The following is a 288,358-nucleotide window of genomic DNA, read 5'->3' on the forward strand; positions in this document are numbered from 1 at the left end:
GATGTTTAGAAATATTTCTATTGTTTTGTGATTTTGTTGCCCTAAATAATGTGTGTTATCTATGAAGTCTATCTGTACACTTAAAAAACTTGGAAATGGAATTTTTTAGTCTGTTTTTCTTCCTAATGAAAATTTCCAGTGAGTTTGAACCCATTTGTTGAAAATATAAAAATATAACACTTTCTGATTAGTTTGCACAAATAATTGATTGACATCAGAGAACATGCAAATTTTCTGGCCAAATTTCAACAGCAATCTTTTGTGCAACTGAAGAAATAGATTTTTAAAATGAATATCATGATTTAGTAAGTGAAGCCAACCACGCATTTTTTTTCCATTTGGATTTAAGTATCTTTGTGAAATATCTTTTTCAGATATTACAGTAATTAAAATCAAATATTAAAATAAACCATGAACATGCATATAATTTATATGAACATACACATATGGGGGGTACGTGCACTATAATATGGTGCAACAACAGAGATGCACAATTAACAAAAAGTTTGTAGACTATTGTCTTGAAAATCTTAGCTTCTTTAAAGGCTCAGCTTCTGTGCTACTCCCTCCATGAAACCTTTCCTGATCTTTCCAGTTATTTTTATTTGTAATTTCACATGTCATATGTCTCCTCTCTAATAGAATGTAAAAACTCCTAGGGGTCAGGGTCTGGGGTCTCACCCAGAATAGGTGCTTAATAAATGTTTATTGAGCAATTAAGCTTTAAGTCTTTGGTTGGGGGAGGTTAGTAAGAAAAGGGGAGGATGAGAGAAGCCAGCTCACTAGCTCAAAGCTAAATTCAAGCCCATTAAGAATAAGGGGGTAAAGTGGGGGGTTCCAGCCCAAAGAGACCCATGTCTTTGCTGTGAAGCAGTGGAGCCAAGAGTTTGAGGGAGGCACCCTTCCTAAATCTACGTAGTAAGAGGTCCTGGACTCTAATTTGTAGGAGAACCACAAAGTGACCAGAATGACTTCATGAATGGACATCTCCACAGCTCAGTTTAGCTTATTAAGCATGGTCATTCATAGCCCCATAGCATTTCAGAATGTGTCCATGTTCATGAAGAGAAAGCAAAGCAGAGCTGAGCTATCTTGGTCTGGTTTGTTCTCCAGAACACCTTGCTTACTTAGTTCAGCAGGATATCCACACCATGTTCTTCTTAGGAGGGAAAACAGTATGGGGAAGGGAAGGGAATAAGTATAGAATGGGGGACAAGCAAGAGGTCAGAGGCTCCTTTGAACCTAGTTTTTTTTCTTTTAAATCAAAAAAAGCAGAGCAATTAAACAAAAAACAATTTGGGAATAAGGAAGGTGCCTAGAAGGAATGGAGACATCAGACAGGGAGGAAAGAAGGTGGTGATATGGGATAGAAATGAGGTTAGAACATCTGTTTGGATGCACCCTCAAGGAAGATGGAGTGCCTTGTGGCGAAGTCCCTGAAGGTCTGCTCAGGATCTTGCTTGAGTTCTTCTAAAGCTTAAAGAGAGGAAAAGTCAGTGAGTTTTCCTGTCTTTGCCTCTACCCAGGGACCACCCAAGCTATTCCCATGATCCGGGGTCCTGGGTCTGTAGTCAATTGCTCCCTGGGACAAAGGGTGGTGGTGGGATGTAGTTAGCATTTAAAGAAAAGAGAAAAAACCCCTATCCCCTTCCCTTCCTCTACCAAATCCAGCCCATATATATACCTCCCTCCCCACCCATTTTAGGAAGAGAGGAGGCTCTGTTCTCAGGCCATTGGTAGACTGAAACAGGGTCAAAGGATAGGAGGGAAAGGAAAAAAAATAGTCATACTTTAATAATTGAGTAAGACCTTAATTCCATCACAGAATGTTAGAAATGGAAAAAGTCACTAATTCACATGACTGTAGAGCTTTAGGACTTTATTTAAACAGTATTTTTCTCACAAGATAAGGGGTTAGTCAGTACAAATGTTACTTTTCTCATTTTACAGATCAGGCACACTGGACATGCTTAGCAAATATTTGTGAAATTGAGTTGAATTATACATATTATGGTACTTTAAAAGGTTTATAAAGTACTACCTTCACAACCATCTTTTTGAGGTAGTCAGGGCATAATTACATCAGTTTAATGAATGAGAAAACAGACTTGTGGAAGTAAAATGACTAGCCCATAGTCACACAGCTGAACAGGTGTTAGGGACAAGATTTGATCCTAGGTGTCTCAACTCCAAATTAAGAAGAGTAAAAACTGGAAGGGACCTTAAAATATAGAATTTTAGAAGATATAATATTTGAGCTCCTGGGGATCTTAGAACATAGGATGTTAGAATGTAGAACATTAGAGGTAGAAGAGAACTTAAAACTTAAAAAGTTAGAACATAAAATGTTCAAGACAGCAGGAACTTTAGAACATAGAACTCGAGAGATAGAAGAAATCTTAGAACTTAGAATATCAGAAGATAGAAAAGTAGAGAGGAAAATACTTTAGAATTTAGAAAACTAAAACATAAAATGTGTGAGACAACAGGGACCTTAGAACATAGACCACTATAGATAAAAGAAAACTTAGAAAGCTAGAACACAGAATGTTTGAGCTGGTAGAGACTGTAGAATGTAGGATGTTAGGAATAGAATACTAGAGATGGAAGAAGTCTTAGAACTTAAATACCAGAACATAGAAAAGCAGAGATAAAAGATACTTTAGAATTTGGAAAACTAGAACACATAATGTTTGAGTCAGCAGGGACCTTAGAACACAGAACACTAGAGATAGAAGAAAATTTAGAAAGTTAGAATCCAGAATGTTCGAGCTGGCAGCGTCTATAGAACATAGGATATTAGAAATGGAAGAGACCTTAGAGCTTAGAAAACTAGAGCAGAGAATGTTTAAGCTGGTAGGAACATTAGAACATAGAACACTAGAGATGGAAGAGACCATAACTTAAGATTGTAAGAACATAGAATGTTAGAATTAGAAGCAACTCTAGAACACAGAATGAAGTAGTAGTCATCTAGTTCAACGCTATCACTTTACAGAGAAAGAATTTAAGGTATAGAGAGGAGAACCATATTTTCCCAAAGTCATCTAGAGAGATTTAGTGCCAGTCAAGCCTAGAATTCAGGCTTTGTTCCTTTATACCTTTCAAAGTCAGTCCACTTCTAGTACTTTACCAGAACACTGACCTCTGTGAAATGGCTAAAGCAGGGATTATAATCTATATAAATAGATAAGTGAGGACTTCAATAGGGACAAGGTGTCTCATCTGATGTTGCACAGTTTATGGGCGGCAAAACCAGTTATGAAATTCAGGCCTTTCTGACTCTCAGTCAGAAGTATGTTCTGACATTCTAAGTTTTAAGACTTCTTCCATCTCTAGTGTTCCATGTCTTAACATCTCATGTTCTACAGTCCCAATTCAAATATTCTGTGTTCTAACTTCCTAAGTTTTCTTCTATATCTAATGTTCTATGTTCTAAGGTCTCTGCTGACTCAAACATTTTATGTTTTAGTTTTCTAAGTTCTGAGGTATTTTTCATCTCTACTTTTAGTTTAGGCCCTGGTAGGAGAGCAAGAAGAAGATGGTAGGGAGGAGAGAAGATTATATCAGTGACTTTTTCCAGCTCTAACATTCTGTGATGGAATTAAGGCCTTACTCAATTATTAAAGGGTCTCCATGAATGGGCTTGAGAGCCTTTGTATGAACCTTTTTCTTAGAGCTAATTTCTTTTGGTCCTGCCTAGCATCTTTATCAACTTTCTCCAATCAGTCTTGGATTTTGTATAGCTTTTTGTTCTTTGCTGCTAAGGTCTTCTCCTGAAAACTGAATTTGTGATGAAGTGAAACCTGAGAGTCAGTGTGGATCAGGAGTCTAATGCTGGCCCGGGTTCCTTTTCTGGGTCTCAGTTTCCTTCTCTGTAAAATGAGAGAGGCGGGACTAAGGTCCTTTCAGCTCTGACATTCTATGTTTTAGACCCCTAGGGCTAGGGGAAGCCCAGCTGCTAGAAGGAGAGAAGCAGGGAAGAGGAAGATGGAATGAGATGGTGATTGAGTTGGCAGTTAAGAAAGGAAGGGGCTGATCCCAATCTGGGCCTTACTGGAATAAAACAAGGTCAAGTCAACTTCACTCGATTTCTGGAAGATAGCATCAGGATAATAACAGATGGTGTAGCCTGAATGGAAAAACAAAGGGTTCATTGAGTACTCATTTCCCAGGAAGGAGCTGGTGATAATGGGTGTGAACAATAGTCATGGACTATCTTTGGGACTTTAGCAATTCCTCTTCTTTTCCCTAAGTAGATGAAATCAGGATATAGGTGGGTGTAGTGGGGAGGTGAGAGGAGAGGGCTGTGGCAGGATCTAGAATGGGAGTTTGGTCAGAGTTGGCAGTATGGGCACTTGGGTGATTAGGTGCTTCGTTGGTGGCTGGGGTTTCAGAGAAAAACTTTTTTTTAATCTACAACTCAAAGCTGATGTTGTGCTGCAAGAAAGTGAGAGGAAAGGGGAATAGAGGAATAAAGGAAAGGACAAGAAAAGAACAGAGAAGAGAGGACAGAGACACTAAAAAAGAAGAGAAGAGAGAAAAGGAAGAAAGAAATGAGACAGAGGAGGAAGATTGGAGAAAAGGAAAGCAAAAGAATAGAAAGGAAGAGAGGAAAAATGCAAAAAGGGCAAGGGAAAGTTGAGGAAAGAAGAAAAGAAAAAGAAGAAGAGAAGGGGTAAGCAAGGAAGAAAGCAGAAGAGAGACAAATACAAGAGGAGGAAAACTGAAAGGGAGAGTAGAAAAGGATAGAGGGAGGGAAGGAGGAAAGAAAGGAAGGGGGAAGAGGAGGAAGAGGGGAGGGAGGGAGGGAGAGAGAGAGAGAGAGAGAGAGAGAGAGAGAGAGAGAGAGAGAGAGAGAGAGAGAAAACAGGATAGAAAACAAAAAGATAATTGGAAGGAGAGAAAGCTCAGCTTATTCTAGTTTCCTTTTTCTTACCTATAAACAAGGCCGCTGAAAGTTTGAGGTTTCGATGGGGACTATGGAGATATTTGAGAGCCTGTGAGAGGTGCACTGGAAATTCTCCTTCACCATTCTCCATCTGTCAGAGAGAAGATATTGAGGAGGGCTTTCATTTTATAGGTTTGACTGCTCTTTTCCCAAGGGTTATAGATCTTATATTCCAGGAACACTGTGTGCTCTTTGCTCTTTGAGTCCCTTTTCTGGGGGAAGAAAGCTCAACTATGATCTTGGACCCTGAGCCCTTTGTCACCTGGCCACCCCAGGTGTATTATGTACATTTTCTCAGTCATTTATTAGTAATGTGCATTCATAATCATAGCTCACATTTCCTCTGAAATAGATAGTACAAGTCTTATTAATTTCATTTTTATGGATGTGTAAACTGAGAATTAAGTGAGGTAAAATGAACTTGTTCATGGCCATCATGTAAATAGGACTATCAGAAGTGCAACTCACACCTATGTCTTCTGAAATTCTTTCCTGCTTTCTACTGTCTTAACCATAGACACCAGACATCAGACATTTACTGAGCAGCTAGTGCAGTCTCAATCTTGTACTAGAAGGTCTTTGGCCTGCCCTCAAGGGACTTAGAATACTGTAATACAAGGTAAAAAGAGTCAGGGATCATCCCTTGAAATTTGGGATTCTCAAACAACAGGGGCTGTGACTCTCCCCCACCCCCTCAATAATTCTGCCTTCTTTTCACTAATTTTATTTATAGCTCAAGAAAGGTACAAAGAATGAACGTAGCAACATTTTTTTAACATTGATTTAAAAAAAAAAAGACCACAAATAGTGAAAGAACAAACTTAATAATCAAGGTTTCAAGGGCAAGAAGATTGTGAAAGTTGAACATATAATCTTAGTATATAGAATGAGCCCAGTAAGAGCTAGAACTCTTACCTATATAAAGCATTGAATGTTAAAATTACAACTTGGTTTGTGCTGGAGCCAACTTCTGAAAACTCCTAAGAATTGATTATTAAATTTTCAATGTGACTATACTTTGGAAATCAGCTACAGATGAGGGCTTGATTTATTGTTTTGTTTATTGTCTAGACTTTTAAAAATGATGGGAGAAAATGTTAATGTAGATTAAATTTAAAAGCATATCTCTATTATTTTTCCCCTGGAGAGCTGGTTGTTAATCATATCTCAGGATACTCCTTCTCAGAAGCTGAAGGCTCAGTAAAGAGAACCTTGGAAGCTGAGAGAGATCAAGTGACTGAGTCTAAGGTGACACAATTAGCAAATATATATGTTGTACATATGCAGTATGTGTGTATTCACACCGAGATGTGTACATACACACATATATACATTCATATAAATATCTAAAATATATGAAATTTAAAAATATGTATGTATATGATCACCACAGTCCACAGATTCATGAAATTGTAGAGCTGGAAAGGACTTTATCTAGTCTAATCTCTACTTGATAAAGAATTCCCCTTATAATATACCTTGCATGTATTCCTCCAGCCTTTTGCTTGAAAGGGAATAATTTGCTTTCTGAGGAAGCCTAGTTTACTTTTGGATGGGTTCTTGTTACTAATTTTTTCCTTGCCTCTAGAAGCCATTACCTCTCAATCCTAGCTCAAGTTCATATTTCTTTCTTGTTATAGCACATCCTTGGTTCACTCCAAATTTGCTGTCCACTAAAACATCCATCTCCTTTTTTTCATTAAAAATACTTTTTTGATCTCTTTTTACATGTTATCTCTGGAAAAAGACCTCCCCCCTTAACCCCTCTACTCTCCATTGAATCTTTGCTTCAATCAATATTCCCCCCCCTCCCCAACAAACTCTTTTATTTATTTATTTGTTTTGTTTATTTTGGCACACATTGCTTTATGAATCATTTTGGGAGAGAAAAATCAGAGCAAAAGGGAAAAACCATGGAGAGATTAAAAAAAAAAACAGAGAAAAGAAGTGAACATAGCATGTGTTGATTTACATTCAATCTCTTTAATTCTTTTTCTGGATGCAGATGGCATTTTCGATCCAAAGTCTATTGGAATTGCCTTGAATCACTGAATCACTGAGAAGAACAAAATCTTTCATAGTTGATCATTGCATACTCTTGCTATTATTTCTGGTTCTGCTTGTTTCTCTCAGCATCAGTTCATATAAATCTTTCCAAGCCTTTCTAAAATCAGCTTGTTCATCATTTTTAAAAATAGAACAATAATATTCCATTATCTTCATATACCACAACTTATTCAGCCATTCCCCAATTAATGAGCATCTACTCATTTTCCAATTCTTTGTTACTGCAAAAAGAGCTGCTACAAACATTTTTGCACACGTGGGTCCTTTCCCCTCCTTTATGATTTCCTTGGGATACAGACCCAGTTATGGCACTGCTGGGTCAAAGGGTATATAGAATTTTATAGCCCTTTAGATACAGTTCCAGATTTCTTTCTCGAATGGTTGGATCACTTCACAATTTCCCCCAAAATGCATTAGTGTCTCAGTTTTCTCACATTCTCTCCAACATTTATCATAATTTTTTCCTGTCAGCCAATCTGAGAGGTGTGAGGTGGTACCTCAGAGTTGTTTTAATTTTCATTTCTCTAATCAATGGTGTTTTAGAGCATTTTTTCATATGATTATAGATGGCTTTAATTTCATCATCTGAAAATTGTTTGTTCATATCCTTTGACCATTTATTGAGGGAATGATTTGTATTCTTATAAATTTGACACAGTTCTTTATATATTTTAGAAATGAGACCTTTATCAGAAATACTGAATATAAAGATTTTTTCCCCGCTTTTACCCGTTTAATCTTGTTTCTGTTGATTTTGTTTGTGCAAAAAATTTTAGTTTAATGTAATCAAAGTTGTCCATTTTACCTTTTATAATGTTCTCTAGCTCTTCTTTAGTCATAATTTCCTCCCTTCTCCAAAGAGAAATTAAGAATTCTTAATTTATGGTATCATCCTCTATGTCCAAACCATGTGTTCATTTTGACCTTATTTTGGTATGGGGTGTGAGATGTAAGTCTATGCCAAATTTCTGACATTATTTTCCACCAACAAACTCTTAATATAGAAATAGCAAATGACAATGAATACAATATTTCTGACATTATTTTCCACCAACAAACTCTTAATATAGAAACGCAAATGACAATGAATACAACATTCTGCCCTAATAGTTCCCATTTTTCTGCCATAAAATCACTGAAAGATCCAGAGAACAGATAATATGACATAGATTATCTGGATCTTCCCTTGATTTTTTAGTTACTCAAACTACTAGTAATATTTTCATTTGTGTTGCTATTTTGTTTATTTTATTTCTTGGTTATGTCCTCAATCCATTCTGTGCCAATGTATATACATCTTCCTACTAGATTTCTCTAACTTCTTGATATTTTGTCAGTTTTTAATGCACAATAATATCCATTATATTTTTAGTGGGAAGATGGACCAATGAAGGTTGGTCCTAAAGCCTGCCTTATGTTCATTTGGAGGCTAGATAAGCCTACTTCTTGAAGGACCCCTTGCTTCCTTGCTTCCTGTTTCATAGTATGCATTTATATTTTGTTCCTGTTGATTTAGTGTATAATCATGAAAAAGCCATTTAATTGACTGAATTGAGTATGACCTCTTACCCAGTTGCCATCAAAGGCCTAACAACTGAAGATAGTAGAAGGACCTGACACCTGCAAAAAGGTAGTATCTCATCCTGAGGAGTGGATTCCTTGTGCCAGCTCAGTAGTGAATTGATCTGGCAGCTAAGATGCTGTGTCCTGAAAGCAAGGAAGTGACTTGTCCATTATGTGTACTATGCCTACAAATGAACTTGGTTGATAGAGAATATTTCATAGCAACCGTTTTGAGATTTAACTCAATTTCCACAGGGTTGTGGAGGTAAATGAGTATATGTTTCTTTTTGAAATACTGTGCTTCAGTATTTGCTACTCTTCTCAGTAAATATTCCTTTATAAAATCTGATTGATGTTCATTGGTTAAATACTGATAAGATATTGATGATCAATATGGGGGGACAACAAAGTAGATGGGAGTTCATGAACAATAGTCCTAGAAAAATCATCCTTTCTTCCTCAGGGTTACCCTTAGAATCCTGCAGCATAAAGTAAGCTGTGTTCTGGTACTCAAGCTATTAGTCTGAGTATAAGTTGGAAAAGTAAGCCTAGAACTTAAGCACTACACAGTCATGTGTCATAGTTTCTGAAGTCATTTCCTAGTTGATGGAATCCAACTTTTCTTTTAGCTCTTTTTTTTTACTGTGATCAGTGTTGCCAAAAATATATTGTTAAGTATTAAGTCTTTGCTTCTGTCTTTATCTTCCTTCCTTTCTTCCTTTGATTTTATTTCATATTTTATGTCCAAGTAATCCCACCTACTTTATTTTTTCTCCAATTGACAATTTAGTTACTTATTTTGCATAATTCCAAAATGACAACTCTATCAAATTCATTGATTGTTCAATAATGTGTGTATGTATGTGTGTGAATTTTCAGGGTATGGAATGGTTTTTAAATTCGCATTTATTTTACTATGATTGATATCAAGTATATTTTCAAAAGGCCATTTCAAATCTCCAATTCTTGTTTGAAAACTTTCTATCCTTTGACCACTTATCTGCTAAAGAATAACTTCTCTTGGTATTCTATATTTGAATGAAGTCCCTGTATCATGGATATCGGACTTTTGTTAGTGATATTTGATAACATATATTTTTCCTACTCTACCATTTCTCTTTTAAAACTGCCTTCATTAATTTTATTTGTTCAAAAGCCTTTTAATTTTATTTAGTTGAAAGATGTTTGATTTGGTTTTGATCTGTTTGATCTACTTGGGCTGGTAGGACCTCTTTTTATTTTTATTTTATTTTGTTGCTCCAAATATGCTTCTTTTTAATTATTATAATAGCTTTTTATTGACAGAACCCATGCCAGGGTAAATTTTTACAACATTATCCCTTGCACTCACTTCTGTTCTGATTTTTCCCCTCTCTCCCTTCACCTCCTCCCCTAGATAGCAAGCAGTCCTATATATGTTAAATATGTCGCAGTATGTCCTAGATACAATATATGTGTGCAGAACCGAACAGTTCTCTTGTTGCACAGGGGGAATTGGATTCAGAAGGTAGAAATAACCCAGGAAGAAAAACAAAAATGCAAACGGTTTACATTCATTTCCCAGTGTTATTTCTTTGGGTATAGCTGCTTCTGTCCATCATTGATCAATTGAAACTAAGTTAGGTCTCTTTGTCAAAGAAATCCACTTCCATCAGAATACATCTTCATACAGCATCGTTGTTGACGTATATAATGATCTCCTGGTTCTTCTCATTTCACTTAGCATTAGTTCATGTAAGTCTTTCCAAGCCTCTCTGTATTCATCCTGCTGGTCATTTCTTACAGAACAATAATATTCCATAACATTCATATACAACAATTTACCCAACCATTCTCCAATTGATGGGCATCCATTCATTTTCCAGTTTCTAGCCACTACAAACAGGGCTGCCACAAACATTTTAGCACATACAGGTCCCTTTCCCTCCTTTATAATCTCTTTGGGGTATTAGCCCAGTAGTAACACTGCTGGGTCAAAGGGTATGCACAGTTTGATAACTTTTTGGGCATAATTCCAGATTGCTCTCCAGAATGGTTGGGTTCATTCACAATTCCACCAACAATGCATCAGTGTCCCAGTTTTCCCACATCCCCTGGGACCTCTTTTTAATAAAGTCATTTTATGCTCTTTGTAATTATGGTTTTATTTTCTAGATGTTCACTAAATGTGTCTCTAATTTCTAGAATTTAAATTCTACAATTTCCCCAGGAATTGATGCCAAACACATTGGCTGAAAATTTATTGATTCTATTCCTTTTCACCACTTATCCATTAAAAAATGGAAACATTCGCCCCTCTCTGAGTCCATGGTACTTTTTTCACTCTTTAGAATCTTTTAGGTATCACCAAGGTTGGATTTAGCTATCCCATTTTCCAGTTCTTTTAGAATTCAAGAAGGCACTTTTTCATTCAGGTGAGTTGAATATTTTAAGGGCATCTGGATGTTCTTTTGCTATCTCTTCACTTATCTTTGTTGAAACTCTCCCTTAGCCATTTTTAGTTCACTTTCAATGCCAAAGTTTTCCGAGAAACTGGAAGCAAGAGAAAAATCGAGCAGCTCTGTCTTTTCTCTGTTGTGTTATTATTGTGCCATTCACCTTGAGGAGTGAGCATATTCCTTCTTCCCTTTTCATTTTCCTTAGCTTTCTTTGCCATCCTCCATTCAAAGTGAAATTTAGCATTCCTATCATTATTCTCACAGGATTATGTCATGCTCTTAGCATTATACTGTTTCCTACCCTTGCTTCCTTTGTCCACACCTACCTTTACAAAATTTAAGTTGGTTATTGAGTTTGATGTGTGTTCATATCAATTTCTCCAGCTTCTGTTTTTGCCTTTTCATTGGAATTGTTTCTCTTTGTATCTTTAGCATTTTATTCTTGAGCAGTTTCCATCCCTCTTGAGCTGGTATCCTTTGTCAATCTTTATAGAATTCTATTCATCCTTTTCCTGAAATTTGTTTTCCCTTTTAAATCTGCTTCACCAGAATCTAAAGTGCACATCAGACTTTTTCTAGATCTAGAATGATGATGATAATGATGACTGGCATTCATATATTTATGTAGTACTTTAAGGTTTGCAAAACACTTTACAAATATTGTCTCATTTGATTTTCACAACCACTCTAGAAAATACATACCACTATTATCCATATTTTACAGATGAGGAAACTGAGGCAGAAAGTAGTTAAGTGATTTGCCCTGGGTCACATGACTAGTTCTTGAGACTTGATTCAAACTCAGATTTTACTTCTTCCTAAAGTTCCCACTCTGGAAAAACCAGCTCCTTCTTATTAATGAGACTCATACCCTCAGAGAATATCCTAATCTAGGGATTTTGAAGAGACAGCCTATGAACTTTTTTTGGAAAAAATATTTTGATAAATATATTTTGAAAAAAAATTTTTTTTTTGTAAACCTATGTATTTAATTTTATTCATTTAAAATCATTATCCAAGAAACAGTCCATAGACTTCACCAGACTGTCAAAGGTCTGGGAGTTTGTGTGTGTGTGTGTGTGTGTGTGTGTGTGATTTAAAGATGATGAAACTGACTGGTAGAGGAGATAACTTACTCAACTAAGACCACTCAGCTAAGCTAATAGTAGAACTGGTACTTTTAACTCTGGTTTCCTTAGTCCTAATCTAGTATAGGACATTCTTAACATTACTACTCCAAATTCACTTGCTAATCTAAGGATTTGAGCCTAAAATTCAAGTGAACTGAGTTGGAGACTTGACTGATGGAGCCTTGAGTAGGAGTTTTCCAATGTACATGCACAAGTCTCCAAAACATTGGAGCTTTGGCAAAGTTCACTGCTACCATTGTTTGAGTGATGGAAAACCTTCTTATTTGCAATTAGAAACTCTTAGAAAAACAAGGATTCAGTACATCCCGAATCACCTTCATGTTAAATTGGTTCAGGGAAAATAAACCTGAATTGATGCTTCTTTTGAGTGGAAAATTTTGAGAGGGAATGTGGGTGTGAATTGAGAACATGGAAACATTTGCTCTACAACTTACTATTTTTTTTTTTTTTTATAGATGTTGATAATGCAGGTGTGGGTGTGAAAGACAGACTGGGTAAATAAAGAAGGTGGTAGATTTGCAGATTCAGAGACTGTCAGAGCTGGAAGGGAGCTTCCAGGCGATCATCTCTCTACCCTTCCTTCCCCACAATTAACAGGATAGAATTAAGACTTGGAGAAGGAAAGAGAGTTTGACAAGGTCATATAGCCAGTTCAAATAGCCAGTGATTGGCATTGACAGAATTTGAACACAGGTTTCTAAATCCTAGTCATATACTTTCTTTTGTCCCCCTTTGTTCTTTCTTTCTTTCTTGCTTGCTTGCTTGCTTAGGGTCACACAGCAAGGAAGTGTTAAGTATCTGAGGTCAAATTTGAACTCAGGTCCTCCTGACTTCAGAGCTGGTGCTCTATCCACTGTACCACCTAGTTGCCCCATCATATACTTTCCATTGCTTATTCAACAGTGCCTCTGGCTCTCACACCCCACCCACCAAATCTTCTACACAATCTCCTGTACAACACATCAAACTTGCACAGAGTAGGTAGGGCCATTATTTCTCCAAGCACATATTAATAGAGTATTGTCCAATTGCTAATTAGCCTCAAGTGCTCGGACCTCAGTGCATCGGCTCAGCTTTAGCCCATTACACCCATAGATCTCTCTACCTATTGATATTCTTTCCATTCTAGAGTGGCCTGCTTCAAAAGCCTTCCTTGATCTTCAGGTCAAAATTTTTCTCTTTATGGATGGCTACCTTCTCTCTTTTTCTTTCAGGCTTTTTCCTTCTCCCTAACATCTTTTGTCTATTTTACTATTCTTTCCTATTTCTCTTTGTCTTGATATTTGGCTCCTTGCCTGATATCTCTTGCTAGGTTGTGAGGGCAGAGATGCTTGCTTGAATCTCCTTTGTTTTTTCCCCCAGAACTGACCCCAAAGTTTGACAATAAATCTCTGCTGAAAGAATGGGATTTCTTCAATGTTGCAACATAGAAGGTTCTTCCTTTCTTCATAGACCTGATCATGTGCCTCCTTTGTTCAAATAGAAGGCTCCTGATCATTGCTTACATGACATTCAAATCCTTTTACTTGACATTTAAAGCCCTTTATAACCTGTGTTCATCCTAGATTTTCTGCCTTATTTCCTACTGTCTTTTCTCCTCTTCCAGGGAGTTCTGAAAAACTCTATTGCTGATCTATTCCAAATTCTCCTCTCCTATAACATTGCCTTAATATTTCTCTGCCTTGTTTTGTCTTTGTTTATCCTGGTATCTGTATCTGGAATGCCTTCTTTCTCCCTTTTCATATATTGACATCTTATCAGTTGGAGTTAAAGTTTATCTGAAATATCATTGTTTCTCCAGGAAGCCTTCCTGTCACAATAATCTTTCCCTTCAAACCTCACATAATACTTTATTTATACTTCCCCTCTCTCTTTACTATTACCATTTAATAATTTGTATTATGGCTACTTGTATTGGTGTCATAGTGTCCTGTTAGATAATAAGTTCCTCAAAACTAGGGATGGTATCTAATTAAAATTAACTCACAAGGTTAGTATGAGGAAGGTTACTTTACCAGTCTTAAAGTACCATGCAAATATGAAATCTTTTATTATTATTGATGTTGTTCTCGTTATTCTATAAACTTTATATCTCTCTAGAAAATTTTTGAATCACTATGTTCAGTGCTTAATAAATGTATTTGTAGTTCTCTTAAGGGAAAGAAGTCAGTTATTTTTCCTATTGGATGAACCATATCATTTACTTATTTGCAATTTTATTTTTTGTGTAACTAGGTGGTATAATGGATAGAATGCTCAGTCTGGAACTGGGAAAACTCATCTTCCTCAGTTCCAATCTAGTCTCAGATACTTGGCTATATGACCCTGGGCAAGTCACTTAACTCAATTTAACTCAGTTTCTTCATCTGTAATATGAGCTGGAAAAGAAAATGGCAAATCATCCCAGTATCTTTATCGAGAAAACTTCAAATAGGGTTGCAGAGAGTCAGACATGACTGAAAAAAATTATTTTTAAATTTGGAGCTTTACAAACATTAAATAAGATGAATATTTCTAGCAGAACCCAAAAAGAGGAACACATGCACTGCTGTGAATCTCTATCACGAGTAGCTAGTTTTATCCTCCAAACAAATTCAGCAGGTTGAATTTTGTTTTCAAAACTGTCCTGCTTGTCTGTTTCCTACTGACTATCCTTCTGTTCTCTTCAATGACCTTTTAAAATTTTTTTCCAATTTTATTCATTTTGTTAATTTTATCATTAACCCTCTTTCCCTCAACCTCCCCAAACTGAAGGGAACTCACTGAATTGAAAGGAAGAAAAACAAATCCCAGTATCACATATGCAGAATCAAAAACAAATCCTTACTTTGCCTATATCCCAAAATCAATGTCTCTTTCTGTATCTCCTGTTAGTAGGTGAAGAGCCATGTTTTAGCATTGGTCCTCTAGAGTTGTGATTTTTGGTGTTTAGTTTAGTTGTGTCTGCCTTTTTGTGACCCCATTTGGAGTTTTCTTGGCAGAGACATCAGATTGATTTGCCATTTCCTTTTCCAATTCATTAAACAAATGAGGAAACTGAGGCAAATAGGGTTAAGTCACTTGCTCAGATCACATAGCTAAAAGTAAGTGTCTGAGACTAGATATGAACTCAGGAAGATGAGTCTTCTTGACTTCAGGCCCAACTCTCTATCCAGGGATCTAACTGACTCCTGGGAGAATTGTGATTGGTTATTATTTTTTTTTTTTTTGTGTGTGTGTGTGTGTGTTTTTTTTTTTTACAATGTTATTTTTAAATTGTTCTCTAGATTTTTCTCACTTCACTTTTCATCAGTTTATAAAAGTCTTCCCAGGTTTAGAAACTCTCCCTTTTGTCATTTCTTATGATGCAATAATAATCCATTCCATTCATATTCCATAATTTGTTCAGTTATTCCTCAATTGATGGGAACATCTTTTGTATTCTAGTTATGGGCTACCACACAAAAAAGACCTATTATAAATATTTTTGTACATGTGGGTCTCTTTTGTTCCCTCATACTTTGGCCTCATTTGGGTTATATATGTAGTAGTAGTATCACTGGGTAAAAAAGAATGTTTAGTGACTTTTTGAATATAGTTCTAAATTGGTTTTTGTAAAGCATGAAACTCTGAATAGGTGCACTTGAATCAGACAACCAAGCACTTAAGGCTAATTATCTATTGGATGATAACTCTATTAGTATGTTTGGAATTTCTCTTCTCAGTTAATGCTAGCTCAATGCTTGGGGTTAAGAGAATTGTAAAGAGGGATTAGGGGGTGGAGTGAGATGAGCCAGAGTCACTTTGGAGGAAGATGAAGAGAAGGAAGGTTGTGAAGAGTTTGTGGCAGTCTTGTCCATCCCCTTCACTTCTCCCCGTAAAGACCAAGGACTTTTGTTTATCCTAACTCCGGCTGATTCTGAGGCCTCCAGGGGGCTAATCTGGACCTTACAGCTTTCCAGACTACATGTTTTGTTTCCTTTGTCTGTATTTACCTATCAGGCAATGTTTCTTATTCTTATATAATTGAGTCAGTTCTTTATGTATCTTAGATATCAGATTTTTATTTGAGAAATGTGCTTCAAAGATTCCCCCACCCCACCTCAATAAATTGCTTGCCTTTTAATTTTAACTATATTAACTTTGTGCAATTTTTTTGGTTTGTTTTGGTTGATCAAAATGATGTTTTATTTTCTATGATTCTCTCCTTCCCTTGTTTGGTTATGTGCTCTTCTTTGCCCCAAATCTAGTTACTATTAGATTGCTTTCCAATTGCTCCTGATGGTTTTTGTCAGATACTGAGCACTTGCCCTAGTAGTTGGGGTCTTTGGGTTTATCATATGATATTGTATGTAATTTTGTTATATAACAAATATTTTTCACTGATTAACTTCTTTTTAGCCCATACTAAATAGAAACTAAATCATTAAAAATATTTTTTCTCTTCTTCCTACCTTAGCCTTGACCCACTTACCAGAGAGGTCCAGAGAAAATGGCGGGCAGTGAGTCCTTTTTCCCAGGCCAGTGTACAGAATAGAGTGTGGCGGAGCTTCCAGTTCAAGAACACAGCACAACGGTAGAAAGCGAACTTGCATTTCTACAAGGTAGAGATAGAGCTGATGGATCTTCCTCTTTAGTCCCCGAATGTGCTCCAAATCTCCCACCCTCTCCCCTGCATGAAGAAAGCTGGCCTTCGAGAGCTGGAAGGACCTTGAGGAAAATCATTATGTCTAGTTGTGAACAGAGCCAATGACTTGGGGCCCATCAGATAAAATTATAAGAATCAAGATGTTTCTCATTCCTACAGATATATAAAGTGCTTTTTGTTGTAACAGCCTCAAAAGCAGGGAATATTAGCATGAATGATGTCAGGCCTATATTACTGCATTCTTTTGACATACGGGGAAACTGAGGCTCTGAGAGGTTAAGAAAATAATTATTACTAAGTATTGAAGTCAGGATTTGAAGACATTCTCCTGTACCCCTTTGCCTCAGGCAAGGGTCTGAATCAATCAACAAATATTAAGAGTCTTATAAATTCCATTTATTGTATAGCAGCTGAATATATAAAGACAAAAATGAAACAGCCTTCAAAATGCTTATATTTTACTGGGGGAGGTAAAATGTAGGCATTGATATAAAATATATGTAAAAATTAATATAAGGTAATTTTTTGTTGAAAAATGGCACAAGCATCTTGGCATGGTGGAAATTAGAAATGGTCTCATATAAAGAAGATGGCACTTGAGCTAAATTTTTAAGGAAATTAAGGATTCTATCAATAAATAGTGCCCATGTAGCAGGGACTAACCTGAGTGCTGGGAATACAAATATAAAGAATGAATTGTTCCCTTCTCATAAGAAGCTTACATTTGAATGAGGAAACAAATATATATATTTACATATATATGTATCTATATAATATATGTGTATTATATATATGTTTATATAGAATAAATACCAAAATAATATGGACATTTACAAGGTAATTGGAGAGGAAGGGAACTAACAGTTAAGGGAATCAGAGAAGACTTCATTTAGAGAAGTGGTCCTTGAGCTGAATCTTGAAGAGAGGGATTCGAGCTCATGGAATTTCTACTTCATGTTAAAAATCCATCTTTCCCATCCTCATCATTAGTACTCTCCTGAAGTCACTTTTTATACTTTATTATATTAAGTATGCTTTGTATTTACTCCTCAGTGTATTTGTACTCCCTCCCACTGTTATGTAAATGTTAGGTTGAAATGAACCTACATGGAGACAATTCTTGAAATAAAAATGATTACTAAAAAGAAAACTTGAAGTCTACACCTGGGATCAAATCTTGCTTTTGAACCTTATCTTATCTGTATAAACATTGTATATGTTATATACAGGGATGTCCAGGAGACAGAGGTAAGGAGAAAGTATATTCCAAGCTGGAGAGTTGGTCAATACAAAAGCAGATATAGAACATGTAGTGTGTGAAGAACAGAGGGAAGGCCAGGTTGACAGAACTGTTGATTGTACTTTGTTTTTGAAGAAGACTAATGATATGGGGCGATGTTTTGACTCATGTGTAAATTGGATTTAAGTGGTACAGAGTTGTACAAAGTTGTCAGCCTTACTCTCTCTTCCAGAGTCACCAGTGGCAAGACAAACTGGCAATGTCCTGGGATGCAGTGGATGGCCTTGGAATCTTTGATGTCTGACCAACCTCCAAGGCTTCACAGCACCTGCTTCAGCTGCCTTCATGACTGTGGGAACAAATTGTTCTCATGTGCCTATCCTGCTGGAATAAATCTTCATGTGCTTGGGGTAGATAGCACCCTAACTCACCAAAGCCCATTGGCTACTCTCAACCTGGTTTAGCCTGTCTGCCAAGATGTTTGAGTGCCAAGTAGACACCCAAAGTATATGAGCATCCCTGAAAAGAGCTTGGCAAGTCCTCACACTAGAAGCTGTAGTTCTTCTTGAATGCCCCATAGACTCCCTGAACATTTCACAAACCCTAAAATTGTAGAGTACAGAAGGATGAGCTGTTTACATTCAAACTGGAAAGATAGTTTAATTTCAAGTTGTAAAGATTTCAGGTTGCCATATTCCAAAAGCCTGAGAAATGAATAAGACAAGAAGGTACTATGTCTAGAGACCTTTTTAAAGGAGTTTGGCTGAGGAAAGAAAGAGCAATAAAAGGTGATAGATTTAAGGGGTTGGGTCTAGGGAAATTTCTTAATGATAGGGGAAGAATTGGGTATTTTTGAAAGCAGCAGAAGAGATTCAGATTTGAAGTTTGGAGGAGTAAATTGAGAAAACAATATTAGGAGAAGAAAGCTCATGAACCTCTGTACAGGGGTTAGCCTTCGCTAAGTTCCCCAGGGCAACCTCATTATCAAAATTATGGGAAAGGAAAAAAAAGTAGGAGATTATAGTAAGGGATCCAACACTTTGCACAGTACTTGCAACATAGTAGGTACTTAATAAATGCTTGTTGACTGTTGATTGGAAGTGAAAAGAGAGAATTTGAGGTTAAATAGTCTTAATTTTCTGATTAAAGTAAGAGGTAAGATTCTCATCTGAGAGAATGGAATAAAAGGTAATTGTGAAGAACTAGAGGAAACAAGGGTTAGAGTAGTTTTTGAGGGAGCAAAATAGGGAGTCAATTAGGGAGGACTAAAAAACTTGCTTTCTTCTGGTAAGGACCTAGTTGAAGTTGGCTTACATGAATTTAACTCTTTCTGCATGGCCTTGTGACTTCCTCTGTCTGAATGTACTGTTGCATAAGAGTAGAACAAAAAGAGGTGAATGATCTAAGATTATCTAGGATAATCTAGGATTGAGGTTTGACAAGGATAAGCTGTGATAGGGAGTTAAAGATTCAAGAGGGAATAAAAATATGGAGCAAGGGTAATGGTCTGAAAGAGCACTGAGGGGTAAAAGGATTGGAGGTGAAGATGACATCTTGAACCTGAAGGTCAGGAAAGGTGATACATGGGATGAGATAGAATGATGGGAGGTATGATCAGGTAGAAGAATGTCAGAATTTTTGATTAAGAAAATAGAGCACTTAGAAGTAATGGTGAGATCCAGGATATATAGCTGAGGGAAAGTAAAGGAGTATCTTGAGAGATTTAAGGAGATTAAAAGAGCATCACCATTGTTTTTGAAGTCTGCTTTGAAAAAGACAAGAGTTAAGGAGGAGAGAAAGACAGTGAGTTAGACAATAAACTTCTTGAGGTATGAGGGGGATTGATGTGGGGACTGATAGACAATAGTCACCATAATGTGAATAGGTTAGAAATTTTGATACCATTAATTCCAAAGTACTTGAGAGTGCTGAGAGGTAACATCAAAGGGACAAGGGACTAATTCCATTTTCTCCTCTTGTATCAGTGAACCTCTATAGTGGGGTATGAATAGAATTGCTTCTGGAAAGGATAGAATGGGAATGCAGTGTGGTCTGGAAGAAGAATACAATCCATATGTGGATGATACAGCCTGTTCAAAGGTTTGGAGATAGAAGATGGTGTCTTTGTGAGGAACAATAAAAAGACCAGTTTGACTAGATTATAATGTGTATAAAGGGGACTAATATGTAATAATGATGAGTTTCATAAAGCATCTATCCTAATGAAAATTGGGCATGAGGCTAAATAAAAATGCTGAAGTTGGTTTTGTGAAAATAGGGCATGGAATTTAATGAAAATGAAATAAGACTGTGGTTCTGAACATTAGTCAGTGGATTCATAATGAAAATAAAATTCCCCATTCTAAGGTGGGAAAAGATGGCTGCCAGTGTGAATTTGCATGGGCTGGTTCATCCCATGCCTAACCAGAGCTGGAGAATTATTTCTTTTTCTTTCCCTAGTTCCTCAACTACCTCCCCAAGGGCAAAGATTCAATGTCTTTTTGTTAAGAGTAAAGATAGAAAAAACAAAGCAAACAAAAAATCAAACAACAATAACAACTACAAAAGAATAAAGATAAAATCCCCTTTTCTTAGAGATGGGCTTATTCCCACAGGGTATACTCAGTAGCAACTTGAAGAATTGCATGGTTGATACCATTGCTTGACTGACCTAGAGACCTCTTTCTTAACTGATGGACCCCCTAATCCCTCTGTCTAACTGCTTGTTGGATTGACCATGACCTGAGTGACTACCTGAATGACTGCCTGTTTCTGTGACTACTTGTTTTGATGATTGACGGGATGATTGTCTGATTATCTGACAATCAGCCTCTCTGTTTGACCATCGGATTGACTGACCGTTATAACTGCTGGGCACTTGTCCTTCAGGTGAACGAGAAGGGGAATCAAGCTCTGGTGCACCTGGGGCTTCATAGTGTAGGGATCCTTTCCCTCCATGGAAATCACCAGGTCTCCAAACAGTGAGATGGCCGATGCTCTGACATTATCTCGTTCCTGAGGATGACATACCCAGAGGAACCCCCACACCAACCATCATCATTGAATCAATCAAAAAGTACTTAGTAAGTGACCATTCAATGTTAGGGACTCTGCTATGCCCTGGGACTACAAAGACAAAAATGAAACAGTTCCTGTCCTCAAGAAGGTTTTTTTTTAAACCACATTTGACCATTTTTTATCAGATTTGATATTTGGTCCCAGGAATTATTGGCAATATTTAGCTCTTTCTGTTTTTATCTCAGATCAGGTCTCCCCAAGGGTAGAATCTATTACTCTTCTTTTATGTAAAAATTTTGGAAGGAGAGGGTTTTTTTCTTTCTTAAACATGTACATTGTTATGCACATGTATTTTTACATACACACATACAAGTAGAAACATAGAAAGTATTATGCATGTGAATAATCACACATATCCACAGTCCTCCTTACATGCAATGGCATACTTGTACCCACATTATTCTTAATTTAGTACCTCTAACAGGTAATCCCATTATAAGGATCATGTGTTTTCTGCACCAAGCAACCTGAGTGGGAGGAAGGGCTCAGAGGATGCTGTGAAAATAAGGCTGTCACTATCTTTGTGACCCAGTGATCATCCTATAGCACTCAGACCTCTGGTTTCCAAAGGACGTCAAGTTACAGCACAGTCTGGCACACAATACCTTCCCAGATACAACATACAACCTATGAGAGCCACGATGCTTTGCCATTAAGGGCTCTTGCTTACCCTTCTTATTTATATACTCAGCTCTGCAGTCAAAGTATAAGGCATCGATTTTATTTTTTTAATATTTATGATTTTTTTTATTTTACATATTTTACATTGCTTTCTTTATGTGCAAAGTTTCCCAGCTAAGAATAATTTTAAAAAAATCATTCAAAATACACTCAGCAAGTGGATTATATTGCTACCCACATACCTTTCATTTTTTTCTTCAATAGTATTTTATTTTTACAAATACATGTAAAGAAAGCTTCCAACATCCATTTTTATAAGATTTTGTGTTCCAATTTTTTTCTTAGGGCATCAATTTTAGCGCCCGTAACTAACTCTGCCTGATTTTATCTATCACCTCTTGACAACTCCAGGAAAGGAGAGGAATAAGGTAAGGGCCATTGACAGCAAATTCTGTTTTCAAATGAAATGAATTCTTTTGTGTAGGAAGATGTATATACTTACAGATCCCAAGACTCAGACTTAGAAGGGACCTTAGAATTATATAATCCAAACTCTCTATTTACAGGTGGGGAAACTGAAGCTCAGAAAGAAGTGACTTGCTTAAGTCACATAGAAGGGATAGTTTAGAGTCAAAATTCAAACCAACATAGTCAGTACTCCCATCTGTTATTCTACCCCAACTTCTGTGTTAAGATGGAAGAAGCTCTAAAATTGGGGTCAGGAATTCCTACCTTTGCCATTGGCTAGCTAGTTGGGTGACCATTGGGTGATTTCTTCTTCCCCTCTCTGGGCTTCAGTTTTGCCTTTTATGAAATGAAAATCTCTGAGAAAGGACTGAAATAAGAATGCAATATATACAAACTTAGAGCTTCCTAGATCTAAGCTCAACTAGAATAACCTGGAAATCTTGTAAAAGGAAATGGACATATGGATAATATCCGGGGCCATGCATTCATTGATACACTCACATCATCAAAGAAGTTGCGAAGATTAAAGGCGATCTCCTGGCACTGGTGGCCAGCCCCTTGTTGACCCAAGCAGTACAATACATCAGCCACTGTGCTCATTACCCTGATGACTACCTGCTCATTTTCGCTGTAGAAACCCTCCAGGAAGGCAGGCAGTTGGGCCCGGAGAAGATTACCCTGGGGGAAGAAGAAAATAGTTTTTAGGCAAAGGATTCAAATTTGAGACTTGGCCCCAATTCTGCAAAATTATGAAGGATCACCAGAACCAATTTAAAATGTAATTGGGAAATGATTAACAAAATAAATTAAAAAATACAACATAGATCATGCTAATTTGTGATTTTTTAAGTTAACAAAGGATGTCTTCTTATTTGAATTTGACACCTCTGGTAGTCCTCCAGCACTTTAGTCCCTTTTCCTATACAAAATTATATATCTTCCAGGTTGTAAGGGATCATAGAGGGCAGGCTAACCAATAAGTAAATAGGACATTCCCTTCTCCCCTGACAAATAGTCACTGACTTTTCCCAAGAGACTCCTTAGGAACATGGAACTCATTACTTTATGAAGTTACCTGTGCCACTTTTAGAAATTTTGATCAGACTAATCTCAGCTCTCATTTTGTCACTCCCTAGTGGAAGCTAGTGGGAAGGGGCTCTAAATATGAAATGTTCTTCCATATTTGCTCAAGACACGTAGGTTAGAATCCTGGTTCTGTTATTGGCTAACTAGTGAACTTGGGCCAGTGGGCTCTTTGGTGTACTTAAGTTTCTCTGGATCTTAAGTTTTCTCTTCTTTCAGCCTTGAATCCTATGATCTTATGCTCATGGTTCCCCCATGGTTCCCAGAAAATGGTTCCCCATTTATCTGCTGCAACAAGCCTAAAAGCCACTTAGCATTTAAAACCATGAGGGTATTATTCCTTCTTCCTTGTTTGCTTCTACTTCCTTTTACTCCATACCACAACTATTAATCCCATTGGACTCATTCCTCTATGGTTAGGCTTTTACTCATCCATGTGCCATGGATAAATGAGTGAGAACTGTATATGAGTCAATCAATGAATAAATCTGCCTCTTTGGATCTTTTTACCTTCTCAGAGTCAAAGATGACGTTCTTGAGACCTTGCAGGCTCATCACTCGGATGGCAGGATTGAGATCAGTCAGCCCTTGATGGAGGTGTGACAATATGGCCTGTTTAGGTAGCTCCTCCAGCATCACGGGGCTGTTGAGAAACTGAAGTGGAGGAGTGGGCAATGTCATCTCCAGACCCCCTAACTCCCGTTATGGAGACATTTTTCTGATGATGAGGTATGTACAGATGTGGTAATTGCATGCTTTGAGGAAGGATGGCATAGGGGTGATCAGTGCTGACCTTTTTAGAGGTATTATATCAGGGAATAGTCTGATTACAAAGCATGAACAATGATATAGCAAGAAAATAGTATGGATTCTACTTCTAGGACTTAAGAAGGTAGACAGGGCATAGGGTCAGAAATGAAAACCAAAGAATGTCAGAGTAGAAGGAACCTTAGAGGCAACAGTTGCTAGAGCAATGGATGGAGCCCTGGGCCTAGAATCAGGAAGACCTGAGTTAAATTGGACCTCAGACATTTACTTGCTGTGTGACCCTGGACACTTTAACCTCTATTTGCCTCAGTTTTCTCAACTGTAAAAGGGGGTTTATTATAGGTTGTTGTGAGGATAAAGTAATGAGCATAGTACCTGGTATTAAGTAGGTGCTATATAAATATTTATTCCTTTGTCTATCTAGACTAGCCCTTAGGTAGATGAAGGAATAGGGACAATGTTGTAATAGAGAATAGCATGGTCTCTACTTCTGGGCCTCAAAGGGATTGATAGGCACAGAGTAAGAAATTAAAACTATGGCATTTCAGAGGTGGAAGGAAGATGGTAGAAAGCATTTAATTCAATCTTCTTATATTATAGGAAAAAGAAGCTGAGAATCCAGTGATGAGAAAGAAACTTTTCAGAATTATTTCATTTTTTCCATTTTTGGAAGAGTAAAAAGATTGACTTTTCTGGTTTTGAATATCTGAGATAGAGAATACAGATCAAACAGGCTTAATAGGGGAAAGTTGGGGTTGGGATGGAGAATCTGAAAGAGTGCCTTGATCCTATAGACAATGTCAAACCATTGACATTTTTCTAGGACAGGCATCTGATCTGATGATCATGTTAAAGCTTCACCTCTGGGATCCTCCAGGGCCGCTTCCTCCCTGTTCAGGGCATCCTTTCCCTCTAAAATGAGGAAAATGAGACCCAGAGAAATGAAGTGATTTGCCCAAAAACAGACAAGTAGAGTCACGATTGGAACCCAGATCCTGTGAATTCAAATCAGTTGTTTTCTTTCTACCATACCACAACCTCTTCCATCCTTCCCTCAATTTATCTTCTTATCATTGGCAAATATCTTTGCAAAGACTAGTTAGGCTTTTTTTTTTTCTTTTTCTTTTTTCTCATCTGACTTTAGGGAGCAGTTCAGAATGACTGTCCTTTCTTTGATTGGCATCTGTTTGTTTTCCTCCTTTGAAGATCCTTTCCTTCCAGGATGAAGGTTCAGATATCATTCCCCCTTACACTGTCAGTTATACATACTTGAATGTTCTCCTTTTTTTTTTTTTTAATTTCTGCCTCTTGCTTTCCCTGGCTTTCTTCTGTTTTCAACTAAAATCCCACTTTTCTTTTTCAGGGGTACCCATGTAATTTTGTTTGTTGACTCCACGTGTTTCTAAAAGAATTACATTGTCCTATGCCTTTAAGACTTATTAATGTAATAATTCATGTAATAATAAAAGATATGATATACATATCTTTTTTATTCATTCATGCATTCATTCATTTATTTGTTTGTTTGTTTACTTATTGTGGAGGCAATTGGGGTTGTGACTTGCTCGAGGGTCACACAGGAGGTGTTAAGTGTCTGAGGCCAGATTTGAACTCAGGTTTTCCTGACTTCAGGGCTGGTACTCTAACCACTACACCACTAGCTGCCCCTACATATTTTATTTTTACAATAATTTTGTTAGATTAGAGTTCTTGTTAAAAGCTTACCCATACTCCTTAATATTAATATTAAAATATCTCAAGGCATTATGTAAATGATTATGCCAAATTTTCTGTATTTGTTTAATGTTAGGGTTTTTTAATAATTAAAATGAGTTCATTAATTTTTTTCCTTAACATTATATTACATTTTGAAAAAAGAAGACTTTCTTTAATTTTCCATTTTTATCCTGTACATAGATTGTCCATAGTCACTGTCATGTTATCTCCCCTGGACACATAGCAGGTATTTAATAAATGCTTGTTGACTGATTGGCTCTTCCTATATAGACATGGTTCATAATTATATCCCTCCTGTCCATTGTTGAATCTCACCTAGAGATCCTGTCCCTTTATCTTCCTCAGAGGAACACAATAATTTATTAGGGCGTTTGAGGCATAATTACTTACTGCCTTTCTTTTGGTAGCAAAAGGTCCTGTGGGGCTTTACTCCTAGAGAGGGGCCCAGAATGGAGAGTAAAACAGGTTCTTGAAAGTAGGGGTTAAAGTAGTTCTTGGAGAAAGATTATCTTATAGACAATGAGGGATACTCAAGGAGGATATGGCTCTGTCTCTGTGCCAGAAGGGTAGCTGATTCCCCAAACTTATGGGGCTAGAACATTTGACTTAAGCTCAATGAATGTTTTAGGGTTTTTTTTTTGTCAAAAAGGGAATGATAACCATCTTTAAGTATTTCAAGAACTGTCATGTGAGAGATGGATTAATTTTGTTGTGCTTGGATTGAAAAGGCAAAACTAAAATGAGTGAAAATGAAAGAGAAGAAAGAATTAGGCTCACCATAAGGGAAAAAAATGTCTATTAAGACCAATACTTAAGTGGAATAGGCTCCCCTTCAAGTGGAGGTTAGGTGACTATTTGTTAAGCATATTATTTATATTTGGGTTAGACTAGATCTGGTCTTTGAGAAGTCCATTTTATCTCTGAGAATTTAGGATTCCTTGTACTGTCCAGGGAATTAGTGATGGGATAGGAAAATAAATATCTTTGAAGAAGATACCCAGAGTTTTCCACCCTACCCTTAGCAAGCATCCTACCTCTGTGAAAAAGAGACTGGCCACCTTCTTGTCACGCTCTGGTTTGGCCTCCATATTGGAGATGGTCTGGTAAAGGAGTCCTTTGACTTGGCTGCAGGAATTCTGCACCATGGCCCTGTAATGGGATAGGAGGGCATGAGAAATACAAGCAAAGCATGCTGTACCAACATTTGGTTTTGGGAGTGGGTATTTGTTTCTCTGTGTATAGCATGTATACAAGTAAAGAGTGCACTATAGTTAGGAAAACTTGGGTTTTGGAAACTATGATGCTAGTTTTCCCAGGCAAGTTGCTTAAAAACCTTCCTTCCTGGCCATGAAATTTATTAGTTGTGTCATTCTGAGCAGGCCACTTAAACTCTTAAACTCTACCCATGATACTTGCATAAGTCACTCAAACTTTAGCAATGACATGTACCTGGACAAGTCACTTTAACTCTATGGGTCTCAGTTTTCTCACCAGCAAAATGGGGTTAAAAGCATTTTATTTTTATATTGTATAACACTGATGTGATGAAAGTGCTTTGTTAACCTTAAGGCACTATAGAAATGCATGTTATTTTTAGTACAAAGACCAAGACGAACTCACTGGATGCAGAAGTTGAGATTATTAATACCCTTGGAAAGAATAACCCATTAGTTGAGCAGCAGTGTTCAAAGTCAGACAATGAGCAGTGGATGAGAGGAGAAGAAAGTAAGTTGATTCCAGATGACTTTTTTTCCAAGAGTCTTAACTAAGAAACAACATACTTCACAACCTTTCTATGTTTTGGTAGATGATCTCAACATATTTCTCTGGCCATAAAACAACAACAAAATATGCATTCTCTGTGGAATGCACTTATCTAGACATTTATATACACCTAGTCCATTGGAGGATCTGTACTGACATCCCTCCCAGTTTGGTAGGAGCAGCCATAGCTTGGACTATTAGCACTGTCTTTGAGAAACCAGAATTGTTGACTCTTTTGGGGTATTGGAGGAGGATGTTGGCAGAGCTATTTTTATAATCATTATTATCATTATGTGGTGAGGATGACACATGGTAGGTGTGAGTAGGCTGTAGCATTTATTGCCAAAACAGAAATATGCCGAGGAAATGGCCTAAAAGGAAAATGTCAAAAAACTATAGAACTGGAAAGGAAGGTGGGTGGGTCATGGAGGGAAAATATGGGGTAGCCGATGACTGGCCTAAATGCTTCATTGGCATCCACACAATGTCAAGGTTTTCTAAAGAAAGGCCCTCCCTAGAGTACTGGGTAGATTCCTGGGGAGGATCTGTGGGAGGACATGGACAAGGGTTGCCCAGGGTGAAGAAGTATGAATGAGTTGCAACCTATATTCTTGGATGGAATATCCACAGTCTGAGATCATAGATCCATTAGAGTGGGAGAAGCAGGATGGTATAGTAGAAAGAGCTAAACTTGAGATCAGGAGACCTGAGTTCAAATGTCACCTTGCATGCTCACTATAGGGCCATGATCTGAGTTTTCAGAGTTATACATAGGATAGAGATCACCAGACTTGTACTGCCAGTTGTTAATGTGAAACTGATATGTTAGACTTCTTTATGTGCATCTATGTGCAAAGACTGAAACCACTTAAGACTTTTAGAATCAGAGTGTAAAGGACTTTAGAGAGAGATTATTTTAAAAAGTATATTCATTTGGGGGCTTGATGTCAGGAGAGATAAGAGTCTACCTCGAGGTAGACTCTAGTGTGTTGGGAGCTTAAAAGGCAGGACCTATGTGATAATGATTATAGGAACAAAAGAAACTAAGGAGAGGAGTGGATTATGGAATGATTATGGAAGACTTCCTAAGGAAAGGAAGAATTTGAGAGGGGTCCCTGAAGGAAGTGCAGGGTTCAAATAGACTGAAAGAATAGAGAAGGCATTACAAAACAAGGTAGAATCAGGTGTTGGATTGAAGTAACTTGGTGTAATGCATAGAACACTGGACCTGGAATTGGAAAGATGTGAGTTCAAACACATTAGTTGTGTCACTCTGAACAAGTCTCACAGTCACTCTTTCCTCTTCTGTAAAATTAGGCTAATAATAGCACCTACCTTTTAAGGATTGTTGTAAAGATAAAATGAGACAATATTTGCAAACTTTAAATTACCATATGAAAGCTAGCTATCGATATTAATATAAATGTGTCAAGTCATATCAAGAATCAAGAAGAGGGATTGGTATAAGAATAGTCAAAGAAATCTTCTTGATGGATGTAAGTCTTAGAGGAGTGAAGTCCTGAAGGATAATAGAGTTTCTATAATTAATTCATGAATGGTAAGTAATCCCTCTCTGACTAGCTTCTTTAACTTTTATAAAGCCCATCTATCCAGCTATCCAATCCAGAAGGTGACTTAGTCTAGTGGAAAAATCACTAGTTTGAGTCAAAGAATCTGGGTTTGAATTCAGGTTCTTATTATCTTACTGACTTTATGGGCAAAATCACAGCACAAAAACTTTAAGTTAGAGAGAACATTTTAAAAGGCCATTTAAAATATTTATAGCAGCTCTTTTTGTGCTAAAAATTGGACATCAAGGGGATGTCCATCAATTGAAAAATGGCTGAACAAGCTGTGGTATATGAAATGTGATGGGATATTACTGTGCTATAAGAAATGAAAAACAGAATGATTTCAGAAAAACTTGGGAATGATGATGTAAAGTGAAGTGAGAAGAACTATGATAACATTGTATACATAACAGCAACATTGTACAATGAAGAATTGTTAGTGACAGATATTCTTAGCAATATAGTGATCTAAGGCAATCCCAAAGAACTCATGATGAAACATGTTATCTGCCTCCAGAGAAAGAATTGATACTGTCTGAATATATACTGAAACTTGGTATTTTTTTTGTTTCTTTGTGCAAAATGGATAATATGTAAATGTTTGACATGACTGCACATGTATAATTTATATCAGACTGTTTGCTGTCTCAGTGGAGGGAGGGAAAATGAGAAAAAGGAGAGATGGACTTAGAACTTTAAAAAATGTCAAAAAATATTTTAACATGAGATTGTAGAGATTATTTGTTCAGACCTTTCATTCTATAATGTTGAATTGAATAATTCTGTTCCCCTCTCCTTTCCCCTGCCCACTTGCATAGTTTTTTTTTCCCATTCAGTACCTGGCAATGAGGGTCACCCCTTGATGGTAGGTTTCAAATTTGGTGAACAGATTCCAGGCTTCTTGTAGCTCTAACTGTGCAAAATCCTTCCAGTGGCCACTGGTGTACAGAAGACTCTTCACAGAATTCAGAGAGGTTCTATGGCCAAGAGGAACCAGAGTCAGTTAAGGAATCCTAACATTTTGGAGCTGGAATGGATCTTAGAATCACCAAGGATTAGAATAGCAGGAACTCTGGAGATTATTTAGTACTACTCTCATTTTAAATGGTGGCCCAGAGACATTTAATTTCTTAGGTTCCTAGTTGGTCAGTCAACAAACATTAATTAGGTGTCTACTGCTTTGTGCAGGCACTGTGCCAAGTCCTGGTGATACAACAAAAGGCAAAAAAGATAGTCCAGGGACTGTCTCAAAGAGCTCACAACCTAATGAGGAAGACAACAAATTAGTTAAACCACTACAAATAAGCTGAATATATTACAAATTGGAGATAAACAACAGAGGGAAGATACTGACATTAAGGAGAATGAACTGCAAGGCTTTTTGTAGAAGGTGGGATTTTAGCTGCAACCAGAAGGTGAAGATGAGGAAGGAGAGAATTTTAAGTATGTAGGGGAGTCAGTGAAAATGCTTGGGTCTCCTTTTTAAAGGAGTAGTATGGAGGTCAGTGTCATTGGAAAGAGGAGTTTGTGAGGTTGAATAAGATGATTGGGAAGTGATTAGGGGAGACTATCAAGGGCTTTGAATATCTAACAGAAGACTTTATATTTGATTTGGGAGGTGACAGGAAACTAGTGGAGTTTGAGCAAGGGAAGGGGAAGTGACATAGTCAGACATATGTTGTAAGTAGATTATTTTGACAATTGAGTGGAAGGTGGTCTGGAGAGTGGGGAAGAAACCTGTGGCATGCAGATCAAGCAGCAGGATGTTATAATAGTCTAGACTTGAGATGCTGATCGGAATGATGGTGATGTCAGAAGACAGAAGAGATCATGTAATAGACAAAAGATTAGCTATGGGGAAGAGAGTAGGAAGTCAAGGATGACACCTAGGTTACTTGGAGCCTGGGAGTTTCGGAGGATGATGGTACCCTTAAACAGTCATACGGAAGTCCCACAAATAGCAAAAGCTCAAGCCAAGATCTAAGCTCAGGGTTTTCTCCACAGCCCCAAGAAGGATCATTTGTTGCAAATCCTTTATTTTATCAATGCAGGAATTGATGCAGAGAGTGGAATAGCCATGGTCAAGATATATTACATAATGTGTCATAGGATCATAGATTTGAAGTTTCAAGGGATCTTAGAGTAATCTCATTTAGCCTCCTCATTTTACAGGTGAGAATACTGAGGCCCATAAAAGTTACATAACTTGTCAAAAGATCACAAAAATCTGGATTTGAACCAGGTCTTCTGTTTCCTAATTAGTACTCAACCTACTGTATATATCTGCTGCTTTTCTAAGGTTCTGTATCACTTCTGGATTCTTAGAGCTTTGGACATACAGACCATATTTTTGTCTATTTGAGATAGAACCTTCTCCTCTCCAACCAATATTAGACTGATGCAAATGATGCCATTTCGCTAAGAACATCATTTTTCTTACTTATCTTCACTTCCCCTTTATGTCTAATCTCAATCCTTCCCAATATAGTATAAGATCATTCACTGGGATATTTCTTCAGAGTAAGGATAGTGGCTACTTTACTTTTTCCACAGATAATTTCTTATATGGTTTCACAGTATTTATAAACAATTGTAAAAATTACTGTTATACCACTCTACCTCCAGAGAGAGAAATATCTCTATGGATTTAGTAATCTGAGGTCACTGCATCGCAGCAGTTTTAGAGATAAGGATCTCAGAAATCATTCTCATCTAACGCCTTCCTGGATAGGAATCCTTTGGGGAAAAAAAATCCATGATGAGTGGTCATAAACATCCCTTAAAAGATCTCCCTGAAAGGAGAATTCATTACCTCCTCATGGTGCAAACAGCCCATTATATTTTTGGACAGTTCTCCTTGTATCACAAAGTTTCAGAGTCAGAAAGGCCCTTAAGGTCCATCTGGTTCAAATGCTACTTAAATAAAAATCTCCTTTATAAATGTCCTCACTTTCTTTGCCTTTTTTAAAAAAAAATTCCAATTAATTAAAAAAAAAAGATGATTTTTAATTCCTTCCACCTTGGACCCATCCACTGGAAAAAATTAAACCAACAAAAAAACCCTCTTATGACATAACATATATATATATATATGTATATATATATATATCTGTATATATATCTCCACACACATTTACATACATATATACATAGTCAAGTCAAACAAATTCCTCCCATTGTCCAAAAGTTATTTTTCTCATTCTGCCAAAGATCATGAGAAGTCTGGATTTTTTCATCACCTCTTGGTCAGGAGATAGGTAGCATGCTTCATTACTGGACCTCAGAACTGTGGCTGTCATTGCATTAATCAGAGTTAAAGGCTTTCAAAGTTTTTTGTCTTGACATTTTGGTTGCCATTACATAAATTGTTCTCTTGATTCTATTTACTTTACATCAGTTCATACGAAATACTGTTACTTGACTTCTAATAAGAATCTATATCTCCTAAGGCAATTCCCCTTTTGGGTAGCTCTAATTGCAGATAGGTATCAAAGTCGATCCCTGAGCTTGGAATCAGGAAGACTCATTTTCTCAATTTCAAAGTGTCTGATAACAGACACGTACTAGTTGTATGACCCTGGGAAAGCACTTAATCTTGTTTGCCTCAGTTTTCTTTTACAAATAAAATAAGTTGGAGAAGGGAATGGAAAACCACTCCACTATCTTTGTCAAGAAAATTCCAAATTGGGTCAGAGAGAGTTGGACATGATTGAAAATGACTTAACAATGATAATTCCTTGAGCCAGTTTTCTCTTATTATCAACTGTAATATTGTAGTTTTATAACTTCTACGCATTGTAATTAAATACTTCTTAGTTCTAAGAAGAACATATTTAATCCCTTTCCACTTAATATCCCTTCAGATACTTGAAGATCTCTTCTCTCTACTTCTCTCCCCTTCATCTTTTGTCTAGGGTCAATAATCTCCAGTTCTCTTATGGCATCTTAACCATTTGCCCTCCTAATTACCCATTTGTTGTTTTTCCCTTTCCAGTCCAAAGGCTATTATTCTTCTTGGTAAAGAAAACAGAAGCAAAAAATCAAAGCAAACCAAAAATCAAAACAAAACTCAGTCCCCAAAGATAATTGAAAAGCTCTGCTTTTTTGGTGTCTGCTTTCAACATCCCATAAGCTATGTTCTTTCCCCTTTATTCTTTCTTCTACTGTTAAAAGGCAAACAGAGAAACTTAAAAAAATCCTCACATTTCTTTGATAGTCTTAGCTCATTCTGAACATATAATATCATTATAGTATCATACAGGTAGGCAAACAAACATTTATTAAGTACTTAACAAACCTCATCTTTGCTAAGAAAATTGCGAATGAGGTCATGGAGAGTTGGACATGACTAAAATGACTCAACAACAACAAATGTACAAGACACAGAGATACAAATACAAGCAAAATAGTCCCTATCCTCAAGGAGCTTATATTCTAATAGGAGAAAACAACACATAAAAGGGAACTGGAAAGCAGGGGAGAGGATAAAATTAGTGGTAAAGTTGTTAGAGTCAGAAGCACAACTGGGAGGGGGATGAAAAATGAGAGGTTTGTTCCCAAAACAGAGATTTCCAAAGGAACTCATCAATAGGAGAAGGAACCAGCCTGGTGGAGGGATATTGCTGGGTGAGAGGGCCATAGTTTTATTTTTACTTTCTGTTTGCTGTTCTTGCTTCCATTTTCTGGACATGTATAATATGGTTAATGAGTTGCCAGTGAATTCATATTAGTTTCTTTAGCTACAGCAATCCCTTTCCTAATCCAGTATATCTTTATATCTTTAAAATTATATTTTAGAGAGTTTCTCATCTTCCCTAAGATGATTCCCTTAGGAGAGGGTTTTTGCTTGTCATTTCTTTGAATCCTTTAGGAAAATAAAACTCTTCAAATCTTGACATTATGCCTGGAATTCCTCTTCTTTATCACAAACAAAAAGGAATCATGACATCCCCTTGCTACCCAAAGTTCTTATTTCCACTCATCAACCAATTATTCCTTATTGATGAGAATTAAGTGCAGAATAAAAGCCCCTTTCTTCCACTTCCTTCATCACATTTTAAAAGAAGAAATTAAAATTAGGACAAGTTAAAGAATGATCAGCTGCTCTGCCTTTGACAGATAAGGAAATCTAGAAGATTTTTGGATAATTAAATTTTCCATCACCATTACATCATCCTTCTGTTCCAAGACCATGATGTTTCCTGAATACCTCATTTATTTCTTCTTTCTGTCTTGGTGTCCTACAGTATACTCCAATGATGACATCACTTCTGTTTCTTCCACTAATGTTCTTTACCAAAAGGCTCTCCATCTTGTTTTTCCTAGATAAAATATAGCCGTTTATAGCCATATTCTAGTGATGTCTCATTCCCTCAAATCTCAGTAATATCCAGGATGTCAACTTTGCCTTCAGGATGTCTAGTAAACTTTCTTTGTTACTTCATGCATTTGATATAAACTTTTGATGTCCAGAATTTTATTCCTGGTTCTTTTGTTGGATTTTTCCTTGTGTAATTTTGGTCATCTCTACTGCTATTCTTCCAACATTATAGCTACTCTCAATGATATATGTGAGGAGGAGCAGTATATATATATATATATATATATATATATATACCCACATATACATATGCGTAAGTGTGTGTATTTATATACACATACACATATAAGCATTTGAACAATTGTGCTCTCTGCAGTAGAATTGGAATTCTTAGCAGTTTAGTTTGAGAAAGGACCTCAGTGTCTGGTATCTTATCCTGACAGCTGATCTTAATCTTCTTAAGACAATTCAAATGTACACTTGCCAAAAAGATTATTTTATGGAGAACTCACACAAAAGCTCGTAAGGTATTCAGAAAAAGTGATACAAGATGCTCTCAAGGTCAGTTAATAACTTTAGCATTGCTTATATGACATGGGAGACACTGGCACAGGACCACCCAGCATAGTGTGTGCTCATTCCTCATTAGAGATGGGCTGATTCTATGAGCAAAACAGAATTGAATTAGCCCAAAGGAAATATGAGATGTACAAAATTAGAGAAACCATTCCAAATGTTCATATAGATTATTTGTGTCTGACCTGTGTTAGAGCATTCTGAGCTCATATTCTGATCACCTATAGCTGGACATGCTATACTTCAACTCTAACATAGTGATCTGTCATTTTGGTCCTCTTTGAGAACAAAGGACAATCAAATGTGTGTTTGTATCTATGTATACACACATATGCACATATATATGTATCTATACATACATTATATACATATATATTATGTATGTGTGTATATAGACAGAGATACTTTTACATACATAGAGGGAGAAAGGGACAGAGGGATACAGAGACATAGAGACACAGAGAGATATTAACTATATTTATGTGTATGTATATATATATATATATATATATATATATATATGTAGTGAATAAATTCCCACTGATTAGTCTATTCTTTAGAGTGACTAGCAGAACTTTGGGGCTTGGGACAAAGGGAAGCTAACAGGGAACATGAAATCTATAGTTGGATAGTACTAGATAATCTCTCCCTGTTCTTCTCTCATCATGCTTTCTCCTTATTCCTCACCAATAACAAAAATCTAATTCTAGAAGGTAATAAAATCTGAGATCTGGAAGGGACCTTAGAACATGCCAGATTTTAGGTGAAAGAAGTCTTAATCTATAGATCATGGAGTGTCAGAGCTCTAGGGAAATATAGCACATAAAATACTAGACCCAGGAGGGACTTTAGATCTTGGTAAATAGAATGTTAGAATAAACATCACATAACCCATTTTAAAAAAGAAGAGAATTGTCAGAGGAAGAGATTTTCCAAGGTTACCTTGCAAGTCAACAGGAGAACTAGACAGGAATCAGAACTCTCAAAGGTCCTGGCTTTTTATAGAATACATGCTGTGGTCCTTACCTTTGGGGGCTGGTTATTGTTTCTGCATCCTCTACCAGCTCACTTTTCTTGGGTAATTCAGCCATGCTGAGCTCAAAGAGGTAGTGAAGCTGAGTAAGGAGACCCAGAAGGAGCTGCGGATACCAGTTCTGTACAGCTTCTTTGTATTCACGGGAATACTGAATTTCATAGAGTGTATTCATGGCCTGCCAGGAGGAAAACAAGGGAGAATGAATTTCAGGATGAAGATTTCTCAGGAAGAGAGGGCAGAGTTCTCCTTTAGCTCTTCCAGGTTTATTTTTTCCTAGTCCTAGTCCTGTTCCCACTGGGCCCAGGATTAACCTGGAGTTGATCTAATTGTTTTTCTAATTATTTCGATAATGATATTTCAATATAATTTATTTCCTTTGTGTGTGTGTGTGTGTGTGTGTGTGTGTGTGTGTATGTTTAAATGCTTATCATAAGGAGGAGTTCCTAGACTTCATCAGAGAAGGGTTCATGACACAGAAAGGGTTAAGACCTTTAGCTGGAAGGCTCTGATGTAACAATAATGAACATTTCTGAGGTGCTTGTAAAGTTTCTAAAATTCTTTTATTGCAAAAATCTTTAAGGTAGATAATTATTCCCCTTTTACATGTATAATTATTTCTCTTCTACAGATGAGGAAACTGAGGCTTAGAGAAGTTAAGACATTCACCTGATTAAGGCAGAGCTAATAAATAGAAGAACCAAGATTTAAACCCTCGCCTCTGATTGAAAGGCATATGCTATTCCCCTAGTCTGGAACCTCCATGTTGTGAATACTGGAGCTGGGTCACTAACTCCTATTCTGGTGATCTCTGTAATTCAAGAGGCCATCTAGTCTGACCCCTTCATTTTACAAATCAGGAAATCGAGTCCAAGAAAGTTGCCAAAGTCATAGAGATATGAAGTTGCATAAGCAGGAGTAGAACCCTGATCCTTAGATTCTTACATTTTATATTTATATTGCACTTTCTCCCCCAAAGGCAGATAATCCTGGGTTCTAACAGGGTGGGGGACGAGTCTTGTTTTTGTTTTGTGAAGATGATTGAAGGACAGAAATTCCAAATGGCTCCTTGCTTTGTGCATATTTGTTTCATGTATCTCCCTTATTAGATTGCAAGTTATTTGAGGCTAGGCACTGTCTTTTGCCTCTTTTGAAACCCTAGTGCTTAGCCTGTCACATAGGAAGTGCCTAATAAATGCTTATTAATAATTTATTAGTCCTATAAAGATCTCTTGTTCTTGACTTACAGCTAGTGAATCCAGGTAGATCTTAATCTCTGTGGCACCTTTGACTTGTCCTGGAGTTGGCCGCTCCTGTAGCTTGATGAGCAGCTCATGGAGCACTTTGGGGGCTGTCAGTCTCTCTGCCCCCATGGCCCGCCAAAGATTGATGGTTTCACTGTTAAAAAAAATGCAAGAATTAGGGAGGGTTGTAATAAATTGTTTGGGTTGGCTTGACCTTTCACATATATTCCTAACTCCAAATTCCTCACTGGAGCCTCTGGCAGAGACTTACTCTAACTAATTTTATTCTAAACTCTGTATCCTTCACTCTAAGCCAAGGGTAAGATCTTTGAAGTGGGGAAGCATACATCTCTTTGAAGTGGGGAGCTTTTTTCTATATCCAGTGTAAAGCTTTGAACTCAGAACTTCCTTATTCCAAATCTAATCCTCTATCCACTGCTCCACTAAATCAATAGATCCCTGGTTTTCAAACCAGAAGGGAATTGAGAGCATCTAATCCAGTTTCCTCATTTGAGAAATGAGGAGTCCGAGAGCTTCAGGATAGGATCAGAACATTTCCTGGTTTTTCCCAATGTAGTCCTGACTCTAATCTCCTTCATGGCTTATGTATAAAATACAGAAAACCATAAGTAATTATAGAAGTGCACTTAACCTAACCCTCTTGGAACTGAGGCCGAGAGGTCATATGACTTGTCTAAAGATCACACAGCTTAAAAATTCCATTTGAACTCAGATCCTTTGCTTTTAAATTCAGCATACTCTTTTCACTGCACTATGTGACCTTCAAGATATTTGACATTAGCTTTGTAACTCTGCTGTGTTAAATTCTGGGGATATAATAATTATCATAGATCTATGACTTTGTGACTGATCCTATTTTCCCTAACAGATACAATTTTCAAAAAATTGCCCAATGCCTAAGGTAGGGGAGCTCCAAGCAATGGATTGAGGTCTGTTGTTCAAATGCAAAAAGCTCAACATGGGAATATTCCTTCTCTCCTCTTTCCACTGCCCAATGAACTCAAGATTCCAAGATATAAATAGCACTATAAAGTTATACATATTATTTATTACACTGCCCCAATGAAGTTGGGGAACCCTCTCTTAAAAGAAAATGTTCAAACTTTTTAGCTTGATATTCTAGGTACTCCAGAACTGGTCACAGTTTAGCCTTCCAATTTTAGCAGCTGGTACTTCCCAATAACAACTAATGGTTCTAACTAGATCTAGAATCCTTATTGTCCCTTGAACATGTACAGTACAATTTGGATCATCATTTAGATCTAGACAGACTCTACCCTATAATTCCAGAACCAAATCAAGTGTTACCTCCTCCGGACAACCTTTTCTGACCACTGAGTCCTTTATCTTCCCCTTGGTCCTTTAATTAACTCTTGCCTTCCAGGGTCTGGTCTATACATATTATCTGGTTTCAAATCCTGTGTCTAACACTGGCTATGTGATTTTGGGAAGGTCACTTTTCCTCTCTGATATTCTTGTTTCCTCATGTGTAAATAGGGGTGATGGCCTTGATGAATTTTAACATTCCTTTCATATCTAAAGTGATGAACCCTGGACTTATAGTATCAGTTTTTTTGTATCTTTCAAATGAAGGCAACTATGACTTCTTAGAGATATTGTGAGGAAAGTACTTAGAAAAACATATATTCTAAAAATGAAGGAGATTTTTAATATTATTATAGCACCTAAAATAAAAAACATTATTATACTATAACTGAAAAGGCCCCATATTACTTATTATTATAAATTATCCAACTTTGAATCTTGCTTTCCTCAGTAGACTGAAAGACCCTTGAGAATAGAGACTGTGCATTCTTTGTGAATCCTCCTTAGCCTCTTGCAGAGAACTCTGGAAATATGGGGTGGGAAATGACATCACAGAACTGAGAAAGTGGTCTCTGGGAACTCTAAAGAAGATGATAATTTACAACCACTTTCCCATTCATTATATTTGAAACCTCCTCTTTCTAGAATTTGTAAGATTTGTAAAACATTTTCCTAACAACAATCAGGAGGCAGGTCACACAAGGATTATCACTCTCATTTTGGAGATGGGGAAACAGAGATGAGAGAGGAAGTGTTTTTTTTAGGTCATCAAATATCCTGTTGTATAGCTAGGCATCCTGACAGGATCCCACTTCAGATTTCTGAATACTACTACCACGTAAACTTAGCCAACTCCAGAGCTCTGCTGAGGTCTGGCCAGGCTGGGATCTCTGAGATGCCTCATTGTACCGGTCCAGTGGGAGAGAATACTCCAGAAAGGAGTTCACTAGGTCCTGGGTGTGGTATCTAGATATCAGGGTGATGGCCTTCAGAATTTTTTTCTTGATATTCACTGCTTCAATGGAGATGAAGTGGCAATAGAGGGTCCGGCTGATGTCTGCAACCTGAGAGAAGGAGAAAAAAAGCAGAGGAAATATGCAGGCAAAACATCAAGAAACAGAATCAAAAAGATGTGGTAACTGGTTGGGTATAGGGGCTTGAAGAGTCAAAGACCACAAGAAGTATTAAACATTGGTGGCTGGTAGAGATTGGAACAGATGACTGAAATAGGGAATCTAGTATTTATTGCTGTTCAGTTGTAGCCATTTGGAACCCCATTTGGGGTTTTCTTGGTAAAGATATTGAAGCAGTTTACCATTTCCTTCTCTAGCTCCTTTTTACAGTACAGGAAACTGTCCAGAATTTAAGTGACTTGCCCAGAATTACATGCTTCTAAGCATCTGAGACTGGATTTGAACTTGGGTTTTCCTGATGCCAGGTCCAGTACCCTATCCACTGCACTACCTACTAGAATTTATTAATATGTGCTTATTATGTGTCAGGCATTATGGCTAGTGCTTTCTTTACAAATATGATCTTGTTCGATCCTCACAATTATTCTTTAAAAATTATTTTTAATTTAAGGAATAAAACAGGCATTTTTATAACATAGCATAATAAAAAATGCACACAAAACTGCAGATATTTTATGTACAATAGTGATGGTAGTTTAGACTCATCTTCATTTTACAGATGAGGAAACTAAGGCAGGTACAAATCAAATAACTTGTCTTGGGTCATATAGCTAATGATTATTTGACTATATTACCTAGCTACCTCAATAGTAGCACCATTACCAAAAGTAAGAAATTCAATTCAACAAGTATTTCACAAAATTACAGAATTTAAGAGTTTGAAGGAATCTTAGCTGCCATTTAGTCCAATTCAAATGTTAAAGAAATTTAGACACTAATATACCAGTTGAGTGTTCATCCAGCCTTTTTTGAAGATTTCCTAAGAGAAAGAACCCACAGCTTCTGGAGCAGCTCATTCTACTTTGGGGCAGCTCTAATTATGAATTTTTTCCTGACCTTGAGTCTAAATTTGCCTCTTTGTAACCTCCACCATTGCTCTTGGTTTAGCCCTTTGGGGTCAAACAGAACAAATTAGCACCCTCTTCACATGACAGCCCTTCAAATACTTAAAGGCAACTAAACAAGTTCTCCTTAAGTCTTCTCTTTCCAAAATAAATAAACATCCCTAGTTTTTTTCAGACAATCCTTACGTGACATTAACTGAAGGCCCCTTCAGTATCTTGTTTTATCCAATGCCTAGTATGTGTCAGGCTAGCCTTTGGAGACAGAAACACTTATATGTGAACAGTCTCTGCCCAAAGAAAAATTCCATTCCACTTGACATTAGGAATGAAGTGTGGGGAACTCTTCATACATAGTTATAGACTAACAGAAAGTACCTCCAAGCAAATATGAACTGATTTCTAGATTCTAATAATTCAAGATTGATGTAGGGATATATCAAGAAAAGCTTATTATAGAAGGTGGTACTCCAAGGAGGACTGAAGAAAATTAAGGTTCCCAAAACATGGAAGTGAAAAAAGAGAATATTCTAGGAAAGGGGAAGAGCCTACTTCAAAGCATTATAGGACCACCAACTCTATGGACTAGAATATTGGATCCCCAACTTTTTCAACTATATGAGATTCCATTTTTCATATAAAAATTTAGATAGGTGTCTTCCACCCACCACAGCATTGCCTTTGTGCTCTTCTGCTTACTGAGAAAACATGGAGAAGGAACCAAATAATGATGGGGATTCAAGTTTGTGCAGCAAGGGACCAATGAAAAGAATTGGGGATGGTTCCCAAGGAGAGGAGAAGACTTAGGGGAGTTGTGATAGTTGACTTTAATATTTCATGGGACCATAGGGTACTAGAGTTAAAGTAGAAAGGGAATCTCAGAGATTTTGTGAGGTAGAAGAGGGATGACATGCTTCTTAGGCTCAGAGGGTGCAAGTAGGAACAAAGGCATGAGTTTCAAGGATGTGAATTTAGACTTGATATAAACATAACCCTTCTCCTTTAGGTGGAGACTTGATGGAGTGGGAATGTCTGTGAGCAGACATGCCAAAGAGCTTTAGTTGGGTAGAAAGAAAGGAGAGGAAAGACAGTATTTCTCTGTCCTTTGTCCCCAGATTGAAACACATATGGAACATTGCCCACACATCTGGACTATTATATTCAGCTCTGCAATACCACATCACATTGATGAGTTGGGGACAAGATAGACTATATCTGATGGTGGACAACCAGGCAATTGTGTTGTCTCAAGACAGTTTTGCAAAAATCCTGGCAGTCAACACTATAAACTCCTTGATATTAGGGATTAAAAAAAGTGCTTCTTAGCACACAGTAGACACCTAATAAGTGCTTATTTCCTTTAACTGATATGATGGAGTCTAGACTTGTGATCTTATTGATAATGGGAATTCCTAGATGAGAAAACTCCCTTTTATCAAAATTTAGAAAGATTCCTAGCGCACTAAAAATTGAGACTTACTCAGTGAACCGTCTGCCAGCCCAGCTCTGTATTCACTAAATTTTCCTATCCTTTTACTTAATAGGTATTTGATAAATTGAATTGAATTGAGGGACCCTGAAATCCAGTTTTGTGAGCTTAAGCAAAGGAAATGGGGATGCTTAGCCTGAAGAAGACTTAGAGAAGACCTCCTTGATGTTTTCAGGCATTTGAAGGACCATCATGTGGAAGAGGGATTCTATTCATTCTACTTGGACCCATAGAAAACTAAAAGTAATGGGCAAAAATGGGCACAGAGAGAGAGATTTTGGCTTTATATAGAAAGTGCTTCCTAACAATTATAGTTGTTCAAAAGGGAAAGGATCTTGACCTAGAAGGATCACGAGGTGCTCAGGAGAAGCTGTATCACATGTCAGTGATATTGCAGATTAAATAGGGGACTTAATTCCTTTTTGAAAGTTTCATCTTTTAGAGATTCCTCTATAATTCTACCACTGCTTTGTCTATCTGTGTTTTACTTCTCTTAAGCATATAGTGATTTCAACTTAACAGGAACTTAGCAAATTTTTTTTTTTCATTTAAGTTGAACTGAATTTATAAGGGATATTTTTTTTAAAGGACTGAAAAGTGATCCTGACTCATAGATTGAGTTAGAAGGAAGATTAGAAATAAGAACAGAGAATGAAAATGACTTATTCAAGGTCACAGATATAATTAAAAGTAAGGTTGGAATTAAGCTTAGGTCCCTTTGGATTCAAATATAGTGCTCCTTATGCTTCACGAGCTAACAAGGAGAGTTTTTAAATTGAATTTTAGAACACAGGTATTTGCAAACCTGAAAGTGCAATATAAATACTAGCTACCAGAGGTCTGGTTTCTTTACATTTGTAATCAGAGAAGTAATTATGTTCAACTGAACTAATAAACATAGGTTTATTGAATTTGAATTTCAGAGGATAAATATTATATCATCAAGTAATTTTCATTTACAGAAAGTTAAGAAAACCTGGGCATAGCTATTAGAAGGGAGAGGGGAAGAAGTATTGAATCTAGGCAGCTGGGTAGCACAGTGAATAGCACTCAGGACTTAGAGTTAGGATAAACCAGAGTTCAAATCTAGCTTTAGACACAAGCTGTGTGACTCTATTCAAGTCACTTAATCCCTCTATATTCCTCATCCGTAAAATAAGCATAACATAAGCACCTATTTAAGGTTGTTGTAAGATTAAATAAGTGAACACACATAAAGAGCTTTATAAATCTAAAAGTACTGTATAAATGCTAGCTATTATTATTATTATCTGGTTCATATCCTTTATGCCAGAGCTCTGGTTTTTGTACTTTGTTTCTTATTCCAGTCTACACTGAGTTCTCTCTACCTTAAGGCACCCTATGGCTCACAGTTCAACACTTGAGTCTCTGTTTTACATTTTTTTTCAGCCCTTAGCTCAATGCCTGGAACATAATACGTTCAAAATAAGTGCTAATTGACTGTTCTTTCATAGTTTTTGAGATTTGATTTTCTCCTTGATTGGACCAGAACTCCCAAACTCTCCCAGACAGGACATTCTATTTACTATGTTTCTTCACCATAATTGATTGTGGGACTGACCACATATAATCTCCTTGAGGGCAAAGACTATTTAATTTTGGTATTTGGATTCCCCAATGCTTAGCACATGGTAGGCACTTATAAAATGCTTACTTACTGATTCCAGGTCCAAAGTCAATGCTTAATTAAACTTTCCACTGGGGCAACAGCAATTGACCTGAATCCCTTGGAAAAGCCAATCTAGTGTTCTGGAACTTACTTAGCCACTATTAACTCCACCCCTGGAGATCTATCCAAAGGATAGGATTTATAATCAGATGGGACTTCAGAAACACAACTTCCATAGAGATGGAAAGTGATTTGCCCAAGATCATACAATGAACAAGTAACAGAGTTTGGATTTAAATCTAGGTCCTCTTGACTAAATCTAAATCCAATAATCTTTATGGCTACCACCTCCTCCAATCCAACCCATTCCCTTTTCATTTGGATATTTAATTATTTAGGATATAGACTGTGTCCTCTTTCCTGGAGGAGAAGCTCTGGACTCTTGTGTCTCAGCCCTGCTCCTTCTCAGTTAATCCCTGCTCCTTCAAACAGCCATACCTTTTCCACCCGAGGGCCAAAGTCTTCTAGGATGACAATGAGCATATCCCCTGCAGTTTCTGTTTGGAAATCCAAGTTACTCCTTAGACCATCCATCACTGTCCAGATGAGATCTTTCATCTGAGACAGAGATAAATTCTTTGCAAACTCCTATATCAAACAAGGAGAGAAAAAGTCACATTGGGATCAATAACCCACTCTGGTCCTATGAATGGTGGTGCCCTCGGCCTTCTAAGGTCTAATCTCTTCCTTTGAGTTTCTTTCTCCCTCTTTTCACTAACTCCCTTATTTACCTGCCCCTATAAATGGTCCCTGAAATCCCCTTTTTTCAGGATGGTTTCCTGGATTGATTGGAAAATGATCATATTTGCAGGATGTTTTCTTTTTTCTTTTTAAAATTTTAATATTTTTGTCCACTTGCATTCAAAATAATTTTTTACATTTGTTTTCAAAATTTTTGATAGGTTCTCTCCCTAATCCCCACTCACAATTAAGAAACCACATGTGAAGCTATGTAAAACATTTCCATAAAAGTCAAGTTATGAAAGAAAATACAGATCTACCACCCTAATGAAAATAAAAACCCTCAAGAAAAATTAAATTAAAAAGAAAGAGAAATATAAAGAGAGAATGCTTCAATCTGTATTCAGACACAATCAGTTACTTCTCTGGGTCTGGCTAGGATTTTTCATCATAAGTCCTTCAGAGTAGTCATGGGTCATTGTACTACTGAGAATAGCAAAATCATTCACAGTTGGCCATCCCAGAACATTGCTATCACTTTGTATACAGCACATTATTTCACTTTGAGTTCAAGGAGGACTTTCTGATTTTTTTTTTTCTGAGACCATCCTTGCAGGGCATTTTAAAATCTAGAAGATTATTCATATTCATATAGTTCCATAGCATTGTCACAAGTAATTTTCAAGGAAGGCACAATAGATAAGATTATTCTTATCTCATAAAGGAAACAGATCCAGAGAGAGAGAAATGACTAAGAAAACATAAAAATCCTAGAAAAAGCTATTTAATAATGAAAGTGATACTATATTTACATCATACTGTAAGATTTGCAAAGTAATTTACAAATTTCTCAATTTTTTCTCACAATAATTCTGGCAGGTAAGTACAATAATTGTCCACATTTTAAAGATGGGGAAACTGAGGCTTAGAGAGATTAAATGATTTATCCAGGGTCACTGTCTCAGGCTTGACTCAAACTAGTATAGCTCCATAGTCACAGTACTATGTAGTTGCCTCTGCCTTTATTTGATTTTTCCAATTCCTCACCTTCCACTCACTTCTCAATTCCTTGTATCCCACTTCTGATCCCACTGCTTGACTGGAAATGCTTTCTCAAAGTTCACCAATGACTTCCTAATGATTAAGTCCAGTGGTCTCTTCTCAGTCCTGATTCTATCCTTTAGGCACAAATATGCTCTGTCCTGAACTCCTGTCTTTTACTACACATCTTTTATATGTGATCTTATCAGTTCCCATGGATTCAAACTCTTCAAGGTAACTCCCAAGTCAACATGTTCAACCCTTATTTCATTCCTGAGCTCAGGTCTACCATTTTCCTGTTTGATATCTCCACTAGATAGGTCTCATTGGTATCTTAAACTTCATGATCTTTCCCCTCAAGCTCAACTTTCACCTTAACATCTGAATTTTTTTCCAATGGTGCCACCATCCTTCCAGGCATCTAGAGAGGAAATCTTGGGAGTTATCCATGAGTCTCTACTGTCTCTCCATATTCACCCAGTTGTCAAAGTCTTATTGATTCTACTTTTTTTTTTTTTTAACATTTCTTCTAATGTCCCCTTCTTCCCACTTTACACTCATCACCATAGTTTAAGTTTCTCTCATTTCTTAGCAGGACTATTAAAATGAAATATTTGAAGAGAATCTTAATTAGTCTCTTTGTATATGATAACTAAAGCTTAGTCTCTACTTTTAAATCCATTATCCTTGCAGCTACCAAACTGATATTCCTAATGTGTATCATCTGACCATTCCATTGCCCTCCTCAATAGATTTCAGCGGGGCTCTATTGCTTCTGAGGGAATATGAAATGTATGGAAGGTAAAAGGACTTTATAATATGGCTCCAACTTTTATTTTTGGACTTATCTCACATTCTTCCCTTTCACACTTGCTTATTATTTTCTGTATATAATATTCTATTTTCTGGTTTTTGTTCATATGTGCTATGCTTGGATCTCTCCCTTTCTTCATCTATAAGTCATGGAATCTCCATCATCCTTGAAGCCATTCATGATCTTTCCAATTATTATTTTTCCTCAGCAAGTTATTTTGAATTTGCTTTGAATATATTTTGTCTTTACTAACTGGGTAGACTTTATTTCCTTAGTAGAATTTAAGTTCTCAGACGGCTGGGATTGTTTAATCTTTGCCTTTGCAAAGTCCAGTGTCTAACAACCCTGTGAGTGATCCTAAGAAATTTCTGATGAATAGAATTGAAGGTTCAAAAGGAATTTGGTATCAAAACTGAAGAAAGAAACCAGCTCCTTTCAGCAATATAGGGATTGCTTTTCTGAACTATGTCTTATGACCAGTTGATATTAAAGGTCTATCATGACTCAAAAGAGGGATTGTTTTATTGAACTATGTCTTGTGACTAGTTAATATTAAAGGTCTGTCTGGATGGTCAGATGGCAAGCAACTTCATGAATGGACCCTCGGTGATTAAAGACAAGAATGTGTATCCCAAAGTTAGGTAAGACAATTGGATCTGGACTCAGGAAGATGAGTTCAGATCTGGCTTCAGATACTTACTAGCTATATGACCCAGGATGAGCCACTTAATTTCTCCCTTTTAAGTTTCTCAACTGTAAAATGGGAATAATAATAGTGCCTTCTCAGGGCTGTTGGGAGATCAGTCGAGATGTGTCTGGCATCTTTTTATTGAATTGTTTTTCAGTGTTATCTGACTCTTTGTGATTCTCCTCCCTTCCTTCTTCCCCTGCCCCTTTAGGATTTTCTTGTAAAAGATACTGGAGTGGTTTGTAAATTCTTGCATATAGGAGGTGTTTAATAAATGTTTGTCCCTTTCACCTTTCCTTAGTTCCTAGAACTGTTCATGGAGTCATAGAATTTAGAACTATAAAGGACTTCTGGTATCTTCTATTGCCTTTTCATTTTGACATATTTGGAGGCTCAGAGAGATTGAACCATTTGCCCAAGGTCACATAGGTATATAGCAGAGCTGAAATTTGAAGTCAGTTCCCTTGATTCTAAAAATTCAGTGCTCTTTCCATTGAATATATGACATAAAATAATAATAATGATCATACTATTATAATGATAACTTTAAGTAGGAAAGGAGACAGACCTGAAACTGAACTTTGAGGCCAATCTAACTAAGTCCTTTTCCCACTCTGTCATAGATCTGTACTCTGGATCTATCAAACCACAAACACTATTTGATTTTTCTTAACTCAAGTGTAGGACTTTATGATGATTCCTAATAAAAATGTACTTAATTGGATTTGGCTCATTGTTCAAGTTTGTGAGATCTTTTTGGATTTTGACTCTGGCATTTAATATATTATTGCACAAAAAGTGCTGGTCTGGAATTAGAGAGTCTGGATTCAAATCCTAGATCTATGACTTAGCCTGTGCAACCTGGGACAAATTATTGTCCTTTTCTGGGTTTCAGGTTCTTAATCTGTAAAATGAAATCATTGGACTTGATCATTTTGAAGTCCTCTCCCTTCCTCTTTTAAATCTATGACACTATGATCCCTTGAACTATTCTCCTCTTTTCAGTTTTGTTTTATTTGGAAATTGGATAAGCAAATAACTTTTTTGTTGTTGTTGTTCAGTAGTTCCAGTCATGTCTGATTCTTTGTGACCCAATTTGGATTTTCTTGGCAAAAACACTGGAGTAGTTTGCCATTTACCTCTCCAGCTCATTTTACCAGTGAGAAAACTGAGGGCAAACAGTATGTCTGAGGCTAGATTTGAGTTCAGGAAGATGAGTCTTCCTGACTCAAGAATGTACTCTATGCACTGTGCCACCTAGTTGCCCATGTACCTTATGTACCTTAATCCAAATGATTGAGAAAAGGTTAAACAGAATAGATCTCAAGCCTGTCAAAGTTGTTATCTCTCCATTAATTGCTATTTTTTAGATTCAGCTACAAAAATTTTAAAATAAAATTTAATAAAAAATGTATCTAAGTTATCAACTGTCCAACCATTCTTGATTTCAGGGATAATGTGATTGTCCAAAGCTTTGCTGAAATCTATGCATATGAGGTTATGTTCATAGAATTCTACTTTTTTGCTAGGCTAGGAACCCCATCGCCAAACCATGACTTGTAGGCTAAATTTAGAAAATGAGTGTTGTTTTTGTAAATAAAGTATAGTGTATCTTGCCCATTAAAGAAGTGATATTTTGCAGATGAGGTAACTGAAGGCTAGGAAGTTTAAGTGATTTATTTAAAGTCACATAGGTAGTAAGTGGTGAGAGCAGAGTGGAACTTGAACCCAAGTCCTGTAAGCAAGACTCATCTTTCTGAGTTCTAATCTGGTCTCAGATACTTACTAGCTGTGTGACACAGGACAGGTCGCTTAACCCTTAGTTTCCTCATCTGTGAAATGAACTGAAAAAGGAAGTGGACAACCATTCTAGTATCTTTTCCAAGAAAACTCCAAATGATAGAGTTGTACATGACTGAAATGGTTGTATGTAAAACAACCACCACTTCTGATTTTTAAATCCAATGGTCTTTCTATGTTACCCCTCATTCTTGACTCTTCAGGAAAGGCTGGGAGATGAGACTTCTAACTGACCTAGAAGAGAGGTTCCATGTAAATCTAAGGTAAGCCCTCCCACTCTGCCCTGCTGATCCCTTGAGAGCTTTGACCTTAATAATGTGGGTGGTGGGGTTGACAGGAATCTCCGGCATAGGTATTGGCCCCTGTTTTGAGAGACTCTGGGTTTCTTCATTGTGCTCCAAATTTCTGAAAAGGACAGATGTCTCCAAGCCTGGTGAAGAGACATGATTATAAATGGCTGCTGTTTCCTAAAAGACAACTCTAGCTGTCTATGTTTCTTCTTCAGAGTTGGAAATAGAGTAAGCATCAAAGTTGGGGCACAGACAATGAGGGGCCAAGTTTGGGATGCAGTTGGTATTAGGGTATGGTTGAGGTAAGATGTATACAGGGTACATAAGTGGTCAGAGTTGGGATCAGGTTTGGTCAGGTTGGATTAGGATGGGGATGTGTACAATGTGGTCAAGCTTGAGGGTTGGGTCAAGATCTGGGGACATAATGAATTAAAGTTAGAGCTGAATTATAGTCAGAATTGTAGTGAGCTCAAGGTTGGTTTGGAAAAGGCCAGGGTATGGTCAGGGATGGGGACAAGGTAAGGGCTGAGATAAGACCAGGGATACTGTGAGACAAAATTATGGTGTGGCAAGGGTTGTGGAGAAGGGTCAGTATTAGGGATGTACTTAGATTTGTGGTGAGGTTAGTGTAGGGAGGTATTCAGAGATTGAGATGTGATCCTTTCTGGGGTGAGATCATAGTTACATAGCATGTTGTCACAGAGATTACTATTATGGTTGGAGTAAAATCATTGCTTGGTCTGGTCAGTATTGGAAAATGAGTTTAGGAATGATGGTAAGTAACTCCATAGGAGGAGACATAGACACAGATAAATCAATAAATTAGGATTCCTGTCCAGTATCACCTTTCTGATATAGGAGGACTTGGTATAGGTAGTTAATTGCTTCAAGCACCAGCTGCTGAATTTCTTTGTCTGGATCCTGACATAACATGCCCAGAGTGCCCAAAAGGTGCCCAATTCTTCCAAATTCCTCTGTTGTCTGGAGAGTAAAATAAAGAAAATAAATATAACTGTAATTTCAGGCTTCAAGGGACCTAAGAGATCATCTAATTCATCCCTTTCATTTAACAATGGAAATGAGTTTCAGAATTTGAATACAAGTTTTCTTATTCCTAAATTATCGCTCTTTCCACAACAGACCTATAGGTTTCTGGATAAGTAATGCCTAGAGCTATTTCTTTGTCCTGATTTTCCTCCCCTAAAATTCATTTATGCTACCACAAAAAATAAATCAACAAACATTTGTTAAACACTTCCTATGTATCAGGCATTGTGCCACAGGTTATAAGTACATACAAAAAGACAGTTGCCTGTCCTCAAGAAACTTACATTCTAATGATATATAATAATACATAAAATGAAGTTGAAAAGCAAGGGAAGCCAGGGGAAGTACCTGAGCAAGGGCATGGAGGTAGAAGCAGATGTGGGAGAAGAAAGGAGTTTAGCTGGCCTGAGTCATCCTTCAAAATGGAGTCCCGGGAGGTACTCATCTATAGGAAAAGAGAGCTACAGAAATGGAGGGATGTACTAGAGTGAGAAGGCAGCTAAGGCATGGCAGAAAAGTCCAGAAAGTAATCAGAGCCAGGAAAAAGGTGAAGGGTGCCCGACCTGGGCCATTCTTTAAAGTAGAAGTCTTCAGAAGAGATGATGGCTGCTTGGAGAGAGGAATATTTCAGAATCATCATAGATTGAGATTCTAGTCCTATATTCTTAATGTCACACAGTTGACTGAAAGTCATTACAAGTTTCTCCTATGTTTGAATAGAATGAAAGAAAAGCATTTGTCTATATAGATAAGAGCAAAATGCAGCTTAAAAAAAAGATTTCCTTTAACAAGGTGTCTCCCGTACAGATATTAAAATTATACAAAGATCCTTGAGATAAGCAAACTCAAAAATAACTTTGATGATTCTGATTATGAATGTTCAACTCATCTTAATTCATTAAGCAATTATTAAGCACCTACATATATGATAGGTGCCAGGGATAAACTAGAAAGATAAACTAGATAATTTCATTATTCAAGGAATTTAAATTCTTCTGTGGGGGCAGAGTGAGAACTTAAATTTTATAGCATATAAATAAATATATGTCCAAAAATCATAACTATATGTCTAAACACACATATATATGCATGAATGTAGGTAGTGAATAGGGAGTAATTTCAGGGAATGAGGGAACATATTAACAAATGGGAAGATATCAATTGAGGCATCAAACACAGAGATTTAAGGCACTGGCTATGGTACAAAATCCAAAAGGAAGAGGGATACCCTATAGATAGATGGTGATGCCTTTCAGATAACTCCTGCTTAAGGATGATGATATTGTGTAGATTACATTAATGACTCATCTATTACAGTCAATTGAATGAGGCACAAAACTACTAAAGAATTTGGTCTAGGGAGAGCTAGTTGGTATAGTGGCTAGAACACCAGCCCTGAAGTCAGGAGGACATGAATTCAAATCTGGCCTCAGACTTAATACTTCCTGGCTGTGTGACCCTGGGCAAGTCACTTAACCCCAATTGCCTCAGAAAAAAAATAATTTGGTCTAATTAATCACATGAGAAAAAACAAGTGAATGAAGAATGCTTACTGTTCAGTGTATATTATAAAATAAGATGGACAAATTATAAAGCCTGTGAATAGATGTGTCTATTTATGCATACACATATGCATATATGACATACACTTGGCTACACATGTACACAACTGTCTATATAAGTGTACATACATATACATGTATATTTGTATGTCTATAATGTACATGGACAATTAACTGGAGAATTAAACAGGAAGCTGAGACTGAACTGAAATACCTCTGGGAAACTGCTATATTCTTTGGGAAATTGTTATATTCTTTTAATAACTACAAATTTCTTTTTGAAACAAACACCTCTCTCTTTAATACCAGTGTTCTCCTAGTATTATCTTACAGTTATGAGTCATGGAATATAACAATCTCCAAACAATTAAATGTGATTATCACTAAGAGACCAACAGAGGGGACCATGGATAGTGTTAATTAGTCCATAAAATAATACAAAGAAGGGATTAAGGAGAACAGAGTAAAATACGCCATTTAAAAATGTTCAGTATAAAAAAGCCATGGGTAAGATCAACAGCTAACATGGACATTCTGAATATTCTTCTGATGTTATGGAAAAGTAAGAGAGGCTTCCAAGATTTTTAGTGAAATTTTGATGGTGAACTTATTAGGACTTGTTTAAGAATCACCCAGGTTGAGCAGGCATAGGATTTTGACAAGATGACAAGATTAGAGAGCCATTGGAGTACTCTATGTTTAAATCTATCTCTGGGCTTAGCCAAAATACACTTATATAGTATTGATATTTTCAATGTTTCAAGAAGTAGCATTATGCAACATTTCTTCCAAGATGGCATCCAGAGGCAAAGAAGGTAGTGGTTGTCCCTCCCAAGGCAGAAGCTAAATCAAAATTCCTGATGGCCAAGAAGGCAGTGATGAAGGATGTCCATAGCCCCCAAAAGATGAAAATCCAAATGTCTCCCACTTTCTGGCAACCAAGAAATTTCAGTTTAAAAGCAATCCAAGTACTCTTAGAAAAGTCCCCCTAGCACTAACAAGTTTGATCACCATGCCATCATCAAGTTTCCCTTGACCACTGAATTTGTTGTGAAGAAGGTTGAATACTCCTCCCTTGCTATTCTTGGTAAAATTAAGGCCAACAAACATCAGATTGAATAGGATATGAAGAACACTTTGACCAAAGTTCCCACAGTGGTCTAGCCTGATGGAAAGAAGACCTAAGTCTTATATATCCTGGACTGAGAGGCGTGGATATTGCTAACAAAATTGGAATCATCCAAACTTTCCAGCTAGCTTGCTCCACATACAATAAAAATTCCCATTTTTATACATCTACATGTACATCTGCACACATACATGTATGTATAACACACATGTATATACAGATTGTATATATACATATACATGTGTATATAGATATACATATAGATATATATGTATATGAAGAAGGGGACAGAGAGAGAAAGAAAGAGAGACACACAGAGAGATAGAGACAGAAAGAGAAAGAGAGAGAAAAAGAGAGATAGAAAGAGATAGAGACAGAGAGACACAGAGAGAGACAGAGGGAGAGGGAGAGAGATAGAGAGAGAGAAAAGGAGAGAGGTTAAGAGAGAGTCAAGAGTATGGCATAGTGGAAAGAAAAGTTAATTTGGAATTAGAGGACCTGGAGTTGGAAGCGTAGTTCTGCTGCTTTTTACCCCATTGTGATCTATCATATAATGGTGCTAATGAAACTATGACACTTGCAATCAGTGTGGGCATGAAATCTTTTTTTTTTCCTGAGGCAATTGGGATTAAGTGACTTGCTCAGGGTCATACAGCTAGGAAGTATTTAGTATTTGAGTCAAATTTGAACTCAGGTCCTCTTGACTTCAGGGCTGGTGCTCTATCCACAGCGTCACTAGTTGCCCCAAAATTTCCTTCTTTAGAGATAATCATACACAGACCAGCCCATCCATCCTTCAAATGTTGTCCTGACAAGAAATGGAGATTAGGAGTGGCTTATTTTCTGGAGTTCCTTTTAGATCTACAGTCTATAATGTAGAAGAGCTCACTTACACATCACCATGAGGAATAGGGAAGGATACAGTAAGATGAAGTGAGGGGAGGGGTCAGGTGATGGTGGTACTCACATCCAAACAGGCTTTCTGTGCCAGATACTTGAGGAGAACCATGCAGCTTCTAACTGCCCGTTGACGCTCATGAACCTTCTCTGAGATCAGCCAGTTGTACATGTGCTGGAGAGAACAAAGGGGTAGATAAGACAGAGCCATTGGGACCAACAGAACATCTCTGAAAAGACACTAGCATCTACTTTCCTGCTCCCATCACTCTCACTGGGAGATGTCTCCTCTTTTCCCTACTTCTCCAAATTATATCCTCCATTGGACCCCAGCTAAATACTGTCTTCTCTAGGAAGCTCCTCTTAAGTGACAGAGTTATCTCCTTTTCTCTGGATTGCTATTGCACAGTACCACAGAGTCAGCCCTGTATTTCTACTTGTTTTATGAGTCTCTTATCTCCTGGAGAAAAAATGAAAAACTATGTAAGAGGACAGGGAATTGCCTTTTTTCTTCTATTTCTTATTTTATTTGGGATGCAGGAACTGGACTAATGGTAGATGCTTAGTAAATATGGAATGTTAAGGACACTTCCTTTGGGACTTTAATAAAAGGATTTCTGATGTTGAGGGAATATCATATGGTTGAAATTCACTGACTGGGCATCAGAAGGCCTTCCTACTTCCTACTTCAATATTTACTTTTTTGTGAAAACCTGGGCAAGTCTTAACTGATTTGATCCTCAGTCTCCTCTTCTGTGAAAGGGGGTAATAACACATACTTCATAGTGAACACTTTGTAAACTTTTAAAATGCCATAGAGATGTGAGGAAAATCCCTTTACTTCTCTGGACCTCAGTATCCTCATCTGTAATACAGAGATGATAACCACTTGTCTTGCCTCTGAGAGCATTCAAATGAAAAAAAGGGATAGAAAAGCAACATATTGGTTCAAATATAGGTAATATAAATAATAAGGCCCTTGAATGGTCCTTAGAGATAATTGAGTCTAACCTTTAATTTTCTTGATGACAAAACTGAAGTCCAGAGGAAGGGAGTGACCTGTTCAAGATCATATAGATGGTAAGACAAAGAACAGAGATGGGAAGTCAGGTTTTTAAAACGCTAACTCCAGGACTTTTACCACCATTATATTCTCATGCTTTTGCATCTATGTGAAAGAGAAAAATTATGAACAAACGTTGTAGCAGTACAAACTATGGGCTGGACTTGGGTTTTATAGAAATTGTAATTGGAAGAAAAATGCAGCCTCTATGGGGTTAATGTGGTGGAAAGCACTATATGTATAGATATGAGGGACTTTCTTATTCTCAGTTCCAGTTACATCTCTATCCTTACTCCTAGGAATTGGAGTAGGCTTTGAGACTCTAGAGATCAACACAAGACAAAATGAGAAAGATCAGGTGGTTTAGATTATAAGAGATCATTTGACATATTTTACCACTGTGAATGATTGGTACATTGGAGATGTTGAACATTAGGTTGGATTCTAAAGGGACACCCTTTTCTCCTGTGTGTGCTGAGCCTGGCCTCAGGAGAATAGGGTGGAAAAAATTTGCTAAAAATAGGCCATAGGTCTGCCAGAGTTCTTCAAGCTTAGTTTTTTTTTTAACCTTACCCACTTCCCTCCCAATTTTATCTTATCATTCATTACAATAGTGGTTCTCCAAGTATGAATCAGAGGATGCTGGGGGTCCCTGAAATCCTTTCAGAGGATCTCAAATTCAAAATTAGTTTTGTTTTATAATACCATATATATGTATATATGTAACTTGCATAAATAAAAATTCTTTTGACAGCTCCTCGCTTTTTTAATAATATAACCTGAAAACGAAACTTCAAGAACTACAGCATTATATAAATGCAACAAAACCAACAACACATTTAATTAGAGATTAATAAATATAGTCTTTTATAAGTGATGATAGTAATGATGTGGAATAAAATTGTGATTTTGATTATGATAATGAGAATGAGAGTAATGGTGAATGAAGTCATAAGATGGTGATAGTAATTATTGTGTCAATATTGCTGATAAAAGTTGATGAGAATACAATGATGATGATGGTGATAATTATGAAGGTGATGGGACTATAATGATGGTGACAATGATGCTGATAGTGGTGATGGGAATAAGATAGTAAGAGTGATGGTGATAATGTTGCTGATTAAGGTGATGGGAATATAGTAATGGTGGTTGTAATTGATGGTGGTGATGGAAATATAATGGTAATAAAAGTGATTATAATGATGGTGATGTGAATATGGTGATAATAATGATGGTACTGATGCTGGTGATGAGAATGCAATGGCAATAGGAGTGATGCTGTTGTTGGTGAGAGTGATGATTCAGATGACAATAGTGATGCTGATTCTCTAATCATATATCAATAGCAATAATGAGAATTAACATTAATCACTGATGAGTAATTGTTCATAGTGGTGGTGATGACGGTGATAATTCGCAATTTAGAGTGTACTCTCATAGTGTTGATTTTCTTATACCTCTAACATTAGTCCTATCATTTTGATCTCTTTGCAGCATTTGGGCTCCATTGCTTCTGGATATTTTTGTCTTAAACTGGAACTATACTGTTCCAGGTTCTCATGCCATCTCTCTGATACCTCCTTCTTTTTTCTTTCTCCTAAAAACAGACTTCCCACACACTATGAATCATCTCTTCTCTATTTCCATTTTTCTTATCTACTAAAGATGATAGCTTCAATGATCACTTTATGTATATGATTACCAAACACATGCCTTCAATTACGACCTCAATCCTAAATTCCACATGCAAGTCTGTATGCTAGAAATCTACACTTGCATTTGTACTAGAACATCAAACTCACTAAGCACAAAATGGAATAAATCCTTTTATTTTTAAATCTGATCTGAATGACCTTAAGAGCTGAGTTCTACCATGTGACCATGATCATACCAAGCTATTTTCCCTATCTGGGCTTGTTTCCTTCCCTGAAAATAAGAGATTGAACTAGGCAGAATGGAAGGGCCTTTCCAGCATGCACATCAGCATTCTGTGTTTTAAAGTTTTTCTAATTCTGACATTCTATGTTCTAAAGTTCTGCTAGTACTTATGTTCTGATGTTCCTATTAGAGATTTCTATGTTTATATGTTAAGTTAATTTTGTCTTTTAATAAATATATTCTAGATTCTATTGTTCCCTTCAGCTCTGATATTTTAAAATATCTATTTTTCTCTGCTTTACATTCTGCTTCAAATCACAATGGTAATGAAACTTTGGATAATGATGTTCTGATCTTCAGTCACACCCTCATCCCACAAGTAAATGAAAAAAAATGTTTATTAAGCATTTAATATATGCCAAGAGCAGAAAATACAATGCATGGTAACTTAAAAAATCAGATATAGTTTCCCACTCTCATGGGTTCATTGGATGGTATCCCACATAAATTATTTCCCTCTTCCTCCCGCCAAATCTTGGGTTACCCCTAGCAAGTAGTGAAGTTCTTCTGGCTTGGGATTCTCTGTGATTAAGCTCTGGAGAAGGTCATCTAAGGCACTCATGGTGTCCATGTAGAGTTTCTGAAAGGAGAAAAACTAAAGTCAAAGGGAGTCCTAGGTTATACCTAACATAATTCTGATTGGGATCCCAGTTGGACAAGGACTAAGGGGTCAGAGTATAGGCATTCCTCTCTGTTTTGGCTGTATATTTATTGTCTAGTGGCTCTCACTTGTTTATTAGCCTTCCTGGCCTTCACTTATAGGCCATTTTTAGGATGTACAATGAGGGATGTTGGAAGAGTTTATTGCTAAGATTTCTTTTATGTATGATATTATATAATTTGTATTTTATGTCACAGAATCAGTGACAGCTTTGTCCTTGAGAACACATTTCAGGTCTTCCCCTTTTTCTTAGAGTACTTTTGTCCCAAAAGTGTTGAACCCTGATGAAGGGAGAGAAAGACAAACCTAATGCTAGATGGCCACCCATCCAGTGTGGACATAAAGCCAGCTCTAACAACATGTGAAACTGTTTCACATAAGAATAATTTTGGGAATTTTAATAGCATTTTTTACTCTTTATAGCATTTTCACAGATGCATTTATACATTGTTTCCAAATATCAATTGATCTCCAAGTTTCAACTTCTTTTCTACCTAATCTGCTCAAAAGGCATGATCAGCAGAACTCTCTGTATGTATTTTATATAAATTGGGAGGTAGAATTTGGGGACCCATAAACATATAAGAGAGAGAACTCTCCCCTTTCCCTCTTTGCATTGGCTGGTTAAGCGCTCAACTGGCAACAAGTCAGCCAACAACAGTTCTCATTGGCCATAATACCAAGAGACACAGCAATGATGGAGGATAATGTCTGTGGTCTTCTTCCTCTCCATACCCTTCATTGATTTAACACAAGAAGTAGAGATAAGTTCAGGCTGAAAATAGAGAACATTCAATGGTAATTTGAAAAGACTAAACCAGCAACAGATTGCTGCTTAATACTTCACTGTCTTATAAATCATCATGAGCAACTTCTCTGATGGGCTATGGGTGTATCTCCCAATGTACCAGTCTTGATGTATCTTGATTGCCAAGACTGATGTGGTTTAAATTTCCTTTATATCTTCCTTTATCACCCTCGGGTCATCAGTGGATACTCATCCCCAAGGGAAGGATTGGGAAGGAGGAAGAATAAATACAGCACAGATAGAAAACAGTCAACAAAAAGAATACCCCTTGGATAATGGAGAACAGTTGGCTGTGTCACCTGTATATCAGGAGGGTCTGCCAGGAGACAGGTGTGTTTTTCCAGAGCCTCTATCAATGGAAGTTTAAACACACTTTGGAAGCAGGTGTAGAGAATCTTGGATTTCCTTTTGGAGTCCAGCATTGGTCTCAGTTTGCTATGAGGTTATCAGAAAAATAAAAGAATGTGAGCACAATTTGAGTTACAATTAAGAAAAGACAAATTTGGACCAAATAGAGAGGAGAAAAAGGCAATGGAATTAGAATCAAATCTGAGAGCTTTGTGTTCTAACCCTGAACACATCAAAACATGTATTTTACCATACCATCATAGCAACCATCAAAATAAAAGTCAGAAAGCGTTGGGGAAACAAGCATTTCAAGAGGAAGAAAATTCAATTAAAAACTTGGAACACAAATAAAATCAGTCACAGAGGTTTCTGAAATTAGAAAGGAGAATGGGTTTCCACACATCTCTCAAATGCATTCCTCACCCACCCCATCCCCAGTCATAGTGTATTATTCTTATTCATGTTGGTATCTTTTCACAATACTAGCCTTTCTGCTCCATGAGATTAGTAAGTGGAAAGTAACCTTTGCACATAGTAGGTAATTCATAAATGTCTGTGTGATATGAATTTGAATTCTCCCCTTTCTACCATCTTCTGCCTAATTGAGTCTTGGATTTTTCAGTTTGATAGTCTCTGGGCATGTTTGTTTCACTGGACATCACTTTGAGGAGAATTGGGAGAGCCTACCAAAGTCCTGATATGGCGCACATGACCTGCTGTCGAGTTTTGGTACAGAGTGTGTCTTGGGGTTCTTTCTTCATCAGCACCTGCAATTCCCCAAAATAAAGGATTAGTCACAGGATTAAAATCTCTAGGTCCTCTGCACAGAGAAACTGGTATGACCTTCAGTGAGCCAAGCCCTCACCTATCCTCAAATACATATTTCTTCTCCCATTCTTTCTTTCAACCCCCCAAATTGAAGACCACTCTCTCAAAGACCTGCTAAGGGAGTTCTGAATGTTGCCTGTCTTTGAGTAGGATTTTGTCCTGGACATGTGGGCATGTCTATTCTCCACTGCTGTTCTCTATCCTCAAGATCTGTCCCTCCCATTCCTCTCAGAATGATCCCCATTGAAACAAATATACCCAGGAATTACCAAATTGAAAAAAAAAACAGGGTTCAATGGGTGGAAGATAGGAGAAATGGGAGAATTCAAATTCATATATCACAGACATTTGTGAAGTACTAACTGTGTGCAAAGTTTAGCTAAGGCACAGTTCCTGACCTCATGATGGACCCTTGTTAGGAATCAGGATATAGGATCATATACATCGATCTTAGATAAAGACTTTTAAGGTCATCTGGTCCAATCTCCCATTTTACAGATGAGGAGATTGAGACATTCTAAAGAAATACCTTTTTTTAGGTATGAGACCCTCTCAAAGAGACTTTGCAGAAAGGCTCCAAAGTTTCCCTGAGAGAAATCCAGCTATTAGTTGATTATCACTAGAGGCAGGACATTGTTTCAGATGAAGAAAATGGTTCTGGAAAATGATTGCTGAATCTGAGATGGGTGATGAGGAAATTTTGTGTGTGTGTGTGTGTGTGTGTGTGTGGTCCCAGGCTATTTTGACTATACCCAGTAGTGTATTAAGGATCAGAGAGTGAGAAATAACCTCAGGTTAAGCAAATCCATCCCCAGAGAGGAATGCCCTCTACAATATTCTTGTTGGGATGTTTCCCTTAACAAATTGGACTTCTACTATAAAGCACTACAAGTTACCAAGTAGTGCCTTTTGCATTCATTTATACTTTCCAATGTTATGTGGATATTTGAGGTACAAGTTGTAGGACTAGGTGAATTCTGAGTTTAGGAACTATTATTCTTTAGGGGGATATATAGTCATTAGTAGAAAAGTGAAAAACAAAATGGTAGCATATGTGAGGAATGCTGGTGCATTTTTCTAGTTCTCAATCCTATTGAAAGCTCATCCCCATGGAAGACACAAATAGAATGGGTTGGTGGTAAAGGTGCTAGATCTGGAGAGAACTTAGGTTCATATTTCATCTGTCCTCTTTAGGCCACAGTTTTGTCATTTGTAAAATGAAGGGATTGGACTCAATGTGTTTGAGGCTCTCTTTCAGCTCTAAATACTACAATCCTTTGGTATTGTCCATATTTAACAGGGTTGGGGGGGGGGACAATCTCTTTCCCATTCCTCCAGTCTTCCCAGTCTCATTGTTGATATTTTCTCTTTCCCCATACCCTTTCATTTACCAAAAGGCTGTCGATCAGCTCAGGCACCTGGGTGAACTCATAACTGTGGGCCCCCTCATTCCTGCTGATGGATCCCACTAGCAACAGGGTGGCCTCGAGGAAGCTCTGCTTGAGGGTGTCATCCTGGTAATCCCATAGAGAAGACATGAAAAATCAGGTTAAAGAGTGTGTGGATACGAATTGATATCCTTTTGTGCCCTCTTGGAGCCCTGCTAATTGTTTAGGGCAAGGCGCAGTTATCTCTGGGAAATGGAAAGAGTTTGGAGTCCCAAGGAGTGTGTGGGCCCAAGGCCATTTCTAGTTAGTAGGAGGGTGCCTCAAGACAAATTGATCCTGGAAACAATGATCTGGATTCTGTATAATGTGAATCTAATTTTTTTTTCTGTAGATAAGCCTGACTTGACTTTGGGAAGAGTATTATCCTCTATTCATCTTTATTATATTGTTGCATTATGTTCACAGAAAAACTCAAACATAGGTCATCACTTTCCCTTCTCTTTCCTCCCAGCTTCTTTTTACTGACATGAATCACAGGAATTCTTGGATTGTAGAATTCTCCATAGTTTGCCAAAATTAGATCTGTCTTTTACCAGCAATCATCTTTCAGACTAGTTGACTCAAGATCTTCTAATAGCTTCTTTTCTAACAAAGACTGAGTTATATTCTATCTCCATCACTCTTCTGTTGCTAGACTAATTCTGTCACTCTTCCCCCAAACACACTCTCTTCTCCAATCCAGGTGCACTGCTCACTGTTACCCAACAATCTTTCCCTCTTTTCTAGTCAGATTAGTTCATCACTGTCCTTGAACATGCACCTTCCTAGTAAGCCAAATAGATCTGATCACTTACTATTCCTTCTTTAAATCCCCACAGTCAGATAGATCCATTTATTGTTTTTCAATCTTCAGTAAAATCATGAGCTAGATGATCTACTCATTGTCCTCAACATATAATTTCATCAGCAATCAGATTATTTCACCTGGTTTTCCCCAACAATCATACATCTCTTTAACTTGACATTGTCTCCCAAAATGCATCCTACTTTATAGCCAGTTGGATACATTAATGATCTTTTCTGAGCAAAGAATTACACTATTTCCCAATAGTGTATGTTTCTGTCTAGTCAGACTTGTCTAGTCTCTATACACCAACTATTCATTCTTCTATCTACCCAGTCAATCAAATACTAAATATTGAGTGCTAAATCTGAACCAAGAATAGGAATACAAAGAAAGGTAAAAACAATGCTTTATCCTTCCTTCTCCCCCACAAAAATCTCACATTCTAATTGGGAAACACCATGAAAGAAACATGTAAGATAAATACAAAATAGATGAGACTATCTCTAAGAGGAAGATTTTGGGATGGGGGAATAGGAGTAGGAAAGCCCACTCTGATTCAGTTACTCATTAATCCCTTATATGCATTCTTTTCTATATCCAGTCTTGTCCATTATTCTGGGAGCCTTTTTTTTTTTGATGAGGGTACACCATGCTGAACAGTTCTGTGCCAATGTCTCTCAAATCATACAATCAATTTTAAGGTTCTTAAGAGAGACCTTGAGAATATTCTTGTGTTGCTTTTTCTGACCACCTTGTGAGCACTTGTGCTATGTGAGTTCTCCATAAAATTGTCTTTTGGAATTGATTGTATAACATGGGAGATACTGGCACAGGATTACCCAGCATGGTGGACTCTCATCAGAGGTGTGCTCTATGAGCAAAGCAGACTTGAATTGTGAAATGTAAGATGTACAAAGTTAGAGAAGCTGTCTCAAATATTCATAAGGGCTATTTTTGTCTGTCCTGTGGCAGAATACTCTGAGCTCATATTGGTCTGATTAGCCACAGTCAGACTTATTGTAACTTGACTTTTAACATAGTGATGTCATTTTTGGATCTCTTTGAGAACAAAAGACAACAACCCAGCCAACTAAGGAGCCTGTTTTTTTTGAACCCTTAATTCCTAAATCATCTTATAGATGAAAGATACTCAAGTATGACACACTGGCCAGAAGCCCCAAGTGAGTGTTAATGTTTCCTCCACCTGTCTATCTGGCACCAACATGCTGTAAATTCTGGAGGTTAGCTCCAGAAAATTGAAATTAGGTTAAAAAATCAGGCCAATAATGCATTTAATGGTGCTACTGTTTGTTGTCGTTTGCCAAGCTTGTATCATCTCCTGAACCATAAGTTTCTTATCCAACTTCCAGGGAGCTGAGTTGTATAGACTATGCCCATCTGTTCAAAAACTTCGGTTCTTGGACTCTGGGAAACTTATAGAGCAAAAAGTGTCCCAGACTCCAACTGATATATCCAAAGCTGATGCAGTATATTTACAAAGTTATCCAGGAAGTTAATCAGGCTCTTCCCACCTTCCTTTTCTACCTCCTCCTCTTTTTCAATTAATTCTAATTCTCAGAGATCTCAAAGGATAGATTTGAGAGCAGAAATAACATATAATACCTTGTTTCCACACCAATCATTGCCTTAGAATTCCAGGAAAGCAATAAAACTGGTGAAACATTACCAACCCTTAACAGAGATGAGACTTATTGCAGGGAAAGATGGGAAACCCTTTTTTTCCTAGTGCTTTTTACAAAGTGATCGGAAGATGCTGACACTGTGTGACACAGATAGTTGATATGAGATTTGATTTACAGGTCTCATACTAAGATACAAGTTTCCTAGAAATGCCTAGGAAAATTGTAGTACCTTGCATCAAAAGCCTTTGTGGTCTCAGCTGGCTTTAAAAAATAGCCTTCAATAAATCTCATGAGGATATCTAAGTTTCATTCATGGGCAGCCTTTCATGGTTTTTGTGTGCTGGCAAATGGATGACTCAGATAACTGTACATTTAGAAAACATTGCTACTACCTGGTAAGGGAAAGAAAGAAGAGATTGATTACCTCTCCAAAATCTAAAAGCAAGTTGTCTGGACCTATCACATCAAATCATTTGTTCCTTTATATAAACGTTCTCTCTAGATAAATTGGTCCACTCACTAACTCTAATCACAAATGTCTATTCACTTATCCCTAAACATGCACTCATTCAACAGGTTTCATTCATTGTCACCTTATCCAATCAGACTGGTTCATGCATTCTGACTCAACATGTACTTTTTGTTTAAGTCAGACTGGGTTCTTCATTGTCCTTCAATAATACACTGTCCTATTTAGACAGCACAATGCACCCACTATCTTCTAACTCTCCATAGTCCTTTCCAATCAAACTAACATTCTCCAACTAATAGCCTCCTCTTTAGACAAACTAGCCTCCCTTATACTCCCCAAATATGCATATCCTCTAGAGCCAAGTCTACTCAATTCTCCCCCCCAAAAAAATTAATCCTCTCCAATCAGACACTTCCATTATTGTTCCCCAGCTTTGATATACTTCTCTTGCTGGACAGGACCACTTATTGTTTTCCAAGATGGACTCTCCTCTTCAGTGTTTCTGTTATTACTCCACATGCCCTTTCTTCAGCCAAATTGGTCTACTCACTGTCTTCCTGAAGTAAATGCTTCTCTTCAGTCGGACTGGTCCACTCTTTATTTCCTAACATATCTTTCTTTCTCTTTCCCTTAAGAGTACACAAATCCTGTTACAATGACCCATTTATTGTCCCTCACATGCATCCTCTTTCCAGTAGACTAGTACACTCAACTCATTGTCTCTTGAATGAATCTTTCTTTGCAATCTGACTCACTAGTTGTTCTGGACATGTACTCTTTTCCTGAATGATTCTCTCCCTCTCCCTCCAAATGTGTCAGCCTCCAAATGTGTATTCACCATTGTCTAACAAGTATCTCAATCTCTTTCCTCCCCCACCTCCAATCTTGATTGGTCTCTAGTTGAGTCTAGTAATAAGTACCCAACTCTGATTACTTTGGTCCACTTACTGTGCCCTCAATATACTTCTTCCTTTATAGCCTGATTGACTATTGACTGTTGTCAAATAAAGACACTCTAGCTAGAATGGCCTCCCAATTTGAAAGATAACGTGCTTTAAACCAACTCTTTCCAAAAGGAATTATTGCTTCATTCTGGGATACTTCACTCAATTCCCCCCTCCATATTCATCCTTCTTCTTCCTGATTGGTCTTATCATCAGTCCCAAAGTACAATCATCCTTTCTATATGCTAGTTCCATTTAATTTTCCCATTATGTGTCCATCTTTCCAGCCAAACTGCTGTACTCTCTATCTCCACACAGTCTCTAGGAAGCTTGATTCATTCACTGTCCACAAAATGAATATCTCCAGCGAGTGTGGTTCATTCACAGTTCCCAACTATGCAGCCTTCTTTCCATCTAGAATGCTACATTTACTGTTCACCATTTCTAGTCAATGCAAAATTCTTTTCATTATCTCTCAACAGAATAATTTTTCTTGGCCAGAGGGCTGTCATTCACCATGTCCTAAAATTATCTCCCTCTTTAATAAGACTGATCTAATCAACTCCCCTGTAATATGCATTCTCTCCAAAATTATACACTAAGTGTAGCCTCCTCTTCTTCAGATAAAATGATCCATTTTCACATCCTTCTTTCCATGGGAAGAATGGTCCAGTCATTCCCCTTACATTCTTCCTCCTTTCTAGCCAGAAAAGTTCACTCATTGCTTCCTGACAATTCATTTCCTTCTCTAATTGGATGGATCCATTCATTGTTTCTGACATGTACATTCTTTTCCAGCCAGAGATCTATTTATTCTACACTTAGTGTCCCTTTGGACTTATTGCTTTGACAGGCTTGTCCACTTGCTACCTACCAAATGTATGCTCTTTCATTCTACCCATGAGACCTCTTATCTTCCATTCTCTCACATATGTATCAGCATCACTAAAATGTTTCACTCAATGTACTCTCAAGGCAATCCTCATTGTGGGCAGACAGCCTCACAACTCACTGTCCTTTCCCATGAATGTTCTGAGTCAGAACAATGGATCCACTCATTGTTGTCCAAAATGCACCTTCCCTTTCCAGACATATTAGTCCATTTGCTTGCTATACTCCAGCACAGACATCTTCTCTAGCCATCCTGGATTGACTTAATAATTCTCCAACATGCACCAATTTTCTTCATCCATAAAATTGCATTTTAAAAACTAATGAATATGGCTTTTCAGGTTCCTCTTAACTTGAAAGTGCAATTCTATGGCCTCATCCTCTTGCCAAAATGATGTAATTGTGGTTGTCTTATGCACATCTTTTCTCTATGTAAACTGTTCCAGTTATTTTATCTTAACATGCTCTTACCTTCCTCTTCAGATTGTACATTTTTTCCCAATTTGCATTCTTCTATTTGGACTAATTGGGCCATTTCCCCCTTTCATATTTAGCAAAAATAGTTCACTCTATCCCATATAAACTTATCTGTCCTTCTTGTCAGAATGTTCCATTCACTGTATTAATATATACCTTCTTTTCCAGGAAAACTCTTGTCCTGTCATATATATTCAACCTTTTTGGGCCAACTGATCACTCTCAATAATACCTAATATATCACCATATCCCCATTTTCAGGCATATTAGTTCACTCACTCTTTAGCAAAATCTTCCCTCCTGTTCTTCACTGTTTACCCACACTCAGGAGACTAAAGTTGAAATCTAGCCTCAGACACTTACTAGCTATGTGAACTTGGAACAAGTAACTTAATTTTGGTTTGTCTCAGTTTTTACAAATGTTAATAGGATACCTTTAGGGTTGTTTAAGGATCAAATAAGATAATTTTTTTAAAAAAGCATTTAGTGTTTCCCTACTTTTTCCCTATAGTCTAATTGGTCAACTTACTGTCTCATGTTTCTTTTAGAACTAAATGACCCTCATTAAATATGCATTTTCTTCTCTCAGCTATTTCTCTCCAAATCATCACCCTCTTCAATCATATTAGTTTATTTAATGTTGTCTAGTAGCATTCAATCTCCTGTCCAACCAGAAGGAATCACTCATTTTTTCCAATATAAATATTCCTTTCCTGCCAAACTAGTGAATCTTTCTTACTAGTAGGACTGATTTACTCAGTTTCCCCATCATATAGTGTCCTCCAAACTTTTTTTTCCCTCTGAGTAGTTTAGTCAGTTCATTCTCTCTAACATACTTATCTCTCTAACCAAACTGGTCCACTCAATGGGTACAATGTAGGTTCATCTCAACAGTCAGATTGGTCCATTCTCTATGCTCCATTATGTTAACTGTTTTCTATGTTCTATTATGTTAACTGCTTCTTCACTCACTGGTCCACTCACATTTCTTCAATGTTTTCCCTATTTTATAGACAGACCCATCTACTCACTTACTGTTCCCTCTTTATTTTTTCTATCTAGTTCAAGTCTTTTATTTTTTATGTTTTAATATTTTTATTTTTCCTAGTTACATGTGAAGTAATTTTCACATTTGTTTTTAAAACTTTGAGTTCCAGATTCACTCCCTTTCTCTCCACCTCCTCATTGAGAAGACACATGTATATCTTATGGAACATTTCCATAAAAGTCATACTGCAAAAGAAAACAATCTCCCCCCCTCCACCAAAAAAGCCTTCAAGAAAACAAAGAGTAAAAATTAAAGTATGTTTTAATCTGCATCCAGATACAATCAGTTCTTCTTTGGGTATGGGTAACACTTTTCATAAGTCCTTCAGAGGATCACTGTATTGCTGAAACTAACAGTTTTTCATAGTTGATCATTCCACAACTTTGCTATTACTATGTACACAATACATTTCACTTTAATGCAGCCTCTTTAGAAGAAAGAATATATTATTCCATTACCATTCTGAATATGTGCCCTTTGTCTACTTGAGGTATACCTGTAACTAGCCTTTTTCTTCACAGCTAAACTGATCTATTTATAGTCCTAAATATACAGAATTTTTGTCTAGCCAGACTGATCAACTCATTCACTTTCCCTGAATGCATCCTCTCCTCCACTGAGACTGAGATGATCACTGTCTCTTCCAACATGTACTCCCTATTCATAGTGGCTCATATATAGACTATCTCCAGACAGGTCTCTCATCGTACTGTCCAGAATTATGAACGCTTATTTTCAATTGAATTGGTCCCCTTATGGCAATCCAAACATATGCCATCATTTCCAATTTGACTGTCAATTCAAACTTCCTTAAGAGCATCTCCTCCTTTCTATCCAGATTGGACCATTCACTTTACAAAGCACAGTCAGACTCAGGCCCCAAGATGCATATTCCTCTCTAGAATCCCTTACCTTATTCTTTTTATGTGGCTTACCTCTCCAGCCCACATTGGTTTACTTGCTATCCCTGACTGGAACCCATTTCTCCAGTCAGATTCCTCTACTTACCATACCCCCAAATTCACCCTCTGCTTTTCCAGCTGGACTAGACCACTGAGAGTCCTCTTAACTTCACATTCTACTCTGCTTCTTTCATATACCATCCATGGCATACTTCTTCATCTTGAAATGAAACTTCATTGTCTTTTTTCTGCTCATTCTTCTTCAGTTGTCTGGTTATTCAACCCCATTATCCTCTAGTATGGTTTCTCAATATCATACCTCCTCTCAAATCTACACTTCCTTGCTTAGAAGGCCTTGATTCAAATCTCACTTTTGATATTTAATGTTTAACTCTGGTCAATTGTCACTCTACTTTTCTCAGTCTCAGTTTTGTCATCTGTAAAATAGGCATAATGATATCTGTTGTGCCTATGTCTTAGGATTGTTGTGAGGCTTAAATAAATTCATGTATGGAAAACAATTTGCAAATCTTATCTAGTACTGTATAAACATCAGTTATTATCAACATTATCATAATGATGAGAAAATATTCTGATGTAGTAGAACTAAATGTAGAAGAACTAAATGCTACTAATTTCATCTCAGATCTGACTGTGTGACCTAGTGCCTCAAGCACCCTCTTAAGATGAGGAGTTGCAACACTATCTGCATTGTTAATAAGAATTTACTTAGGAGAGTTCCCTAGAAATCACTGATCTGGACAAAAAAAATATTATTATTATTACTTTTGGCCAGATCATGTATTCTCCTTTTACCCACTATTTTCTAGCACACACCCTCTACCTAGTAATGTCAGTTCAGTCACCATTCCCCCCCAAAGGCAATTTCCTCAGCAGCCAGGCTAACTAATTCCCTAATCCATTCATTGTTCCAGAATAAGTATTTTACTTTCCTCCATTCACCATCTCATTAAACATTTTTTTTCCTAGGCAGGGTGTTTCATGCATTTAATCATTGTCTCCACTCAACTTGATCTATATCTTGCCACTGGACCCAGATGGCTCTGGATGAGAGAATGAGACAGGTGATCTTGCACAGCTCTCTCTTATTCAAATCCAGTTCACTTGCATGTCTGATATCACCTCCCTGATGTTATGGTCCTTATCCAGCATGAAGGACAGATGGCACCAACAAGAACACTATTCAATAAGAACTTTTGAAAAAACCTGTTATGGGTTCTATGTGGTGCTAAGCCCTGGAAATACAAAAAGGCAAAAGATGTACCTGTTCTCCAGGAGCTCACAGTTCAACATGCAAATATATATAGTACAAAAAAGTTATATGCAGTATCAATTATAGATAATCATTAACAGAAAGGCTCTAGCATTATGAAAAGTCAGACAAAGCTTCTTCTAGAAGATGGGACCATTTGCTTTTTCTGACTAACTTTCTCTAATGACTCACTCATATTCCCTGATATGTACTCTCCTCTATGGCTAGATTTCTCCTCATCCACTCTGAATTGCATTTTCCCCTCTAGTTAGATTGTGCCATTGTTCCTCCTCCTCCGTCTTTAGTCACGTTATTCTACTTCCTCTCTCCCATTTCTCTCTAGACATCTATCCCTGATATGATTTTTTCATTCATGAAAGCAAATTTATGGAACTAGAGAGTATCTTGTTTAATCTCTTACCCAACTCATAAATCCTATCTGTAAAGCATTTCTAATAAGGATAATAGTCTTAGAACTAGAAGAGATCTTAGAAGTTCCAAAAGATTTTTTTTCCCAATTAGGAAACTGAGCCACTAAGAAGTTAAATGCTTTACCACAATTGTCTAATGCTTTTATTTTCCAAAAGAGGAACTTGAAGCCCAAAGAGATGGAATAATTTATCCAAAGTAACACAAGTAGTAAATGATTGATCTGAGGTTTGAAATCTGGTCTTCTAAATCCAATGTTCTTTTTACAATACTATGTTATCTCTTCCAAGTAGTCCTTTAGTCATTTCCTGAACACCTCTCCAGAGAATGAGAAACATTCTCTTCTGAAACAAGTTCCATTCCCTTTTTGTCCAGATTTGATCAAGTTTTTCCTTACATTAAGCCAGATCAGCCTCTCTCTGCAATTTCTACCCACTGTTTTTAATTCTTTTGAGGTCAAGCAGAATAAAGTTAGCCTATCTTTCATATGCTAGGCCTTTAAGTACTTGAAACCATGATTATGCCTTCCCTTGATTGGGTCAACTTCTAAGATCAACAATTCAAGTTTTTTTATTGCCTCAATTTCAAGTCCCTTCAACACATGCATTATTTTCGTACTATACCTTTCTACCATCAACTGTTGATGTCTTTCTCAACATGTTCCTAGAAATAAAAATACTATTCTGAATGGTGGAAGATCTTATCAGGGTATGTGATAGTACAGTGTTCACTAGTCTTGGCATCAGGCTTCTGATTAGATAGTCTAAAACCAGTGTGTATGTGTGTGTGTAGCTTTCCATGTCATACGATTAGTTCACAATGAGCTTACAGTACATTAAAACTCCTCAGCTTCCCCCACCATTATTTGACTTACAATATTAGTTTTTATAACTCATATTGCTTTCTAGCTGTGCCTTTTCCTTCCTGTATTTGTCCTATTAATTAATTTATTTTTGTTCCTAAGTGATGGACATTAAGAGAATAACTATTACTTTTCACTTTTCTGAATCCCTATTCTTGACATCTGGTAATTTAGCTATCCCTCCCTCCCCCTTTCCTCCCTAGCCCTTGTGTATAATCTGCTAATTTGATAAACATTCCATAATGTCTTTATCCAAGTAACTCATAAGGAGGAAAAGAAGAAGGAAGAAAGGAAGAAAGGAAATAAGTATTTATTAAGCATCTATTATGTGTCAGGCACTATGATAAGTGCTTCACAATTATTATCTCATTTAATCCTCATAACAACCTGGCAGGTGAGGGCCATTAATATTCCTCTTTTCTAGCCAAAGAAGCTGAGGCAGACAAAAATAACTTGCCTAGGGTCAAACATTTAATAAGTGTATGTAAAACTGGATTTGAACTTGGGTCTTCCTGACTCCATGCCAGTGCTCTATTAATTATACCACCAAGCTGTATAAAATAAACTAATACATACATACATATACACACATACAGATATACAAAAGTATAGATAAATATATAACTAGTAAAATATTAAAAAGACTTAGTTTTTAGATAGAAGTCATTTGGCATTTCATTAAAGATCTCCATCTAGGTTGTCATTCATTCATTAATCAATAATCTGGGCCTGTTCATTCTACCACTTCTGAATTTCCCAAACTCTACTATCATCTAGGCTGTATTTCTCCATCTTGTTCATGAGAATTCTGAGGAGGTTCTGACAAATGCCTTGCTAATTTCCAGGTATACTTAAACTAACATGTTCTGCTGATTTAGTAACTCTCTCAAAAAGGAAGTGAGGGGGTGGCAGAATCAAGCGATTCTCAGATTGGGGTAGATCAGGGCATATTTGTAGGCAGGAAAAGAGCTAGTAGGAAGACAAGAGGTTGATTATGGGGGAAAATTATTCTTTACAATTTTTTTCTAGTTTTAAGTGAAGATCACTTCCTCTTCAAAGTCCTCAAAATCCATTTCTTTTATAGTTCTTTGAGGTTTGTGAGAAGTTAGGCATTAAACTCAATAATGACTGCTTTGCAGAATTCATTTTCTTTTTCTTTTTGAAAATGGGAATGATTTTATCTGTCTCCACATGTGTGATACCTCATTCTGTTGTCTATAAGTCCTTTCAAGTTTACAAAAGGGGCTCAGCAATCTCATCCCCAAATTCATGTAAGCCTTTTATTTTGAAAATATATTAAGAACAGTAACAAGGGACTATGGAAAGAGCTTGAGACTTGGGAGTCAGAAGACACCTATAATTTACTAATTATATGACACTGATCAAATCATTCAACCTGAGTCTCAGTTCCCTTCTTTCTAAGTTGGGGTTGATAATGTGGACACTACATTTGAGGAAGAGTAAAGCTGGGAAAAGGTTAAAGTAGGTTGATGAGGATGATGAGGGGACACAAAACACCACATACAAGATGTACCAAATGTCTTAGTGGAGCTCAAAGCTGGTAAAACTTTGAGGAAATTGAGGAATGGAGAAGAGAAGATTTAAGGGAGACTTGGCAACTATTTGAATGGCTGGAATATCAAAGAAGTATTATTTTATTCTGCTTATTCTAGGAACAGTAGGAAGGAAGTTGTAGATAGATTTGGTTTGAAGGAAGGAACAATTTCCCAGGAAAATCGAGCTGACCCAACATGTAATGGTATGTTTTAGAGATAGTGAGTTTCCTTGTCACTTTAAACCTTCAAGGAGAAGACTGGATATCCATATGTAGGGATACTGGAGAAGGGATTTCTTACTCAGTGAGAGATTAGGCTGAGAGTTCTCCCAAGTCTGAGAAGCAAGAAGCCCAAATTAGGAGGATTTTATACTAATCCACGAGATTTAAGGGCCTAAGGATGCTGTTTGTGTGAATAGCAAAAAAGAGGATAATTACAAAAGACAGTTTGGAGTTAGACTTGACAAAAACAACAAGATTTGTCAAATGATTGGATATAGGAAGTAAGTGGGAGGGAAGAGTTCAGTAACTCTATGGTCTCAAAGTTGTACCTGCAACAGACATATAAAAGTATGGAGGATTGGAGACTTTAATTGAGGAAAACAGCAATTTTCCTTTTTGACAAATTGAGTTTGAAATGCCTATGGGGCATTCAGGAAAAGAAATTCGGCTGTAATTGATAATATTGCTTATTCTAGTCACATGGGTTGTGGCTAGAATCCAATGGATTAGATTGAGGTTAGCTATACAGATATGGGTATTGTTTGCTTAAGAGATGGCACTTGAATCTATGGGAACTCATGGAATCTCCAAGTAAAGGAGGAAAGAAGGACTACTAGTAGTAAGTGAGTACAGAAATAGTGCTTGACTAGTAAAATCCATGAATATTGGGAGTACAACAAATTACCAGCTGAAGAAAGAGAGCAAATGTCCAACCCTGAGGAGACTAATAGCAGTCAATCTGCAGACAAAAATCCCAAAAGAGGATATAACTTAATCCCCACCACATAAGGCACTCCTAGAAGAAATTAGAAAAGATCTTAAAAGAGAGCTAGAAGAAAAATGGGGAAAGGAAAGAGAACCTCTGTAAGAGAGTATGGAAAAGGCATATAACTCATTAAATGAAAGATTTGATGGAGTGGAAAAAGAAAACAACTTCCTGAAATGTGAGATGGAAAAAGGAAAGAGCTCCCAGGGAAACAAAATTAGTGAATTGGAAAAGATAAAGAACTCCCAAGAAAGTAGGATTTGTGAACTGGAAAAGATAAAGAATTCCCAGTAAGTAGGATTTGTGAATTGAAATTACATGAAATTGAAATAACATGGAGTTGGAACAATGTGGTTGCTTCCTCCAGATGTATTTGGGATTATGGAGAAGGCAGATGGTAGAAGTGATCCAGTGTTGAGGATTAGCAGGGGATAAATTGTGGTAAGACCACAGACAAGAGAGTTCAAGGATGGAGAATATGTTCTTGGCAACTATATGGTCTGTGACATGGATAGAGTAGAGAAGAAGGTCTGGGAAAAAAGAGAGAAATGGGTGGATGTGAGGTTACTTACATTAAGGAGATATAATAGGTTTAGGCATTTAGAAGGCAGCAGAGGAAGAGATGAAAGGGTAGAGGATTATGATCATAGAAGGATCCTAGAATTGTAGATCTAGAGAAGTGAAACATCATCTAGTCCATTTCCTTCTTTTAATAGATTAGGAACTATGGTCATGGAGGAATTAAGGAAAGAGACTATCCTTGATTAAAAAGCAATTATGTGCCAGATACTGTGTTAAGTGATCACAATTGTTTTCTCATTCATCCTCAGAACCCTGGGAAATAGGTACTTTTATTGGCTTCATTTTATAGATAAGGAACCTGAGGTTTAGATTTGCTCAAAGTTTTACAACTAGTAAGTTTCTGAAGCCAGATTTAAACTCAGGTTTTCTTGACTTAATACCTAGACCCCAAATTCCTAAAATTATTCTTTATCTTCAAAGGAACTTCACATCCCTCCATTTCTCTCTCTTCTCTTAATCTATCCAATGTGCCAGCTAGCTGACTTACACTTTAACATTAACTCTCAATTAAGAGAGGCTGAATAACTTAGGAATTTCAGAGTTCAGTATCATGGAAGTACCAAGTAATGGATGATAATGATCATCACTGTGGGTGGCTGAAGTAGGGCAAAGCTTTAGCTCATGTGAATTTAAAAAAAGTTGTCCTGGGAGCCTAAGTAAGAAAGGTAAATTTGGAGATTAGATTCTGACCCCTTAAGAGAGAAGGAAAAATGACATGGACTGCAGCAGATTACGGCAATTAGGAAAGATGTAGATAGATGACATTAATAGCATTAACTTCAAAGGAAGAGAAGTGGCTAATGATGATAGCTGGGGAACATAGGGAGTATGTAAACTCTTCCTCATAGTCCAGTAGATCAGAGGACATCTAAGAAGTAGACATTAGTCCTGGAGAAGTTAGTTGGGGATGCATTATCTTCTGGAGTGTGCAAAATAGAATGTGAAGAGATGGAAACTGAAAGTTTACCAACAGTCAGAAGTTCTAGATCTCTCATGGAAAGGGAGTCTTGAGGACTTAAGAGACTGAGAAGTGGTAGGTTTAAATTGGATTAGATGAGAAGATGGAAAAAGGGCAGCAAGGGGAGGATTATTCCTTCTGGCACAGATTGACTGAGTCACTGCGATTAAGAAAGAAATATGAATTTGTTAGTCATAGCTGGAGGCTTTACTTTTCTGGATCTCATGATGTTGAAAGATGATATAGGTATAATCCTCTCTCTTTGAAAACTAGGAAGTTGATAAGGTGATAGACTGTTTAGCCTGGAGGCTCAAAACCCCTCTTTCTCTCCTCCTCACTTGGAATGGACTCTCTCATATCACCACCTCATTAGTAACATCCCAAGATGGAGGAACATGAAGTCAACATAGAAGATATCTCCCACAGTTATAAATTCCAATAATAAATAATCCCTTTCATTAATGCATCCTCTACACCACCCACAATTTATAAGTACCTGTGACTGAACAAGAAATGAGCCTTTCTCTACTTAGCTAAGCAGAGCTTCAGCAAATTGAAAGAATCTTATCACCAGACCTATCTTCAAAGACTTTCCTTTCCATCTTTGAAGGACCTATTAAAAAGCTGATTCTGTTGGTTTAGCCTTTGAGAAGTCAGAGTTCCCCCCAGGCTTTTCATGCTACAATGAGATAAGGGAGGTTTTTATAATTTTGAAACTCCATGTTTACAATAATTCTATGAATCTATGATTGTAACTTTTTCCATGTAATTCCAAGATTCTATGATTATGTGCTTTTGAATCTGAGATTCTAAGAGGGTCTGAGTTCCTCATTTCTGATTCTCTTTGATCAAGTAGCACTTTTCATACCCAGTAACTACTGCGAAAGTAGAAGACCATTCTTGAGGAGATGTTGTCCACCCAAGGAAGAATATTCTCTTTAGCCTTGGCTGCCATCTGCCCATAGGAGAGAAGGATGGTACTGCTGGCCCACCTCCACTTTGGGTCCTCTTCCTCCTAGGGAGAAGGGAAAAGGAAAGAACAAAGAGAGCCTTCAATATTGGGTTCATCAAAGGTATCACTGTTTTTGGACAGGACTAGGCATTATAGAATTATAGATTTAGAATGCAAGACATTTAGAAGTCTGTGAGTATAATATCATTTTAAAGAATAGGTAAATGAAGCCAGGAGAAATTAGACATCTTGGCCAGCATCATGGATAGTAAATGACAGAACCCAAATCCTCAGATTCCAAATCAAGCACTTTTTCCTGGACAGTATGCATCCCTGTTAAAAGATCTTGGGTTTAGTTACCTAATTCTTCCTGGAAAGGGACTCAAGATGTGGGAGCCCATGTTGGGGTCTTTGTTTTCTCCAATTTGTAAAATATATAGATTTGAAAGAATCCACTTATTTGGGTGGGTTCTAGGCCTGTAGAAAGTTATGTCATGGGCAAACTTAGTACATGATAGTGAGAATACAAACCCTTTTTGCCTGGCTGGTCTTCAACACATCTCATTCACTGATCTGCTTATTGATGGACTGATTCAACAAATGTTTATTGAACCACCTGCTAAATGTAGGACCCTAAGCTCCATGACGGGAAAAATATATAATGCCTTCATGAAGCTTAGTCAGTCAAGAAAAAGGAGGATTGATTAGGTGACTCATATGTTTATAGATACAAACATCTCTTTTCTATTTTTTTCCAGGTTTTAGGTTTCTCTTTGCTGTGCTGATGTTTCTCTTCCTTTGCCCCACCCTGACTACTTATTCTATTTAATATTTCTTTGTCCTTATAATCGCTTCAGATTTCCAATTCTTTCTTTTACTACTTTGAATTCCTACCACCCATCCTTTGCTCCTTTCCCCTTAACCTCTTTTTTCTATGCTGTTCTAGGGATCAGTGACTGTCTTAGGTCCTTGCATGATGCTGATGGTGGGCAAACTTGTTATTTGAGGATAGTATTCTTGTTTGGAAGGTGAAGGTGGGCATTGTTGGGAATCCTGAAGGTGAGATTCTGTGATACAAAAGATATAGAATTTTGTCATAGGTCATAGACTTTGAGATTAAAAGGACTTGAGAGAAGAGTTAATACATATGCCCCATTTTGCAATTAGAGAAATTTTCTCAGATAGGGACAGATTGATTCTGAACATTAGACAGGATATGTATCATAGACCCCTTGTTGCTTAGAATCCCTGTGAAGAGGACAGGAAGAAGTGTGGGCAGAGTTCTTTTGTGGCCATGGGGTGCAAATACCTTAATATTAAAGTTGTTAAGAGTCCGCTTTAAAGGTCCTGTTCGACCAAATTGGTCCAGGACTGCCCAAGCATCATCCAGATGTCGTGCTGCTGTTAATCCTATGGTGAGGGCAATTCCCTGTAAGGGAACAAGAGAAGGAGGGATACTGATAAATTGAGGGTTCCCAATATAGGACAGATTGGTCCAAGATTCATGACATCTTAGAGGAGAAAGGGCTTACTCCATGGGGAAATTAAGCCTCAAAGAAGAGAAAGGACTTCATTCCCTCTAAATAACAGAGTGACTCAGCAGGCTTAGACTTCAGGTTTTCAAATCAATACCATTCATATAATGCTTAACATTTTACAGTGTTTCCTCCTCACAGAAGCTCTATGAGATAGGTTATATAAATGTTATTGTTTTTAAAAGATCATTGATTTATAGATGAGAGGGCTCTTAGAGGTAAACTGGCCCAATCTCTCATTTTTACAGATGAGGAAACAGATACACGGAGGTGAATTGAGGGATGTAAAAGCCAATATATTTTGGCTTTTCCAGTATTGGGATGTCTAGGTAGAGTAGTAAATTGAGTGTTGTTCCTGGAGTAAGGAAAACCTGAGTTCAAATTTGGACTTAGACACTTATTAGCTGTGTGTCCCTGAGTACATCATATCTTCCTCAGTTTCCTCAGTTGCAAAATCAGGAAAATAGCAGTATCTACCTCCCTAGGTTGTTGTAAGGAAAGAACTCAGTACAGTGTCTAGCGTATATTAAGGCTCAATAAATGCTTGTTCCTTTCAACACCCTTCCCCATTCCCTTTTATCATTTTATAGATGAAAGAAACTGAGGCTCTGAAGAGTGAACTTACCATAGTACCATGGTTTAAAAAAAAGGCCAGGATATAAATTCACATATTTTGACTCCAAGTCCAGGTTCTTTTCCATTATATCATATCATATATCATTTCATATCATACCATACCACATGAAACTCATACCTTACTTATAATAGGATTTTAAGCCTCAATAATCAGGTGGTATTCATGAGGAAGTAATTTTTTAAGGAAACAAAGAATCAAACCTGAAATTCCTATAGGAATAGCAAATTGTACATAGTGCAGTTGTACATGATGTTCAGTTTATGTGTACTTATTTTTTAAAAATTATACTGTTATGAAAATATTTTAATTGTATAAATTAAAAATAAAATTCAAAATTTACACTTGTAGCTGCTCACTTTCTAAGGACTGGGCACTCACTTGTTGGTTTCCCCATTATACTGGCATATAGACAAAACAGTAGTGGAAATAGCCCTGAAAGCAGAATCAGAAAACCTGTCTAAAGCAGTAAAGAAATATTATTTATGACTCTTTCTGTATGGAATCACTATGAAGAAAGTACTTTGTAAATCTCAAGACTGTACAGAGGTAGGAAAAGCTGTTAGACTCTTAAGGTATAAGAACAGGTCAAGCCTGCTGGATTTCCTCTGAGGGCTAATAAATGTTTAATAATTTGTTGGGGTGGGGAGGAGAATGAAATGTAAGTAGGACACAGCATTACCATTTTTTCTATCATTTTCTTAGGTATAATCAACAAAATAATAAATCAAGCCTCTGATTTGTGATTTGTCTATTTCTGAATATAAATGCTCACACTGAAAATTTAACAACTGTCTCTAATGAGCTGGTAAGAGCTGGCTCCAGCACATCACTATTTGAGAGTCATTTGATCTCATTTGATACCTTATATCCAGGGAAGTTGTTTGCATTGGGGCAGAAATTTAATGACAAAGTAAGCCTGGAATCAAGGCTTAGTTTATAAGTTTAGAACAATATGTGGACAGAAGCAGACCTTACTCAAGTCTATGGCTATGGGGAGAGGTTAGCCTGAGTTTAGAATTAAGCATCAGTCTGGTAATAGAATTAGATCTTAGTCATGAATGGTTATAGGATCAACATGTAGTCTGGAATGGGAGTTAGGAATTAATCTGTGGGTGAATTTAGGGCTCAGGTTGTGATAGGCATCTTTAAGACATCTTTAGTTAGGATTAGAGTTCATCCTGTGAATAGATCAGTGTTCAAGTTATGTCAAAATATCAGGTATATTCTGAGAATGTATGAGTTCTTCATGGGCTTTGCAGGATTAGACATTCACTAGAAAAGACTGGGATGACTACTGATATGATCACCTCTCTCTGTTGCAGGGACTGATGGGATGTGTCCAAAAGTGATCTTAAATGTTTTCTGATCATGGAGCTGTTGTTGGCTGCTCGTAGAATCATTCCATAGTAGATGAACAGGAAAGTCTGAAAAAGGTTAAAAGGTTAGAATTATACAGGAAAAACTACTTGAAATGTGAGCCAGAATGAGCTCAAGATGCTCTTTCCAGTCAATCCAAACATTTACTAAATGCCTACTATAAACAAAAAGACTCTGCTAGATGTTAGAAATTCAAAGACAAAGAAATAGCCTCTGCCTTCAAGAGGCTTTCAATCTCCTGAGTGATATGAGGAAAAGGGGAATATCAATAGCTGAGGGCTAGGGCGAGGGATGGCATTGTTGGGAGGTTACAGCTGAGCTGATCTTTGAACAAAGAAAATATATTATGTAACTATAAATATAGAATATATAAAATATGAAATATAGAATATATAATATAATATTTGGTGTAATGACATATTATACTACATAATATAGCTATATAAAATAATCTATACAAACATACAGAGAAGGAAAATGGAGTGGCAAGTTTGGGTAAAAGCTAGTAGCCCAATTTGGAAGGAAAGAAGGAAACAAGTATTTATTGAGTATCTACTATAGGCCAAACAGTGTTTTAAACACTTTACAAATATTATCTCATCTGATCCTCCCCACAATCTGGTTAAATAGATATCATTATCCCCGTTTTACAGGAAATTGAGGTAGACAAAGGTTTAAGTTACATGTCCAGAGTTATATAATTGGCAACTGTCTGAAACTGGATTTGAACTTGTCTTCCTGTCTCTATACCTAATACTCTAGTTACTATACCATTAATTGCTTGGAAAGGTAGATTTGAACTCCTTCTAGTAAACCATTTCCCTGATATTGAAATGATGAAAACAAACATTTAAGTAATTCTTTAAAGTTTAGAAAGCTTTCAATATGCATCTTCTCATTTGAACTCCAGCATCACCTGGAGAGCAAATAGTATGATTTTACAGATGACAAAAAGCAGCTGACATTGAAATGGAGTTTGCTGATATGAAGTAGAATAGATATTACTTCTTTCCTCTCATGAGAAGGCTTCAGGGCAGAGCACCCACCTCTATCCAATGCCTTCCTTTATGGAGGATAAAAACTGGACTTTCAGTTCACTCCACTTCGTATCTGTTGCTCTGCCTGGTATTGCCTCCATAGAACAAGATTTCCCATTGGGTACCTTCTGATGAGCCCTCCCACTTTTCCTGTATCTTTTTATGTGCTCTTGCTTCCCCCTCTAGATTGCAAGCTCCTTAAAGACAGGGCCTATCTTTTTAAAAATTAATTGTATCCTTATTGCTTAGCACAGTGATTAAAGTAAGAAACAAAAGTAAAGTAAGTTTTACTTACATAGTAAATTTGGATTAGTTTGGAGTACCATTCTAATCTCTAACTTTGTTGTTAAAAACATCAAGTAGAAGACACAAGCACAGGTATACAGATACATACATGTACGATATAGAGATGTGAATGGAGATATGCTAGTAAATGCATAAAAACCAGCTCTCCAGAAAAAAATTATACATGAACACATATTAATTTACATTGTCTAAATTTTCTCCATCACTTTAAGATAAACAACAAAACAAATCAAGCCCTATTTGTAACATTTGACCATTTTTGAGGTAAGAATGCTCCCACTAAAAATGAAATAATTTGCTCTGGTAAGCTTTTCCCAGCTTGCTCCAACACATCATTGGGTAGAGGAGACCTTAGAGTTCCTTTAGTCCTGCCCCTTCAGTTTCTAGATCGTTGAAGGTAAGAAATAAACAGAGAGTGTCTATGTGAGGAATACAATTTCATGTAAGAGAAGGGGGACAGAGAAAAGAGAGAGAGGGAAGACAGAAAGAGGGAGGGAGACACTGAAAGATAGAGAGAGCCAAGAGTAAAATAAATTAAATAATCAAGAAGTATTTATTATGAGCCTACTATTTTGCCAGGCAGTATGGTAGATCTAGGTGCAGAAGATACAAATAGGAAAAAATGAAACAATCTCTAGTTACAATGAACTTACATTGTAATGGAAGAGATAACATGCAAAAAATTTATATACACACATACGTACGTATAAGGTTAATGAATACATTCATATATACATGCTTCTGTTATTTATATATACATATGTATATAATACATATTTAAATTTAGTATATTTAAGTTAAATATAAAATTTAAATATTAAATATAAAGTTAAGTTTAATAGAGTTAAATGTAAAGTTAAATATAAGAACAGCTAGGTGGTGCAGGAGACAGTTCTGGTCCTGAAATCAAAAGGAGTTCTGAGTTTAAATTCAGCTTCAGCTACTAATTGACTGACCCGGAGCAAGTCACTTAGCTCCACTTACCTCAGTTTCCTCATCTGTAAAATGAGCTGGAGAAGTAAATGGCAAATTACCCTAGTTTTTATGCTAAGAAAATGTCAAATGGGATCACAGAGAACTGGCCATGACTAAAACTATTCAGTGACAGAATCTTTCTTTCTTAACACAGTACTCTGCACACAGTAGGACCAAAGTAAATATTTGCTGGATTGATTGAGAGGGAAGAAAGAGAGAATTCAGAACTGAAAACACACAAAAAAAATTGAACTTAAAAAATGAAGAGGAGAAAACACATAGGAAAGTAAAAAAGATTCACACAGGTAAGGACAGCTTTGAAAGTTCCCAGTTATTCTCAAATACATTATAAAGAACAACAATTTTATATGTAATCCTCTTTATTTTGTTCTATTATATATATAAAATATTCATTTATATGGTGTAAAGGGCTGAAACTCTTAAAAGATGTGCTTGAATCAGGCAACTGAGCACTTGAGGCTAATTACCTATTGGACAATAACTCTATTAGCATATGTTTGGAAAAATGTCCCTTCTTACTATTCCATGCAGTGAGACAAGCCAGACTCATTTTGCAGTAGGACCAAAAGAAGGGAGGTTGGTGGAGAGATTGTGGCAGTTTGTCTTCTTCATTTCTCCCCCTAAGGGGACCAAGGACTTCTGTTTATCCTGACTGGCTGATCCTGAGGTGTCCAGGGAGCTAGCCCAGAACTTACAATATGGTATTTGTGAAACTGAATATTTTTCAATAATTTAAATTTTTTAAATTTTCAATAATTTCAATATTTTTTCAATTTAAATAAAAAGGAAAAAAGGCAAGATCCATTATTCTTGTATTCAAACAATTAGATTCAATTCTTGGTTCTAATACTTACTGGTTGTGTGAGCAGGGTACTTTACCATCCCTGGGTAGTCTGTTTCCTCATCTATAAAATGTTATATCATTTCAGTAATATTGAACCCTTCATAATTTAATTTGGGATTTTCCTGGCAAACTGTTTTACTGTTTCCTTCTGTAACTTATTTTATTGATGAGGAAACTGAGGCAAACAAAATCAAGTGATTGCCTGGAGGTTACATAGATAGTATCTGAGTATCTAAGTATGTAAGTATCTCAGGTCAGATTTGAATTTAAGTTTTCCTGACTCTGGGACTACAGCTCTATCTACTGTGCTACACTAGCTGCCCACCTATAAAGGGGGCACCATTTTTATATTACCTACCTTATAGGAAAATTATGAGCACAGTATTTTATAAAGCCTCAAGTGCAAAATAATTAAGAATTATAATGATATAATGTGATGGTTCCCTCTGTCAATTTCCTTTCCTTTCCAGTGAGGATCATGGCATTAGGTAAACAAACATGCTATGTCCTAAAATAGGGACATAGAAGTAGTAGTGAATGGTAGGCAGAAAGAAGAAGAAACCTGTGAAACAAACCTTTTCAGTATTTTGCTCCAAGTAAGTCCGGTCAGGTTTCGTGACAGCAAGCATTAGCGACTTTGCCCATCCATCTACTGTTAAGAACTGAACAGACCTGGCTCCTATCTGTGGGCAGATGTTAAAAAGTCATTGAGAGGACAAATTAGAATCTCTCCCCTTTCTGAGATGTGTGGGAGGAAATCAAGTTCTCCCTTTTTCTCCTGCCCCAACCAGTACTCAGATATCTCCCCAATTTTTCAGTGCCTTGAATCTTCATGTTGCTCTATCTTCAAAGCCACAATTCTATCTCATACCTTTAAATTCCAAATTTTTTCTGTTTGACACATGGGACTAGGCCTTCTCAGTTTCTTCACAACCCAGTCAGTGTCAGAGCTATCAATTGATACCTTCTAAATGTATATATAACCTTCTGTCAGTATAAAGACTTGCAAGTATCATTGAAGGGATAGCTTGCTTTCTCCAGAAAATAGAGAGTAGGACTACCTTCATTCAGAGATATAATCTGAAGGAGTGCTGTGGGCTAGATGGAGGTAGATTACTTTTTCTTCATAAAATGGGGTCAGACTATTTTTATTCCAAACTAACTCCTGGACAGCACGACTTCTAATGCAGATAGAAAATAAGAGTTAGTTTGGAGATGATAAGAGATCCATGACTTAGTTTGATCAAAATAGTAGGTGAGGTATCAAGCAGGTCTCCTTTTGATTTTGCTTATTCTTTCCCTTTTCCCCCCTGAAAAACAAGGAAGCAGCCTCTGGGATATGCCCTTGGGATTTTCTCCTCTACATGTCTTTGAGGAAGGAAATTGGCCTGACCTTGCTATCTTAGATCTGGAGTTAAGTTGAGGAAAACAGGCCTGATTGCAATTTTTTTCCTGCTCTATCTTCCTCCTCTTTCCTCTTCCTTCCCTCTGCCCCCTTTTTTTCTTTCTGTCTTTGTTTCTATTTTTTGGTCTCATAGCCCACATTGCCTGATATTTGAGCAGGCTTTACTATTTCTAGAATTGATATCATTACTAATCTATTGGAATCCTTTTTCCAGGAATAATTTTGACATTTATAGGATTATTATTAAGGCTTCAATTTACATTAAAAAGGAATCATTTTTATAGTCTGCATGCTTTTTTGTGAGTTATTCAGCTGTATGCTGTGTCCCCATTACATTTTTTGTTTTCTTGAGCAAAATTGTGCATTTATTTCATGGAATTTAATTTCCTGGTACTCTGTGTTTAAGCCTTCAACAGATTTGAAGCATAGCAGACTACTAACAGCTAGTAGGAGGTTATTTTTTGTTTGTTTGTTTTTGGAGAGGCAATTGGGGTTAATTGACTTGCCCAAGGTCACACAGCTGCTGAGTGTTGTGTCTAAGGCTGAATTTGAACTCAAATCTTTCTGACTTGAAGGTGGCTGTTCTATCCACTGTGCCATCTAGCTGCCCCCAGAAATTTTTAGGGGGGGGTTCCCCTATTGAAGCAGACTTGTTAGCACTGACCAATAATAGGAAGCTTCCTAGTTAGAAGTGTTCTAAAAGAGATTAGGTATAAATACCTGCAGGGAAATGGGATGGAGTGGGGAAGGGGCTGTAAAAGAGATGGGAAGTTGGGTTAGATGATCTTTAGGATTCCTTCTGTGACATTCTAACATTTAGTAATTGTTCCCCAAATGCAAAAGAAATGAAAAAATGTGATAGGAAGAGATTGGGGGAAAAGTAGGTTTGAGAGGACAAGATGGTTTGGCACCTTGGTGATTTATTTAGTTTGGTCAGGCCCTCATTTTGCAGAGTTTGGTCAAAACCTTGTGATCCTGCTTGCTGTCTCCTTTACGTTCTTCATCCTGATTGACTCCAAAGCTTCTGAATCTGCTTCCAGCCTGCCAGGAATATTTCCTTCCTTTGCCAGCCGCTACCAAATTTCATGTTAACTTTCATAGACTTTCATGTGTTTAAAGGATAGAAAGCTGGAATAGAGCTTGGAAGTTTTGTAGTCCAACCACATTATTTTATAAATGGAGAAACTTGGGTTCAGAGAAGGAAACTCCCAAGGGAGAAACCTTCCTAACCTTGCCTCTTTTGGCTGCAAAGTTCAAAATTCTGCTTAGGATTCCCCTTAAACTCCAGGTCTTTTCTTCGGTCACCTTACTTGCAAATTTTATCCTCTACTCTCATGTCACTATGTACTAATCTTAAAAGTGTGAAAACTGCTTTATATATTAGCTCATTTGATCCTCACAATCAGCCTGGGAGGCAGATGCTATTATTATTTCCCCATTTGGAAACTGAGTTATATTAAAATTCAGTTATTTGTCCAAAGTGGAGAGCTAACAAGTTTCTAGTTACAACTAGAATTGTCTTACTCTTTGGGAGAGAAGAAAGAGTTTATTTGGAGATACATGATAAGAGGTACATGACTTAGTTTGATCAAAATAGTAGGTGAGGCATCAATCAGATCTTAAGGACTGTTTCTACTTGATTTTGCTTATTTTCTTTCTTTTTGTTGGCAAACAAGGAAGCAGTCTCTGGGATACTTTTCTCCTCTGCATGTCTATAAGGGAAAAGAATGGCCTAATCTTGCTAGCTATCTGAGTTCTGCTTGGATTTGGAGTTAAGTTGAGGATATTCCTGATTCCAAGTTCAATGCTCTATCCAAACTAGCATCTAGCTGCCTTATATTCACAAAGCATATTTTTGCACTTGATCAATTTAACCAGTGTAGAGATTTGAAAGCATCATATGCTTCACAGTCGGTATTTTCTAAGAATTTGGTCTCTGAAGTCCAGAAAATTATCCTTTACTTCCATAGGCCTTCAATGTCAATGATCAATTGCCATTTATCTTTGACTCATGGAGTTGTGGGTAATGGGGCTTCTGGAGGAGACTATTTTCATCATGAAGTATAAGAAGTGGCTTTGGATTCCGAGTTAAGAAGTTTCATCTTTGAGGCAGCTCAGTGGCACAATAAATAGAGCACAGCTCCTGAAGTCAGGAAGATTTGAGTAAAAATTCATGATTGTGAGATCCTGGGCAAGCCATAATTTCCACATCTGTAAAATGGGAGTTGATTGGAGGATCAATTGAGATTAATATTATAAAATTCTTTGCAAACTTTAGGCATCATATAAATTCTACTTCTTTTTATTAGCTATATGACTGTCACTACTATATGAAGGTTTGTTTCCTTCTCTGCAAAATTAGTATAATACATGCAACACTCTCACAAGGTATTACTCTGTACCAGAATGCTAAAAAGTGTTAATTATTATTATTGTTGACATTATTAGCCATTCAGCTTGATATGTAGTCAGCTTTTCCTACCTGAATCAATTGCTCTTGCCAATGATCTCTTTGTGCAGGAGTAAGTAGTTTATCTGTTGCAGAAAGAAAGAAAATATGCAGTGAGGACTGTGTCAAAGTTTTGACTTGCTGTAGATTAATCTCCATTTTTTCCTAATAGTTGTCCATTCATCCATTCATTTGCCTATCCATCCATCCATCCATCCGTTTGCCCTTCCCTCCCTCCCTCCAATCAGTAACCATTGGTTAAGTATTTTTCCTACTGTGAGCACTATGATAATAGTATTTATATAGCACCCTAAAGTCTGCAAAGCACTTTACAGATGTTATCTCATTTGATCTTCAGAGGTGGGTGCTATTACGATCCCCATTTTACAGATGAGGACACTGAAGTTGAGGGAGCATAAATGACTTGTCCAGAATCAGACAGATATTAAGCATCTGAGACAAGATTTGAACTCAGATCTTCTTGAGTTCAAATTCAGCATTTTTTCCAGAATGTCATCTAATTTTCCAATATACTGTGATTGATACTGGAAGGAAAAATAAAGAAGATATGGTTCTTGCCCTTATGAAGTTTCTAGTAGAGGAACTAGATCATGTTCTTGATGGGTCAACACATGTCTTTTCCCTCAGGCTTGTCTCCTCCACAAACTTAGCAAATATGTTCTCTGGATTGTCTATTCTCTTCTTCCAATTTGACTATTACAGTTGACATATTGCTTCAGTGGCAAAGATTCCACCTAAGTCTGTACTCTCGTGACAACATTGGGAGATATTCCAAAGGAATGATTTCCTGGAGATTTGAAGTATTCAAATAAAGCCACAGATGTTTCTTGTAGAGGGTGTCCATGCTTTAGGTTGGGATTGATCTAAATTCTGTCAACTCATGGAAGGTAATACTGTTTATTCTGAGTGCCACATTTTAGTAGAGACAAGCTGGAAGTTAATCTAGAGGATGGCTCTGTGCTTGAAACTGGAGAGGCTGGGACCTCAGCCAAAAAGGCCCAATGCCATCCCAACTAGGACTTTGGTATTAGGTCAAATGCCAAAGAGACCAGAGTCTTGGATGACAGGACTGCAAAAGAGCATGCTCCAGGTGCAAAGTTTCTGTTGTGTATGCCTCCTAGCAGAGTTTGAGCCCAGGATGGTTCATGGAGACCAGGCCTTTGCCACCCAACCCAAGTTTCCATATTTATAGAGGGAAATATTTGTACCAATGCTATTCTCTAGCATTAAAGGATATTTGAGGGCTCCATCAGTTTCTATATATCCACTTATGATTTCCTTTAAGGGCTCCATCAGTTTCTATATCTGCAATTATGATTATCAAAAGTTTTCATTTTGTTTCCTTCTAAATTCCTTCCTATCAGAGTTCCTATATCTCCACAGGCAAAATCCCCATATTCCTGCCTACCTCTCTGCATAGTCCTATCACTATCAACTTTGTTGATATAGTCCCTCTACATTCTATTCCCTCTCCTCTTCTCCCCTCCTCTTTGCACTATGTATTTTGGAATCTGAGTTTGATCATTAACAAATAATAATAGCTGCCATTTACATAATATTTTAAAGATTTCCATAAATTATATGAGGGATGCACTACTATTGTTATTTTCAGTTTACAGAGGAAGAAAATGAGACTGAGTAAAGTTGTCACTTGCTCAGTGCCATACAACTAGTGTGTATCCTAGGAAAGATCCAAATCATGTTTTGCCCAGTCACATGATTGGTATACGTCTAAGAGAGGATACAAACCCATAGTTTTCTGACTCCAAATCTATCCGGCTTCTTAAACTGTGGGTCGTGACCTCAAATGTGATGTCACAACTGAATGAGGGAGTTAAAGTTATGATTTATTATCAGTAAATGTTTGATTTGTATTCCTACTTTATATACCTAAATACCCAGGATCATGTAAAAATTTTTCAGGTGAAAAGGGGTGGCAAGCAAAAAATTTAAGGAACCCTTGTCTAATATACTGTGCTACTTTGCCTTCCCTTAATTTTAGAATTCTTACTTTCTCCTTCTAAACCTATCCTTTTTGCCATATTCTTCATTCCTTTAGGTTAGCCATCTATTTCTGTCCCCATTTATTCTCTTTGTGGCTTTAATGTTAAGAGTTGACCAGTTCAATTTCACGTTGTACTCCAATCTTGACTATTTTTGTCTTCTTTTCCTCTCCACTATTCACCCTGATTCTGTTGTCCTAAACCCTTAATCATCCCACTATCTGCCTTTTCTGCTCATTTTATAGTGCTACTACATCTACTGCTTCATTGATTATATCCACTATAAATCCAAATTATTGAGTCCCAATGGAATCCTCATTATTTTAAGGAAAAGCATTTATGCTTGTTTGTTTGCCCTACCTCCTCTCAATAGTTGGTCCAAACTTTCTCCTTTTCTCCTCAAACCCCAATATCACTGTCACTTCTCCAGCTCTCAGCAGATGGCCTGGCTTCTCACTTCACACAGAACATGAGGCCATACATCATGAATTTCCTCGTTTCTATTCCATACCTCCAAACCTCTCAACATTTTCATCCATCCTCTTCTACCTTACTCTTCTAAGCAACAAGTGGTCCTTTTCTTTTCCAAGGTATTCCTTCTACTCATATACCCTCAATTCTTCTGAGATTGAGATAAGGTTTATAAATGAAATAATATCTGTAAAACATTTAGGACAGTGCCTATCAGTTCTTTTATTCTCCTCTTCCTTCTCCTTCTCTCCCCTTCCCTGCTATTTCCTCTCTTCTTCTTTCCTTTCATTTCTCTCTTCTTTTCCTCTCCTGTCCTGTTCTGTTCTGTTCTCTACTTTTCTAATTTTTTTCTCATATATTTAACTAGCTCTTTCCTTATTGCCTATAAATATTCTCAGTTCTATTCCATCCTTAAAAATACCCTGCCATTACTTCAAGCTACCACCCTAGATCTCCCCACTCCCATTCACTGCCAGATTCCTGTAAAGAACTGCTCACACTTCCTGCATCCAATGCCTTACCATTCACTCATCCCTTGGTCTTTTTTTTTTTTATTTAACAGCCTTTTATTTACAGGTTATATTCATGGGTAACTTTACAGCATTAACAATTGCCAAACCTCTTGTTTCAATTTTTCACCTCTTACCCTCCACCCCTTCCCCCAGATGGCAGGATTGGTCTTTTTTTTAATCTGGTTTCTGAATCTTGATGTATATTGAAAGCACTCTTCCTCAAGATTAACAGGGCTTAAACTGCTAAACTCAATGATCTTTTTTTGGTCATCTCCCTACTTGACTTGTCTCTCTAGTCTGTGATGCTGATGACTATCCCCTTTGACCAGTTTCTTTTTCCTTAACTTTTGACACTTCCTTATGGTCTTCCTGAATATTTCTTTTCAATCTTTTACTTCTCTGTCTTCATCTATTTCTTGCCTTCTAAGTAAGACTGTCCCTAAGGGTCTGTCTTGAGCCTGCTCTCCTTTACATTTATTCACTTAAGTGATTAAGAGCATGTGATTGCCACATTTATATGTTTAACCTCCACCATCCTCCTTAACTCCAGTTTTCCATTTTCTGTTTCCTCATAGACATCTCCTAATTGATGTTTCAACATCTCAAACTCAACGTGTCCAAAATGGAATCAATTGACTTCTCTTCTAAACTTGCCTCTCCTCCAAATTTCTTTCATCTTTTCTGAGATATCATTATCTTCCCATTTATACAAGTTCATCCTTGTCTCTTTCCAATTTATAATCACTTTTCTATCTAATCCATTAACAGCTGCCATTTATATAGCACTTTCTCTGTGTCAAGCACTATGAGAAGCACTTTACAATCATCTCTTTTGATCTTCAAAACAACCCTGGGAGGTTATTATCCCCATTTTACAATCAAGGAAGTTGAGGTAGACAGTAGTTATGTGAATTTCTCAAGGTCACATAGGTAACTTCATGTCCAGTGTTCTATCCGTTATGTCACCTAGCTGCTATAATTGGTTGTATAAATGGGTGGTTGACAATGTGAACATCAAATCAGAGGGTTTTTGGCTCTGGATTTTAGACCTGCTCCTCCCTCTCCCCCTGTGTACTGAACATTTAAACTAAATGCAATGGGGACCCCTAAAGTCACATAGGAAGAACCAAACCATTGGTGGAGATGATGCCCATCACATAGAGAAGGCTGCGATGGGGGAAAATGCCAGTTAGGAAATCTTCTTCGAGCTTGCTGAACACTAGATTCCAAGAGTGTTTGCACATAGCCAAGAGCACGTTGCTGGCAGCATCCTGATAAATATCTTCTAGTTCCTAGGGCAGCAGAGGGGGAGGAGGAAAACCTGATTAAAACAGGTGGGGCAGAAGTCTGATGAGTCAAATGATAGTCACTGAGCATCTAACAACATACATGGTATATTATATGTGCTACCTGTACAGTACATAAATCTCTGTAATTAATCAACAAATAATTTATCAAGCAGTTACAATGTGCCAGGCTCCAGATACACAAAGACAAAACATAAAAAAAAAATTCCTGTCCATGGGGAGTTGGCATTCTAAAGTAAGTGTATTATTGGGCAGGGGGTGCTGGCAGTTAGGGGGAATCCCAAAGAGACTAGGTAGTATCAGGTATTTGAAGACACTTTAAGAGTGCCGTAAAAATAGGTAGGGGACAGGTAAGATTGCCAGCCTTGGAGTTTGAAAGATCTGAGTTCAAATTCAGCTTTAAGCACTTACTAGCTATGTGACCATGACCAAATCTCAACTTCTGACTGCCTCAGTTTCTTCATCTATAAAAGGGAACCTGCCTCCCAGAGTTTTTAAGAGAATAGAATGAGATAATATTTGTAAAGCACTTAGCACAATGTCTGCCAAATAGTAGACTCTCTATAAATGTTAGCTATATGTTATTATTAAGAGAGGAATTCTTTGAGATAGAAATGATATTATTATCACTATGTATATAATCCTGAGACTATGACAGAGACTGGTGTCAGAGGACTCAGTTTTGTGTCTCACTTCTTGACATATGCTGACTGTATTACTGTGGACATGTCATTTAAAGTTTCAGACTCACAATTACCTAAGACAATATGTTGCAGAATAGATGTAGAGAGAGTTTTATCTTGAAGAGAGAATTTCCTCATCAGAAGTTCCCTATGCAATGCAAAGGTTTGGACAATATATACATATGTAATACACACATGTACTTTTATTACCATTCTACAGATGGGAAAACTGAGATGAAACCTCTTGCTCAATTTAGTCTCATTGCTTTCTAAGGCCAAGCATGGAAAGAGGTTTCTCCACCATCTTAATCTGTATCCAAACTCAAGGAAAATATTGAACTACCTCAGTCAGAGAGAACTAAGGGGGCACTAAGGGAAGAATACTAGACAGGAAAGAGTTTCTTGCATAGAATCAAATCTGGGGTTTCCTTACTTCTGGATGAGCTGCAGTGTAGTGGAAAGGACCCTCTAGAGTTCTGGAGTCAGAGAATGTTTATGGCTTGCTTCTGAAACATGTGGTGGTCATGGGGGAATCATTTTACTTCTTTGAGACTCAGTCTCTCTCTGTCTGTAAAATAGGGATATCGATACTTGTTCTATATCCCTTAAAGGGGGGTGATATGGAAAATGTTTTGTAAACTTTAAAAATGTTAATGATGATGATATTATTATATTATTATATTGTGATCTTATAATATTACTATTATTAGATAATACCATCATTTCTAATTACTATTGCTATTACTATTTCCTGTTTATTTCCATTTTTTTTAACTCTTTATGACCGCATTTAAGATTTTCCTGTAAAACATACTGAAGTCTGCCATTTCCTTTTCCAGCTCATATTATAGATGAGGAAACATAGGCAAATAGAATTAAGTGGCTTGCCCAGGGTCGCACAGTCAGTGCATATCTAAGGATGAATTTAAAGTTAGGAAGCTCAGTATTCCTGACTCCAGGTCTGGAACTCTGTCCACTGCACTATTACCAGTCCTCCTCCTCCTCCTCCTCCTCCTCCTCCTCTTCCTCCTCCTCCTCCTCCCACTACCATCATTACTATGACAATGACGAATACTACTACTACTACTCCCACCACCACCACCACCACTACTGACTACTACTACTACTACAACTACTACTACTACTACTACTACTACTACTACTACTACTACTAGTCATTTGTATGCTACCCACTTCACAGTATACTTATTAGGGTTAGTTGAGTGCATGTGTGTGTGTGTGTGTGTGTGTGTGAAGTGACAGATTTGTAAGCTGTCAAGAATTCTTTCTCAGTGTAAGGAAGGGTTATAATTATTTAGGTAAAACATTTATTAAACTCCTACTATGTACAAAGCACTATGTTAGGCTCTCCAAAGCTTATAGGACAGGTTCCTTCTCATGGAATGAGAAAGTTCTTCCTTTGTAGGATGGAGAATATGACAATATATGTTTGGTATAAGATGACCATACTACAAATTCATACACAACAAACGTATTTGAAAGGTTCAGAGTGCTATCCAATCTCTGAGGGGCAGAAAAAAGTTATTAATTGATTAGGGAAGGTTTCCTTGAAGTTGGCATCTGAGTTAGGTTTTGAAGCAGGGGTGGCATTTTAATTGGTACAGAGAAGGGCAAATACATTGCAGAGGCTGAGAATAATCTGAGCAAAGGTACAGAAATGAGAAAGTTCATGTATTTAAGAACCAGAGGGTTGTTCAGTGAACCAAACCATAGGGTATGGAGAAATAAAAGACTTATGAAATCAGACTGGAAATGTAGAACACCTGATTGTGGAAGACCTTGAATGTTAGGCAGAGTGTTTGGGATTTCTTCTGTAGCAATAGGGAATCACTGAAGGTTTTTGAACAGTGACATGACCAGTAAATTTAGTCTGACAGCATAGAAGGACAGCATAGGGGTAAAAAAGATAGGCAGGTTTGTTGGGAAGTTATTATAGAATAATTCAGGCTTATATCATAGTGATAACAAAAGAAATAAGGAGGAAGAAGAAGAAGAGAGATACAGCCAAATTTGGTAACTGACTGGATATGACAGATGAGGGAGTAAGGCCATCGATAGGACTTTTTGGATTTTCACTGTGGTAGTCTGAGTGAACAGACACTGACAGAAATGATGAAATGAGAAAGACTAGTTTTGGGGCTATATAAACTAGACATTTAATTTGACACAAACTCTCACTTCGAATATTTGAAGAACTGTAATGTGAAAAGAGGATTAGGCTTGGTTTTCTTGGCTCCCGAAGGAAACAAGTCCATATGCTAAGGATGGAAGTTACAGAAGGCTCAATGAAAGGAGCACCTTTTAAAAAAATCTTCAGTATTTAAAAATTTTAATAATATATTATTTTTTCCAATTACATGTAAAGATTGTTTTCAACATTCATTTTTGTAAAATTTTGAGTTCCAGTTTTTTTTCTCCCTCTTTCCCTTATCTCCCCTCTTCCCAAGATAGGAAGCAATCTGGTATAGATTACACATATACAATTATTTTTTAAACACATTTTCCCATGAAAATAATGTTGGGAAAGACAAAACAGAACAAAAAGGAAAAACCACAAGAAAGAGAAATAAAACAAAAGGTGAAAATAATATGCTTTGATCCTAATTCAGCCTCCATACTTCTTTCTCTGGATGTGGATGGCATTTTCCACCCAAAGTCTATTGGAAATATTTTGGGACATTGTATTGTTGAAAAAAACTAAGGTTATCATAGTTGATCATCATACAATCTTGCTTCTTACTGTGTATACTATTTTCCTGGTTCTGGTCACTTCAGTTAGCATTAGTTCATATCTTTCCAGGCCTTCCTGAAATCAGTCTGCTCATCATTTCTCACAGAACAGTAATATTTCATTACAATCATATAGCATAACATATAGCCCATTTCCCAAATGATGGACATCTACTCAGTTTCCAATTTCTTGCCTTCATAAAAAGAGTTGCTATAAATATTTTTGCACATGAGGGTCATTTTCTCTCTTGTATGATCTGTTTGGAATGCAGATGCAGTAGTGACACTGCTGGATCAAAGAGTATGTACAGTTTAATATCCCTTTGAGCATAGTTTCAAATTGCTCTTCAGAATGGCTGAATCAGTTCACAACTTCACCAACAATACATTAGTATTCCATTTTCTCCAAATCCCCTCCGACATTTATCATTATCTTTTCCTGTTATCTTAGCCAGCCTGACAGGTATGAGGTTGTACCTCAGTTGTTTTAATTTGCATTTCTCTAATCAAATGTAGTTTAATACATATATATGTATTATATGTTATAATACATATAGCTAGCTTGTACTTTTTTCATCTGAAAATTGTCTGTTTTTATCTTTTGAGTATTTATCATTTGGGGAATGACTTGTATTCTCATAAATTCAACTCAATTCTAATCAGCTCTGCATTCTTGCTATAAATCCCACTTGATCATAGCATATTATCCTGATGAATAATTGCTGTAATTTCTTTTCTAATATTTTATTTAAGGTTTTTACATCAACATTCACATGGGAAATTGGGCTATAATTTTCGTTCTCTGTTTTGGCTCTTTCTGGTTTAGGTATCAGCAACCTATTTATGTCAAAAAGGAATTTGGCAGGATTGCTTTTTTACCCATTTCCCTATATAGTTTATATAGCATTAGAATTAAATTTTAATGTTTGGTAGAATTCACCTGTAAATTCATCTGGCCCTGGAGATTTTTCTTAGGGATTTTATTGATGGTTTGTTCAATTTCTTTTTATAAAATGGGCTTATTTAGGTATTTTATTTCCTCTTATGTTATTATGAACAATTTATATTTTTGCAAATATTCATCTACTTCAATTAGATTGTCAGATTTGTTGGCATACATCTGTGGGCAAAATAGCTCCTAATTATTACTTTAATTTCTTCATTGATGATAAGTTTACCATTTTCATTTTTGATACTGGTAATTTGATTTTCTTATTTTCTTTTTCTAATCAAATTAACCAAAGGTTTGTCTGTTTCATTGACTTTCCCCCACTAAATTCTTAGTTTTATTAGTTCAAGAGTTACTTTCAAGTGTATTACTAGTTACTTTTAATTAGTAGTTACCTTCAATTTTATTAATCTCTTCTTTGATTTTCAGAATTTCTAATTTGATAATTTAATTGGGGGTTAAGAGGAAGAACTTTCTAACAATATGAGCTAAAGTGGAGAAAATTGGCCATTTTCCATAAAGGGGTATATGTAAGCCACTAATAGAGTCTTGCAACAATACACGAGCTTTTGTTGCAAGACTTTATTAGTAATGTAGGGGGTAGTAAAAAAGAAAAAAAATTCTCTTTTACTCCCACTCCTTTTGTTACAGTAATTCATCCTTTCCCTTCCTGGGTTACTTCACTTTCTGTAGTGCTTTAAGGCTTACAGACCCATTTCTTCAAGAGTTATAGTGGAGTTACCAATTCTGGAAACTGAAGCATAGAGAGGTGAGGTTAGCTATTGAAAGTCATGTATAAGCCAAGAAATTGGAAGCTTTCCTTCATTTTTGCTCTTAGCAATATCCTTTTTTGGGGGATTTTATTCAGAATATGTTTATCATGTAATGGTGGTATATCATAGACTGTAGGCTGCCTGTGAATACAATTTTTATTTTAAACTGCATATCCCAAAAGTCATGTTCAACATATAATAAGTGTGTAATAAATGAATTTGAACCTATTTCTATTTGACATGTGTGTGTTTGTGTTTGTGTTTATTTATGTGTGTGTGTGTGTGTGTGTGTGTGTGCTCTTGAGACTGTGTGCACGATGAATGTGTGTAAGTGTATTTTGGATGGAGGTGAGACTTTCTGCCTTTGAAGGTACCAGGCTAAACCTCTTAAGAGAAAATTCCTTACTGTAGTTTTGGTCATATTTTCCAAAGCAAGTCCAATAAATCTTTCTCCCCAGTCTTCTTGTATATATGTAGCATCAAGGATGATGTTCTCAAGGATCTGGAATAATCGGTACTTATGCTTGGCAGAAATCTGTAGGTGATACAGAGAGAAGAGTCACTAAGGAACAGAGATGTGATTTGACAAGGAGGAGATTGGAAATGACCCTAAATATCAATGTCTGCCTTCTGGGTAAGATTTGAAGGGCTATGGGGGAAGGCTCCTCATGTACTAAACTCCTCTCCCATTGGTTAGACATGCCCCCCCCCATTGTAATTTATTAAAAAGAGTGCTGGATGTGATCAAGAACATGGGTTTGAACTTTAGATCTGTTGCTTGTGATTGAGATTTAAGTTTCTTCATTTATAAAGCTGGAATATTAAATATGAGATGGCCTGGAATAATTTGTTGTTGTCAGTGTTCTGGACCTGTGATTTTATTGGTATAGGAAGGGAATCCTCTCTACAATGCACATTAGAAATTTCTCTGTAACTTGGGTAGTTTCTGGTTCCCAACTCTAGCATCAGATTCCTTTGGGGGAATCTCCAAATTCTTAGAGTAGAATGGAAAGGGAAGGAGAATTGTAATGATTTTTTATACGATTATTGCAAATCCTTTAGTTTGCTTGCATTTTCTGTGATATGGAATTAAAATTTGTCCTCTGGCTGAAATACATTGTTTAACTGGATGCTTGCCCAAGGCCATTACATTTTATTTTTTACCCATTTGTAATTAGGGATGAATGAGAAGGAAACATTTTTTTTTGAGTTTGAGTCAGGAGTATAGTAGAGGCAGGTTATATTTGGAGATGATAGTGTGATAAATAATTGGAGATTTTTTTATAGGCAAACAAAAGTGTGGGTTCAGGTACCAAGTGGAAGAAGAATAAGAGACTGCTATTATAAACCAAGCAATTGATCAGCAAAGACTTATTAAGTACTTACAGTTGTCAAGCACTCTGTTAGGCTCTAGAGACACAAAATGAGACCCTGTCTGCTCTCAAAGAACTTATAATCTAAAGCTAGGAAAATAATATGTTCAGATACACACATGTATTCACACATATACATATGTTAGATAATTGCAAAATATGGACAAGATAGCTTTGGGTAGACAGTAGTAGGAGCGAGGGGAGGTGGAATAGAAAATAATCATGTAGAAAGCAACAACAAACATTAGAAGGAGTCATCTGTGCTGAGCCTGGAAAGAAATAAGGAATTCAAAGAGACGGAGGTGAAGTTGTACTTCCCAGTCATGGGGTATATCTAGTACAAAGATAGTGAGACAGGAGAATTATGAGTCATGTGCATGGAATGGGGGGAGAGAAGGAGAGGGAGAGAGAAGAGAGAGAGTGAGAGAGAAGGAGAGAGAGATATGCTGATACCAGCATGGATAGTACCATCATTAAAGACATGGAAAGAGCAGTCCATTCAAAAAATGAAAAAAATCTTGAGACTTGAGAACTAATGTGATTTGCTTATGGTGACATAGTAAATGATGAGCCAGGACTTGGTCCAGGACTTTTGACTCAAAGGCTAATGCTCATTCTGTGATAAAATATATAAGAACAGGACTATGCCTGCTTTTGCCTTGTCCTACATAGTATCTTGCACATAGACTCATTACTAATATGCAAATGCTGATAAGAAGCCAGATTACTGATTACAGTTGGAAGAGAGTTTAAAGATTAAATTGTGGATCACCCCCTCATTTTGCAGAAGGAGAATCCAAGCCTCTGAGAAAGGAAGAAATTTGGCCAAGGTCACACAGTGAATCTATGGTAAAGCTATAAGTACTACATAGGTCTTTCCTGATTTTCCAAGCCTAGAGCTCTTTTCTCTGGGAATAACTCCATTTTAACGTTCCCACCTCTAAGTTGTCCACAAAGTAATCGTTGATGGTTTCCAATACCATGTTCTGTTCTGCTTTAGCCATGTTGTTGAGTTTCTTGGTTACCATTTTCACTCGGGAAATGTCAGAACTCCCCAAGTCCCGGAGAAGCTTAAAACAGATGGCTGAAGTGAAAAAGATAGGATGGAAAGAAACAGGATTATGATGCAGTATGGGTGAGGATAGGACTCTGAGCACTTGGTGTCTTATAATTGATCTTAACTTAGGTTATTCGTACACTCTGACAACTGAATTTGTGCCTTTCTCTGAGTGTGTCCCTTTTTGCCCTGCCATTTTTTAAAGTTAAATTTTGTCTTTTTAAAAATTAACAAGAATTTCTTTTCTTTCCCTTCTTCCCTCTCTTTCCCAAAAAGAAAAAAAATAAAGCCTTTCTAACAAATATATATATATAGTAAAACAAAACAAATTCCCACATTGACCATGTTTAATAATGAATATCTCATTCTGCACCCTGAATCCATGCATTGTTTGGTTATTTTAAGTCTACCCATTTGGTCCAGCTAAACCATTACTAGGCTTATACACTCAAAGAAAGAGTAAAAGGACCCATATGTACAAAAATATTATGTGAGCGCTTTTTCTTCTTTTTTTTTTTTTGTGGTGACAAAGAACTGGAAAGTAAGGGAATAGTTCTCAGTTGGGGAGTGACTAAACAAATTATGGCTTAACTACATACTGGAATATGATTGTGCCCTGTTTTATGGTTAGATTCTTCGAGCTGGCAAGAATCATAGTTCAATGTTCTCCTCTCATTTATGATGAAACTGACACACAAGGAAGTGACTTGCTCAGGATCATATAGAGAGCCAATGCTAAGAAAAAACTCAGGTTTTCTGACCCCTAGAATTGTTATTTGTCCTCCATTCTTGAGGACTATGACATCAGGCAGGGGATACCGAGACATGCAAGTGAGTTGAATTTAAGCGAGGGAGGCTGTTCAAGGTCACCTGCGCCTCACTTTCCCCTCCAGAGCCATCTGAGTCCAATGACCAGATACAGATCAGGGCGACGGCCTAGGATGCAATGGGAGACCTTGGCCTTTTTAAATTAACAGGTCCCAGTTTGATTGAGGCCACATCCATTCAGGGACTAAGGCTAGCATTTGAGGCCAAGAAATTCCTCTTTCGCCTAGTCAAAAAAATCTAAATAAATAAATAAATAAACTTGGGAGGGGAAAAACTTCTGGATTTCTGGTCAAGCAGAAAGGACTGATATTTACATTCAATCTGAATCAATTAAGACCTAAACCATGACAACTTTAGGCTTGGCCTAGGAGCTATTGGCAGCCAATGAGAATCAGATTGGTTTTGGTTTAAGGCAAGATCCTTTAGAAATTTAGCCAGTAACTCTCAAGATATCTTGGGAGGGAAAATTAAAGGCTCTTTGAATGATAATTTTCTGATTTTCCAGCTCCACTCCAAGTTTAGAACCCAAACCAGATATTGTTCACTCAGAGTTCAGAGTTGTCTGTCTGCTCTTCTCTCACTCTTCCATATTGTGAGTGATTGTTCAACCAGAGGTTTGCTTACTATGCTTGGGCCCACAGGAGGTGCTCATCAGTCTCTGCTTAATGATGAGTGACCATGGAGAGGTCCCTGGGCTCAGTGGCCTAACTCCAAAAGTAACTCAATAGTAGTCACTGAGCAATATTCCAGGTAGTATGTCATAAAGAAACCAATTTCCTCATTCCTAACATGGAATGTGATAATAAGCCAATTTACTTTAAAGATCAAATGACAAACTTGAGAATTAAGACTTTGCAAAAGGATTATCTATCCTTTGGTCTTTCCTTCTCCTCCGTGGGTGGCCCTTATGGCTGTGGACCTGAATATGTATAGTGCAAGATTCCAAAGGAGAATATAGAAATTTATTTATGGGAATAGTAAAAAATGGCTGTGATTTTTCACACACACACACACACACACACACACACACACATGCACACACACATAAATAAGATCCTATATGAACTGTATTATTGGCCTCAGAAGACAGAACTAGAAGATTCAAATTTAGGTTCAACATAGGGAGAACTACTTCTGAACAATGAGATCTCAGTAAAACCAATAGTGGATCATCTCTAGAGGTAGTGAACGAGTTGCCTCAATAGTGGGAGTTTATAAGCCAAGGCTAGATATGATCACTTGTCTGGAACAATACAGAGATAATATAGAAAAGATTCTTGCTCAGGAATGGATTGGATTAGTGACTGCTAAGGTACTCCCTAGTTCTAACATTCTGCAAAATGTATGTCATAGATGTCAGGTATTATTTTTGTTTTTGTTGTTGCTATTATTGTTGTTCTTTGCTTGATAATAATAATGTAATGCTGGAGAAACTGAGGTAAGATAGAGATTAGAGAGTTTTTAATTTTTTATTTATTGGAGAGCTTAATTGATCGACTGGATCAGACTCTTGTCTCAAAGTATCTAGTATTGAATGTGAGACTCCAAGGTTTTTTTGTAGGGTTTCAGTGAGAAGAGAAACAAAAGCAGAAGGCAAAGAGTGGGAATTGTCAGGGATGGACCATAAATTCAGTTATGACAGATTGGAGGTGAGAACTATAAATTTTTACTAATTGGGAGTTAAGGAGGTGTCCAACTAGAGCCAGGAAGTCTGGAGGCAGAGGTAGAGGATGTCAATTAGGTATCTGAGATAGAACATTTGGAGTCTTATCTTTTGGAATATCAGAGTGGCCAGATCTGTACAGCCCTAATTATCTCAGCCTTAATGAACAGAAAAGGGGGGGGTTGCATACTAACTTGGGGAAATTGAGATATTATAATTCAGGGAAACTAATGCAGGGAAACTGAGGTAGAACAATTTAAGGAGGCTGTGGCATAACAACAACAACAATAATTGCCAGTCACTGTTAAGCACTTTACAATTATTATTTCATTTGATTTTCATTGTGGGAGGTGGTTGTGATTGACACTGTACCAACTAGCTGCCCCTAATTTCAAACTGCAGGAAGGAAATATAAAAATGAAAAATTACACGAAGCCAATGTAAGTTTCAGGTGTAGAGATTGGGGATGCCAAGCCTTGCTTTAGAAAGTGGTTGGAGTGAGGGTAAGTGAGGAGATAGATGAGGCTCAAAAGTATAAGATCAGTTTCTAGAGAAGCACCAACATGATGTTTCTCTTTTCCTCATTCACCTTGGGTTAATCTTTAAGGACTTTTTTTTTTTCTCCTTTAATGATGCTCTGGATTTTCACCTGAACAAGATAGGAAGTAGGTGGATATACAGTATCATTAATCCTTAGGGTTAGCAATTACTCTCATCTCTACCAGAAACTCCAGATACATCATATTTTATTGGAAGAGTCCCAGACCCCTCACTCCTCTAGTTCTGGGACCTCTCATAAACCCTAAGGAGCACTTAGAACTTTTGTTAAGGCTGTAACTAGAGTGAGATAACAGTAGCTTTAAAAACATTGAAATTTAGGGAGAACAACAGTTTCTACTAGATAATCTTCCAGTCACTCCCTGTTCCTTTTTTGGTGATAACTTTCCCAGCAAAATCTCACAGTGTGCTGAGATCCTGCCTTCCCCCATTAACCTCTACCTACAGGGTGGGGATCTACAGGATCTCTATTTCCTGACATGACATAATAACCCAGTTCTTTGCCTATAAAGCTAATGTATGGGTTTCTCTCTACCAGAGTTTTTGGCTTACACTTCAGTGCCTTTTACATTGCTTGACCCAAGTAATCTAATTATTAATTAGTCACTTTCCCTCATATTCCTGGTTTCCCTCATTTGTAGTCTCTCTCACTCTCTTACTATCTCCCACTCAGCTTTAGAAGCTTGGGCTTGGGATATTAGTGTTTGTGAGGGATGAAAGAAAATAGCACTCACCTGTATTATATGCTTCCTCCATGAATATTTTGTGGTTTTGTGGTACAAGGGTTGCCTGATTACTGTGGGACTTTTTCAGTAAGATGCTGGTGGGTTTGACCATACCTTCCCCACGGATGAAATCTTTTCGGGAAGGTTCACTGGGTTTTCTGGCGGATGTTTTCCACTTTGAAGGGGAGAAGGAAGATAATCTAAAGTAGAAATCAGAGCAGTGGGTATGTTAACATCATGAACAGGGGTGGCAGAATGTATCTAAGCTGGGTATCAACAACGGGCCATCAGGAACTCTAGTTGGTCTTGTTTTAGGGAAAATCATCTTTGATAGAAAGCAACATATAAGAGTTACTCTTAGAGTCAGAAGGTCTGGGTATCCAGACCTTATATGTTAAGCATATATGGAAGGTCAATGACAAAAAGAAAGCAGGCCCTCCTCTCTGCTGTCTCTCTCAAAATATTCCTTACAATGCTTTTAGTGGTAGCAAAGAATTGGAAACAAAGTTATATGTTGGTCCAATGGGTAATCATTAAACAAACAATAAAAGGAATATAGAGAAGCATGATGAATACTTGTACAAACTGATACAAAGTAAAATAAATAAACCCAGGAAAACTATATAGGAAGCCAAAATAGAATGTGGGAAAATTATGACTAAACTTGGCCCCCAAGGAGATTTAAGAGAAGGTACCTTCCTCTGTTCTTTTGCAGAACTTGAGTAGTCATGGGTGTGGAATTATGCAAATTATAAAAACTTTTTAAAAATGTGTTCTTTTGTTTTTAAGAACTCTACCCCCTCTTTCCTCTTTTCATACATTTATTATATGGAATGGTTCTTCAGAATATGATGGGAAAAGAAAACTAGATTAAAAAGTATGTCTAATGCAAGTTAAATAAATTAAACTTTAAAAAGAAATTAAGCAATTCCAATAGACTTTGGATGGAAAATGCCATCTGCATACAAAGCATAAAAAGAACTGTGAAGACTGAATGAGGCTTGAAGCTAACTATTTTCAGTTTTTTTCTTTCTTTCTGGTTTTTCCCTTTTGTTCTGATTTTTATTTCCCAACATGACTCATGTGGAAATATGTTGAAAATGATTGTACATGTATAACATATCTTTCTTTTTTTTAAAATTTATTTATTATTATTATTATTTAATTTACAAAGCATATGCATGGATAATTTTTCCAACACTGACCCTTGCAAAACCTTTTATTCTAAATTTTCCTCTCCTTCCGCCCATCCCCACCTCCTCCCTTAGCTGGCAGGTAGTACAACACATGTTAAATATGCTGAAATACATAACATATCTTTCTTGGGGAAGGAAGTGAGAAGGAAGGGAGGGAGAAAAAAATTTGGAACTCAGAATCTTATAGAAATGAATGTTGAAAACAACCTTTACATGTAATTAGAAAAATAAAAGACCATTAAAATTAAAAAGAAAAGAAAAAAAGAGCGCATTACTTTTGTATATATCTTGAGTATTAGGACTTTATCAGAGATTTCCATTTCAAATTCCTCCCCCACCATGAACCATTTTTTTTTATTATTTGACCTGCATTGATTTTGTTCATGCAAAAGCATTCCAACATTATGTAATTGAAATGATTTGTTTTTGTCTTTTTAAATCACTTTTATCCCTTCTTTAGATAAAAAAAAGTCTTCATAGTTAAAAAAAATAAATTCTGTATACAAATCTTAATCTGGATCCTTAATAGCTATGGAGACTCTGGACAAGTCATTTAACTTTTTGAAACTGAATTTAATAATATATAATATGAGGCTAATACTTGTGCTGTTAGACTCATAGGACAATTATGAAGAATGTACTTTGTAAAACATCAAGCATTATAACATTGGTATGTAGTGCTGGTGTATTAAATTTATGGTTAGACTAACTCAACTTGGTGAAATTCTAGCAGTTGTATTTGACACGCAAGGAAGGCATGATCAGATCCAATGCAGACTACTATTAGTACAATGCTGAGCAATCTTTTAGGAAGGGCATTGACAAGTGAAAGCTCCTGTTTAGCTTTGAAAGGAGAAAACTTAGGAAGAAGTACTCAGTATAGTGGTCTTCAATTACTGGAAAAAGAGGTAACTAACTTGTCCCACCTGGCCCTGTTAGAGAGCAAAAATAAGAGCAATGAAAGTGTCAGATGGATGTATTTCAGTTAAAAAAATGGAAATACTGCCTAACAGAAAAGATATTTATAAAGGGAATAATTTTCTTTGGGAGGTAGTATTTCTTATCACTGGGAATCTTCAGGTTGATACAAAATGATCACTTGTATATTTTGTAGATATATTTCTATTCAGCTCTCAGTTGGGCTCAACACTTGGCACAGTAGAAAGAGAAGTGGACTTTGGCTCAAAGTACTTGCTTTTAAACTTTAGCTTTCTCTCACTGCCTTTTAGGATTCTGGGAAAATTGCTTTCTCTCATGAGACTTTTCAGGTTGCTCATTTTTAAAATGATGGGATTGGCATAAATAGTCTCTGAGGTCCACCTAAATTCTACACCTGTGATCTTGTGACCCTTCTTTGAGGTCCCTTTCAATGTTGGTATTATGTACGGGAAAGGCCCAACACACTTATCCTGTCTTGAGCTATGGATAGTTGGCCTTTTCCTTGGCCTCTGGACCTTGATATTGTGTGTGGTTTTGATTACTGCATATATCTCAGGGGGCTTCCATGGTATATAAGCACTCCCCTGAGGATGGTGATTCTGGGCAATAGTTCAAGGACTAGTATTTCTAAGATGGAATCTCAGTGGCTGGGGGAAATGGGAGAGGATAAATATTTACTAAGCATCTATTTGTCAGGCATGAAACTCAGTACTTTATAAATATTATTACATTTGACCAAAATAACCCTGTGAAGTAGGTGTTACTATTATCCCCACTTTACAGATGAGGAAACAAAGGTTAAAGTGGCTTGTCCGAGCTCAAACAATAAGTAAAGATCTTAAGTTGGATTTTAATTCAGATTTTCCTGACTCTAGGCCCAGTACCACCACTACATATACCATCATGTATCTTATAGATTGGGCTAGTCACTTACAGAATCTCCATGACTGTGCTCAACTGCTTGTAATTAGAAAGTTTTGTCCAGTGATTAGAATCTTCTAAGAGAGGGCACAGACAAAAGAAGAAGCCAACACATGGCATACCCATTGGCTAAAGCTTTAGGAAAGATCTCCCATCACTTTTGCTCAGATAATAATAATTCCTTGAATTTTTGAACGTTTACAAAGCTCTTTTCCTTAGAACACTATTGTGAGAAGTGCAAGGATGACTAAGAGGCACAGCTTGGTATAGTGCATAAAATTCTGCATCTGGAGTCAAGGTGTTATAGATTTTTTCCCTGAAGTCACTGATTTTTTTTATTTTTAAGAAGAAAATATATTTTTTTATCTCTCCATAGTCAACTTACAATTTATTTTTTAAAATTTTAATTGTATTTTATTTTTAAAAATACATGCAAAGGTAGTTTTCAGCAAATTTGCTTTTGTAAAACCTTGTGTTCCAAAATTTTTCTCTTTCCTTTTCCCTCTTGTAACTCTCCTCAAGCCAGCAAGCAATCTGATAGAGATTAAATATGTGCAGTTCTTCTAAAGATATTTCCATATTCATCATGTAAAATCAGATCAAAAGGGGAAAAACATGAGAAAGAAAGAAAAACAATCAAACAAATAACTAAAAAGGTGAAAATACTATGCTTTGATCCACTTTCAGTCATGGTAGTCCTCTCTCTGGATGTGGATGGCACTTTTCATCACAAGTCTATTAGAATTGCCTCAGATTACCTCATTGGTGAAAAGAGCCAGATCCCTCACAGCTGATCAGGTGATATGGATTTGTATATTGCCTCTGACATTTATTGACTATTTAACCTTGGACAAATCACTTAAACCACCTCTTTGGGCCTCAGTTTCCTTGTTCCTAAAATTAAAGGGTTGGAATCAATGACTACTCATGTCCCTTTCAGTGCTGAATCTGTAGACACATGATTCAATTTCTGGTCATTTACAAAGAAGGGATCTGAGAAGTTAAATAATTTGTTCAAGGTCACACAGATAAGACAAGTGACAAAGCCAAAATTCGACTTAGAAATTCTGATGCTAAATCTTTATGTGATACTGTACTGTTTGAGAAGTAGCCTCTCTCTTTGATAGGATTCCCTCAACAATCTTGACTATCATCTAACCTATTAGCTATCATTTCCAAGTTTTCATGCCATCTATGCCTTTTATTCAAATTAAAATCACAGAAACATTGAATCTCAAATTGAAAAAAATCTCAGGAATCATTTAGTCCAATTCCTCCAGACTGAGAAGTCCTACCTCCATGATATCCCCATCATCTAGCTTTCCTTTAAAGACTATATGTGTTGTGTTTGTGTGTGCATATGTGTGTATGACTTTTACTTCTTGAATAACTGACTTCACTTTGGTATTTTTCCAATATATAGGAAGTTTTTCAAGAAAACAAGCTTCAACCAGGCTCTCTTACATGTCTACCCATTACTTTTACATCTGTTTTCTGAAGCTAAAAAAGAAAAAGTCTAATACTTATTTCATACAATAACTCTTCAAATACTTGAGGGAGCCATTATATAGCATCTATGTATGCTCTTCTTCAACCTAAACTAGTGTGATTAATATAACACTTGCAAATTAAAGGTCTTTCGGTTCATCACCCAGAACTTTGAAACCTCAAATAATACATTTTAGGTTCCTTCTGGCATATATCATTTGTGTCCAAGTGAATTACTAGATTCTGAAGAAAGCAAATGTAAAACACTCCAGTATCTTTGCCAAAAAAATCCAGTGGACAGTTTTAGCTGGTTGTGGTTCATGGGACCATGAAGAATTAAACGCAACTGAACAACAACATGAATTTTTGGAAGTGTGAAGTAGTGAACCAGATTTAGTGTTTCTGCTGTTCCTCTTATGCCTTGATACATGGCCTCAGGGACACTGCAGACAGATCTCTCTAGTATTAATTTCCAGGGTCAAGTGCCTTGTGGAGAAGGTAGGCAGACAATATGGTGGAACCCCAAAATTTCAATGGAAAAAATAATTGAAATAATAACCATACTAGCAGAATACAAAATCAACCTTCTTGTATATGTTACTAACAATATCTAGAAAGAAGGAAGGAAACAAACATTTTTAAGCACCTACTATGTACCAGACACTGTGCTAAGTTTTTAAAAATATATAATCTAATTTGATCCTTACAACAACCTTGAGAATTATCATCCTTATTTTATACCAAAGGAATCTGAGGCAGATGGAGGTTAAGTGACTTCGCTAGGTTCATCAATTTAGTGAATGTCTGAGGCTAGATTTAGACTCAATTTTTCTTTACTTAGAGAACTTTGCTTTCTACCCATTGTACCACCTTACTGCCTTAGACAAAAGAATAAAAAATACAATTCAAAATAGTCATAAAATAATGCATACAAATCTCAGATATATGCAAATATATAATATTTATCATACTTGTCTATCATCTATCTATATCTTTGACAACAATATAATATTAGTAAATACTACTTCATAGTAATAATAAATACTATTTAGAAACTGAAAAAAAATAAAACTAGACAAGATAATTAATGAGCATTCACTGCTCATGGTTGGGTTATGCCAATGCAACAAAAATGGCAGGTTTAATTCACAGGTTTATTTTTATGCCAATAAAACTACAAAAGTGTTACTTTTTAGAGAATTAGATCAAATAAAATTTGTTTTAATAAAACAAAATGGTCAAGAATCTCACTGGAAATAATTTAAAAACATGAATTTAAAATAATAGTAGTATATCAGATGACAAAATTAATTATATTGTAAAGCAACACCTGTCAAATTAAACTATATGGAACATATTATGTGAGACCCAGAAGAAACCAAACATAAAATAACACAATATTTTCATTCAAGACCTCAATTACTAGAGAAAAGGCTCTTACAAAAACTATTAGAAAAGGAAAAAAAGCAATTTGGCACAATTGAGTTTATACCACCATTTTACATAATACAGAATAAGCTCTAAATGGAAAAGTGAATTAACATAAGTGGTTATAACAAACAATTTTAACAACCTTACAGAACTATGGTTTGAAGGAACATTCATAATCAAATAAAGGAAAGAGGATATAAAAAAGAAAAATAGAGAATTTTGATTGTATAATATTTTATCTAATAAGAAGGAAAAATGGAAGAAAAAATCTTTTTTGCAAATATCTCTGCTAAAAATCAGATATTGAATACAGGGGTGGAGCACAGACATGACTTTCTATGATCTCTCTGACCTTCTCTCAGTAGATTAAACATCTAAACTGGTTTTGGAGTCAAAGAACACACAAATATTTGGAGTACAACACATTTCCAGAAGAAGATAACTTGGAAGAACTTCAGAACAGGTCTGTTTCTAACAGTCTGTTGAGTCCAGACTGCAGCACAGGGAGAGTGGGGCAAGGAGCTGGGGTGGGGAGTCAGAGTGTTGCAGCTTTCATATATCTGGGAATCTTCTGTGAGCCTCTTAGGCTACTCTGTTTTGATTGCAAGTAGCTGGTTTGGCAGATTTGTTATGAAAGACAAATTGTAAACCATTGAGCCCTGGAAGAATGAGGGAGCTAGCTGCAATTACCAGTATTGGAAGTCAATCAGCAAAGCTGCCCCAGGGCAAACTGAAGCAGCTATTGCACCTTTTTGTTAAGAGCAGACCTCAAGTCTTGAAAAATGAGCAAAAAAACCAAAAAGAACTTTCACCACAGATAGCTTTATGGAAAGAGAGAAGAACAGACCTCAAATCCTAAGGTTCTTAAAGGCAAATCAACTCCAGATGAAGCACCAAAGGGACATATGAGTTGATTGTCATTTTACAAGGCTTTCTTGGAAGAAAATTGGAGAAAGGAAATGAGATCTTTGCAAAAAAGGGATGGGAAAACTACATACCTGTCAGAATGGCTAGAATAACAGGGAAAGATAATACGGGATGTTGAAGGGGATGTAGCAAAACAGGGACACTAATACATTGTTTTTTTAAAAATTTTTATTTTATTTAATAGCCTTTTATTTACAGGTTATATGTATGGGTAACTTTACAGCATTAACAACTGCCAAACCTCTTGTTCCAATTTTTCACCTCTTACCCCCCACCCCCTCCCCAGATGGCAGGATGACCAGTAGATGTTAAATATATTTAAATATAAATTAGATACACAATAAGTATACATGACCAAACTGTTATTTTGCTGTACAAAAAGAATCAGACTCTGAAATATTGTACAATTAGCTTGTGAAGGAAATCAAAAATGCAGGTGGGCATAAATATGGGGACTAGGAATTCAATGTAATGGTTTTTAGTCATCTCCCAGAGTTCTTTCTCTGGGCGTAGCTGGTTCAGTTCATTACTGCTCCATTGGAAATGATTTGGTTGATCTCGTTGCTGAGGATGGCCAGGTCCATCAGAACTGGTCATCATATAGTATTGTTGTTGAAGTATATAATGATCTCCTGGTCCTGCTCATTTCACTCAGCATCAGTTCGTGTAAGTTTCTGAAATCATCCTGTTGGTCATTTCTTACAGAACAATAATATTCCATAATATTAATATACCACAATTTATTCAGCCATTCTCCAACTGATGGGCATCCACTCAGTTTCCAGTTTCTAGCCACTACAAAGAGGGCTGCCACAAACATTTGTGCACATACAGGTCCCTTTCCCTTCTTTATGATCTCTTTGGGATATAAGCCCAGTAGTAACACTGCTGGATCAAAGGGTATGCACAGTTTGATAACTTTTTGAGCATAGTTCCAAACTACTCTCCAGAATGGTTGGATTTGCTCACAACTCCACCAACAATGCATCAATGTCCCAGTTTTCCCACATCCCCTCCAACAATCATCATTATTTTTTCCTGTCATCTTAGCCAATCTGACAGGTGTGTAGTGGTATCTTAGAGTTGTCTTAATTTGCATTTCTCTGATTAATAATGACTTGGAGCATCTTTTCATATAACTAGAAATAGTTTCAATTTCTTCATCTGAGAATTACTAATACATTGTTGGTGGAATTGTGAATACATCCAGCTATTCTGGAGAGCAATTTGGAACTATGCTCAAAAAGTTATCAAACTGTGCATACCCTTTGATCCAGCAATGTTACTACTGGGCTTATGTCCCAAAGAAATCTTAAAGAAGGGAAAGGGACCTGTATGTGCATGACTGTTTGTGGCAGATCTCTTTGAAGTGGCCAGAAACTAGAAACTGAGTGGATGCCCATCAATTGGAGAATGGCTGAATAAATTGTGGTATGTGAATATTATGGAATATTATTGTTTGGTAAGAAATGACCAGCAGGAGGATTTCAGAAAGGCCTGGAGAGACTTACATGAACTGATGCTGAGTGAAATGAGCAGGACCAGGAGATCACTATATACTTCAATGACAATACTATATGATGATCAATTCTGATGGACCTGGCCATCTTCAGCAATGAGATGAACCAAAGCAGCTCCAATAGAGCAGTAATGAATTGAACCAGCTACACCCAGTGAAAGAATTCTGGGAAATGACTATAAACCATTACATAGAATTTGTCCGCCTGCATTTTTTATTTCCTTCACAGGCTAATAGTACACTATTTCAAACTCCAATTCTTTTTGTACAGTAAAATAACTGTTAGGACATATATGCTTATATTGTACTTAATTTATACTTTAACATACTTAACATGTATTGGCCAACCTGCCATCGGGGGCAGGGGATGCGGGGAAGGAGCAGAAAAATTGGAACTAAATATTTGGCAATTGTCAATGCTGTAAAATTACTCATGCATATAACTTGTAAATAAATAAAAAGCTATAATAATAAAAACAAAAAACAAACAAACAAACAAACAAAAAAGGGATGGGAAAAGCATATAACTCCCTACAAAGTAGATTTGATGAAATGGAAAAATCATATAATGCCTTACAAAATAGGTATGAAAAACATACCAATTCATTGAAAAACAAAATTTGTGAAATGGAAAAAAATGCAATGAACAAAACAATTCAATTGGCCAAATACAAAAAGAGCTATAAAAGGTAACTGAAGAAAATGATACACTAAAAATTAGAATTGAACAAATGGAAATGAATGCTTCAATAAGACTTCAAGAATCAATTAAAAACAAAAAATAAAAAAATAGAAGAAAGTAGGAAATATCTTCTAGGAAAAACAAGTAACCTAGAAAATAAATCTATGGGAGCTAATCTAAGGAATATTGGACTTCCTGAAAGCCATGCTGGAAAAAAGAACCTAAACACTATCTTACAGGAAATCTTGAAGGAAAACTGCCCTGGTATCTTAGAATTAGAAGGTAAAATAGCCATTGAAAGAATTCACCAGTCACCTCCTGAAAGAGATGCAAAAATTAAATCCCCAAGGAATATCATGGCTAAATTTCAGAAATAACGCACCAAAGAAAAGATATTGCAAGTAGCCAGAAAGAAACTATTTAAATCCTCGCAGCTTCTACCTGAAAGGCTCAAAGGGCTTGGAATCTGATATTCCAAAAGTCAAAGAAACTTGGATTACAGCCAAGAATAAGCTATCCATTTAAAATGAGCATTATCTTTCAGGGAAGAAAATGGGCATTCAATGATGTAGATGAATTTCACTTATTTCTAATGAAAAGACCAGAACTAAACAAGTTGATTTCTAAACACAGAACTCAAAAGAAGCATAAAAAGGTAAAAAGGAAAGACTCTTGAGAACTATATTTCTGTTATGGATATACTTAGAGAGTGTGGGTATAATTTGATTTTATTGTGATAATATGAAAAAAGAAACTAGAGGCAGAAAGGAGGTCATACTGGAAGAAGAAGAAAAAGAAGGTCAAATAAAGAGAAATTACATCTTACAAAGAGGCAAAGAAGACTTATTATAATTGAGAGAAAAGAGGGAGGAGGATGAGCATTGTGTGAAACTTACTCTCATCGTTTTTGGCTCAAAAAGAGACTATTAGACATATTTGGTGTCACAGAGAAATTTGTCTCACCTTATAGGGAAGTGGGAGGGGAAAGGTGAAAAGAAAGAGAAAGACTGATAGAAGGTAAACAGAAGTATTAGGGGAAACGTATAAAAAGGGGGAGGGGGCTAAAGAGAGAGGACTATTTGAGGGAGGTGGTCATCAAAAGCAAGATACTGGGGAGGAGGGAAAGAGGAAAGGAAAGAGAAAAGCATAACAGGGTAAATAAGATGGCAGGAAATATCGAATTAGTTATTTTAACTGTGAATATGAATGGGATGAACTCTCCCATAAAACGGAAGTGGATAGCAGACTGGATTAAAATCCAGAATACTACAATATGTTGTTTACAAGAAACATATTTAAAGCAGAGTGATAAATACAGAGTGAAGGTAAAGGGCTAGAGCAGAATCCATTATGCTTCAGGTGAATAAAAAAATCAGGGGTAGCAATCCTGATCTCAGATCAAGTAAAAGCAAAGATAGAGCTAATTAAAAGAGATAAGGAAGGAAACTGTAGAGGGTCACAGTCAGTGGGGAAACTCTGGGTAAGGCATAAAATCCTTCATCCCAGAGGGAACCTGCTAACAATGTCTAGTTCAGCTCCCCATCTCCCCTAAGGGCTCTTGGCCTTCCTGAGCAGTCAGGGGGTGGTAAGAACCTGTGTTGTGATTGAAGCAGAGTGATACCAGGTGGATGAGTGATAACCCCGGTGGCAAAATACGTACAATAGCAAATTGTTTATGTGGTCCCATGTGCACAGTGTTCTTTTTATTACATTATATAAAAGGGGAAAGTCCTTGAAATAAATGGACTCTATTTTTCCACCATCCTCAGGTATCCTACCTCATCACTTCTCCACTAGGAACATATATTTTAATCACCCCAGCATGGAAGCTTTAGAAAGCATAGTATGTTTTAGACCCCAACTTGGGGGCTCTAGAAAGCAGGACATAATGTTTGTGTCCAAATGTGGGGCTCTTAGTGAGGTCCTATAGAAATCAGCTCTACTGTTGTGATCAGCCCAGTTCAGTGGAGAATTCCCTGTGACCCCGAAGGTTAAGTATAGAAATAGGCTAGCGGGAAGAATCAGTAAGGGTTAATTTAGTCACTTTCATTTTTCAATTGAAATGAGGCAAGTACTAAGAAAAACGCTTCCCCTCCAAGGGAAATATGAAGCATGCTTAGTGAGGTTAGCAGAGAATCAAAGTTTGTTGGTAACTTGGAAACAGATCACTGAGTTCTCAGATACTCTGCAGTACATGTCTCTGTGGCTTTGAAAGAAGGAGAGTTTGGAGCCAGAGATGTGGAAGTTAGTGGGAGAACAACTAACTGAATATAATAGAGTAAAATTGGTTTTAAGGAATCCTACAAGTTTTAAAACAAGGAAAGATTTTAACTTGAGTAGTAAAACCAGGATCATGGCAAAAACACTCATATGTCTGGAATAGGGGGATCAATAGCAGATGAAATTAGTGCTACCCCTTTGAGATGGAAATTTGAAGACATCAAAATGCTCCTCCAAAAATAAAAGAGAGGGGGAGCCACAGGTAACCCTAGAGAACTTCTAAACTTAACACTATATATTAAAAACTTTTTGATTTTTGATGGAGATGCACTTGTTCCGCAGACAGTTTCAAAACCAGCCGGAAGGGCAGAGTTCAGTGCAAGCGGTTCCACTATCTTTAGATAATTGCCAAGTGATGTGGAGAGATCCAGAAAGTGGTGAATGGAAGGGGCCAGATATGCTAACTGCTTTGGGGAGAGGGTGTTATGGGCCAGAACTCTGATTCAAATGATTCTTACAAGGTACATAGTCAGAGGAATTGGTAGAGACAATAGTTATCTAATTTAGCATAGTTCAGTATGATTGATTTAATCCTACAAGAAGATGTTATGGGCTAGAACTTGAAACAAGGTACTAAGTGGAATTGAGGAGACAATGGTTAAATCTAGTTTAACACTGAATTCATCCTACAACAAATAATGGTTTCCTAGTGATATAATGATTGGTTTGTACTCATGTGGAGCATATAAGCTAGAAGTCTCAGCCAGGGAGATTCAGAGACAAGCAGACAGAAGGCTTGAGGCTGAAGGCTGGAACACAAGCCCTTGGACTCAGACAGATTCCTCCCATCTCACACCACCTTGGTGGCAGGCTCTCCTCCTTCTTCCACTTCTCCACTGAAACCAAGACTCCCGAAGGCCTCCAGAAAACTAGCCAAGTCCCAAGTAAAGGAAATGAGACTTTGAAAGCGATAATAAAGGATTTGGACTTTAACACCTGGCTGAACTTATGTGGTATTTGTGGTGTGTGGTGTGGTTGTGTGATGATTACTGACCTGAAACGAAGTTGGCCTCCAGAGACCCCAAGAAAACCTTAACAGAGAACATTACATTTTAGAGAGAATATTACATTTTGGCGCCCAACATGGGGCCAAAACATTCATCTGTGATCCAGAAATTAGGGTGAGTACAAAAATAGACAAGGAAACTTTGTTAAGGACTAAAGTAATATTCTAGCTAAAATGGGACAAATGTTTAGAAAGGTGATTTCTCCACCAAAAGGAAAATGCATCTTAAGCTTGATCAGACTGATAAAAAATCAAGGTTTGATTGTAACTTGGGAGATCATTGAACTTTTAGAAACAGTATAGTACACATCTCCTTGGTTCTCTAAGGAAAAAGAATTAGATCTAGAGGAGTGGAAATTAATAGGAGAGCAATTATGTGAATACTATACTAATAATGGACCTGACTCAATTTCCAAAACACTTTATATATATAATTTAATACAACTGGCTTTAAGAAATTATATAAATATTAGAATAAGAAAAAGAAGAAAGAGGGGGAGAATCCAGATAAACTAGGTGAAAAGGATGAAGAATCAGATAAGAATGAAGTTAAGTACAATTCTAAATGTAGTGCTTCACAGCAAAAACCATTAGGGCATTTTCCATCCTCTGACCTACTTCCATCAGTTATAGGTGGAGGGAGAAGGAGGAGGGGGTGAGGCAGTAACACAGTCAGCACCACCTATGAAGCAGCCTATGACAAGATTAGAAAAGGTACTGGTTAAGGCAAAAAAAAAAAAAGACAGGATATATCTGATTTAAAAATAAATGCATAACCTGTTATTGAAGAATTTGACTCTTCAGGTCAACAAAGGAGAAGATATACTCCTTTTGATCTGGAAAAAAATCAAGGATTTAAAAAAGGGTTGCACTCTTTATGGGGCTACATTGTCTTATGCTACTAGAGAATTTGGCTTATGAAATCTTAACCCCTAGTGATTGGAAATCTATAGCAAGGACATGTTTAGAACCTGGACAAAATTTGTTGTGGCTTTCAGAGCATAGTGAATTATGCAGCATACAGGCTCAATACAATAAGCAAACTGGAGTTAACATACAAATCACCTTTGACCAACTATCAGGTGAAGGTCAGTATGCAGACAATTTAGCACAGATTATTACCCCATAGCAGTGTATGAGCAAATTGCTACTGCTGCAATAAAAGCTTGGGGCCTCTCCCAGGAAAAGATGGAGGTGAAGCCTTCACAAAAATAGAGCAAGGTCCCAATGAACCCTTTGCTGATTTTGTGGAATATTTGCAAACAGCTGTCACAAGAACCATTGGAGAAAATGCAGCTACAGAAATAATGATAAGACAATGCTAATGGGGTTTGCAGAAGAATTATATGGGGACTACAGAAAGCTGCTTCTTTAGAGGAGATCATAAGACACTGTGCCACAGTGGGAACAAATGCTTATTATACCCAGACTATGATGAACATGGGAAGACAGGGTCCCTCTTGGCAAAGGACTTCTAGAGAAACTCGTCAATGCTTTAAGTGTGGAAAAATTGGGCATTTAAGAGATTCATGTAGGTATAGAGATAAAGTGAGAAGACAGGGTGAAAAAACAAAACCCAAAACCTCATGTATAAAATGCAACAAGGGTTTCTACTGGGCCTCAGAATGTAGATTGACTCAGGGAAATGAGAGGCAGAACCCAGCTCCAAGATTTCAAACAAAAAACAGGTGAGACATGATGGCAACCAAGGTTACACCCAGAGAGTCTTTAGAAGTAATCAATCACCAAAGAAGTAATCAGATGGCAGAAAGAGATTACATGATCAATGAGCAGAAAAGCAATCAGATGGCAGAAAGGGATTACATGATCAATTAGCAGAAAAGCAATCAGATAGCAGAAAGGGATTACAATTGGGGAGAATACAGGCTTTTTTTTAACCCAACAAAAGAGCAGTGTCCAGTGCAAGAAGCTTCAATATAATTGCCAGGTGATGAGGAGAAGTCCCCAAAGTGGTAAATAGAAGGGACTAGATAGGTTAACTGCTTGGGAGAAAGGGTTTGCTTGCATCTCTACAGATGGAGAAGGAATCAGCTGGGTGCCAATGAGCACCTGGAGAGAGATAGAAAAAGACAAAAACCTCGAACCCAAAGAGAAGACCTAAGAAACATCTGACACTGAAAGAGCATGGCTGATAACAAGATTGTTACAGAACTTTAAAACCAGCAGGAATCATTGAATTCTCTGAGACATGATAAGATTGATACAGGACTTAAAAATCTGTAGGAATCATTGGATTCCCTGAGATGAAAAATTTTTGATGAGACTATTGAAACTTCAAAACTTGCAGGAATAATTGGATTCTCTACACCCATGAAGTAATGGACAATAGATTTCTTTTGTACTATTTCTAGGACGTATGGACATGTACAATTCCTCATGTTGATTCATGTTATGTGTCACATCACTAGTAGTCTGTGTTACTATGTGCTTATGTAATTTATGTAATTATGTATAATACCTCCCATGTTAATGGATTTATGTATGCCTGTTTCAAAGTGAGACCCTTCAGAAACACGCTAACCTGATTTTACTTCCCATTTCCTTTGGTGTTTTCATCTCCCTTCCTGAGACATCAGGGAGGGTGTGATCACCTCCTTTTATGGTGTTTTCACCCTTTTTTTGAGCCATCAGGGAAGGCGTGACAACCTCCTTTTTGGGGGTTCTTACCTCCTTGAGAAGTCAGGGAGAGTGACCTCCTTATGTTCTAAAACAAAGGAAAGCAGGAGATGTTATGGGTCAGAACTCTGAACTTTAAACAAAGGATTCTTACAAGGTACTAAGTCAGTGGAATTGATAGAGACAATAGTTATCTAATTTAGCATAGGTCAGTGGATTGATTTAATCCTACAAGGAGATTGTTATGGACCATAACTTGAAACAAGGTACTAAGTAGAATTGAGGAGACAATGGTTAAATCTTGTTTAGCATTGAATTAATCCTACAACAAATAATGGTTTCCTAGTAATATAATGATTGCTTTGTACTCAGTGTGGAGCATATAAGCTAGAAGCTTCAGCCAGGGAGATTCAGAGACAAGCAGACAGAAGGCTTGAGGCTGAAGGCTGGTACACAAGCCCTTGGACTCAGACAGATTCCTCCCATTTCACACCACCTTGGTGGCAGGCTCTCCTCCTTCCTTCACTTCTCCACTGAAACCAAGATTCCCGAAGGCCTCCAGAAAACTAGCTGAGCCCCAAGCGAAGGAGATAAGACTTTGAAAGAAATAATAAAGGATTTGCATTTTAACCTCTGGCTGTACTCATGCGGTGATTACTGACTTGAAATGAAGGCTGCCTCCAGAGACCCCAAGAAAATCTCAACACAGAACATTACATTTTAGAGAGAACATTACAAGAGGGTTTGCTTGTATCTCCACAGATGAAGAAGGAATCAGATGGGTGCCAATGAACTGTATCTGCCTTGTCCATCAGAGAGAGATGGAAAAAGAAAAGACCCTCAAAACAAAAGAGAAGACCCAAGAAGCACTGGGTTGTTCCATTGCTGACTGTACCTACCACTGAAAGAAACTGGCAGTTAACCCTTTGTGTACTCATGAATATAAAAAATAATTCTCAATAAGACTGATGCAGGACTTCAAAACATGCAGGAATCATTGAATTCCCTGAGACATAAGACTGATGCAGGATTTGAAAACCTACAGGAATCATTGGATTCCCTGACACATGAAGTGATGGACAATAAATTGGTTTTGGACTATCTCTTAGATGCTCAAGTAGGTGTATATGGTTATGAATTGATAGTTATTTTTTAATACCTTCCTTCTGGGACTCATGAAATCTCTATAGTATTTTGTTTATTCATATTATTTGTTATGTTACTACTTGCTTGCATGATATTACAACTTGCCTGTGATTCCTCCATGGTGATTGATTTAACCACTGGTATATAACTGCTTCAATTGAAACAAAAGAAAGAGTGAGATGTAGAGGGTAATAGTCTGTGGGGAAACTCTGGGTAAGGTATAAGACCCTTCAGCCCAGAGGGAACCTGCTCACAATGTCTGGTTTGGTTTCTCATCTCCTCTAAGGGCTTTCGGCCTTCCTGAGCAGTCAGGGAGGTGACAAACTGTGTTGTGATTGAAGAAGAGTGATACCAGGTGGCAAACTACGTGCAATAGCAAATTGTTTATGTGGTCCTATGTGCACAGTGTTGTTTTTGTTACATTATAAAAAGAGGAAAATCTTTGAAATAAATGGACTCCATTTTCCCACCATCTTCAGAAGTCCCACCTCATCACTTCTCCACTAGAAAGGTCTATTTTAATCATCCCATCATGGGGGCTTTAGAAAGCACAGTATGTTTTATCACTCCAACTTGGGGGCTCTAGAAAACAGGACTAATATTTTAATCACCCCAGTGTGGAGCCTCTAGAAAGTAGCAGTGTGTTTTGTCACCCCAACATGGGGGCTTTAGAAAGCAGGACACAACGAGAAACTATATTTTACTAAAGGGTACCATAGATAATGAATCAATATTAATGCTAAACATATATACACCAAGTGGTATAGCATGGAAATTCCTAGAGGAGAAGTTGAGAGATACAAGAAGAAATAGCAAAACTCTACTAGTGGGGGCTCCCAACCTTGCTTTCTCAGAACTAGATAAATCAAACCACAAAATAAATAAGAAAGAAGTTAAGCAGGTAAACAGAATGTTAGAAAATTTAAGTATGATACATCTTTGGAGAAAATTGAATGGAGACATAAAGGAGTTTAACTTTTTTCTTGGCAGTACATGGAACTTATACAAAAATTGGCCATGTATTAGGGCATAAAAAGCTCAAAATCAAATACAGAAAGGTAGAAATAGTAAATGCTTTTTTTTCAGATTATGATGCAATAAAAATCACATGCAATATAAGGAGAAAATAGACCAAAAATTAATTGGAAATTAAATAATCCAATCCTAAAGAATAAATGGGTGAAACAACAAATCAGACACAATCAACAACTTTATCCAAGAGAATGTTAATAATGAGACAACATAAACAAAATTTGTGAGTGCAACCAAAGCAGTTATAAGGGGAAATTTTATATCTCTAGATGGTTACTTGCATAATATAGAGAAAGAGAAGATCAATGAATTGGACTTACAGTTTAAAAATCTAGAAAAAGACCAAATTAAAAACCCTCAATTAAATATCAAATTTGAAATTCTGAAAATAAAATGAGATATTAATAAAATAAAAAATAAGAAAACTATTGAATTAATAAAACTGAGTTGGTTTTATGAAAAAACCAACAAAATAGATAAACCTTTATTTAATTTGATTAGAAAAAGGAAAGAAGAAAATCAAATTGTTAGTTTCAAAAATAAAAAGGGAGAAATTTCTATCAATGAAAAGGAAATTAGAAGTTATTTTTTGCCCAACTATATGCCAATAAATTTGATAATTTAAATTTAATGTAGGAATATCTACAAAAATATAAATTGCTCAGGTTAACAGAAGAGGAAATAAATTATTTACTCAGTCCCATTTTAGAAAAAGAAACAAAACAAGTTATTTATCAACTCCCTAAGAAAAAATCTCCAGGGCCAGATGGATTTATATGTAAATCCTATCAAACATTCACAGAAGAATTAATTCCAATACCATATGAACACAACTACAAAATGTTCTCCACACAAATAAAGTCAGATCTAATCAGGTAGAAAAATATCAAGTGCTTATTGGTAGGTTGAGAAAATATAATAAAAATGATAATATTACCTAAATTAATCTACTTATTTAGTGCCATACCAATCAAACTCCCAAGAAATTATTTTACAGATCTAGAAAAAATGACTAAGTTCATCTGGAAGAATAAAAGATCAAGAATTTCAAGGGAATTAATGAAAAACAAAATGCCAATGAAGATGGCCTAGCTGTGCCAGACGTAAAACTATATTATAAAGCAGTGGTCCTCAAAACCATTTGGTACTGGCTAAAAAATAGAATAGTTGATTAGTGGAATAGGTTAAGATCACAGGACAAAATAGTCAATAACTATAGCAATCTAGTGTTTGATAAACCCAAATACCGAGCTTTTGTCATAAGAACTCACTATTTGACAAAAACTGCTGGGAAAATTGGAAACTAGAATTGGAAACTAGTCATTGACCTATACCTAACACCACATACCAAGATAAGGTCAAAATAGATATATGATTTATTATTATATTATAATTATTATAAGTAAATTAGCAGAACATAGGATAGTTTACCTCTCAGATCTATAGAGAAAGAAGGGATTTATGTTCAAAGAAAAACTGGAACTCATAATTGAACACCAAATAGATAATTTTCATTATATTAAGTTAAAAAGTTTTTATATAAACAAAACTAATGCAGACAAGATTAGAAGAGAATTAATAGAGAAAATATTTTTACATTTAAGGGTTCTAATATAGGCCTCATTTCTAAAATATATATAGAATTGACTCAAATTTATAAGAATTCAAGCTATTCTCCAATTGATAAATGGTCAAAGGATATGAACAGACAATTTTTAGATGAAGAAATTATCACCATTTCTAATCATATGAAAAGGTGCTCTAAATCACTACTGATCAGAGAAGTGCAAATTAAAACAACTGAAATACTACTACACACCTCTCAGGTTGGCTAAGATGACAGGAAAATGTAATGATGAATGTTGGAGGGGATGTGGGAAAACTGGGACACAAATACATTGTTGCCACAACTGTGAATGGATCCAGCCATTCTGGAGAGCAATTTGGAATTATGTTCAAAACTGTGCATACCCTTTCATCTAGCAGTGTTTCTCTTGGGCCTATATCCAAAGAGATCTTAAAAAGGGAAAGGGACCCACATGTGCAAAAATGTGGCAGCCCTTATTGGGCACAACCAAATGCAGAAAATCAGAGTTTATAAATGCATCTTTTCCAGATCATAGTGCAATAAAATATTCAACAAAGAGCCATAGAAATATAGATAAAAAATTAATTGGAAATTAAACAATCAAATCCTATAGCATGAGTGGATCAAAGAACACATCATAGAAATAATAACTAATTTCATTATATAGAATGACAACAATAAGACAACATAACAAATCGTGTAATACAGCCAAAGCAGTACTTAGGGAAAAATTCGTATCTCTAAACATTTATTTCAGTGAAATAATGAAAGAGCAGATCAATGAATTGAATTTCGACTATACATCACATTATGTAAAATAATATCTTGGGAGTTTGACTATATTAAACTAAAAAGTTTTTGCCCAAATAAAACCAATGCAGCCAAGATTAAAAGGAAAACAGAAAACTGGAAAAAAAATGAGGCAAGTGTCTTTGATAAAGGCCTAAATTTTCAAATATATTCAAATATTCAAATATATAATTTTCAAACTAAGTCAAATTTGTAAGAATATAATGCTAATTACTCTTTTATCTTTGCTACTCTTGTCTAGGTTTTTATGATAATACTACTTTTCTGGTTTTTCTCCCACTTGTTTGACTGCTTATCAATCTCTGATTTTTATCCAAATTATATTTGACAATTACGCATGTCCACAAGGCTCCTCATTAACCCTCTTATTCTCTCTTTATATAATGTCACTTGGAGAATTTTTTTTTTTACCAGCTGTGAGGTATTAAATTATTTCTATGCTGATTCTTAGAGCTGTTTATCCATTGTTAACTTTCTCTTGATGTCCTGTTGGACATTTTGAACTAAATGTCCTATAGACTTTTGAAACGCAAAATGTATCAAATTGGGAAGGAGGGTAAGGAGATGGAGCCAAGATGACGGAGAATGAACAGAGACTCATATAAGCTCTCCCAAATTTTCCTCCAAACAACTTTAAATAATATATCAAAACAAATTCTGGATTGACAGAATTCAAAAAAGAATGGGGTGAATCAATTTTCTAGCCCAAGAAAACTCTGAAGTCAGTAGGAAAGATGTATTACACCAGGGTGAGAGTGAAGCACAGAATGCTTTAGTATAGGTCATTACCAGAAAACCAGCAGGTGGATTTGAGATTGAATCAACAATAGTAAAAGGTTCTTGAACTCTCAGCCCACAAAGGATAAATGCATCAGACAATTAGTACGAAGATTATGAGTCTTTTTGCTAGAAATAGGTGCAAGATTATATTGTATTGCCTAATCTTGGCTCTGGGTTGCAATCCTGGGTCATGGTCCCAGGGGGATAAGGGGCACTTGCTTGTGGACCCAAAGGAATAGGGACTCTGGTCATAGTTACAGGACAGAAAAACCAATGTTTGTAATAAGGCCGGAAAAGTACATCTTTCCTTATATCATACCACAAAAAATTAAAACCTGGGACAATACCCACTTTATGTTTGGAGAAGAGGTCAGGTTAGTATGAAGTTAAAAGTCAAGAAATTCGCGCTGGAAAAAGAGCAAACAATAAAAAAATTGTAACTATAGAAAGTTATTATGATAAAAGGGAAGAGACCAAAACACAAACTCAAAAGAAGACAACAAAGTTAAAACTGCTACATCTAAAGCCTCAAGGAAAAATGTAAATTGATCTTAGTCCCCAAAAGAATTCCTGAAACATCTCAAAAATATTTTTTCTTTTTTTATTAAAGCTTTTTATTTTCAAAATATATGCATGGATAATTTTTCAACATTGTCCCTTGCAAAACCTTATGTTCCAAAATTTCCCCGTTCTCCCCACCCTTCCCTAGATGGCAAGAAATCCAATATATGTCAAACATGTTAAAATATATGTTAAACACAATATATGTATACATATTTATACACTAATCTTGCAGCACAAGAAAAATCAGATCAAAAAGGAAAATAAGGAGAAAGAAAACAAAATGCAAGCAACAACAACAAAAAGAGTGAAAAATGCTATGTTGTGATCCACACTCAGTTCCCATAGTCCTCTTTTTGGGTGAAGATGGCTCTCTTCATCACAAGATCATTGGAACTGGCCTCAATTATCTCATTGTTGAAATCGTCATGTCCATCAGAGTTGATCATCATATAATCTTGTTGTTGCTGTGTATAATGATCTCCTGGTTCTGCTCATTTTACTTAGTATCAGTTCATATAAGTCTCTCTAAGATCCTCTAAGATCTTAGGCCTCCCTAAGATCATCCTGCTGATTGTTTCTTATAGAACAATAGTATTCAATAACATTCATTTACCATAACTTATTCAGCTATTCTCCAACTGATGGGCATCCACTCAATTTCCAATTTCTTGCCATTATTAAAAGGGCTGCCACAAACATTTTTGCACATGTGGGTCCCTTTCCCTCTTTAAGATCTCTTTGGGATATAAGCCCAGTAGAAACACTGCTGGATCAAAAGGTATGGAGAGTTTGATAACTTTTTGAGCATGGTTCTAAATTGTTCTCCAGAATGGCTGGATCCATTCACAATTCAACCAACAACATATTAGTGTCCCAGTTTTCCCACATCCCCTCCAATATTTGTTATCTTTTCCTGTTATCTTAGCCAATCTGAGAGGTGTGTATCTTAGAGTTGTCTTAATTTGTATTTCCTGATCAATTGTGATTTAGAGAATCTTTCATAGGACTAGAAATGATTTTAATTGCTTTCTCTGAAAATTGTCTGTTCAAATCCTTTGACCATTAATCAATTGGAGAATGGCTTGAATTCTTATAAATTTGAATCAGTTCTCTATATATTTTGGAAATGAGGCCTTTATCAGAACACTTAAATATAAAAATGTTTTCCCAATTTATTGCTTCCCTTCTAATGCATTGTATTGTTTGTATAAAAACTTTTTAACTTAATATAATGAAAATTATCTATTTGGTGTTCAGTAATGGGTTCCAGTGCTGCTTTGGTCACATATTCCTTCCTTCTCCACAGATCTGAGAGGTAAACTATCAAAAATGTTTTAAAAAGAAATGCTTGTGATACAAAGAAAATCATGAAAAAAGTCAGCAGGTTGGTAAAGGAGGCACAAAAATACTAAAAAAAATTCCCTTAAAAACAAAATAGGCCAAATAGTTAAAAAAGGCAGAAAAATCCACAGAAGAAAGGACACCTTAAAAAGCAGCATTGGCCAAATAGAGAAAGATATATACAATAATTTACTTAGGAAATTTCTTTAAAAAGCAGAATTGACCACATGCAGAAAGATGTACAAAAATTTACAGAAGAAAAGAACTCCTTAAAAAGTAGAATTGGGCAAAAAGAAAAGGAAATTCAACAGCTTACTGAAGAAAATAATTCCTTAAAAATTAGAATGAGGCAATTGAAAGCTAATGAAACATCAAGAAGCAATAAAACACAATCAAAAGAATAAAAATGGACAAATCTAGAAAAGAGATTGAAGAGAGATAATTTAAGAATTATTAGACTAATCAAAAAAAAAAAAAAGAGCCTAGAACACTTCTTTCAGGAAATTATCAAGGAAAGTTGCCCAGATATTACACTAGAACTAAAAGGTAAAATAGAAATTGAAAGAATCTATGGGTCACCTTTTGAAAGAGATTCCAAAATGAAAACACACGGGAATATCACAGCCAAATTCCAGAGCTCCAGGTCAGGGAGAAAATATTGTAAGAAACCAGAAAGAAAAAATTCAAATATTGTGGCATTACAGTCTGGCTAAGTTTCTACATGAAAGAATTGGAGGACTTGGAATGTGATATTCTGGAGGATAAAGAAACTAGAATTACAATAACAATTATGTACTTAGCAAAACTAAATATAATTTTTCAGGGGCAAATGGATATTCAATGAAATAAAGGACTTTTAAGCATTCCTGATGAAAAGACTAGAGATGAATAGAAAATTTGACTTTCAAATACAAGTCACAAGAAAAGCATAAAAAGAATAAGCAGGAAAGAGAAATCAAAGAATTCAATAGTTAAATTGTTTACATTCCTAAGTGGGAAAATGATACTGGTGACTCCTAAGAACTTTCTAATTATCAAGTAATTATCTAATTACCAAAATCAAAATAAAAATAAAAAAGTTAAGGCAGTTAAAAAAACATACATAGAGGTCATGAATGTGAATTGAATATGAAGAAATGATTATGTGTAAAAATATTAAGCAATAAGAAAGAGGACAGCACGGGGAGAAGGAGAATAGGAGAGGTAGAATGGAAAGTTATTTCACATAAAAGGAGTGAAAAAGAGCTTTTACAGTGGAAAGGCTTTAAACCTTACTTTTGTGGGAAATGGCTCAAAAAGAGAAATCTAGGGGCAGCTAGGTGGCAAGGTGGTTAGAGCACCAGCCCTGAAGTCAGGAGGACCTGAGTTCAAATCTGACCTCAGACACTTAACACTTCCTAGTTGCGTGACCTTGGGCAAATAACTTAACCCCAAATGCCTCAGGAAAAAAAAAAAAGGAAATCTATCTTACCCCACTGGAAAGAAAGTAGAGTAAAAGGATAAGTGAGGATTGGAAGGAGGTGGTAGTCAGAAACAAAATACCTTTGAGGATGAATAGGATGAAAGGAGAGAGAAAGTAGGATAAACAGGTAGAAAATGACATGGAGGGAAATACAGTTAATCATAACTGAAAACTTTTTATAGCAAGTTTCTCTGATAAAAGTCTCATTTCTCAAATATGTAGAGAAATTGATCCAATTTATAAAAATAAGAGCCATTCCCCATATGATAAAGGGTCAAAGGAGATGAACAGACAGTTTTCTGACAAAGTTATCAATCTATAGTTATATGAGAAAAATACTCCAGATCACTACTGGTTGCATAAATGTAAATTAAAACAATTCTGAGGTACCACCCCACATCTATCAGATTGACTAATATGGCAGAAAGGCAAAATAACAAATGGAGGAGATGTGGGACAATTGAGATACCTATGCCCTGTTAGTGAAGTGATATGCTGATTCAACCATTTGGTAGAACAATTTGGAGTTATTACCAAATGGCTATTACAACCATGGTATGCAATCTTTGACATAGCAATACCGCTACTAGGTCTCTATCCCAAAGAGATATAAAACAAAAATGAAAAGGACCTATATGTACAACAATATTTAAAGCAGTTCTTTTGGGAAAAGAATTGATAATTAAGGGTATAGCTGTCAATTGAGAAATGATTGAAATGGTATATGATTGTGAAGGAATACTATTGTGTTATAAGAAATGATGAATAGATGCTTTAAAAAAAAATCTAGTAACACATGAACTGAGGCAAAATGAAATGAGCCGAACTACAAGAAGATTATACACAGTGACATCAGTATTTCATGATGATCAGCTATGAATGACTGAGCTATTAGCAATACAATGATCAAAAAGTACTTGCAAAGGCTTATGTTTAAGTGCTGTCAATCTCCAGAGAAAGAACTGAAGGAGTCTAAATGCAGACTAAAGCATCCTTTTAAAACTTTGTTTTTCATTTTTTTGGTCTGTTTTCTTTCACAACATTACTAATATGGAAATATATTTTGCATGATTGCACATATATAACTTATATAAAAATTACTTGCCTCCTCAATGAGGAAGGCAAGAGGAAGAGAAGGAAGGAAGAGAAAAAATTTGAAACTTAAAATTAAAAAAATGAATTTTAAACATAGTTTTTAATGTGTAATTGGGGAAAAAAATAAAATAATAAATAATTAAGAACATGCAAAACAGAACTCATTTACTTTCCCCTCCCAAGTTCTCCCCTCTTTTGTTAAGTTTGCTACTACTGTTGAGAGCAATATCATTTCAGTCATTCGGAACTGCAACCTTGATATCGTCCTTGATTTTTCATGCTCACTACATACCACATATACAAAGTTCTATTGATTTTACCTTCATAACAACTTTCATATATGACCCCCCTTTTCTTTTCTGACATTGCCATCACCTTTAAATCTCATGCCTGGAATGGCCTGCTATTTGGCATTCCTGCTTCAAGTCTTTTTCCACTTTAATCTGTATTCCAATGCAGCTGTCAAATTGTTCTTCCTAAAGTACAGGTCTGACCATATTATCCTCTTCCCACCCCCCCAATTCAACAAATTCCAATAACCGTCTATATCTTCAGAAACAAATAAATATAAAATTCTGTTTGGCATTCAAACTCTTTCATAACTTGCCTTTCTCCTATATTCCTAAGAAGAATGGGCATTCCTCTCTCTCTACCTGTACTCTGTGAACTAGTGCCACTGGCTTAGTTATTTCCTTATATAGACAATCTCTCTCTCAACTCCACTGGCTGTTTTCACTAGTTAGCTCTCATGCTGGAAATCTCTCCTTCCTCATCAATCTCTTGCCTCCTTGGTTTTCTTCAAGTCTTAGTTAAAATCTTACCTTCTACAAGAAGCATTTCAAGATTTCCTCTTAGTTCACTAGAACTTCTGTTTATCATCTCCAATTTGTCTTGTATACATCCTATTTATTGGTACTTGTTTTTGTGTTATCTTTCTATTAGACTATGAACTGGGGGAAAGACAGAGAAGGGGCTATTTTTGCTCCTGACTTTGTTTGAATACTTAACATTTAGCACACTGTCTGGTACATTATAATCTAATAAATGCTTTATATATGAGACTATGACTTTTCTTCTTTCATTGATTCTTACAGGATTATCAGCTCTCCAGAACTGGATTATCATGTTGGAACACCAACAGCTTCTTCCTCTCAGGTATGACTATGCTTCTAAGCAAGATATTCCTGTTTGTTATCTACACCGAAGCATTTAGGAACTCTTTTCCTATTTTTCTTTTATAGTATTCTTATTTCCTCCATCCTAATAACACAGATAAAGATTCCATTCTGTTTTTCCCCAGATCTCGTCGTCTTCTTTTTCTACCTTGAAGCCCATTTACTTCATTTTCCCCTCAACAAATATTTCATTTTCTGGCAGGAGTGGAGTGGGGTTCTAGGAGCACCTTGATTTTCCTCTAGGAGAGAAACCAAATCTATATTTTGAGCACAGATACAAGTATTAACTTTAGATTTTGCCCACTTACATTATCAGCTCAACACACACACACATATACTCAGACACACAGATAGACACAAACACCTTTTCCCATCTTGCCCTAGATTTTCTTGTGTTTTTCTTCCTAAAAAGATAACTACTTCCATTGTCCTTTCTAACTACTGTTCCCCCTGAATAAAAAGTATATATCATATTATCAGAATGATATTTATAAATCTACAGGGACAAGGTATTGGCCTTGGGATTCTATTAGTACAAAGAATTCCCAGATAAAGATACAGTTTTTTTCCTTTTCTTTAAAAAAAAAAAAACTTATTCAGGTTGGTATTTTCTCTATAATCTTATAGTTTTGAGAGCTGCCGGGAATGTTGAGAGATTAAATGATATGCTGAGGTCAAAATCTTATCTATTGAAAATGAGACTTGAAAACAAGTCTTCTTGACTCAGACATCCAGTGACTCTTCAGCCACGATGATATGTCATTATGACATCTATTATGAGCCTACTGTAGTTCTAAATCCAAGAACTCACTTCAGAGACTGAGTCGGACTGATAGCTAGTAAGTTTCTATAGGAACATTCTTTTCATAGAGTAGTTTGGATATTCTAGGGTCATGAAGAATGAACCAGGGGGTTGTTGTTGGAGGAAGATTCCAGAAATCAGAACTGGATGGGACACTACAGACATTGAAATGTGCCTCCCTTCACAATCTTGCAGGGTCTACCATGTTTTTTGGGTCCCCAGTAGGATGGAGTAAGGGAGGAACTGATATCAATTGGAGGAGGATTTACCTGTTGTCCTTAGACATGGCTGGGGGAGGGGGAACTCTGTCCACACAGCAGGAATCAAGAGAGAATGATACTTTCTTTGGGATGCCTTCTTGCCAATGCCCAAGAAAATATATAAGAGGGTGTTGAGAACCCCAACATAAGAGGTCAACCAATTAAGCCTATCTTATTTAATAACATCTATTTACTCAAAAGTTATAGAGACAGATTCATTTGGCTGCAGAGCCCTTTCCTTTCAACCTTGAACCTGATTTCTATGACATTACTGATGACGTCACAATGACCTTTCAAGCTGAAGGGAATCTTGGTTTCATTGAGACACATGGTATCCTCCTACTATGTTTTGGGCCGTGTGAAGACCCTCCTCAACATGTGCAAGGGTAACTCTCCTCCACCCTTTTTTCTATTAGTACTATTAAGTGAGGGTACAGGTAATGATTTCATAAGTAGTAAAGTCAGAGGACATAGGCTTGAAAAACAGGTTCTGCTCAGCCCATTACCTATCTGGCTCTGGCCAAATCATTCTTCCTCTCTGAACCTCACTTGACAAACAAGAACATTATAGATGATTTAGAAAACTTCTATGGTCACGTCTAGATCAATAGTCTTTGAATAAGTCGGTAGGAGCACTTGCAATGTATAATTTGAAGTTCCTTGTGATGAAAAACCTGGAACTCCACCTCCTCTAGAACCCAGCATGTTCTTTTCCCCTCTCTTGAAATTTCTGCTTTCCTTTGGATTAGGAAACAGAAGTGGGTGCTTCCTATCCAAAGATCTTTCATAAAACACAAATAGGAGTACCACTGATGGAGGGGAGAGATACCAACAAGTTTGGTGAATTTTTCATAGACCGATATGTCCCACATAAGATACATATAGATGAAGACATATATATATACAATGCACACATATATACATATGTATATGTGTATGCATGTCTTTATGTATGTGTATGTACACATATCTCCTGAGATATACACACATATACAATATACACACAATATATATACATACACACATATACATATATTTATATGTATCTGCATATATATACATGCATATATATGTAAACATATTCACTGCTCATTTCTGAGACACAATAATGAAAAATGACTTGGGTTAGGAGATATGTTATGATTGAATAACTATGTCCAAGAGATACAGACACAGTGCTGTGAGAACATTTGAGAATGGAGAGAATACTTTCACCTGGGCATCTAGAAAAATTTTATGTTTATTCAACATCCACTGCACTTTCTTGGGAAAGCAGCAAGCAGGCTGATTGACCATTTGTGAAAGTGGCTAGGTTTATTGGACATTTACAAATGCATCTTCCATAGGTATCTCAAACTCAGCATGTCCAAGCTAGGCATATTTTATCTGAATAGTGAACGTGAAGTCAATAGAACCTGGATTCTTTAGAACTAATGTCATTCTACCTAACAGCTTCACTTTCCCCTATCAAACAGTTTTAAGTTTGTAAAAAAGGATTATAATAATCCTTGCAGGGTTGTTTTGTGGAGGCCATAACAATATATGATGTATTTCATAAGCCTTAAAATGCTAAATATAAACACTAGCTATTGTCTAAAACAGGACTCAAATTTTCCTTCAAACCTGTTATTGTTCATTAATTTCAGATGTGTCCAACTCTTTGTGATCCTATTTGGGGTTTTTCTGGCAAAGGTGCTGGAATGATTTGCCATTCCTATTCCAGGTCATTGTACAGATAAAGAAACCAAAGCAAACAGAACACATTTTGCTGATTGTGCCTTCACAACATCTCTCTCATCTGTCTGTCCTTTTGTGACTCCTTTTGTTTTTTTTTTTAAAACAAAAATACCCAAATGGTTAGCCAGTTCTTTCTCCAGATGAGGAAAATGAGATAAACAGGGTTATTAAAGTAACTTGCCACAATCAGACAGCTAGTAAGTGTCTGAGGCCAAATTTGAACTTCGTGACTCCAATCTTAGCATTCTAATCCTCTTACATCACCTAGCTGCCTGCATATCTAGCTCTCATCTGAACCTTTTGCAATAGTGTCCCATTTGGTCTTCTAGCTTTTTTTTCTTTCTTCTTTTCAATCTTTCTTTTTCACATAGATGCCAAATTTTCATCTGTAAAATTAGCAGAGATTTGAAACTTACTCTGGAAGCTTCCATTGCTGCCTCTTTTTTTCTTCTTCTGTAGGATCATAATCCTTTTTGTCTAGTATTTAAAGCCATTCACAATCTAACTCCAACCTTCTTTCCAGACTGATTGCACATTATTTCCCCTTCAGCTAAACTTGAAACTGTTCTCTATATATGATATTCAGTCTTTGTACAAGGATCTAATGCTCTCCTTTCATCTGTGTAGCATTTCCCAACTTCCTTAAAATCGTTTCTTAGATGCCATCATCCTACAATGTAGATCTTTCCTGGTCCCTTTAAAAGAAAGATTCTCAAACTTTTTGGTATTTTAGGCCCCTCCTCACTTAGGTCTTTTGGTGAAATCCATAAAACTTTTCTCAGAACAGTGTGTTTTGCCCATATTCATAATGGAAGGAAATGCAAAATTTCATTTAGAGGTTAGTGAAAGGAAAGATAAAAAGTTTTTTCCCTATCCAAATTTAGAGTTCTAAATTTGTAGTCCTCAGGTTAAGAACCCCCAAATAACCAATAGTCTCCTCCCATTAAAATTTTAAATTACTTGTATTCACTTATCAAGATATACATATTTGTGTATTGGTCAACCTGCCATCTGGGGGAGGGAGTAGGGGGAAGGAGGGGAAAAATTGGAACAAAAGGTTTGGTAATTGTCAATGCTGTAAAATTACCCATGCATATAATAACTTGTAAATAAAAAGCTATTACAAAATAAAATAAAAATTAAATTAAATTTAAAAAGTATACATGTTTGTTTCCTCCAAGTAGAATATTAAGTCTTCTTTGAAGGCTTCAGAGACTTTCATTTTTGCTTTTGCCTAAAAGTAACAGTACCTAGAGATGGATACACAGTAGATAGAACTGTGGGCCTGAAGTCACAAATTCTTAGTTCAAATCTGGCCTTAGATATTTACTAGCTGTTGACTCTAAGTCACTTAACTCTATTTACCTCAGTTTCCTTTAAAGTGAACTGGAGAAGGAAGCGGCAAACAACTCCAGCATCTTTGACAAGACTACCCCAGAGAGTTCTACAAAGAGTTGGACAAGATTGAAATGATAGAACAATAATAGTGCTTGAGGATGGGTAAATGAGTGCCAGCATCTGAGCCTTGAAGAACAAAGAGTTTTAGGAATTTAGAGGCAGATATGAAGATTCTAATGAGGAAAGTGAGCCTTAGAGAAGGAGGAAGTATCTGATTCCAAAGGGAGCATAGTAGGTGAATGGTAATTTGAAAGCTGAGCTTTTGACTCCAAATTCAATGATCGTTTTGTTAAATCACTCTTGTATCTGGCCATAGTGAGTGCCCCAGCCTTCCCATTTAAATCATATAAAATACTCCTGCCCTCTCTACACTCTTCAGGCAAACTGGGCTAACTGCTTTTATTGAAAACACAAAGCACACCATTCTATATGATAATGATCTCTTTGTTTGGGCTAGTCCGGTGAAACTGAACGCCTCAGATCCAATTCTACAAAATCCAACTCAAATATCACCTCCTCCAAGAATCTTTTCTTGAGAGCCTATGGGACCTGGATTTCCAGATGGATATTATAAAGGGGTTGTGGTATCTAATGTAACGGCTAGTTCATAACTAGAAATTGAGCACAGTTCTGGAAAATATACAAAGTTCAGAGTTCTGTCCATTATTCTTTATTACTAATGTCTAAACTAACTGGAGTTCTTCATATGGACAGAGGGTTTACCTTATCTAAAACCATATTCTTCCCTAATATTTACATAGTATGCTCATAGATCATAGCTTTAGAACTGAAAGGGATCTTAGAGATCATTAAGTCTATACCCCAATATTGTAAGCAAGGATATTGAGATACATAGAAATTGAATTACTTGCTCAGGGTCACACAGCTTAATCTATGGAGTACGATTCAAACTTGGTTGTTTTTAAAGCACTTTATCTTATTTATGACATCTAACTGCTGGATTAAAAATTTGCCAGCTGAATTGCACGAACTGCATAAGTGAAGTGAATCCTATGTTGTCATTTTCTTCCTCATGCTCTCCTCCTTCAACATAACTAACAGAGGACTAGGTGCTCAGATGGTGCTCAATAAATTCAAGTTAAAATGAATGATTCATAAACCTTCTGGAGGTCAAAAATCTTCTTGTTGGAAGAGGAAATCTTAAGGCTAGCCAGCAGAGGGCAGCAGAAACACAGGAATAATATTAATAGCACAGAGGCTCACAAAATCTCCCCTAGAACTGGTTCAGCTATTTGGTACCACAGTGAAAGCCTGCATTATCCAGCATTGCTACATCAGAATGTCTGGAGTGTTAGATGCAAATGTATCTAACTTTAATTTTTATCTAAATCAATCCACTTGTTTTAATTTTCTAAGGCAAAGAAACAGTTCTGTGGACAGTGACTCATCAAGAGTACAATAGAAAAGGGCATTAAATTTAAGGTCACGGGGTATGAATTCAAAACCCATCCCTGTCACTTATTACTAATATGACCTCATCTCCCCCATTTGTAGATCAGCATCATGCATTGGGATAGAGAGTGTGCTTGATGTGATGTCAAAGAACTGGGTAAATCTGTGTGAATCTGGACACAGTGACAAATTCAGTTTCCTTATTTTTGAAATAAGGTTCTTAAATTAGATGGTCTCTAAGTTAAATTCTGAGGTCCCTCAGAATTCTATATGATCTTCTTTGTAATTGCTTTCATTTTTTCCCAGTATGCCTCTGCTCTTGTTTGACTGCTTTGGGGAATTTTAAAGAAGCAAATTGACTCAGTGATACCGGAGATGATAATGACCTTGCTTAGAATTTTACCACCCACAGCAAGGCAATAAATTTCAGAATGAATGGGAAAGGAGGAAGGGAAATGGTGGCAAGAATACATCACCCAAGTTACGCAGGAGTCTCTCTTCCTGGTTGCTCCTCTTGTTCTTCTGCGGGGACATCTAGGCAGTCCCACACAATATGGTCACACTGAATTGAGGAAGCTGACTCCAGGTGTTTTATAGACGAGGGCAGGGGAATTCTCTCTCAGGACTATCTGATTGGCTTCTTGTCTCTGAGGTCATAGGCAAGGACACACCAATACATGATCTTGAATGGAAGATAGAAGTTTCCAGCAAGGAAGATTCCAGACAAGGATGGAGGGGGAGTGGTTATCAAACAAAAAGACAGTTATATCCAGAGCAGAAATGGCTTGAAGCATAAATGGACTAGGTCCCTTTCTAAGAGAATTTTCAGTCTATTTCCAATAGTCTTATTTTTTTTAAAGTTATATCATTATTTCTTTGATGGAATCAATAGATCCTGACCCAGCATTGTAATTCCTATGCTACAGATGAGTTTGCTATAATTCATCATCAAGATTTTGAAGGTCCTATTGTAGACTGATTCTAAAGTCAGACTAGATTTCCATTTCTTTCTGAGAAAGGGATAATTCTGAAGGAGCTCCTGCTGTCAGTGGATCCTCCAATATGGGATTGTTAGGCTGCAGAAGAGAACATCAACAGATTGTAGAAGTTAGAACTGGAAATAGATCTTAGAAGTCTGCTAGCCTCATCCCTTTGTTTTACTCATGAAGGAACTGAGATCCAGAGAGAAGCATCTTGGCCAGGGTCACATAAGTTAGGAATAAAAAGCTTGAGATTGAATCCAGGACCTCTTATTCCAACCTTCTGAAACAAACTGCATTGCTTCCCATTCAAACAAATGTTTGTTGAATAATGAATGAATAATGAATTTGCAGCTTCTTGGGAACTTGGGACGGAAATGATAGGAAACCAAATGCTTGAATGTGATTGGGAATAGGATAGAGGCAGTCAGGGAAATTAGGCAGCTCTGAAGGCAGGGAGGCTGGAATATGGGAATGTAGGCAGCAGGAGAGAACATTAGGCTATTAAAATTGGTAGGGACCATAGAGATTATCAAGGCAAAATTTGTCACTTTTTACAAAGTAAAAATGGAAATGATTTGCCTAAAATTACATGGCTAGTTTGTGAGTTAAACTTTTTGATTTCTAGTAGAGTTGAAAGCCCTTTTCAGCTATGTCAGTCTTTGGTTTTTTGGTTCTGTAATAATGCTATATTAAAGTCATAGAATCTCAGGATCTTTAAGGATTGTAGATCAAGATTTGAGGTCCTCTAGGCCAATCCCTCAATTCTATGGATAAGGAAAAGTCTAGGAATATTAAGTAACTCGTTCACAGTTTCATTGGCATTAAGGGGCCAGACTGACATTTGAACTCAGATCTTATTACTCTGAATTTAACATCTTGTCCAAGGCCCTATTCTGTCTTGTGTCAACCAGCCCAGCTTCTAAAGAGACAGTAATCTTCTCTAGAATATTCCTTAAAATTATCCATAGGTAGCCTTCCACCTGATCACCTTCAGCTGAGGAACTCCCCTCTTTTTCACAAGGCATCCCGTTGCTCTATTGAATAGTTCTTCAAGTCTGTTTAATCTAAAGTTGTCAAGGCTTGGTCAAATCTTATAGCTTGTCAACCTAAGATTACTCATCTCCAAAATGTGAATAATAATAGTGACTGTTCTGCCTGTGAATAAAGCTTACAGATCTCTGTATAACATTTGGGAATATTTTCCCTCCCCCTTTTCACTTATGTAATTCTGAGTGCAACTCAAATGCTGCTCCCTCCAGAAATCCTTCCCTGTCCTTTTCCTGATGGAAATGATCTCTAGGATTTTACATAACACTCAGTTTGCCCCAATTTGATTCACTTCCAATGTAATATTGTATAATAGAGTAATTATATAGTTCACTGTACGAGTCATATCCTTCATGAGACTATAAGTGCTATAAGTGAGCAAGGACCGTGTCTTATTTAAACTTTGAACCTTACTCAGCAGGTTGAACAGTATACTGCACACAATAGGTGCTTAATAAATGACTTATAGTTAGGAAGACCTGAATTCAAATCCTGCCTCAGATACTTACCAAATGTATGACTGTGAGAAAATTACTCAACTTTTATATGTCTCAGTTCTCTTATCTGTAATGGTCTACCTCTAAGGTTTCTTTCTGCTCCATCTCTACAGTTCTATGAACATAAATGTAAGCTTTTATTTATAATAACTATTATTGTTGATGAATTTCCTTAACAATAATGATTTATTTTTTCCTTCTCTTTTTTTGGTACTTTGGAAATGACTTCAGAGTTTCAGAGACAAGAAAGGAAAGAGAAAAACCAGTATTTTAAAAGTATCTTATATGTTCTAAGCACTGTGCTAAAGGCTTTACAAATATTATCTTATTTGATTTTCACATTAACCCTGAGAAATAGGTGCTATTATTATCTCCACCTAGGAAACTGAGGTTGTTACTTGCCCAGAGGCACATAGCTAGGTAAGTATCTGAGGCTGGATTTGAACTGGTCTTCCTCACTCCAGGCCCAGAGCCCTAATCAATAACTAGGTGATTCAAATAAAAGATAAGTTGGGTGATACAGAAAAGATCAGTATAGAAGGAAAAAGGAAGGAGGAGAGACTTCAAAGTTCTGTCTAATGATCATGCATCCGTGGCTGAGAAAAGAATTCCTAGTGAACTGTTTTATATTTCTTAAAGATGATGACGAAATTTGGGGCCTGAATTGATCCAGGGGTGATAGAAGACTGAGTTATATTCACAAATTCTACCAGCGTACACGTTATTTCACCACTGATGGGCTCCTGTTTGGAGCCATAATGAGAAAAAGTCAATTACACCACACAACGCCCTTGAGGTCACCTTGTAATTGCTAATCATGATATTCCTATGAAAGAACCAGGAATGACTAGATTGCTGGGAAACAAAACTGATGACTCTCCCCCTGCTCCTCCTCTGCCTCCCCATGCAAAGATCTTATTTGATGTCTTGCATCACTGTTTGTCTTCCTTAATATTTAATAAAATGTTGAACTCAGAGGGCTGCATTCCAGATGTACAGAACTGCAGCTGAATACTCTCTGACATGGTCATTTAGTCTAGCCAGACTGAGGAGAAATCAGTTTGAAGTTGTCTCAGTCCAAAGATGGGCGGGATGCAAGGTCTGGGGCAAAAGAATCAAAGAGGCATTAGCCAGAAGAACAAAAAGCATGAGTATAGGGGGTTGGAGTCTGGAGGCTGAATAGACCAGGCAGTATCTATGTTCAAGAAATAAAAAATTCCAATAACTCTTTCACCACAGGCAGAAATGCAGGTCTCCTTGGAGAAATCCAGAGGTTTGAGAAATGAATTGCTTATTTTACTTGAAGAATAAGGCAGAGATGGAGGAACTGGGATTGAATCTTTGATATCATTGATATTGGAACTGATGGATAAAGAATCTTCCTTTGCTAATAAGTCAGGACCTTCTTGTTAACTTAAGAGTCTTAGAGATTGGGGCACCTAGATGGTGCAGGGGACAGAGCCCTGGTCTTGGATTTAGGAGGATCTTAATTCAAATATTTCCTCAGTACTTCCAGCTGTGTGATCTTGAACAATTCACTTTAACCCCAATTGCCTCCCCCCAAAAAGTAGAGATTTAATGGCTTGCCTAGGGTCATACAGCATGTGGGGAAAAGACTTGAACTAAGATCTTCTTACCTTCAGACTCTATCCATTACACCACATTTTTTCTGTCAAAGACCGATAAAATCAACCAAAATCAGTTCTGTCGACTCCAGAACACAGAATGATAGCCTCTATCTGGTGGGTTTTCTGATAGGTAAATGGAGTAGTGAAATATAACATGTAAACTTGTAAGTCAATGCAAGGTGATGCAAGCCTTATACATGGGTTGAAAAAATACTGAATAAGAGTAGGAATATGTAGTTGCTACAACCCCTTTCATTTATTAAATATTATGATTGTGATTTTGTGCCTATCATCCTTTATAGGCTGGAGAGCTCTATTCCAAGTTACCTTCCACCAGCCACTTTAGAGGAACAACAGGAGCACCTGCATTCAACAGGCCTTAGTCAAAACCAGACTACCCACCAATACTCTCTGCTAGCCAGGAGGATATCTGCCCACTGTTTTCCATTGCCTCATCTCTGAAGGGACCCAGGCTACCTGCCTCTGGGGCAGAAAGTGAGAGCTTTAGAGAAAGTGAGCTTCTCCAATCATTTTGCCAATCTTGTCAAATCCACAAACATATTAAGTGCTTTCTACATTTTGGGTGCTATCCGAAAGGCTGTATAAACAAACAAATGTATATAGTATAAACATAGTTCCTATCTCCAAGGAGCTCACAGACTAATGGAAGGAGGTGGGGACAACATATAAATACCTATGTATATATAGGATATATGTAGGAAATATTTAAAGTAATCTCAGAGGGAAGATCCTAGTAAAAAGTGATATCTGGAAAGAAGTCCTCTTCTAGAATGCAGGTTCTGATCTATCTTGAAGGAAGTCAGGAAGTGGATTAAGGGATGACCTTGAATGGAAAAAAAGTACATCTTTATTTTCACTACCCTTTGATTTCCTTAGTAATTGAATGTATTATTTTTGCATTCAAAATATTATTCTGAGAAGGGGCTAAAATACTTCACTAGACTGGTATAAAAGGGTTCATGACACAAAAGGTTAAGAGTCAGTGACTCAGCTACTCCATCAAACTCTCCAGCCTCTTTATTCTTCAGCCTCCTCATTCCACCTTCATTCCACCTCAGACATGAATATAACTTAGACTTCACCATTATCTATTCATAAACATTCCACTTCCCTAATGAGAAGCTGTCATCCCCCAATCTGACCATAGCCTCCTAACATTTTATCTCTCTTAATTTTCTACTTCATTTTACTAATTTTCTACCTCATTCAGACCTTTACCCACTAACCCTTGGGACTTTCTCAGGTCACTATATCTGCTCTGATTTCACTTTCCTTGATCTTATTCTCAATCCAAGAGTTAGCCATTTTAATTCTACATTCTCCTCTGTGCTATGTAAATCTTAGTTTTGGATTAACTATTTTACTTCCACCTCTTTTACTCAATAGCTGCTGAACACAGTAGGAGGAAATCTTACAACTTTGCTAACTGGGTACATAACAGATTCATGTTATATAAACTCAAATGGGCTCTCACTGAAGCAAGGCAACTTTTTTATTCCTCTTACCTCACTTTTTGCAAAAGCTATTCCAAACTTTCTTTCCTCTCCTCCCTTTCTTCACATTTTCTTCCCTGTCCACCTTAATTGAATTGCCTCATTACTCTGAAAATTGAAACCATTTGATGTGAACTCTTCTTTTTCTCAAAAGCCTTTGGCATTGTCTCTTACTCTTTCCTCTTTTCTCCAATCTTTGACAAAGATGGTTATTATCTTTGAGAGGCTATCCCTTCTACCAGTGCATGTGATCATCTTCACTCTTGTCTTCTTCAGCAGATTGCATGTACATCCATTCTCCCTTAATCTTATTTTTTTTAATCTTAAAACTTTCAGTATTTTATTACTTTGAAACACATGCAGCAGTTAGAACTAGAGTTACAAAGTTTAGAGTGATTGACTTAAATATGTAAGAATGATTTGTATCTAGAATATTAATTCTTTTGTAAATAAAAGGGTACTTTTAATATATTTGAAAGTGCCTGAAAATGTATCTTTAATTAGGACATTCCTTCTAAAAACTTGTTTTTGCTTTTAAATATATATATATATGTATAATTTATTGTTTTTAACTTAAAAAGATTTACTTCCAAAATTCTCTCTCTCTTTAGTACTTTCCCACCCACTGAGAAGACCAACAACATGACATCAACTTCACATGTGAAATTATGCAAACTATATTTTTATGCCAGCCATGTTGCAAAAAAAAAGCAAGTAAAAAGAGTATACTGCAATTTGCACTCAGAGTTTATTGTTCTCTCTCTGGAAGTGGCTAGCATTTTTCAACATGAATTTTTTGAATTTTCTTGGATCAGATCAGAGTAGCTAAATATTTTAGAGTCAATCCTATTTTCTTCCATTTGTCCTTCTCTTTCTTTAGCTTGTTTCTCATCAAAAGACTGTTTTGCTTCTGACTACCCCTCCCTTAATCTGCCCTCCCTTTTGTCATGTTCCCTTTTTGTTATCATCTTTCCTTCCTGTGTCTCTGTTAGGTAAAATAGATCTGTATACTTAGATGTTGAGTGTGCATTTGAACCAATTCTTAAGAGAATGAAATTAAAACATTGCCCCCACTTCCCCTCTTTTGTAAAAGCTTTACTTGTTTCTTTTATGTGAAATATTTTCCCTCATTCTTCCTCTCTCTTTTCCTTCTCTTCTATATTGATCTCTCTTATACTTTCATTTTTTTGAGAACATAATTGAATCACACTTATGTTCTTTGTCTATATAGACTCCTTCCTATGAGCCTGGTAATAATAAAGTTCTTAGTAGTTACATATATTATCTTCCCATATAGTAATATTAACAGTTTAACTTTCTGAAGTCCCTTATGATTTTTTCCACTCATATTTACCTTTTTATGCTTCTCTTAAGTCTTGTGTTTGAATGGCAAATTTTCTATTCAGTTTTGGTCTTTTTCATCAGGAATGCTTGAAAAATCTTCTATTTCATTAAATATCCATTTTTTCTCTCTCTCTGATTTTATTCAGTTTTGCTAGGTAGGTTATTCATGACTATAGTCCTAGCTCCTTTGCCTTCCAGAATATCATATTTGAAGCTCTCTGCTCCTACAATTTGGACATTTAAATCTTGTGTGATCCTGGCTATCGCTCCATGATATTTAAATTATTTATTTCTGGCTTCTGACAATATTTTCTCCTTGGCCTGGGGGCTCTGGAGTTTGGCTATAATATCCCTGGGGATTTTTATTTGGGATATCTTTTAGGAAGTGATTGATAGATTCTTTCAATTTTTAACTTATCCCCTGATTTTAGGAATCAAGACACTTTTCCTTTGTAAATACTTAAAATATAATGACTTGGCTCTTTCTTGAATCATGTCTTTCAGGCAGTACAATAACTCTTAAATGATCTCTCCTAAGGGCAGCTAGATAGTAACACTAGTGGACAGAGCACTTCTCTGGTATCAGGAGGACCTGAGTTTAAATCTAGTGTCAGACCCTTACTAGTATGTAATCCTGGGCAAGCCATTTAACCTCATTTGCCTTCCAAAAAAACCCACCAAACAATTCCTAAAACAAAACAAACTAAAGTAACCTCTTGACCTATTTTTAAAGTCAGTTTTTTGTGAAGAAATATTTCAGATTTTCTTCTTTTTCTTCTTTTGACTTTGTTTTATTGTTTATTGATGTGTCATGGAATCATTAGTTACCTAATTTTAATTTTTAAGGAATTATTTTCTTCATTTAGCTTTTTTTATATTTCTTTTTTCCATTTGGCCAATTCTGCTTTTAAGCAATTCTTTTCTTTAGTGAATTTTGTCCATCTTCTTTACCATTTGGCTATTTCTGTTTTTTAAGGTGTTATTCAGATTTTTTTGTTACAAAGTTGTAAATTCTATTTTCATAATTTTCTTACATTATTCTAATTTTCTTTCCCAAATTTTTCTCTACTATTTTTATCTTTTTTGTTAACTCTTCTAGAAATTCCTATTGAGCTTATGTTCAGTTTATATTTTTTGAGACTTTGTAGCTCTTTTCACATTATTGTCTCTTGAGTTTGTGTCTTGGTCTTTCCCACCAAATACTTTGTTCTTGTTCTTGTTTGCTTATTTCCCCAGCCTATTTCTTGACTTTGAACTTTATATTAAGGTTTACCTTTGCTCACCTGAGGGTAGGGAGGCACTATATTAAACTTCAAGCTTTTTTAAGCTACTGTTTTCAGAGCTAGTTTTGGGAGTCTGTAAGTTTTTGATACTTTAAAGGTGGTATGATCTGGGAAGAGGTGCACTATTCTCCTAGTTTGTATTCTGGTCTTTTATCCAGGAAGCATCTTACTTTCCTGAAACTACAAGCACAGGGGCTCCTCTTGGCTCTGGAACTGTGATTGAGGCTCCTGATCCTTTTTACTCACTGCATGTATTTCTTTTTGACCTGGAACTGAGATCCAGGATTGCATATAGGTAATAGAGTTCCAACTTCAATCAATTCTGAGCTCAGTTCTGAGTTCAATGCCAGTTTGGGGTTCTCTGTAATCTCTGATTGGTTGTTGAACCCATTTTCCTCTCCAGACTGAGATCTCCCAAAGTTGCTGCTGCTTCTATTGCTGCCATATCCAAGGCTTATTTTTGTTTTGGTGTTGTGACAATGTGTGCTCCAGGAGAGCCCTCATCCCCATATCATGTAACTTCCTAAGCTGTCTTAGTTTGGAAAAAATATTGCACTCCCATCTTTTCTTGGCTCTGCTACTCCAGAATTGAATTTGGACCATTGCTTTAAAATTGTTAGGAGGAGAATCTTGTTAAAGGGAATGGTGTACCAGAGAATTGATTGCTAAATTTTTGCTTGCAATTACATCTTAGAAATTAGCACGCTATAAGTTGGGACTTAATTTATTATTTTGTTGGTTGTCTAGACTTGAGAAAGCATTAGAGAAAATGTTCATAATGTAGATTAAACTTAAAAGTGTGTTGTATGTGCTTTTTTTGGGTGGAGATAAACTAGTTGGTAAGTACTTAACACCTAACCGGTCATTTCTCAGGTCTAATCCTTCTTCATTTGTCTTCTACATTTGACAACATCGATCAACCACTTCTTCAAAATTGCTCTTTTCTGGGATTTTGGGAAAAAAAACTTTTTCCTGATTTTGTCTCACATCTGTCTGACTGTTCTTTCTCATGGCTCTAACTCTGGATGTTCCTAAAGGTTCTATCCAAGACCCTCTTCATCCTCTCTCCTCTTGGTAAATTCATCAGTTCCTATGCATTTAACTATATCTCAATCTAGATGATTGCTAGATAAATTGGTTGTTTCTTTGTTGTTCTTTGATCTTGAAAGAGACCAAAGTGATATCACTATGTTGGAATCAAAGTAGAGTGTATCTGACTGTGGCTGATTAGACCAGTATAAACTTGGAAGGCTCTGTCAGAAGTTGGGCACAAATAGTCCACATAAACATTTAAAGTGGAGATGTCTCTAAATTTGTGCATCTCATATTTCTTTTGAGCTACTGCAATTCTACTTTGCTCATAGAGTACAGTGCCTTCTTTAATGCAGGCACACCATGCTGAGCAGCCTTTGTCTGTCTTCCATGTTTTATAATTGATTCAAAAATTTTTCAGAGAGACCTTAAGAGTGTATCACTTCTTCTGACTGCTATGTGAGTAGTGACTTTGTGTGAATTATCTGTGAAATAGTCTCCTAGATAAAAGTACATTTGGCTTTCAAATAACATGGCCAGCCTATTGGATCTGTACTTTCTACGGCAGACTTTTAATGCTTGACAGTTCAGCTTAAGACATCAGAGTCCAATACCTTATCTTACCAGGTGATCTTCAGGATCTTCCTAAGACAATTCAAATGGAGGTGATCTAGTTTCCTGGAGTGATGGCATATAGCCCAGTTTTCATAGGAATAGAACAATGAGGTCTGTTCAAAAGACCTTCAGTTTGGAGTAGGTGTAATAACTCTTCTCTCCCGTACTTTCTTTTGGAGCCTCCCAAACACTGAACTAGCTCTGGCAATGCATTCTTCGACTTTATCATCTCTGTACATCCCTGGAAATTATACTGCAAAGGTAAGTGAACTTATCCACAATATTCAGATTTTTTTCCACTTCCTGTAAGTGATGGCTCTACATACAGGTGGTGTAGTGTTGGCTGATGAAGAACCTGTGTTTTCTCAGTGTTAATTGTTAGGCTAAAATGAGCATAAGCAGCAGAAAATCAATCCACACTTTGTTGCATCTCAGATTTAGTGGTTGTATTGAGTGCACAATCATCTTGGAAACAAAAAATCATGTACCAACTCTCCTTCCATTTAGTCAACACACACACAATATATACACACAATATACATACACACACACATATCCCAAGTCTCTCCCCTGAGCTTCAGTTCTGCATCACCAAGTGCCTGTTGGACATTTCAAACATGACATCCCCCAAATACCCTGAATTTAAAATGCAAAAAACTAAATTAATTTCCTTTCCTATAAAATCTCCCTTCTTCCAACTTTCCTTTTTCTGTTGACAACACCACATCTTTCCAGTCTACCAAATTTTTAATTTCATTTTTCCTCACCCCAAATTTCAAATATTTCCAAATCTTGCCATTTCTACATTCACAACATTTTTGTTTTTGTATTTGATCCCTTCTGCCTTTACCTAGCTATCATCTCATTTCAGGTTCTCATCACCCATTGTATAGATTAGTGTAAAACCCTTTTAATTGGTCTTCCTGCCTCAAGGCTCTCATCACTCCTGTTTATCCTATACAATGGTACCAAACTAATTTTCCTTCTGTGCAGAACTGACCAAATGATTCTCCTGTCCAAAAAACTCCAGTGGTTTCCTATCATCCCCAGGATAAAATATAAACTTCCTTGATTAGTTTCTAAAATCCTATGTGATTTGTCCCAAACCTGTTTTCAGGTTCAGTGGACATTACTTCCTCTCTACTACTCTAGCCATCTTGGCCTTCTCATTATTCCTCACATGTGATATCCCTTCTCTGTGACTTTGTTCTGCTAGTCCCACATGGCCAGAAAGCACTCCTTTACCTCTGTCTCTTAGAATCTAACTCTTCCTTTAAGATACGGTTCAAACACTATCTTTTGCCCAAAACTTTTAATGATCTGCCAACTGATTTTTCCTTCCTTCCCAAATGCCCAAGTATTTAACTATGAGTGTAAGGGATGTTAAGGGAAGACCAGCATCTCTGATATGAGGGCTTGCCCAGCCTTTGGTGTCTACCTGGATAACTTTTACTTGTGGCTCCAAGAAGTTATAGCATTCTCAGAGACTACTCCTGGTAAACCATCTCAGCAGATGGGCTAAATTAGGATGAGGGTAACCTATAGATCTCAGATCTGTTGGTGAATTATGGAATACCTACCCCAAGCATATAAAGAATTCCCTTGGTACAATGGCCTTTTCTACAAAGGCCATGAAAGTGGCTGAAGCAGGTGCTGTGGAACACTTAGGGCTTGGTCAGGTTTCAAAGATGCCACGGTCATTCAGAGCATCCCAGGCCATTGCTAGTCATCCTGACTTTTGTCCTGTTCCTGGAATTAAATGACTCTAGAAGAGAGAGTGAGGCTTCTGGCTTTGTGCAATTCCACCTCGCTTAAATCTAATTCTTGTACAAGTCAAGACATCATCATCGACATAGAGATATCATTGGTTCTCTTTGAAAAAAAAGGAAAACACAATATTTAACTACTTTGTCAATTTTGTATTTATTAAATATATTTGTATAAATTATATTTTATGTGATGTTTTAATGCAATTAGCTTGAAAATTATAATGTAATTGTGTAGGGATTGTTTAATTCTTTGTTCTTGTAACATGAGCTTCTAGTGCAGCATCTGATACATAGTTGTTGTTTGGTTCATACTAGGTACTTAATAAATACTCATGATCGATTGATTCATTCCATCTCTTAGATACTATTTGTAATTCTCTGAGGAGGAAAATGGCCATTAATCACTGTGGGGATCAGGAAAAGAGTTGGTACTTGAATTGAGTTTTGAAGGAAGAGAAACGTCCTAAAGAGGTGGGTATGAAGTGACAGTTTGTTCTTGTTATGGGGACAGTTTGTATAAATTACAGTGGCAGGAGATTGTAAAGTTCAAGAGTAGCTTATAATCCTGTTTTCCTGGAACAGTGTGTACATGAAGGGAAATAATGTGAAGTAAATATGGAAAGGTAGATTTCAAACAGACTGTGTAATGACTTTAGTGTTAGGCTGAAGAGTTATATTTTATTCTAAGGTAGAGTTGTGCCTGAGACGGCTTGAGCTGGCTCTAGAGAGCTCATTGTTAAATTTCCAATGTGAACATTTACACTTAAAAAATTGGCAACTGCTATAAGTCAAGATGACATTGCTTTGTTGATCATCTAGAAGTAAGAAAGTGATGAAGAAAATGTTAATAGAAATTAAACTAAAAAAACCACAACAAACCCAAAACATCACCACCAAAACAGCTTGTCATGTATACCCCACCCAAAGAACTGTTTGTTAAATATAGGACACATTTCTGCCTAGATACAATAGGTAGAAACTGATGGCTTTTGAATAGAGGAGTAAAGGGAGTACTTGTGCTTTAGAAAGATTATTTTTGCTTCTGTGTGGTAGAATATTAGAGAGGGAAGAGACTGGAACCAGGAAGACCATTTAGAAGACTATTGCAAGAGTTTAAGTGATAAAGTCAATGAATTAGATTTAGCAGCTGTATAGATGGAAAGGAAGGTACAAATAAGAGAGACATTATGAATTTAAAATCGACAATGCATATGGCAGTGAATTGATTGGCTCAGAACTGTCTTGCAATGAAAAGGACTTTTTTCTACAGGTATAAGCAGAGAAGCCATTCACTTTTTGGGATGACATAAGATACATTCATGTGTTTCTAGTGGCATTTTAATCACTCTCTGAAGTCCTTCCAAGCCTACGATTATAAGATTTTATTATAGTCTAGAGGTCCTTATCTCAAGTCCCACTTTCAATGGCAAGTTGGGTCCCTAGAGCAAGGCTATATCTTTTCCTTAGAGTGCTAGGAGAAACCCTGAAAGGTTGGAGATATCTTTTTAATATTATCCGCTTTAGTGTCCATTCTGCAGTGCTCTTCCCAATATTAATCACCGATGATTAGAACTCTATTATTCTTTAGACAATATCAATTCACTTTTACTGAGTATTATTTACTGAGAAAATAAAACAAGACCATAAGTACAAGCGGTCCCCCTACCCCTCATCCCTGTCAAGGACATACTCTTAATCCTTATGCGACCTCAATTCCCAGGGAGTAGACTAAAACTTAAAATGCTTCCTACAAAGAATTCACTCTACCAAATTCATTTCATAATATAGAATTGTTGATGGACATCTTTGCATGGATCCATTGCAAGATTGGGTCAGGGAGGTCTTTTGAGGTTTCTTTCCTCATCGGGCTTAGTTATCCTCCAAATTCTGACATAGATTCTGTTCCTAAACCCTTCATGCTTCCCTGATCTTTTGAAGGCCCAGTATTTCCAATATTCCTTCCTATAAGACAGCACAACCAGGACATAATCAAAAGCAAAAAATGTGCTCATGGCTTCATGTCAATCTAGCTTGGGAAAATAGGCCAGTGGCTTCCCCCCTCCCAAGCTTTTCTCTTCCTTTTTCTCTCTGTCTCTGTCTATCTGGTTTGAAAGAAAGGAGAAGATGCTGGCATTGAGATTATAAGCTTGGTTCTCTGCTAGGGAACAATAATATAGAAAATCCAAACAAGGAGTTTTTGGGGGAAAAAGATGAGTACTATTTTGGAAATATTGGTTTTGAGATGCCTATGAGAAATCCAGTTTGAAATATCCAATGGGTATTTGTAATGTAGATTAGAGCTTAGGAGAGAAACTAAGGCTAATATTTATAGCCACATATGTGACAATCATTAGTATTGATCTTTTCAATATTCCTTTTTACTGAAATTATGCAGCACTTAGGTACACATGCTGAATTGCACAATCTTATTCTTGTAAACACATTTCCTTAGCATTCACACCATAGAGTCATAGAACATTCAAGCTGAGAGTAGATTTATAATTACTGCCCCTACTCTCCCATTCTATTGATGAGAAAATTGAGGCCCAAAGAAAGGACTATCCCCAGTTTCATATCCCCAAATGCAAGTTGGAACTGATGAAATGACTAGTGAGAGGATTTAGATAAAAAAGAGAAGAGGGTCTTGGAAAATACAGTTAATGAGAACTGGAGGAAGATGAATCAAAGGAGAATGAGAAGGAACAGTCATATTGGTAGGATGAGAACCAGGAGAGAAAAGTATCATGAAAATCCCCAAAGGAGACACTATCCTGGAGGAGAATGTTGTCAACAATGTTAAGGATATAGAGGGCTCAAGGACAAGGGCCGAGAAAAGATGACTAGATTTGCCAATTGGGAGATCATTTGGAAGTTTAAATCATAAGATGGGAAGTCATATTTCAGAGGGTTTAAAAAAGTAATCAAAAGGAAATAGAGGCATCAAGTCTATTTCCAGGAGTTTAGTCCAGAAGAAGGGAAAAGATAAAGAATGGCAGTTACAGGAGGTGGTAGAATAGTATGAGAACTTTTTTAAGGAGGGATGAATCATGTTTTTATGTGGGAAACAAATGTCATTGTTTCAGAAGAACAAACTTGAAGTTAGAAGACTCAGGGCTCTAATCCGTAGGTTGTTATTCTGGGACTTTGAATGAGTCCATTAATGATGATGATGATGATGATGATGATAATTTACATGTCTATGGTACTTTATATCTGTAAGTTCATAGACTCACACCTAGAAAGGACCTTGGAGATTTTCTTATAGGCAAGGAAATAGAAGCTTAGAGAAATTAAGAGATTTCCTGAATGTTGCTCAAATCATTAAGTGTTTTTGTGCTGAGATCTGGACACAGGATCTCTGTTTCTTGACTCAATGTTCTTTGCACTGAAAGCTGTCGGCTGCCAAATTTATGAAATACTTTATTCATAACAGCACTAGAAAGTAGGTAGATCAAGGATTGTCATTCCCTTTTCACAGATGGAGAAACTGAGGTTCTGTACTTGAAAATGGCTTTCTTGCTCAAGGTCCCGACAGCCTGGGAGAAGCACAACTAGAGCAGGAATTCAGGTATACTAATTTCAAGTCCAGTGACCTTTCTGTGATATTGTAATGCCTCTTATTCATTAGCAAAACCCAGATAATTATTGAGAGGCAGTTAGCATGGTAGATTAGGAAGAAAAGAACTTGGAGTGAAAGATCTCTAAGTTCCAATATTAGTTTTGGCAGTTGATAGGTAGGCAAGGCCCTATGTAAACCTTAAAACATGATGGAAAATGTGAGCTATTTAATATGTGTATTTCAAAGTTTCCCTGAGAGACGTTCATGAAGAGCCTGCCTATTATTCATCTTTTTACCTTTCCTATTGCCAGGTCATTTTTGTAGAAGATACTTAATAACTACATATTGATGGATTGATTCTATTTTCTTCCATACTACTTGATAAACATCTATTAATCACTTATTTGCCCAGATTGATCCGAGGTGCCCTGGAGGTGACAGAAGGCATAGACAAACACCCTGCTTTCAGAATGCTCCCAATCTGGATGAAGTGATAAAACAATAAGCATTATAATAACAACAATAATAAAGATAATGATAATAATAGTGGCAATAACTAGCAATTATTTAGCATCAATTTCACAAAACAGAAATATCTCATTTGATCCTCACAACAACCCTGAAAGGTAGGTGCTGTTATCATTTCCTTTTTACAGGGTAGCAGACTGAAGCAGACTTTGGTTAAATGATTTGTCTGAGTTCACATAACTAGTAAGTGTTTGGGGTAGGGATTTGAACTTAGAGTTTCTGCCTTCAACTCTAATAAAATAAACCTTGTACACAAAGGGAATTTGAGAATATAGGCATCAGAGTAGAAATTAGAAGCTAGAATCTGAGTCCAGCTTTTGTATCAACTTGTATTTGGGGATATGGAACTGGGGATGGTTCTTTCTTTGGGCCTCAATTTTCTCATCAATAGAATGGGAAAGTAGGAGTAGTAATTATAAATCTACTTTTCAGCTTGAATGCTCTATGGCTCTATGATGTGAATGCTAAGGAAATGTGTTTACAAGAGTAGGATTGTGCAATTCAGCATGTGTACCTAAGTGCTGCTGGTAATTTCAGTAAAAAGGATTATTGAAAAGAGTGGGATTTATCTGAAAAAGCTTTTTGGAGGAAATGCATTGAGATGTAAAATTCCATCCTACCTACTCTTTTCGCTGGTCCTCTCCATTCCTTTTTCTAGTCTGAGTTCCTCATGTAGAGGATATTAAGTATAATAACGGATAAAATGCTGGACCTGGAGTCAGGAGGAACTCAGTTCATTCTCAGATACTTAGAGTATGTGACCCTGAAAAAGTCTGCCTCAGTTTCTTTGCCTGTAAAATGGGGATAATAATAGCACCTACCTCTCAGGGGTTTTGTGAACATAACATGAAATAACACTTGTAAAGTGCTTTGTAAACCTTAAAATGTTATATAGAAGTTACATTATTATTATTATTATTGTTATCTATGGAATGAGAATATATGTGATATATCTAAATCCTCTTTCAACCACATAGGATTCAGAGTTAGAAAGCCTGGGTTTAAACTCCAGATTGCTACTTCTCTCATGAGTAGTCTTGGATAAGCCACTTACCACCTGCAAGATAAGGAGAAGGTTAGATTAAAGAGCTCTTAAGGCTCTTCCAGCTCATGGCTTGGGTCCTAAATGCATGTATTTTACTCATTGGGAATGTTCTCCTGACCTTCACAACATCTTTATCCTAGGCTTATTGTGTATCTCTTACCAGAGTATGTGTGTATATAACGGCCTGTTTGATGCAAAGGAATCAGTTCATGCTCACAAGAATTAATTTTTTTTAATTTTTAATTTTCAAAACATATGCAAAGGGGCAGCTAGATGACACAGTGGATAGAGTGCCGATGACTCTGAAGTCAGGAGAACCTAAGTTCAAATCTTGTGTCAGGAACTCAACACTTCCTAGCTGTTTGACCCTGAGCAAGTCACTTAATCCCAATTGCCTCAGCAAAAAAATTCAGATTATTGGTTCTACCGGCCTTATATCTCAAAGAGATCTTAAAGGAGGGAAAGAGACCCACATGTGCAAAAATGTTTGTGACAGCCCTTTTGTTGTGACAATGAATTGGAAACTGAGTGGATGCCCATCAGTTGGAGAATGACTGAACAAGTTATAGCATATAAATGTTATGCAATATTATTGTTCTGTAAGAAATGACCATCAGGAACTGATGCTAAGTGAAGTGAGCAGAACCAGAAGATCATTGTACAGGGCAACAACAAGATTATATGATGATTGATTCTGATGGACGTGGCTCTTTTCAAAAATGAGATGATTCAAACCAGTTATACACCTGGAGAGAGGCCTGTGGGAATGGAGTGTGGTTCACAACATAGCATTTTCATGCTTTCTGTTGATGTTTGCTTGCATTTTGTTTTCTTCTCAGGTTTTTTTTTTCTTTCTAGATTCGATTTTTCTTGTGCAGCAAGATAAGTGTATAAATATGTATAAATATATAAGATTTAACTTGTATTTTAACATGTATTGGACTACCTGACATCTAGGGGAGAAGGTAAGAGGAAGGAGGGAAAAAATTGAATAAGAAAGTTTTGCAAGGGTCATTGTTGAAAAATTGCCCATGCATATGTTTTGTTAAAAAAAAAGTTTTAATAAAAATATGCAAAGATAGTTTTCAACATTCACCCTTGAAAACCTTGTGTTCCAAATTTTTTCTTTCTCCCTTCCCCACCCACCCTCTCCCCTACACAGTAAGTAACCCAATATGTGCTAAATATGTATAATTCTTCTATACTTATTTCCACAATTATGTTGCACAAGAAAAATCAGATCAAAAAGGAAAAATTTGAGAAAGAAAAAAAGCAAGCAAGCAACAACAAAAATGTTATGATTCACACTCAGTCCCCATAGTTCTCTTTCTGCATGCAGATGACTCTCTGCATCACAAGTCAACTGGAATTGGCCTGAATCACCTCATTATTGAAAAGAGCCATGTCCATCAGAATTTATCATCACATAATATAAAAACTATTTCTTTTTTTTTTTTAAAACACTATTTGTGGTTTCACTAGTATATGGAATTATCTGTACAAATGCAATCCTGCATTTTTCTTCTTTTTATATTTTTGCTTATTTCAATAAATATTTCCTGAATACATGTAATTTTTAAAACTTTCACTTTTTAAAAAAAATTTGAGTTTCAAATTCTCTCTGTCTCCTTTTCTTCTTCCCTCCTTGGGAAGGTATCAATATAATATTGATTATACATATAAAGTCCTGTAAGACATTTTCATATTAGCCATTTTGCAGAAGAAAACATAGACAAAAAGTCAAAGAAAATAAAGTAAAGAAAGTATGCTACAATGTGCATTCAGTGATCATCAGTTCTCTCTTTGGAGATGGAGAACATTTTTCATCATAGGTCTTTTGGAATTATCTTGAATTATTGTCTTGATTAGAGTAGTTGTCACAATTGATCATCCTTATGATCTTGTTGCTGTGTACAATGTTGCCTGGTTTTGCTCATTTCACTTTGTATCAGTTCATATGAGTCTTTCCAGGTTTTTCTGAAGCCATCCCATTTTGTCATTTCTTCTAGCACAATGGTATTACATCACAATCACATACTACAACTTGTTCAGCCATTTTCCAATTGATGGGCATCCCCCCTTCTCAATTGTCAATTTTTTCCGACAAAAAGATGCTATAAATATTATTGTGCAAATAGATTCTTTCTTCTTTTCTTTTTATTTATTTGGGATACAGATAATTGTGGTATTGCTAGATCCACCAAAACTGTAATCCTTTGGGTGTCACTTCAAATTGCTCTCCAGTTCTCTAAACCAGTTGAATTAATTCAAAACTCTAAATCCCCTTCTATATTTGTCATTTTCTTTTTCTGTCCTGTTAGCCAATCTGATAGTGAGAAGTGATATCTCTGAATAATTTTAATTACATTTTTCTAACCAGAAGTAATTATAGCATTTTTTCCTCACATGGCTATTGATAGTTTTAATTTCTTCTCTTCACATCCTTTGAACATTTATTAATTGGGAAATGGATCTTACTTTTATAAATTTGACTCAGTTCCCAAAATATTTTAGAAATGAAACCTTTATCAGAGAAACTTGCTGTAAATCTCTCCTCCTCAGGTTTCTGTTTTCTTTCTAATTTTGTTGGCATTGATTTTGTTTGTGCAAAAAAGCCTTTTAATTTTATGTAATCAAAATTATCCAATTTGTTTGCATGATCTTGTCTATCTCGTTTGGTCATAAACTTTCCTTATCCATAGATCCAACAGGTGCATTTCCTTGCTCCCCTAATTTACTTACACCCCCCTTTATAGTTAATCATTTTTCTATTTTTAAAATCATTTTTAATCATTTATATATTTTGAATTTATCTTAGTTTATGGCGTGAGATGTTATAGACCTACAGTTTTCCTGCAGTTTATAATAATAAACAGTTGAGTGGGGCACCAAGAACTGATTAGCTTAAGATCTCATAATCAAAATATATCTTAGCCAGGACTTGGACTCGTGTCTTCTTGACTCCAAGGCTGGCCTTCTAGATCCTTTGCTGCTTTGCATGGACATTAGTTAGGTGTGTCAAATGAGGAGCATGGAAAAGCATGGAAGAAAGAAAAAAAACCTGCAGTGTGTTTATGTGAAAGAATATAAAGAAAAGGTAAGTTGGGATGCCTGAATCCTGGGCTTACTTTTGACATGACCCGGGGTTCTGGGGGAAGCTGTAATCATTCCTCCCCTACCTTGGCCTGAGTTTCCTTACCTGTGAAATTGAAATAATGAACCCAGCTTTACCTCTTTTCCAGGAGTTTGAGGGGATGCCTGCAGACATTCAAAGTATTAAGTAATATGCAAATGTCATATGCATAAATCATATGCAGATGTTGGAAGCTTTCCCCAAATCTTCTCTACAAGAACTTCTGCAACATGTCTCAATCCTCCTCCCTGAAGAGGTAAGGGCAATAAGGAAAAACAGCCATGAGTCTCAGTCCCTGGGGGAATCCCATGGAATCTGACAGGAGCTGGATTTCTTTACTAAAGCAGAAGAAGCATCAGGCACAGAGAGACCTGAGGGGAAAATCTCATTGTTGCTATGGTGATAGGAATCCTCAAAGGAAGAAATCCTGCAAAGAGATCCATCCCCCCATCCTTGTCCCCTAATTTGAGTTTCTGTCAAAATGTCTAAGGCTAGGTGCTTTCCTGAGGATAATTGAGACAAACTGACAGACAGGGTGAGTATTTGTATTTTGGAATGTTGTATCTAGTCTATTATAATGAATTACCTCTAAAACTCTTTACTCTTGTCCCAGACTAAGCAGTGGCCCCAAGCTTGGTCCTAGACCCCGACCTAGAGCAAGCACTAATACTAATACAGAATCTGATCCAGGATCCTGCCTGAACCTGACCCTGGGTTCAAACTGGTCCCTAATTGTGTAAGTAAATCAAACTCTTATCCTGACCCTAGACTGAGCTGTAAATATCTCCTTCTCCAGTTTTCTGTTTTCTTTCAAATTGTCAGCATTGACTTTGTTTGTGCAAAATAGCCTTTTAATTTTATGTAATCAAAATTATCCGTTTTATTTATCATGATTTTCTTTATCTCTTATTTGGTTATAAACTCCTTATCCATAGATCTAACAGGTATATTTCCATGCTCCCCTAATTTACTTACATCCCTCTTTATGTTTAATCCTTTATCTATTTTGAACTATTTTGAGCAGCAAGCCTTAATTATAGGCTGACCCTAATCATAGACAGACCCCATCTATGAACCTAGACCTAATTCTAACCCTCAGCCCTAACCTTACAGATTCACAATGCACATATTAGGATGCAAGACTTGCCTCTCTTCCCCATTTCTTGTCCTTAGATCTTAATGGAAAACATAAGCTCAAAGGAATAAATTTCTCATAGAATTTCAGGTACCCTGACAGGTCTATGGGCTAGATATTTTGTTGACAGGGTAAGCTTTCAGCATCCTTTTAAACTATGAGTAGCTTCTAAGCTCTACACTGGCATTAAGACTCCAGTTCTAATTCTGGATTGGTTATTGTTTTATTTTGTGAGCTTAAGCAAGTTAATGCCCATCTCCGAACCCTGATTTCCTAATCTCTAAAGTTAAAGAATATGTATTAGCAGATGCCTCAGATTGAATAGTCAAAGTTCTAGGTCCTTTCCAGGTGTGATATTCCATGGTCTGTTTTAGTTTTTTCCTCCCAGTTATGATATACTATGTTCTATATTGTAAGGTCCCTTCAGTTCTGTCATTCCTTCTGGTTTATCTTAATGTCTTTTCCAGTTCTGACATCCAGTGAGGGCTGACAGATCAGGCTTGGGAAGGAAGCAGTTAGAGGTTCATCTTCCCACCCTCCAGCAGATGTCACTGACAGCCTTCAGAGTGATCACAGCCTAAGCAGATTAACTAAAGATGGGAAATCCTGGGATGGGTGGAACAGTGGTGATTGCAGAAACTAGGGATCACACTGCTGGTTTAGTCTTCTCTCAATTTATATGCAGTGTTTGAGTTCTTTTCACTCTGAAAAGACAGGGGGAAAGGATAACAGGGGGAACAGGATGAGGAATGGGCTGGGGCTACAGTTTCACCAAATGTGAAATCATATGATTGCCTTAGAGGAGAAAGCAGAGGATTTGAGAAAGTCCTTGCTTCTCAGTCCCTCATGTAGCCCCCTAACCTAAACCTAATAGGGGTTAGAATAGAATAGAGTGTACATGGTTCAGTAGATAGAATTGTAGACTCATAGCAAAAAAGAACCAGAGTTCTATTCCCATTCTGCCATTAACTTGCTGTATGACCTTGAGCAAAGTCACATATTTTTAGAACTGATATAAAAGGTTGGATGGGCTTTTTGGATCTCCAAGATCTCTTTCATTTCTCTTGTTGTTGCTTATTATATGGATTATCTAGGTTTTCTCCCCCACTGTCTTTTCCTGCACTTTATCATCTCTCCTACAAGATAGGGATATAACTCAAAGCAGTCCTTTTCTTCCTTTAGAAGCTTAAATACATGGCTGTGGAGGAAGGCAGAAGTGTGTATAGGAAGGAAGGAGAAGTTCTCAGTAGGACTTCTTGATGGAGGAATATAGAGGGTCCAGAACAGAGCCCGGAGGGATACTAATAGTTAAAGGGTATGATCTGGGTAAAGATCCAGTAAGGGAGACTGAGAAGAAGCAGTCCGATAGAAAGGAGGACAACTAGGAGAAAGGGCACCCTCAAAGCCTAGAGAAAATCTCAAGGAAGAGAGGGCAATCAACAGTGAACAACAGGATTTAGGATTGTGGGATATGGAGAAGGGACCTTAGAGGTCATGTATTCCAAGTTTCTCTTTTTTTTAGAAGAGGAAATTTAAAAAGTTTAGGAAGGTTAAGAGATTTTTTTAGGCAACCAACCTAGTAGTTTTTGCAATAAAAATAGCTTATTTTTATTTTGAAGTAACATAACAATAGCCCACTTTTGAATGGTACTTTAAGGCTCATGAGTGGCTTTCCTTGTAATAATCCTATATAGGATAGGGAATTGGTATCTGACAAACTGATTTCTCCCAGCTTGGATATATTTGGAAGGGATGGTTCATTAAAAGGGCTAATATGTTAACAAGATAATCCCTGTACCAAGTATAAGCACTATTCTTGATGGAATTAGAGAAGATGTTACATCATTTTTCTAGATGGGCAAACAGTTTTAGAGGTTCAGTGACTTAATTAAGATCACGAAGTTAATAAGTACTCCAGTCAGTATTGCATCTCAGATCCTTGACTTCAAATCTCATGCTATTTTAATCACATCATGCTGGAGTGGCTGTCCAATTTCCCTTTCCAGATTTTAAGTTTTCAGAGGTCAAGGACTTGGTCTCCTTTTCTTATCTGCCTTCATCCTCTTTCATTCCTCCCACCAGCATTGGATTCAGAGGCTGAGCATAGAAGCCTAGATCAGAGTAAATGCGTGCTGAATGGTTGATTGATAACTAGGCTTTGGGATCAAGGAGCTTACTCTCTAATACATATATAAGTATGATTGTAGGGAGAATGAGATTAATGCAGAGGAGAATCCAGGCAAAGTTTTAGAAGAATGCCGAAGAGGAAGAGATCCTTTTGACCTGGGTCATGTCTAACTTTGAGCAAGATGCTTTGACTCCAACTAGGCATTTAATAAATGTCTGTTTAATTGAAAAGTGTCAATAATTGGAGCTGTCCCATAGTGATGGCTGCTTCAGGAAGTAGTGAGCTCCTGTCACAGGAGTTCAGAGTTCACAAACATCACTTGTCAGGGACCTTGGGAAGGGGACTCCTAATTAGGACTAGATGATGGGATCCCTCTTAGGTCTGATATCTCATTAGTCAATGAACCATAATAAGTATTAAGCACTTACTATGTGTCAGGCATTGTACGAAGTATTGGTGATATAAAGAAAGACTAAAAATCACTCTGAGCTCTTCAGAAGGTTACATTTCAATGGGAGAGAAAATATGTAAATAAAAAGGGACATACAAGTATTGTTGTTGTTCAGTCACATCTGATTCTTCATGATTCCATTAGGGGTTTCTTGGCAAAGATACTGGAGAAATTTTCTTCTCCAGCTCTATGCATGATGGCACCAGGCCTGGAAGCAGGAAGATCTACCTTCCTAAGTTAAAATCCATCGTCAAGACACTTAATAGCTGGGTGACCATGGACAAGTCATTTATTCCATTTGCCTCAGTTTTCTCATCTGTAAAATGAACTTCCTTAAAGAGAAGGCACTAGTACTTGAAGTTAGTTAGAAAGGCCTCCTGAAGGCTATATTTGAGCTGAGTCTTGAAGGAAGTCAGGGATGTCAAGTTGTGGAAGTGAGGATGGTGGGCATTTGATGCATGAGGGAAAGCCAGTGCAAAGGTCCAAAGATGATGGAATGTCATTATTTCAAGGGCACCAGAGCATTTTAATGCATTATGGATGCAACCTCTGAACTAATATTCAGTCATCCCTTACTCTACTTCTAAAAAAAGGGGAAATATACAGGGCCTAGAACAGAGCCCTAAGGGGCACATATAGAGGATGTGATCTAGATAAAGATCCAGCAAGGGAGACTGAGAAGAAGAGTTGGACAAGGAGGAGGAGGGCAACGAGGAGAAAGGGCACCTCCAAAACCTACAGAGAGAATCTCAAGGAAGAGAGGGCAATCAACAATGAACAACAGAGGATTGTGGGATTTACCACTATACTTCAGGCCCTCAACACCTTTTATCTGGACTTTTACAATGGCCTCCTGTTTGGTATCCTAGACTTGCCTCCCCTTTTTCTAATCTTTCCTCTAAAAAGCCATCAAAGCAATTTTCTAAATCATGTGTTATTTCCTTCCTTAATGAATCCCAATAATTCTCTATTGCCTCCAGAATCAAATGCAAACTCCTTTAGCATTTAAGCTCTTCTTCACAATCTGGCTCCCATCTTCCTTTCTAGGCTTATTTCACATTTTTCTCCTTCATGTACTCCATGATCCATTTAAACTAGCATTCTTGCTATTTTTCCTGCATGATAGTCCATCTCTTTTTTCCATACCTTCAAATAGCTCTCTGTCCCCCATCTGGAGTTCATACCTTTTTTGCTCCTGCCTTGTGGATTCCAAGATTTCCTTCAAAGAGCAAAGATGCAAATACATCTTTTGCAGGAAAATTTTTACATGCTTCCAGATCCTATTGCTTTTATCCTCCCCTACCCCTTTGCCTTGCATTTATATAGTTGGGCCAGCTAGTCCCACGTGTACCTAAACAGGAGTTGCCTCTACACTATCTCAGACAAATGAAGACTTTTAGTGATGTTGGAATCACCAATTCCCAAGGTTCCATTCCTCATCTCTATCACTAATAGTCTCCTAGATATTGGTTTCATAATCTTTTTTCCCCCTTCTGTCTTTCCTTTTACAAATCAGCAAGTCCATGGATTTTTCTCTGTCCTTATCTGCTATAAGATTATTAGCTGCCTCTACTCAGTGACCATACCTTATTTCCAACTTTGTATTTGTCTACAATTCTGGGACCTGCACTCTAAACATTGTGAACCTCGAAATAAACATTTGTTGATTTAAATTGTGCCAGGTGACCTGGTTTTGGGTCCTGACTTTGTAGCTAACTTGTGTGTGATCTTGGGTCTATTATACTTGATGGTTTCTTAGATCCCTTCTATCCCTGAAATTCTTTTGATTTTTCTTTTCTAGCTTTTTTTTTTTCAGTCTGTTTCCATCTGCTCAAGTGAGGAGCAACCAGGCAGGTAAATAAGAAATGTCTTTAGAAATACTTATAAAGGTCTGTTGGTTCCTTTTTTGTGCAGTGGGAGTTGGGAGGGGGCTAGATGTATAATCCTAGCATGACTAATAGCCTGATCTACCTGAGAGAGATTGGCTTCTCTGCAAAGCTCTGAGACTCCTCCTTTCCCTTCTCAATGTTGGTTTCATAATTTTTCACCACCAAAAAAAATAATAACACAAGGCTTTTCTCTTCCACTCTCTGGAAATGAGACTTTAAAAATAACCAAAAGATGGTCAGCAGGTAAGACAAGGGATTATGAAGTGAGAAAACTGCCAGTGTAGCTGGGGAAGCACAGAACAATTAGCATGATTTGAGGCCTTGTATAGTGCTGAAAAGGACCCTAAACTTGGCATCAGACAATCTGGGTTCTAATCAAATCATTTCATTAAACTTCTATTTCCTCATAAAGGGTTTTTCTAAGGAAAGTCCTTTTTAAAGTTTGATGGTTTAGAGAAATGAGAATTTTTGCTATTGTAATGTTATTTGAACTGGAGAGAGGCTTAGTGAGTGGGAAATTTGACTTGCTGGTCAATCCTACCTCTGATACCTATTGGCCATCTGATCTTGGTCAAATCTCTTAAACTCTCAATACTTAAGGCAATTCTAAGACCACACAATCTCAAGTTTATTGATCTGGAGCTGGAAGAGACCTTAGAGGTCATGAAGTCCAATCCCTTCATTGTAGATAAGGAAACTGAAGCCCGTAAAGAGAGAGGAAGGGGCTTGCTTAAGGTTACATATATATTAAGTAACAGATTTGGAGCTGGAACCCAGCTTCCCAAAGCAGTAGTCTTTCTAGTGGAAATGACCTATCTTACTACCTCAGAGGAGAACGTGGAGTCTCGAGGATCAGATTGGAGTATGATCCCTAAAAGGTCCCACTAAGTGGAAGGGCTTCAGGTCCAGAACCAGTGATAGTCTGGGTTATTCTTAAATGACAGAATATCAGTTAAGGACCAAATGAATACTTGAGGCTCCCAGCACTAGATCTGGAGTCAAGGACAAGGACTCAGAAACTTACTGGCTCTGTGACTCTAGACAAGTCATTAAAAACCCCTAGACTTCAGTTCTCTCGTCTGTAAGATAAGGGGTGTAGATTTGTTGGAATCTGAGATCTGAACCGGCTCTAGATCTGATTCTTGTCTAAATCCATGGTCTTCAGGCAGGGGATGTGGAGAGAGATCGGGAAGTCTTCTTGGAAGAGCTGAGCCTTAAGGGATGGGAGGATTTGGAGAAGTAGAGAGATGGGAGAGGGGGCAAGTGTCAGATTTGTTTTTTTAGCTTGGTTACTATCTCTTTAATTGTGAAGTTCTCTTTTAGCTTTGGCTCAGAATTCCCTTCCACTCTCGTCTCCAGGGTGCCCGGGTAAACAGGGCTTCCCCCCCCCAAGCATCCCGCCCCCCAGAGGCGTCTTCCTGTCTACATGGCCTCTCCCTGTTCTGGAGACCCTGGCCCTGGCCGGCTGCCCCCACCCGCCACTCCGGGTGTGACAGGTCTTTTGGAAGGGTGGGGAGTGGATGGGTGGGGAAGGATAGAACCATGGACATTTAATTGGGAAGGGGCTTTAGAGACCACCTGCTTCAACTGGCTCATCTTGGGTCAGAGAGGACAAAGGTCTCACTGAAAATTACCCAGCCAGTTAGTGAGATGGGACATGGAGGAAGGAGAGAGGAGGAAAGAGAAAAAGGCAGCTGAGAAGCAGGACAGCAAAGTTAGCATGTTATCTCCTAAAAACCTGGGCCACACTGGCTCTCCGATCTCCTCTCCCACTTGAGATAACTGCTTCAGTTTCCTCATCTCAGAAGGGGTAGTGAAAAGAGCCTGAATTTGGAGTTATAGGACTCCTTAATGTGAATCTTGGTTATGTTACTAACTGTGATCTTGGCTAAGCAATATTTCCTTTTTTGGCTTTGCTTTCTGTAAAAAAAAAAAAAGGGGGGGGCAGATGATGATCTCTAAAGACCCCTTTTAGCTCTGAATCCTCTGCAGGTCTAACATTGTGAAGAGTATGAGGTTTTAGGAACCAGTAGCTTTCCCCTTCCTGGCCGACGCTCCGCTCTCCACCCGTGCTTCCCTCAGGTCCTGCTGCTCCCCAAGAGCCCCCGTTCCCAGACATTTATGGAGGTGATGCCCAGCTCTGGGAGGCTCACTTCCGTGGCATTGGTCGGGCCTATCGGGCCCTGGGGAAGGAGGATGACTTCGCCATCCGAGTTCTGACTGAGGACTTTACTCTCCCCTTTCCTTACGCCTGGCCACCTGGACCTGAGCCTGCTCGGGGTCCCCTCTTCTACGACCCCCAAGACAGAACGGGCTTCGACTTCCTCCTGCGGCCAGGGGCACCTCCACCTGCCTTGCTCCGTCCTCTCCATGCAACAGCTCAAGCCTTCCTACGAAAGCGGCGACTGGAACAGCTGGCCTTGAGCTACGCCAACTCAGGCAGTGGGGCTACCCCACACCCTGGAGTGGTCCTTCTGGCCCCTGCCCCCGGGCCCAACAAATTCTCTACCCCAGGACTCCCAGATGGGAAAGGGGCCAGGCCTGGGCCCCCACTGGTCTAAACCAGAGCACCATGTAGCAGACCTATGGCCTATGTCCTACTAGAGTCTTCTGGAAAATGAATAAATATTTTTGCTCGCTGTGTCCCAGAGCTGTTCAGAACTTTATAGAGACATGAGAACATAGATTATTAGAGGCAGAGGGGATCGTGGAACATAGGAAAACGTAGAACTCAGATTCTCTGAAGGGAAAGGGAATGGTAACATAGAATGCTGGAAAGGACCTAAGAGATGAGCTAGTCTAACTTCCCCCTTTTACAGATAAGGAAACTGAGGGCAGGCAAAGAGATTTGCCCACACTCACTTTGGTAGCAAGCAGCAGAACTAGCATTGGTAACCAATTTCCCTGACTCCAACCTACCTCATACTGCCTCTTAAATATTCCATTGAGATCACTCAATGGTCTGGCACCAAATCTAGCACTGCAGACTATCTGAGTCATTTTACGGCACTACAGACTGTTCATGGGAGCCCAACTGGTAAATATTTTAGAAATTTTATATCCCCTTCCCGTTATCACCTTTTATCACAGCTACAGGAAATCTCCATTGTCTCCAGCTTCTACTTGATCCCTTCCAGGAATAGGGAATTCATTATCACCTGTGACAGCCTGTCTGATTGAGGAACTGCTCTGAGTTTCACAAAGTTTTCCTTCCGTTGGACCAAAGTTTATTTTTATGAAATCCATCTTTGCCCTCTCCTTCTCAACCACCAAGAAACAAGTCTGCCTTTTGGAATGGTTTACAATGAGACTTTAGCATCAATTTGGATCTAAGACTTTCTTGACCCATACTTTGAGTCTCTGGAGTAGGTGGATGTGAAATGAATTGAGACCTGTGTTCAAATCCCAATACATTTCCTTTTGAGATTATTAGATTTAGAACTAAAAGTGAATTCAGAGATAACAGATTTTGAGAGCCAGGAGCACCTCAGAAGCCATCAAACCTAACCCATGTGTGAGGGAATGCTAACTATAAGTCATCACCGAGCAGCTTCTTCCTGAAGCCTTCTAGGAGGGGAGAATCTGCCCCATATCATATTTACATTTACCTCTTTACAACATCCAACCACTGTTCCTGCCTCTCTCCTCTGGGGCCAGTTAGTCTTTGTCTTCTTTGTCCCTTCTTTGTTAGACAGCTCTTTAAATACCAGACAGTTTAATAGGGTCGCCTTCTTCTACAGGGAAAGCCAGGTTTCAAAAGTTAATTGACTTACTCAAGGTCTCACAAGTAAGAAGCAGAGTTGGAATTCTAGCTCTCTGTGATCATTAGTCAATCCCAGCACTTCATTGAGTCTCAGTCTACAAAATGGGAACAATATTTGCTCTACCCACCTTCCAGGGTTGACTATATAAAGCTTAAAAATAGGAGCACTTTAATTCAACTCTGGCCTCTTGCCATCCAGATTTAGCACATTAATTTGGTTCCTTTTGTGCTCAGATTCTTCAGATTTCTCATTTTCTCCTTTTAAGGGCCCACACTGTCTCTGTTTGTCTCTCCTAATTTAATTCTGTTAAGTCCCATTTCTATGTCACTGTCTCTTCAACAACACTGTGAGCCTTGAAGAGCAAATATTATGCCTATTTTTACAGATAAGGAAATTATACAGAGAAGTGGCTGTCCCTTGTTTTTTATATCTGTTGGACTGCAAGGGAAATGATTGGAAAATGGCTTAATCATTCTAGCTTTTTAAAACTGTTCATTTCCCAGCAGATGTGATCAAGTAAGAAGATAGGAGAAAGAGGTATAAGTCCTACTGGGGAGACTGCTTCCTTTGCCTTTGGGCATTTGAGGTATATGATTTGGTTCTTGTTCTCAAGTAATTCTGGAACCATAGGGGAGACAAAGGCTCTCCCCATAAAAAGTTTCTGGTCTGAAGGAACACTTGCCTTTTGGGATCAATGTGTAGGAATCATTCCAGAACTCTAAAAATTCTGATGTCCAGAGCAAGTTCTACATAATATACTTCAAGTAATTCTCAAGTCAAGTTTTAAAGATATTCATTGGGGTAGAAAACCTTAAATATCAGGATGTCATTAAGGGGAAGAACCCTAACTATGGAGGGATTGGAGAGGGGAGAAAGCAGAGATCCTAGAATACCAATGAGCCATTGTTAGAGCGACTTCCACTGGAAGTGACACTGGAGAAGACTAACCTGGAGTGTGTGGTTGCTTGAAAGCTAGGTGAGAAAGCTGATGATCCAATTGGCTCTTAATTAAGTTAATTATCCTTGTTTTGTTAGCAAGCTCTAAGCTTGCTAACAAAACAAGGATAATTATTACCTGTTGACAAGACTTCTAGATTCCAATGGCCAAAGGCAAAACTCTTAGTCATGCTCTCTACTTTTGGCTTTGATTCACATAAAGTGAGAAAACATCTTCAAATATGAACCCTACTACTGTCCAAAGACAAATATAACATTGCTGAGTAACCTGGAAGGCTGCTAGGCCAAAGCATACCCATTAGTTCACTCAGATGCACTAATTGGAGTTAATGGGAGGGGAGTTAGAGACTAAACTGATTAAATTGTTATTTAATTATGTGAATATCTCAATTCTCTATGGAATTCTGCAGGAGTACCATCAACCCACAGAGAGAGCAGCATTTAACCGGTGACCCATGAGTGAGTCCTGCTGGACTGACTCCTGAGCAGAGAAAGAATATTTTAAAGACATTGACAAGCTGTTCCGGGTAGGGTAAGGTGGGTAGGGAAGAATATTCAAAATTAAGTCCTGTGAGGGTAGTGGAGGGAAGATAGTTTATTGAACCTAGTAAAGAATAGACTCAGGAACCCTTGATTTCTGTCTTCAAATATGAAGGGCTATTTTAGGGCAGAGGGAGTTGATCTATGTGATCTCTAAAAGGTCCAGTTAAGGGAAGTTATGAGGAAAGAGATTTTGGCTTAATATAAACAACTAATAATCATGAACTATTCTACAGAGGAATGTATTGTTTCAAAAGGTAGTGAGCTTCCCATTACTGGAGGTTTTCAAGATACCTAGGATCTTAGGCTTCAGATTTAAAAGAAAAAGAGCCACATTTATTTATTCATTTTAGGCCTTTTCTACTAAAAGAGAGTTATATTTGGACAGAATGAATACACAAGGACCTCTTGTGATGAAATGGGATTTTTTGGTAGAATTTTTTGATGACATGGTAATGGAGCAGTATCTTTGAACAATTTAAGCTACACTTCCCATCCACTTTTTTGAACCTAGGCTTGAATTTCTCTGTACACATTCTCTTGATTTCTTCTCAGCCTACAGGAGTGTTCCCTTCAGACTGGGGAAAACAATGGCAAGGTAAGTGGCAAAGGTCCCATCTCCATTACCAGCCACAGGTCCCTTTTCTCACATCTCAGTCAGACCCCTAACTCATTTCCTAGATAGAAATAATGGTATATTTCCCTTCTGCCCTGGGAAATAGTAAAAAAATGAATCAGTGATTCACTTTTCTTCAGTTGCAAACCTCCAGATAGGAAAAAATCACGCTCTGTCAAAATGCTGCAGTTATTAAAATCTTTCTCTTCTCTCAAAAATTCCCTTTGGCCCCTCTCAGCTGCATTTGAGTAATGAAACATATAGGTTAGTAATGCAATGGTTAACCACATTTGTCATAAAGGATAATCAAAAGGAAGGTTAATAAATGTTTAAGAAATAGAGGTAAACCTTTTACCCTTAGGAAGGTATTACATTTTGTCATTTTTGAAGATGAAAGGTGTGTGTGTGTGTGTGTGTCTGTGTGTGTGTGTGTCTGTGTGTGAGTGTGTCTGTGTGTGTATGAGAGAGACACAGAGACAGAGAGACAGGCAGATAGGCAGAGGCAAAGGGAGACAGAAGTAGAGAGACAGAGAAAGACAAAACTAGAAACAGAAACAGAGAGACAGAGGCAGAGAGAGAGATAAAGAGAGACAGGGAGACCAAGAGACATAAACACAGAAACACAGACAGACAGACACAGACACACACAGAGAGGAATATATAGAGAGATACAGAGACAAAAAGACAGATAGAGACAGACACAGACATAGAGACAGATGGAGAGACAGAGAGACAGAGGCATAGTGTCCAAAGCAAGGGAGGAGATGGTCCTGGAATTCTTGCTGGGGTCTGACCACATTCGGAGCATTGTTTTCTGTTCTGGTCACCACATTTTGACAGATCACATTGAATCTGGAGCATGTCCAGCAGAGGGAAATAAGATGATGAGGACATTGAAAGTCATACTACATTCAAGAAGGATCTAGGAATGTTTAGCCTGGAGAAGTGAAGACTCAGAAGGAAGGCATTTAGAGGATCATAAATCTCTGAAGGACTGTCATGGGGTTGAGTTATTAGATGACTTATGTGTGGTCTTAAAGATTAGAATAATGGAGGCAAGAAGGAAATATGGAGAGACTAACTTTTTAGCTCACCATAAAGAACTTTTTCCCTCAATTCTCTCATTTTATTTTTAAAAATAACAATAGAAAATTTTTTTCAGAATCTATGCAAAGATAATTTTAAGCATTCACCCTTGCAAAACCTGTGTTACAATTTTTTTCCTCCCTCTCCCCTTCCCTGCTCCCATAGACAGAAAGCAATCTGATATGCGTTAAACATGTACAATTAAGAAGAACCTAATACTCAGAGCTCTCTCTTCATTGAACAATCAGTTGTCTCTGAGAGGCAGGGTGTTTTTCATTTTGGGAAGGCTTTAAAGCAGAGGCATGGCCAATTGTGACATATTAGGGATGGGATCCAGTAGAATATAAACTTCTTGAGGTCAAGACTTAAAAAAAAAATTTTATCTCTATCATCTAGTTCAATGTTACACATGATAAAAATTTACTGTCTTAGCTTGAATCTCTGTTTTAGAACACAATCTTAAAGTCCCTTCCAATTCTTGGATTCTAGGATATTACATTTCTTACTGTAATACTTCAGGGATTTATGAGTGTGGGAATTCCCTCCATTGCCACACATCTCAACTCCCTCCAAACATCAGTAGATTGTCCTATTTATTATGGCTGAAAAACAAAGAACATCACCTTCTGGCCACCCTTCTGGAGAAGAGTCTCTTTGAGGTTAGCTCTGCTGGTGTCTAGGTAACAGACACAAATTCCTTTGCTATGGTTGAAACCTTTGCAGTTTTGTAGGACCAGCCACAACTGGTCTGCTGACATAATCAAGAATTCAGGGTCCCCCTCATTTCTTAATAAGGCATCAGAGAAGATATGATTCTATGACTAGCTTTTTTCTGAGTCCAGCCCTAACCTACTCTCTCCTGTTTCCCAGGTAACTCTTCCCCTTAAAGCTTCATCTCTATCATCTCTGACTATTCTTAGCTCTCCCCAAAATTGTTCTTACATTTGGGCTCCCCAGGCCCTTTCAAGCTCTTAGAAATGGCACCTAGATCGTGCCATGGAGATCGAACACCACCATTTTCTGACAAGCTAACACAAATGATTGACTAGTTTTACTGTGAGAGGGGGGAACCTCTTAGACTGATGAAAAGTTTCCCTTCCCTGGAATCTTAGCTCCCTGATCCCTTCTCCTCAGGAGCTCTAAGTCCTTACAGGAAGAAGAAAAAAAAAATTTCTGTCCCTGTTGTGGGTCTGAGTGACTTGCCATGGACAAAATCATTCCAATCAACAATTTCCATGAGTCATGACTGCTCTGGAGCTCATAGTATCTTTTCTTAGCAACAGAAAGCTAGGGTTTGCCAGAGGTGATCCAGCCCATGGCTCTGTAGCCAGGTTTGAAACTCAGCAAACACAGAGGTGGATACAGCTCTTGGGCTGGGAAAGGGGTGTCAGTTTTTTGTTCAAGTGGCTAGGGAAGGGCAAAGTGGCTTTTTAAAAAAAATATTAAAGGAAGCTGTTGCTCAGAATGTGTGACTACACCTGTTGTCCTTTCAGGAGGAAAGGGTGCCTTTAAATCATGAATAGTCTTCTGAGCAAGTGCCTAACAGGTATCCACATTTTTCCCACCTGGTACCTCATGGAACTCATAATATTTTTGTAAGGCAATTTATAGGGTTTAGAGTTCAGTCTGAAATTGTGGCCAGAGTTGCTTGGTTAGGGCTCACTTTGTGACCAGGTTAGGTTTTAATTTGTGGCCTAGATCAGGGCTTAGAATGGGTCCCTGTGAGATGAGGGCTCATTCTGGGATCAGGGCTAGACCTCAAACTAGTCCTACTTGAAGGGATCCATAGTCAGAGCTCATAAGGGCTAACTGGACCCTGGTCAAGGGAACTGGTATTACTAGTATCAGGGTTAAGAATCTGACCTAAATTAGGAATCAAAATCAAATTAAAGGTAGTAGTCATGGAGCCCTAACTATAAAGGGACTTGAACTAGAAAGAGAATAAGAATAACATGGTAGTGGCGAATGTTATGAAGAAAGGAATAGAATAGGCACAATATTACTAACTGACATTGATGTATCACTTTACAGAAATTATCTCATTTGTTTCTCACAATAATTGTGTTAGATACATGGGTGATCTGCCCAGGGCCACACAGCTAGTAGATATCTGAATCAAGATTCAGCCACAGATTTTTTGACTCCAAGTCCTGACTTCTATTGACTTTGCTATGCTGCCTCTAGATGGAACAGTAAGAGGGAGAAAAATAGTTCTAGGCTAGGGGGTTGGCCAATAGGGTTAAATGGGAGATGGAGATTCAAGATTTTGGCAGCCGGATGGCTCAGAAATGTAGCACTGGGTCTGGAGTGAGGAGGTCCTGAATTCAAATATGATCTCAGTTACTTACTAGCTGTGTGACTCTGAGAAGTCATTTAACTGTTTGACTCAGTTTCCTCATCTGTAAAATAAGTGGAATAGTGCCTACCTCTCAGGTTGTTGGAATGATCATATAATTGTAAAGTGCTTAACAGCACCTGGTAAATGCAATATAAAAAGTTCCCTATTATTAATCATAATGGGTCATCTGACAGCTAGCAATCTTGATCCATAGCCAACAAATCAATTTTAGTGCATCTTCTGATTTGACTAAAATCACTCAATATTACAAGGGTGCTAAACAGCTAACATTTCTATGTGGCTGTAAGTTTAACAAAGCACTTTGCATTCTCTATCCTATTCAGTCCTTAAATTCAATCTTATGTTCAAGGACTCCTGTTCAGTCTTGGTGGAGGAAGTAGAATAAGAAAACAAATGAAAAACAGTTCTTGGCCCTCAGGGAATTCACACTTTGATAGGGAGATAAAGTGGGCATAAATTAACTATATCAAGGCTGAAAATTAGAATAATTACAATGACAGATCAGATATTTATGTAGCTCACTTTTAGATTGTGATCTCCAGTTTGCAGTCTTTGACAATATAGTTGCTCATTTTATCCATATAATAATGCTGTGAGTAAATATTTTGGGTATTCTTACAACTACTGTTTTACTGATGAGGAAACTGAGGCTAAGATTAAATACGATTAATAGAATTGATGAATTAAATATGCTTAAGTAAGATGATATGATTGAGGTAAGATTTCAACCCAGGTCTCTTCCAGTATACAATATGGCTACAAAACAATAAATATTATAAAATATGAAATAAGTGCCTACTATGTGCAGAACCCTATGCTAGGTCCTAGGAGTAATATAGACACAGTTCTCACTCCGTAAATCTAGTAGTTTAGAAGAGCAGAAAATATGCTATTAAGAATTGGTGAAGGAGAAATCACTTCTATTTAGGACAGTCTCATTAGGAAGTTTCTTTTCCCTTACATAGGACTGAACAACTAATTCTTCATCCACACAATAGCCCTTTCTATACTTAAAGATGTTTTTCCTCTTCTTTTCTCCAGTCTAACAGATCCCCAGTTGCTTCATTTTTTTTTCTTTTGAGAACATTCTCCAGTCCTTGAGCCAGCCTAGTTGCACTCCTCTAGGTATTCTCCAGATTTTTAATATAGCAGCTGGGACTATACAGCTTACTCTAATTGTGGCCTGACTAGGGCAGCATGTAGGAGCACTATCATCTACTTAGGCTTAATATAGCTTGAGACCACTTTGGTTTTCTTGTTTGCTGTATTATGTTGTTAATTCATATGAAGCTTGTAGTCTTTCATCTTTTTTAGACAAAGTGTATCTTTAAAGTTTTTTTTTTTTTACATAAATGAAAGATTTTATTGTATGGATAAGGACTATGCCAATTATTTCATTGACACAGACCCTCCGGTACTATACAGAACACTCTGCTAAGTAAACTCTTTTTTTACCAATACTGGTTGGAACCTTCTCTTCAACTTATAATTTTAGATAAATTGCATAGAGTGCTGAGAGGTCAATTGATTTGCTCAGGATAACACAGCCGGTACATCAGTGGCAAGCTTTTACTGTCAAAAGATTTTTTTTTTTTTACTATGTGGCCATTAAATTTCAACTTGTTTGATTTGGTCCAGAGATCAAGACTGCTAAGATCTTTTTGGATCCTAACTTTCAACCAATATGTCAGCTATTCCTCCTGGCTTTATGTCATTTGAAAACTTCATAGACATGCCATCTATGTCTTTTTCTAAGTCACTGATAAAGTCAGACAAAAATACAGAGATTGAGACTGGGAGATACTGAGGGAAAGAAAAAGAATATGATAGTAATGAGATAAGAATTTGGAGACAGAGATCTAGACAAATGGACATGCATGGTTTTGTTAATAAACACAGACAATAAGCCGTTTGTTCAAAGATTTTCTTAGCAGCATCATAAGTAATTATAAAAATAACCCCTGGGAAGCAATTTAAATGTCACACAGTAGGAGGATAGTTGAATAAATTGTGGTCCATTAAGGAAATGGAATATTGCCACCAAGATGGACAAGTATGACTAAAACAAATTCAGAAAGATGTTTGAGAAATAAAGGAAAGTGAAAAAGGAAGAATAGAGTAGACAGCAACCATGAACATAAAAGTGGGAAAATGAATAAGAATAATTGGACAAAGATTCCTAATGAGGATTTTTAAGGGAGTGACTGAAAAATTCTTATGATAATTTATGCATTAAAATTAATTAAAATGCAAATAGTTTTTACTGAAAGTTTGGTTGGCTGTATTGATATTCAACGTAAGAGGTTTTTTATATTTAGTACAATCACCTTTATTCCAGAGTTAGAACAAGGACACAGCCAGATATAGATGCAGAGAAATGAAATGACTCTCACCAAAGTAAAGGATGGTGAAAGGATAAATCCATTTAAAAAATCATCTTAGAGAAATCAAGGGGTAGGCAATTTTATCTAAGAAGACCTTGCTCTTTTCCTCAGTACTTTCTTCTATTTTTCCCTCTCATTTAATGGTAGGATGATTCTCTTTTTATCCCAACGTTATATATTCTTTAACATACCAGTACGAGTACATTTCCCTTCCCAATCCCCCTATATTTCCTTTGCTTTGGGAAAAGAAGCTGAGTCTTTGTAACTCCTAGGCAGAACCCAGCAGGACTGAGGGGTCTTAGGAAGGTGTTTAAGACAAAACCAAGCATAGTATATAGAGGTGTGGAGGCAGGCATCTTCAGGAGTGACTGGAGGAGTGAGATAAATGTGGCAGTGTGAGTTTAATATACAAAAATGCAAAATAGAAATGTACACCCAGTCTAAGTCTAAGCCAGCTCTGTTGCCAAAGGGTCTAGGTGATGTTCCAATATTTAGATGCTGGTGGTCAGTACCCTATTAGCAGACAGATAAGAAGATGGAGGGATCCTGGAATTAGGGGAAGAATGTATTCTGTCCCTTGGGCCTGGCTAAAGCATTTTTCTGGGGAGAGAACCTTATGCTAGGGTTAAGGATAACTTTTCTATATCCTCAAAACTTGGGGTGTTATATACAAAGGCCTGAATGAAAGGACCCCATTGGTATGTTTCTCCATTGATTATCATTAGTTGATATTAATTAGCCAGACTTAAGAATATTTCCCTAAACTGGTAGCAAATCTTCCCATAAGTACCTACAGAGTCCAGGAGAAAATGGGCTCAAACTTAATCTGAGTCAAAAGGAATAATTCACACCTCTTGGAAGTCAGCATCTCAGATTAAAACAACTCACCAGATTAAAGTGCAATTGGGAAATATTTACTACAATATTTTGTTAAAATACAATAAAACATAAATAATATAAATATGTGGTTTTCTAAACCAAAATGTTGTCCTCAGGCATCTTGATATAGGATTTACTGACTTCTCATTTCTATATGAGTTTGATCTAGTGACTTCATATCCCATTGTGGGGTCTTCGGGAAGTTCTCCTTCAGTGTGATCTAGTTTTCTGCTGTAGAGTTGTCAAGCTGCCTTTCTCAGTATGTCATTTGAATTTAATCGTGATGCAGACACTGCTGCCAGTCATTGTATTTCAGGGACACTTCTAGGACTGTAATGTGAATACCAAATCTTCATATCTTTAAAAAAAATCACAAAATCTTCTGTCTTCCAGACAAGGTTGGTGGGGGAGAACCAGGGAAGACAGGATTCCTCTCTTTTGTCTTCACTTCCTCTCCTCCCTTCATGTAATTTTCTTTCAAGAACTTTTCTGGAACTTCTGTCTCCTGGTTTGCCACTGATGATGCTGAATTCTGGTCTGGCTTGCTTTTTTATAAATGGCCTAGCAGGCATGAGTAATTTAATGCATTTGTCTGATTTGTTGATTCACTAGATATATTCCCAGAGCTGTTAGCAAGAGATCTGGCTTAATCTGGGTAAGGCAGAGGTCATCCTACTTTTACCCTTGGCTCCATATTCCGGTCCCTTCTGTTTATAGTCATTTTTAGCTTAGTACTAGTGAGTACTGACAGCAGCCTCCAAATGAACCCAAAATGCTTTTCCTTAGCCAGACTCTAAGGAGCTATACAGCATGAACATCAGCCAAATCCTAGTAAACTATTTTGGCAGATGGGTTGAGGGTAACTAGGGAGTCTCAAACTCATTGGTGAATTAGTGGAGTATTTACCCCAAACATCTGAAGATCTCCCTGTGGAACAGGCAATTGAGAATGATTTGTTCTAACAGCCATGAAAGTAAGCTGTGGATGACTTACACCTTGGTTAGACACTAAAAATGTGAAGATCATCCACTGAATCCTTAGCCATCACCAGTCAACTTGACTTTTATCTTGCTACTGCATTGCAATTACTGGAAGAGAGAGTAAAGTCAATGAATTGGCACAATTCTACCTTGCTTATATTCAATTTATGCACAAATAAAAACACTTAGCCTATACCATTTTACCATTTTAATATACCTCAAAGTCCTGTGGCCACAGGCAAGTGATGAAACAATAAATGTGTATATACTGGGAGCTGTATCACAGTCCTGTGCACAAGTAATCCATGTCATAGGGTTATCTTCTTATAGACTGCAGCAACAGTGGGATTTTTCATCCTCTTGGGTTGTCTGAGTAGTCTTTTTTTTTTTCCTGAGGCAATTGGGGTTAAGTGACTTGTCCAGGATCACACAGCTAGGAAGTGTTAAGTATCTGAGACCAGATTTGAACTCTGGTCCTCCTGACTTTAGGGCTGGTGCTCTATCCATTGTATCAACTATGAATAGTGTTTTTTAAAAGACCATACTGTTTATTTCTTGGCATGAGGAAGGGGCTAGAAAACGTGTCTTAAAATTATCTTATTTAGCTAGCCTAACACTGGCCTGCTTATTGCAGCAGGTGGGGATCCTACCTTGTGGTAAAAACACACAAAAAATGTACAAAAACTTTTGTGAAAATGATTCTGCTCACCATTGGTACATAGAATGTGAACACAAATTTATGGACAACATGAATTCTAATAGCTCTTGTGGTAAGAGAACTCAACATCATATCCAAATAGCAGCCCTCAGTGAAATAAGACTGGCACATGAAGGAAAGCTTACTGAAGTTAGACCTGGAAACATGGTTTTCTAGAGTGGCCATATTGATGGGGAACACCATGAAGTTGGTGTAGGTTTCATAATTGAAATTAATCTAGTCAGCAAGTTGGTATGCTTCCCCAAAGGAGTGAATAATAAGCTCATGACAATATAATTGCCATTTGCAGAAAGGCACCATGGTAATCAACAATGTGTATGGCCCATCGTAACAAACCCTGATGAAATCAAAGAAAAATTTTATGAAGACCTGAAGATTATCATCAGTGTGCTTAAAGAGGACAAGTTTGCAATTCTGGTGACTTTACCAGAATTACAGTAGGTGAAGTAGATAAGTAGGTGAAGACTATCAGACATGGCAGAGGGTCCTTGGGAAAAATGAAGTCAGAAACATCTACTGAAGATTTATGTCTCATAAAGTTTTCATCATCAACACTGTCTCCTTAAATACAGTAAATTCATGGATGTACCCTTATAACAAACAGTGGCATTTAATAAACCATGTCATCGTAAGTAGAAGAGTCAGACAGAATGTGGGAGTGAAAAAAGTGATGTAGAATGCTGGACCAATCATAGACTTATCCTCTCCAAGCTAAACATTCATATTCAACAAAAGCAGTTGCTCCAAGATAAGATGACTAGTAGAGGATTTAACATCCACAGATTAGAGCCTTTCTCTAAGTGTGAATAGTTTCTTACTAATCTGGAGGGAAAGTTGAACCAATACAGTAAAGATAAAAAGGAGTGGGAAACTTTCAGAAATATAGTAAGTATACAGCACTACAATTACTCATCTAGGTCTGAACACTCACACACATTAAGATTGGTTTTATGAAACTGACTGGGAAATCCAGATGCTGCTACAAACCACACGGTTTACCAGCAGGATAATTCATTTATATCTAAGGAGGAAGCATTTAATGCCATCAAAAGTAAAATGCAAGGGAGGCTTAACTCTTGGCTCAGTTAGAAGGCAGATAAAATTCAATCTTGCACAAAAGCACTTTTATGATACCCTGAAGACTATTTATGAGTCAAAGATCTATAATGAAGCTTAACTCTGCAGGGCTGATGGAACATTATTGATTAATGATAAGGACACGATTCTGGAGAGATGGCTGAACACTTTCATAACATTCTCTAAAGATGATCATCAAACAATGCTGAAATCATTGCCTATATATCTCAGGTTTAATTCAATCCCTCTCTAATGGAACTTTCAACTGAAAAAGAGGTTTTGAATGCCATTAGCCTTCTCTTGTATGGCAAAGGGCCTAGTGCTAATTTTATTCCAGTTAAGATTTACAGGGCAAAAGCAAAAGCAAACTGAAATCTTCTGGATTATATGACAAGAGGAGATTATCTCCCAGGAGTTCATGGATGCTTCCATTGTCCATCTCTGTAAAGGAAAAAAAAATAAGTTGTCTCATAACAAACACAGCGAAGACTCTCTTTTAGGCATTGTTAGCAAGATTTTGCCAGAGTTGCTCCTCAATAAACTGATTCTTCACATGTTAGATGGTTATCTACTCAAGAGCCAGTGAGCCAGTGTGGCTTCCAAGAGAGCCATGGAACAGTCAATACAGTGTTTGCCAACAAGCATGGGAGAAATGTCAGGAGCAGAACCAATCTGTGCTATTTATCAATCAGACAAAGGCATTTGATATAGTCAATAATTAGAATCATGGCAAAATCTGCTTGCCTGGAGATATTCATCAATATTGTATGTCAGTTCTAAGATGACATGCTTGCACAGGTTCTGAATAATGAATAATTCTGTTGCACTTTCCCAGCCAGCAATGGAGTAAAGCAAAGCTGTGTACATGCTCCCATGCTTTTTAGCATGATGTTTTCAGTGTTGTTGTCAGATACCTTCAAAGAGGATGAAAATGGCATCAAGGTCAGCTACCACACTGATAGTAAATTATTTAACTTGAAAAGGCTATAAGCCAAGACTAAAGGGGAGGGAGAATTGATGTGTAATTTTTTTGTTCACAGATGATCATGTAATGAATTTTCTGCTGTTTGTACTAATTTTGGCCTGATAATTAACATCAAGAAAACAGAGATTCTTCTGGGAGATGACTATGAGCCACTACATAGAATTCCCAATCCCTCTATTTTTGTTCGCCTGCCTTTTTGATTTCCTTCACAGGCTAATTGTACACTATTTCAAAGTCCAACTCTTTCTATGTAGCAAAATAACTGTTTGGATATGTATACGTGTATTTAATTTATACTTCAACATATTTTACATGTATTGGTCAACCTGCCATCTGGGGGAAGGGGTGGGGGGAAGGAGGGGAAAAGTTGGAACAAAAGGTCTTGCAATTGTCAATGCTGAAAAATTACCCATGCATATATCTTGTAAATAAAAAGCTATAATAATAACAAAAAAAGAAATCAGAGGTTCTGCATCAGTCAGTATTGCATCATCCATATGTGTAACTCTTTGTTACAGCAAATGGTGAAATTTTGAATGCTATGGATAAGTTTATTTACTTTGGTGGTATACTTTCCAGGGATGTCCACATAGATGATGAAGTTGTTGCCTACATTGCTAGATCTAATTCAATGTTTAGGAGGCTCCAAAAGAAAGTGTGGGAGAGTAGAGGTATTAGGTTGCCTACCAAACTTGTGTAGACCTCATTGTTGTACACCTGTGAAACCCAATCTGTATATCAGCGCTATGCCAGGAAACTGAATTGCCTCCATTTCAATTGTCTTAGGGAGATTATGATGATCTCCTGACAAGATAAGGTACTGGACAATGAGTCCTTTCTCAAGCTGAATTGTCAGTCATTCAAACTACACTGAAGACTGTGCATTTCTGAAAGGCTTGCCACGTTATTCAACTGCCAAATGTATGTTTGCATAAAAGACTATGTTATAGAGAATTCATACAAAACAAATGCTCACATTGAGTTCACAAGGACACTCAAGGCTTCTCTGAAGAACTTTGAAATTAATTATGAGACATGAAAGGCATTGGTATAGAACCACTCACCATGGCAAGCCTGTATCAAAGGTGCTGTGCTCTGTAAACCAAACAGAATTGTAATAGTTGAAAAACTGTGAGATGTGCAAATTTAGAGCCATCTCTACTCCCGATGTTTAAATGGATTATTTGTGACTGACCTGTAGTAGAGACTTCTGATTTCATATTAATCTGATATTGGATATGCTGTACCTTGAACCTGCTATAGTGATATCATTTTGGTCAACAACAAAACCAACCAGATATGTTTTTGCCTGATAAAGAGCAAGGGCTATGGGTACTGATGAACATGGAATCGGGAAAAAGAGTTCAAATCTTAACTGAACATTTATTAGCTGTTTTAACCTGGGCAAGTCTCTCAGTCTTACTTCCCTTATCTGTTAAATGGGGGTAACAATAGCACCTAATTTATAGAGTTAAGGTATCTAAATGGTACAGTAGATAGAAGGCTGGGCCTGGAGTCAGGAAGACCTGAGTTCAAATTCAGCCTCAGACATTATTAGAGGTTTGACTCTGGGCAATTCACTTAGTCTTGTTTGCCTCAGTTTTCTCATCTGGAAAATGAGCTGGAGAATGAAATGACAAATTCTATTCTAGTATCTTTGTCAACAAAACACTAAATGGGTTCACAAAGAGTTGGTCATGACTAAAAAATGGCTGAACAAACATTTATAGGATTGTTGTGAAAATCAAATAAGAAGATGATATGCATAAAGCAACTTTAAAGTATAATTATTGTCATGGCTAGGGGTCAAGCCATTGGTCTCTTCACTCTGAAATGAAGTAACTTTCTAGGAAGAGTTCATTTCCTAGTAAACTCCAGGTCCTCAATAGGAGAGTGAATTGTAAGATTATATAATAACTCAACCTTGTTACATTGACATCAATTCACTTGCTGTTTCTTTCTCTTCTGGGCTTAGCCTATTTGGAGCCACAACTCAAAGAAATCTGGCAAATTTAAGGCCTAAGAAAAGAAACTTCCATAAAAGAAATTGTTTTCCCCTATAGATTTTTATGCCTTTTTTTTTGGAGGAAGTAAGGGAAGGATTATTAATAATTACATTCAGGAAGTAGGATTTTGAGATCTTATTCAATTGTGGAGAGTTTCTGGGGTCTATTCCAGAATCATTTATGGTTGCAGAGAGATATTTCTCTTCTGTGCTCTACTTGGTTTCTCTTTAGTCTTGAATGTCTGTGATAGAAGATATAGTATACTATTAAGAGCAATGGGCAGCAAATATGCAGTATTTCCTGCAGGATGTTTTTACTGTTGGGGAGCACTTAGAGACAGGAGTACCCCCAAATTACTTGACCTTCCATTTTTTTTTCTCCTACAGGCAGCTTGATTGTCCCAACATGGCGTTGTTCAGTTGCTTATTAATTGTGTGACTATGGCCAAGTCATCCCCTCTATGAGGCTTACTTTCTTCCTTTGATCCTTATTCCCTCTCTAGCTGATAGTTTCAGCCAGAAAGATACCCCAGGAAAGCCAATGACCTTTGAAAAGATTTATTAAGGCAAACGCATTCCACTCCTGGTTTGTGCAAACCCAAAAGGTCTCTAATAATCCTTCCAATATTAGGTAAATCAAATGGCAGCTCCCAACTTCAAAGGGCAGGACACTATCATAATGGCCATTTGCTATGAGGGAAATGAATTAAAGATCCATCCTAGAATCTCTTATGCTTTGTCATACATCTGACTGAAAGGAACTCAAATCCAATCATCATGAAAGACAGAGAGAGTGGTGGATTTGATCCTCAGGCTATCACCATGCTTAGATAGATTAGACTTGACTTTGATGTAGCCTGAATTTAGACTGCTTCCCTTCTCATCCCCTACTCATAGATATTGCCATAGGAACTTGGTAGGCTGGGGAATTTGTACACCTGAATTTGTCTGTACTCATGGCTCCTCAGGAATTTTTATTTTGTGGACACTTCTAGAAGTCCTGTAGAGAAGCCATTCAAGAAAATGAAAGGAGAATTAGTGGGGCTGTGTCTGATTCCGTATTTATATTTCTAAGTGTAGCTGGGAATTGGGGATGGGCAAATCACTCTCCTGTCAACAAAGGCAAGGAGTAATGGAAGCTATCAGGATGTGAGTAGATATGAGGTGCTGACAGGTGAAATCAAGAGTCATCATGGATAAACTGAATGAGAAGCAGAGAGGACATTGGTCTAGAGCAGTTGGTAAATGGTTGTTGAAATGATTAAAGTATGGCCTATTAGCCCCTTAACTTGACTCTCCTATCTAGCTGTCTGGCTTTGTCATTCTATGAGTTTGTAAAGGAGGTTTATCTAGTTTAATTCATTATTATCTAGTTTAATTTAATTCAATCCAAAATACTTATTTTGTTCAAGGCACTGTGTTAGGTGATAGACACACACACACACACACACACACACACACACAAACAAACAAACCTCAAACTCACTCTCTGCCCTCAAGGAACTGACATTCAGAGCACAGCACGCATAGGCAAGTATTTAATAATTTGAAAAGAAAGCACCAGCAAATACTAGGCATCAAGGAAAAATTTCCATAAGATGGCAAGTGAGTTGACTCTTGAAGGAAATTAGGGATTTTAAGTAGGGCTGAAAAAGGATTGTATTCCAGGTCTGTGTGGGCAACCTATGAAAAGGTATGGAAGCTGGAGATGCCATGCTAAGTTTGAAGTGTAGCATATAAGTCATTTTGGTTGTAGGTGTAGTGTGTATTATATTCCTAGAATAATAGGCTGGAGTCAGACTGTGAGGGACTTTAAGTATCTTGAAGACAAATTTGTATTTTATCCTAGATAAGGAGCCTTTGCAGATAATTAAGCAGAGGAGTGACAAGGACAGATTTGTTTTTTAGCCAAAATCAGATTTGCACCTATCTATCTGGGCTATTGTGAAGACCAAATGAGATATTTATAAAACTACTTAGTATAGTGCTTGGTACATAGTAGGTGCTAGCCATGATGATGATGATGGACTTGGGCATCCCAGGTTCTCAACTTCCATGACCTCTGTCTCTACTCTATATCAACTCACACAATAATGATCTTAAGTATTTTCTAGCCCTTCACCCACTTGAATTCATCTGAGGTGTAATACTCTTAGTTTGGTAGTTTTGTAGACAACAGATAGGAGAGGGCAGTAATTGGAAGCTTGGAGTCCAATTAGGAGAGTTGTGCTATAGCCTAGAAGAGAAGTAACGAGAGAATGAGAAACTAAATCATCTCTAAGTTCTAACTTCTCAGATTCTATAATTCTTGGAAGCTGAAATTAGTTAGGAAGTAGAGTGATATCAGGAATATAGATTTTGTTTCCACTGGGTATCTTCAGGGTCCTCTTTCCCACATTGTATTCTCAATAAGGTGGGCTAGATTTTCCTAGTCTTCATGGCTCATATGCAACATCCATTCAACTGTCAGGGACCTCAATTTCATCATCTATAAAGTGGACATAATAATCATTGTCCTGACTCTCTCTTAGGGGCTTCATGAGGCTCAAGTGAGAGAATAATTGTTAAAGTTCTCTGAAAATTATAAAGTTCTATGTAGCTAGATGATGTTATTATTCTTCATGAAAAATGGGTTATTTTTGTGAACCTTAGAGGTGACTTCTATATTTAAGTGAAGGGTTCTAATTGTGAGGTGATGGGGTATGTCAGATTTATTAATTTGAATTTTTGTTAGTCTGATGATGGAAGGCAATTTAATGAATTTTAGTGAAACCTCTAGTTAATCAAGAAAGCCGAGGGATGTTGAGCCTGATTGTCTAGGAGTTACTTGTGTATGGAAAAAAGAGACTAATCCAGTTGGCTTAGAAAGGCCATTTGGACAGCTCCAAAATCTGTCCATAATATGTTTTGAGCAGAAGAAGGCAGAGAATATAGTACCTGCTATTCCTGGGCCAAAGAACAATTGGGATGTTAAGCTTGGGAGAACTTCTTAACCTTGAAAGGGTCCAAATGGAAACAGGATACCTTTGAAGACAGTGAGGTCTCTTTCATGGGAGGCCTTTGAATAGACTCTAGATGCTATTTCTCAGGTATCAGTGTCGGTGAATTGACATTTAATAAATATTAATTGATTAAGAAAATGACAGTAAATCCCAAATTTTCCAATCATATTTTCTGACCTAGTCCTGGCATATTGCCCTTGATTGGACACTCTCTCCTGTAGAGGGCTAGAACTCTGCAGAAGTATACTTGAAATAAGGTGTTAACTCAGGAATTTATGAGATGATGGTTCACTAGTTCACATATACTTAGTACTTAGCATGATGATGTGATGGTTCTCTAGTTCACACATATTCAGTATGCTGTAAAGACATAATTGTAATAAGGTATATAAAGGCTAAGAAGGACTGCAAATGAGGCATTCCATTTTTGGCCATCCTCCTGGTGGCTCTCCTGCCTTCTGCACTCCTCCACTGAAACCAAGGCCATTCCAGAGGTTCTCCAGAAAGCTAGTCTGAACATTACATTCTCCCATGTCTTTGAAACTCTTCCCTTTAATCTCCCATTCTAGGAATTCTCAAGGGTCCTTCTAGGATAGACTCAGTTCAAGGGCCACCTTTTAAGGTAGAATCTTTCTTGAACTCCCCCCAATGGTTGAGTTTTTCCTCTCTAATACTTTGTGAACATTTTGTATTTATCTGTATCCACATGGATTCTTCTTGGAGAAGTAGGAGAAGTCTTTGAGGGAGGAATCAGTTTTGTTTTTGTCTTTATGAACCTAGCATCCAGCGTAATTCCTGGCATAGCTGTTGTTCATGTCATTTTTCATGACCAAAATACTGGAGTGGTTTGCCATTTCCTTTTCCAGTTCATTTTATAGATGAGGAAACTGAGGAACACAGGGTTATGTAACTTGCCCAAAGTCACATGGTAAGTATCTGAGACCAGATTTGAATTCAGGAAGATGAATCTTCCTGACTGCAAGCCTGATGCTCTATCCTCTGTGCCACCTGGCATCTCTTTGGCATATAGTAGGCACTTAATAAGTGTTCATTGAATGAATGAATGAATGCACAGGAAACTGAAATCATCAACAGCCATTCATTAGAAGCACATATTGTGCCAGACACTGAACTAAGCATTGGGCATTTTTATAATGCTTTAAGGTTTACATTTTAAAAATTTACAACATCTAATTTCAGCTTTATAACTTTGTGAGAGACGTGGTGTGGATATTACTGGTGCCATTTTACAGATGAACAAAATGAGTTTCAGAGGGTTTAAGTGATTTTCCCAGGATCACAATTTCAGAAGCTGGACTTGAATCAGGATGTCCTGCTGCTTTTCCCATGGTACCACACTGATTGTAGGTGGGAAGAAAACTCACACATGAGCTGACCTACAAGAAGTAATTGGCATTAGTCATTGTCATGAGTCAGACTCCTGAGCCACTTGTCCAGGGATTATAACCTGAACTGGCTGGTGCCTTTCAAGTATCCTCTTTCAAGTTCTTAGGTCGACAGCAAAGACATTTGCTGCTCTGCTAGTCTTTTCCTTACCCTATTTCTCTGAAGTAGGACTCTGGTGGCATCTGAGTTGCAACAATAAATGAAACAGATTTTCGGAGAATGTAGATTCAGTTTCTCTAGGATGACCTTCACCCTGGCTATTTTCTGCCCTGTTGCTGTACATCTATGTGTCTCTTCATCCTCCTCCTCCTCCTCTTCCTCTTCCTCCTCCTCCTCCTCCTCCTCTTCCTCCTCCTCCTCCTCCTCCTCCTCCTTTTCTTCCTCTTCCTCCTCTTCTCTCTCTCTCTCTTCCCCCTCCCTCCCTTTCTCTTCCCTCATTCCTTTCCCCTTTTCCTTCTCTCCCTTTCCCCTCTCTCTTCCTCTTTTTCCCTCTCTCCCTCCTTTCTCTTTTCCCTTCCTCCCTTCTTTGCTCCCTCTCCCTCTATTTCCCCACTCCTCTCTCTCCCCATCTGTCTTTTTTTCTCTGTCTCTCTGTGTCTCTTTCACTCTCTCCTTCTTTGTTTCTGTTTTTCTCCCTCCCTCCTTCCCTCCCTTTCTCTCTCTCTCTCGATCTCTCTTCCCTCCCTCCTCCCTCCCTTCCCTCTCTCTTTCTTTCTCCCCCTTCCTTCTCTTCCTCCCTCCCTTTTTCTCTGTCTGTCTTTCTGGCTGTCTCTCTTTTCTCTCACCCCCCCTCTTAGAACTATAACCAAATTACTACCATCACCTCTGGAATGCCTGTCAATGCATTTCATAATCCAACTTTCTTTTACTCACTAGACCATAACTCCTTTCCCCTTGACCAGTGTTCTCTTATGTATGAGACATATGAGCTTTTTGAAGATAAAACTTGACTCACTTTTGTATTTGTATTACTAGTGCTTAGCATGATGCTTGGAACATATGAAAAACTTAGTCAACATCTTTCATTCTTTTAACCAGCTATAATCTGAACTCCATTTACAATGTCTGGTTTCTAATTGGCTCTGTGTGTCCCCTAGACTTTTACCTTCCTGGTAGGAAGCTCCCAGTGTTATTGATCCATTTGAAGTTATTTAACCCAGAGAGATTCCCAATGACCCTGCCAATGTGGCCTTTATGGCATATAATCTAGCAAAATCAGCTGCCCACCAGGCTACCTTATATCTCACAGAAAATAAGTTCTTTGCTAAGGTTGAAGAGTAATTTTAGGAGTCCAAGAAGCCTCTGGATATACTTTTCCAATTTGAGAATGCCATCTAACAACTTAGCTGCCTCCAATAAAAGCTGGGAACCTTGGCAGAAGATATCAGCTTCTTCTGGACCATAAGTTTGCACTTGGCATGGATTATACTTCCCTGATGGATTATTTTTGAGGATTTGCCACCTCTCATTCATGAAGAATTAGTCCAAGTGGACATGTCCACTCACTTACCTGAACTTATCTGGTTATATATGCCCAGAGTTCTGATCAGTCAATAAATCAAATATTTATGAAGTTCCAGACACTATCCTAGGCTGTAAGATACAAATACAACAGCTCCCCTCCCCCCAGACTACCCTGTCAGGCAATGAACTGGTACAATGAATACAGAACTAAACCTAGAGTTGGGGAGATCTGAGTTCAAATACAGCATCAGATACTAGCTTTGTGACTCTGGACAAGTCACTTACCACTATTTGACACAAGTTATTCTAATCTGTAAACTGGGGATAACAAGAGAACCTACTCCCCAGGGTTGTTGTGAGGATGAAATGAAACCATGTTTATAAAACACTTTGCAAACTTTACAACACTATATAAGTACCAGCTATTTTATTATTACTATTAAAGAGTTTACATTCTAAGGGGGAAAGACAATTAAGTGTATTTATATCTATATATGTAAATATAAAATTAATAAAAACAAAGCAGTTATATTAGGTATTTTGGGTGGAAGGACTCAACCAATTGGGGGTTGCTGAGAGTAGGGTCATTGTGTCATTTTTCCAGGGTACCACAAATAAAGGATTTTATTTGGATTAAATATTGGATTTAGATGGAACTGATAACATCTGGAGTCCTTCACAACTTAACAACAGAACTCAACAATGTTGGTAAGAACATTAATTAAAAGAGAAAGGCTCATGATGATAGGATAGAGGGAGTTTATTGCAACTCCACCTGCCTTTCCTGAACCTTATGGTCTTGTGCTGACGTCTCTGCTTTGCTCACATGGGCTTTATCTTGCTCTTCCCCATCCTCACCCTACCCAACCACTGAAGGGACATTTTGGGTCAATTGCCCCAGGAATGATTTTAAATGAAAAAAAAAGCAAGCATTAATGAATAAATGATAATATATAATTTTATAATAATATAAGAAATATGTAATTAGTAAAATAGAATACAGAAAATATTAATTAATTAATAATTAATTAAGCATCTATTGTATAGCAGTTCCTGTGTTAAGTTCTGGTAATACGAAGATAAAAGGAAACAGTCTTTTTCAAAAGAATTTACATTCCATTTTTTAATGAAAAATTCTCAAATCCTCAAATGAATGTGTATTTTCTGAGGTAGATAGTCCTATACCCAATGCAGATAACTGCTCCTTCACACTGATTACTGTGCTCAACTCTTTTTTCAGTTGTCATTTGGTTGGGTTTAACTACCTCTTTGTGACCCCATGGGTGACATAGTCCATGGGGTTTTCTTGGCAAATATACTGAAGTGATTTGCTATTTTCTTCTCCAGTGAATTAAGGCAAATGGAGGTTAAATGATCTGCTTAGGGATCACATATCTAGTGAGTTTCTTGAGGCTAAATTTGAACTCGTTTTTTCCTGACTCGATGTCTAGTGTTCTATCCACTGAGCCATCTAGTTGACGCTAATGCTTATACTTATCCTCCACTAAATTTAGTGACAGAAGTTTACCCAGGATACTGAGGTGGGCTGCCTTGATTTTTCCTGATTTCCTGAGATCACCAGTGGCACAAACAGGGTGTTTCATTCATTTTTCCTTTGCTGTTGTCTATCTTGATTTTTGATCATATATCTCTTACCCTTGGGCTCTTCTTTGTACTTTCTTATTTGTCAAGTAACAAACTGTGAAACACATACTGCAGATAAGTGAATATAAAGTGTCGACAAATTTCATGGTAGTTATCCCAGAGGAAAAGAATTCTTTAGGTTCTCATCAAATGTTGCCTTTGTTCCTCCTAAAGGTGTAGTGATTCTTCCAGGCTTGATGGAGAGGGTGAAAGTAGCAATATTTGGGGCTACTGTATCTCATCAACACAATGAGCCACCTAAGGATCAGTCCCTATATTCCCATGCATAATAATAACAGCTAACATTTATATATGCTTACTATGTTCCAGGCACTATGTTAAGTGCTTTATAATTGGTATTTTATTAACCTCACAACAACCTCTGGAGGTAGGTACTATCATTATCCTTATTTTACAGATAAGGAAACAGAGGCAAATAGATTAGTGACTAGCCCAGGGTCACAGAGCTAGTCAGTGTCTGTGTCTGGATTTTAATTCAGATCTCCCTGACCCAGACCCAGTATGCTATACACTGACCACATAGCAGCTGAAGGTCCCTACTTCCCACCCATTTCCAGAAGAGCCAATTTTCATAACCTATCTCACAAACTACTTCTGCCTGATGCTCTGAGCTGTCAGGACTCTGAGTCTTTTCTGATTCCTTAAATTATCTTGTTATGTACTTATCTATTTACATGTTATGTCTCTCAGGAGAATACAGGGTCCTTAATGACAGAGACAACTTTTCATTTCTGCCAATGTGTCCCCAGCACCTCATTTAGTATTTTACACATACTATGTACTTAACTTGTTTGGTAAAATTAAGCAAATTGAATTTATTGGCTACAAAACAAGCTGACAAAATATATTCCTGATAGAAATCAAATTGATATAGAATTGGATATTAGAAGTATTGTATTATTGTTTCAGTGTGGCTTGGTCTTGTCCCATTTTGCTTCTAGTTAGATGGTTTTAGAAGGGAAGGAAATAAGTAGGTGCTAGGAAAGAGCATTGTGATGGCAGCAGAAGGAGGGATGAATAATCAAAAATCAGGATCATTGAGTTTTTGAACAGTTTTGAGAAGGGTCAGCAGTTAAGAAGGTTATGGGTCTCAGGACTTCAGTTTGGGAGTTCGGGGAAACTTAAAAGACAAAATCTTGGTGGCCACTTGCAAAGCCCTCTAATCTGTTTCTAAGAATAGGAGCCAATAAGTGAATCAGTCTAGATCTTTGAGGCACCACAGAAACCATTTCATCCAATATCTTCATTTGACAGACGAGGAATACTAAATGACTTGCTGAAAGTCACAAAGTTAATTAGTATTGGTGGTGGAGTCCTTTGACTTCAGAATCAATGTACTTTTCATTCAACCATACTGGTTCTGCTCTGTGGGCCCTGACTGTGGAATGGGGCAGGAATGAGGAAGCTAGTTCTTGTCATCTTTCCTTTTTTTGACAATCATTTCTTTTCAATGGATGGACATCATCAAATCCCAGAACACCAGTAGTTAAAGTGATCTCACTGTAGGGTACAAAGACTTTGGAAAATTGTCCTCATATCTTAAAAATATAGTCATGTCCCAGAGATGCCCCAGAACTTGCCAAAGAATATGGTCCATGACCAATTTCTGCAGGGAATCTAAATTGGAAGTCAAACTCTTCTTCTTTTTATTTTTCTTCCTTCTTTTCTTTACCCCCTTTTCCTTATCTCCAATGTCTTATCCAATTTCCCAAATGAACATTGGGAAAGTTCAGAGCAGTGTTGCATGTTTAATTAATTGCTATTACAATCTTCAAAAGAAACGGTAAGATGAAAGTTGTTTCTAATTACCGTGTTATGATGTCAGCATCGTTGCATGTCTATGCTCCAAATTGATTTTATTAGAATGGTGGATGAAGAATTAATTGAGTTGCTGTATGGTTCTACTTTATTTCCCTCCCCTTTAAGCAAGAGCTCATTCAGGGACAAAGAAAAGAAAAAGCTTTTGGGGCTGGAATAAAAATGAAGACTAGGGGGAAGGGTAGAGAGCTAGAATTGGATTCTTTAATAAAGACCTCAAGAGCATGGCTGGTAGACTTGGATCCTTTCCCAGGTGAAATCCAATAGAATTGTAGAAGTTTAAAATTTCCAAGCTGAAAGAGCTCTTAGGGGTCATCTAGCTCAAGCTCTTACTTTTGCTGTTGGGGAGACTTGAACTATGAGTGGGAAATGTGAGTTGGCCAAGTATAACACAGTGGTAGAATGTTATGTTCCATGTCTGGAATGCCTACCTTCCTAATTGCTACCAGTTGATGTGTCTTATCCAGTTTAAAAGGATGAATCATTAAAAAAAAAAAAACCTTTCTTTGATTCTCCCAGTTTTAAGTGATGTCTCTCTCCTCTGACCCCATAACACTTTGTACTCTTTTTGATCATTCAATGTATTGTACAGGGTTGGCTGAATCAGAAAATGATTTGGTGCACGCAGAGTTATACTAACAATTCTAGCAGCTAGTGATAAAATCCCACAAAATGTTTCTGTGCCAAGGAGCACAAGTTCTCTAAAATCAACTTTTCAAGTGAGTTGTCTATGCAACCACATTTTTCTCCTCTTCAAAATGTTTCCCTCCATCTTTCATTCTTGAGAGTTTCCCATCCCACTTGATAGAATTTTGATTGATGGCTCCTTTCCCTTCTTTCTCTGAACCCTCTGAAATCTATTCACTGAAATCTAGGATGCAGGTCAAACTATTCTTGGTTTTTTTTTCTTGTTCCTTCAAAAACTCAGTGATAGAGTGCTTACTTTCTCCCAGATTTCCAAATTTTATTTATTGGTGAAAATTAGATCCAGAATCAAATTTCTTTTGTTGCTTCTTCTCCTTTTTTAAGGATAAGATTACCAAGTTTAAAAAATATCTATTTAATCAATGAATGTCACATCAATCAATAATACATTAGATGCTTACCATATGCTGTGTATTTTCCAATGTGTTAGAGGCACAAAGACAGAATGGATATTTTTCCTGTCCTCACAGAGGTCATATTTTGGCAGGAAGACATAGGCAAGCATGCATACTTGCATCCACACACATAAGTACAATATATACAAACAGGTTACTTTGAGTGAATGAGACACTCATAGCTGATGAGGGGAAAGGGAATATAAGAAAGAACCCTTGTCTAAGGTGATTTGAGTCTTGAAGGAAACCAGAGAATCAAGAAAAAGAGGGGAGAGAAAATACATTCTAGACTTGAGAGATATTTACTACAAAGCTTCAGATATAGAAGACGAAACATTGTGTGTAATGAAAAGCAAGAAGTTCAATTTGGCAGATTATACTTGGCTCCAGAAGTAGTAGGGATCACCTGGAGTTTATTGAATAAAGAAGTGATATAGTTAGATTCTGCGTTAGGGAAAATCCCTTTAGCATCTATGTGGAAGATGAAATAGAAATGGAGAAGACTTGAAATAGGAAGATTAATCAATAGGCTATTTCAATAGATCAGGAAATAAATGAACTAGTTTGATGACTATGTGAATTGAGAGGAAAGAACAATTTAAAAGATTTAAAAGTAGAAGTAATAAGATTTGGCAACTATTAAGATGTATAGGGCAAATTGAGACTGAGGAGATGAATATGATACCAAAGTTATAATCTTGAGTGATAGGAAGCATGGTGGTCCTTATAGGGAGGTTTGGAAGAAGGGAGGGAAAAAACATTTATTTTAAACACCTACCATATGTCAGGCATTGTACAAAGCACTTTATACATTTTACTCTCATTTTAGTTTTTTAAAAAGGTGATTTACAACTATTTAATTTGGGTTCTGAAAATAAGATGATAAATTATTGTGTGTGTGTGTGTGTGTGTGTGTGTGTGTGTGTATTAAGATGCCCATGTGAATTTCTCTTAGAAATTTCCAATACAGTTGTTGATACATTGTAGAATTTTGGGAGAAATGTTAGAACTAAATATACAGACCTAGGAATTACCTGTTTAGAGATGATAAAATTCATTGGAGCTGATGGCATCATTGAATGACAGTGAAGAAACAAAAAAGAAGATAATCCAGGAGAGATCTTAAGCCTATAAGTTGTTAGAGAATGATCTGGATGATAATACAACAAAGTATATTCTGGAAAAAATAATCAGAAAGACAGAAGGAGAACCAAAAGCACAGTATAAAAAGTCAGGAGGGAAAGAGTATCCTAGAGGAAAAGAGAATTTAGTGATAAATATCACAGAATTTAAGGAGTATGAAGATTGAGAAAAAGGCTAGTAGATTTGACAAATAAGACATCATTGGTAGTTACACTTGACAAATAAAACATCACTGGTAGTTTTGTAGAGAGCAGTTTCAGTTGAACGATGAGGTTGGAAGCCAGACAGATTTAGATAGACAGGAGATTTAGATAAGAGGAGAGGATTAATGGAGGCAATGAGTGTAGATAGGTTTTTTCAAATTTGCTTGAGAGAAGGAAAAAGAGAAACAAAATAACTAGAGGTAATGATAAATGCTAAGGTTTAAATAGTTTTTTTAAAGGATGGAGAGACAGATATTTTTATAGGAAGTGAGGGGGGAGCTAGTAGATAGGAAGAGACTGAAGCTTCAGAAGCTTCACAAATGAGGGGTTTTGATAAAGAATGCATATAGAGAACTTAGCCTTGGTGAGAAGGACCAGTTTGCTATCAAAGAAGATAGCTGAAAATAATATCACAGGGTTTGGAGAAGTTGGAGGAAGGTCTTAGGAATAGTTTTGGTTTTCTTCAGTAGAATATGGAAAACCTCAGTTGAGATAAGGAAGAGAAAGGGTGATGTGGGAGACTTGAGAAAAAAGAAAAAGGTTTGGAATGGAAGCTAAGGTGAGTAGGTGAGTATAATTAGGAAGGAGTAGGTTTGCCTTGTTGTAGTTAAGGCCCTAGTTGAGATTAGATCACATATATTTGTAGTAGTTCCAATCAACAGAGATTTGCTTCCTTTTCAGAAGTATGTGTGTAGATGTGGAGGCAAGTGAAAGCAAAATTAATCCAAGGTCAGAGTTTAAGGACAAGGGGGAAATGTAGAGTTGGGTTAGCTAATTACAAGGGTGAGATTGAGAAGGCAGGACAGTATAATCAGAAGAAATTTTATTCACTTGAGAAAGTACTGAGGGGATGGAGAGACTGGAGATATAATGAAGGTGAACAATAGGTTTAGGCATAGTAAAGTTCAGGAAAGACAATAAAATGGTTGAAGATAATGATTGGATAAAGGAATGTCTGAATTCATGAGCATGGAAATGGAATAATTGTGCTTGATGGCAATATTAAGGGAGTTGCCATTCCTGTAGAAGGTTGAGGTAAGGTGAAGAAGACTATGTGAATTGAATAGATTGGAAGAACTGGAAAGTTATCAATTCAGATAACATTTCACCATATATGAATATGCTGATATACGAGTTGGGTTGGAGAGGAAGACTAAGTCAGACATTGACTTCATTGAGAAAGGAAGTAGAATGTCTTGTGGAACAGTAGATAATGGCCAGCAGAATTTGGTTTGGAGAGTAAATGTGAAGGGATTGAACTTCAGAGAAGAGACTACTAAATAATGGTGGTAAAGTGATCTAGAAATGGCAATGGGAAATGACAAATATTCTAACTTTCCTTCTGATAGCTTGTAGAGGTACAACCAATCCAGAGATAAAATGTCATCTGAGGAGAATCATGTCTTTATAGTGCTCAAAAATGGAAAAACCACAAGAGAAGGAGATCTAGAATGAATGGAAGTTTGTTTATTATGAAACATGAGTTCCAGAGGGCACAATGGAAAGGATAGTTAGATTTGGAGAAAGCCACTGAAAAACTAGTTGAAGTAGATGAAAATGAGATAACAGCCAGCAGGTTTTGGAAGGAAGTGATTTACTCTTATGTAGCCAGGGATTTGGTGTCACTAAGACTAGGAAAATAAGATTACTAATCATGGTTAATGACCCCAGCTATGATAACCAAAGAAAAATATAGCCCATAAAGGCAGATGAGTAGAAAGTTTCAGGTCGTAGTTCCTCAATGAAGTCTTGCAGGGATGGTTGTAGTATCTCTGCTGTCACAGTTGTGGAACTCATTCTAGTGCAGAAGTTATTCATTTCTTTCATTTTAATAGAGAGAGCTCTAACATACATGCAGATAACTGAAGACCCCTAATATTAGCTCCCCTATATTACATTTCTGTGTTAGGATTGTTATTTCTTTTCTAGTATTAGTCCCCCATGTCTCTGTCTCAGGTTTATGATTTCCTTACTAGATTTACCTGTTTCTTCTTTCCTTCTGGGTAATATGCTATATTGGTAATATTGCTACTGTTTTCGCCTTCAATAATCTTCCCCCAGATGTCCTTTACCATGATTCCCCATTTTGATTTTGGAATTTCTTCTTATGGTTATAATCTTAGAAGGCAATTCTCCCTTCCTTTTGTCTATCGTGTTTCTTTTTTAAAAAAGATGTATCCTTCTAAGTCATATTTTATTTGTTGGCCTCTTACTACTAATTCTCATTATTTATGGGCTTAAATTTATCTTTTTGCATTAGAAACTTTAGGTCAGTTTGCTTGCTAATTGTTCTTTGTGTATTAGTAATTGTAGTCCTTCATTTAATGACTGGTTTCCTTCTTGGATTTTATTTCCCATGACCTTTTGGGTATTTCTATTGCTGCTGTTATATGGTAACTACCACCTGTGATATTTAAAAAGTATCTTTATCCCTTTACCTTGTAATGTCAACGTCTCTGCTTTTTGGCTCAGGTTTTTTCCCTTAGTCTTTTTGCTGAAGCAGGTACAGAAGAAGAACCTCATGAGGCTCATGAATTAATGCAGAGTGAAAGGATTTCAATGCCCTCCTCTCAGGAACGCTAGGACCACATTGCTTCCTAGTAATTGGTATTTTATAACTTTTTGGGAAGCAGATGATTTAGTGAAATAAACGGGGAAGTGGGGAGTCAGAAAACTTGGGTTTTAGGTCTAACTAACCTGACTAGCTAGGCAAGTCACTAAACTTATTTGTTCCTATGTATGAAATGAATAGTTATATTTATATCTCAGAAGATTATTTGTATGCAATGCTTTCAGAATTCCAGGTGGCACAGGGGAAAGAATCCTAGACCTGGAGTCAGGAAAACTCAACTTCAAATCCAACCTCAGATGCTCATTAGCTGTGTGACTGTGGACAAGTCACTTAACTCTGCCTCAGTTTCCTCATTTGTAAAATGACCTGGAAGAGGAAATATTAAACCTCTTCAGCATATCTGTCAAAAAAAAAAATTCCAAATGGGGTCACGATTGAAATGACTAAATGACAATGAGAGAACTAAAATAAGAGATGGAGTTTTAGGACCCTTCTTCACCTGCTTTCTATATTCTCAGGCCTCTTGTATCCCTGACATTCTGTGGCTTTTTGATGTTGCCATGTGGGACAGCCAGGAACTAGAAAAAAACCAAAGAAAGAGTTTCAGACCCAAAAAGACCGATGTTGCTAAGTCTGAAAACTTTCTGGGTCCTTAATTACTAATTACTAATTAAATTAAGATGAACTGATACTAGGCATTTGTTTTCTTTTGTGGGAACCTCTAGAAAGGGGGCTGCAGATCTGAGCATTGTTGGGAGGATAGGGGATTGGACAGTCATGAGATCCACATCTTGGGGCTCCAGAGACACAAGGTAGGCAAGGAAAAGAAATGTCTTATTTGGCTTTCTGATCTTCAGACTTCCTCCCTTCTCCCTGCCAATTCTCCCATATTCCCACAAATCCAACAAACCTTTTACTGGTAAGGAATAATAGCAAATGACATTATTTGAATAGTTTAAGGTTGCACAATGTTTTATAAATACAATATCATTTGATGTTCATAAAATCTTTGGGAGGTAGGGACTTATATCCCCATTTTATAGGTAAGGAAACCAAGATTCAATGTGGATAAGTGATGTGGTTGTAACCATAGCAGATGGAATTTGAACCTAGATGCCTTCTTAAAGACTCTCTCCACCATGGTGTACTGTCTCTCATTCCCATTCCTGTGTGGGGATGTGGATAGAGGTGTGGATGTGACCTCATCTCACTCTAGGGAAGATGGGAGGAAAAAAAATTAAGTTCTGTACTAAAGGGGTTCTCTTGTCTCGGGAGACAAAATGTACAAAGAACAATTCGATTCAGTTCACATTTATGAATTAAGCATGTATGTAGAGCATTGTGCTGGTTCAGTTCAGAAAATGGCATTCTAGCCAATATAAAAGGAGCCAAATGAATCTGAATCCTCTATGGGGCATGAGCCAAAGATAGGGATTTGTGAGAATTCCCTCCAAGACTGAACCCAGACCATGTAAACATTTACAACTTCAGATCTGATTCACAGGTTACATGCTCATTAAGACTCTTCATATACTATGTATTTACACAAAACTTGAATTCAGATGTCCACATTCTACTTTCATGAATTTTTACAAGCCAGTGTAGAGGCCAGCTTAGCTTAGGTAACTATTTTAAACAGTTCTTTTCATAAGGCTTGACATAAAGAAGTGTGTATTTGAGCTCTTCTCTAATGTCCTCTCTTTTACCTCAACTGTTATTCACCTGTTGCTATATCCAGGAAGATGTTCTGTTGCTGAAGTCAGCCCAATGTAAGCAATATCTAAATAACACTGATGTTTATGCCATTATTTTCAGAACTATATGCATTTTCACTTTTTTATTACAAGATATGCATGTAGAAAAATCTAGACCTAACAGATATCCTAAAACTTGTTCCTTGATGTATATACTTTAATTAAATGAGAATATTTGTTAAGTGCTTAGCACATAGTAGGTGCTATATAAAAGCTTATTCTTTCCCCCTGTAAGGGGTATAGGCTAATTCCTAAACAAATGTGTCCTCCTACTTGCCTAATAAAAAATTGGAACAATCTTGCCTGCTACAATGAAAGAAAAGTAGCTTTTGTTTTGTAATACTTCTTCTTTCTTGCCCTCCCCTCATCCTACTGGGACTATACTCTCTCCTTTACCTCTCAGAATCCTCCACTTCTTTCAAGGCTTTACTCAGATATCACCTTCACCATGAAGCCTTCTCTGATTCCTTCAATTGCTAATGCTTCCTTCTTCCTTAAATTATTATGCTTTAGAATGTATTTTGTTATTAGCTTTAAAATTTATTTTGATATAAAAAGTTAAAATATGAAGAAGAAAGAAAAAATGATTGTAAAGCATAAATAGAAATATAATACATTTAACTAACCTGAAATTGTAAGGCTTTTCTATAGCCACTATAGTGACTTTTAGTTTATTATATTTTCTTAATTTTCTTGGAAATGAAAACTTTTGTATTGATTTTTTTAAAAATATATTTTGTTAAGACACAACTACTCACCAGTAAACATCAGCCATCCTCACCTGTACTCTCCCCTTAAAAAATTGTTAAGCAACATTTTCCATGACAATGATTAGGATTAATAGCACATGAAACATTTGGATGAATTTTTTTTTTTTTTTTTTTTTTTTTTTTTTTGCTAAGGCAATTGGGGTTAAGTGACTTGCCTAGGGTCACACAGCTAGGAACTGTTAAGTGCCTGAGGTCAGATTTGAACTCAGGTCCTCCTGACTTCAGGGCTGGTACTCTACTGTACCACCTAGCTGCCCCTGGATGAACATTTCTTAATAGAAAGTTAGGAAGTATGTTTGGACAAGCATTTACATTCAACTTGAATTCTATTCATTTACTACTATGTTCTTTTTCTTCTACTTTTTACAGGAAGCCTTTCCCAACCTCTCAATTCTTCTTTAATTTATTTTCTATTTATTCTATTTATAAAAACTATGTAAAATGGCAAAACAGGATTATGTGATGATCAATTCTGATGGACCTGGTTTTTTCCAACAATGAGATGATTCAGGCCTGTTCCAATGATCTTGTGATGATGAGAGTCATCAACATCCAGAGGGAGGACTGTGGGAATTGAGGGTGGATCACAACATAGCATTTTCACTCTTTTTGTTATAATTTGCTTGAATTTTATTTTTTCTCATTTTTTTACGTTTGATTTGATTTTTCTTGTGCAGCAAGATAATTGCATAAATATGTATGCCTATATTGAATTTAACACATTATTTTTTTTTTTACCATGTTTAACATATATTGGATTACATGCCATCTAGGGGAGGGAATGAAGGGAAGAAGGGGAAAATTGGAACACAAGGTTTTTCAAGGATCAATGTTAAAAAAAATTATCCTTGCATATGTTTTGAAAAAAAAACTTCAGTAAATAAAAAAAAAAACTAAATATTCAGTTTGTTTGTATCTATTTGTTTTGATGTTCTCTCTTTTATTAGATTGTAAACTCATTGAGGAACTATCTTTTGTCTGTTAATTGTATACCACTTGGTAGGATAACAGTATGTGATTAATACAGAGCCTAGTGCATGGTAGGTGTTAAATAACTATATTGATTGATTTTCATCATTGTCATTATTATGTATGTTATTTTTTTTTTTTGTTCTGCTATTTTAGCTCAGTATCAGCAGTCAGGAAGCTGACTAGAAGCTGGCTAGGTTATAGAGTAGAGCATAGTTGGAGCAGCTCAAGATACAGGTAGCATATAGACTCAGGTTAGCAGGTGCCCCAGAAAGAGAGGTCCAGAAGTGAAAGGGTTATGTTTTTCAGGGTGTCTGGATCAAGGGTGTGATGGCAGTATGACTAGTAAGAAGCTTATTGGAGAATACAGGGATTTTGGATCAAAGGATAAAAGTATTTTTATGACTTTTGTCTTATATATGCAAATTGTCTCCCAAAGAGTTGAATCTTTTCCAAATTCCACCACCAATGCTTCATTGTATAATGACAGGTGTCCCTGTCTTCTCACCACCCACACAGAAATTACTATTTCTACCTTCTATGATCTTTGTCAGTTTGATAGGTATGAGGTGAAAACACTAGTGTTGTTTTAATTTATATTTTTCTTATTTTTTTTTAGTATGTAGAACTTTTTTTCATGTAATTGTTGACAGTTTTTATCTTTTTTTCTTTTTTAACTGCCTATTCATATGCTTTGACCACAGATCCACTGGGAAATGACTCAGTAATATATTTGGGTCAATTCTTTATGGATTTTGAATTTCAGACTTTTATCAGAGATGTCTGATGCAAAGGTTTTTTTTTTCAATCAATAACTTTTCTTCTTATTTTGGCAGTATTGATTCTTGTGCATAAAAAGCTTAAACATATTTTTTAGACTTTTGAATGTCTTTGATTCTGCAGTCCTAAGATTTTGTGAGTTTAGCATGGGCCTAGTTGATATGGAATTTATAAAAGACAGTCCTTGCTTTCAGAGAGCTTGGAATTTCAGAGTTAGAAGGAAACTCAGGACTTTCCTGTTTGAACAGTTTCAACAAGAAGAAACTCACTATTTTATTGTATAGACCATTCTATTTGAAGGGTAGCTCTAAATATTGGGAAGTGTTTCCTCAAGCAAAGTAAGAATTCATTTCTCTGTAGCAAGTAGGATCACAGAATTGTGAGCTTTTTGTTGTGATTTTTCAGTTATGTGTGACTCTTTATGGCCCCATTTGGGATTTTCTTGTCAGAGATACTGAGAAGTTTGACATTTCCTTCTCCAGTTTATTTTACAGATGAAACTTAGGCAAACAGGAAAGTGACTTGCCCAGGGTCACATAGCTAGTAAGTGTCTGAGGCTAGATTTGAACTGAGGAAGATGAGAATTTCTGACTTCAGGTCTGGCATTCTATGCACCGAGCCACCTAGCTTCCCTGGATTGTGAGCCATAAGGAACTAAATAGTTTATTCAGTCTACCTTTTCATTTTTTACAAGGATGTCAAAAAGAGGCAACAGGGAATTTACGTAGAGATTAGACTGAGAGTTGGGAAGACCTGAATCCAAATCTTGCTTGATATATTTAATACCTATATAATACTTGGCAAGTTATTTAATCATTGCCTGTCTCATTTTCCTCATCTGTGAATTGGGATAACAATAATACCTACATCATAGAGTTGTTGTGACAATGAGATGACCAATATATAGCACTTAGCAACCTTAAAAGTGTCATATAAATGTTTTTTCCTCCTCTTCCTCTTTTTCTTCTTTCTCTTCCAAAAACCCACCTTGAAATAAAACTCCTTCAAGACCCCTTCAGATCTGATGTTGGAGATGAATGGGTAAACTGGCTAATCAGAGATTCCAATACTGAAGAAATCCATAGGCCATTAAGAAGTTGATACTACCCAATTGTCCAAAGTTTTGGAATATTTATATTTCAATGACTTTCATGGGGCTCAAATACATAGAAAGGTCAGACTGTGACAGAGGGATATCCATCCACCAGGCTCTGGTCTTTAATCTCATCACCTGTTTGGCACATTCTTCTCTGCTTGGCCCCTATTTTTCTAGTTTCATTGATCTGGGCAACATTTGGCCCATCTCCCTGAATGTAGTATCTTGGTCTAGCTCATTTACAGGCTATTGGTAAGACATTGATCACCTGGGAAGATTTCAAGGTTCTCCAACACTGATTAGTTAGCCTTTTTTTAAACTTTTTTTGTAAATGGTGCTTTACCAGGCTCTATAGGAATTAAACAAAATATGATTTAATTGGAAAAACACAGAATTTGGAGTTGAAATGTCTGGAGTCAAATTGTTGTTCTTTTATTTGCTAGCTATGTCATCTTGGATAAATAACTTCAGCTCCATGGGCCCCAGTTTCTCTCCTCCATTAATGGAGGGTGGTTTGGATTACATAATCTTTAATGCCCCTTGCAACTCAAAATATGTGATTCTCTCTATAATTTATCCTACAGAATGACATCTATACAATATATCCTACATAATATAGCCCACACAAGCTCCGAGGAGCTTTATTGCAGCTTTCACTCTAATAGACAAGTCTCAAGTCCCAGAACAAGACCATACCTCTCTCTAAATATTTTACACATTTCTTGGAATATTTGGAGAGGATTCTCTAATGGCATTCACTCAAGCTCTCATTAGTAAGATCTTCAGTTGAGAATCATTGTAATCATCTTAATTAGTTTTTAGAAAGGAAGTATTTGTGCCTATCCTTTGACCCAGCAGTATCTCTACTGCGCCTGTATCCCAATGAAATCATAAAAAAGGAAAAGGGCCCACATGTGCAAAAATGTTTGTGGCAGCTCTTTTCATAGTGGCAAGGAACTAAAAACTGAGTGAATGCCCCTCAGTTGGAGAATGGCTGAATAAGTTATGTGTAGAGATCTGCATATGAATGTAATGGGATATTATTGTTTTATAAGAAATGATCAAGAGGATGATTTCAGAGAGACTTACATGAATTGATGCTAAGTGAAGTTAGTAGAACCAAGAGAACATTGTACACAGCAACAACAAGATTATATGATGATTAATTCTGATAGACGTGGCTTTTTTCAACAGTGAGATGATTCAGAACATTTCCAATGGTTTTGTGATGTAGAGAGTCATCTGCCCCCCAGAGAGAGAACTGTGGGACTGAATTTTCATACTCATTCACAACATAGTATTTTCAGTTTTTTGTTATTGTTTGCTTGCTTTTTGTTTTTTCTCATTTTTTCCCTTTTTGGTTTGTTTTTTCTTGTGCAACATGATAAATTTGGAAATATATATGGATGAATTGCATATATTTAACATATATTGGATTACTTGCCATCTAGGGGAGGGGGGAAGGGAGAGAGAAAAAAAATTTGTAGCACAAGGTTTTGCAAAGGTGAATGTTTAAAATTAGCTATGTATGTGTTTTGAAAAATAAAAAGCTATATAAAAAAAAAGAAAGGGAGTATTTATTAAGGTGGTATGGTAAGGACACAGTGCAAAACAACTCACCAAAAGTCTTTGATAAATTCATTCACAAGTACATATGAGATCTAGGGTGAAATGGGCTTCAGCTTATGGACATAGGTAGCAAACTTAGTGGTGGTAGGAAGTCCTTTTCCATGACTCCTGAAGTGCTAGATAAGTTTTCTTTATGGGTGATACAGTTGCTTTGTTGCTTCTTTGATGACCTATCAATCTACTTTCAGTTTGTTCTTGACTCCTAGTGCATAAACTTCCATCAGCTGATCAAGGGATGCTGCTAGGAATTGAATGGGAAGATGGGACATCTAGCATCCTGAAGACCCTTTAAACCTGCCAAGCAGTTCCCCTAGATAAAAGAGAGAAAAGAAAAGAAAATATAGGCAAAAGCAAAAGAACCAACTTGGTTCCTTTTCAGGGTGTTACAGGAGTAACTTCAACTCTTCAAATGACTTTGGTCTAAATTAACTTGATAATTTATAGGTGAGTCCTAAAATGTGGACTGGTTTCCTCAGCTTATCGTTTTTATACTTAGTCTAAAACCTATGATTGATTGAAACAAAAGCCTTTGAAATAGATTGTTTTCACATTGTGAAGTTACCAGGGCATTTTATCAATTAATGTAAGTGTAGTGAGATGACTGGGTTGAATAAATCAAACAACCTTTCCCCATATTACAAAATCACATTATAGGCATACCTTATTTTATTGTGCTTTGCCTTATTACACTTTGCAGATATTGTGGATTTGTGGGTTTTTTTTTTTTTTTTAACAAATTGAAGGTTTGTGGCAACTTTGCATCAAACAAGTCTACTGGAAGCATTTTTCTTAACAGCATGTACTCATATCACATCTGTGTCACATTTTGGTAATTCTGACAACACGCTAAACTTTCATGATTATTGTATCTGTTATGGAGATCTGTGATCAGTGATCTTTGAAGGTGCTATTGTAATTGTTTTGGGGCAACACTAACTGAGCTCACATAAGACGATGAACTTAAATCAATAAATATTGTGTGTATTCTGACTACTTCACTGAAAAGTTTCTAGCAACATGCTATATAAAAAACAAAACATTTAAAAAGTATCATTATCATTTTGTTTTAGTAGTAGTAATGTGAGGCAGTCTAGGTATAATAGATGGAGAATTGGCTTGTAAGCCAGGAAGCCCTAGGTTCAAATCCAGCAATGAGGAGAAAAATTAGAAACAAGAAGACTGGAAAGTTAGGAGGGGGCTTGATTATAGAAACTTTAAAAGAAAATTTTATATTTGATCCTGAAGGAAATGGAGTCATTGATCGATGGGAGGGAGTTGGTGCTATATAGACCATGACTGATGAACTTGGACCAAGACTCAGAATGGAGTCATTCTACCTTTTTCTACCACAAATCTATAGTCACGGCTGGGCTATACCTTGGAAAAACCATTCATCTCAATCTCTCTCTTCCAAGGCAGGGAAAATTTACTGAGTCCCTGAGCAAGATAGGAACCAGTGTTCTCTTGTGTGTTTACATGCCCTACCAGAAACCCAAACCCACTTAATCATTGAGAAAGGAATTGACTAATAACAGACCCAGAGGGTAAAGATAGTTAAGAAGTAGAGCCCATTTCCAACACTCACAAGGAATAGGATGAGGAGGGAGCTGGCAAAGGTGCATGAACAGGAATAAACAGAAATTTGCAAATAGAAATACTAGTTTTTATATTACTTGCACAGCTGTCGAAAAAGTTCATTTTAAAAGTTAGGGACATGGGAGTTTAGCATCACTCACTGATGCTGCCTTCACACCCACCATAAAACATTCAATACCTTTTAAATTTTAAAATAAAAATAATCAAGCCTTTTTATTTTTTAGGAGAAGAAAATACCTGTTAGAAGGGAACTGTAGAACAGAGAACATAAATATCAGAGATTGAAAAGGAAGGGAAGGAGAAGAGGAAAGAAAGGGAATCAAAACCTATAGTATACCAGGTGCTGTGCTACTCATGTTAAAACATTATTCTCATTTGATCTTCTCAACAATTCTTCAAGTTAGGTCTTTAAAAAAAACACTTTATTATTGAGGAAACTGAGGCAAACATTAAAGCCCAGGATCACACAGCTAGTGTCTGAGGATAGATTTGAACTCAAGTCTTTCAGACTCAGGTCTTTCAGGCACCTAGCTGCCTCTGAAAAGACCACAGAGCACAGATTGTTAGAATATAGAATGTCAGAAGTGGGAGAAGACTTAGGAGATAAAACCATGGAATATCTGTTTTGGAGAGGAGCTTAGAACAAAGAATAGCAAGAAGGCACTTTAGAACATACAGTACAGACTGTCAGATTTAGGAAGGCCCTTAAACACAGAATGTCAGCTCTGGAAGGGATATTAGAGCATTGTCAGAATTGGGAAGGCTTTTAGAATTTAGAATGTGAGATCTGCATAGGAATTTAGAGATCACCTTACTTGACAGAGGAAGGAACTGAGTCTCAGAGATCTGGAAGTAACCTGCTTCAGATTAAAGAGTGAGTTAATGTAAGCTCTGAGACTTGATGCCAAGCTTACGCATCCTTAATCTTGTGCTCTCTTTAAAACTCCCTACTGCTGCCTCCATTAGTACTGAGAAATTTCTACCCGGAGGAACAGCATGATTGAAGAGAGCTTCCCCCCCACCTCCAAACACTGAGGTCAGGTGGGATCTGGGACATTTATAACCAGCAGGCCTCTCTAGTCAACTTCCATATTCATCCAACCAGAGATTAGCACCCACCCGCTGAGTGAAGGCATTACTGACTGTTAGAAACCAATTTCCAGGCAGAAAAAGCACCTAGTCAACAATGAGATCCTCTTCCATGAGAAGCACATTCATTCCAAATAACTAAAAATGCTCTTGCATCCAGGCCTCTTGTGAACTGAACATCGTCCACTTCTGAAATGGGTTTTTACATTAATCACAGCTAATCACTAGGGGGGACTGTTAATCTCCAGAACTATTTATTCCTGGGAATAAAGACAAGGAAAAGACTAATTCTTCTTTTATTTCATATTTTTGCTGCAGGCTGGTATGCTCCAAAAGAGGCCAGAATTTAGAATCAGAGGCTTCGAGTTCAAACCTTGACTCTGACACAAGGTTCCTTCTTTCCACAAGCTTTTACTATTTGCAAAGCACTGTGCCCTCAACGTCAATAAGACACATTGGCACTCTGCTCTTGGGCAATTCACTCCTTTTCCCCTGCGTTTTCTTTTCCTCTTCTGCTAGATGTGGGGCTTAGATTAAATTATCTCTAAAAGTCCCCTCTATTTTAAAATCCTATAATTTGAAGTGAAATCTTAATTGCAAAAGATACAAATGAACAGAAAAATAGCACTCTTCTTTGAACCAAAATCTACAAGGTTTTGATGATGGAAAACTATTTCCCCCCCTGAGGTGGGATGTTATACAATTTGTGATATAGGAGAAAGAATCTTGGATTTGGGTTCTAGTCTCAATTCTATTTAGTCAAGCATGATATTACAAAGGATTTTTCTCCTCTGGGTTTCAATTTCCTCATTTATGAAGAATAGAAGCATTTCTATAGAATCTACTGTGTACTAGGTACTGTATTAAAGGTGTTACAAATATGATCTCATGTTTGATCCTCACAATAATCCTGGGAAGTATACATTATTATTATCATCTACAGCTGCAGAAACTAATGCAGACAGAAATTACGTGACTTGAGGCAGTTAGACGGTGCAATGGATAGAGCACTGACCTTCAAGTCAGGAGGAGCTTTGTTCAAATCCAGCCTTAGACACTTAATTATCAGTGTGACCCTAAACAAGGCATTTAGCCTCAATTGCATCACCAAAAAGAAAGTTGTTAGAAAAGATCCGAGGCTACTTTTGAGCGCAGGTTTTTCTGACTCCAGGCTCAGAACTCTACTGAGCTACCAAGTAGGAGACAGGAACTACTCCAAGTGATCCCTAAAGTCCCTCTCAGTGTTGAGAAAAATAAATACTTTTTCTATCATGTCAGCTATCTCATCCATCACTAATCTAAGATTGAGATGTTGACTTTGGAAGGGGAATTTGGATCATTTACTCATTAGCTTCTTCACTGATTGGTGAGTCCCTGCCTGGGATTGCCACATTCACAGAAGTCCTTGACATGTTGCTCACTTCATTTTGGGTTTACTCTGCTTCATCTCCCCATAGGTTGCTTTGCCAGGTGCTAGTTTTCCTTCCCACTTCTTCTTGCTCATTCACCTAGCTTTTTCCTTGTTCCTTTGCTCCCCTTTTTGAGGATAAAGACAACTTCTGCCAGAGGTTGTATATAGCATGGCACATAGGAAGTATTTCATATGTGATTCCTCTATCTGCTATTGTTTTCCAGGGAATGACAGAATTGTATTCATTCAACTTGTTCTCTATCTATACAAAACAGGAGAATTGAAGAGAATTACAGAGAGTCAAACGATAAGGGGATTGGGTCTGAGAGGTAAGCCAAGATTAGCATAGATTCTTTTGAACAGATAATAGCAAGTTCATGTACCTTTGCCTCCAAACTTGGATTCAGAGTTGTGTGATTACTTCTTCCCTTGCTTAACTTGTAAAGCTATGATCACAAGATACCTAGTCCAAAGAGTATTATCTAAACAAAGGATTCCCTTACAGATCTCCCTAAAATGGTCATCAGGACCCATTATCTCTATAGAATCATATAACCATAGAACTTCAAACTATATGGGACTCTACAGACCATCTAGCATGGGAATAAGAATACCAAAAGCCACATCTTTGACAAGCAATCATTTGATCTCTACTTGAAAATCTCCAGTGTTGGAGAATTTGCTTCTTCCCTCCCCCAAGGCAGCCCATTCCATTTACTGGGACAGCTCTAATTATTTGTTCTAATTATTTCTGCATCTTTGCAACTTCTCCTTTCCTACTCTTACAATTTTGCCCATATCTCACCCTCATGATGTCATTGGTCCTTTTTAAGAAGGAAATATGAACAACAATAAATGCTGTCCTCTGAGACCAAGAAGCAAGGTGAGGGAAGTGGGCAGAGTGGAATCAGGAAGAATTAGTCTCAGATACTTACTAACTGTGTGATCCTGAGAAAGTTACTGCACTTTTGTCTCAGCTTCCTTAACTATAAAATGGAGATCATAATAGCATCCATGTTATTGTGAGAATCAAATAAGATAATATTTGTTAAGTGTCTGGCACATAGTAGGCAGTTTATAAATGTTAGCTATTGTTATTTTTAATTCTTCTTCACAGCAGCCTGTCTGATAGCTAGGACAGCTATTCAGTCCTTTCTTTTTTGGACTACTTATCTTAATTCTTTCCACCAGTTCTCCATAAAGCCTTTATGCTAGTGCATATCATGTGGGCCTATGTCCTTAGCTTCCTTTGAGTTCTAACATTTTGTGTTCTAAGGCCTAGCTGGCACAGTGGATAAGGCACCTAGACTGGGGAGCTCAGAAAGACCTGATTTCAAATCTCATCTTTGACATTCAACTAGCTGTGTGACTCTATCATTTACAGTCTGTCTCTTTCAGTTTCTTCAACTATAAAATGGGGATGATAATAACACCTACCTCCCTGAGATGTTTTGGGAATCAAATGAATCAGTATTTGTAAAATGCTTAGCATGATGTCTGGAATGTAGTAGGCATTTGATAAATGCTTGTTTCTTTCCCTTCTCAGTATCAATAGATATTTTTTGAGTCCATGTTCCACTAAGAAGTGAGGAGAAGAGAAATAGATAAAGGAGAATTTGATGAATAAATCTTCCTTTTGAATTTTTGAAGTAGATTATTCTTTATGGATGATAGGCAATATTGGTATTGATATTATAACACTTTTTATTTTCCCTTGTTTTATGGAGCAGGGGCGCTTTTGCCCTAGATGGGGAACAAGAAAAGGAGGGATGAGGTGGGGTTAATAATAGAAAAACATAATAATAGAAAATAAATATAATTATAACATATTTTTGTTTCTTTTTTTGTGAGTCAATTAAAGATAAGTGGCTTGAACAAAATCACACAGCTAATAAGTGTTAAGTATCTGAGGCTGGATTTGAACTCTATATAATATAGAATTATCTGTACTCTTTTGTAAGTTTGTGAAATAATAAGCATCCTACTATGTGTCAATAACTGTGTTAAGTATTTTTTTTTACAAATATCTCATATCATCTTTACTACAATGCTGAGAGATAGGTATCGTTATTATCATCTCTTTTACAGTTGGGAGAAATTGAGATAGCTAGACACAGTGATTTGACTAAGGTCTTACAGTTACTAAGTATCTGAGGCTGGATTTGAACTCATCTTCTTAATTCCAAACCCAGTACTGTGCCACTTAGTTGCCTCTAAAGAGGCTCAAATTTTTTTCTTCCCCCTTCACAAAACTCCTCCATATAGAGTTTCTGATGTACCTGTCTAAAGACTAAGAAAGATTATCAGGTACAAAGATATTTGAAAGATGTTTCAATATGTATTGTTTATAGTTTCAAAATTGATTCTATGTAAAGTATCTCTCTGTCTCTCTTTCTCTGTCTCTGTCTTTCTGTCTCTCCCCGCCTCTTTCTTTTGCTCTTTCTCCCTCTTTGTCTCTGTCAGTCTGTCCATCTTTCCTCTCCTTCTCTCTACTCCCTCCCACCTGTCTTTTCTAGAAGCATCAATGTAGTGCAAGTATTTAGAATTGAATCCAAATATAGCCTCAGATATGTAATTAGCTGTATGATCCTGGACAAATAATTTAATCTCTGTTTGCCTCAGTTTCCTCAACTGTAAAATGAGGATAATAACAGAAGTTACCTTTCAGGATTGTTATAAAGATCAACTGAGACCATATTTGTAAAATCTGGCACATAGGCAGCCCTCTTTGTAGTGGCTAGAAACTGGAAATTGAGTGGATGCCCATCAGTTGGAGAATGGCTGAATAAATTGTGGTATATGAATATTATGGAATATTATTGTTCTGTAAGAAATGACCAACAGGATGATTTCAGAAAGGCCTGGAGAGACTTACACGAACTGATGCTGAGTGAAACGAGCAGGACCAGAAGATCATTATATACTTCAACAACAATACTATATGATGACCAGTTCTGATGGACCTGGCCATCCTCAGCAAGGAGATCAATCAAATCATTTCCAATGGAGCAGTAATGAACTGAACCAGCTACACCCAGAGAAAGAACTCTGGGTGATGACTAAAAACCATTACATTGAATTCCCAATCCCTATATTCATGCCCACCTGCATTTTTGATTTCCTTCACAGGCTATTTATACAATATTTCAGAGTCTGATTCTTTTTGTACAGAAAAATAACAGTTTGGTCATGTATACTTATTGTGTATCTAATTTATATATTAGTATATTTAACATCTACTGGTCATCCTGCCATCTGGGGGAGGGGGTGGGGAGTAAGAGGTGAAAAATTGGAACAAGAGGTTTGGCAATTGTTAATGCTGTAAAGTTACCCATGCATATATCCTGTAAATAAAAAGTTATTAAATAGAAAAAAAATCTGGCACATAGTAGGTGCATAGATATAAATGTTTATCCACCCCACCTCTTCCCTATTACTATTGAAGGTACCAATATCTTCCTAGTCAATGAAGCTTATAACCTTGATATTCTCAAGTCCCCACTCTGATTATCCTCACATTGCCAAATCTTGGGGTGTCCATCTTTACCATATTTCTTAATCCTTTCTCTCCATTTGTATTGTCATTACCCCAGAGCAAACTCTCTTCACCTCTCATCTACACTCCTGCAATGCCCTTCTATTTCATCTCTTTGCATTAATCTATTCTCTACCCAGCTGCCAAAGTGATTTCCTAAAGCAGGGCTCTGCTCCTATCAGGCCACATACTAAATAATATCCAGTGATCTTCATGATCAAATAAATTTGCAATCCTCTATTTAGCTTTTAAAGTTCTTCTCAACCTGGCTTCTCTTTACTTTTCCAGTTTCTTTCATCTTCCTTCCATTCATGCATTCTCTCCTACATTGGCACTGGCCTACTACTCCTGCTGCTTCTCCACCTCCCATTTCCGTACATTTTCACTGGCTGTCCTCCATGTTTAGGATTCTGTTTCCCTTCTCACTGTTGCCTCTTAGTTTCTCTGGATTCTTTTAAGAATGGATTCAAATATCCCCCCCTTTTCCAAAGACATTTCTCAGTCCTATCCCCCAACTCCAACCAGTGGTGAGTTCTTTCCTTCTCTGATGACTTTCCATTTCGCTTTATATATCTGTAAGTACCTAGTTTTTTTTTTTTTCACATTTTCTCTTCCTCCATTAGACTGTAAGCTCTGTTAAAGAGGGAACTGTGGTTTGTCTTTCTTTGTCTCCCCAGAACTTAGTACCATGCCTGGCACAAGAAATTAATAAATGGTTGTTGACAGACTGATTCTGCTTTGGCAAAATCACAACAATCCATAATTGATAGATAGTGATTTGGCAAAGAGAAGTAGAGCTGAAAGATCAGAGTTTTTTTCTGCCTGAAGCATAGAGAGCTTGGTATTTATTTGACACTTCCATCCAACAGGGTACAAGTACATAATCATCAGGCCAAGCATGGGACCACTCAACTTGGAATTCTTTTCATTGAATGGGATCATGATCGTGCCTATTAGTGTCAATTAGGAGTTAAATTATTAATATGACTTCTTTCCTCTTCACCTCTATTTGGGGAAGAGAAGCTGGTACAGTAGTGACTGTAAACTCTTGGTTAAGTGGCATTTCTATATGAAGGTTATTATCTATCTTTTCCCACCATTCTTCATGCCCCTCTGACCAGACTAATCTCTGCTTGAAACACAGGGACTTAAAAGCATTGGATAGCTCAGCATATACACTTTCATAATAGCTCAGGCAAGAAAGTGCGACAGTGGATAAGGTACCTGTCCTAAAGTCAGAAAGACTCAATTGTTTTTTAATTCAAATCTGGCCTCTAGCTGTGTGATCCTGGGCAAGTCACTTAATCCTATTTATCTCAGTTTCCTCATGTGAAAAATGAGCTGGAGAAAGAAATGACAAACTACTTCAGCATCTTTGCCAAGAAAATCCCACGTGGGGAAACAAAGAATCAGACATGCCTGAAAAATTACCTAAATAAATCAGTCTCACACTGTTATGCTGAGCTTTTCTGGAGACCAGTTGGTGCTAGTGACCAGGTCATCCAGAGTCGTCCCCTAGCTCCCAATCTCTATATCACACTCATTCTCAGGCCACTGCCTCTGATCTTAAGCTAAGTCAAAAATGAATTTTCCTGGCTCCCTGACTCCACCCACCCTAACTCTACCTCTCTAATCTTAAACGAATTTATTTTTTAAATTTTGCTTGGATGCACACCCAGAACAGTCTGTCACTGTTGACTCTTTCTATACCATCCTGCTCACAGCTTTCTGACTGGTGTCCTAAACCACCAATCAGCATTTACCAGTCCCAAGGTTATTTTTTTCTCCTCCTCAATATTGTCATATAATTATAAATAATTTGTATCTCTTGTAACCCCATATGATTAGAGATAGGGAAGGATCCATGAAGTATACTTACTTCCCTCTAAACACTTCAGCATCCCAAGCTGTTAATACTGCTAGTGAATTTGGGAAGATAGCCTTCCTTTGTGGACCCCATTTTCCTTATCTATATAATGAGGAACTTGGGTTAGTTGCTCTTAAAAGTCCTAACCAATTACAAATCCTATGAGGGCCAGCTTGGGCCTATGGAAAAATAGTTAAAGATTAGGTTAGAAGGCTTAGGTTCCATGAAGTCCAAGGTAGATCCCAATCAGAGGAGGAGATGATAGAGGTGGAGGCCTTGCCATCATGATGAATGGCTGCTGGGGAGACAGCATCAACAAGGGAGCCCAGGAATCATGAGTTGATCCAGATTTGGTATAATCTCTTTTCTTTTGTGAGTAACTTCTGGAAGATGATCACTTAGCATCTAGGGAGTATTTGGAAAAAAGAAAGGGGATGGGATGGAGGGAAAGGATGCAAGATTCAGATGTTTTATTACAGTGGTAATTGATACCTTCTTAATGCTTCTAATCCTTACATAGATAAGCAAGACTCCAGAGCTTGGGGCAAGCTTTTTCACTTGAGCCTCTCAGAGAATTAGCAGGATGGGACTCAATTCTGGTGACCTGAGTGTAACAGAATAGATAGCTTCAATTGTCTGTGAACTTTGAGCATTTTCTTAAGGAGCAGAGAAGGGTCTGGGCCCAGATTGCTCAGAGAGAAAGAATCATTGAGTGCAGAAGCCAACTGATCTAACTTTCACTTAACAGTGTTTAAGTGATTGACAAGAGATAGGACATGGACTCCAGTCTCTTGCCTCCTGGTTGAACATTTTTCTTATTGCACTAATGTGAGCACGATGAAAAGACTTGGATTTGGAGTCCGAGGGTGTGGGTTTGAATTCTGTTTCTGTGTGACCTTGGGCAAATGACCCAAGTTTCTGGGTCTTTATTTTCTTCCCTGTAAAATGAGGAGCTTAGATTAGAAATCCTTATACATTCCATATTTATGATCTAATTATTTCTTTTACAGAGCCAAGGAGAGAAGGTGAAGAAGGGAAGGGATGAGATGTGTGGAAAAGGATCGATGAAAAGCAATTAGGTGACTGGGGCCTGCTCCCTTGGGAGCCTGGAAGCTGGCTGTATTTGGGATCTGATTTTAGCTGAGCATCTCATGAATTCCTCAAAGCGTGGGAGGACTCGTGTCAAAATCTGAGCTGTGTGGGAATTGTGATTTCATCGAGTATCCTGGCAACATCACCCGCCCCCGGAGCAGGAGCTAAGAGAGACTGTAAAAAAAGCACATGCATGTATGTAACCCCTTTCTCCAGACAGATTCCCAGGGTCCCCTCAGCGGGAGTCACCCAGGGAAGGCTTCTTCCTGCATCACAGCTCACCAGCACAGACGGGCCCTGCTGCTTCAGCAGATTCCCCCTGCGAAGGGGTTACCCTTCCCAGCATTCCTCTGCAGACAGACTCCAGGGTGGGGGCTCCTCTCTCTTACTGCACCAAATCCTGGGAGACAGAGGAGGTAGGCAGGAGGTAGAAGAGATCTTAGAAACATGGCATCTCAGGGCTGGAAACAATCTCAGAAATCACTGGATTTGACCCAAAGCATAATTTCTTCATGTTATAAAAGGGTTTTGGGGGAAATCAGTACAGTGACAAAGAGCACCAGCTTTGTTTATTTAAAAGCTCTGAGCCCTCATCTGTTTTTTACTGTTTACTAACTGTGTGACCAAGAGCAAGCCATTTAATGAATGAATGATATAAACCATTTTGGGGGGCTTCTTACGTACTAAACATTTTGTGTACAAAAGAAAAACAAGATGGTCCCTGATTTCCAGGAGGTCACATTATATATTACAGGGAGAGATGATACATATAGAGGTTTTGCTGGCAAATCAGATAAGATCTTGTGGTCCTTAGGATGCTGTAACAGAGAGGTTGTTACTGTTGTTAAATTATGTCTGATTCTTTGTGATACCATTCAGTATTTTATCTACAAGGATACTAGAATGGTTTGCCATTTCCTTCTCCAGTTCATTTTACAGGTAGGGAAATTGAGGCAAACAGGATCAAGTTACTTGCCAGGACCACACAGGTAGGAAGTGTTTGAGGCTAGAGTTGAACTCAAAATCTTCCTGACCCTTGGCCCAACATGCTATGCACTATGGTATCAATCAGCTGCCCAAAAGCAAGATAGATAGAAGGTAATGAGTCTTTTTAAATCTCTTAAAGACTCAGTTTCTTCATCCTTAAAAGATCAGATAAGATACTCTCTGGAGGCCCTTTCCATCTCAAATTTATGATTCTATGACTTCCAAGGTCCTTTAGTAGAAAGAATATTGGATACAAAGTTAGTAGAATTATGTTTCACTCCCAGTTTTACAACTTATTACTGATGTGACTTTGAGGATGATGATGAAAAAGATGTGTAAGCTTAATGATCTCTTAAACGCTCTTCTAGCTTTAAATCTCATGATTCTGTGACAGGAATAAGGATTATTATTCAAATATATATATATATATATATATATATATATATATATATATATATTTAATGTTTTAAAATATTGAGTTCCAAATTTTGTCCTTCCTTCTAGTTTCTCCCTCACTCATTGTAAAGGCAAGCAATAAGACATTAATTATAAGAATTCATACAAAACATATTAATGACTTACATTATTTAGAGTTTTAGGATTTCCTGCTCAGCCAAGCAGCAAGTACCCATTGAGATTCTTTAGTATACCTAGTCCTATCCCTCCAAACCTGAGTCTCTGTTATATTTTCTTGTTCAGTATCCAAGGTGGACTAAGACATTTCCTTGGAATCCTGTCCCTGAATCCCAGCTTTGAGCCATTCCCATGATGGACACTTGCCTACCTAGCCCATTGCCGGCTGGACTCCCCTGGCTCTCTGCTCTATCTCCTTATCTAGACTTCTCCTGTTAAATCCTATTAATGCCAGCCACCTGGTAGCTTCTTGCCAGCTTCCTTGCTGCTTCCCCTCCAGTCTAGTCATTGCTCTATTATGCTACTATTGAAACCATTTAGATATGGTAACCAAAACTTTGGATTTGAAGCCAGAAATCTGATTCTATTCTTGTTCTGCCACTTGTTAGCTATTTGGCAATACAACATCAACAAATCTTTGCATTTTCTTTTTCTCATCTATAAAATACAGGTAATAGTCCCTGCTTCCCTCTACGTCATTGAGTTCTCTAGGAGATGAAGTATGAGAATGCCATTGGGGCATTTTGTGAACTGGAGAGCACTATATACACGAAAACAAATAGTTTTCATGATTTCATCACTAAGATGGTGGTATGGAGATGATCCCTGGCTCTCAAAGGTCATAAAAGAAGAGGATAGCCTTTGGCAGGTTCATTAAATTAACCTCCATTGAGGGGCCCCAGAGGCAAATTGCTTTGTCTGTTTTGCTTTGAGGGACCAGCCTGGAAAACTGATCATCAGGGATTGTATTATTATGATTATTTTTGTTTTCTACTTATAGCAATTCAAGAATGCCAACTTCAGAGAGATGTAGTTATTGAGCCCTGTGTGAGATGAGAGAGTGTCTTATTGCACATCAGACTCAGGATTTTGAGAAGCAAGAAGAAAACTCAACACTGAGTTAATCTAATTTATAAGGTTTCTCAATAGTGTAAAATTATTAGCAGTCAGTAAAGTATAGTTGGAACTGAAAGGAAGATGGGTTCACATCATCTCTCTGATATTTACTTAGTACCATCATGAGAAAGTCATTTAATCTCAATTTACTTATCTATAAAATGAGGATAAAGATAGCATTTACCTCATAAAACATGTTGATTCTGCTTTGTTACCACTTCATATGTATTTCTATCTGTGGTGTTGTTTACGTGTACAATCATGTCCAACTCTTTGTGATTCCATTTAGGTTTTCTTGACAAAGGTTAATTGACTAGCCCAAGGTCATATAGCTAGTAAATGTACTGAGATCAGATTCAAACACAGGGAGATGTCTTTTGGACTTTAGGCTTGGTACTCTATCCATTGTGCCATCTAACTCCCCATTTCCAGCTATAGTTTAGGAAAATTAAGCCACAAATAGGCTCCTGGGGAATGGGCCCTATCCAGATGTTGCTCTGTTCATAGAATAGTCTGCTATTCTTAGGGTCTATGTAGTTTTTATACATATATGTTATACCAAGGATTTGGAGTTTCTTACAGATGTATTGATTTAGAGTAGGCAAACTTCCCTTAACTTGACATATACCAATAGTGAATAGTTTAGATAAGAATTATTTTGGTATGAGATCTTCTACTTATATAGTCCCTGATTGGCCCAAATGTCTATCTCTAACCATCTCCTCTCCATTCAGTGGAGGAGGGGTCTGGAGCTAAGCAACCTGCACCACTTGTAAATAATAGCAATGTTAGCCATATTGAGGTAAACAGAAGCTTGAATATTGATATATTATTATTATTATCATTAAGGAAATAAAAATGTTAAATATCTAAGAGGTTCAAAGTCATGTTCTGGACTCTAGGGGAGGGATGGGGGACATGTTTAGATAATAATAGAATAATAGATTTAGAGCTAGAATTAACCTTGAAGGCAATAGCCTAATCCAAATCCCTCATTTTGTAGAGGAGAAAACTGAAGTTTGCTTAAAGTAAACAAGAGAAGGAGGATTTGAAATCAGATCCTCTGGTTCTTGACCCAGCATTCTTTTCTACCATAACACATTGTCTCTCTCAAATAAGAGACCCCAATTCAGTTTAATAGCAGTTTAAGGTGAACAGAAAACTGTTATCCCTCTGGAAAAAAAAAACATGAATTGTAGCTAATGATAGTATCTTCATTTTATATGTAGGAAGTTGACCAAAGGAATTCTCTGATCATCTTGATGAATTTGCTGGGTAAAGAGTCTTTGGGGCTTCTGAAAGCATCTCTTAAAAGAAAAGGCATCTTTTTGAAAAAGAAAATGCAGAAAATAGATGGCTAGAAAGAAGGACAGAGAAGCAGGATAGCTTCGAAAGCTATCAGTTGCATTTACTGCACACATAAAAAGAAAAGTGAATTGTACATTATAGAGGTATGTAGTTTTATTATGTTCAATCCTTTTCTGTTCTAATACATATATAAATGTAATGTCCATTTTGTTCAGTGCTTGTTAAATCCATAATAAAAATAAGTGAATAAACAAAATTAAAAGAAAAAAAAAAGAAAGAAAACATCCTCTTGTGGAGGGTGTGTATATATCTAGTGCCATCTTGTTGAGAGGGTTAAAAACATCTGTTGCTTAAATCCCAGCGATTTGGTTGCCTTAAGGAAGAATTGAATGGTTCAGAGATACCCTTGGATACTTCTTAGAGGGACAATTTTGGTGATGAGGGCTATTTCTAAGATACAGTCTTCATGTTGGACCATTAAGAGGATGACTTTCTATTGGAGGAACTGTTGCTTTGTGCTGACCTATACAAAAAAGCTAATAGAATGCTTTTGACTTTCTTTTCCCTTTATATATTTGGTGGAATTAGTGAACAGGGCTCTGGACTTAGAATCAAGAAGACTGAGATCACATTACTTATCAAGTATTTATATAGAATGTTCATGAAGGACTAGCATGGCTTGTCAACCTCTTTTCAAAGTTGCTCATTTAACTTTGGTGACAGGCAAACACAGGTTGTTTACCTGTCACCCAACTCTTACCTGTGGCTCTAAGAAGCAGTAGCATATGCAGTGGCCAGACCCCTGGTAAGCCATTTGGACTGGACTTGGTGGAGGGTAATGAGTGGTCCTCAAATCCTTTGGTGAATTAGTGAAATGTTTACTCCAAATGAAGACTTCCCCTGGAGGAAGGGGCAGATGAGAAAAGTTTATTCCAAAAGCCCTTAAAGGTAACTGCAGCAGTAGAAATCTTATAGCTTGGTCAGGCATCAAAGACGGGATCATTCATAGCATCCCAGCCACTGATAGTCATCTTGATTTTTATCTTGCCACTGTACTTCACTGACTTTGGAAGAGAGATTGAGGCTGATAACTGTGTGCAATTATGCCTCACTTAAATCCAATTCATTTGCAAGTCAAGATATCTAGATTTCATTAGTTCTCTTTGAAAATGAAAGGCAAACAACAGTTGTGTGACTCTGGACAAGTCACTTAAAATCCCTTAGTATTGATTTTTTCGTATGTAAAATGGTGATAATAACGTCATCTATCTCCTGCCTTATTATAATGCTCCAATGAGATAATGTCTTTAAAGTACATTGTAAGTTTTAAACTACCCATATAAATATTAGCAATGATGATGATGGTGATGCTGATGATATTCTGAGAAGTGGGCTCTGTTTTCCTTCCATTTCTAGCCAAGAAGCTTTAATAACTTCCTTTTAGCAAGATTTCTTGATGATTTGCAAGTGCTTATCCATATGCCTCAAGAGGAAAACTTCTGTACCCCTCATTTCAGACCCCTTTTTGTGTTTTTCTCTTTTCTGCTCCCAGGTCAGAGAACAAAGACCTCCAAATAGGCTTTCCTGGATCAAAAGAAGACAGCATCTGGGGCAGCAGTTGTATGTATTGTGTTCCTGCAGGGGCATATGACAGAGACAGACAAACATGTGTTCCCTCAACATTGAGGAGACAGCTCCTAGAATGATCCCTCTAGAAAATTCAGAAATCTTGAATTCTACCTAAAGAGGAAAATATTTTGAGCTTTTTGTCTCTTATTGAGAGAAGAGGATCTTGTACTTTGCTCTAGAAAATGGGAAAAAGAATTAGAAGGAGCAAAAAGCCATGAGATGGACCTGGACTTTGCACTCTGAGATTACAGTGAGTTATTCAGATAGTACCAGCACAAAGGGAAGTGGAGCTGTTGGGCTAGCAGCCACAATTTCATTTCCCTTCTGGAGGAGTCTAAACCCTCTGAGCCATGAGTACCATAAGTTGGATGTCTCTATGGGTTTCTGTTGTTATTTGGCCTTATTTCTGGAAGAGGACCATTGTATCAGGGAGGTGATGCCATGATATACAAGTGAATTGGATTGAAATGAAGGAGGGTTGTGCAAAGTCACCAGCCTCATTTTCTCTTCCAGAGTCATTTGGATTCAGTGGCAAGAGAAAGATCTAGATGATTGGAGATGGGTCCTGGATGCAGTGGGAGACCTTGGCCTTTCAAACTAAAGTCTAACAGGTAGGTGTGACTGAGGCAACATATAATCAGTGATTAAGATTAAGTAAGAAAGGATTCAGAGGATGACCTCTTTTATCTAGTAAATAAAAAATTCTTTCTAGGAGAAATCCCTTGGATTTCTGGGCAAAACAGAAAATTTCTATTTACATTCATTCTGAGCCAACCAAGACCCCAACTATGACCAAGTAGGCTTTGGCCTTTTTGGCCAATCAATGAAAGTAGGAGTGATTTCGGTTTAAGGCATACTCCTTAAGAAAGAAATATAGCCTTTCAACCCCAAGATATTTTGTAAGGTTTAAGTGATCAACATTCTTCTACAACTCCTCTTTCTTCTTCCTTTCCCGGCACAGTCCTATAGAGGGAAATGCTGAAATGTTCATCAATAGAGTATCAAATGTGAGGCATTACTCAGTATGGAGGATTTTAGGACCATGTTGGAAATTAGAACTCATCAGAGAGGGAGAAGAATTGTATTGATTGTTTATGGGCTATTGTGAATCCTCTGTGTATTTTCTACTTTTGTTTATGGGTTCCTATGAGTCCTTTGTGTTTTCTTCATTTTTCTGTGGGGTAGAATAAAGGCTGTTGTGCATTTAATATTTGCATTGTTACCTTGAGTGTTTGTAGAGAAGTTGGGAACTGTTACACTGTCTGTGGAAGCCTTGGCACAAGCTATAGTCTAAGGTGGACCAGGGTGGGAATAGGCAAGTTGGGCAAAACAATTCTGTTTTTCAGCTGGCTTCTAGGATTGAATACTGTCCATGTATGTTTAGAGGTTAGGATGATAGGCTATTGAGGAATTCTTATTTCTAACTGAGGAAATGGAGCTTCATACAGGTGAAGTGGTTTGTCTAAGGTCATGTAGATGGAACCATCAGGAGTAAAATTTAGATGCAACTCCATTGATTTCCAGTCCAATGGCATTTCATGTTTTCATTCCATAATTGCTTCATTTCCTGTCTGCAATTAGCTTATGGTTTAAAATATGACATACTTATATATCTCTTTCTCCAATATGGTCACTCCAATATGGGCTGGTCCTTGTTCTGGTGATGACCTATATGGACACTCCTGGAAAGCCTATTACTCTATGTAATGGCTAAGTCCTACAGTCCCTCACCTGTAGCCACATTCCCTCTGCTTCTTGGCACTGCTGGGGAATCCTTCCCAAGGGAATCGGGGCACAGCCTGGGAAATCCGATCCTGCCACACCACCTCCCCGGGAATTTCCGATCCCCTGAGAAGCAGTGAGTCACTAGCACCTTCTCAGGAGTGGGGAGGAGGTGGGAGGCGAGAGTTTGCAGAACTTTGGCTAAGGACCAGATGGTGTTTTGAACATTTTCATAAGAGCTATTTGCAGTGTTGCTGCCAGAAAAAAAAAATTTCTTGCTTAACGAGGAAACGCACGTTGGTATCGAATTAAATCGGCTCCGATGTTTTAAATATTACGTCCGGAGTGTTCATGTTAACAAACCTGATTGTTAATTACATCTTCTCCTGCTGCCTGGTAGGGCTTTGAAAGGAGAGAGAATTGGAGGAGGTGAAACTAATTTGATTCCTGCGCGATGCTTCTCCAGAAAAGACAGTGGGAGGCAGCATGGCTCTGTAGAGAAAGAAGTCTGGACTGAAAGGCAAACTATCTGGGCTCATGTCTCTGCTCTACCACTGTGTGACCTTGGCTAAGCTCTTTAATCCCCTTGATCTTTAGTTTTTTTTCATCTGCAAAATGAAGAACAGGGAATCAAAACTACATGGTTAAAAACTATCAAACAAACTAAAACCCAGAAACATTAGTTCTGGAGAATGAGGACCTGGATTAAATCCCACTTCCAATGCTTACTGCCTCAGTGCTTCTTAGTTATTTTGGGTAAGACAGTTCTCTTCTTTGAGCCTTACTTTCCCCAACTGTAAAGTGGATTGGCCTACATGAGTTCTAAGTCCCTTTCTAGTTTCGGAGTTATGATTCCATGAATCCACCCTTTGGCAAAAATCTCTATTGGCCACATCTTCTTTATGGCTTACAGTGAGGATGAGGGTAGAGAAGGGAAAGTTCTGCCATTGAACATCAGAGCAGAAAAAAGCAAATGAAAGACAGAACTGTCTTTGAACTGTCGACAAAGTTACTTCTCTTTTTCTCTCTGGTAGGAAGTGATGAGAGCAAAGAGTCAAAGTGATCTAGAAAAATTTGGAGAAAGAGAAAAAAATTCAATTGAGGATATCATAGAAAGTTTTACAGAGGATGTGACATCTCATATAATATTTGAAGGAGGATAAAGATTCCAGAAGGTAAAAATAAGGAGGGGGTGCATGCTTGGTACAGGGAATGGCCTGAACAAACACAGAAAGGAAGGAAATGACCTGCCAAATTCAGAAGGTATAGACCTTGGCTATTGATATGATATGAAGGATGACTTTGATGTTTTGAACTTGAGTGACTAAAGGAATAATGGTGTCACCAACAGAAACAGGGCTGTGTGCACCCGGGCAAGTTTGTCAAGAGATGGTGAATTCAGTTTAGGACATGTTGAGTTTCCAAAAAAGACATCTGGAAGGGAGTGGCCAACAAAAAATTAGAGATGTAGGGAACTGCTCAGGAGAGAGATTTGGAATAGGTATGTAGATTTGTCAATCACTTACATAAAAGTTACCGAAAATGAGGTCATCATGTGAGAGTGTGGAGAAAAAAGACTTTTCCCTCCTGTTGTTAATGTTCATAGATTTTGTGTTTACTTATATGTAAACATGTTCTATCCTTACTAGGATGTAAGCTTCTTGAAGACAGACCAGACCCATTTTTGTTTTTTTCTTGTATCCCCAGCACCCAACATACCTAGTAGTACATAAGGAGTTACACAATAGTAGATAGGAAGATGATAAATGATCAATGGAGACAGAGAAAGGTTGATGAAACAGAGCTCTTCATTTTCTACTTTGTAACATTCATTGTGGAATTCTTTGGCTTCTTCATCATGCTGCACTTGGTACCTCTCCTCCTCCCTTTTATGTATTATCTTCCTCCATTTGATTGCAAACTCCTTGAGGGATGGGACTAATTTTCTTTTTTCTTATTTGTATCCCCAGTGCTTACCATAAAGCTAGAGTAAGAACTTAATAAATGTTTATTGGCTGACTAAAAGTAGAATAACCAGGAGAGAGAAACCTAAAAAGAGGTTAATGTATGTAGGAGAAAGTATGTAGGAGAAGAAGGTAGTCAATAATGTTTAATTTAGCAGTGTTCAAGAAGAATATGGTCTGAGAAAAGGCCATCAGTTTTGGGACGTAAGATATCACTGGTAATTTTGTAGAGAACATTTTGAGTAGGATGGTCAAGTCAGAAGCCAGATTGCATAGGGGTTGAGAAGTGAGTGGGTAGTGAAGAGATGGAGGCAAGAGTACAGAATATTCTCTTTAAGGCCTTGGTAGTGAAGTAAAGATGAGATATTTTATGATGGCTGAAAAGGATATGGAAAGGGATAAGTGGAAGGAGATTGAGGACCTCTGGACATGTTGGTGAGCAGTAGGGAAATGAAAATAGAGTGAGTGAAGAGAAGAAAGGAAGGGAAAAGGGAAGAAAGAGGGATAGAGACAAGGAGAAGGGAGAAGAAGTTCCAAGAATGGAGTATAGATTTAGAATTTAGAAATTTAGAGAAAGGACCTTTCAACCTTACTAGCTATCTACTAGAGGTCATCTATTTTAGAGATAAGGAATCTAAAGTCTGGATGAGAATTGACTTGCTCAAGGGATCACAGATTCCTGAGATTTTCTTATTTCCTCAACAAAATGCTTCTTCCATAACTATTTAATAACACAGTGTCATGAACTACTTCCTGTAGCTCCATTGTTTCAAGGCAATACTTGCTAATGTATGTAGCAACATATAATTCACATAACTGAATTCATAGGATTGTAGAGTTGACAAAGGATTTAAGAGGTCATCTGATTAATTTAAGTCACCCAGATAGAGACAGAGCTAGAGTTGAAATCTATGTTCCTTGATTCCAGATCTTCTTCTTGCTAACTATACCATACTATAGACCTACTATAGGCTAGCTGAATGACCTTGTGTAAGCCATTTAAACTTTATGAATCTCAGTTTCCCCAATTGAAAAATTTAAATGGATAATAATTTCATTATCTATATCCCAAGGTAGTTTTAAAGAAAGTACTTTGTAAACTTTAAAATGAAGTAATAAGAGCTATTATTATTAAGTGACAAAACTAGAATTCAAGACCCGGTCTTTTGACTTCAAACCAAATATTTTCCATTGGAGTAATGGAATCACAAAATATTAGAACTCCAAGTGAATATAGAAATAGCCAAGCTAAGCCTTATCTTACTGATGAGATTACCTGCTTAAAATCCAAAGTATGAAACAGAGCTCAAATTTGAACCAAGGTAAAAAGATTTCGACAAGTTAAAGAACTGTACTGAAATAACTTAACAAACATTGCTTAAATGTCTATCATATACCTTGCTGTTCCTCTCATAAGATACTTTTTCTTTCCAACTCTGAGCATTTTTCCTGGCTATCCCGTATGCCTAGAATGTTCTCTTTCATCTTAGCATTCTGGATTCTTTGACTTCCTTCAAATTGAAATTAAAACCTCAGTATTTATATTGTCTTTCATGATCTTTCTCTTAATATTAGTACCTTTCCTCTTGTGGTGATCTCCAATTTATTTTGCATATAGATTAATCACATATAGTTGTTTGTATGTTACCTTCCTCATCAGATTAGCAGCTCCTTGAGGGTGGGAACTGCCTTTTGACTTATTCTCAGTACTTAGAACAGTGATTGGCACATTACAGGCACTTCAATGCTTATTGACTATCTGACTGCTAGGTACAAGGTATATAAAGAAGGAAACAATTCCTATTGGCAAAAAACTTACACTCGAATAAGATGAAATTCAAATGGACTAAAAAATTATTTCAGTAGTAGCAGATGATGAATGAATGTGACTGGAGAGCAGATTGTTTGGAAAAAAAAATTGGGGCAGGGTGAAGCTAAGGACTTAATAGCTCAATGTGAATCAACATTAGTGGTCATATCAAGAGCCAAAAAACACTAATGCTATCTTAGGCTACAGTAAAAGTGGTATATAGTATTCACAATTAAAGGGAATAGCTCCACTGTCTTCTGCTCTAGTTGGTCCACATCTGCAGTCTAATATTCAATTCTAAGTCCAATGTCTTAGGAAGGACATTAACAAGCTAGAGAGTGTGCAGAAGTTACATATTTGGGTGATGAAAATCTTGGACATCATTGAATATTGAAAGTATTTTAAATAACTGGATATATTTAAAATTTTTATTAAAGCTTTTTATTTTCAAAACATATGAACGGACAAATTTTCAACACTGACCCTTGCAAAACCTTGTGCTCCAATTTCTCTCCCTTCCCCTACACCTCCCCCAGATGACAAGCAATCCAATATATGTTAAACAGTAAAAAATATGTTAAATCCAATATATGCATACATATTTATACAATTATCTTGCTGCACAAGAAAAATCAGATCAGAAAATAAAATAAAATGAAAAAGAAAATAAAATGCAAGTAAACCAACAACAAAAAGAGTGAAAATGCTATGTTGTAATACACTCTCATTTCCCACAGTTCTTTCTCTGGGTGTAAATGGCTCTGTTCATCACAAGATCATTGAACTGGCCCGAATCATCTCATTGTTGAAAAGAGCCATTTCCATCAGAATTGATCATCATATAATCATTTTGTTATCACATACAATGATCTCCTAGTTCTGCTCATTTCACTTAGCATCAGTGCATGTTAAATCTCTCCAGACCTTTCTGAAATCATCCTGCTGGTTATTTTTTACAGAACAATAATATTCCATAACATTCATATACCATAACTTATTCAGCCATTCTCCAAGTGATGGACATCCACTCAGTTTCCAGTTTCTACCCACTATAAAAAGGGCTGCCACAAATATTTTTCCACATATGGGTCCCTTTCCCTCCTTTAAAATATTTTTGGGATATAAGCCTAGTAGAAACATTGCTGGATCAAAGGATATGCACATTTTGATAGCCTTTTGGGCATAGAAGAACTGGATATATTTACGATGGAGAAGGTAAGACTTCCTTATCTTCCCATACTTGAAATACTGTCATATGGAAGAGGGTTTAAACTTATTTATTTGCCTCAGAAGGAAGAACAAGGAGCAATGAGTGTACATCTCAATGCCTTAGTCTTCTCATCTGTAAAATGAGGATAATAAAAGCACTTACCTTCCAGAGTTGTTGTAAGGATCAAATGAGATAATATTTGTAAGAATTCAGCATAGTGAATATTAGCTATTATTATCTCTAAATTCTCTTTCAACTCTAAATCTTATGATTCTATGATTCTAGCATAGTAGCAACAAAAATAACAGTAAGTATTGTTGTTCAGTCATTTTTCAGTCATGTTTGACTCTTTCTGATCCCATTTAGGGTTTTCTTGGCAGAGGTATTGTAATGGTTTGTCATTTCCTTTCCTAATTCATTTTATAGATAAAGTGAAATAAAATGAGTTAAGTGACTTGCCCAGGGTCACACAGTTAGTAAATGTCTGAGGTTGGATTTTAACTTAAATCTTTCTGACTCCAGGCTTACAAAGCATTTTACATAATAAGTGAATTGACCCTCATAACAATACTGAGAGATAGTTATTTTTATTATTCACATTTTACAGATGAGGAAACTGAAACACAGGAAAGTGATTTGTCCAAAGTCACACAGATAGTTATTGTTTGAGGCTAGATTTGAACTAAGGTCTTCCTAATTGTTCAATTCTATGTTCTATTCATTCTACCACCTAGATGCTTAGTACTATATAAGTATTATTCTGTATATCCTGTGGGTGCTAAGAAAATATTTATTGACTCACCTGATTATGCAAGTTAAGTCACTTGCTAGGAGACCAATAGAATATTGGTTTCAGAATTCTAGTTTCCTGTCTTTTGCTTTTGAATCTGTCATTATGGTTTACTGGAAAGAATGGTAGGTTCCACAATCAAGAGATATAGTTTTTAGTCTCAATTCTAATGACTGATTCACTTAACAGTGCCTGAGGCTAAACTTCCCTATCTGTGAAATGATTATAGTAATATTTGCATTACTTGCTTTATGTGGTTTCTATAAGAAATGTGTTTCAAGCTTTGTAAAAATGGGAGTTAGGCTTATTTGAACTATAGTGTTTCTTAATATAACTTGATTTGGATCGTGATAATAATGTAAGAAGTGTGGGCAAAATAGAGAAGGAGCAGTGAACAAAAACTCTTAGATTGGGACTTATAAGAGTTTCTTGTCCTGGCTCTGGTGATTGACTTGCTCTGTGATATTGAGCATATCACTCCTGCTGGACCTCACTTTCTTTCTCTGCAAAATGGGGCTAATAATTCTCATTATTTTTTCTTCCTACAACTATTATTATTGCAGGTAGGGGGAGTTTGACTGGGTACTATATGCAATATATGTTTACCTGAACAAACACACCAATTTTCATCTCTCACTGTTACTATCTTAATACCTCAATAATCTCTCTTTGTGTTCTCAGTGGTATGGGGTATGGTTTTTTTTTTTTTTTTTTTTTTATTTAATAGCCTTTAATTTACAGGATATATACATGGGTAACTTTACAGCATTAACAATTGCCAAACCTCTTGTTCCAATCTTTCACCTCTTACCCCCACCCCCTCCCCCAAATGGCAGGATGACCAGTAGATGTTAAATATATTAAAATATAACTTAGATACACAATAAGTATACATGACCAAAACATTATTTTGCTGTACAAAAAGAATCAGACTCTGAATTATTGTACAATTAGCTTGTGAAGGAAATCAAAGACGCAGGTGTGCATAAATATAGGGACTGAATTCAATGTGATGGTTTTTAGTCATCTCCCAGAGTTCTTTTCTGGGTATAGTTAGTTCAGTTCATTACTGCTCCATTAGAAATGATTTGGTTGATCTTGTTGCTGAGGATGGCCTGATCCATCAGGACTAGTCATCATCTAGTATTGTTGTTGAAGTATATAATGATCTCCTGGTCCTGCTCATTTCACTCAGCATCAGTTCGTGTAAGTCTCTCCAGGCCTTTCTGAAATCATCCTGTTGGTCATTTCTTACAGAACAGTAATATTCCATAATTTTCATATACCACAATTTATTCAGCCATTCTCCAACTGATGGACATCCATTCAGTTTCCAGTTTCTAGCCACTACAAAAAGGGCTGCCACAAACATTCGTGCACATACAGGTCCCTTTCCCTTCTTTATAATCTCTTTGGGATATAATCCCAGTAGTAACACTGCTGGATCAAAGGGTATGCACAGTTTGATAACTTTTTGAGCATAGTTCCAAACTACTCTCCAAAATGGTTGGATTCGTTCACAACTCCACCAACAATGAATCAATGTCCCAGTTTTCCCACATCCCCTCCAACAATCATCATTATTTTTCCTGTCATCTTAGCCAATCTGACAGGTGTGTAGTGGTATCTTAGAGTTGTCTTAATTTGCATTTCTCTGATTAATAATGACTTGGAGCATCTTTTCATATGACTAGAAATAGTTTCAATTTCTTCATCTGAGAATTGTCTGTTCATATCCTTTGACCATTTTTCAATTGGAGAATGGCTTGATTTTTATAAATTAGAGTTAATTCTCTATATTTTGGAAATGAGGCCTTTATCAGAACCTTTGACTGTAAAAATATTTTCCCAGTTTATTGCTTCCCTTCTAATCTTGTCTGCATTAGTTTTGTTTGTACAAAAACTTTTCAGTTTGGTATAATCGAAATTTTCTATTTTGTGATCAGTAATGATCTCTAGTTCTGCTTTGGTCATAAAAACCTGCCCCTTCCACAGGTCTGAGAGGTAAACTATCCTATGTTCCTCCAATTTATTAATAATTTCATTCTTTATGCCTATGTCATGAACCCATTTTGACCTTATCTTGGTATACGGCGTTAAGTATGGATCAATGCCTAGTTTCTGCCATATTAGTTTCCAATTTTCCCAGCAATTTTTATCAAACAGTAAGTTCTTATCCCAAAAGCTGGATCTTTGGGTTTTCCAAAGACTAGGTTGCTATATTTGTTGACTGTTTTTATCCCTTGAACCTAATCTATTCACACTGATCAACTAATCTATTCCTTAAGCCAATCCAAATAGTTTTGGTAACTGCTGCTCTATAGTATAGTTTTAGATCTGGTACAGCTAAGCCACCATCATTTGATTTTTTTTTCATTAATCCCTTGAAATTCTTGACCTTTTGTTTTTCCATATGAACTTTGTTGTTATTTTTTCTAGGTCATTAAAATAGTTTTTTGGGACTCTGATTGGTATAGCGCTAAATAAATAGATTAGTTTAGGTAATATTGTCATCTTTATTATATTTGCTCGCCCTATCCAAGAGCATTTAATATTTTTCCAATTGGTTAGATCAGACTTAATTTGTGTGAAAAGTGGTCTGTAATTTTGCTCATAAAGTTTCTGATTTTCCCTTGGCAGATAGATTCCTAAATATTTTATATTATCAGTAGTTACTTTAAATGGAATTTCTTTGTAACTCTGACTGTTGGATTTTGTTAGTGATATATAAGAATGCTGATGATTTATGTGGGTTTATTTTATAACCAGCAACTTTGCTAAAGTTGTGGATTATTTCTAATAACTTTTAGCAGAATCTCTGGGGTTCTCTAAGTATACTTCATCATGTCATCGGCAAAGAGTGATAATTTGGCTTCCTCATTGCCTATTCTTATTCCTTTAATCTCTTTCTCAGCTCTTATTACTATAGCTAGCGTTTCTAATACAATATTAAATAGTAACGGTGATAGTGGGCAACCTTGTTTCACTCCAGATCTTATTGGGATGGTTGCAGTTTGTCTCCATTACATATGATGCTTACTGATGGTTTTAAATAGATGCTGCTGATTATTTTAAGGAAAAGTCCATTTATTCCTATACTCTCAAGTGTTTTTAATAGGAATGGATGTTGGATTTTATCAAATGCTTTTTCTGCATCTATTGAGATGATCATATGGTTTTGTTAATTTGGTTATTGACATGGCCAATTATATTGATAGTTTTCCTAATATTGAACCAGCCCTGCATTCCTGGTATAAATCCTACTTGATCATAGTGTATTATCTTGGAGATGATTTTCTGTAGTCTTTTTGCTAATATCTTATTTAAGATTTTAGCATCAATATTCATTAGGAGATTGGTCTATAATTTTCTTTCTCTGTTTTCAGCCTACCTGGTTTAGGTATCAGTACCATGTCTGTGTCATAGAAGGAATTTGGTAGGACTCCTTCATTCCCTATTTTATCAAATAATTTATATAGCATTGGGGCCAATTGTTCTTTAAATGTTTGGTAAAATTCACATGTAAATCCATCTGGTCCTGGGATTTTTTCTTAGGGAGTTGTTTAATTGCCTGTTCTATTTCTTTTTCTGAAATGGGACTATTCAAGCAATTTACTTCTTCCTCTGTTAGTCTGGGAAGTCTGTATTTTTGGAGGTAGTCATCCATTTCACTTAGGTTATCAAATTTATTGGCATAAAGTTGAGCAAAATAACTCCTTATTATTTCTCTAATTTCCTCTTCATTGGTGGAAAGTTCTCCTTTTCATTTTTAAGACTACTAATTTCATTTTCCTCCCTCCTTTTTCAATCAGATTTACCAAAGGCTTATCTTTTTTTATTGGCTTTTTTCATAGAACCATCTCTTAGTTTTATTAATTAGTTCAATAGTTTTTTTACTTTCAATATTTTTAATTTCTCCTTTTAATTTTAGAATTTCCAATTTAGTATTTGATTGGGGGTTTTTAATTTGGTCTTTTTTTAGTTTTTTAGTTGCAAGCCCAATTCATTAATCTTTTCTTTCTCTGTTTTATTCAAGTAAGCCTCTAAGGATATAAAATTCCTCTTATTACCGCTTTGCTGCATCCCACAAATTTTGGTATGATGTCTCATCATTGTCATTATCTTGAGTGAAATTATTAATTGTATCTATAATTTGCTGCTTCACCAATCATTCTTTAAGATGAGATTGTTTAGTTTCCAATTACTTTTGGTCTATTTCCCCTAACTTTTTGTTGAATGTAGTTTTTATTGCATCATGATCTGAAAAGAAAGCATTTACTATTTCTGCTTTCTTGCATTTAATTTTGAGGTCTTTATGTCCTAATATATGGTCAATTTTCTCCAAAGATCCAACATACCTAATTTTTCTAATATTCTATTTACTTCTTTAATTTCTTTCTTATTTGTTTTGTGGTTTGATTTGTCTAATTCTGAGAGTGCAAGGTTGAGATCTCCTACTATTACAGTTTTGTTGTCTATTTCTTCTTGCAATCTCTCTTAACTTCTCCTTTAGGAAGTTGAGTGCCATACCACTTGGTGCATATATGTTTAATATTGATATTGCTTCGTTGTTTATGCTACCCTTTAGCAGGATGTAGTTACCTTCCTTATCTCTTTAATTAGATCAATTTTTACTTTTGCTTGATCTGAGATAAGGATGGCTACCCCTCTTTTGACTTCACCTGAAGCATAATAGATTTTGCTCCAGCCTTTTACTTTTACCTATATGCATCCCTGCTTTAAATGTGTTTCTTGTAAACAACATATTGTAGGGTTCTGACTTTTGATCCAGTCTGTTCTCTGCCTCCTCTTTATGGGGGAGTTCATCCCATTTACATTTACGGTTAGAATTACTAAATCTGTATTTCCTGCCATCCTAATAAACCCATATTGTGCTTTACTTATTCTTGCCTCCCCAACCCTCTTTCCCCTTTTAAACTTATGTACCCCTCTTGTATCACGATACTTGTCCTCTTTATATTCCCTCCCGCCCCCCCTTTGAGTCTTTCCCCCTTCCTTCCTTATTACTCTTTTTCTTTTCCCTTTTCCTCTCCCCCGTTTTTAATGAGGCGAGAGAGAATTTCTCTAAAACAAATGTCAATTATTTTTCTTTGAGCCAACTCTGATGAGAGTAAGATTCACACAATGTTCCTCCCCTCTCTAAATTCCTCAGATATGATAAGTTTCCTTAGCCTCTTTGTGGGATGTGGTTCCCTCTTTTATCCCTTCTTCCCACCTTATTCTGCCATCATCCCTTTTCCATATCTACTTCCCTTTTTATGTTATATCAGTACAATCAAATTATACATGTATTCTTTTGTATATCCACAACAGAAATACAATTCTCAAGAGTTATTTTTACCTTTTCTGCATCTCTTGAGGTTCTATTCTTGGAGATCAAATTTTTGTTTAGTTCTGGTTTTTCTTCAGAAACAAATGGAATTCATTTGTTTCATTAAATGTCCATCTTCTTCCCTGGAAGAAAATGCTCAGCTTAGCTGGGTAGTTTATTCTTGGCTGCATCTCAAGTTCTTGTGCCTTTCGGAATATCATATTCCAGGCCCTTCTTTCCTTTAATGTAGAGGCAGCCAGATCTTGGGTGATCCTTATTGTGGCACCTCGGTATTTAAATGTTTTTTTGGCTGCTTGTAAAATTTTTTCCTTAATCTTATAGTTCTGAAATTTTGCCACAATATTCCTTGGGGTTTTTATTTTAGGGTTTCTTTCAGAAGGTGTTCGATGAATTTTTCAATGCCTATTTTACCTTCTGATTCTATTACATCTGGGCAGTTCTCTTTGATGATTTCTTGTAAAATAGTATCTAGGCTCTTTTTTTCATCATAGTTTTCAGAAAGTCCAATAATCCTCAGATTATCTCTCCTAGATCTATTTTCCAAGTCTGTCGTTTTTGCAAGTAGATAATTCGTGGTTTTTTCCAGTTTGTCATTTTTTTTTTGCTTGACTGATTCTTGCTGTCTCAATGAATCATTAGTTTCAATTTGTTCAGTTCTAATTTTAAAGAATTATTTTCTTCAATAGCTTTTTTTACTTCTTTCTGTATATGTCCAATTGAGTTTTTGAATGTATTGTTTTGGTCTATGGAATTTTTTTCCATTTCACTAATTTTTTTTTTTAGTGAATTATTTTCTTTTTCCAATTCACAGATCCTACTTTCTTGTGTGTTCTTTGTCTTTTCCAATTCATGGATCCTACTTTCTTGCGAGTTCTTTGTCTTTTCCAAATCACAAATCCTACTTTGTAGTGAATTCTTTATTTTTTCCAATTCGTATTTCAGGAAGTTGTTGCTCTCTTGTAAAGGCTTCTTTCCTTTCCCATTTATCTTCTAACTCTTTTGAGACTTTTAATGGCCTCTTCTATGAGAGCATTCTGTAAAGGAGGACAGTCTGATGCATTTTGCTGTTTGAGGTCTCTTCAGGTTTGTGACCTGCTCTTTTTCTGCATAGAAGCTGTCGATTGTTCTTTTCATCTTTTTATTCATGTTTTAAAGCCTTTAGGGTAGGTCTCCTAGGCAAGGGGTCCAGCTTCCTCTGCAGAATAGGGAGAGATGTAAACCGATTTCCGGCTCCAAGGTATGGGAGTGCTCTGTGTGAGAGTTTTCCCTTCCCCCAACAGGAGGTGGATTCAGCACTGGCTGAGCTATCAAACTGCTTAGTAGGGCTGAGTGGATTATCGATTGCCCTCGACAGAGACTAAGTGGTGAAAGTGTCACGCCCAGGCCGGAGCCTCTTGTGGGACTGTGAGTATTAGCAGCTGACTCGCAGAACGCAGACAGCCACAAACTCTGCCCAGAGTCTCTGCCTGATGCAAATCGGCCCTGGAAAAAAAGCTCTATGGCCAAGCCGAGCTCCCCCCGCGCAGATTGAGGCTAACCGGCTGCGTCCTCCTGCCGTGTAGGATCACAACTGCCCCAAGGAAAAGCCCTTACTGCGGGTTGGGGCTGCGCTTGTGCTGAGATCTGTGCCTTCACCCTCGGTTTGAGACTCTCCTCGGAACCACTTTCTCCCAGTCTGCGCGATCTCCCCCTGGCCCCGAACCGACCTTTTTGGTGAGACTGCAGATTTTTTTCGGCTGGTGAGTTGTTCTACTTCTTATCTTTACGAATTGTAGCAGTCAAGACTATTTTTGAGGCTTGATATATTATTGATAAAGAGGGTAAGAGAAGAGCTTAGAAAGACGCGTGTGTCTTCTCCGCCATCTTGGCTCCGCCCCCCGGTATGGGGTATGGTTATCACAGCCGTTGCTATTATTACAACAATTTGTTTCCTCTAATTAGCTCAACCCCAAACTCAGTCTGAGCCAAGGAAAATCTTTCCTTTTTTTTTTTTTTTTTTGTTGGTTTCCTTTCTCTCAATCCTCAAATTTCATGATTGGGCACAATTATTTTGTGTCTGTATACTTTAATAGCAATTTAAAATAGCATAAGAGACCAAATGAGAATTTAAAGTAACAAGGTATCAGACTTCTATTTGTAGGCTCTGAAAGATAGGCAACCAACCAAGCAACCAAATCTTGTTACTTCTTCCTCTGTCTTCTCCTAAATGGTCAAAGGGTAAATAGGAAGAAAAGCATTTGGACAGATAAATAGAGGATGGCTTCTTTGGTTGCTCTCCCAGGAAACCTAGTGGAAAGCAAATACTAAGGACTGGCTTTCAGACATCTCACCAATTGCATTTGCTGGTCTTGTGCTGGTCTTCTTGCCTTCCTTCATTTTTTCTTGCAGGAGTGCTGCCCAGTATCCCACAGTTTGGTGTGAAAAACTTGGAGTGACTAGTACATCTCACAGTATTCCTTCCATGTCTCTCTTTGGCTCCAATGAATGACTTCTTTGTGAAAGAAACTCCTTACCAAAGTTAAAAGCCCTGGGAATCTGGGGAACTCTGGGTAAGGTCTAGGGTCCTGATTTTTCTAAAGTACCAGGGATAAATGAGGTATTAAAACTCAAACCCAGGTCTAAATTTCCAGTTCCATTCTTTTTCTATTTCCCTTAAAGAGATGTCTCAGTTTCCCTTAGCTTTGATATTCTATAACTCTATGATCCATTTTGCTTATTTTTCTGAAAACCCCAAAGACATGGGTGGGTGTACTGTGGGACTTGGGAGTGTGGAGATGGGTAGTGTTTCATATGTGTATGTTCTTCATACTTGGGGACAGGTTCTCAGTAAGAAGAGGAGAAGCATCAGAAAGACAAAAGAGAAAAAAAGGAGGAAGCAGGTTTGGATGGAGAACAAAGACTCCTCTAATTTCTGAAGTTTCTGGGTGTCCTTAAGAATGTAACTCAGTGTTGATTTTTGGTGGAAAAAACCTTTCCTCATATGACACTCAGGAACTGTCTTTCTTTCTCTTTCCTCTGCCCTGATAGCAGTTAATTTTGTACAAGTTGGAGTGCATTCAATCCAGTGTATATGCCTAAATGACTTCCGGCTTGAATACCTCATTAGAATGCTGGCTGTGAGTATCTCTGTTCTGCTCTCAGTCAGCCTCAAAGAGGCCTAAGGAGGATCATAGAAAGACAGAATCATAGAATCTTAGAGATGAATCACAGAATAGAAGAATCACATAATTATAAAATCTAAGGGACCTTAAAACGCCATCTAGTCTAACACACACACACACTCTCTCTCTCTGTCTCTCTCTCTCTCTGTCTCTCTGTCTCTTTCTTTCTCTCTCTCTTGTTGCTTTGCTTCTGTTTTACAAAAAAGGAAACTGAGTCCCAGAGATACAAGTTATTTTTCCAAGGTCACACAACAAGTCAATGGTAGAGTGGGATAAGATCCCAGCTCTCTTGCTTCTTACTTTGTTGTGCCTACTCCTGTATCACAATGCAGTTTTCTAGTGTGGCTGTCAAGGCTATTGTTGGGAGTTAACATTTGTTCAAGAGATTTTTATCTATCCTTTCCACAATGAATTCATCAATTCAATTTTCTTTCCCATGTAGCCATGAGCCCTCCATCTTTACATCCCCATCTATCCATCCACTAATCTTACTCTATCTAGCTTTCTGAAGGCCATCTTCAGTCATCCTGATCTATATCTTACCACTGGACCTCTCTGGAGGAGAAAGTAAGGCTAATGATTTTGCACAGCCCACTCTCTTTTAAATCCAACTCACTTGCATGTCATGGCATTACTTTGTTGATATCATGGTCCTTTTTGAGAAGGAAGGACAACCAACCACTACCACCACCTCCTCTCTAGCTACCCTACACTTCTTTTAATCAATCCATTCATCCATGCTTCCCACTCACCTTTTCCTCTTCATTTATCCAGTCATCTTTACTCCTCTGCACTTCCTTTCTATCTCTCTGCATTGTTTCAGTCTTTTTAAAAGCAGTTTTCCCTTCACTATTTCTTCAATTTTTAATCTAGTCCTTTTTTGCTTTCCCTGGTTGTCTTTGACCTTCTAGCCATCAGTTTCTATCCTGTGCATGTGGGCTTTTGATAAAGCGGTTCCCATGACGACTCAAAAAAAAAAAATCATAGATTGGCCTTTGCAAAGGGAAAGGGGGAAGGGAACTGCAAGTTCAACCCAATGAAATCTTATCACTGAGTAGCCTGGAGGTGTAGAGTATGAAGGAAGAGACCAGACACCCTAATCCCATGATCTTTTGGGAGGGGAGAGTGAGAAACATGGGAAGAACACTGGATTTGGAGTTATTTGGATTTTGGATTTGAACATGACTTTAATTTCTGGCTCTGCTGTAAACTGTTTCATTTTTTATTTCTTGATTCTCACACCTAGCTCAGTGCCTGGCATGTAGAAGCAACTATTTAAACCTTTATTAAGTTGAATTAACTTTGTGACCTGGAGCAAATCATATCATCTTCTTGAACTTCACTTTCCTCATTTTTAAAATGAAGAAAAACCAAAAACTAAGGGAAATATATAAATATAATTCCTGGTACTTATGTTTCTCATATATGTATATGAGAATACATATATGAGAAACATAAGTACCAGGAAATAGTGTTGTTGTGGGCTAGAAAGGATAAAGATCTCCAGAGTCAGAGATCTGGGGTCCAGGGCTCACAGAGTAAGGGAGTTGAATGCAATAACTTCTAAGACTCTTGTCTGTTCTAAAATATATTTGTCTGTGACTTTGGGAATGGAAGTAAATGATGGTTCAGGATTATGGAAAGCACAGAATAGTGTGAGTACTTGTTCCATGGGCTCTAGTTTAGTCCAATACCTCTCCTCCCAGTTCCAATGGAACACACTTCAGTGTTTACTTCTCTTTTCCTGAAATCTTTCCATTAGTCTTTCCTCTTGAAATAGTAGAAGCTCAGGGCATTATCTCCAGAAGACTTTGGTAAAAAAGCTCTTGGTGTAAGTTTGTTGTCCAGGATTTCCCTTGGCCCTTGACTATTAGCACACTTATCTAGACTGACTGATTAGATAAATTAATTCAATTCAATATAATTTAGCAACTAATATTAAAAACCTGCTAAATGTAGAAAATTCTGCTTGGCACTGGACATACTAAGGCATAGAACTCCTGCCCACATGGAACTTACATTCTATTTGAGGGATAAAAAATGTACCTGGATAAATATATATAAACAAAGTATATAATGGCTGATATTGACTGAGAAAAGCTTCATCTAGGACATCAATCAACCAATCACTATAAAGTACCTACTATGTGCCAAGTACTGTGTTAAACACTGGGGATATAAAAAAAGACAAAAAGCTGTATCTTTCCTCAAGGAGCTTACAGTTTAACTGGGGGGGGGGGGGGGGGACAACATGCAAGCAAATATATACAAATCAATCTATTTATGTGATAAATAAGACTAATTTTAAAAAGTAAAGGTACTAGAATTAAGAGGGGTTAGGGAAAAATTCTTATAGAAGGTTTGGTTTTAGTTAGGACTTAAATCCAAGAAGGTCAATACAAATTTATATAGAATTTATGTAGAATGGGAATTGGGGAAGTGTATTAGGTATAGCAGCATTGTTTTTATATGAACAAATATACACTGTTTTGGGGGCAGAAACTGTTCTCAAGAGGTCTCTTGTAAAGAGGTCTGATCCTTGTGGAACATCTCCTTGACTATTTGGTATATCACAGTTCCTGGCACATAATAATCACTTAAAATACATTTAACTAATTGAATATTAACATTTGAAAAAGCATAAGAGTAACTAGGAAGGTTTCCATCATGAAATTTAGCAATCTGTGCCATGGAGTGAAAAAAAAAAACTACTTGTTCTAGGACATATAAATACCAAAAGAACTGGGTCCACAAAAGAAAGGATTAGTCCCAGTGATTAAAACTGTGTGATTTTGAACAAATCAATTCATTTCTTAGAGCCTTAGTTTTCTCATTTGTAAAATGGGACTAATAATACTTGCCTTGCCCTCTTTGCTCACCATTGTGAGAAAATAAGCATTTTGTAAACTTTTTAGAGGCAATAAAAATGAAACTGATTATCATTATTAATAATATTAATAATACTAATATGAATGCAAATTCACAACTCTTCATCTTTCTTTTGCATGGCTCATTAGGTCCTTCTAGGACATTTAAACACAAAACATAAATAACCTTACTTATTTATTTAGGAAGCTCATTTCTAGTTCATCATTAAGGGGCTTCTTCCTTTCTTTGAGGAGCAACCCTCTTCACTAGGACCACAAATTGATGAACCTTAAAGCCTCAGGCTAACTCAGAGACTCCTTAGTAGGATGTTAAAGGAAGAGAATGATGGGTAAAATTAGGAAATGAAAAGTCTAGAATGTGATATCAGTGAAACTCTACTCCCAACTCTGGCTCTAACACTTATTACTTGTGTGACTGTTTTATTTCACTCAACCTTCACCTTCTGACTCACTTTCTTCTTTTGTAAAATGGAAAGATACTAGCATTATCTCACTGGGCAGCACTGGGGAAAAGTCTTTGTAAGCTTTAAAGCTCCAGAGAATTAGGAGCTGTATTTATGATTTGGTTAGAACTATAATCTGGGTTTAATGCTAATGATGGCCTGGCAAGAAGATCAAAGTCTTGTGGGCTATTCTGTTCTTTAGTTTTTAGGAGCTCTTCTTCTTCTGTTGGGCCACAAAGTTTGGTTGAATGAATTCACTGAACTTATTATAAGGACAGTGCTTCCTGATTTAGAATCAGGAAATCTGGGTCTGAGGCTTTAATTTTAACAGTCTTTGTTACCTATAAAAAATCGCTTAATGTAACAATAATAATACTTGAATTGGGAGGTCCTGAACATGACAAACATCAAATACCATTACAAAAATGAAATCATTTCATCTTTACATATGAGAAATGACTTTTGACTGATGTGAGAGTTATTCCTGAATCAACTGTTGTATACAATTAGACCAGTGACTTGTTAGAACAAAGGTAAAAATTAATGCAGTTCTGGAAGAAAGAACACAAATGAACAAAAGATATAGCATATGATGCAGAAAAGTTTAATCTGACCTATTTTAAAAAGTTATTAATACCAAAGATTGAGAAATAACTGGAGAAATAGAAATTGACAGCATGATAGCATTTTCATAAAGAAATTCAACTGTTGTAAATCAGATGCTATAAGAAAGAATCCAAATGAACTTAAAAGCTACCTTAAGTTAGCAAATACTTACTCACTTTGACAAGCAAGATTTTGTGGCAACCAAGAGCAGAGTGGGCTTACAATATAAATCCATTTGTAACCTCTTAAATAGAAAGATGGCTGAAGATTATGAGCAATAATAATGAATAAAACAAGAAGCAGAAGAAAAAAAAGCAAGTATAAGGAAATCTTGATATAATTAGGCAGAGTCATATAAAGGACATTTAGGAATAAAAATGGAAAGAGGGCAACATTCATAAAAAATGGAAAAGATCTATGAAAAATTTTATAATATTCTTTTCATCATCAAACACAATAGAACAATCACATTTGAACATCAATATCACAATCTTTGATGTGCTTTTTGTAGAAATGGAAATTGTTTCATAGAAAACAAAGACAAAAATCAGTGGGAATAGTAAGAGTGTATGCAGAGGAGTGTATGCAAATATACAAATATACACACATATATATATATATATATATATTTGTGTGTGTGTGTATGTGTGTGTGTATGTATATATACAATTTTGAAGGCAATTAGCCATCAGTTTTCAAGGCACATAAAGGTATGGGAAATATAAAAGACTGGGATAAGACCTTGGATTTAATTTTTTTATTAAAATAAAAATGAGAAAATGTCAGTAACTACTGACATATGCTTGCTTTCTCATCTATTGAAAATAGTTAGGATAGCTACATATGTATTGAGGGCATCTTTGATGAGAATATTAGAAGGGAAAAGTTAGGCTTTTGAAAGTAATATCCATAGAATACCACATTTTTACCATCATTCATGTCTCCTGTGCATATGTCAAAAATGTACAAGTTTTCTTAGGAGGTATAATAATAGATATATTTTTGTTTCATGATTCTCTGATTATTATTTTAAAAAGCATAAACCAAAGACATTCTTCAAAGATGTTCAACATTGTGTTAGATAAAGTCTAGATCACCTATATATGGTAAAGTCCTCCACTTGCCTTTACTTAAATCATTGCATTAAGTCCCAGGATATTGAAGAACCTCCTAAATGAGATCCACAGTCACTATCCTAGAAAAGTGCAAGTAGATGAAAAATACCTAATGTCCAGAATATGAAATGCAATTGGTTGGGTAATATATAGAGTTTGTTCATCAGTATGTAATTTTGATAGACAATACCAACTGACAATGTTGTGGCCCTAGAATTGATAAGGAGAATGAGAACAGACTTTCTTGAAACAAAAACCCATCTTTTAGGACCAATAGTAACTAATGATAGCTATCATTTATGTAGCGCTCTAAAGTTGACAAAGTACTCTACATATATTATCTCACTTGATTATAGATACTCGTTTTGTGATACATGCCTAAGGTGTATGGAACAACACAGTTTCCATATATTTCCCAAAAGGTAATAGAAAGGCAAATGAACAGGTGTTTGCTCTTGTTCAGTCATGGCTAACTCTTTGTGACTGAATTTGGTTTTCTTTGGGAAAGTTACTGGAGTGCCTTGCTATTTCCTTCTCTAATTCATTTTATAGATGAGGAAACTGAGGTCAATAAAATTAAAGTGACTTGCTAGGTAAGTCACACTACTAGGAAGTATCTGAGGCTGACTTTTGCAATATTCTCTCTAAAATGTAATGTTCTCCATTGAGGTTTTCTTGGGGTCTCTGGGAGCAGCCTTCCTTTCAGTTCAGTAATCACCACACGAGTAACCAGGGGTTAAAGTCCAAATCTTTAATTGTCTCTTTCAAAGTCTTGTCTCTTTTCCTGAGGCTTCGGCTAGCTTTCTTGGAAGCCTATCTCTCTCTTTGGTTCTGAGAGCTTGAACTCTTGTCTCCTTCTCTGGCCTCTGAATCTCTTCAAATTCTACAAAGGTTTGTGCTTCAGCCTCCAGCCACCACAGAGGTGGATGATGGAATGAATCTTTTTCAGTCTCTGAGAGCTTCTAGTGCACTTGTCCTTTCTGGCCCTGAGAGCTTCTAGTTTATATGCCCCACACTGAGTATACACCAATCATTATATCACTAGGAAACCATTATTTGTTGTAGCATTAAATCAATGCTAAACTAGGTTTAACCATTGTCTCCCCACTTCCACTTAGTACCTTGTTTCAAGTTCTGTCCCATACCATCTCCTTGTAGGATTAAATCAATCATACTGAACCATGCTAAATTAGATAACTATTGTCTCTATCAATTCCACTGACTTAGTACCTTGTAAGAATCCTTTCTTTCAAGTTCAGAGTTTTGGCACATAACATCTCCCTCTTTCTTTTGTTTTTAGAACATAGGTGGTCATGACCTCCCTGACTTCTCAAGGAAGTGAGAACCCCTCAAAAAGGAGGTAATCATACCTTCCTTGACTGCTCAAAAAAGGGGTGAAAACACCATAAAAGGAGGTGATCAGACCTCCCTGATGTCTTAGGAAGGGAGATGAAAACACCAAAGGAAATGGGAAATGAAATCAGATTAGTGAGGTTTTGAAGGGGCTCACTCTTTAAACTATCAACATGGGAGGTATTACACATAATTACATAAGCACATAGCAATATAACAGGATAGTAGTGATGTAATGAATAATATGAATCAGCATGAGGAATTATACATGTCTATAAGGCCTAGGAATAGTCCAAAAGGAATCTATTGTCCTTTACTTCATGTGCCAGGAATACAATAATTCCTGCAAGTTTTGAAGTCCTGCAATAGTCTTATTATGTGTTAGGGAGTCCAAGGATTCCTGCTGGTTTTAAAGTTCTTTAACAGTTTCATTATCAGCCATGCTCTTTCAGGGTCAGATGTTAGGGTTAGGATTATTTCTGTGATTTGTTGTTTGACCCACTCTTCTTTAGAATTACATTATTTAATTTCCAATTGGTTTTCAGTCCATTTATGTCCCTTTAGGAATATAATTTTTATTATATCATGGTCTGAAAAGGAAGAACTTACTATGTCTGCCTTTTTTGCATTGGATCGTGGGTTTTGCCCTAATACATGGTCAATTTTTCTGTAGGTGCCATGACTGCTGAGAAAAAGGTGTATTTCTTTTTGTTTCTATTCAGTTTTCTCCAGATGTCTCCAGATATCTAGGTTTTCTGGGATTCAATTAATCTCTATACTTGCTTATTTTGTGGTTAGATTCATTTGATTCTGAGAGAGAAAGGTTGAGATCCCCCATAATATAGTTTTGCTGTCTATTTCTTCCTTTAACTAGTTAAAAATCTTCTCTAAGAATATGGCTGCCCTACCACTTGGTGCACATATATTTAGTATAGTTTATATAGTATATATGCTACCCTTTATCAAGATATACTTCCTTTCTTATCCTTTTTTTTCTTATCTCTTTTATTTAGATTTATTTTTATTTTTGCTTTATCTGAGATCAGAATTGCTAACCCTGCTTTTTTACTTCAGTTGAAGCATAATTCTCCTCCAGCCTTTTTCCTTTACTCTGTATGTGTCTCGCTTTGTCAAATATGTCTCTATATACATGTTGTAGGATTCTGTTTTATAATCCATTCTGCTATTCACTTCCATTTTATGAGAGAATTCATCTCATTCACATTCACAGTTAATATTACCAGCTCTATATTTCCCTCCATTCTATTTTCTCCCCTATGTATACTTTTGTTCTTTAAATTCCATCCATTCTTCAAAATCCAAATTTCTTCAGAGATGTTTTGTTTTTAATCCACCCCACCTACTGCCTGCCTTATCTTCTATTGCCCCTTCCCTTTTTCTTATCTCTTTTTCCTAGTTGTTTCTGCCCTCCCTTCTATGCAGCCCCTCCCTTTTCTTTCCTCTTTCTCCTCCTGCTTCTTCACTGGGTAAGATAAATTTCTATATCCAGTTGAATGATTAAGTTATTCCCTCTTTGAGCCCAAACTGATGAGATCAAGCTTCAGACAATGCTCATCTTCCTCCCTTCTTTCCTTCTAATGTAATAGGTCTTTTGTGCCTCTTCACATGAACTGATTTGTCCCATTATATCTCCCCTTTCCCCTTCTCCCAAAAGAGTTCTTTTCCCACCCATTATTGTCTTTTTCTCTGATATCATCACATCAGAGTCCATTCACAACCATATCCTCCGACCATGTGATGCTTCCCTCTAACTGTCCCAATAACACAAACAGTTCTCAAGAGTTACAGATATAATTTTTCCATTTAGGGATGCTAATAGTTTAATCTTTAAATAATTATTTACCTTCTCTTGAGTCATGTGTTTGCAGATCAAATTTTCTGTTTCGTTCTCTTTTTTTTTTCAATAGAAATAATTGAAAGTTTCTTATTTCATTGAAGATCTATCTCCTTTCCTGAAAGACGATGCTTAGTCTAGCTGAGTCGTTAATTTTTGGATGTAACCTCAGGTTCTTCTAGAACAAAATGTTGTAGGTTCTCCAGATCCTTTATTGCAGTCACTGCTAGATCTTAGGTAATCCTGACTGTTGCTCTTTGATACTTGAATTGCTTTTGTTTGGCAATTTGCAGTATTTTTTCCTTGAGATCATAATCTCAAGGAGTTAGATCTGGAGTTTTTCTTTGGGGTTTTCATTGTGGGATCTCTTTCTGGAGATATTTGATGGATTTTTTTTCAATGACTATTTCCCCCTCTGTTTCTAGTATTCAGGGCAGTTTTCATTTATGATCTCTTGAAGAATGGTATCCAGTCTTTTTTGGGAGGGGTGTCATGGCCTTCAGTTAGACCAATGATCTTTAAATCACCTCTCCTAGATCTGTTTTCAGGTTGGCTGTTTTTGCAGTGTTACATTTTCTTCCATTTTTTCAGTCTTTTTAATTTGTTTGACTGATTCTTGATGTCTGAAAGAGTCATTAGCTTCCATTTGTTCTGTTCTAGTTTTTAAAGTATGATTTTCTTCAGTTAGTTTTTATATTTCTTTTTCCTTTTGATTAATTTTACTTTCAAGGTATTGTTTTCTTCAGGAGATTATTATTATCAGTATTATTTTTGCATTTGCTAAATGTATTTTTTAAGGAATTTATTTTCTTTTCCAAGTTGTTGACTCTCTCTTGAATACCTCTCATTTCTTTTCTCATTTTTTCTTCTATTTCTCATTTGCTTTTTAAAGTCTTTTATGAGCACTTCCAAGAAGCCTCTTTGGCCTTGAGACCAATTCATATCACTCTGGGATTTCCTCTGTGGACATTTTGTTCTCATCTGAGTTGGTGTTTTGATCTTCCCTGTCACCATGGTAGCTTTCTATGGTCAAATTTCTTTTCTGTTTCTTGCTCGTTTTCTTTCCTTTTCTTTTGGCTTTTCCTCTTTTTTTACTTTTATTTTTGAGCTCTGCTCCTGGGGGTGCTGTCTCAAGCTTTCTGTGTAACTCTGAGCACAACTTTGAACACAGGGGTTCCTTTGTGTTTGTAGGAGGTAGCTTCACCTGCTCTTTTTAGGAAACAGCCTGGTTTCTAACTATTTGCCTTCAGAGCTAGGACTGGAGGCTGTTCTTCAGATCTGCTCCACTACTGTGCCAGGACCAAGGGTCTCAAATGCTGATCTGATGTGATTAAGACCTTTTCACTGGCTTTCTCAGACTCTGTCTGAGTTGAGTTGAACTTCCCTTTTTACCCCAGTGAGACTGACCTTTCTTGAAGTTTTTCTAATCTATCTTGAGCTGGAGGGTGGTTTTATTCCATCAGACTGTTCAAAAGCTTGGTTTCGTGTAGTTTTCGAGGGAAATTGGGAGAACTCAAGGATCTTCCTGGTTTTGCTCTGCCATCTTGGCTCCATCCTTGGAAGTCAATTGGGATCTTGGCTCCATTGGACTATTGGAATATAATAACTCATTATCCCCCTTCTTCACAGAATGCCTGTGAGGAAATTTTTTTTAACCTTAAAATTATGTATAAGTATGAGTTGCTTATAGACTCATAGACTTATGTGAATTGAATATGTGTGAGTATGTGTGTTGAGTATGTGAATTGAAAGTAGCCCCAGAGAGTTCATCTAAAGCTATCACACAAACCAATCAGGAATTGTCTTTACATCAGGGCTTCTTAAACTTTGTACCTTTTTGCTTTTCCATGTTCTTTCCTTTGAAATCCTTTCCATCTCTGGAATTCTTTGTTATTAACAATAATAACAGATTCATATATAGGTTTACAAAATACTGTCCTCACAAAAATTTTGTAGAGTAACTAGACACACCATGATATAATAAATGGAGTGTTCAGACTCAGAACCAAGAGGACCCAGATTCAAATCCTACCTCAGATACTTACAAATTGTGTTACCCATTTTCTTATCTGTAGAATAAGAGGGCTATCCTCTGAAGTCCCTTCCAGCCCTATGATTCTAAGTATTTTAGTCTCCATTTTATAGATGACGAAACAGAGGTTAAAAGTTTTTGTAACTACTGTTTTTGATATACTTTCTCATTAAATCCTTTTACTAAAAGATAATGGAGATTGATAATGGGCACCTCTACTAATAGGGATTTATGAGTGACAATATTAGAAATTTCAGTAAAACATAGAGTTATCTCTAGAACTCTGAGGAGTTAGATAATCAGCCATTTTTCTGTGCAATTTGGGATTGGGAGAAGGAGCCCAGAGGGAATACTGCAGATTAAATGATTTTCTCAGGATCATGGAGAATTGGTAAATGTCAAAACCAGATTTAGGAACCAGGCTTCCTGATTGTGCTATTAGACTACATTACTTCTGTGTTTGAAGGTCCTTTCTCATTTTGATGTTTTTGATTCTAGGTTCTGTGATCCTTTCTTGTTCTAACATTTTATGTTAAATATCCTAAATTCCCTCTCAGCTGAAACATTTTAGACCTATCAGATTAACAGTCTGGGATTACCCTATATATTCAGTGCTGAATCAGCAGAACTTTTGGAAAATGTAAATGCCTGTTAAAGAGTTAATAGTGCTTATTACTGCAGCCTGTCTTTGGGTAAAACTAATAAACATGACATTTAAAATATATAATTAGCATAATGTTTTCATTAATTCGTTCCTTTCATTACAGCAGCCGAGTGAAAGTGACAGATTACAACAATAAAGACAACAATTGTGCTAATACCCGCAGTCATTACACTGTTACCCAGAATGATGTGTCAGTGTTTATTATTGGTAGATTATTATTTATATCACACCCATCCAGATCTCGGGGCACTTCCCAGCCAAGGTTACATAATTGTCTCCTGGCAAGTTGGAAAGGAAGTTTCCTATGGCTGACCCTCACTTCTCTGAAGTGACCAGCCTAGGAGCAGGGAGGGTTTTAGAAAGAGTGGGAGCCATGAGCTAGTCCTTCTCCCCACCATCCAGTGTGCTGTAGGGGTCCTAATAACCAAGCCCAGTCCGCCTCCAGAGCCTGAGCATCCTACTTTGTCATGTATGGGGGATTGCAATGATGTCAGGGAAGAATCCTTCCAATAGGGGAACAGAAGGTGCTTGATGCTAGGGGAGGGAGATAGTCTTGAGCTAGGTACCCTGGGAAGGTCACCATTATGACAAGAAATATGGCTATATTCATCCAAGCTCAGGGGTTCTTAGCCACTAGTGGGGTTGAGGATTGATTTTAGGAGCTCTGTGAAAATTCTTTTTTTCTGTTTTGATAACTATCTCAGTATAATTGGTTTCCTTTGTATTCTGATGTATTTTCTTTTAAGCATTTGAAAACATGATTCTGAAGAGGCTGCCAAAGAAGTCCATGATACAAAAAAGATTAAGAACTCCTGTCTTGGATGACCTTTTTCCTTTTAGCTGTATCCACACTGGGCAGGGAGGAGAATGGGCTGGACTGGGCCATCTACACTTTTTGGGCAGCATTTTGACCCACAACATAAATCGGTGAAACAACTAGATGGCTCAATGGATAGAGTTCCGAGCCTGAAATTAGGAAAACTTGAATTCAAATATAGACTCAGATACTTACTAGTTGTGTCACCCCGGCAAATCACTTAATCTCTGTTTGTTTTAATCCACTGAAGAAGAAAATGGCAGACGACCCCAGTATCTTTACCAAGATAACCTCAAGGGGACATGGAGAATTGGATATGACTGAATGTCTGAACAATTGATAGGGTAAAAATGTGCTCTGCCAACAGGGTAGATTTTTGGACTAAGAACAGAGTAGAAAGTTTCTGAACAAGTTTAGGGCTTAGGTTGATACCGGGAGTATAAATCATTCTGTTACTAGGGTCAGGGCTCAGGATAGGACTTCACAGCAGGTCAGAAGTGAGTCTATAACCAGAGATAAGGCTATGTCTCTAATCAGGGTTAATGTTCATCCAATGTCCAGAATCAGTATAATTGGTTTCCTTTGTATTCTTGATGTATTTTCTTTTAAGCATTTGAAAACATGATTCTGAAGAGGATGCCAAAGAAGTCCATGATACAAAAAAGATTAAGAACTCCTGTCTTGGATGACCTTTTTCCTTTGAGCTATATCCACACTGGGCAGGGAGGAGAATGGGCTGGACTGGGTCACCTACACTTTTTGGGCAGCATTTTGACCCACAACATAAATCGGTTATTTATCCGATGACTAAGTTGGTGACTAAGGGTCAAAAGTGAATCTGCTCAATATTTGAACAGGTAGGCTCAAATAGACTTTAAGAAGAGACTTTTTTTTTTTTTTTTAATATCAGGGTCAATGACCATTACATACATTAAACTGGTGACTTGGATGTAACTAACATAACAACTTGATTATGTGCTTCAAACAATCCAGGGCAAGATTAGGTAAGTTCTAAAGCATTGTGGTGAGGAAGGTCCCATTTAGCCTTTCAAATTTGACCTCAGACATTTTTTAAACTGTGGCACTCTGGGCAAAATTACCTTATTTCCTCATCTGTAAAACAGGGATAATAATAGCTCCTATCTCACAGGGTTGTTGTATGGATCAAATGAAGTAATAATTTAAAGTGCTTAGCCCAAAGGATGGCACATAATAGGTGCTATATACATGCTTATTCCTTTCTTTCTGAGCTTGTATCGTTTTTGGCTGTAGCCAAGATGCAGAAGGAAGTATCTGGGAGGCAGAGTTATGGTGTCAGTCTAGAACAAGAAGCTAAAGATTTCTTATCAAGCATCTGGGAGACAATTTTCTCTCTGGGAAAACAGCTAGCCAGGAAGCCCCCCTGGTCAGTCCAGCTGTGGGCAGAGAAGCAGGCAAATCTCACTAATAGAGGAGCTGAAGTCTTCAGAAACCATTGACAAGAACTTTCATCTGCATAATTATGAGGAGGCTTTTTTTTTTTTTTGTTCTTTTATTATTGTGAGCGGATTAGGAGGGGTGAGTGACAGAATAATTTTTTTTCCTTTTTAATTTCATTTGAAGGTTATTCTCTTGTAGGGAAGAAATGTAAAAAGGGCATTCTTTCCTGTCTTTATAATTAGTAAAAGAACAAAAAAAAAAAAAAAAGGAAAGGAAAGGAAAAACCCCAGTAACCTCCTTTTAGTTTGGGACAAAAAACTTGACCATGATTTAACCTTAGTGAGGAGAAAGAATCAGAGGGAAGTTTAGAATTGTAGGTGCAAAAGAGGGCTTTAGAAAACAGAATATTAAAAAAAAAAAAAAAAAAAAAAAAAGCTGGGATCTTAGAACCTAGAACATCAGGCAGATAGCCAATGCGCCTTTAGCAAATGTTACTATGGGCCAGGCACTGTGCTAAGTGCTGTTGATATAAAGGGTCCCTGCTCTTGAGGACCATACATTATAAAGGGGTTAAATGACCTGGAACAGTACAGGGGTTAAATGACCTGGAACATACAGAATGGATGGAAGGCAATTTGAAAAAGGCCATTAGGTGGCACTATAAAAATGCATACAGTGCTGGGACTATAGTCAAGAAAATTTATCTTCCTGTGACCTCAGACACTAGCTGTGTGATCCTGGACAAGTCACTTAACTTTGCCTCAATTTCCTTATCTGCAAATGATGCTGAAGAAGGAAATAGAAAGCTACCCCAGTATCTTTGCTACGGAAACCACAAATGGGATTGCAAAGATTGAACAACTCCAATAAATAAGACGTTAATGATTAGAAAAAAAACTTCCTATAGAATGTATACTTTAAGTTAAGCTTTAAGAAAGTTAAGAAATTCTCCCTCATTTTTTTCCCTTTATGACCTGATTTTTCTTGCACAGCATGATAATTATGGAGATATGTAAAGAAGAATTGCACATTTTTGGGGAGGGAAGGAAAGAGGGAAACAATTTGGAACACAAAGTTTTGCAAGAGTGGATGTTGAAAATTATCTATGCATATGTTTTGAAAATAAAAAGCTTCAATAAAAAAAGAAAGTCAAGAATACTAAGAGATGGAGGTGAAAGAGTAGAGAATTCCGAAGGATGGCCATGCAAAAGTATGGAGGTGGGATATAGAATACATATGTGCAAAAAATAGCAAATAGACCACAATTGCTGTTACATAGAGTTTCTAGAAGGAAAAAAACTGGAAAGGTTGGAAGGGGCCAGATTATGAAGAACTTGAAATGTCAAACAGAATACTTGATATCATTCTTGAGAGTAATATGGAATTACATTGACTGGGGAGTGACATGATCAATCAAACCTACTCTTTAGAAGAATGACTTTGGCAAGTGAGTAGAGGGTGGATTGTAGTAGGGAGAGACTTGAAGAAAGGATATTTCAGTATTCCAGGAGAGTTGATTTGGAGGGCCAGAGTGAGGGTTGTGGCTGTGTAAGTGGAAAGAAGAGAGTGGATGTAAGAGAGATAAAGGTGGACATGGCAAGATTCAGCAACAAAATTTGGCAACGGATTGAACATGTGGGGTAAGTGAAAATGAGATGAAGATAACACCAGAGACCACTCTGACTAGGATGATAGTGGGGTCCTCCATAGTAATAAGAACGTTCAGAAGTAAGGAGAGTTTGAGGGAAAAGATAATGAGATCTCTGTTGGATATATTGAAGTAAGATGTCCATGGGTCATATAATTGGAGATGTTTCAGAGGTAGTTGGAAACATATGATTATAGTTCAAGAGAGAAACCAGAGCTGGATGTAATGAGAATCATTTCCTTAGATATGATAATTGTGCCCATGGTTGCTGATAAGATCAAGCAAAATAACATGACACAAAATGAGAAGGGGACTTAGGACAGAGCCTTGGGGTTGCCAACATAAGAGACCTCAGAAATCAGGCAATTTACCCCCTTCATTTTACAGAGGAGAAAACTGAGGCTTAGGGAGGGGCTGTCACTGCCCAAAGTCATATAACTAATAAGTGATAAACCCAAGAGTAGAATCCAGTATCCTATTTTTCATACTGGTTTCTCATTGCCCATTTTCATTTGTATTTTCTCATTGACACCTTTGAATTGGGTCAAGAGAGAGCAGACCGGACACAATTTTGCAGCCAGGTGGGGGAACGAAAACACCACTCTGCTTTGCCCTTCACACAGATGTGAAATTGTGTCCTGCTTTCAAATATGTCCATAATTGAAATATGTGCCATATTTCAAAGACGGATATTAACAAATAAGAACATTTCCAGAGAGAGTTGGCTAGGATGGTAAGAGGATTCTCTGCTGATGACCCTAAAATCTCTGTATTCATCCCTAGTTTCTCTATTGAGTTCCACTTATAAGCTACCTCTTGGACACTTCAAACTTTCTGTCTTATAGGCATGTCAAACTCAGTATCTAAAACAGAATTCACTGGCTTTTCTCCAAACTAACTAATTTTTTCAAATTTCTCTGTCTCTGTTGAGGGGATAATCATGCTTCCAGTCATCTAGGTTTACACATTTAGGATCATTCTCAATTCCTTCCTCTCAGTTATTTCATACATAAGTGTCTTGTCATTTCTACCTCCTCATCTCTTTTAGCTACAGTCTTTCTTTTACTCCCACAACCACCACCCTAGATCAGGCTTCTATCACCTTTTGCCTGGATTATTCCAAAAGTCCGCTTACTGACCCTCCCTCCCCCAACGTCATTCATTCCAAAACATCCAAATCACTGACAAAAATGATTTTCCTAAAATGTAGATCAGACTGTATCATTCCTCTACTTAATCAACTCCAGTGATCCTTCACAAACTAGCTCCACCTATTTATCCATCTTTATTATACATTATTCCTTTATGTATTTTTGACTCCCTTTGGTCTAGCCAAACATAGTCTTCAATTTCCCTTCTTCATTGTCTCTCCTTCTTGGAATCCATTCTATCCTCCTTTTTTCTTGAATCCATAGTTTTCTTCAAGGATCAGACCCAATGCTACTTTCTACATATAACCTTTCATAATCCTTTCTGCTGTCTCCACCCAAAATTATCTTATGTTCATTTTCTACATATCCTTATGCATACAAATTATTATCCTGGCTAGGTTATATAAACCTTGAAGGCAGGGATCATTTCCTTTTCTTTTTTTATCTTCAGGACCTGACACAGTGACTAGTGTTTTTAAGTATTTAATAAATACTTGCTTTACCAATTGATTTAGTTATTGACTAGAGGCAGGGCCATACAAATATCAGTTCAAGAAATTGAAGCCATTTATCCTGGTGAAACCAAGCCTTGGGGGACACGATCATGGTCTTCAGGTATTTAAGAATTGTCATAGGAAAGGAGGAATAGTCTTTTTCTGCTTGTCCACAGAGGGAAGAATCAGGTGCAATGGGGCCAAAGTTAGAAGGAAAACAATTTCCACTCACTATAAAGAATAATTTCCTAACAATCATAGCTGTCTAAAAATGGAATGGATTGCCTTGAAAGATAATAGCTTCACATTGCTGAAGGTGTTCAAGCAAAGTCTGGGTGATCAGCTATCACACTGAAGTTCTCTTGAGTAGATTCCTATTTTAGGTATGAGTAGGGCAAGGTGATCTCTGAGGTCACTTAATTCTATGATTTTGTTAAATATGGTCCCTGCTATGGAGGACTTCATATTTCAGAGGGATGTGAGATAATGATGATGATAAGATGATAAAAGCTGAATTTATGTAATGCTTTTAAAGTTTCAAAAGTACTTTATAAATATCATCTCATTTTACCCTCACAATCATCCTTGAAGGTAGATGCTGTTATTATCCCCATAATTGAGGGGATATATTTTCCCTTATATAATTGAGGAAACTATACAAGTCCTCTGATTCTAATCATTTACCCAATGAATAATTTCTCATTCTGTACTGGGCAAGTCTAAGTGACTTACTCAGGGTCATATAACTAGTAAAGGATGCTAGATTTGATAACGGGTCTTTCTGATTTCGGGTTCATTGCTCTTTCCATGTTGAATAAAATGAAAACCAATCCTGCAAGAATGTATGTCTACTGAAGGCTAGGTTGTGTTGCATGAAGTGATAATTGATTTAATAACTAGAAAAGAAAGATGGTTTAGTAAAGGGAGTGTTCATGAAGGAGATGGGACTTGAATACTCAAGTAGGATAAAATTTCAGTTATTTCTGAGAGCATTTCAGGGAATGGAACTTGGGGTCATTAGGACAAAGCATGAATGATTTTTTTTAACATGAATAATTTTTAGACCTCATGACTGCAAAGAAAACTTGGAATACAGAATGAGTAACTGCTCATTGGATTGGATATGGATTCTCCATTTATATATTTTTTCCTTTCTGGGAAAAGTGGATTTAGCCAGAGAACCTGTGTCTAGTCTCAGCTCTTTCATTTACTATCTTCATTAATTTGGTTAATTATGTAAGCTTTTTGGGCCTCCATTTCTTTATCTGTAAATTGTGAGAATTGGACTAGATAATCTCTGAAATCCTTTTCAGCCCTAAATCAGTGATTTTAAATATATTTTCTTGCTTTTAAAATGCATTTTCTTCTCTGAGTTCCTGTATATATTGTTATTTTTCCCCCTTGAGTTTCATCTTTTCTAAATGTAATTTCTTCCTGGGTTCCTGAAGAAAATGCCTTGAGAACTGCAATTGACTCATTTTTGTCTTTCTATCGCCAACAACTAGCAGAGTACCTAGCATATAGCAGGTACTTAACAAATAGACTGTGATTGATTAATTGATTCCTTCCCTTGTAAAGGTAGCTTCTTCCTTTGCAAATGTATCTTTTCTTTGAGTTTCTTTCTTTTTAAAATGACTTTTCACTCCAGGATCCTTCTGTTGAGATGGAAACTCCAGGGATTGCTCTTGTCTGCATCCCCAGTCCATTTCAGCCCAGTTTAACTTAAGTATAGTGTTGTATAACTTACCAAGACTTTTCACTACCATCAGTACAATATTTTTGAAAATATGATCCCAAACTCGTATACATTCACTTATTTATAAATTATATACATTCACTACTATCCTGGGGCAGCTAGGTGGCACAGAAGACACAGTGCCATGTTTGATGTCAGGAAAACTCATTTTTGTGAGTTCAAATCTGTCCTCAGATAGCTATGTGATGCTGGAAAAAATTATCTAATCCTGTTCGTCTTAGTTTCCTCTTCTATAAAATTAACTGGAGAAGGAAATGACAACCATTCCAGTATCTCTGCCAAGAAAACCCCAAATGAGTTCATGAAGAATTGGACATGACTGAAACAACTACTAACCTGCTACTTATGTATATCACAAACCTTAAACAAAAAAGAAATGAAAAAGGATGAGATAAAGATGTCATACTAAAGTCCACAGGAAACTCTTGAAGTTTGTTGAGTAGGGGAGTGACATAGTGTGACTCATACTCTGGGAAAATCACTTTGGCAGCTGAAAGGAAGATAAATTGGAGAGGGGAGAGACTTGGGCAAGAGAGACTAATTAGGTAGCTATCACAGTAATCCAGACAAGAGCCCATGAGGGTCCGAATAGAATGGTGGCTATGGGAATAGAAAAAAGGAGATGGATTTAAAAGATGTGGGATAGAAACAGCAAGATTTGGTAACTGACTGAAGGAAGAAAGAGTTGCCAAAGATGACACTTAGGTTTTGAAGTCAGGTGACTAAAAGGATAGTGATAATTTAAAAAGTAATAAGGAAATTTCAAAGATGGGTGAGTAGAATAACATAAAGAAGTGGGTAATGAAGACCACAATCATCTATATCTGCAGATCATTTGTGTCTCCTTCTACTCTTGCCCTCCACAAATGATGATGAGAAGGCAATCTCTTATTCACTGGTCATTATTCTGGAGCATAGATATCTTTGCTTCAATGAACACCCGATTCATCCATGATGTAATCTGTGGGGATAAAGTGTGAGTATACCTGGGTGGCAATTTTTCCAATGGCAGCTTCACAGTTGCCCAAGTAACAAGTAGGTTAAAATTGACTCCAAAGGACAAGTGCCAAACTCACAAAAGTAAGCGCAGGAGCTTGTAATGCAGAGAAGAGGGGCAAAGTGGGGCAATATTGAGAGGTGATAAATGTGGTTGCTCAGAAAACTAACTGGATGAATGGCTATCTCAAGGAGGGTGAGTTGGGACTCTTTACTATCTAATTGACTGATTATAGTAGCAATGACATCAAGCCACAGTCCTGGAGACCAACTGATATAGAAGAAAGAGCCTTGGTTTTGTCACTAGAAGATGCAGGTCAGAATTCTGGTTCTGCTGTAAACCAACCATATGACCTGGGCAAGTGTCTTCATCTCCCTGATTTTCAGGTTCCCCAACTATCAAGTGGGTACTGTGTAATATCACTCACAAGAATAAGAATCTTTTCTCTGATATACTCTACTAAGGATCATCAAACTTGCTTTCCCCCAAAACAGTACATTTTACTATTGGATGATGGGTTACTTTTCTTTAGGAGCCAAAATCAGTTTCTAGGCAACTTCTATACTTGCTATTACTAGTTCTAGTTTCAGATGTAAATATTATCTGAATCCTAATAGGGTTTTTTTTTACTCTTGTATCAAATGCCAGTCAGTTAGCATTTATTAAGAGTCTGCTATATGCCAGACACCGTTCTAAGCTTGAGAATACAAAATCAAATACTCCCTTCTCTCAACAAGCACATTCTAACAGAGGAGATCCATGTAAATAAATATGTAGAAACAAGATGAAAACAGTATAAGTCAAGGTTTGTTTCATTGGGAAGGCACTATGATGTCCATGTACTGTTCAGATCAAGTGACATAAAGTGCACTCTTAGTTGGGGATGGGAAGGGAGATTTTGAGAGAAGCTTACACCAGAAATACACAGAGAAGCTTCTTATTTTAACTCATTTTTTGTGGTGACCAAGTACCAAGCTCTAGGTTTTCTAAGATACTGAAGGACAAGGGTAGTCAACACCATTCAAAGCTAGTGCCTTCTGATCTCATCAACCTGGTCTAGTCACTTGTCTATGGTTATGGTTCTAATGGAAGTATTGAACATGAACTTGAACAGACTTCAGGAAACAGTAGAACATAGAAGGATCTGGTATGCTGAGGTCCACATGGTGACAAAGAGCTGAACAATAGCTCTAATAATTAATATCCCCTGGAATTGATAACATTTTCAGTACCTGCCTTATTGGGTCCTCTTAAGGAAAGCATTTTATAAACTTTTAGTGCTACAAAATGGAAGTTATTATTATTAATATTCTCTCTCAACTCCCACTCACATTTTGATTCACCTGGTTGAATTTTTAGGTGTATGGATCTGGATTAAGCAGAATTTGCTTTCATTTCTATGTTTATTTGTTTTTGTTGTCTCATGTCTACTGCTCATTCTGCTTGCTTGGTTCCTCACAATCTGCGCTAGTTAGTTATCCATTTCTTGTGTTCTCCCCCACTCTTGTCTGATGCTTGATTTACCTGGACCTCCAGCTTTCATGCATTTCTTGGGTTCTCACTTTTTGCTTCAATTATTACTGCTGATATTATATAACAGCAATAACAACAACAACTATGATGAATTAATATAGCACTTTAAGGTTAAAAAAGCACTTTACACATAATATCTCATTTGATAGAATAACCTTGGGAGGTGGGTACTGTTATCATCCCCATTTAACAGATGAGGAAAATGAAGCCAATAGAGATTAACTCATTTGCCCATGATCACAAAGCTGGGGAGTGTCTAAGGCAGGACTTAAACTCAGATCTTGACTCTTGGCCCAATTGTCATGCTACTGTACCAGGGAGGTGCCTTAATAGATTACATAGAATTAAGATTTGGAAGAGACCCACGACAACATCTAGTCTAGTGATTTTCAAAGTATATTTCCAGGGCAAACCTTTCAGGAGATCCATAAGACAAAACTTTTCATAATAATAATTTTTTAATTTCTAAAATGATAAAATATCAATAGATGTAATTCACATAAATAAAAGCATGCATTTAGGGGGCATTCCTCAATAACTTAAAAAAATATAATTGGGTCCTGAAGCGAAAAAGTTTAAGAACTTTGATGTTAGTGGGACAATGTCATCTAACAGATAAAAAAACTTGAATAAATTTGCTCAAGGTCACCCAGATAATAGAAGAGTCACAATTTACATATAGATCTTCCAACTTCAGATGCAATGCTCAGAATTTTGCTGCTTATTTTCCAGGTCCAGGTGGTTCCCATGCATAACCCTGATTTTGAATTTCTAAACTTGCCTTCAGTCTCCTCATCACAGCTTTCTGCCTTCAGGGAGGCAAATATTAAGGGGTGGGTGGGAAAGTGGACTGAAATTAAGTCCTGGCTCTGATACCTACTAACTGTGTATCTCTTAGGACCTCAATTTCCAAATCCTTCAAATCAGAGTACTTGACTAGACTACATTTAAAAGGGAAAGGTCTATAGAAGTCTCTCTTGGCTCTGACAATAATAATGTTTTATAGTCTAATATCTGTCTTGTGGTCCTATTAAATGGCAATATTCTATGTATTATATTCATTTGTCCCTTCCAATTCCTCAGTTTGGGATCCCATGATTCCCCTAAGGGAGGCAGTGTGGTATAGGGGCTATAGTGCCAGATGGCATCAGGAAGACATGATTTCAAATTTTCCCTTTGACACTTGTCTATGATGTGAACCTGGGCAAATAGTTTAGAAACTCTGAGCCTGAGATAACTCTCTAAGAGGGTTATTTATAGATGTTTTATGATCTGCATATCTGCCTTGGTAGATGGCAAGATGGCAAGATCCCAGATCATAGTCCTAATGGGAGATCTACCTCTCTGGATTCCATTCTATATAAATAAACCTATTGTTTCTGCAAACCTTTTTTTTTGTAAATGTCTCCTCTCTCTCTCTCTCTCTCTCTCTCTCTCTCTCTCTCTCTCTCTCTCTCTTTTTCTTAAATAGAAATATGGGTCCTAGGCTTGATGCAGTAATTCCAACATTTTTTTTTTCAAACAATCAGTGTTTAATCCCTTTTGTTCTAGTTTCCTTAGTAAATCTCCTTCTCCTTTTTCATCTTTGTTTTCATCTTCATCTTTGTCTCTCTCTGTTTCTCTCTCTCTCTCTCTCTCTCTCTCTCTCTCTCTTTTTCTTAAATAGAAATATGGGTCCTAGGCTTGATGCAGTAATTCCAACATTTTTTTTTTCAAACAATCAGTGTTTAACCCCTTTTGTTCTAGTTTCCTTAGTAAATCTCCTTCTCCTTTTTCATCTTTGTTTTCATCTTCATCTTTGTCTCTCTCTGTTTCTCTCTCTCTCTCTGTCTCTGTTTCTCCCATTGTTTTCCTCTATTCCCCCTTTCCTCTCTCCCCTTCCCTCCATCCATTCCTGTTTGATATTTATTTCATTCCCTCTTCCCCGTCCCTCTTTTACACACACACACACACACACACACACACACAGAGTCCTCCATGGGCATTATACATCTAACAATAAAATGTCACATTTTCCTAGGGAGAAGCAACTTCAGGTGCCCCACATAACCATACATATTCATCCCTTGAAGCTGGCCTGCTGAATGCCAACACACTTAATATGATTTATTAATCCACCGGGAACTTTTTCAGGGTCTTAATGCGGCATTTATCGTCTCTTTAACTGGGTAACAAAAACATTCAAAGCCGGGCATGGTAAATAATTATCTAATCCATCAAGACTTTCATGTAAGAACTATTAAATTCTTTTTCTTCTGAGATACTCAAAAGCAATTTTCAACTTTCCCTCTCCTCACCCCCCTTTCAAAGAAGCACCCTGTTCATCAAAGGAAATACCTTCAACAGACTTAGGAAACATGGTCATGGGGACCCTGCAAACCTGTGATTAGAATACAGGAGACAGGATCAGGGTAATTATTATTTTTTTAAACTTAAAAAAAAAGAAGAAAAGTTCCCCATCAACCCAAGCAGAGCAGCCTGAATTATATCTGCTTATGTAAATAGAACTAATCGCCGATAACATTAATTAGCAGCGGAAAACTGGGGCTCCTCGGGCTGGAGATAGCAGGTAGTCATTGGGTGAGGATTAATTTCTCTTTTAATTAGAAATGTACATTTTTGGCAGCTTTGCCCCAAGCAATTAGCAATTTGGGAGCCCGGTGAAGTATTTCCAATTCCGTTTGAATGGGGATGGTTTTGGAGGGTCAGTCTCCAGCAGTCAGTCACATCTGCCTGAGTGAATGAACCCGCTCCTGCTACCCCCTCTCCCCCTCCTCCATTCCTCCATTCCCTCGGGCCATCCTGGATCTGTTTGATAATAATAACAATAAAAAATGGTTTGGAAAGACGTGTGCTCAAGCTTATTGGCTCCACACTCTGACACCTTCTTGCCACCTTCGCTTTATTTTTCAGAGTTCCCCTTTACATATTCTGTGCTGTGACCAAATTGGATTAATCACCTCCAACTATACAAGCCATTCATTGCTTTCCCACTGTACTACATTTGCTCATGGCTGCTCCTTCTTCCTGCCTTTCTTCTTTGTTTAATTTCTACCTGTTTCAAAAAAACCCAACTCAAATATGATTTCTTCTAAGAAGTCTGCCCTGATCTATCCAATTGTAATGACCTTCTTTTCTTAACCTTGCCATGGAATAATAAATCATTTCCACTTATAAGCTCCTACTATGTGTCAGACCCATTATATACTATAAATGTTTCAATGTCATGATATGCTAGATTAGGATGGGGAACCTTTTTTTTTTTTTTTTTTTTTTTTTGCCAAAGGCCATTTGGATATTTATAAGATAATTATAAAATAATTATCAACTTAAAAACTCAAGCAATGGAAGGTTGTTGTATTTAGCTTTCAGCTCATCATTTCCCAGTATAAAGTATTGATTTTGTAGATCTTTTATGTTTGACACTGGAAATTATAAAACAGATGGGATAGAGCACTGGACTTGTTTGTAATCAGGAAAAAATAAGTACAAACAAATCTCACCTCACACACTTACTAGTTGTGTAACCTATGACTCAATTTATCCCACCCTCAGTTTCCTCATCCATAAAATGGGAATGATGGTTAAAGCATCTACTTTACAGGGTTGTTGTGAGTATCAAATGAGATAATGTTTGTAATGTGTTTTTTAAAAGTTAATTGCTTGCTAGCTATCATAACAGGTCCTGCTTTAAGGAATTTACAAGCTGACAGGCTAGTATACTACATGGAAACAATAACAATGATCTTGGGATGGATAACTTGACAATTAGAGTCTCAGTGAAATAGTTGCTATGGTTATCTCCATGTTTTCAGGAAGAAAATGAGGGCCAAAGTCATAGGCTAAGATTAATATCCCTCAAGTTAATCTTGTTTGTGGGATTCCTTTTTCCATCCTATTCCCTTTCCTTGGGAGCACACCAAGATAGGCCAGCAGGAGTGCCTGAGGCACAGTGTACTGGAGAGTGATAAAAAGCTTTAAAAATCCAATTGACATTCATCAAGGATGTACACTTGATACCTATCATCCTTCATTTCTCCTTTCCTCCATTCCCCCACCCCTGAAAAAAAAAAGTTAAAGTCATGGTTTAGCTTGGACTTCATCAGGAAAACCTGAGTGCAAACTGTACTTCTGACACTTACTAGCTATGTGAATATGGGCAAATCACTTAATTTCTTTGAATTCTGGCAACTCTCTTAAAATTATTAAGGCTGATAGGGTTCCTACAGGGAAAAAAAAAAGATATCCTCAGCTAGATAAATTTAAAATAGAAGTTCAAGGAAAGCAACATGAGAAATTTGAAGAATTTTCATTTATTTGGATGGTAAGTAGGGAAACAAAGCAATAAGAGCTTCGTGGAGGAAATGGCATCTAGTTTGAAGGAAGATAGAAAAGGACATTAGCAGACATTGACTTGAGGCATAGGGGCAATTCATTCCAGGTTAGAAGTTGGAGGGAGTTGGACAAGAATGGGGGAGGGAGAGTCATTCAATTTGTCTGATGTCTCAGAAGAGATTAGCAAAGGTTAAGAAGAGTCAGGTAAGTAGAAGCCAGATTTCAGTGACCCTTAAATCTTAAAAAATTTTAGTTCCAGCATTGAATACAAAGCTATGTAAAATGGAGGTGTTCATAAAAGTAGCAGTTAAGGTTTATATATCACCTTGAGGTTTTCAAAGCCTTATATATGTATTCTCATTTGATTATTACATAAAGTAGGTGCTATTTTATTCCTAATTTACAGATGAGGAAATTGAGGTGGAGAAAAGTTAACTGATTTATTCTGGGTTATATAGGTAGTAAATATCTGAGGGAGGATTTGCACTCAGTATCCAGTACTATGCACTGTGACAGTTACCTCCTGAATTGCTAATAAATAAATATTACATTATGTTGACTTTTAATTACATTTTCCTTTTAATTCCCCTCTGATGTTATCATAAAACTCTCCTTAAGTGAAGAGCAGTTTTTTTTGAGTCACCTCTGGATACAATAAAGTATAATAAAAAGCATCGTGAGTTGGGATTCAGGAGATTTGACATGATAAAATCATAGGTTTTTGATCTGAAAGACTTAAAAGACCTTCCTTCCTTCTTCCTCTCCTTTCTCTTCTCTACTCTTTTCCTTTCCTCTTCATTTTCCTAACTTTCCCTCCATTCTCTTTTTATTTTCTCCTCCCCTCTCCTCTGCTCTTTTCTCTTCTCCTCTTTCCTTTCTTCTCGCCTCTCCTCTCTCTTTCCCTTCCATTCCCCTTCTTCTTTCTTGTCATGTAGAATTTAATTCTACCCAATCATTTTAGAGATGGAGAAACTGAGTTTGAGAGAAAAGTAGGTTTCCTCAAGTCACATGGGGAGCAAATGGCAGAACTATGATTTGAATGAACTCAGATTCTCTGATCCCTAACCAAGTGCTGATCCCTAACCAAGGAAGGAGATGAGGATAATACTAAGGTCATGAACTGGAATTTGGAAGGGGGGTTGTGTATTTATTAGAAGGATGTTATAAAGAGGGCTGGATGTTTGGGAAATGGTGATGAGTCCTTTTTTGGACATATTCATTTTGAGATGTCCATGCTGTGGTGTTTTTCTTCTTTAAAATAATAATGGTTCTCTCAGGGAGCAGGTTTTTTGGGGAGGTTTTCTGGAGGCAGCCTTAGTTTTAGTTAAAAGTAATAATTACTCCAAACGCAGCCAGGTAATAAAAGTTCAGATCTTTATTTGTTATCTCTTTCCTTGGACCCGGTTAGCTGAGAGGCGAAGAGAGACTGGCAGTTTAAAGAATCTCTTCCCAGCACCCCTGCTGCTCCAGCCCAAAGAAGGCAAACCAAGGGAGAAGAGGAGAAGAGGAACATCATCGTGGTGTATGCAGGATCCGAAGCATCAGGCTGGGCTTGCTCAAATAAGTCCTCGTCGTTTCTTATAATCTTCTAAATTCAGAGACCTTCTTGGAGCACCATCCTTGGCTGGGGGAGCCTTTGAGGTGATGGCCAGTGTCTTTGATTCTGAACTGGGAACTTGCAAGTCGATCTTCACATCAAAATCATGCACTTTGAACAGGTCCTCTGAGAAATCACTGGCTGATTTAGAGCTGATGCCTTTGTCCTTTCCTTGACCCTTGTTAGTCTCCTTTGGAGCATCTGGTAATGCCCCAGAGCCATATTTTGCATTCAGCTGAGCCAGGATGGCAGCTTGAACAGCAGGGCCTCTGGAATTGGAGACAAGAGTTGGTTTGCACTGCCGCCTAGTGAAGGGGTCCATCTGTTGATTTTTCATGCTGAGACTTTCAGCCACAAGGGCTTTCTCAGACTCAACAATGTTCCATTCTCGATTCCGTTGGTTGATGTAACTGATGGCAGAAATAGTCTTTGTTCGTTGCCGATCTAGGGCTTCTGCCCTTTCCTCCAACTCATTCAGTTGATCTTGGATTTGTTTAGCCTTGTCTTGGTCTCCCAAAACTTCTGCCATGGCCTTCTCCCTCAGAAGCTGCATTTTGTTCTTAGCATAGTTAGGTGGAGCTTTTCTGAATCTCTCTTTCTCTTTTACAATCTCTTCAATATGATCATTGAATTTATAATTCAAAGCTTCTTTAATGGACACTTCCTTCTTCTTGATTTCATCCAAGGTAGGTAGCTGCATGCCAGCAGAAAGCATCGCTTCTTTCCATTTCATAAATTCACTTTCTGTGAACTCTTGGTTTGAGACAAACTCCAAGTGGAATACACGCAGGTCATCGCCATACCTCAGCTGCAATCCTTTATTTGTCCTAGTACCACCCAACTGATAAACCTTGGCTGTTTCCACCACACCAGTGATTTCAGCCACCTGATAGATAGGTTTATTGTTGTGGTCCCCAATGCCAATTCATACAAAACATCCTGTGACTGTCTTAGCAAAGAAAGGCATGTGACACCACTGTTCCAGCTTGTGCCGAGATAACCGTACTCGGTTCAACTTTTCAGGCAGAGAAACTGGAGGAACCTCTTCCTTTTCTTCCTCTTCATCAGATGATGTTGTCCTAGATGAATGATCTGTCTTCTCACTGGACTTATCCTCCTCCTCTTCCTCTTCATTGTCAAAGTAAACTTCGCTTGTTTTTAATGGTTGTTTTTTGGCAATCAGCTCAGCTGTTCTATTCTTCAGTTTTTCTCCCTCTGCTTTCAGTTCTTCCATGGCTTGAGATTTTTTGTCTAGTTTTCCATCCTGCTTGGAATGCCACTCCTTATTATGGGATGTGACCTGGGACTCTTGAATTTGTGTAAATTTTTTCTTCTCTTCTTCTTCTTCTTGTTTTTTCTTTTTTTCTTTCTTTTCTTTCTTCTTGGCTGTTTTTAATTTCTTCTTAATTTCAAACCTTCTCTTCAGAACCTCTCTCTTTTCTATCCATTTAAACAGTTCCTGTTCCCACTTCTTCTCTGTCATTTGTTCTAAACTGGCCCTATCTTCTTTATCTCCCATGAGGTCTTCTCCATATCCATCATGGAATTCCTCATCCTCAGAAGAAGAATCTGAATCTGAGCTGGAGGAGAAACTGTTACTGTCGGAGTCAGATACTTCACCTTCTTCAGGGGCTGAACTCTCAGATGAGCTGTCTTTGTCAGAGCTACTTGAGGAAGCAGCTTTGTTTGTCTGTTTTTTCATGGTTCCCTTCTTCTCTATCTTCCCAGTTTTTCCTTTTTTCTTATTTTTTGAGCCTCCAACTGTCCACTCATCAGCACTGTCTGATGTTTCAGAGTCCGAAGAAGCTGCAGGCTGACTAACAGGTTGCTCCTTCTCCTCATAGTCACTACGTTTCCGTTTGGCTAGGGACAAGAGCCCCTGATACAGGTTCTCTTCATTGCCGTTGTCCTCCGTGTCCAAGTCTATCACAACGCAGCCTTTCTGCTTCTTGACCATGGTGGCACCCCGGCTCCTGCGCCGGACACTGCTGCCCCGACCCCCCTCTTGCCTGCCAGCCAGGGCGATGTGGTGTTTTTCTTCTTTAAAATAACAATGGTTCTCTCTGAGAGCAAGTTTCTTGGGGAGGTTTTCTGGAGGCAGCCTTAATTTCACTTAAAAGTAATAATTCAAATGCTCATTTGACTCAGTTGAACTCATTTGACTCTACCCTCTCAATCTAATTCAGCTGAATTCTCAACTGAGTCCGCTTCTTATATATTGTCTCCCAAAGGTTTACTCCTCCCCTCCCAGGGAGGGTTTAAGGGAGGTGTAATTCTAAACCCTGAAATCTCCCAAACGTGTGAACTCCAATGAGTACTTAAATACTTCTTGCTTATATGAGCTCTCTAAAGGTGTAAACACAAGCATTGTTTCTATCAGTATTAGCAACTTATCACCTTGTAAGGATTCACTCTAAGGTGTGAACCAATAAGCATTGTATCAATTCCATTGAGTTAACACTAGGATTCCAACACATGCAGCATCCAGTTACAAATATCTATTAAGCAATTGGTAATATAGGACTAGAACTCAGGACAGAGATTGAGGCAAGATGTTTGGCTCTGTATAAAAATAAAAATTGAATCCTTGACAGCTGAAGAGATCCCAAATCAGGGAATATTTATATCTATTTATATCTCTATGTGTATTTTATCTTTCTATCTGTCTGTCTGTCTTTCTATCTATCTATCTATGTATCTTTCTACCTATCTATCAGAAAAGAGGGTCTAGGACAGATCTCTAGGCAATGAACAGTTGGGAAATACAACACAATTCAAGATGGAACAAGATCTTTTTTATTATTATAGCTTTTTATTTACAAGATATATGCATGGGTAATTTTTCAGCACTGACAGTTGCAAAACCTTTTGTTCCAACTTTCCCCCTCCTTCCCCCTACTCCTTCCCCCAGATGGCAGGTTGACCAATACATGTTAAATATGTTAAAGTATAAATTAAATACAATATAAGTATACATGTCCATACAGTTATTTTGCTGTACAAAAAGAATCAGACTTTGAAATAGGGTACAATTAGCCTGTGAAGGAAATAAAAAATGTAGGCAGACAAAAATAGAGGGATTGGGAATTCTATGTAGTGGTTCATAGTCATCTCTCAGAGTTCTTTCACTGAGGGTAGCTGGTTCAATTCATTACTGCTCTATTGGAACTGATTTGGTTCATTTCATTGTTGAAGTGGGCCACATCCATCAGAATTGATCATCATATAATATTGTTGTTGAAGTATATAATGATCTCCTGGTCCTGCTCATTTCACTCAGCATCAGTTCATGTAAATCTCTCCAGGCCTTTCTGAAATCAAACTGCTGGTCATTTCTTAAGAACAATCATATTCCATAATATTCATATACCACAATTTATTCAGCCATTCTCCAATTGATGAGCATCCACTCAGTTTCCAGTTTCTGGCCACTACAAAGAGGGCTGCCACAAACATGAACAAAATCTTTTTTATAACTCTATGTATATTTCTATCTTTCTATTAATCAACCATCAATTTAATGGAAAAGATGATCTAAGGAGCGATCTCCAATTACTTAATAGTTGGGAAATACAATGCAATCCAAGATCAAACAAGATCTATTTATATCTCTATGTGTATTTCTATCTATTATCTGTTATCTATCTATCTATCTATCTATCTGTCTATCTGTCTATCATCTATCTATTGGGAAAAAAAAGGTACAGCAGAGATCTCTAGGTACTTAATAGTTGGGAAATGCAACCCAAGATGGAGCAAGATAAGTGTACAAGAAAAATCTAAGATATCTATGTTCCATAATTTTGGACACTAATGCCCTAATTTTCTATTTCCAATTCCACTACTAGCATTTTATAATCTTGGACAAGCTATTTCTCCTCTCTGAGCTTTGATTTCCTTATCTGTAAAATGAAGGACTAGCATCAATTGAATGATGTCTATGGCAAAGAATGTGACAAAATATTATTTTGTATGAAACTATGATGGGGATGATTAAAAAAAAAAAACCTGGGAAGACTTGTATGAACTGATACAGAGTAAAGTGAGCAGAGCCAAGAAAACTGTCTACAAAAAAATAACAACATTTTAAAAATGGACTATTTGGAAAATCTCAAGAACAATAACCAATCATGATTATAGAGGGTCAACTATGAAATATGCTACCCTACCCACCTCTTTACACAGAGAGAGGAAGGACTAAATGTATAGAATAAAACATGTGTTTTTAAAATATAACAATGTGGGAATTTGTTTTGCTTGGTTAATTTGTTACACATTTTTTCCCCTCTCACTGCCTTCTCTCTTAACCCCCTTCCAGGCCATGAATGGGAGATCTTGTTAGTTTAAAAAAAAAATAACTACAATATAATTACAGGCTAAAACTAATGACTCTCAGGGTCTTTCCAGTTCAGATATTTTGTATTCTAACTTTTCAGATTCTTCTCACTTCTGATATTTTATGTTTTGTGTTCTCATCCAGCTTTAACATTGTTTTCTCTGCTTATACAGCTGATCAACAAAGCAGAATGTGAATTAAAGGATCAGGGAGACCAGGAACTTGGGTCCACCACAAACTGTTTCACTCCTTGATGGAGCCCAAACCATCTGTCTGAATGAATTTGCCTTTAATTAACTTTCAGCCAGCTAACCAAGAAAGAAACCAGTTATATGGGTCAAATATTCTTTCAGTAACAATGGAAGTGAATTGTATTGTTAATCTGCATGTGATGTGTGAAAAATAAAGAAGGCTGAATTAGATGATTATTGGTCTCCTTTCTAACTCTAATATTATCTGTTCTCAGTGATTTGATAATTCTCTGTGATTCTACTATGGTACAGTGGTTCAGGATAGAATGACTTCTGTTTTATATATAAGTGTACTAAGGCCCAAATTTGCTTCATGAGTGCCCTAGGTCATAGAAAACTTTAGAGATAGAGTCCAGGTCTTGTGACTTCTTACCTAGGACTCTCCATGTCATCCTAATTCTTTCAATTATTTCTTGTAGCATTTTGAGCAAGTCCCTTCTCTTTGGTGCTCAGTTTCCTTATTTGTAAAATGAAATGCCTGGACAAGAAAGATAACCTATAAAGTCTCTTTCAGTTCCAAATCTATGATCCCATAATCTTGTTTCCTTTTTCAATATTTCTAACTGTAATTTTGAAATTTCAAGGAGGAAAAAGATTATAACATCTGTTGACATATTTTTCTTCCCAGAACAGCTTCAGACTGATATTCATTCCCCTCCCTCATGTTCTGCTTGTCAATTCAATTGAATTAAATTTAATAAACATTTCTTGAATGTTTACTATATACAGAACTTTGTATTAGTTGGTGGAGGATTTATATAGTCCTTGAATTCTGGAACTTACAATCTAGTAAGGGATAAGGTATAAACACAGATAAATAAATATAGGATGCATTATTATGTGATATCAGTAGAGAATCATATGTACACACACACACACACACACACACACACACACACATACCTATTTCTTATAATAAATGGATAAAATACTGGTCTTAGAGTCAGAAAGTCTTGAGTTCAGTTCTACTTAAGGATGCTTATCTTCTGTGGGATTCTGCAATTCACTTTTCCTCTACTTAAGCTTCTGTTTTCCTCTTTGGAAAATGGAGATAATAGAAACTGTAGCTTTTGGCATTAACAAATGAAATAGCTATGCAAAGTGCGTTGCAAACCTTAAAAAGCTATATAAATATCAGTTATTTTTATTATTTTATTTTATCTGAATTTTCTTATTTTATTTGATGGAGTTCATCCAGGTCTAGTTGGTATCTTGCTACTGTTCTTTACTATATGTATCTGCCTTCTAATATATCTTAGCTGTGTGTCCTTGGGTAAGTTAAATAACTTCTTAATGCCCTCAGTAATGCTCTAAGACTATAAATTGCAGAAAAGGTACCAAGCTATATTGAGAGAGGTGATTTCCTCAATTGGGAGTTCCATATTCCCATTAATTCCAGGTACTGTCCTATCTCTACTATTGCAGAGTCGATAAAATAGTACATTTTTTTTTGATAATTGAAAAAAATTGGGTTATAAATTGGGCATGTTTGTCACAATTTCAGAAACAGCCAGGATGATGGGGATTATATGAACTTTACCTTATTTTCACGTGATTTTTATTTTCTTCACTAGGTTTTTTTAAGTTAAATTTTTTTATCCTACATTGCTTTTAGATTATGTATATTTAGGATAGCATTCCTAATGGATTGTAGATCAACATTTTTTCCTAGTGATTGTGGGTCATAGCTTGGTGGATCATTCATTATAAGGATGATGAGGATGTTGATAATGTTTTGATATCAAACTTACAATATTTTATTATGGTGTGGAAACAAGTGACTTGGACTCTTGAAAGCTAAGCCAGAGCAATGTAAACCATGATAGATTCCATCCATCCACAAAGATTTTAAGTTGGGCCTGGCAATAAATTTTTTATCAGTCACTCCTTGACTAGCCTAATCAAATACAGAGAAGCTCTCTACCCAAGGGGCAATTCTTGAGGGATGGATTTTTCAGGCGAAGCAGCTCAAGTAATCATTGTTAGAGAGATTGACACCTGCACTGATGAAAGGAGGATCTATATTACTAAGGTCATGGGTCCTTGTAGAACCAGATTGACAGAGTGAATGGAACAGTGGATATGAAGTGAGTGGAAGCCCAGATTCATAGTCCATCTCTGACATTTACTAGCTGTCTGATGAGTAGGTGAGTTACTTAAACTTTTCTGAATCCCAAGGGTTTAAGTGCCTACTAAGTGCCAGGAATTGTACTAAGCACTAGATATACAAAGCAAGGCATTAAACTGCACTTGCTCTCAAGGTACTCATGGGTCAGTGGGTGAGACAACATAAAAACTACTATTTATACACAAGTTAAATACAGGATAAAATAGAGATAACCTAAGAGGGAAGGCACAAGCATTAAGGATCTGTGAAAAAAAATTTTTTTTTGCAGACAGTAGAATTTTAGCTGTGTGAAAGAAGACACGAAAATATAAGCGAGAAGTGGTGAAAATGTAGAAAATCAGGAAATGGAGTCCTATGTTAGGAACAGCAAGAAAGCCAAACGTGAAGAGAAGGAGGAGTTAAATAAGGATAAAAATAAAATCTACATCACAGGGTTGTTTTGAGGATTAAATAAGACAGTGTATATAAAACTCTCTCTGGAAAACTACTATGTAAAATATTTAACAATAACATATATTCAGTGCTTAAATGTTTGCAAAACTCTGTACATTATCTCATTTAATTTTCACAAATGAGGTAGGTATTATTATTATCCCCATGTTACAGAAGAGGAAATGGGAGGCCCAGAAAGGTGAGCTGTTAATAACAAACTTGAAGTTAATTTTGTTAGCAGGACTCCCCTCCTCCAACCTCCCCTTCCCCCACATTCTGGGTTCATTTGTAATAAGCAATTGCACTGGATATTCCTCTAGGAATGTCAGAGGCATTGCGTGCTGGAGAGTTACATGAAGCTTTAAAAATCCAAGTTGACATTCATCAAGGATGTGCTCACCAGCACTTTGCAAGAAAAACCAAAATAACTCAAGTCATTTCTAGGCTTAAGAATAGAGCATGAATACCAGGAAGCCTTGCCAAGCCTCTTTGATCTCTTCTCTCCTACCCATCCCCCAGTGTCGTGCTTTCTTTCTGAATTTCCACAGTTTTAATTAAGTCTTTGCTTCTTTTATGGCCTTAAAGTGATAAATAAATCCATGTCTTCTCTGCCCTATTAAACAGAGAGCTCCCTGAGGGCAGGGAGTATGCCTTGTTTCAGGCTTAATCATCACAAAGAGAAGTTTAATCTCCAGAATGAGGCAGATAACAATACTCTGTCAAGGTCAGACCACATGAGTCATCATGGTTGGGAGCCATCCTCAGATCCAAGAAGAGTGGGCTTCACATGAAGCTTCTGACATGGGCTCTGTGACCTTGGTCAACACATTGGATCTCTAACTGCCACAGGTAGCTATGTAAGACTATAAATGATAATAAAAATTGGTAGAAAGAACTTTCCCAACTAGAAGTTCCCTATACAAATGAAATTAGGTCTAGTACCTATTCCTACATGTTAGGAGGACATTTGTGGACTGTTTCATATTTATAAGAGGATGACCAGGAGGTTGAGGGACTGGAGACCAGACCATATGAGGAACTGTTGAATCAATTGGTAATATTTAGCCTAGAAAAGAGAGGATCTGGTGTCTGGGAGAATAATTATCCCCTCGTATTTGAACAGCTGTCATGAGCTAGAGGATTTTATCTTGTTCAGCTTGGCCCTAGAGGTCAGATTTAGGAGCAGTGGGTAAGGAGAGAGAAGGAAGGAAAAACTCAGTAACTATTAGAGCAATTCACAAGTGGGATAGGATGCTTTGGGAAGTAATAAACTAATGGGATGTTGTCAAGGAGATGATTGTTCAGAAGCAGTGTGGACTAAGTGAATACTGAGGGTCATTCTTACTCTTAAGAGGCTGTGCTTTGGTGATTACCCACCTTTGTCCATTTGCTTCTAGTGTGGATAGGACAAGGCTGAGTGGGTTGTAGGTGCTGATGAATGTTTCTTATTCTCTTCCTCTCCCCCTCAGCTCCCCTTCCTCCCCCATCCTTCTAAGACTAGACTCAAAAGGACTGGGTTCAGTCTTGGGGCTGAAGATAGTGGTTTTCTCTTCTTGGCTCATTATTCCTACTTGAAATATCCCAGGAAAATCTCTAAATACATTACCCCCGTAGTTCGGTTTAGTCTAGGGTTCTACAAATGAAATTACATACTAACTAGCTCCCAGAGAATCATTCATCTAGTCACTCAACATTTATTAAGCACCTACTATGTACCAGTTATTGTTCTAGGTGCTGGGGATAGAAAGAAAGGCATAAGAGAGAGTCTGCTTTTTAAGGTGCTTGCAAGCTTACAAACAGTGTATAATATGGATATCTGTGGAACAGTCTTAATTTTAAGGCTTAAAGAAAATGCTTAAGATGTCGAAGATTCATAGGAATCCATAAGCAGATAATTTCTCCTTAACTTTAATCACAGAATGGGTACAGCCTCAATCAAACTGAGACCTGTTGATGATCTTAGTTTAAAAATCTAAGCTTAATTTAGAGCTGTCCTGATCTATATCTGGCCACTGGTCTCAGATGGCTCTGGAGGGGAAAGTGAGGTAAGTGACCTTGCACAGTCCTCCCTCACTGAAATATAATCCACTTGCAAGTCATGGCATTACCTCCTGATGTCATGGTCCTCTTGGAGAACATAGAAACACTCAAAGTAATCCAGAAGCCTGATTGATTCCCCCTGAAAGGTCAATACACCTTGGAGGCTGCCAGACAACATTTCCCTTACGGTGGATCTGAACTTACGCAGTAAGAGTGGGATTAGCAAAGTCCTGAGACTCCCTTCTTCCCCTGACCATCCTCCAAATCACTGAGTTAGTCCTTCAGATTTAGGTCAACCCTTAACCACAAATTCTCTCCAAAGGGAGAGTGGTTTATGAGATGACTTCCAAAGCTGCCCAGATGTTGTTGCCTAGGAAAGCTTGCATTTCTGGCTGAAAGTCCAAAATCTAGGATCAAACTGCCTTGAGAATTCAAAAACCTCTTTTCCTCACAGAGGAGTTTGGGATTCATGAGCATCATGGTCAGACTGAGTAAGCAGAAATATGCCTGCCCCTGCCAAGTGTTTCAGCTGCTCAAAGGGGAAGGGGGTGGAGGGAAAAGAGAGAAATGCTGCTCCTTCTTTCTTCCCTCCTCCCAGCCTTGCTTTGCTCTAAAGGAAAGTGGAAAAGGCAAAGAAGGCATATTATGAACAGCTCCGAATTGGTTTCACAGCTTATTTTCTATAAATTGTGGGAGATGGGGTGGATTATTTGACAAAACTCTAGTCCTTCTAACAGTTCTCAATCACTCTCAAGCAGCCTTGCTCACTGGGAATCAATAAGAGGAATTTCTGGGATCTTTTTAGAGAAGTTCCAGTGTGTTTGCCTATCTCCTTGGGATGCCCTGTCATACTTGTTTGGGGAAAGGTCAGTATCTTGTAAGCTCATCAAGTTGGTGGGAGGAAGTCATCAAGTTGATAAAGAACACCTTTGAGCAACTTCCCCTTGCACCCGAATGAGTGGGAAAGCTCACTGCAGTGGAAAGAAGTAGTCAGAACATCTGGGTTCAGATCTTGGGTCTGTCAAGAACTATGTGTGCTACTTTTTCCTTTCTGGACTTTAGTAATGTCATCTGCCTAATGGGACTGGAAACTCATACATGCCCTGCCTCTCTCATAGGGCTGAGGTGAGTTTCCAAGGAGACATTTAAAATGCAAGTCCCTAGAAAAGGATTAAGAGGGATAGATATGAACTGAACCTTTGTCAGCTTAGGACACCCATTGGAATGGGGATGGGGAGTGGGGAAAAAGCCTAATGGAGAATAAACTTGGTGGAACTTTCAAGACTTGCCTATCTTTTATGATCCACCCCCCGCCCCACCTTCCCCAGTCTTCTCTGCCCCCTGCAGGGAGCAGCTGTGCCAATCCTGAAAAAAAGAACAAAAAATAGAAGAAAAAAAAAGGATGCTGGTATATTTTCCCCCCCATTTGAATGAAGGAAAGAAATGACGCTGAGTGGGGAATAATTACTCAAATTGAGACGGAAATCAAATATGAAAGGGAAAGAAATGAGGAGAATCAACCAGGAAATGTGTCTTCTTCCCTCCCTCCCTTCCTCCAGCCCAATCTCTCCTCTCCACCTGGCTTTCCCTAGTGATCTGGTCCTCCCCCTCCCCTTCTCATTAATTGGCTGTCCTTTTGCAGAGATGCTTTCAGGTCCTTGTGGGCTAAGGACTACATAAATAAGCCCGAGATGGCCCCAAAGGGAGCTGACAATCCCTCTACTTTGTCAGTTCTCTGAAACAGCATTTTCTCAATGCTGCTCTGGAATTGCCTGAAAGTTATAGAATCTTAAAATCTTTGAATGTTAAAGCCACAGAACCATTCAATCATGGAATCTAAGAGATGTAGACCCGAAGAATCATAGAATCTTAGATTCTGAGTGTCATGGAATCAATCATAGCCTATAGAATCAAGACAGCATAGAATCTTAGACTTATAGAATCTTAGCCATAAAATCATGACTCTTGGAATTCTAAAATGTTAGGAGAAATGTATATATTGATAAGGATGTTGAATCCAGCAGTCCTAGTGAAGACATAGATTCTAGAAGAGGGCATTCTGATACTTTCCTAGTTACAGATATGCTGGTGTCTATACGCGAAATCTTTCTGCTTTTATAGGACATACCAGAACTGGTACTTGAATAGTTTCAGTTTCAGGTCCCAGTGTCATTCAAATCCTTTGCTGCTCATTAAGATAAAGCAACAGAAAAGGATCTGAGTGAAGAAACTAAGAAGTACAGAATTATAGGCACTTCAGGAATCATCATGTTCAATCATTTTATTTCAAAGATGAGTAAACTGAGGTCCATCGAATTAGAGTTACTTGCCAAAGATCAGTTAGCCAGTTGGAACAAAGATTAGAATACAGGTTCTTAGATTTAGGGCAGGTAGGTAGCACAGGGGATAGAGATTCAGATAGAGGTTCAGAAAGTACTCCTCTCCCTGCGTTCAAATCTGGCCTCAAATGCTCACTCATTGTGTGACCCTGGGAAGGTCACTTAACTCTGTTTGCCTCAGTTGCCTCATCTATAAAATGAGCCAGAGAAGGAAATGGCAAAACACTCCAGTGTTTTTGCCAAGAAAGTCCCAAAGTGACATGACTAAAAAATGACTAAACAATAACTCTAGAATCTATGATTAGTGCTTTTCCTATCATGCCATTCAATTCAGGCAAATCTACTTGATTCCAATTCTCATTGATCTGCCCTTTCTCCAAATGTTCAAAGGACTTACAGGCTAGCACATTATTATAAACAGTCTTTAAGCAATCAGTTAATTAGCAAACATGTATTAAGAACCCAATATTTGCCTGGTACTGTGAAACTGCTAGATACACAAATACAGATGTACAACAGTCTTTGCCCTCCAAGAGCTTAAATTTTACAGGGTGACATGTGCAGCAAAACTTGTTCAGATAAATAAAGACAGAATATGAAAGTAATTTCAGCGTGTGTGAATATTAATAACTGAGGGAATCAGGAAAGGTCTCTTGGAGGGAAGTATTTTTTTCTTAATCGTGCATGAGTCCTATTTCCACAGCTTTCTAGGATCCCACCATCCTTTTTCTCTCCACAGGGGAACTTATGAGGCACAAGACTGCTCACTCAGGGCACCCAAATTGAGATACTAGAGCCCTGGAAACAGAAGATCTGGGTACAAAGCCTCACTGTGTTGCTGACAGTGCAAGCCACTTTCCCTCTCTGAGACTTAGTTTCCTCATCTGTAAAATATAGTTATGACAGTTTATTCTAGCTCCTTCATGGACTGTTGCAAAGAAATGGGTCCATATAATGCTGTAGAAATAGAAATATGGAATTGTGACATGTCTCAGTTTTGAGTGTGGCCATAGATAACTGTCCTTCCTTTTATTGTCTCAGCTTTCTTATCTGTAAAATGAGAGTATTGGCTTACATAGTTCCTGAGGCCCTTCTTAGTTCTAACATTCTATAGTCTAAGATCCCATCCAGCTTGGACTCTGTATTCCAAAGTCTCTTCCAACTAAGTTCTCAGAGCCATTCTAACTCAGAAATGCTATGATTCTACAAGTCTTTTTTTTTTTTTTTTTTTTTTTTTTTTTTTTTTTTCCCCATTCCCCTTCCTCATGGCTGGCTGCCCTCAGTCACAGTCCCTTCTTCCCCAGGCATCCTCTTGCCTGATGCCATTAATTTTTATAGCTTACAATGTTCAGCTTTTACAGCCCGTCTGTGGTGGATTCCTCTTTAATGAGGTTTTGTACTTCCATCCTGTGCTCGCTATTTTATTTTATTTTATTTTCTTCCATTCTCCTGAAACAAGATGTTTGCTTGCTGACTTGCCAACAGCTAGCCAGTAATCTCAGCAATGGTACTTTCCAGTGGGGAGAGCCCTGGGCTGGGTATTAAGAGACTTGAGTTTCTCATTATTATACCTTGTCTTTGACTAAGACTCTTCCTCTCTGCATCTTGAATCTCTTCTCTATAAAGTGAGGGCATTGAGCTAGGTATCTCTAAGATCCTTGCCAGGTCCAGAATCCTCTAATTCCATAAATTTTAGTTGTCCATAAGTGTGTGTGTGTGTGTGTGTGTGTGTGTGTGTTGTTTAAAGTCAGTTTTATTAGTAGTGAGTTCCCTGTTATTTGGTATATTTGAGCAGAGGCTGGTTGACCATTTGCCAAGGATGCTGTAGCAAGGAATCCTGCATCAAGCCCTTCCCAGTTCTAAAGTTCTGGGAATCTGGAACCTCTGACAACTGAAACCCCACCAACAACCAAGAATCAGCAAAGAAAAGTAACTTACTTGTTGGTAACATAATGAATTCATGGCAGAGCCTAAGCCAGAAAGCCGGTCTCTTGTCTTCTAGTCCAATGCTCAAATTTGCATTCTATCACTCTGCTTTCCCCTTGACGAAGGACTTTTTTTTGAAACTCAAGGCATTAGTTAGCTTGGAAGAGTCGCCATCTTCTCTGTGTGTTGTATTCTTGAGCTCTACAACCACTGGACTGTTTTATATCTGGCCTTAGCTCCCACCCTCTCACAAACTCAACCATCTATTTAATAGGAAAAGGAAGACAATGAGAAAAAAAATGAGTTTAATGATAGGCAGTTTGGTTGACTGGGCACAGCTGTTCAGTGACCCCATTGAGAGATGGGCAGTATCTCAGACATTCAAACAGAGCTTTAATGGTCTTAGGAAGGGAAAGGAGGGGAATGTTAGGCTTCATACAGGATCATAAATTTCATAATGTCATAGGAACATATGAAACATAAGTTTCAGGCAGAAGGGAGCTCAGAGATCATCTAGTGTGACCTCTGGTTTCACAGAATATTGACCATCTGGCCTCCACTAAAGTTTTCCTTAGATGCTTTGGGGAGAAGCAGTAAGGTGTAATTGAAAGAACATGGAGGTGAACCTGGATTCTTTAGGGCTTTGCCATCAGAGTGAAAACTCTGGAAGGTCCTACCAAGCTAGAAAAGCTTTGAGTATGGTCTTAGTGATAGATCTTGTGCCTGGCATCTGAGGACCAGACTAAGCGAGACTGGAGAGGTTTATTGTCTGTTATGCCACAATATATAGGTCTGATATATCCTGACTCTGTGACTTTGGAAATATTACTCTTATTTCTTAGTGGTACAGATAAAATTTAGTTATTTCAGAGGAGGACTGATCTACGTTGGAAGAAGATTTCCTTCCACTGAAAACTTAGCTTGATGAAGTCATGGGAATCATGTGTCCTGCCATGGTCTCCAAGGGGAGACCCTCCCCACACCCACTCCCCACACAACCACACAGAATGTAGTAGTCAGCACCCTAGTAATTCGTCATAGGTCAGAGTGGTGAAAAGAGCTTTGTCAACTCAAGGGGCTGTAGGGGAAGTAGATATGGTAGAGGAAGACCTGGATTCAAACTCAGCCTCAGATTCTTGTTAGCTGTGTGATCCTGGGTAAGTCACTTAACTTCTGTCTACCTCAGTTTCCTCAACTGTAAAATGGAGATAATGACATTATCTTGCAAGGTTGTTATGAGGAACAAATCAGATAATATTTTTAAAGTGATTGCATTGTGTCTGGAACATAATAATTACAAAATGAATGTTTTTCCATTTTCTTCCTTTCCCATCCCTTCCCTTCCTTTCCCTTTCTTTGCCTTCTTTTCATTTCCTTGTACTGTCTTGATGCTTTATGAAGGATTCATGGGAAGAAATTAAACCAGATGGAAAGACATGAAAGGGTTGCAGTCTGCAAGTGTGGAGAAAATGCCTGTATGTGGGTCCATTAGCATATTGGAATGAGTATCAGAACCTTTGGGATTAGAGGGTTGGGGTGTTTGTCTATTTAAGTGGTTTTGCTTCCTGTTTGGGTATTAGAACATAAAATCCCCAGCCCTCGAACCCAGTGTTCTCAACATAAAGTTGTATTTTTAGTAAATATTTGTTGAATGTTTACTGAATGAATTAATGCCTATCAATGAACTTTGAAATGAAAGAGACTGATTTAACTATCCATTTGGGGGAGAAAGTGGATAAAAGATACCTATAGTCAATCCAGACTATGGCATGCTTTTAGTTGGGCAACCCATTGAGTTGTTTCATCAGATTGTCTATCTTGGATAAACTAGGAAGATGGACAGTGAGTTAAGACCAGAATTGGCTATAAATAGAGAATATGGACCGTCTTAGCAACTTTTAGTGAGCACACACACATACACATACACACACACACACACACACACACACACACACTTTCCTGATATCAATATCCTCTTTGTGAACTATAGAACACCATGGTCTCATAAATACCAATATTGGAAGTGAACCAAAGGAGAATTGTATGACTTGGATCAGCTGACTATGGTCATGTTGCCAATAATGACTTGCATCTGAAACATGGTATAAAAGGCAGCATCAAGGATTTGTAGTGGAGGTAAGGGATTGGTAGCTAAATTATGATGCACAAAAAATAAAAGACTTAAAGGTTTGCTTCCAATGCATGGGGAGGATCTTTTCTGGAGGAATTATGGGATGACATAGACAAGGACCTCACAGATAGGGAAGGTGGAAGATCAGCTCCAATGGGATCATAAGAGGGCGGTGCTGCCAACCATCAGTCATCAGCAATCTAATCAGGAGTATTTGCCAATACACCCTCTCCTTCCATCTTTTATCCATCCTTTCCCTTGGAATGACATTATACATGGAACTCTCCCAGGCAGGAATCAATCAATCAGTCTATTATTTATTGAGACTTTTTTTTTTTTTTTTTTTTTGCCAAAGGACATTGCAAAAATTTGTGGCAGAAAGAGTAGTTACAATGTTACCTTTGGATAAGTAATAAGGAATATGATACAGTGAAGAGAATCCCTGGATATGTGGTAAAGGTTTGTTGTTTCAGGGGAGGTTAAAGTAGTGGATCTCTTGAGTTCTTTGAGCTAAAAAAAAATTAAAACCAACTGAGTGTCTGCTCTAAATCTGGCACCAATATGATGAGCCACTGAGATTGAGGGTTGGAGCATTAGGCTGCCTAAGGAGGAGTGAATTTCTTTAAGATAGAATTGAAGTACTTCAAAGCTCTTGTGCTCATTACTAGTAGGTTTAAGCTGTAACACGATCCCTGTATGACCAGCAAGTGTGAGAGAAACATAAAATCTAAAAAAAAAAATTGATGAATTGGGAGTTGGTCAGGAAACCTTGGCTCTGGTCCTGGCTGTACCATGGACTTGCTGCTTGACTTTGGGCAACTCATTTCCCTTTTATAAGCTTCAGTTTCCTCATCTGTAAAATGTGAAAATTGTACTAAATAATTTCCAAGTTGACATGACTAAACTTAGAACACAGAACAACAGCATTCAATGAACCTTAGAACATAAAAATGTAGCACTGGAAGGAAGATTATAATGTAGAATATTTAGAAGTAGAATGTCAGAACCCAAAATGACTTCAGAGATCATCCAACCCCCGTCAAATTCTAGATAAATATTATTATTATACAAATTGAAGCTCAAAGAGGTGAGTAACTTGATTAAGATTACACAGTGGAGTTTCTTGACTCCAAGCCCAGCAGACTTTCCTTTCTTTTTTTTATTTTATTTTATTTCATTTATTTATTTATTTTTCTTTTCTTTTCTTTTTTTATTTAATAGCCTTTTATTTACAGGTTATATATATGAGTAACTTTACAGCATTAACAATTGCCAAACCTCTTGTTCCAATTTTTCACCTCTTACCCCCCACCCCCTCCTGGCAGGATGACCAGTAGATGTTAAATATATTAAAATATAAATTAGATACACAATAAGTATACATGACCAAACCGTTATTTTGCTGTACAAAAAGAATCAGACTGAAATATTGTACAATTAGCTTGTGAAGGAAATCCAAAATGCAGGTGGGCATAAATATAGGGATTGGGAATTCAATGTAATGGTTTTTAGTCATCACCCAGAGTTCTTTCTCTGGGCGTAGCTGGTTCAGTTCATTACTGCTCCATTGGAAATGATTTGGTTGATCTCATTGCTGAGGATGGCCAGGTCCATCAGAACTGGTCATCATATAGTATTGTTGTTGAAGTATATAATGATCTCCTGGTCCTGCTCATTTCACTCAGCATCAGTTCGTGTAAGTCTCTCCAGGCCTTTCTGAAATCATCCTGTTGGTCATTTCTTACAGAACAATAATATTCCATAATATTCATATACCACAATTTATTCAGCCATTCTCCAACTGATGGGCATCCACTCAGTTTCCAGTTTCTAGCCACTACAAAGAGGGCTGCCATAAACATTCATGCACATACAGGTTCCTTTCCCTTCTTTATGATCTCTTTGGGATATAAGCCCAGTAGTAACATTACTGGATCAAAGGGTATGCACAGTTAGATAACTTTTTGAGCATAGTTCCAAACTACTCTCCAAAATGGTTGGATTCGTTCACAACTCCACCAACAATGCATCAATGTCCCAGTTTTCCCGCATCCCCTCCAACAATCATCATTATTTTTTCCTGTCATCTTAGCCAATCTGACAGGTGTGTAGTGGTATCTTAGAGTTGTCTTAATTTGCATTTCTCTGATTAATAATGACTTGGAGCATCTTTTCATATGACTAGAAATAGTTTCAATTTCTTCATCTGAGAATTGTCTGTTCATATCCTTTGACCATTTTTCAATTGGAGAATGGCTTGATTTTTTATAAATTAGAGTTAATTCTCTATATATTTTGGAAATGAGGCCTTTATCAGAACCTTTGACTGTAAAAATATTTTCCCAGTTTATTGCTTCCCTTCTAATCTCAGACTTTCCTTTCTATTCTATATCTATCCTACAGCTGTCAAACTTAGATTGAAATGGATGCCCTTAGTCCAAACATAAGGATCACTGAAGATGGTATATTGATTTAATTTAAATGTAATATTGCTTATGTTATATCTACATCAATATCTATTTCTTTATTTTGTTAAATACTTCCAATTACATTTTAATCTGCCTCAGGCATTCAGGAGTGTTGTGGTGACATGTGGTCAGTGGTTAGCTGGTCTGTGCCCTCTGGCACAACTCATACTAGTCAGCCTTGCCAGGCCTGCTATACTGGTAGCACACTAATGCCTGCTGGAGAATTGTCCTTTTTGTTAACTGGAATGGAGTGGAGCTGAAGCAAGGTGTGGGATTTATTGAAGCTTCACAAATACTCTACTTGTCTGTCCTGGAAAATTATAACACTGTAGAGTACCTGAGTCAGCAAGGACTTTAGACATCATTCAGCTGAACCCCTTCATTTCACAGATTAGGAGACTGAACCCCAGGTAGAGGAAAGTATCTTTGCACAAGGACACACAACTAGTGGTGGGAAAGCCAGAATTCAAATTCAGTTTTATAAACTCCTAAATTTTAAACTTAAAGGATGCTCAGAAAATATTAACTGAACATCCTATTTTAACAGCTGAGGAAACTGAGATTGAGTGAGCTAAAGTGAAAGGAGAATTAAGTATCTTTTGGATATCATAGCAGAAGTTACTAAGCTCTCCTGAAAGGATATCCTACTCTGTTTCAGCCTTTGGGAAAAAACTGAGATTGAAAGCATCAGAGTTTGTAAGAGACATCATTAACTAGAACTATAGCTGGGACAGGTGTGTGTGTGTGTGTGTGTGTGTGTGTGTGTGTGTGTGTGTGTGTTTGTGACAGAAAGAGAGAAAGAGAGAGACAGAGACAGAGAGAGAAACAAAGAGAGACAGAGACAGAGATGGAGAGAGAGAGAGAGAGAGAGAGAGAGAGAGAGAGAGACAGAAAGAGGGAGAGACACAGTGAGAGACAGAGACAGAGAGAGACACAGAGAGACAAAGAGAGACAGAGAGAAGAAACAGAGAGAGGCAGAGAGAGACAGAGACAGAGACAGACAGACAGAGACACATACAGAGACAGAGAGAGACAGAGAAGATAGAAAACGAGAGAGAGACACAGAGAAAAAGAGACAGAGACAGATAGAGAAAAAGACAGAGACAGAGAGAGAGACAGAGAAAGAGACAGAAAGAGACAGAGACAGACACACACACACAGACAGAGACAGAGACAGAGAGACAGAGAGAGAGAGAGAGAGAGAGAGAGAGAGAGAGAGAGAGAGAGAGAACATCAGTATGATGTTGAAGGATGAGGTAACACAGAAGACAGATAAATTATGGGTAATTATGTAGAGAGGAGGTGATTTCTCCCCCGCCTTCCTGAGTCCTTTGCTCCCTGTGCCTATGGAGGAGGTGACCCACAGGAATAGCAGTTTTCATTAAATGCAATGTATCCACTGCCATATCAGTCCCCTAGCAAAGCCCCATTTATCCAAGGCTAGTTAGGAGTCTGTTCCGTAATAAGACATAGTAATAAGTCTGCTCTTTTTCTTGTGTCCATTTCAGTTCTGATTGCTTGCCTTGCTTTCCAAGAACAGCCTCATGGCCAAGTGAAAATAGTATCATATTTGGTGACAGAGTACCTGGGGTTGTATCCTGTCCTCTGTGACCATTCCAACTCGAAAATCATGATCCTCTGAATCTGGGTTTGAATCCTGGATGGACAACTTACTAGATGCGGGCCAGATGATTTCTAAGGTCCTTGGTGACTGACATTCTGTGGTTTTATAATTCTGTGATTCTCTCAGGAAGTTGGGACTTACCTCTGGACTTCATTGTCCCTAAGGTCTCTGGTTTAGTCCTCCAGGGTACTTTAGATGGTATCAGGGAGATCCCCTACTCTAATCTGTTTTGTGAAGCTAGAGTATGGAACCACAATATATTTCCTTGTGATTAGATCTCCTTTACCTCACACCAACTGTAAGCCTGGATGTCTGTCTAAAGCTGAGACTTTCTACAGTAACTTATTTCCCTTGAACGGGTCTTTGCAGGTACAGGTCTGACCACAGAGACAGCCCTTGTTCTGAGATGAGCTTGGTGAAAACTGGAGTTGTTAGCATGTGCCAGATGGTCTGGATCACCAACTCCATCTCAGTCATCACATCCTGTCAGATCCCCAGTGGAAGCAGCTTAAGATGTTGTGTCTAAGGTCCTTGGAAAAAGCAGTATTTACCTGAACTCCGTCATCCATACCACTACCTCTCCCAGACTTCTGGCCTAGTTCCTGCCATCATTTTCCAGGTTTGCAACCTCTATAGAGATATTGCCTGGCAACTGCTCCTTCTAGTGCTATGGCCTCTCTTTTTATTAGCAATGACAGCTATTAAAAATTTGGAGAAGGAAGTTCTCATCACCGGTGTCTTTGGAATTGTCAAAAGATTCTCAGAAATGGATATGAATTCATCAATAGACAAAATCCTGTTTTCTTTCTTTCCTTCCTCTCTCTCTCTCTCTCTTTCTTTCTTCATTCCTCCCTCCCTCCCCCTCCCTCCCTCTTTCCCTTTCGCTCTCTCTCTCTCTCTCTCTTTCTTTCTTTCTTTTCTTTTTTTCCTGTTTCATTTCTTTCTCTCTCTTCCTTGCTTTCTTTCTCTCTTTTTTCTCTCCCTCCCTCCCTCTTTTTCTACTACTCCTTTGGTGAATAGCTCATTTTTCTAAAGCAAGTAACATATTTCTTTAATACCTTGCTGCACTTTTTTTTCTCACCTGGAAAATCTGGGTAATAATTCACGTTTTGCAATTTGACAAAATCATACCCTATTTGAAATAGTGGATTTAGTCCCAGATGCTCCATTTTGGGAATGATATTGCCAAACTGGAGCCTGACCAAAGGATCAGGGTGGTGAAGCTTTCCAAGATTTCAAGTGATTGGTCTTTACAAGAAACAGTGAAAAGAAATATGGTTTTAGTGGAGAAGGGAAGACTTAGGGAAAACTTTTCCATCTTCAAGCCTTTAGACATTGTCACATGGAAGAAAGCTTAGCCATTCTGCTTTGCCCTAGAGGAAAGAATTAGGAACAATGAGTAGAAATTTTAAGGCACAGATTTTCTCTTAAGAATTAGAACTGTTCTAGACAATTTTCAGATGATGAAATTGAAACTATTTTTCTCCATATGAAAGGTATTCCAAATCACCATTGATCAGAGAAATGCAAATTAAGACAACTCCGAGATACCACTACACACCTCTCATATTGGCTAAGATAACAGGAAAGGGTAGTGAAGAATGTTGGAGGGGATGTGGGGAAACTGGGACACTGATGTGTTGTTGGTGGAGTTGTGAACGTATCTAACCATTCTGGAGAGTGATTTGGAACTATGTTCAAAAAGTTATCAAATTGTTCATACCCTTTGATCCAGCAGTGCTACTACTGAGTTTATATCCCAAAGAGATCTTAAAGAAGGGAAAGGGATCTGTATGGGCCAAAATGTTTTTTGCAGCCCTTTTTGTAATAGCTAGAAACTGGAAATTGAATGGATGCCCATCAATTGCAGAATGGCTGGGAAAATTGTGATATATGAATATTATGGAATATTATTGTTCTGTAAGAAATGACCAGCAGGATGAATACAGAGAGGCCTGGAGAGACTTACATGAACTGATGCCAAGTGAAATGAGCAGAACCAGGAGATCATTATATACTTCAACAACAATACTATATGAGGATTCTGATGGAAGTGGCTACCTTCAACAATGAGAGGTTCCAAATCAGTTCCAATTGATCAGTAATGAACAGAACCAGCTAAACCCAACAAAAGATCACTGGGAAATGAGTGTGGACCACAACATAGCAGTCACACTCTTTCTGTTATTTGCTTGCATTTTTGTTTTTCTTCCCAGGTTACTTTTACCTTCTTTCTAAATCCGATTTTTCTTGTGTGGCAAGACAATTGTATAAACATATATGTATATATGTGCGTGTGTGTATACATACACACACACACATATTGTATTTAACGTATACTTTAACATATTTAACATACTTTAACATTTTTAACCTGCTATTTAGAAGAGAGGGTGGGGGGAGAGAGGGGAAAAGTTGGAACAGAAGTTTTTGCAAGGGTCAATGTTTAAAAATTATCCATGCATATGTTTTGTCAATAAAAAGCTATAATAAAAAAAATAAAAAAGAAAGAAAAAAAGAATTAGAACTGTTCTAAAGTCCAACTCTCTTAATGGATAATGGATTCCTTCATCATTAAAGATATTCAAGAAAAGGCTGAATAAAGTGTTATAGGGATGCTGTAAAGATGATTTCCGTTCATATTTAACTTGGATTAGCTTCCCTTTGAAGTACTGACCAGCTCTGAGATTCTGTCCCTCAACAGAATGTCATGAACATTCAACGTCACAATGTTTGCAAAAGTACTTTGAATCTATTATACAGGCAAGGGATTACAGGATCAGAGTATTAGAGGTGAAAATGACTTTAGAAATCATCTAGATCATGCTTAATTTTAAAGATGAAGAAACAAAGGTTTAGGGAGACTAGGCAATCTCTAAGGTCCCTTCCAATTCTAAATTCTGTGAGGAACAGAGACAGAACTTAAGCATAGTTCTTATAATTTCAGGTTTATAATTCTTCATTTAAAAAAAATTAAATGTTAATAAAAAGGGAACAAGTATTTACCTTTTCTCCTTTCCCTACTTCTTTCCCCTAAAAAAGAAAGCAACCATGTATATATAATCAAGCCAAATAAATTCAACTACCTGTGCCTCATCCTTCATAGTGAGTCTATCAAATTTTGAATCGGGAGGTAGCCAGCATGTTTCATTATGGCCTTTGGAATCATGGTTGGTCAATGAATTCATAAGAATTTTTAAGGCTTTTCAAGTTGTTTTTTTTTGCTTTTCAGTGTTGTTATGCATTCTAACACCTCCCATGTAACACCTCTCATCCTTGGAGAAATACTTGGAGAAAACTTTCTTTAAGCATTTATCTCTGGTACTAGATACTTATGTTCTAATTGAAGTTTAGCTTTCATTGTCATTGTTTCCAAGGGTGTGCTTGTCAACAAGGTATTCTGTCATGCCGGAATTGGGAAGACCCCATTTTTGCACAGGTTGGTTACTGTGATCACCCCAGTTGTTTGATGGGTTTTGCCTGTTTGTCTAGGTAAGTGGGTTTTGATGAAATCATATAAATGGTGTTTGCTTTTTGTCCGTTGCCAACTTGTGGAATTTCTGGGGAATGACTGATTGACATTTTCCCCTCAAATGCACAGCACACTCCATTACATTCAGCCTGCTCTCCCAGTCACCACGATCTGGTTTCTTTGATATTTTGCAGCAAGATTAGGTTTTGGAGTTTCATCAGCTGCTCTGTGTGTTGCAAATATTTGGCAAAGTTCTTTAATGCCACGTCATCTCGGTTGACGTAATAAGAAATGGACAGGTAGAGGAACAAGAAGTAGAGATCCTGGTTGATATGCCGTTGATGGGAAACCAGATGAGGTTGTCATGGAGGCAGAGATGGAGGCAGCTGAGAAGAAGAGGAGGAGGAAGAATGCGGCTGGGGCAGCAGCTGAGGTGGACAGCTGCTGCTCAAACGGTAGGATGGAAGTATTGGATAGTGAAGATGAAGGTGGAGAGGTGGCTAAGGGGCTGCTCCAGCTGGAAATCAAACAGCAGGTTCTGTTGAAGCAGGAAACTGCAGCACGTCCCCTTTCCAGTTTTTCTAGCCCAAATGCAGAGTCTTATAGCCCTTTAGGCATAGTTCCTAATTGCTCTCTGGAATGGTTGGATCATTTCACAACTCTATCAACAACGCATTAGAGTCACAGTTTTCCCATCCCCTTCACCATTTATCATTAGATGAGTTTATTTTATATGTATATATATATATACATATATATATATGTATTATATATATCTTTATTCAAAAATTTTGTTTCATTTGTAATCACATTCATTTCTTTTCTTTTTTTAAAATTAAAGCTTTTTTATTTTCAAAATATATGCATGGATAATTTTCAACATTCACCTTTACAAAATCTTGTGTTCTAATTTTTTCCCCTCCCTTCTCCCCACCCCCTCCCTTAGAAGGCAAGTGATCCAATATATGTTAAACATCACAGGCATTTCTTAATATAATTAAACACATCATTCAGAGAAGGAATAAAAAAAAGATTAAGAACTCCTGAAGTGAATTCTCAGAAGAATTTATTTTACATCATTTCAATCAAATATTTATTAAGTTCTGATTATATTGGGTGCTTACTATATATGGGCTACATAGACAAAATGAGAGATTCCTTGTCCTCAAAAAGCTTAAATTCTACTGTGGGAGAACAGCATATAGACATATAAATATAAAGTATATATAGCTGCTCTATTATTAATAAACTGTCCTTCCTAGTAGACCTGTGCCTTCCCCTAAAGATTACTCTCTATAGCCATGGGAGATGTGGGACTGATATAGATGAGTATGAAGGAATGACTATGATGGTAATTTGTGTAAGGAGCCTTATTTGCCTATCTAGCTTACAGAGACACTGAGCAGAACCATAACTCAAAGAGTAGATGTTTCCTTTTCCTTTTTTTTTTTCTTTTTTTGCCTTTCATTGTAGCTAATGATGACTTGAATGTCATTGCCTGAGAAAAAAGTGGGATGTGGTGGGGATGAACATGACAGACTTGACATCTATTCCCTCATCTTGCCTGATGGTTCAGGCCTGAGAACTGGGCCAGGCTGGTTCTAGAGGAATATTTGACTTACCCTCAGCCAGGTCATGTCAGAACAAGAATTCATTCCAATGTCAAAATGGATGAATGGAGGGATGCTCTTCAAATAGTTCCCATTGTGACCAATGATGATGATGATAAAAATAATAATGATGATGATGATAGGAATAATAAGAGTCAGAATTTAAATCATTCCTACCATGTTCCAGGTACTGTGCTAGGTGCTTTAACTTATTTGATGATCCCAGAAACCCTGAAAGATAGATGCTATTATTCTTCCCATTGCTGTTGAGTCATTTCAATTGTGTTCAACTCTTTGTGATCCCATTTGGGCTTTTCTTGGCAAAAATACTGGAGCGTTTTGCCATTTTCCTTCTCTAGTTCATTTTATAGATAAAGAAATTGAAGAAAATCGGATTAAGTGACTTGGCCAGGGTCACACAACTACTAAGTGTCAAAGGCCAGATGTGAATTCACAAAGATGAATCCTCCTGACTATCGCTGGAACTCTATCCATTGTACCACCTAGCTGAGAAAACTGAGGCAAACAGAGATTAAATGATTTCCCCAGGGTCACACAGCTAATTAGTATCTGAGGCTGGATTTGGATCTGGTCTTCCTGATTCCAGATCCTGTGCACTATTTACTTTGCCATGTAATTTCGGACAGCTCTATGGTCCCTGGCCTTGCATGAGGGTCAAGGCAGGAGTTTGCAGGGTCTGAGGCGAGACTGGTTATAGAAGTAAATAATAATAGGTTATAGTTGCATAATGCTTTATGGTTACAAAGAGAATTCATATCAGTTATTTCATTTAATCTTCACAGTAGTACTGTAAAGTAGGCAGAAATATAATTATATCCATTTTACAGTTGAGAAAACTGAGTTCCAGAGAAGGAAAGTGACTTTCCCAGCTTTGGTAGAGTCAGGGGCAGAAATGGGTTTTGAACCTAGGTCACATGATTTCAAACTTGGCGCCGATTCTCCTTCCACTGTACCCTCCTCCCTCCTCAGCCCCCTTCCAAGGCTGACTTTAATTATAATTGAGTTGAGTAAGAGAAGGCTATTTTAAGAAAGCAAGGCTTCACAGGCCAGGTTGATGGTGGGAGGGACCTGCAGCCCCTGCCATTCCTTAACTCAGCTCTGGGGAGTGACATTTCCAAGGCAGGCTGTGGGCTCACTTAACATTTGCGTTGAGTTGGTGAGTGGGTCCCCAGGGGCTTCCCAGTCCCATTTCCACTGACATTAGCTGGCTGGGGAAGTAGGCACAGAATTTGCAGCCAGGATTTACTGGTGCCAAAGGTGTAGTTAATGCCAAGTCTGATTGTCTCTGGCCCAGTGGCGGAACTGAGCTGTGGGGAGGAGAGAGAGAGGGAGCACAATGTGAAATGATCTGTGAAAAACTTTGTGGGGCAGATGGAGAGACCAAGAGTAACCACATCTCTATGAAGTCCTCCTTGATGTACCTAATTGGGCATTTTCTACTTGTCCACCATACCAATGACTCAGTTTTCTCATCAGGAAAAAAAAAAGTGGTTGATCTTTAGAACCTCTGAGATCACTTCCTGCTCCTTATCTCTGATATCAAGACATCCCTGGTCTTCCTAGCTCTCTGAGTTTCAGTTTTTTCCTTCTAAAAAGTGAGCACCGAAAGCTGGTCTCACAGCTAGGAAAACTTAGGATAAGTTATTCATAGATGAAGAGCTGGAAGGAGTCTTCAAAGCCACCTAGTCCAAGCTTTTCCTTTTACAGATGTGGAAACTGGCTATACAGGTTATAAACGTCAGAGATGGATTTCTAATGTAGACTCCACATCTATTTTCTTTTTCCACTCTACCATGCACATCCAAGACATGTAGGAAAATCACTTGACTTCTTAGTCCCCTACGCAAATCTCCAAGGCTCATAGTTTCAGAATAGTTCTTAAATCCGCATCCAGAGAGCCACCTTTCTTCTGGGAATCAAAGAAATCACAGATCTAATAAAATAAATGCTGTTAATGATACTGAAACCATCTGCCTCCCAAGATTATTGTAAGACTAAAGAAACACAAGCTCTAAAGGCCTAGAGCCCATCTGGCTGTATTTTACTTGTATTATCCATGCATCTATCCCTCATACAAGATTGTAGACCTAATAAAAACAAGTAAGCTTTGAATCTCCTACAGGGTCAAGCAATGGACAGTGAAAATAGTAAATATTTACTAAATAAATAACCTGTTGAATAGAATTGAACAAGATTTAAATATCCATTAAATACCAATGTTTGTAGGGATCTAGGAAGAGGTTGTCAAACACAGACTTTTAGAACTGGAAGGGGTCTTAGAACATAGAATGTTAGAAGTGAAAGTGGTTTTAGAAGAGAGACTTTCAGAACAGGAAGGTACCTAAAAACAAAATATTAGTGCTAGAAGAGTTAGAACTATAGAAAGGATTTTAGAACACAGACTTTCAGAACTGGAGACCTTAGAAAATAGCATGTTAGAGTTGGAAGGGGCCTTACAACACAGAATGTTAGCACTAGAAAGAGCTTTAGAACACAAGACTTTCGGAACTAGAAGGGGACTTAGAACATAAAATGCCGGAGCTGAATGAAACCTTAGAGCATGAAATGATAGGCTTTAGTACATAAACTTTCAGAACTAGAAAGGGCTTTAGAGGAAAGAATGTAGTAATTGGAAGAGCATTAGCTACCTTTGAAATCATCTAGTATAATACTTTGAAAACTGGGGGCCAAAGAGAGGAAGTGATGGTCACATGATACCCAAAGTCTCTTGTCTCCTTGGAGATTCACTTGTTGATCATAGAGGAATTGTAAAAAGAGTTTTGGGTTGAAGCATATTTCCTTATGCCATATGGACAGTTTTGTATCTATCCATGAATAAGGTCAATTTCTTTGTATTACTGTCAATCAGGGAGGCATTTGAGTTGGGATTGATTAGTAGTGTCCAATATCTCTTCCTGAGCAATTTGTTCATTTAGCACTAGTGGTTAAAAAGAAAGAAAAGGGTTATTGCTTCTTGCCTTCTTTTCTCTTTGGTCCTTCCTCCTCGCTTTCCTCCTCCCCCCAATAGGAATTCAGCAGAAGCCACAAAGTCATCCTACCAGCCCCAAGACGGGAGCTGCCTTCTGTTAGTACTCACATCAGCTGCCTCTTAACGAGCATCCTGCTGGGAGACACTCTGAAGCCTATTACTAGCTTTCAGAACCATGCATGGCCCCGGCAGGGTGCCCCTTCCATAAAATTTCCACTTCCTCTCCCTTTGGCCCCCTCTCCCAAATTTTCTCCTCATTTGGCTCATCTCCATGTTTCTATCTATCACCCACTTCAACCCAGGGAACATGATGGGGAAGGTCAGTGTTGTGTCAAGAACATTGGCCCAAGAGACCACATATCTGGGTTCTAGTCAGTGCTGCCTACAGATTCACTAGGAGATTGTGACCAAGTCCTTTATCCTCTTTGTTACTCAGTTTTTTTATCTGTAGTATAAGAGAAATGGGTTAAATATACCAGTCCCCTCTAATTTTATCATTCTTCATTCTATGTCCTATGTCCTTCTATCTTGTATTCAAATGTCTCTTCCAACCCTAACAAGGTAAGTCTTAAAACATACCCCTTTGGTTTGTGTGTATATATCATATTAAGAACTCTAGAATGGATCATGTGACATACAATGCAATGGGGATGATGATGATGATGATGGAAAAATAGTCTAGTTTAAAGCTTATTGTTAGGTTGAGAGTATTTATTGAGAATCATTGTCCGTTTATAATTGTGGTTTCTTGTCCTAAGTGGATGAACAGGGTTAATGGAAGTAGGGTAGTAAAGAAGGCTAGTTTGACTGTGGTTTTACATAGTAGTGGGAAGTTCTTTTTGCTCTTTCCTAAGTTTCTGCACCTCTGCCTTCTGCATTCAAAAGTTTCTTCTAGTTCTGACGGTCTAGGTTCTAATGTCCCTTTCAGTTCTGGCATCCCTTCTAGACTATAATGTCATTTCTATCTCTGTCACTGTGTTCTAAGTCCTAAGGTTCTCTTCATATCTAACATTTGTATATATTCTAATATCTCTCCTAGTTCTGAAATTACATATTATTGGGTCCCTTCTGGCACAGAATTTTATATTCTAAGTTCTAAAATCTTTTCTGTTTCTATCATTATATAGTGTATGATCTAAAGCCCATTTCATCTCTAAAATTATTTAATGTTTTACAGGCTCTTTCAACTCTAATAATCCATGTTTTATTTTCTAATGTCATTGCCAATTATGAAATTCTATGTTTTAAGTTTCTTTCTAATTCTGACATAATTCATTAACTTCAGACCTTGAAAAAAATGGATGCAGAAATATTATTGCATCCTGAGTCTCTTATTTGGAAAGAATCAGATAAAGTTACCTTGTCACTTAGATTTTACTAGATTTGTTCTGATCTATTTCTTCAACTTGTGCTTACAAGGTTATCCTCCCATCTGGGGTTTTCCTACATCCTATCCCTCCGTCAAGTCCTAGATGGAATCACAACTTTTGCCCTAGAATCAATGTTCCATATCATTTCCCAACCTTAAACTCTAAATCTTGATGCTGCTTCCTCCTCTTTCTAGCTCTTATTAGGTATTCTCTTCCCCTGCTACAATGTGAGCTTTTGAGAGCAGGGGTTATCTTGTCTTTTATATACTCATGTGCTTAGCACAGTGCCTGGCACATAATAAACATTTAATATAGAAGTAGCTGGGGGCCCAACAGACTAAATGCTGGGTTTCAGGGCCTGGAATCAGGAAGACTTGAGTTCAAATGACATCTTGGATATCTTCTAGCTATGTGACTCTGGCCAAGACATTTAATCTCTTTCTACTTTAGTTTCCTCCTCTCTAAAATGAAGATAATTATAAGAATGTACCTACTTGAGTTGTTTTAAAGATAAAATGAGATAATTTTATGAAGTGCTCTGTGGATATTAAAGTGTTATAGAAATGCTAGCTAGCTATTATATTATTAAAGATACCTAGGTAACCAGATTCCTTCGAGATACATTGCTCTACCAGAAAGTACTCTCATCTGGCCTTCTTATTCTCTCTGCTTCCAATTCAATCAACTTTGTAGTTATGGAATATGATCCAATTTTGGGAATACTAGCTTAGAATTCTAGGTTTCTTTGAATTTTTTTTTATATTGCTTACAAATAGACCTGGAGTAGAGCAGTATTTATGCTACGGACAGCATCTTTGGCTCCCTGTTCTCAAAGTTCAATTGTCTTGTCTTCTGAATCATAATTACAGATGGATATCTCTGTCTCTTGCATGCTGCAGAGGGCTTGTAGAATGTGAGACTTGTATTATCACATGAAAAAACAGAACTCTTTGTGGACTTTAATGTGCATCTATGATTGCTGATTATTGTGTATGTATATAAAGAAATGGTACACTCCAGTTGAATTTCAGTTTTTAATTCTTATAGTTTCTAAGACATGTAACTTTTTTTCTTGTTTATTTTTAAAATATTTTAATTTTCCTCAGTTACATGTGAAACAATTTTTTTTGCATTTTTTAAATTATAGCTTTTTATTTACAAGATATATGCATGGGTAATTTTACAGCATTGACAATTGCCAAATCTTTTGTTCCAATTTTTCCCCTCCTTCCCCCCACCCCTTCCCCAGATGGCAGGTTGACCAATACACGTTAAATATGTTAAAGTACAAATTAAATACAATATTAGTATACATGTCCAAACAGTTATTTTTGCATTTATTTTTAAAGCTTTGAGTTCCAGTTTCTCTCCCTTCTTCCCGATTCCCATGCTCTTAAAGAAATAGACATTTTAAAAGAGATCTTTTTAATTATATAGGAAGAGAAATCCCGTTTAAAATGACTGTAGACAAAATAAAATATTTGGGTCTTTACCTGCCAAGACAAACTCAGGAACTATATGAACACAATTACAAAACTATTCTGACACAAATAACATCAGATTTAACCAACTGGAAGAATATTAATTGCTCATGGGTGGACCA

At 37.2% G+C, this 288,358-nt stretch overlaps 1 protein-coding gene and 1 pseudogene across 5 annotated transcripts; both read right to left on the reverse strand.

The window, feature by feature from the left end:
* Positions 1 to 768: 768 nt before the first annotated feature.
* Positions 769 to 134,131, reverse strand: LOC100913575 (maestro heat-like repeat family member 5). 5 transcript variants are annotated; one of them, XM_031947281.1, is made up of 30 exons: positions 134,036 to 134,131; positions 101,940 to 102,130; positions 98,038 to 98,183; positions 96,133 to 96,261; positions 90,396 to 90,555; positions 86,290 to 86,342; positions 82,978 to 83,085; positions 79,150 to 79,266; positions 76,980 to 77,099; positions 75,587 to 75,733; positions 60,851 to 60,973; positions 59,319 to 59,398; positions 58,583 to 58,718; positions 57,299 to 57,394; positions 53,881 to 53,985; positions 50,021 to 50,156; positions 49,194 to 49,315; positions 44,300 to 44,449; positions 39,557 to 39,711; positions 37,304 to 37,454; positions 36,050 to 36,234; positions 29,967 to 30,104; positions 26,827 to 26,941; positions 23,798 to 23,941; positions 22,706 to 22,882; positions 20,897 to 21,052; positions 16,624 to 16,746; positions 4,940 to 5,042; positions 4,058 to 4,132; positions 770 to 1,476 (listed from the first exon to the last, which is right to left on the reverse strand). In XM_031947281.1, the coding sequence occupies exons 2-30, from the start codon at positions 102,040 to 102,042 to the stop codon at positions 1,379 to 1,381; spliced, it is 3,651 nt and encodes a 1,216-aa protein (XP_031803141.1). In that variant the 5' UTR covers positions 102,043 to 102,130; positions 134,036 to 134,131; the 3' UTR covers positions 770 to 1,378. The 5 variants fall into 5 exon arrangements, with proteins under 5 accessions (XP_031803143.1, XP_031803141.1, XP_031803142.1 ...); XM_031947283.1 differs by lacking the exon at positions 29,967 to 30,104 and having other exon boundaries at positions 769 to 1,476; XM_031947282.1 differs by lacking the exon at positions 96,133 to 96,261.
* Positions 134,132 to 257,504: 123,373 nt separating this feature from the next.
* LOC100915137 lies at positions 257,505 to 277,447 on the reverse strand (annotated as a pseudogene).
* Between the last annotated feature and the right edge of the window lie 10,911 nt (positions 277,448 to 288,358).

The sequence above is a fragment of the Sarcophilus harrisii genome, chromosome 1 (assembly GCF_902635505.1).
Source record: "Sarcophilus harrisii chromosome 1, mSarHar1.11, whole genome shotgun sequence".
Classification (NCBI taxonomy): Eukaryota; Metazoa; Chordata; class Mammalia; order Dasyuromorphia; family Dasyuridae; genus Sarcophilus; species Sarcophilus harrisii.

Excerpts from the sequence above, each read along its gene's own strand:
- LOC100913575 (XM_031947281.1), bottom strand. The coding sequence starts at position 102,042 with ATGGTCAAACCCACCAGCATCTTACTGAAAAAGTCCCACAGTAATCAG. Across the intron at positions 75,734-76,979 it reads TTAACAACTTTAATATTAAG|GAGGAAGAGGACCCAAAGTG; the intron begins GTATTTGCACCC and ends CCTTCTCCCTAG. Across the intron at positions 57,395-58,582 it reads CAGACCCTCCTGATATACAG|AAACTCTACATGGACACCAT; the intron begins GTGACACAGCCA and ends TTCTCCTTTCAG.